The sequence below is a fragment of the Heterodontus francisci genome, chromosome 12 (genome assembly GCF_036365525.1).
Source record: "Heterodontus francisci isolate sHetFra1 chromosome 12, sHetFra1.hap1, whole genome shotgun sequence".
NCBI lineage: Eukaryota > Metazoa > Chordata > Chondrichthyes > Heterodontiformes > Heterodontidae > Heterodontus > Heterodontus francisci.
This window is the reverse complement of record NC_090382.1, coordinates 111,465,670-111,754,027: the sequence shown is the minus strand read 5'-3', so window position 1 is coordinate 111,754,027 and position 288,358 is coordinate 111,465,670. Positions and strand designations below refer to the sequence as shown.

The 288,358-nt window shown below is 43.3% G+C and overlaps 3 protein-coding genes, 1 long non-coding RNA gene and 1 pseudogene across 8 annotated transcripts; 2 read left to right on the top strand and 3 right to left on the bottom strand.

Moving 5' to 3' along the window:
• Positions 1-17,903: 17,903 nt before the first annotated feature.
• LOC137375744 (protocadherin-10-like) lies at positions 17,904-62,839 on the bottom strand. The gene is made up of 6 exons (XM_068043132.1): positions 62,601-62,839; positions 44,454-44,479; positions 40,362-42,835; positions 40,126-40,295; positions 34,335-34,491; positions 17,904-18,146 (listed from the first exon to the last, which is right to left on the bottom strand). Exons 1-6 carry the CDS (start codon positions 62,837-62,839, stop codon positions 17,904-17,906), a joined length of 3,309 nt encoding a protein of 1,102 aa, XP_067899233.1.
• Positions 62,840-64,441: 1,602 nt separating this feature from the next.
• Positions 64,442-251,799, bottom strand: LOC137376076 (protocadherin gamma-C5-like). 5 transcript variants are annotated; one of them, XR_010976129.1, is made up of 5 exons: positions 249,120-251,799; positions 241,982-242,040; positions 231,794-231,870; positions 221,491-221,632; positions 164,959-165,230 (listed from the first exon to the last, which is right to left on the bottom strand). XR_010976129.1 is itself a non-coding variant. In XM_068044088.1 (4 exons), exons 1-4 carry the CDS (start codon positions 251,562-251,564, stop codon positions 65,594-65,596), a joined length of 2,856 nt encoding a protein of 951 aa, XP_067900189.1. In that variant the 5' UTR covers positions 251,565-251,798; the 3' UTR covers positions 64,442-65,593. The 5 variants fall into 5 exon arrangements, 4 of the variants coding, with proteins under 4 accessions (XP_067900189.1, XP_067900190.1, XP_067900192.1 ...); XM_068044088.1 differs by lacking the exons at positions 164,959-165,230; positions 221,491-221,632 and adding an exon at positions 64,442-65,868 and having other exon boundaries at positions 249,120-251,798; XM_068044089.1 differs by lacking the exons at positions 164,959-165,230; positions 221,491-221,632 and adding an exon at positions 158,870-158,957.
• LOC137376105 (U2 spliceosomal RNA) lies at positions 83,888-83,998 on the top strand (annotated as a pseudogene).
• Positions 251,800-251,884: 85 nt separating the features above from the next.
• Positions 251,885-264,569, top strand: LOC137376075 (uncharacterized). Its single transcript, XR_010976128.1, has 3 exons — positions 251,885-252,102; positions 256,586-256,797; positions 264,486-264,569. It is a non-coding gene; the product is annotated as an uncharacterized lncRNA (long non-coding RNA).
• A 1,705-nt stretch (positions 264,570-266,274) lies between these two features.
• LOC137375743 (protocadherin-10-like) lies at positions 266,275-268,921 on the bottom strand. The gene has a single exon (XM_068043131.1). The coding sequence runs from the start codon at positions 268,864-268,866 to the stop codon at positions 266,275-266,277; it is 2,592 nt and encodes an 863-aa protein (XP_067899232.1). The 5' UTR covers positions 268,867-268,921.
• Between the last annotated feature and the right edge of the window lie 19,437 nt (positions 268,922-288,358).

Sequence of the window (288,358 nt, the reverse complement as noted above, 5' to 3'; positions counted from 1 at the left end):
ACAGTTCAAACGTATGTTATTGGCTGCAAAGTACTTTGGGATATCTAAGGCACAAAGAATACAAAGTAGGCAAGTGTGACGAGCTAGACAGCTTGTTGGTTGCATGTACAAGTAAGATAGCCTGCCATTCCCAAATGCGAATCCCAAAGCATAAATCTGAATAATTAAAGCATTACCAGGAAGGTACGAACAGCAAAGTTATGAACACTGCTGGAGCACCATCCTGAATATTGTGTACAGCTTTTTTCACTGTACTACTCTGAAAATATTCGGCGTTTCTATAGGATGAAGTAAAGGGAAAATAAACGGATAAGCTTGTTAGACAACTGAGCTGGAAGAACAGGCTGCAAATAGAATGTTCATTCTGAGAATACACTGTTTGGGTGATATATTTTTGACGGAAGCAGTTAGCTGGGGACACCCATTCACGCATAAAATGGGGAATAATAACAATTTAGATTTTCCTATCACACAGATAACCTGCTGAAAGTGGGGAGGCCCTGGAAAGCAAAAAGCTGCTCACACGGAAACACAAAAATGTTCAGACAGGAAAAAACGATAATAGTCTATCTGGTCAATTTCAATGGTTAGAACGTATCACATCGCTGAATGGCAAAAGGAAAACTTTTTTTACTCAGCGAGATCTAGAATGCACTGCCTGAGAAAGTGGTGCAGGCAGTTTGAATCGTGGCTTTCAACAGGTAATTGGATAATTATCGAAGAGAAAAAATTTGCAGTAGTACGGGGAAGAGGCAGGGGAATGGGACCAGCTGAGTTGCTGTTGCAGAGAGCAGGCGCAGACAGTTTTCATATTTGGGTGACCAGAATTATATATGAAGCTGCACCTGAGGCGGGACCAGTACGCTGCGTAAATCGAGAATCACTGCCCGAGGTGTGTGATGCAGTTCTGTCCTTTCACTCTTCTGCTGTTTTGCTGTTGCACTCAGTTGTAAAGGCTTCCACAATCTATTCAAAAGTATCTTCACGTTCATCTCATGTTACATAGTCAGGATAATGATATTTGTCATATATTATCACAGGCTAATCTCCTTTCTCCACGTCATTACTTCACATCTGTCTATATAGATCTACTTTTGCCGCTCATCATTTCAACCCACACCATCCCGATCTGGCCAATGGACACAGGCCATTCTATAATGTGTACCCTGTTGTTTGTAATCTTTCCCAGTTTGATATCATCCACAGACTTGGAAATTTTCTTTTTTCAATTTCAACGTAATTTAAGTGCATTGTAAACAGCAATAGTGCGCTGCTCGAACTCTGTGCAATTCACCAACTCCGTCCATGTAGCTGCAGCTGCATGGATAGTGTTATGACCTCAGTGTGACCGTTAACGTTAAAACACGAGATATGAACTCTCCAGACCGATTTAAAGAATTACACGACGAGATTTCACATTTGAAGACTTTTGTTATAACAACTAAACTAAAGAAAATCCCCATTAACTAAATAGTACTTTTTAAGTTGTTGATACCCCAATTGTGGAGAAAGGCCGTTTCTTCACTTACTAAAATATTTGAAAACAAACCTCACACCAGGGTTATACATTATACAGTCCTCTTTAATAGTGAAATCTCTGCGGCTGAAACTACCAAACTCCTCCCAGTTTCCATGGGTTGCATCTCTCAGACATTTTTCAAAGTCAATGTCATCTTTGTCTTCTTCCGAGCACTTTCGACCTGGTCTTCCATAATAACGATCCCTAGTGATCCTGTTGTTCTTTTCCTTCTCTGCCAACCTCAACTTTCAAAACAGGTGGAGTGATGGTATGTCACTGGACTAGTGATCTAGAGACCCCGGTTAATAATATGGGGACACGCGCTGGAATTGAAAGCTAGTCAGTAATGGTGACCATGAAACTACCATTGATTCACATAAAAACCTTACCTGGTCCGACCTACACGTAATTCCAGGCCCACAGCAATGTGGTTGACGCTTAACTGTCTTCTGAAATGGCCGAGCTAGCCATTCCGTTGTACAAAACTGCTACACCAAATTTAGAAATGAACAAAACTGGACAGATCACCTAGCATCGATCTAGGCATTGGAAACAACAATGGCAAACCCTGTCCATCGACCGTGCAAAGTCCTCCTTACTAACATCTGGGTCTTGTGTCAAAATTGGGAGAGCTGTCCCACAGATTAGTCAAGCAACAGCCTGACATAGTCATATTCATGGAAACATACCTTACATCCAATTTTCCGGATGCCAACATCACCATTATATATGTCTTCTCAAGGCCAATTAGGGATGGGCAATAAATGCTGACCTTACCAGCGACGCCCACATCCCATGAAAATAAAATAAAAACTTCAGTACTGTATAGCGTTGGATGATTTTCCATCAGAGCTTGACATCAACGCGCGGGATGTCAATTACCCTGATATTAGCGGTAAAATACAGGTGGGAAAAGGGGATAATGGAATAGAGTTACTAAAATCTGTACAGGACTTATTTCTAAAACAATATGTAAAAAGCCCAAGAAGGGAGGATTCGCTATTGGATCTAGTAATAGTAAATGAAGCAAGCAGATAACGTAAGTAAAAATGGGGAAATATGTGACCATAATGATGCACAATTGACGATGATAATAGAGAAGGACATAGGTATGACAAAAACAGGTTAATAGATTGGAGAAAAGCTGATTTTTGGGGGCTGAGAATAGAACTTGGGAAAATAAAATGGGCAACAATATTGGCAAACAATGATGTCGAACAACAATGGGAATCATTTAAAGCGGTATTCAACAGAGTGCAGGAAACGTACATTCTGCTGAAAGGAAAGAACAAGCTAAATACTAGTGAGACTCCATGCATGGATAAAGACATACATAAACAATTGAGGGTAAAGAAAGAAGCATACATTCAGTATTTCGACAGCAGAGGAGTGCATGATAAGAAAAAAAATGAAGAGATTAGGAGACAAGTAAAAACATTAGGAAGGCAAAGAGGAACTATGAATGTAAATTATGAAGGAAGGCAAAAAAGTAAAATATTTTACAGGCACATCAAAAAAAAAAAGGAAGGCTGTGATAGGAATAAGACCATTAAGTGATAGGCACAACAATGCCACAGGTAACGATAGAGGAAATGACAGCAGTATTAATTAATTATTTCGTTTTGGTATTTACCAGGGAGATAGAACAGGTAGACTTGGCATTGAATGATGAGATGAGTAATGAGATAAGTGCATTTAAAATAAAAACATAATGCATTGACTGAACTAGTCAAACCCCAAAAGTGTTAAATCTCCTGGGCCAGATGAATTTCATCCACACATTTTATAAAAATCTAGGGAAGAGATAGCAGAGATATTATTACACATATTTAATAATTCATTAGAAGAAGGTGTAGTGCCAGTGGACTGGTAGATAGTGAACATAATTCCTATATTTAAGAACATACCTAGAGAATTATAGACGAGTCAGCTTAAAATCGGTGACTGGAAAAATAAGGGAATCTCTACGAAAGGAGAGAACAGAAGAACTTATAGAAAAGAAACAAAAAAAATGAATAGTCAGCATGGATTTCAAAAAGGTAAATCTTGTTAGGGCAACGTTATTGAATTTTTTTGAGGAGGTCACAGAGAGTAGACAATGATAATGGAATAGATGTAACTTACCTGGATTTTCAAAAGGCCTTCGATAAGGAGCCTCATAATATACTAATGAATAAAGTATGAGAATGTGGAGTCAGGGGACAAGTGGCAGATTGGATTGCTAGCTGGCTTCAAGACAGAAATCAGAGAATGGAAGTTAAAGGTAGTTATTCTAAGTGATAGAAGATGGGAAGTGGTGATCTCCAAGGGATAAGTACTGGGACCACTGCTGTTCACAATTTACATGAACGATTTGGACTTCAGAATCAAAAACATAATTTGTAAACTAATGGATGACACCACATTCGGTGTCGGGGGGCGGGGGGGAGAGGGGGGTAGTCAATAGTGAAAAGAACTGCAACAATTTACAGGAGAACATTAATAAGTGTGCAGAATGGGCAAATAATTGGAAAATGAAGTTCAATGAATGCGAGATAGTACACTTTAGTAGGAAGAATAGGAGGGTCACTTATTATTTGGAAGGTGGAAGTTGAGGTTGAGTAGAGGAACAAAGGGTTCTCGGAGTTCAGATAGAAAAATCATTAAAAGTTGTGCCACAGGTTAGCAAGGCCATATAAAACAATCAGTAGGCTTTATTTCTAGAGGGATAGAATTGAAAAGCAGGGAGGCTATGCTAAACCTGCATCGAACCTTGTTTAGACCACACTTAGAATACTACATGCAGTTCTGGTCGCCATCTTATAAAAGCATTATAGCAGAACTGGAGAGGCTACAGAGAAGACTTACAAGGATGATACCAGAAATGTGTGGGCATGCATATCAGGAAAGGATGGACAGACTGAGTTTCTTTTCTCTTGCAAAAAGAAGGCTGAGAGATGACCTAATAGAGGTCTTTAAAATTATGAAAGATTTTGATAGAGTGGATACAGAGAGAATGTTTCAACTTGTGGGGAAGAATATAACTAGAGTACATCAGTATGAGATAATCACCAAGATATCCAATAGGGATTTCAGAAGAAACTTCTATACTCGAAGCGTAGTGAGAATGTGGAACTTGCTACCACAGCAAATGGTTGAAGCAAATAATATAAATGCATTTAAGGGGAAGCTAGACAAGCATAGGAGGGAGAAGGGAATAGATGGTTATGATGACATAATTAGATGAAGAAAGATGGAAGGAGGCACGTCTGGAGCATAAACACTGTAGTGCCAGAGGACTGAAGGACTGCTAACGTTGGTACCTTTGTTGAAAACCGAGCGAGGGATAGACTGAATAATTACAGGCCAGACAGTCTAACCTCAGTAGTGGGAAAATTAATGGAATCAATTCTGAGAGACAGGATAAACTGTCACTTCGAAGGGCATAGATTAATCAAGGAGAGTCAGCATGAAGTTTTTTAAGGGAAGACCGTGTCTGACAAACTTGATTGAATTTTTTTGAAGAAGTAACAAGGAGAATTGATGAAGGTTGTGCAATGTATGTTGTCTACGTGGATTTTAGCAAGGCTTTTGAAAAGGTCCCACGTGGAAGACTGGTTAAAAAAAAAACATGGGATTCTAGCAAATGTAGCAAATTGGACACAAAATTGGCTCGGTGGCAGGAAACAGAGGGTAATTGTTGATGGGTGTTTCTGCAACTGGGAGGATGTTTCCACTGACGTTCCACAGGGCTCAGTACTAGGTTCCCTTCTTTTTGTGGCATATATTAACGATTTGGATGTAAATTGTGGGGGAATCATAAAGAAGTTTTCAGATGACACAAAAATTTGCATTGTGGTTGATAGCAAGGAGGATAGCTGTAGACTGCAGGAAGATATCGATGGATTGGTTGAGTGGGCAGAAAAGTGGCAAATGGGATTCATCCTGGAGAAGTGTGAGGTAATGCCTTTGGAGATGTCAAACAAGGTAAAGGTATGCACAATTAATGGGAGAATAATGAGAGATGTAAGCTAAGTGAGGAACCTCAAAATGAATGTCCACAGATCCATGAAGGTAGCAGGACAGGTCGATAAGGTAGTTAAGAAGGCATATGGAATCCTTTCCTTTATTAGCTGAGGCACAGAATGTAAGAGTAGGGAGGTTATTCTGCAAGAAAAACAGAAAATGCTTGAACTACTCAGCAGGTCTGGCAGCATCTGTGGAGAGAGGAGCAGAGTTAACGTTTCAGGTCAGTGACCCTTCATCAGAACTGTTTTTATTGCTTTTTATGGTTGGATACAGTCAGAAACCTCTGAGTAAACAGCTGATGTACATCTAACCCCAGATCATTAGCAATATTTCCAGGAAAGGCACCGAGCTCAAACTCCCATAAAATGAATTTGAAACGTATATGAGTATTAATTATAAACGTTGCCTTTGAGATGCCATTATTGAAAGTAGACATTTTTATACCAACAGGACGCTTGTTGTGCCCTGGTCACCTACATGCTATCAGCTGGAGCAGCTCAAACAATAGGTTTTGGAGCTTGAGCAGCAGTTGGCGTCCCTGTGGTGCATCTGTGAGGTTGAGGTTTTCATAGCTAGCATGTTTATGGAAGTGGTCACCTCACAGCATAAGAGCTTGCAGGAAGAGAGAGAATGGGTGACCATCATGCAATCAAGGACGACCAGGCACCTAGTGCAGAAATCCTCTGAGTGCATGTCATTCTCCAACCAGCATTCAGTTATGAATATTGATGAGAGTGATGTTTCATCTGGGAAATGCAGCCAGAGCCAAGTCCATGGCACCATAGATGGCATCAGCTGTAGATGGAGGCAGGAGGAAAATGGAAAAGCATCCATACTGATAGGAATTTATATAGGTGGGGGAGCAGGCGGGCGTTTCTGTGGCCACAGATGTGAATCCGGAATGGAATATTGTCTCCCTGATGCCGGAATCAAGATTGGCACTGAGCAACTGCAAAGCACTCCCAGGAGGGAGGGTGCACAGCCAGTGGTTGTGGTCCATATCGATTCTAACAGCATAGGTGGAAAGAAGAAAAATGTCCAGTCGGCAGATTTTAGGGAGCCAGGAAGGAGACTAGCAAGCAGGACCTCAAAGGTATTAATCCCTCAAATTACTCACAGTACTACTTCCTGGTGATTATAGAAATAGAGGTTATAGAAATAGATGAATGTGTGGCTAAACAGATGGTGCAGGAGGGAGGGGAATAGATTCATACTTGTTCTGGGGGAGGTGGGTCCTATATAGGACAGAAGGGTTGCACCTCAATAGGATCTGGCAGAAATTCTCGTGGATGGTTTTCCAATGCGATTGGGGAGGGTTTAAACTAACTTGGCAGGGGGATTGGAACAAAGATGTAACGTTGGAAAGGAGAAACAAGGTGCACAAAGTATTTAGAGGGACCGATAGGTCTATGGTAAGAAATAATAAGGCATTAGGTAGCGTCAGAGTAAGAGGGAATGTAATGATGTCCAAATTATGTTTAAAATGTATGTATGTGAGATCAAGGAGCATGGCAATGTGCGTTGTAGGTACAGATAGAATAGGATGTTCTGGCGAGATCCTGGCTTAGGAAAGAGTCGGATTGAGTACTATTTTATTGATTTCATGGGGTGTGGGCATCACGAACAAGGCCAGCACTTTTTGCCCATCCTAATTGCCCTTGAAGAAGGTGGTTCTGTGCTGCCTTCTTGAAACACTGCAGTCCATCAACTTTTTGTGTAGCAGTTGTGTACAACTGAATCATTTCCTAGGCCATTTCAGAGGTCAGTTGAGAGCCAACCACATTGCTGTGGATCTGGAATCAAATATAAGCTAGACCAGGACAGCAGATTTCCTTGCATAAATGATATTAGGGAACCAGATGGATTTTACAACAATCAATGGTAGTATTGCTGAAAATAGAGACACGTTGTCGAAGCTTTTTGTCTTGCACTCATCAGGACAGTCTGAAATAATACCAATGTAAGGGGAAGAACAACTTTATACTGTATGAGAAGAGACTGCTGATTGGTTGGCTAGTAAACTCTGATTGGTAGAGTGTTGGCACGGAGAATGCACCTATGGCAAGGGCCTCAGTTGGTCTCTGTGTGGAAAGGCCGACGTCAGCCTATCATGCTCCCAGGAAGATCGTGTCTGGCAATCCCATCACCGGGTTCCATGGCAGACTGCTGCCACTGCAATCTTCTGTGCACCACCCCACCGCCCCCCCCCCACCCCCGCCCACCGCCATGGAGCCGGACGTCCGGAATGCAACAAAATTCAGCCCGTTAACTCTGTTTCCCCCTATACAAATACTCAGATATTGCCAGACCTGCTGAGTATTTCCGGCACTTTCTGTTCTCATCTTTAGAGGTGTAATACTGAGCATGCAAGATAAATATTTGATGAAAATCAACAAGTTCAGTCTAAACAAACATGATAAAACGAGAAAACCAAACAAATTAGAAGTGTTTTGAAGGGGGGAAGTGATTACTACACGTGGTGCGAAAAAAAAAACATAGAAGGGGAGTAAGATTATTAAACATTTAAACCTGCTAAAACTTTTTTTGTAGTATAGTTTAGTAGGAAAGAGGCAGAATGTAAAAAAAAACAGCCAAGGTAGAGGGATTGTGGGAAGTCGTGTCAAGGTGTAACAAGCTCATTGCAGCTGAAGCTAAATTCCTTGAATAATGTCTGTGTAAGATAAAAAGCAGGAATGCAGGGACCTCTCAATGAGGGAAGAGACCACGGGATGTAAAAGCCTTGAGATAAGAGGAAATAGGGCAATGGTGAACTAAAAGGGCATGATGTAACTATGCCAGATTAACATGATTGGTCAAGAAAAGCATTCTCAGAGCATGACCACTTCGAGGATGAATATGATTGGGGGCAGGGATGGATTAATTAGATAAAAACCAGGATAAAAGATGCCCTCCCGTTCAGATTTGCACAATGGAGAGAACCAGAAACAAGAAGACAAAGAAAAAAGCAGTTTGAAGACCAAAAGCTTCAAGACAAGGGATTGAGTTTTATTGGGAGACGGCGACGCCGTTTGAACTCAGCAGCGCGCCCGCATTGGCCGGCCGCCGCCGAGCCCACCGTAGAATCACGGCGCCGAGCCGCCATCTTCATATTTTGTGGGGAGAGGCGGGACATTTGGCGCAGCGAGAGTTTTTGACAGTTGTGCAGCAGGTGCTGGGGCCCTATTTTAAGTGCTCCAGCCCATGCTTCCTGACAGCTGTCAAAGAATACTTACGTGACTGCTGAAGAGTGGGGCTGCTGTCAATCTGACAGCAAAGCAGAAAGTCTGCAGAAATCTAGCAGGTCAGGCAGCATCTGTGGACAGAGAAGCAGACCTGAAAGTTAACTCTGCTTCTCCCTCCACAAATGTTGCCTGACCTGCTGAGTGACCCCAGCACTTTCCGCTTTGCTGCCACATACTTACCCTGCTGTGTCCCAGTGTCCTGTGAAGTTGTGATCCCCTTCTCCCACTCAAGTGTAACATTCTTTCTTGTAGGTGTGCCGCACCTGGGTGAATAATCTTAATTTTGCACATTCCAGGACGTGAGACTTAAATAGACCATAAAAGGTATTACAGAGGTTTACAGAGAACACACTGACACAAATAGTGATGCACGGGTGTCACAGCACGTAAATACATCTTTCACTAAATGTTCCTCACCAACATGTGTGTCCTTTTCTCTGTGTGAATGATGTGTGCCAGCATGTAGTGCCAATGTCACATCTCTTTGCACCATTGGCCTTTCAGGAGAGTGAACGTATGCAATAACATCATTGCCATGCCACCATTACTCATGAGCGTCTCCACAGACTCAGTGACATGGACATTGGCTCAGTCAGCTAATGTCTCTGATGGTTTACACATGAATGCTGCAGATGTGGACTGGTGCACAGCAGGTGAGCGAGGGTGATGTGTGGCTTGCAGAGCTCATGTCAGTTCCTATGGAGCAGACAGCCTTTGTCTGATAAACCACTGCCGTACATCCCTAGCTCACTGCTAGCCCTGCGTGCATAGCCTGGGTGCCATCTGCCCTCCTATGCATCTTTCATGTTATAGGTGCTCAGCGTCCTCATAGTCCGAGGAGGAATTCTATTGATGTCTCTCCTCATCATGCTAGGGCTAGCCCCTAATGGGTGCGTAGTTGTGCAGAGCAGCAAAGTAAGGAGTTGGCCTTTTCGGCCTGTAGTACAGGGCATCACCCTATCCATACAGGCACTGGAGGCGCTGTTTCAGCATGCCAATCTCCGGCTCAATGGTGGCACATGTAGCTCAGTGGCTGGCATTGTATCGCTCCTCTGCAGCAGTGGTGGAGTCTCTCACTGGTGTCGGGAGCCATGTCTGGAAAGGATAGCCCTTATCTCCAAGAACCCCTCCATCTGAGCCAGTTCAGTGAATAGTGGTGGCAGCTGGGACTGGCGCAAGAGCCAGGTGTCATGGCCATTGCCTGAGATGCGGTCACACATTCACTGCAAGCATATGCGATGTTCGCATACCAAATTCATGTAGGTCGAGGGTTGAGAGGGCTCCTTTAATGATGACGTCTGCAGGTGGTAGCCGAGCAGTAGGCCTGGTGGCCACATGAGTACAATCTAGGAATATTACAACCTATGGTTCTCCGGCATGGTGCCAGAACCAATGGCCCTCTGGGCCTGGCTGTGAGAGTTCATCCTGAAGCGAACATCCTCACTGGCCCTCCGGAGCGGGGCATTGGTGACCTCCCTGATGCAGCGGTGCACTGCTGACTGTGTGACCCAACAAAGGTCTCTGGTGGGCCCCTAAACGGCTGCAGAGGCGTCAGGCTTGAGAATCGCTACTACTTTGAGGACCAAAGGCATGGCATGTCCACTGGAGCCCATGGGCTGCAGGTCATCTTTGTGCAGGGCACAGTGATGTGTCACCACCCTCTCTATATGCACAATCCCCTCTGACACTGGTGCTCTGACATCTGATGGCATATCATGTAGAGCCTGTAGATGCACAGCAAACGCAATGGCGGGCTCCCCTTGGGGCTGCTGCTCACGACCACGGGCTTCTACATGGGTCGCACCTGCCTGTTGGTATTGCTTCTGGCACATACGGATCCTCACGTGCAGAGGATCACACAATGTAAGATGAACCATGCCTATTTCCATGTGATCAATAAAGTTGAACCTTGCATGTATTCGAAGATTCCTAACAGGGTATGGATTGGTGTTGACGGGTACATCAACTGCTTTCTTGGATCAACTATGTGGCATGCCATGGCATTGCCCATCTTGGCCAACACTCAGAGTGGCACAGCATGACCACATCAAGATCCTACCAGCTAAATCGATTGCCCCACCATCCATAAAATCATAATAGTCCTGCCCTTTCTGGCACCCTCCCCACACACAGGGTGCCCAGTGTGCCATTACCCCCTCACAAACACAGAGCGTAAACTGTTAACTGACGGATGGGACATGGTACCTCCCCTCATTCCAGCACAGCTTTCCCTCTAGTAATCGCAGACCCCCTCCCTTTCTGAATGCAGAGTGCGACCCCTGTGTATCCCCCGTCCTCCCTTTAAGAATGCAGAATTAGACCCCTGCATACACCCCTCCCTCCTCCCTTCCAGAATGCAGAGTTAGACCCCTGTAGTGTTCAAGTTAGATCACACCTTGAGTGCTGTGTCCAATTCTGGTAGGATACAAACACTGGAAGAACTACCAAGAAGATTCAGTTGGCTGAATCCTAATTGTCGAGTTTTGAGTCATGAGAGAACACTAAAGGAATTAAGGTTTTACAGTCTTAAAATGAGGTTTCCGAGTTTTAAAAAAAAAAATTTCATGCGCTGTGGGCATCGCTGGCAAGGCTAGCATTTGTTTCCCATCACTAAATGCCCTTGTGAAGGTAGAGGTGAGCTGTCTTCTTGAACCACTGCAGTCCTAGTTGTGTAGGTATACCAACAGTGCTGTCAGAAAGGGAGTTCCAGGGTTTTAATCCTGTGACAGTGAAAGAATGGCGATATAGTTTCAAGTGAGACTGGTATGTGGCTTGGAGAGGAACTTGCAGGTGGTGGTGTTCCCATGTGTCTGCTGCCCTGTCCTTCTTGTTAGTAGAGGTCGTGGGTTTGGAAGGTGCTGTCAAAGGAGCCTTGGCGAGTTGCTGCAGTGCATTCTGTACATTAGTACACATTAGTGTCACTGTGCATTGGTGGTGGAAGGACTGAATGTTTAAGTTGGTGGATGGGGTGCCGATCAAGCGGGCTGTTTGTCCTGGATGGTGTTGAGCTTCTTGAGTGTTGTTGGAGCCGCTCTCATCCAGCCAAGTGGAGAGCATTCCATCACACTCCTGACTTGTGCCTTGTAGATGATGGTCAGGCTTTCGGGAGACAAGAGGTGAGTTACACGCCGCAGAATTCCCAGTCTCTGATCTGCTTTTGTAGCCACAGTATTTATAAGGCTGGTCCTGTTCAGTTTCTGGTAAATGCCAACCCCCAGGATCTTGATATGGGGGACTCAGCGATGGTAATGTCATTGAATGTCAAAGGGAGATGATTAAAATCTCTCTTATTGGAACTGATCATTGTCTGGCACGTGTGTTGCACAAATGCACTTGTCACTATCAGCCTAAGTTTGAATGTTGTCCAGGTCTTGATGCATATTGGCACAGACTGCTTCAGTATCTGAGGAGCTGCGAATGGTACTGAACATTGTGCAATCATCAGAGCAAACATCCCCACTTCTGACGTTATGCTGGAAATCAGGTCATTGATGAAACAGCTGAAGATGTTTGGGCCTAGGACACTACCCTGAGGAACTCCTGCAGCAATGTCCTGTGGCTGAGATGATTGGCCTCCAACAACCACAACCATCTTCCTTTGTGCTAGATATGACTCCAACCACTGGAGAGTCTTCCCTTTATTCCCATTTCCTTCAATTTTGCGAGGACTCCTTGATGCCACTCTTGGTCAACTGCTGCCTTGATGTCAAGGGCAGTCACTCTCACCTCTCCTCTTGAGTTCAGCTCTTTTGTCCATGCTTGGGACCAAGGGTATAATGAGGCCAGGAGCCACGTGGCCCTCGTGGGACGTAAACTGAGTGTCAGTGAGAAGGTTATTGCTGTATCGTTGTTGTTTGACAGCACTATCACTTTGCTGATGATCAAGAAGATGCGAATGGGTCGGTAATTGGCTGGACTGGATTTGTCCTGCTTTTTGTGGGCAGGGCACACCTGGGCAAGTTTTCAAATTGCCAGGTAGATGCCTCTGTTGTAGCTGTAGTGGAACAGCTTGGCTAGGAACATGGCTCGTTATGGAGCACAAGTCTGTAGTACTATTGCTGGAATAGTATCAGGGCCCATAGCCTCTGCAGTATCCAGTGCCTTCAGCCGTTTCTTGATATCAACTGGAGTGAATCGTAATGACTGAAGATTGACATCTGTGGTGCTGCAGACCTCAGGAGGAGGCTGAGATGGATCATCCAATTGGAACTTCTGGCTGAAGATGGTTAGAAATGTATCAGGCTTGTCTTTTGCACTAATGTGCAGGGCTCCCCCATCATTGAGGATGGGAATATTTGTGCAACCTCCTCCTGATAGTTGAATAATTGTCCACCATCCATAACTGGATGTGGCAGGCCTACAGAACTTTGATCTTATCCGTTGCTTGTGGGTTGACTTGGCTCTGCCTATCACATGCCACTTTTGCTGCTTGGCGTGCAAGTAGTCCTGTGTTGCAGCTTCACAAGGCTGACACCTCATGTTTAGGTATTCCGGGTGCTGCTCCTGGCATGCCCTCCAGAACTCTTCATTGAGCCAGGGTTGATCCCTTGGCTTGATGGTAATAGCAGATTGAGGGATATGCCAGGCTATGAGATTACAGATTGTGGTTGAATACAATTCTGCTGCTGGTGATAACTCATGGTGCACCATTTATGACTGGTTTTGAACTGCTAGATCTGTTCTGAATCTATCCCATTTAGCATGGTGGTAGTGCCACACAACTCAGTGTGAAGACAGGACTTCGTCTCCACAAGGACTGTGCCATGATCACTTCTACCTATGCTGTCATGGACAGATGCCTCTGTGCCAGGTATATTGGTCAGGACAAGGTCCAGTAGGGTGTTCCCTCTTTGTTCCCTCACCACCTGCCGCAAACTGAGTCCAGCAAATATGTCCTTTAGGACTCAGCCAGATTGATCAGTAGTGGTACTATGGAGCCACTCTTGGTGATGGACATTGAAGTCCACCACCCAGAGTATATTCCGTGACCTTATCACCTTCAGTGCTTCTCCAAATTATGCTCAACATGGAGGAATACTGATTCGGTAGCTGACGGAGGGTGGTAGGTGGGAAACAGAAGGAGGTATCCCTGCCCATGTTTGCCCTAATGCCATGAGACTTCATGGGATCCGGAGTCAATGTTGAGGACTCCCAGGGGCAACTCTGTTCGGTCTGTATACCACTGTGCCGCCACCTCTGGTGGGGATGTCCTACCGTTGGGACAGGACATACCCAGGGCTGGTGATGATGCTGTCTGGCATATTGGCTGTAAGGTATGATTCTGTGAGTATGACAAGGTCAGGCTGTTGATGATCACTGGAACACTGCAGCAATCCCAGGACAGAGATGTGAGCATGAGAGCAGGGGGGAGTGTTGAAATGGCAAGCAACCGTTAGCTCGGGTCATGCCTGCAGACTGAGCGGAGGTGTTCCGCAAAGTGGTCACCCAGTCTGTGTTTTGTCTCCCCAATGTAGAGGAGGCCACATTGTAAGCAGCGAATACAGTATACTACATTGAAAGAAGTACAAGTAAATCGCTGCTTCGCCTGAAAGAAGTGTTTGGGACCTGGGATAGTGAGGAGAGAGGAGGTAAATGAGCAGGTATTACACATCCTGCAATTGCAGGGGAAGGTGCCATGGGAAGGGGACGAGGTGGTGGGTGTAATACAGGAGTGGACCAGGGTGTCGCGGAGGGAATGATCCATTCGGAATGCTGACAGGGGAAGATGCATTTGGTAGTGGCATCACGCTGGAGGTGGTGGAAATGTCGGAGGATGATCCTTTGGATATGGAGGCTAATGGCGTGGAAAGTGAGGACAAGGGGAACCCTGTCGCGGTTCTGGGAGGGAGAGGAATGGGTGAGGGTAGAGGTGCTAGAAATGGGCCGGACACGGTTGAGGGCCCTGTCAATCACAGTGGGGGCGGGGCGGAATCCTCGGTTGAGGAAAAATGGTCACAGCATGGTAGAAGCCGTTTCCAAGCAATAAAATACAATTTTGAAATAATACCAGGACTTTTCTTCTCACACAAAGAGTGATCGTCGCATGAAATGGCCTCTCGAATACAATATTGGAAGCACAAGCTCTCGAATCATTAAAGAATCAGTTAGAAACGGCAACAGACTGCAGGGTACTTCTGGGAAAAATGTATGGTTATCCTCTTCTGCAATTATTGCGTGATCTTGTGAATGTAACTGGTATAAATGTTATGAAGATTATTCTTTCAGTAATATATTTCGCTAATGACAATAGCATCTTTATCACTGGCAGAGAATAATATTTTACTGTGGTACATCTGCATGTCATGACAGATTCTCTAAGCGAACTACTAAAGGAGAGAGTGACTTTCAAATATTATAAAGGAAGAGCTAATTCTATTGTTATGTGACCAATGTATTGAACTTTGTTTCAGATGAAAGGGATTCTATAGTAATTGAAAAAGTAGTCCTTTTTTAACCAAAGAATTTTGATAGATTTAAAGTTCTTGCAGTCTTCCATTGTACAGGGAGGACTGATGCCCACCGCAGTGGCTCGCACAATAAGGCAGACAACGTACACAGTTGAAAAAATAGCTCTAATGAATGTTCACAATGGTGCTCTGGAAGCCGTGGAGTAAAATTTTCAATAAGCAGTCAAGATTCGTTACAAATAATTTGGAAAACGTAGACAATCAGTAAAGTTTAATGCAACGTCCCGATGCTAAAATTGTTCAATAGATCTCATTACGTGATGCCATCCAGTGGTAGAAAGCATGAAAAAGCAAGTCGATAACTTACTGAAAGTAATGTCAGTGGCTTTCCTGTGTCATCACGTACCCATCCATACGCGGCTGCAGCTTATCTCTCTGGAAGTAGAGAGAGCATAGGAAGGAAAATAAAGAATATACCTTGCATTGATAAAGATACCATTTGGATTAACTGTACTTATCAATGCTTATGCATAATTTTGTAAATGTCATCGTCTGAATGTAGCAAAACATAAATTCATAAATTAAATCATATGCGGTTACACACCAAAAGCCTAAACAGATGCACCCACTAATATTCAAATTTATTTTAAAAGCATTTTTCGTTTTTTGTTCTTTTATTAATTTACAGAACAGGAAGTGCTAACTTGTCAAAAATGGAAGTAAAGTGATAGCATATGGTTAGTACCATAATAAACATTTAAAGCAGGTTGCACTTTATGGCAGCACATACGTGAAAAGCACTGCATTTTGACCAATTGAAGTCCTCAATAAAAAAGATGTTAACATGCTGTAGCACCACTCTCCCCTGCTGCAGTGTTTGATCTGCTGCTGTTGGTTGTTATGCACCATCTTCCGTCTAGCCTTACTTAGTTTGCCATGATGAAACGTTAGTCCATAGCAATGTTCTCCAAACAAAGTCAAAAGAACCAAGATGCGCTGATCTTTAATATAAAATTGATGCTTGAAACAGAGTCGCTGCCTTTTTGTGCAGTCAAATACTGCCAGAGAGCCCCTTTATATCTTACCTCAATTTCGCCAGCCATATATATAAAACATTTAAATGTTTAAAGATTTATTGGAAGAAGAAACATTAAGAATCATATCGCTCACAGCATTAGGAGGTCAACCAATTACGTCTCATCAATTACATGGGATACATGCCTACAAAAGAGCATTAATCACTTATAGTAAAATCAAAATATTTCTCTCAGTTTTTCTGTATCCTAACAAAGTGCCAAATTAACCAAAATTAAATTCAAGGGCATCTAGTCGGAAAGATGTAAAGAAATACTTCTTGGAAAAAGGGAACGTTACTTGATCCATTAGTATTCGGGAGAATACTGTCTGAAAAATCAGCAAACAGCGATTACTTTTAACCCAATCTGTGCGACAGTCAGTAGGAAAAAAATGCAACAAATAATACAATGGGACAAAATGCTTTGTCACCTCAATCCCTATTTTTAAAATGCCATTCCACCTCATATGCGAGTCCATAACCTTGTTTTTGAGAATCATATGCACTGCGTGAAGTAACTCTCCATGGACTGTCAGGTATCTTGAGTTTCAGAACTCTATGGAATACGTGGAAATGTCCAACAAACATATAACGCCTGTACCTAACATTACTGTTACCTTGCTGCTCGTTATGGACAGAAAACCTGCACGATTATGATCTTGGTTGTGGCATGAGTGGTACAAACCTAGCTCAAAATCGATGCTCTACCTGACGATATCAGCGAGGAACTGCTTTGACATCAACTGACTTTATCTGTTGGTTTGTTCACTGGCCTAACTGACATATGCATCATGTAATCACGAACTTCTCTTGATCGGGCAAGAAACTTAAGGGTCTCATTATGTATAAAATGTTGTGTAGACTTGTTTGAGGAACACATTGGGGATCTTTTACTGGACAGGAAGCTGTTTCCTGAATAAAGTGCCTGTTGAACTTGGACAATGTGCCAAATTGGAACTCTATATGTGTCCGATACAAATTCCTCAAATGGCATCCACTAGGCATACCAGGTTCAGTCTGACTCGTTTCACACTACCCAGACTTCTCTGGTAAGTTTGATCACAAACGACATGAGTACATTGGGTATGGTGCTATAGTATTTATCTTACTCAACAGGTAATCTAGAGACCTAGGCTAATAATCTGGAGCCATGAGTTGAAATCCCACCATGACAGCTTGTGAATTTGAGTTAGTTTGAAAAATACAAATCAAGATCAAAAATTTATATTCATAATTGTGATCTTGGAGTCATCAGGATTTCCTTAAAAATCAATGGGTCCACTAGGGCTCTTTAGGAAAGTAAACTGACCGTGCTTAATTGTTCTGGCTAATATTTGACTCCATACCCATCACAATACAATGGAATCCTAACTGCCCTCTGAAATGGTCGAGTAAGTTGCTCAGTTACATAAAACTGCTACAAAGAGGTATATTAAGAACTAAACCAGGTAAACCACTTGGTTTTTACATAGGTATTGAATACTACCAGTCCAATCACCCCGGAAAGCCCTCCTACAAACATCAAGGGACTTGTCAAGCAACAAACAGCCTGGCTTCGTCACATTCACAGAATCATGCCTGTCAGACATTATCCCGGACTCTTCCATCACTATTCTTGTGTATGTCCTTTACCACCATCATGTTGTGTGCCACTACCACCGTGCTAAATGGGATAGACTCAGAACAAGCAAAGCAGCGCAAAACTGGGAATCCACGAGGTCCTGCTGGCTATCAGCAGCAGCAGAATTGTATTTAACCACAATCTGTAACCTCATGGCCAGCATGTCTCTCACTCTACCAATACCATCAAGCCAGGGGACCAACCCTGTTTCAATGAGCAGTGTAGTAGAACATGCCAGCAGCAGCACCAGGCATACGTAAAATGAGGTGCCAACCTAGTAAAGCGACAATACAGAACTACAAGCATACTAAACAGCAGAGGAAGCATGCCATGGACAGAGCTAAGCGATCCCACAACTAATGGATCTGATCAAAGTTCTGCAGTCCTGCCTTAACCAGTCGTGAATGGTACTGGAATTAAACAACGAACCAGATGAGGGGGCTCCAAAAACATCCCACATCCTCAATGATGGGGTCGCCCAGCACATCAGTGCAAATAAAAACAAGAAACGCAGGAAATACTCAGCACTACCCATTGTTTTTTTTTCATGTTTGTGCTTGTGGCTCTTCAGTTTTCAGTCCATTAACACCCTATCTGCACTAATGCTTTGTCTTTCAGCACACCACTAACATATTGTTTGCCTTTGCTCCATGACCTTCTGGACAACTATTCTGTGACCTTGTCCAATCAACATCTTCTCTTTTGTTATCTCTTGCCCCACCCCCGCTTTACTCGTGTAAAATATTTTACTTCTCTTATATCTGCCAGTTCTGAAGAAGGATCACTGACCTGAAACGTTAACTCTGCTTCTCTCTCCACAGATGCTGCCGGGCCTGTTGAACATTTCCAGCGTTTCTTTTTTTTTTAATTTCAGATTTCCAGCATCCACAGTATTTTGTTTTTACATCAGTGAAAAAACAAAGCTAAAGCATTTGCAATGATCTTCAACCAGAAGCGGCGAGCAGATGATCCATTTCAACCTCCTGCTGAGGTCCCCCACCATCATAGATGCAAGTCATCATCCAATTCAATTCACTACGTGATATCAAGACATAGCTGAAGCCACTGGATAGTGTAAAAGCTATGGACCCTGCCAACATCCTGACTGAAGTACAGAAGACTTAGCCAAGCTGTTCCAGTACAGCTACAACACAGGCATCAACCTGACAATGTGGTAAATTGTCCAGGTATGTCCTGGCCACAAAAAGTAGGACAAATTCAATCTGGCAACTACAGTCCCATATGTCTACGCTCAATCATCAGCCAAATGATGGAAGGTGTCATCGATAGTACTATCAAGTGCCACCTAAACAGCAACAACCTGCTCACTGATGCTCAGTTTGGGTTCTGCCAGTGCCACTCGGCATCAGACCTCATTACAGCGTTGGTCTAAACATGAACAAAAACGTTGAATTCAAGAGGACATCTATCCAGCATTTGACCAGGTTTGGCATCAAGGAGCCCTAGCAAAATGGAAGTCAATGGGAATGAAGGGAAAAATCTCCACTGTTTGCTGTCCTATCTAGTACAAAGGAAGATTGTTGTGGTTGTTGGAGGCCAATCATCTCATCCTGAGGACATCAGTGCAGGCGTTTCTCAGTGTAGAGCTCTAGGCCCAACCATCTTCAGCTTCTTCATCAATGAACTGCCCTCTAACATAAGGTCAGAAATGGGGATGTTTGCTGATGATTCACAGTGTTCAGTATCATTCATAGTTCCTCAGATGCTGAAGTAGTCCGTGTCCACATGCAGCGAGACATGGACAACATTCAGGCTTGGGCTAAGTGGCAAGTAACATTTGATCTATATATGTGGCAGACAATGACCATCTTCAACAATAGGTAATCTAAGCATCTTCCCTTGACATTCAATGATATTACCATAGCTGCATCCCCCATCATTAACATCCTGGGGTTACCAGAAACTTAACTGGACTAGTCATATACATGCTGTTCTCTCTTCGTCAGATACAGGAGAAATGCCATGAACAACAGATGCCCCTCTACATTGCTTTCATTGATCTCACCAAAGCCTTTGACCCCGTCAGCAGACATGGTCTCTTCAGAATACTAGAACAGATTGGATGCCCATCAAAGCTATTAAGTATCATCACCTCATTCCATGACAATATGAAAGGCACAATTCAACATGGTGGCTCCTCATCAGAGCCCTTTCCTATCCTGAGTAGCATGAAACAGGGCTGTGTTCTCGCACCCACACTTTTTGGGATTTTCTTCTCCCTGCTGCTTTCACATGCGTTCAAGTCCTCTGAAGAAGGAATTTTCCTCCACACAAGATCAGGGGGCAGGTTGTTCAATCTTGCCCCTCTTAGAGCGAAGTCCAAAGTACGGAAAGTCCTCATCAGGGAACTCCTCTTTGCTGACGATGCTGCTTTAACATCTCACACTGAAGAGTGCCTGCAGAGCCTCATCGACAGGTTTGTGGCTGCCTGCAACGAATTTGGCCTAACCATCAGCCTCAAGAAAGGGAACATCATGGGACAGGACGTCAGAAATGCTCCATCCATCAATATTGGCGACCACGTTCTGGAAGTGGTTCAAGAGTTTACCTACCTAGGCTCAACTATCACCAGTAACCTGACTCTAGATGCAGAAATCAACAAGCGCATGGGAAAGGCTTCCACTGCTATGTCCAGACTGGCCAAGAGAGTGTGGGAAAATGGCGCACTGACACGGAACACAAAAGTCCGAGCGTATCAGGCCTGTATCCTCAGTACCTTGCTCTATGGTAGCGAGGCCTGGACAACGTATGCCAGCCAAGAGCGATGTCTCAATTCATTCCATCTTCGCTGCCTCCGGAGAATACTTGGCATCAGGTGGCAGGACCGTATCTCCAACACAGAAGTCCTCGAAGCGGCCAACATCCCCAGCTTGTACACACTACTGAGTCAATGGCGCTTGAGATGGCTTGGCCATGTGAGCCGCATGGAAGATGGCAGGATCCCCAAAGACACATTGTACAGCGAGCTCACCACTGGTATCAGACCCACCGGCCGTCCACATCTCCGCTTTAAAGACGTCTGCAAACGCGACATGAAATCCTGTGACATTGATCACAAGTCGTGGGAGTCAGTTGCCAGCATTCGCCAGAGCTGGCGGGCAGCCATAAAGACAGGGCTAAAATGTGGCGAGTCGAAGAGACTTAGTAGTTGGCAGGAAAAAAGACAGAGGCGCAAGGGGAGAGCCAACTGTGCAACAGCCCCGACAAACATATTTCTCTGCAGCACCTGTGGAAGAGCCTGTCACTCTAGAATTGGCCTTTATATCCACTCCAGGCGCTGCTTCACAAACCACTGATCACCTCCAGGCGCGTATCCATTGTCTCTCGAGTTAAGAATGCCCAAAAGAAAGACTGTGGCTACAAAAGCAGGTCAGAGGCTGGGACTTCTTCAGTGAGTAACTCGCCTTCTGACTCCTCAAAGCCTGTCCACCATCCACAGGGCACAAGTCAGGAGATGATGGAATACTCTCCACTTGCCTGGGGGAGTGCAGCTCTAACAACACCAAGAAGATCGACACCATTCAGGGTAAAGCAGCCCCCTTTATTGGCACCCCATCCACCACCTGAAACAGTCATTCCCTTCATCACCAGTGGACCATGGCAGAACTGTGTGTCATCTACAAGTTGCACTGTAGCAAGTCGCCAAGCTCCTTTGACATCACCTTCCAAACCCGTGACCTCGACCACCGAGAAGAACAAGGGCAGCAGATGTGTGGGAATACCACCACCTGTAAGTTTTCCTCCAGGTTCCACGTCATCCTGACTTGGAACTATATCGCACTTCCTTTACTGTCACTGGATCAAAATTATGGAACTCCCTCGCTAACAGTACATTGAGTTTCACTACACAATTTGGACTGCTGAGATTGAAGAAGGTTGCTCATCACCACCTTCTCAAGTGTAGTTAGGGATGGGCAATAAATACTGGCCTTGCCAGGAAGGCTCACATCCCTAACTCTACCATTATCATTAAGCGAGGCAACCAACCCTGCTGGAGGGGGGATCTTTCTTTCTTTCTTTTGGGCCTCGTTATCTCGAGAGACAATGGATACGCGCCTGGAGGTGGTCAGTGGTGTTTTAGTCGCTGTGAGGCAACTATGGAGTGACCTCTCCATGGCGCATGCCTGGGCAAATTTATGGAGGTTGAGAGTTGCCCAGTCGTCAAAACCCCCCTCTCGGCCTTTCTGGTGGGGTCCAAAGGAGTGCAGGACACGACGTTTGGCACCAGTATGGCTGCAGGAACTGCCGGAAACATGCCAAAGGTGACACATGACCGCCTACGGGGTTCCGCTCCGGATTTTCTGTTAGGGTTTACTCCCTTAGCCTTGGTCTCTCCCGAGACGCCCACAAGGCAGTGGGGTTGTTGGGGCCCCTACACAGGTGTAGGATGGTGCCGGTGGGAGGAGGGGATGCAAGGGGGAGGGGTAGAGGGAGGGGGTGGGGGGGGTGCAGGGGAAGGGGGTGCGGGGTGAAGATGGTGCGAGGGGGGGCGGGCTGGGACGGGGTTGTGAGGGGGTGAGCTGAGAGGGTGGAGCAGGGAAGGGGACGGGGGTGGGGGGGGGGGGGGGGTGGGAGGGGGGGGTGGGGAGGGGGGATTATAGAAGAGTATATTAGGAGCAGCAGCAGGCATATCTTCAAATGAGGTGTCACACTGGTGAAGCTACAACACAAGAGTGCATACATACTAAACAATGGAAGCAGCATGCTGTAGCCAGAGTTTAGCAATCCATTAAGTCCGTGCCGGCTCTCTGCAGAGTAATCCAGTCAATCCAGTCAATAGTAGACTAGAAAACAACTACTGGGTGGAACAGGCTCCATGAATCTCCACAACTCGACAATGACATAGCCCAGGATTTGCGTAGAAAAGACAGCCACAAGTACCGAGTTGAAGATCTATCTCAGGCTCTGCTGAGTTTTCACCATTACAGATACTGGTACTCGTCCAATTTGACTGACTCCAAGGGCTATCAAGAAATGGATGCATTGGATGCACCAAAGGCTTTTGTACTGAAGACCTGTTCTCTAGAAATAGCCGTGCCTCCATTTCCAGTACAGCTATGACTGGAATTTACCCAACAATATGGAAATTGTCCAAGTATGTGCTATCCACAAAAGGCAGGCTAAATACATTCCAGAAAATAACCGCCCCCCCCCCACCTCCCACCCCCCAATCAGCCTACCATTAATCATCTGCAATGTGATAGAATGTGATATCGACAGTGTTATCAAACAGCACTTACTCACCAATAATCTGCATACTGATGCTTAGTTTGGTTTTCACAAGGGGACACTCAGCTTCAGACTTCAATCAAGCCTCGGTCCAAACATGGACAAAAGAGTGGAATTCCAGAGAATGGGTGAGTGTGACTGCCTTGATATCAAGGCATCATTTTACTGGGTATCCATCGAGGAGCTCCAGTAAAACTGAAGCCAATGGGGATCAGTGCGAAGAAGGTTGTCGTTGTTGGAAGCCAATCATCTCGGTCCTATGATGCCACTTCTGGAGCTCCTCAGGTAGTGTCTTAGGCCCAATGATCTTCATCTGTTTCAAAAGTTATTTATTTAAATACATATAAAGTGGGCCTGGTGAATGACGGCCCCCCTCAACAAAAATGAAAGGGGCCTGGGGTATAAAGTCAACTTTCAAAAAAACGGGTAAGAAAAATGGTTAGATACAAAACAATGGGTTAGATAGAGAGTAAAGCTCCCAAAGGGAAAAAAAATGACCACCTCTCCATCATAATGACAGACCTGGGCATGTTTGATGATGAATGTAGTGTTCACTTACATTTGCAATTCCTCAAATAATGAAACGGTTCATGCCCAAGACGTGGACAACATCCATCCTTTGGCTGATAAATGGAAAATAACATTCGCAGCATACAATTCAACTAAGGGAAGCTCCATCAGCAGGGATGTAAAGCTAGAACCAGTATCAACTCCAAAGCTGTGGAAGATCATAAAACCCTGGAGAGCTATGCAATTGTTAGCCAGTTAATGGGTTCGATCTAGAACCAGGTCACTGGTCTCCTTGCTAATTGTGTAAACAGCTTGAGCCTAGTTATTGCCTGCATCTTTCATCCCAGTGATGAGTTGCTCACTGCCAGACATAACCATCTCCGGGAAGACAGAGTTTAACCATGTCCAATTGACATTCATTAGCATTATCATCGTTGAATCTAGCCCCACACATCCACTGCATTAGAATCATGGGGTTGCAATTGACCTGAAAACTAACTAGACCAGCCAATGGATACCATCTCCTGTGGCTACAAGAGCAGTTTAGATGCTAAGTATTCTGCGGCTAGTGACTGCCCTCCTCACACTGCATACCCAACAACACACAAATCAGGTGTGTGATGGAATACTCTTCACTTCAGATAAAAGATATAAACAGTAATAATAGCTCACTTTGCGATATCAAGTTCTAAACCAGGGCTCCAGACTATTTACTTATGGTGGACCTGATCTGTTACTTTGGCATTTGCTTGGAACATGTTCAGAAAATATTATTCAAATAAAAGGAGATGAATATGAACTATATTACTACTTAGTTAGATTCAGATTTCGTTCACTGCTAATGCTCGTCTCGACTCCTGGTCCCTTTTAGTTTGAAGCATTGCATCAACATTTGGAGCAAATGCCTGAGCTGAATCCTACCTTGGACAAAAACGAGAACCACTTGTCAAAACCACTTGTTTTGTGCTTCGACCACTAATGCTGGAAGTGACTTCCACAGTTAGAGACGAGGAAGAGGATGCCCCTATTGAACAGCATGTGGTGGTGGCTGAGGGACGGTCACAAACTCAGTGCTCAAATGCCAACAATGAAAGCTCAAATGACCACATAGGGTAGATAAAGTGATTGGAGAACTAATATGCACAAGCTGGGCAAAGCTATTTAATGAACTCAACAGCGCATGACATGAAATGGGATGGGGGGCGGGGTACTTGTTGGTGGATGGCAAGGAGCCTCGAAAACGTGCCAGAGCCCCAGTAAAGACCAGCTTAGGAAGTTAGAGTCATCCAAATTCATCTGCCATGGTTCTGAGGTGCACTTGGAAAAACTCCCAATAGCCATTTGCTTCCAAGGGCACTCTGCATGGCGGATGATATTTGGTCATCCTTCTGCCATTCAAACCTCCTCGAGACCATCTTTTGTTTCCTTCCTTGTTCCATTACTATTCATTTTGCTTTTGTATTATTAATTCTGGCAAGGTTCGCCTAACCGGTCCAACGCATCAAATCAGAACTGTTCTGACCACAAAGGTACGTCGTCCACATATTTCAGTCGTACCACAGCATTATCTCAGTCGATCACAAGGTGATAAAGACCAAGCCAATCTCCTAGGCTGAAATTTATGATGGAGTGTGCTGCTTGACACGGAAGGAAACCCGCTCTCAAGTAAATGCATTTGTGTGGAGTTCGGTTGAAGACAGGATTGGACTTCTCTGTGATGCACCTCACAGCAAAATGGCCGGCGACCAACCATCCTCGGGACGCTCACGATCTTAGCTATAATAAAAGCAAAATACTGCGGATGCTGGAATTCTGAAATAAAAACAAGAAATGCTGGAACCACTCAGCAGGTCTGGCAGCATCTGTGGAAAGAGAAGCAGAGTTAACGTTTCGGGTCAGTGACCCTTCTTCGGAACAGAACGATCTTAGCTACTTGGGCATAGTCAGCGCCCCTGGAAATATACTAAATGTACTAAAGGAACTGGTTTCAGGGGAGAAGGGAGAAAGTTGAAAGAGGGAAAAAATCATTGAAAAAATATTCAAAAGTTGTTGAGTACTGTTAGTTTTTTTTCTGATCACAGAGAGATGTGAGAGCTAAATTGTTACCGAGAATAGAGATATGGAATCAAGATGCAAGCCAAAACTGCGATGAGGGTCAATGATTCTCATTGCTGATGGACAGCCTTTGACTGCAATTGAGGAAATACCAACAGCATGACCTCCAGTCAGGAGACGACTCGCAATGCTCCAGTGCTTTCCTAAAAGGTGGATGAAACAACAAAATTGCAGACAAGAGTGTCATATCATCTTTGGAAGACAGAGCTTGAATTTATATAATATATTTTCACAACCCGAGGACTTCTCAAAGCCTTCACAGGCAATTAAGGACTTTTGAAATTTTAGTCGCTGTGGCAGTACAGGGAAACTCGGAAGCCAGTTTCCACACAAGATTCTACAAACAGAAATGCGATAAATGATCTAGTAATGGATGGAACTTTCAGTTTTGGCAGGAGTGCAAAAAGGAGAGCAGGGAATCGACTTCCCGTTACGCACGCTATCAAATGTTATTTTCTATTGATATGAAGAACAATCGGGCGAGCATTGCAACTGGCAACCCAACCGCCGCAACAGTTGAATGTTTCGGCTAACGGGGTAGAAGTTACTGTGTTTAAGTGCCCAAATTATGGGTGCAAAATTAGAGCTGGGGTACCAATTTTGGGCAGTGGTATTCTGTGTACGACCCCTTCCATCCCCCATCCCAGAAGTACACCAGCTGCTAGCTATATTGGTAGCCTGCAATTTCGAAGGGATGGACGGACGTGAGCGGCGTTAGCCTACTTGATCACGCAAGTGAGAGGCCTAACGTATGTTTCAGTACCAGTTTTTCTGAATCTACGCGTATTTAACCAATAATTGGTGCAAAGACTGCTGGAGCCCGTTGAAGATGAGGCATATTTTACTTTTTTTTCACTTCCTTCAATGTGGAGCCAGGAGGTACTCCTGAGGACCGTTGTCGGCGTACATAAACATTCACTGTTGCTAGTGCCCGACATTTGGCTGTCAATACAGGTGATTAATATACCTAGTGAATGAGGAAAGATAATCAATATAAAAGCAAAATATGAACAGTTGGAAGTGTAAGTGAAATCACTTTTCCTCTGGATAAAATGAGCAACAGCAAAATTCCAATGACAATAAAAAGTGGATGGGGAGTAATAAAGACTAAAGAGTTGACAATTAATGGTGGAAGATCTATATCTCCAGAAGAATGTAAGGAATAATGATATAAGCATTTGTAAAGTCTAGATTATGGAGGAAACGCAGATCTAGTGGAGATAAAATGCATTATTGGGCGTAATAGTAATAATAATTGTAATGGCATAATAGAGTCCTCCTCACTAACATATGGGGACTTGTGTTAAAGTTTGGACAGTTGTTCCGCAGACTAGTCAAGCAACAATCTGACATGGTTATACTCAGAATCAAACCTTTCATCAACAATCCCGAACTCCTCCAGGACCATCACTGCCTATGTCCTGTTTCACTGGCACGTCAACACCGCAGGGGTGGCAGGACAGTGGCATACAATTGGCAGGGAGTGGCGCTGAAATTCCTCAGCTTTGGGTCTGAATCCCACGATTTATCCTAGTATTAGGTCAAACATCGGCAAGGAAACCACCTGCTGATTACCTCCATCAGCTGATGAGCTCGTACTCATCTATGTCGAACACCACATGGAACATAGGAACATGGGGGCTGGAGTAGGCCATTGAGCCATCGACCCTGCTCCATTATTCAATATGATCATGACTGATCATCCACTTCAATGCCCTTTTCCCCACACTATCCCCATATCCCTTTATGACATTGGTGTTTAGAAATCTGTCAATCCTTGCTTTAAACAAACTCAATGACTGAGCTTCCACAGCCCTCTGGGGTAGAGAATTCCAAAGATTCACAACCCTCTGAGTAAAGAAATTTCTCCTCATCTTGGTCCTAAGTGACTTCCCCTTTAGTTTGAAATTGTGTCCACTGGGTCCAGACTCCCCAACCAGGATCAACATATCACGTGCTTCGACCCTGTCTATTCCTTTAATTATTTTGTAGTTTTCAATGAGATCACCTTTCATTCTTCGAAACGCTTGAGAATACAGGCCCAGTTTCCCCAATCCCTCTTCATAGCACAGTCCCGCCATCCCAGGAATGAGACTGGTGAACCTTCGTTGCACTTCCTCTATGGCAATAACATCCTTCCTAAGGTAAAGGGACCAAAACTGCACACCAAGGTTCTATACAATTGAAGCAAGACTTTGCTATTCCAGTACTCAAATCTCTTTCAATAAAGGCTAACATACCAATAGCCTTCCAAATTGCTTACTGCATCTGCATATTAGCTTTCTGTGACTTATTGACGATGACACCCAGGTCTCTTTGGACATCTACACTTTCTAATCTCTTACCATTTAAGAAATACTCTGCACATCTGTTCCTCTTACCAAAGTGGATAACCTCACATTTTTCCACATTATATTCCATCTGCCATGTTCTTGCCCAGTCACTACGTTTTTCCAAATCCCCTTGAAGCCGCTTTGCATCTTCCTCACAACACACAATCCAAGTAACTTTGTGTCATATGTGAACTTGGAAATATTACATTTGGTCCTCACATCCAAATCGTTGATAAATATTGTGAACAGCTGGGCCCAAGCACTGATCCTTGCAATACCCCACTCGTCACAGCCTGCCAATATGGGAACGACCCGTTTATTCCTACTCTCTATTTTCTGTCTGTTAACCAATCCTTAATCCATGCCAGTATATTACCTCCTATCCTATGTGCTTTAATTTTGCTAACTAACCTCCTGTGGGGGACTTTATCAGAAGTCTTCTGAATATCCAAGTATACCACGTCCACTAACTCCCCTTTACCAATTCTGTTAGTAACATCCTCAAAAAAAAACACTCCAACAGCTTCGTCAAACATGATTCCCTATTCATAAATCCATGTTGAATATGCCCAATCAGATCATTATTATCGAAGTGTCCATTTATCACATCATTTAGAATAGATTCTAGCATTTTCTCTACTACTGATGTAAGGCTAACAGATCTGTAGCTCTCTGTTTTCCTTCTCTCTCCCTTCTTAAATAGTGGGGTGACATTTGCTACCTTCCAATCAGCAGGAACCGCTCCAGAATCTCTAGAATTTTGGAAGATGAACACCAATGCATCCATTATTTCCATAGCTACCTCTTTCTACACCCTAGGATGTAGAATATCAGTTGCTGGGGACTTATCAAACTTCAACCCCATTAACTTCTCCAATTCTTCTTACTAACAGGGCGGCACAGTGGCGCAGTGGTTAGCACCGCAGCCTCACAGCTCCAGCGATCCAGGTTCAATTCTGGATACTGCCTGTGTGGAGTTTGCAAGTTCTCCTTGTGTCTGCGTGGGTTTTCGCCAGGTACTCCGGTTTCCTCCCACCACCAAAAGGCTTGCAGGTTGATAGGTAAATTGGCCGTTGTAAATTGCTGCTCGTATAGGTAGGTGGTAGGGGAATATAGGGACAGGTGGGGATGTGGTAGGAATATGGGATTACTGTAGGATTAGTATAAATGGGTAGTTGATAGTCGGCACAGACTCGGTGGGCCGAAGGGCCTGTTTCAGTGCTGTATCTCTAAATAAAAATAAATAAATAATACTAATTTCCTTCTATTAATCATTCTGTCTCGTCCCTTCTATCTCTAATTCTGGGAGATTTCTTGTATATTCCTCAGTGAAGACTGGCACAAAGTAATCATTTAGCTTCTCTGCCATTTTTCTGCTCCCATTATAAATTCTCCTGACTCTGCCTATAATGAACCCACAATTGTCTCAGCCAAACGTTTCCTTTTTATATACCTATAGAAGCTTTTCTAGTCCATTGTTATTTTTTTGCTAGTTTACATTCATATTTTATGCTTCCTTTCTTTACCCTTTCTTATTGGGAAAAAAACAATGAGGGTCGCAAGAGCACAGAATATATGTTGGGCAGGGAGCATCAATATCGATCACCAAGTGTGGCTTAGCAGCACCATTGCTGACCGAGCTGGCTGAGTCCAGAAGAACATGGACCCTAGACTGGGTATGCAGCAGCTGGTGAGGAAACATATACGAGGCAAGAACCTACTTCACCTTGCCCTCACCAATCTACCTGTCATATTTGCATTTGTCCATGACAGAATTGGTAGGAGTGACCACCACACAGTACTTCTAGAGACAAAGTCCAGTCTTCACCCTGTGGACACTTTCCATTGTGTTGTGTGACATTACCACTGTGTCCAATGGTACAGTTTCAGAACAGATCTAACCACACAAAACTGAGCATCCAGGAGGTGCTGTGCATCATCAATAGCAGCAGAGTTGTATTTCACCACTATCTGTAACCTCATAGCAAAGGTATATCCATCACTCGAACATTGGTATCAAGCCAGCGACCATGCCTCGTTCAATGAGGAGTATGGGAGAGCATGCAGCAGCAGCACCAGATGTAACTAAATAAGTGTGTAAATGGGAGAGAGGGGCATGAGCATCTACAGTGTTTTCAGGGGAATTTTCGACATCAATATGCTTCAGTCCAATGAGAAAACAACCATTGTTGTATCTGGTTCTTGGGAATGATATGGGTGAAGTGGATCAAGTGTCAGCAGGGGAACATTAAGCAGACAGCGATGATTGATCACAAGCTTCATGCTGGCTATGAAAAAGGACAAGCAGCAATAGGGAGTAAAAAATATAATTGGGGAAGGGCCAACTTCAATGGGCTGTGAATAGATCTGTCTCAGTTAAATTGGAATCAACGATTGGCAGGAAAAAGTGTAATGGAACGATGGCTGTCTTTAAAGAGGAGATAGTTTGGGTACAGTCACGATACATTGCAATGAAGGGGAAAGGAACAACAAACAAATCCAGAACTCCCTGATTGACCAAGGAGATCGAGAGTAATGTAAAGCTGAAAAAGTGTGCATATGATAGATGTCAGGTGGATAATACAATTGAGAAACTTGATAACTATAGAAGGTTCAGAAGGGAAGTGTAAAATCAAATAAGAGAAGCAAAGAGCGAGGATAAGAGATGGGCAGCTAACATAAACGAGAATCCAAAGTCTTCCATAATCATATAAAGGGTGGTAAAAGGGGGAGTGAGGCCGATTAAGGACCAAGAAGGGGATTTACACCTAGAAGCAAGAGGCATGGCTGAGGTACTAAATGAATATTCTGCATGTGTCTTCGCCAAGAAAGAAGATACTGCCCAAGTCATCTTGAAAGAGGAGGTAGTTCAGACACTGGTTGGACGAAAAGTGATAAAAGAAGAGGTATTAGATAGGCTGATTATACTTAAGGTTGACATATCACCAGGACCGAATGAGATGCATCCAAAGATACTGAGGGAATTCGGGGTGGAAATTGCAGAGGCACTGACCATAGTCTTGCAAGCATCCTTAGATAACAGGGTAGTGTCAGAAGACTGGAGAAATGTAAACGTTCACCATTGTTTTTTTTTAAAAGGCATAAGGATAAATGCAGCAACTATAGCCAGTCAGTTTAACCTTGGTGGTGGGAAAGTTTTTAGAAATGATAATTCGAAACAAAATAAACAGTCATTTGGACAATGTTGATTAATTAAGGAAAGACAGCACGGGTTGTTTAAGGGGCAACTCGTGCTTGACCAACTTGTTTGAGTATTTGATGAGATAACAGAGAGTGTTGATGATGGAAATGCAGTTAATGTGGTGTACTTGGACTTCCAAATGGCACTTGATAAAATGCCAGATAACAGGCTTGTCAGCAAAATTAGAGCCCATGGAATAAAACGAACTGTGGCAGTATGAGTAAGAAATTGATTCAGTGACAGGTGAATGTTTTTTTCAGACTGGAGGAAGGTATGGTGGGATTACCCAGGGGTCGTGTTTGGATCCCTGGTTTTCCTAGTATATTAATGACCTAGACTTGGCTGTACAAGGCACAATTTCAAAACTTGTGGATAACACAAAAATTGGAAGTATTGTAAACACTGAGTAGGATAGCAATAAAATTCTAGAGGACATAGACAGGCTGGTGGAATGGGCAGACAAGTGGCAGATGAAATTTAATGCAGAGAAGTGTGAAGTAATTTAATTTGGTTGTAAGGATGACGAGAGGCAACATGAAACAATTCTAAAGAGGGTGCAGGAGCAGAGGACGTGGGTGTATCTGTGCACCAATCATTGAAGTTGGCAGGGCAGTTTGAGAAAGCAATTCATAAAGCATATGGGATCCCGGGCTTTAAAAATATGGGAATATAGTATAAAAGCAAAGAAGCTATATGCAACTGTATAAAATACTGGTTCAGCCTCAACTGGAGTAGTTTATCCAGTTCTAAGCAACACCGTTGAATATGGATGTGAAGGCATTAGACAGGGCACAGAACAGATTCATGAGAATGGTTCCAGGGTTCAGGAAATACAGTTACATGGATGGATTGGAGAAGTTGGAGCTATTTTTTCTTGGATAAGGGAAGATTAAGAGGAGATTTGAGACAGGTGTTCAAAATCATGAGGGGTCTGGACAGAGAAGGTAGGGAGAAAGTGTTCCCATCGGTAAAAGGATCGAGAACTAAAGGACATGGATTTCAGGTGATTGGCAAAAGAAGCATTGGCAAGAGGAGGAAAAACTTTATAAAGCAAGTGATTAGGATCTGGAATGCACTGCCTGAAAGTGTGATGGAGGCAGATTCAGTACTATCTGAAAATAAAACTTTTCAGTCTGCGAAGAAAAGGTGGGGGCATGGGACGAGGTGAGTTGCTCTTACAGTGAACCAGCATGGGCACGACAAGCCAAGTGGCCTTCTTCTGTGCTGTAACCATTTTATGATTCTATGAGCCAACCTGGTAACGCTACAACACAGGACTACATGCACGTTAAACAGTGGAAATGGGATACTATAGAAATATTGTGGCAAAGGTTACGTGACCAGAAAGCATCCCAGCCGTAGTGCTGAAGATTTGTGCTCTAGAAGTAGCCGCACCTCTTGGCAAGCTCTTCCTGTCCAGCTACAAAACCGACATCTACCCATCACCATGGAAAATTGCCCTGGTGTGACCTGTGCACAAAAAGCATGACAAATCTAAACCAGCCAATTGCCACCCCATCAAACTACTCTCAATCATCAGCAACATGGTAGTGACTCATCAATATTCTCCTCACCAATGCTTAGTTGGATTCCTCCAGGATGACGTCACAGAATCACAGAATTGTTACAGTGCAGAAGGAGGCCATTCGGCCCATCGTGTCCACACCGGCTTTCTGAGAGAGCAATTCATTCAGTTCCATTCTCCCACATTCTCCCTGTAACCCTGCACATTCTTCCTTTTCATATAACAGTCTAATTCCCTTTTGTATGCTTCAATTGAACCTGCCTCCACCATACTCTCAGGCAATGCATTCCAGAATATAACCACTCACTGCATGAAAAGTTTTTCCTCATGTCACTTTTGCTTCTCTCACCAAATGCTTTAAGTGCGTGCCCTCTCATCTCGATCCTTCACAAGTAGAAACAGTTTCTCTCTATCTACTCTGTCCAGACTCTTCATGATTTTGAATACCTATATCAATTCTCCTCCCAGCCTTCTCTTCTCCAAGGAAAACAGTACTAACTTCTCCAATATATCTTCATAACTGAAGTTCCTCATCCCTGGAACTATTTTTGTGAATCTTTTTTTGTACTCTCTCCAATGCCTTCACATGTTTCCTCAAGTACGGCGCCCACAACTGAATGCATTACTCCAGCTGAGGCTGAACTGGTGTCTTATACAAGTTCAACATAACTTATTTGCTCTTGTATTCTATACCCCTATTAACAAAGCCCAGGATACTGTATGCTTTATTAACCGCTCTCTCAACCTGTTCAATGGGGGTCACCTTCAATGACATATGCACATATACACCCAGGTTGCTCTGCTCGTGCACCCCCTTTAGAATTGTCCCCTTTATGTTATATTGTTTCTCCATGTTCTTCATACCAAAATGAATCTCTTCACATTAATCTGCATTGACCTTCATCAGCCACCTGTCTGCCCATTCCACCAACTTGTCCTTTTGGAGTTCTAAATTCTCCTCCCCACAGTTCACAATGCTTCCAAGTTTCGTTTCATCTGCAAACTTTGAAATTATGCCCTGTACACCACTACAAACCTTCCTCTAGCCCGAAAAACATCCATTAACTACTACTCTTTGTTTTCTGTCACTCAGTTAATTCCATATTCTTGTTGTGACCGTCGCTATTATTCCATGAGTTCTTGCTCACAAGTCTGTTGTGTGACCTTGTATCAAACACCTTTTGAAAGTCCATGTACACCACATCAACCGCATTGTCCTCATCAACCCTTGCTGTTACCTCCTCAAAAAGCTCCAGCGCGTTAATTAAACATGATTTTGCCTTAAGAAATCCATGCTGGCTTTCCTTAATTAACCCACATTTTTCCATGTGACTATTAATTTTGCCCCAAATTATTTTTTCGATAAGTTTCCCCACCACCGAATTTCAACTGTAGTTACTGGGCTTACCTTTACACTTTTTTGAACAAGGGTGTAACATTTGCAATGCTCCAGTCCTCTGGCACTAACCCTGAGTCTAAGGAAGACTGAAAAATTATGGTCAGTGCCTCCATGATTTCCACCCTCACTTCCCTCAGAGTCCTTGGATGCATCTCATCTGGTCCTGGTGCTTTATCCATTTTTAAGTACAGACAGCCTATGTAATACGTCCTCTTAATCAATGTGAACCTTTCTAGTGTCTGAATTACCTCTTTTTTCACCATTGCCTGGCCTACATCTTCTTCCCTGGTAAAGACAGATACAAAGTAGTCATTTAATACCTCAGCTATGCCCCCTGTTTCCATGTGTAAATTCCCTTTATGGTCCCTAATCGGCCCATTCCTCCTTTTACCACCCTTTTCCTATTTATATGTCGATAGAAAAGCTCGGGATTTCAATTAATGTCAGCTGCCAGTGTCCTTTCATGCTCTCTTTTTGCTTCTCTTATTTGCTTGTTCACTTCCCCTCTGGAATTTCTATATTCAGCATGATTCTCAGAAGTATTTTCTACCTGGCATCTGCCATATGCACACTTTTTCTTATTTATCTTAATTTCTACCTCTTTTGTCATCCAGGGAGCTCTGGGTTTGTTTACCCTACCTTTCCCCTTTAAGGGGACATACCTTGACTGTGCCTGAACTATCTCTACTTTGAAAATAGTCCATTGTTCAGCTACTGTTTTTCCTGCCAAATTTGACTCCAATTTATTCGTCCCAGCTCCATTCTTACCCCATTGAAGTTGGCTTACCCCCAGTTAATTATTCCTATTCTGGATTGTTCATTATCCTTTCCCATAGTTAGCCTAAACCTTATGATACAATGATCACTGTCTCCTAAATACTCCCTTACTGATTCTTGATCCACTTGGCCCACCTCATTCCCATGAACTAGGTCTAGCATTGCCTCCTTCCTCGTTGGTCTAGCAACATACTGCTGTAGAAAACGTCCCTGAGCACACTCTAGGAACTCTTGCCCTCGATACCCTTTATTATTATCCCAGCCTATGTTTGGACTTATCTCCAGACCTTTTACAACATTGGTCTGAATATGGATCAAAGAGCTGAATTCCAGAATTGAGGTGAATTGACATCAAGGCAGCATTTGGATGGTTGCGACATAAAGAAATCCCTGTAAAATGGATGTCAATCAAAATCAGGAGAATACTCAGCACTGGCTGAGTCACACCTAGGACGAAAGAAGAGGGTTGTGTTTGTTGAAGGCCAACCATCTCAGCCCCAGAACATAGCTGCAAGAGTTCCTGAGGCCTAACCATTTCAGCTGCTTATTCAATGACCTTTCCTCTATCAGGCATGGAAGTGTCGGCCACTGGCACCAATAACACTCCAGGATGGACGGCGGGAGCGCGTCATTAACTAATTTATTTATTTAAATTAATGTACATATATAAATTGGTCTCCCTTTGCCGAGCGGCGAGGGAGCTGCCACAAGGCCTCGCCGCCGCAGGCAAAGTGGGGCCGATCTGGTGTCGAGGACCATGGTGGGCCTCCAACGTCGGGGGCTTTGGGGTGTGGGGGTGTGGGGTCCATAAAATTCAGCTCACTGTATTCAAAACAGCCACTCTTTGTGATTTCCCCAGAGCAGCCAATTAACGCCCAGAAGGCAGGCTTGCTGTCCTATTAAGGATAGTGGGTGGTCTTCCAAAGCTGGAGGGCATGAAATAAAAAAAAAATGGCTTTTGGAGCCAGGACACCACAGGTCCCTCTACAGGGTGGCATTTGGCTGCTGCAGCACCCAGGCAGGCAGGGAGGGCCTCCAGGCCTGCCTGGAGCTTCTGCGCCCCCCTTCCCCCACATCCCCCCGCCCTCCCAGCCAATCAGTCTGCTGCTGGGAGGACACCTCCAGGCATCTGAATTGGAATTGACCCCCACGACCTGCGGGGACTCGGACGGCAACTGGAATTTGTCTTAAGCTGCCCTTTATGAGACATGTTTGCTACGTGCTGCATGCGGGTAAGTAGTCCGGCTGCACCCCCACCGCACCACCCCCCCCCCCCCCCCCCCACCATCCGCCCGTCCCCCACCGATCCTTCCTCCGCAAAAATGGTCCAGAGATGGGATGAAGCCTAGGAATTGGCAAGCAGGCAAGCAGGGCTACTTTTAGCTCCCGTCTGCCTCCATTCATGTCCCCAATGGGGACTCAAAGACCTGCCCTTGGACTGGGGGGCATCGTCAAGCAATTAGAGCCAGGCCTTTCAGGAACGAAATTAGGAAACACTTCATACAGAATGGGTAATAGAAATTTGTAACTCGTCTGCAAATGGCATTTGATGCTATATCGATTATTAATCTAAATCTGAGATTGTTAGATTTTTGTTAGCTAAAGGTGTCAAGGAACATGGGGCAAAGATGGTGTAGGGTATATGAAGCTAGGTCGCAGATCAGCAATGATATCATTAAATAGCAGAAGAGGCACGAGGGGCTAAATGCCCTACTCCTGTTTCTATGTTCTTATGTTCCGATGATGCTGTTCTGACGCATCTGCTGTCCTTGTACTTCTAAGTGGTAGCGCTCAGAAGCTTGGGAAGTGCTATTGAAGAAGCCTTTGGTGAGTTGCTGTGTGCATCTTCTAAATCCTATACACAGCAACCAACGTGCACTGGTGATAGTGGCAGTGAATATTTAAGAGGGTGGATAGCGTGCTGCTTTATCCTGAATGGTGTAGAGCTGCTTGAGAGAATTGTTAAGAACAAAGAACAAAGAACAATACAGCACAGGAACAGGCCATTCGGCCCTCCAAGCTTGCGCCGATCTTGATGCCTGCCTAAACTAAAACCTTCTGCACTTCCGGGGTCCGTATCCCTCTATTCCCATCCTATTCATTTATTTGTCAAGCTGCCTCTTAAACATCTCTATGGTACCTGCTTCCACCACCTCCCCCAGCAACAAGTTCCAGGCACTCACCACCCTCTGTGTAAAGAACTTGCCTCGCACATCCCATCTAAACTTTGCCCCTCTCAACTGAAACCGATGTCCCCTAGTAATTGACTCTTCCACCCTGGGAAAAAACTTCTGACTATCCATTCTGTCCATGCCGCTTATAACTTTGTAAACCTCTATCATGTCGCCCCTCCACCTCCGTCGTTCCAGTGAAGACAATCCGAGTTTATCCAACCTCTCCTCATAGCTAATGCCCTCCAGACCAGACAACATCCTGGTAAACCTCTTCTGTACCCTCTCCAAAGCCTCCACGTCCTTCTGGTAGTGTGGTGACCAGAATTGCACGCAATATTCTAAGTGTGGCCTAACTAAAGTTCTGTGCAGCTGCAGCATGACTTGCCTATTTTTATACTCTATGCCACGACCGATGAAGGCAAGCATGCCGTATGCCTTCTTGACTACCTTATCCACCTGCGTTGCCACTTTCAGTGACCTGTGGACCTGTATGCCCAGATCTCTCTGCCTGTCAATACTCCTAAGGGTTCTGCCATTTATTGTATACTTCCAAAATGCATCACCTCACATTTGTCCGAATTAAACTCCATCTGCCATTTCTCCGCCCAAGTCTCCAACCGATCTATATCCTACTGTATCCTCTGACAATCCTCATCACTATCCGCAACTCCACCAACCTTTGTGTCGTCCGCAAACTTACCAATCAGACCAGCTACATTTTCCTCCAAATCATTTATATATACTACAAACAGCAAAGGTCCCAGCACTGATCTCTGCGGAACACCACTAGTCACATCCCTCCATTCAGAAAATCACCCTTCCACTGCTACCCTCTGTCTTCTATGACCGAGCCAGTTCTGTATCCATCTATCCATCTGGACTCATCCAGGCAACTTGAAAGTATTCCATCATAGTGCTGACTAGTTCCTTGTAGATGGTGGACTGTCTTTGGAGGGTCAGGAAGTGAGTTAATCGCCTCAGAATTCTCAGCTTCTGACCTGCTCTTGTAGCCACAGTAGTTATATAGCTGATCCAGTTAAGTTTCCGATCAATGGTAACCCCCAGGATGTTGATATGGGGCATTTGTCAATGGTAATGCCGTTCAGTATCAAGGGAAGGCGGTTAGACCCTCTCTTGTTGGAGATAGTCATTGCCTGGCACTTGTGTGGCACAAAATTTAATAACCACTTAACAAGCCAAGCCTGAGTGTTGTCCAGGTATTGCTGCATGCAGACACGGGTCACTCCATTATCCGAGGAGCTCCACATGGAACTAGCCCCTGTGTAATCAACAGCGAACATCCCCACTTCATAAATAGAGGTATTGAATACAAAAGCAGGGAAGTTATGCTGAATCTTTGTAAAGCTCTGTTTGGGCCCCAACTGGAGTATTGCATGAAATTCTGGTCACCACAATTCAGGAAGGATATGAGGGTTCTTGAGAGGATGCAGAGGAGATTTCCAGAATGAATCCACGGATTGGGGATTTTAGTTACAAGGTTAGGTTGGAAAAGCTGGGGTTGTTCTCCTTGAATCAAAGGAGACTGAGGGGAGATTTGAAAGAGGTGTACAAGATTATGACAGGCTTAGATAAGCTAGATGATGAAAAAGTGTTTCTATTAACTGATGGCACAAGGACTCGGATTGAAAGTTTTGGGGAAGAGATGCAGGGAGAATGTGAAAAGGAACTTTTTATGCAGTGGTTGGTATTGACCTGCCCACGAGAGTGATGGGGGTGGAGACAATCCGTGATTTCGAAAGGTAATTGGATGGCCACTTGAAGGAAATATACTTACAGGGCTATGGGGATCGAGCAGGGGTGTGGGACTGACTGGATTGCTCTGCGGAGAGCCTGCATGGACCCTAAGGGCTGAATGGCCTCCTTCTATACCGTAAATGATTCTATGACTCTGACTCAATGATAAAAATGGTTGGACCTTTCAAAACTTGTCTTCTCTTTGCCCTACATTTGGAAGACCAAACTTTATGGCAATACACTGTAACTAATTTCACAACTCTTCCATAAGTGCGTGTGAGTAGACATCCAAATTATACTGTTCAGGTTGCTTCATGACAAGCATAAACCAACTGGCATCCACATGGAGGTTTTTCATATAACTGTTTTATAATACAGATTGCATTTAACCTTCAGCAACTGACTTGGTACTTGTGGGAAGATTCTCTAAGCTAATTCAACATGACAGGGAATCATTATTAGAGATTCAAAAAACAAATTCACTCAAGTCGTATTCTAGGTCTAACTATGTTGGTTAACTTACAGTTGATTCCAGCTCCTAATCTCATTATTATATTAATGGAAAGTTGCGAATGAATCAAAAATCGTCTGCTGTTCTGCAAATAATGTCAAACAGATCTATTTGATCCACAAGATTGATACATACAACACAAATGGTACTCAATTCACTGAAGGTTTGTGTCTTTGCCACCAACAAATGTGCTGCAGTGTATCCCTTTCTAAAGTTTAATAGAACAAATAATATGTTCTATGATCAATTTTTTACTAAATTGAACAACATGCATTAAAAAGTATGTTTAGATGCATCGTGGTAGCTTAGACGGCAGAAGTAGTTCATTTCATTCTTTGCTAATATATCAGATTGTAACGCAGCAAATTAATTGACATAAATATAAAGTGGCTATCAAAAATAACTCACCATCATTAATACCACCTAATGAAAACAATGTTGTTATTTATAAACCCCAAATAAGCCAAATGTGGCAGTTACTCAAAAGACTGTAATTTACATTCGCATAGTGAATAGCATATGGCAGGATTTCTATACCATGAAATATTTTCAATAAATGTTTTACGTACAGCTGTCTTACATTTGATTGCTTTCCCACTACGCATAGTTTTATGATGCTCAGTTGTATTATTTTGCAACAAGTTAATAAATTACGAAATAGGAACAATATAAACATATAGAATTGTCGGACTAAGTTAGTACCATAAGTAATACTTCGTTAGGTTTTCCATTAACTGTGCAAAAGGCCGAATAACAACCAGGAAGTCAAAAAACTTGTTCTTAAATGAGGGGTAGTTGACGCATTGGACGGCATGTATATTTAAAGAAACTAATAAGGGGGCTCGATCTTGGCTTAAAGCACAAATGAAAACCTAAAAATAGAAAAAGTAAACAAGACTATGACTGATGACTGATTATTGAAGAAACAAGTGTCTCACCTGACCAAGCCTATTTCCATTCGACTCACGAAACTTAATGGCTTTGGCATTGAAGTTGGACGTTGACAGATTGCTGTTTGAAGTTTTTGGTGCATGCGCATTCCATTCGACCCCACTTGGCTCAGTATTGCTGCTCCCAACTTTCGGTTTTGCTGGACAGTACGGTTTGAGGAAAGTAAAATCACTCTTGGCAGATTCAGGAGTCAAACACACCTTATAATAATAGGTGTGTGAGACCGGCCCGCTTCCACCTACCTCTAAAAAGTCAGGTGGCACTTTCGAACTGGTCGTTACTTGGAGGTTTGTTTTAGATGTTTTCAAAATATCTGCCGAATTCATATGCTGAAGACAACAACAATTCCTGACGGTAGTGCTGCAAACGTGGATATTATTTCTGTATTGGTGGCATTTGATGGTAGCGACAATAATTATGGCCACAATGAATACAAATGAAATGGACCCTAATGCGATAATTACGTAGAATGTTAAGGCAGAATTTTGCTCTGTGTTTTCAGAAAAGTCGCGGATTTTAGGCAGAATTTCTGTAATGTTGTCCATTATTAAAAATATGATGGTGGCTGTGGCTGAAAGTGGGGTTTGCCCGTTATCTTTCACAAGGATGAACAGCGTTTGCTTAGGGTTATCTCTGTCCCCGAAACGCCGGGTTGTCCTTACTTCTCCGGTGAGGAGCGCTACGTTGAACAGAGTAGGATCTGTTGCCTGCAGTAGTCGATAGGAGAGCTTTGCATTCTGCCCAGAGTCCGCATCTGTAGCAATGACTTTGATCACTAATTGGCCCGGATCCATATATTGAGGTACCTTCTGTAGTGCAGCGGAACCGTTATTTGGCCGTGGGGACACAATGACGGGACCGTTATCATTCTGATCCAAGATAATAACATTTACTTTCGCAGTGCCAGTGAGTGGTGGAAATCCAGCATCCTGAGCTTGGATCTGGATTTGAAAATGTTTAAGTTGTTCGTAGTCAAAGGAGCGCAATGCGTAAACTTTGCCGTTATCCGAATTCATAGAAACGTAGGTTCTCGCAGGTAATCCTTGGATCATGCTGTCTAGGATAGAATAAGATAGATAGGCATTTTGATTCGAATCAGGGTCCAATGCTGTCACAGAGCAAACGGCAGCGCCCGGTGCATTGTTTTCTGTGACATATACTGTATAGGAAGGTTTCGAAAATCTTGGAGCGTTGTCATTCACATCTGAAACCTTTAGCAAGACAGACTTGTTGGTAGAAAGCGAAGGATAACCCGAGTCAATAGCCATAATTGTGATATTGTACTCGGATACTCTTTCACGGTCTAGCAGGTCGGTGGTCACTAATGTGTAATAGTTCTCAAAGGACGATTGTAATCTAAATGGGACGTCCTGAGAGATCACGCAGTTGATCTGTCCATTCTTTCCAGAATCTTGGTCGGTAACACTGATAAGAGCAATTACTGTCCCTGTCATGGCGTCTTCCATAACTGGACTCGATAATGAAGTCACGATCACTTCAGGCGCATTATCGTTCACATCAAGTATATTTACTAGAACTTTGCAATGCACAGGTATTGCATATGGGCCGCCCTTATCCTTGGCTTGAATATAGATTTCATAAATATTCAATTCTTCGTGATCTATAACACTTTTAACTCTAATCTCACCTGTATGGGAATCCACATTAAACAGTTCGTGCACTCGAGGCGGTGTATGACTACTGAAAGAATATACTATCTCACTATTGGAGCCTTCATCTAAATCGCTGGCGTTCAATTTTAATACCAATGTTCCCTTGGGTGCATTTTCTTCCAAGGAAATTTTGTAAATGGTCTGTTCGAAGACAGGTTGGTTGTCATTGGCATCTAAGACAATGACAGAGATCAGGGCAGTGCCAGACCGCTCTGGGATTCCACCGTCAACGGCCGTCAGAACCAGTTGATGGATCTGTTGTTGCTCTCGGTCGAGTGTTTTCTCCAACACTAGCTCTGCAAATTTGCTACGATCGCTGCGCGTCCTCACATCTAAGATAAAATAGTTATTTGGACTTAGCTTGTAGGTGTGAATAGAGTTAGTACCCACATCTGGGTCTTGAGCACTCTCAAGAGGGAAACGCGTGCCAGGGAAAGCCGATTCTATAATGTCCAAAGAGAGATCCTTCCTCAAGAAAGTTGGGGAGTTATCATTTACGTCCAGAATCTCCACTTCAATACGGTACAGTTCGAGAGGATTTTCGATAACAACTTCCAGATGCAGAAAGCAAATGAAGATCAGACCACAAAGCTGCTCTCTATCTATTTTTTCATTCACAAACAAAATGCCATTGCCCAAATTTACCTCCAAATACTGTTTCGAAGCACCAGAAACAATGCGCAGTCTTCTGGCGGACAGCTTACTAACATCTAAACCCAAATCATCAGCAACATTCCCAACAAAAGCGCCGTGCTTTAATTCTTCGGGAATTGTATAGCGAATCTGTCCTGAAATCAAATCAGTCAAACAGGACACCGCGATAAAGCATAGTACTTGCCTTGTGAGTGTGCACGATCTCTTTTCAGTCATCATTTCCACCGACAGCCTTCTGATTACTATTGGCAGAATTTGCGGGGAAAAAAATTACCGCTCGAACTTATTGGTTGGTAACTTATTCCAGTGGCGGACACATTAATGCATGCAATCTTCAGATTTCTTGCATAGTTTCAAAAAATATTTCTTCTAAGAGAAATGTTCCCTTTTAATTGGAGCGTTGTTCCCATCTGCTCTCAACGTGGACAGCAGAACTGAAATGATATCTGTAATTCCGATGTTGTACTTCAGAAAGCACAGCGCGCTGTGAGTGTGTGTGTAGAGGTGGCTTCTTTGTGTAGAGGGTGTGAAGGCTCTCCGCTCATATTTCAGTTCTCGGTGGAGGACAGCAACAGCGAGAGTTCCAGTGCGTAACGTTTGGGATGTCTTAAAGATACAGTACCTGTAAAATGCTATTATAAAAATATATCGAGATTCTGTCTTCGATTTCTAGTTTTTTGTTAAAAAAACAACAAATTATGTGATGTTTCGAGATGCTTAACGTTCAAATCCGCAGAAATATTGTGAAATATTACAGAACGTCTTCCTCTCTCTTCTGTCCGTGTTTTTTAAATGCAAAATATTAGAATTCTTGTTTTCCATATACAATGCCCGCTGAGGATAGTATATTGGCACAGAAAAACTGATAGACTATTGCTAATGACCTATTTTTTCTACAGAAATAAACGCATTTCACATGAATGTAAATCGAGCTTTTCGAGGTAGACAACAAGATTATTGCGTACGACATGGGGAGAAAAATCGCTACTATTACATGCACAAATATTCTGCATATTCGACACTACGCGCACGTGTTTTTTTTACATTTGGAGTTAACTTATTAAAGTCATTATTGTGCATTATTGTGAAAACTGGCTCCCGGAGTTCTCTGTGAATGTCCAAACCTAATGAGCCTCGAAATATTCTTCAATAGTCCTTTGGCAGAAATCCCGAAGGGACCTGAATTAATTGTGCACTGAACCCTAGATAATCAGCAATGTAATTATTTTAGCATGTCTTGGTTGCATTATATATACGCGCAGATTATAGTGAAAGTTACTGAAATGTACATACAAATCCGTTGTACTTTCTGATAGAGTATGTACTGATAGAGTGATAGACAGCATGAGAGAGTGCTGCATTGTTAGATAGAGAAGCAGATTACGCTAACATGTAGGACAAGTATTGAGGAACTAGGCTGTGACAAGGGAACGTAAATTCAAAGTCAACTTCTTGCGTAATGACAGTCACTCAAAGCTGTAAATATCAGGAAAACGTCACAGAGAGAACGATACTATATGCATGACATAGATATGCAAAACATTTAAAGCGACCACTTTCCTCCACGTTATTATATAATTACATAGTAACATAATTACATAAAGCACATAATTATAAACGAAACGATGTGCTCGAACCCAAGACTTGCCAGGCCTGCATGCCAAGCGAGGTCCAGCCTCAACTGCAACCAAAACAGTCAGACAAGATTTAGGCAAAAGTGAATCGCGGGTAATTATTTAGGAGTGTAGAAACCTTTGAGATTCTTCCAAACACATATACTGTGCCAATTAATTGTTTTTTTTTAGAGACCAACATAAGGTAACTTGTGTCCTCCTGTAACAAAGCCTCGCAAAATGTTCCAAAACTTGCCTAAAATTAGTACATTTTTCTCCAAGCAGATGCCTGCTTCTTCCCTGTTGGTTGCTGCTGCACTAGGCGTACGAGAGCCCTTTTGTTCATTTCATATATTGGAATGGATTTTTAATATTGCACATTGAATCAACATTTTAAAATTGCATTGAATAATTTTATCATCATCTCAGTTCTCTGTTAACCAAGGTATGTCTAGACAATAAGAAGTTGAACACGTGTAAGTCTGCCAAACAAAATAGAATATATATATTTTACCTAAGCGTTCTTCCTTTGAAACTCCTTGGCAGTAAGCTAATATGTAGAAATTAACACTGAGCAAAATTTGCAACACGGGTTCCCATGGAAACAAAACCATCCGGCCTCATCTTTTGTGTCCTAAGGTTGTGTATAAGGAATGTAAGTGCTGGCAGGGAAATTAATTCGAGTTGTGTGTGGGGGGGGGGGGGGGGGGGGGCGGCTGTGGGGATGAATATCAAGAGTCAAGAAGCAAGACGTGGGGTTGTAAAGAAAGTCTGCAGGCTTAGCACAGAGCCATCCAGGCAGAGGCTTTCTCCACTAATTGAACGGCACAAGCAGCTGAAGCTATGTCTCTTGTTGCTGCAATTGATCCAGAATGCCACTGGCAAGAACACTAATTCCCCGTGACACGAAGGGATTGGACACAATAGTTATAGAAAATACAAACGGTTGCTCTGAATGTAATATATTGAGATGCAGGCTTGAATAAAAAAAGCCTCAAATCTTTTTGAACTTGAACCTGAGCTGGTTTAAAGATGAGAACTTAGCCCTAAAGGTAAGAATCTGAAATGTGCTTGGCTGAGCCAGGGGATTAGAGAGGAGCGAGGAGTTTTCCTCTAGAGCTTGTAAAATATAGCTTTCTGAAAATGCCTGACAGGGATCTTGAATTATATGCGCAAAAGCTAGATACATTTTATTTTACTGCATGCTCTTGAAATGCATATAATCAATACAGTGTTTTGCTATACTGGATATGTCTGCTATTTTTTTTCTCTGCAGTGAGCAGTGGACGCGTATAGGTCAGCAAAGGTCCTGTTCTGCGAAAAGTTAGCTGAGCCCAGCCATACCAAAGTAAAAGCGTGAGAATTGATCTCAATACTCCGGAGTAAGACGGGAAAACTGCTAATTAGTAAACGTGTAGTCCTTTGGTGATTGGCTTGGGAATGTTGCCCGTTACCTTCCCCCCAATCCCCACCCCCGGCCTCCCCACAACTCCATCACTGCCACAATCGAGTAACCTCAAACGCTCAATGTCAAGACTTACAAGTTGAATCTTGGGTGAAGAAATGGCGACGAGGACAGTTGGTGCCCACGGTGAGATGTCAAAATCTTCAGAAATCAATGACGGACAATATTGTTAATTCTGCATTAAAGCTCACTCACCCGACACTTCACACAGACAAGACAGGCCGCTTTAAAATTCCTGGCATTGTAGTGCTCATTGGCTGTAAGTTATGCAGTTTAACACGATTTTTCATTCAGTAAACAAGATTTTAAAATCTAATGATCTCTCCTATATTTAAACAGTTTAGCCTAAAGGTATAACAGACAAGAAATGAAAACACATTGCTGTTGAAACTTAAACGCGCGATTGAATGCGGCTCGTCAACGTGATAGGAGATTGTTTTACTCATGACAACGGAAAACAAATTGGAAAGAGGGATTGGCATTGGGCCCATGAATCTAGTTCTTGCACAGACCGTGTGAGGGTGTAATCTGCCATATTCTGGACTCATCTTAACTTGATTAGTGTTATGCAGTTAAGTGTCAGTCCGGCTTTGTTGCTGTACTGCATATATAAGCATCTGAATTTTTTCCTTTTCATATCTAGGTCCATTGGACAGAATTTGGAGTCTCCACTCACTGAACCCTGCTATTCCTAATTAATTTTTGAGTGGGCACTTCATGTGCCAGTCTGCAATTAGGTCATGAAAGGTCATCGACGTTAAGTTAATTCCTCTCTCCACAGATGCTGTCAGAACTGTTGAGTATTTCCAGCATTTTTTCTTTTATTACAAATAGTTGGGCATATTTAAACGCCCATTCAAACGAGAAATGCTCGTACAACATATTTCTTTCTTGATGGCTCGAGCAATGAATTGTGTATCCAGTGTCACCAATTGCCCATTAAAGTGAATTTCAAATGAACAGTTTTCGCACTACAATTAATCACACAACAATAAAATGGAATAAGAAAACCAAAAAGGGGTACTTTTAAAGCTGTTACATATTCAAAATATTGTATCTGATGGTACTTGCCAACAGATCATTATTGTTTTCACATTTTTGTCACCTGAGTTAACCTTTTCTCGGTGTAAATTTCACATTTATAATAGAAAAAGTCTATGTAAATGTATTACACTTTAATTACCCCCTCCTACCAGTGGCACCACTGTAGTATGTCAGTTTTACATCTGTCAGCTGCATAGCCTGTACAGACATATATACTTCATTATAAACTTTCAAGTGGGTTCTCCCGATCATCCACCATAACTTAAGATTTGCAGAAAACTCATTTATACCATTTATCTGGTGTGTCTGTCAAAGTTATCAGGCCCAAAAAAGGTTGTGATATTACCTGACAGTGATATTTATGTTGATATTCAATTAACTCAGTCTGCATATGACACAAAACTTGGAAGCACGATGAACCGTGAGGAGGATAGAAATAGACCTCAAGAGGATGCAGACAGGTTGATGGAATAGACGGACACTGGCAGATGAAATTTAATGCAAAGAAGCATGAAGTGATACATATTAGGAGGAAGATCGAGGAGAGGCAATATAGGATAAAAGATGCAATTCTAAAAAGGGTGCAGGAGCGGAGGGACCTGGGAGGTATATGTGCATAAATCACTGAAGGTGGCAGGGCAGGTTGAGAAAACTGTTATACATGATTCATACATGATTCTGAGCTTTATAAATACAGGCGTAGAGTACAAAAGCAAGAAGTTCAGGGTAAACATGTATAAAACTGGTTCGGCCTCAACTGGAGTACTGTGTCCAATTCTAGGTACCGCATTTTAGGAAGGATGTGAAGCCATTCGAGAAGGTGCACAAACGATTCACGGGGATAAGGGACTTAAGTTACGAGGATAGATTGGAGAAACTGGGGCTGTTCTCCTTAGAGAAGAGAAGATTGAGAGAAGATTTGATAGTGGTGTTCAAAATCATGAGGGGTCTAGACAGGGTAGATGAAAAGAAACTTCACACTGGTGGAAGGGTTGAGAAACATAGGACATCAATTTCAGGAGATTGGCAAAAGAAACAATGGTGACATGATTTTGTTTTGCACAGTGGCTACAATCTGGAAGGCACTGCCTGAAAGAGGGTGGAAGCAGATTCAATTATGGCTTTCGAAAAGGAATTGGATTGGCACCTGAAGGAAGAAAAAGATGCACGGCTCTAGGGAAAGGGCAGTGAGTGGTATTAGCTGAGTTGCCCTTGCAGAGAGGCAACATTAACACGATAGGCCAAATGGATGGTGGTGTAACCATTCTATGATTCAATTCAATGTTTCCTGCTTTGCTTTAGCTAAAGATTATATTTGCTCTTGATTTCTCATTTACAATATTGTAGAAGATTAAGCAATACATAATTATATGGATCTCCTATTTACACCTCCGTAACATTTTTTATTCATTCATGGGATGTGGGTGGCGCTGGCTAGGCCAGCATTTATTTCCAATCCCTAATTGCCCTTGAGAAGGCGGTGGGGAGCTGAATTACCCATCTTCACCTCTGCCTCAGCTCAACTGCTACTGAAACCCTTATTCATGCCTTTGTTACATCTAGATTTAACTATTCCAACACATTCCTGGTTGGTCCACATTCGACCACCTGTAAACTTGAAGTGATCCAAATCTCTGCTGCCTGCGTCTTAACTCACACAAAGTCCTGTTCACCTATCACCCCTTTGGTCACTGACATATTAATTCTGGTCAAGCAACGTCTTAATTTTAAAATTCTCATCCTTGTTTTCAAATCCCTCCAAGGCCTTGCCCCTCACTATCTCTGTAATTTCCTCCAGCCTCACAACCCTCCAAGTTATCTGCATTCGTCTAATTCCGGTCTCCTGAACATCTCCAATTTTAATTACTCAACCATTTGTGACCGTGCCTTCAGCTGCCTAGGCCCTAAGATCTGGAATTCCCTCCCTACACCTCTCCACCTCTCTACCTTGCTTTCCTTCTTTACGACACTCCTTAAAACCTACCTCTTTGACCACGCTTTTGGTCGTCTGACCTAATATCTCCTTTTGAGTCTCAGTGTCATGTTTGGTCGTATAATGCTCCTGTGAAGCGCATTAAGCCAATTTATTACGTTAACGGCACCACATAAATCGAAGTTGTGGATGTTGGACAGAATATAGGAGCTTAAAATTGGTTCTAAATTAAGTCTGCATCTAATTGTCATCCACATTCTAACCTTATTTCACCTGAAAACTATACTTGGCCCTTATCTTCCCTTGAGCAACTTGGGGGGAATCGACTAGCCTTATTTTTTCATAAATCTCTGACAAACATAGCAGGCCTACTTACAATGTGGCGCAATCTTGCATTAAAATTCTTTCATCCACTCTGGTCTGCACCCAATTTCACCACTGACCCCAGAATTTGGGTGATCGTGAGAGGGCAAAAGATGGCAGCCATAAATTCTGCCCTGGTCCAGATCCACCGGGAGTCTTTTTGAACGATTTCAAGCCTCAGGTTTTCTTCTGCAACATTTCCCACTTTCTTCCAAAGGCAGTTTAGCAAGGCGCCATTTTATGATGACAATAATTTTGGTTACATTTCAACGTTATTTTTCAAAGATGGAGTTTTTGTGGTCCCAGCAACACAATAGTCGTCATGCTGCATGGTATATTTGACCATCACGATGTGTTCGTTTCTTCTAAACTCCAATACCCATTATAAATGGTGGAAACATACTAAGCAAAAATTTTACTGGAGGTTCTCTTGTATACTCACTACTCCCCTACAACCTGCATAGGTTTCAGTGTTTTCACACATAGTGTTCTGATGTACAACAGATTTAGATTGTTTCACTAAAGACCTCTGATTATTACTACATAATATGATGTAATCAGTTTTGCCAAGAGGATGCAACGCAAACAGTAGTGAGGATTTTAAAATAATTTTTGTTATAGATATTATTGAATGTTGCAAGTGTGCAATGAATTATTCCAGAAAAGGGGCAATTGAAACATTCGTATACAACCGTTTATTAAAAAATATGGTCACATGCAAAATAAGCTCCTGGCATAATTATCCTCAAGAGGTTAGAACTTTTTTTTAAATTTCAACCTCTTTCAGTGTGTTATGATTCTGTTGTAATTGCATCATGTATTCTTATTTTATTATACAGTTTAAGATTGTAATTCAAGCTGGCCTGAAGTAACAAGGACATACTATTCTTATTGTAAACACATATAACTTAATCTTGCTTTTATCAGAACAATAAATCTAAGTAGATATGTGTAAGGGTAATGCATACACACGAAATGCTAACATTTTAAAGAGATGTTCACTAGCCTGATGTGTATTTCCAGTATGCATTTATTTCAGATTTCCATCAATTGCGCTTGTACTTTCAGTTCCAATATGTAATTACTTTATTCTTAAACATACAAAATTCATCTATGTACATAGACAATTTTGTTAAAATTAAAATTTTCCAAGATTGAAAGATACAAAGTTTAATGAAAGACTACTAGCCTTCAGCTAATAAAATTCTTACAGTGAACAAATGTTAACAGAAACACTACGTACTGATGAGAGGCCAATCTGATGAAAGGTCACAGGCGTGAAACGTTATTGTTTCGCTCTCGACAGATGCTGTGTATTTCCAGCACTTTCTGAGTTTTTTTTTATTTATTACGTATCATCTGTTTCATTGCGTGCATAGGTTAACTTAAATAACATTTGCATCAGTTTCACAAAGGAATATTTTTTATGTATATTCCTTGAAGAATTCACTTATTTGACTGTAGAAGTTTTATTTCAGTAAAATATGGATACTTTTGTACATACGTTTTGCCGTTGCACTTTATGCATTATACTAACGAGATACATCTGAGATATCCTTCAGCATGGAAAAAATAAAGATTCCACAGTCTTGTTTTTCAGGTTATTTACAAAACATTTGGTTGTATCCATAGTCCACCTTTAGGAGAAGTTTGCTCAGCAATCTGCCGGTTCTGATTATTTTGTCACGGCAAGCACCTTTTGGCTGTTCAGCTTAGTAGGCAGTCTTCTGTACTTCTTGGCTATTAGATGCAACAAGAAACGATGACTATCATCACTTCTAAGATAGTGTGACAAATATTTATCGATATGCTGCAATTATAAGCGTCAAATTTCCTGCTGCTATTATTCACCATTTGTATATATGTCAATGGATTATGCTTCTCTTAAGTATATTTTCAACTTTTTTTTTTAATTGGGTATGTTTTACTTTTTAGCTCGATAGATACCTTGAACCCATTGTGGCTAAGGCCACGAAACGACAGTGCTACTGTCACCCCAAAAACTTTCTGCATCCGTGTAAGTCTAACAATAGAATTCCAAAGTGAATGCATTCCATGTCACTTCAGTCCAGACGTGTTCATTCTGCAGATAATATCCCAGGCACCGCCATCACCATCCCCGGGTATATCCTGTCCCACTAGCAGGACAGACCCAGCAGAGGTGGCAGCACAGTGGTATACAGTCAGGAGGAAGTTGCTCAACATCAACTACAGAACCCATGAAGTCTCATGGCATCAGGTCAAACATGGGCAATAAGCCTCCCGCTGATTACCACCTACCACCAACGCCCCCCCCCCCCCACCTCAGCTAATGAGTCAGTACTCCTCCTTGTTGAACACCACTTGGAGGAAGCACTGAGGGTGGCAAGGGTGCAGAACGTACTCTGGGTGGGGGACTTCAATGTCCATCACCAAGAGTGGCTCGGTAGCTCCACTACTGACTGAGCTGGTTGAGTCCTAAAGGACATAGCTGCTAGACTGGGTCTGCGGCAGGTGGTGAGGGAACCAAAAAGAGGAAAAAACATACTTGACCTCGTCTTCACCAATCTGCCTGCCACAGATGCATCTGTCCATGACAGTATTGATAGGAGTGACCACCACAGTCCTTGTGGAGACAAAGTCCCGTCTTCACATTGAGGATACCCTTCATCATGTTGTGTGACACTACCACCGTGCTAAATGGGATAGATTTTGAACAGATCTTACAATGCAAAACTGGGCATCCATGAGGCACTACGGGCCATCAGCAGCAGCAGAATTGTACTCAACCACAATCTGTAACCTGATGGCCCGGCACATCCATCACTCTACCATCATCATCAAGCCGGGGGACCAGCCTGGTTCAACGAAGAGTGCAGGAGGGCATGCCAGGTGCAGTGCCAGGCATACCTCAAAATGAGATGTCAACCTGGTGAAGCTACAGCCCAGGACTACTATTATGCCAAACAGCATAAGCAGCATGCGATAGGCAGAGCTAAGTGATCCCATAACCAATGGATCAGATCTAAGCTCTGCAGTCCTGCCACATCCAATCATGAATGGTGGTGGACAATTAAACAACTAACTGGAGGAGGTGGCTCAACAAATATCCCCATCCTCAATGATGGGGGAGCCCAGCACATTAGTGCAAAAGATAAGGCTGAAGCATTTACAACAATCTTCAGCCAGAAGTGCGGAGTTGATGATCAATCTCGGCTTCCTCTTGTAGTCTCGAGCATCACAGATGCCAGTCTTCAGCCAATTCGATTCACTCTGCATGATATCAAGAAATGACTGAAGGCACTGGATACTGAAAAGGCTATGGCTCTGACAAGATTCTGGCAATAGTACTGAAGGCCTGTGCTCCAGAACTTGCCATGCCCCTAGCCATGCTGTTCCAGAACGGCTACAGCACTGGCATCTACCTGGCGATGTGGAAACTTGCCCAAATATTTCCTGTACACAAAAAACAGGAGAAGTCGAACCTGGCCAATTACTGCCCCATCAGTATGCTCTCAATCAGCAGTAAACTGATGGAATGTGTTGTCGACAGTGCCATCAAGAGGTACTTGCTTAGCAATAACCTGATCACTGACACTCAGTTTGGGTTCCGTCAGGGCCATTCAGTTCCTGACCTCATTACAGCCTTGGTTCAAACATGGACAAAAGAGCTGAACTCAAAAGGTGAGGTGAGAGTGACTGCCCTTGACATCAAGGCAGCATTTGACCAAGAATGGCATCAAGGAGCCCGAGCAAAACTGAAGAAGTCCATGGGAATCAGGGGGGAAACTCCCCGCTGGTTGGTGTCATACATAGTGCAAGGGAAGATGGTTGTGGTTGTTGGAGGTCAATCATCTGAGTTCCAGAACATCACTGCAGGACTTCCTCAAGGTAGTGTCCTAGGCCCGACCATCTTCAGCTGCTTCATCAATGACCTCACTTCAATCATAAGGTCAGAAGTGAGGATGTTCGCTGATGATTGCACAATGTTCAGCACCATTCGTGACTCCTCAGATACTGAAGCAGTCCATGTAGAAATGCACAATATCCAGGCTTGGGCTGATAAGTGGCAAGTAACATTCGTGCCACGCAAGTGTCAGGTAATGGCTATCTCCAACAAGAGAGAATCTAACCATCTCTCCTTGACATTCAATGGTTTTACAATTGCTGAACCCCCCACTATCAACATCCTGGGGGTTAGCATTGACAGTGGCGCAGTGGTTAGCACCGCAGCCTCACAGCTCCAGCGACCTGGGTTCAATTCTGGGTACTGCCTGTGTGGAGTTTGAAAGTTCTCCCTGTGGCTGCGTGGGTTTCCTCCGGGTGCTCCGGTTTCCTCCCACAGCCAAAAGACTTGCAGGTTGATAGGTAAATTGGCCATTATAAATTGCCCCTAGTATAGGTAGGTGGTAGGGGAATATAGGGACAGGTGAAGATGTGGTAGGAATATGGGATTAGTGTAGGATTAGTATAAATGGGTGGTTAATGGTCGGCACAGACTCAGTGGGCCGAAGGGCCTGTTTTAGTGCTGTATCTCTAAATCATAAATCATATAAATACTGTGATTACAAGAGCAGGTCAGAGGTTACGAATCCTGTGGCGAGTAAGTCACCTTCTGACTCGCCAAAGCCTGTGCACCATCTACAAGACACAAGTCAGAGGTTCCAACACTGGACACAGTGTTGGAATACTCTCCACTTGCCTGGATGGGTGCAGCTCCAACAACACTCAAGAAGCACGACACCATCCAGGACAAAGCAGCCCACTTGATTGGCACCCCATTTACAAACATTCATTCCCTCCACCACCAATGCACAGTTTCAACAGTGTGTACCATCTACAAGAAGCACTGCAGCAATGCAGCATGGCTCCTGAGACAGCACCTTCCAAACCCGCAACCTCTACCACCTGGAAGGACAAAAGCAGCAGATGCACAAGAGCACCACTACCTACAAGTTCCCCTCCAAGCCGCACACCATCCTGACTAGAACTATATCGCCATTCCTTCACTGTCACTGGGTCAAAATCCTGGAACTCCCTTCCTAACAGCACTGTAGGTGTACCTACTCCATATGGACTGTAGTGGTTCAAGAAGGCAGCTCACCACCACCTTCTCAAGTGCAATTAGGGATGGGGGCAATAAATGCTGTCCGAGCCAGCAATGCCCATATCCCAGGAACGAATTAAAAAATATATAAATGTTTAACTGAAAAATTATTTTAAAAATATGTACCTGTTCTGCTTTGGTCACCTTGCGTTTTGTAGATTATAATACAGTATTTATCATTGTAACAAATTTTCACAATGTTGTGCAAATATTGTATCGCATATCATTTTACATAAAGAAGCTTCTCGTGAAAATTGGTTAGATTGTTCAGATCAAGTTTTGGAGTTGAAAAACAATTCAATTTTTATTGTTTTAACACAAAGCAAAAAGTAGAGAACCTTGTTAGATTGAAACATATGTAAATATTTATGCTAATTCATTTAACATAATACTTCGCATGCCCAATGATAAGTAGAAGCTAAGAGCAAAATACTGCTGATGCTGGAAGTCTGAAATGAGAACAGAAAGTGCCTGAAATACTCAGCAGGTCTGGCAGCATCTGTGTAGAGAGGAACAGAGTTAACGTTTCAGGTTTGCAACCCTTCATCAGAACTGGCAAAAGTTAGAAATGTAACAATCTTTGAGTAAGTGATCCAGGGGAGAGGGAAGTAGAATAATAAGGAAGGACTGTGATAGGACTGAGGGGGGAGAGGTTAAATGACAGATGTCATGGAACAGAATGCAAATGGAGTGCTAAAAAGCATGAGTCCAGAGAGAGTGCTGATGGCAGAATAATGAACAAGACTGTACGAAAGCAAAAACATGAAAAATAAGTTTAAGACTAGCACATGGTTAAAAATAAATAAAGTTTAAAAATAATATATATAAAAATAAAAATATAAAAATATAATAAATACACAAAAAATAAATAATAAGGCTCATAGTCTTAAATTGTTGAACACAATATTGAGTCCAGAAGGATGTAGAGTGCCGAATCATAAAATGAGGTGCTGTTCCTCAAACTTGCATTGATGTTCACTGGAACACTGCAGCAGGCCGAGGACAGAAATGTGGACATGGGAACAAGGTGGAGAATTAAAATGGCAAGCAACTGGAAGCTTAGGATCATGCTTGCAGACTGAGCGGGGGTGTTCTACAAAGCAGTCAGCCAATTTGCGTTTGGTCGCCACAATATAGAGGAAACTGCACTGTGAGCAGCGAATACAGTATACTAAATTGAAAGAGGTACAAGTAAATCATTGCTTTACCTGGAAGGAGTATTTGGGGCATTGGATGGTGAGGAGAGGAGGTAAAAGTGCAGGTATTACACCTCCTGCGATTGCATGGGAAGGTGCCATGGGAAAGGGAAGAGGTGTCGGGGTGATGGAGGAGTGGACTAGGGTGTTAACGCAGGGAACGATCTTTTTAGAATGCTGAGAGGGGAGGGTAGGGGAAGATGTGTTTGGTGGTGGCATCACGCTGGAAGTGGTGCAAATGGTGGAGGATGATCCTTGAATATGGAGGCTGGTGGGGTGGAAAGTGAGGACAAGGGGAACACAGTTGCAGTTCTGGGAGGGAGGGGAATGGGTGAGGGCCGAAGTGCAGGAAATGGGTCAGATGCTGTCGAGGGCCCTGTCAATCATACTGCAGGGAGATCCTCGGTTGAGGAAAAAGGAAGACATATCAGAGGTGCTGTAGTGGAAGGTTGCATCATCAGACCAGATGCGTTGGAGATGGAGAAATTGGGAGAATGGAATGGAATCCTTACAGGTGTTCGGGTATGAGGAAGTATAGTCAAGGTAGCCATGGAAGTCGATAGGCTTATAATAAATACTAGTGGGCAGCCTATCCCTAGAGATGGAGACAAAGAAGTCGAAGAAGGGAAGGGAAGGGAAGTATCAGAGATGTCCCTTGTGAAGGTGAGAGAAGGTTGGAAATGGAAAGTAAAGTTCGTGAAGTTTTCCAGTTTGGGGCGAGAGCAAATTCTGGCACCAATACAATCATAAATGTACCAGAAAAAAGAGTTGGAGAAGGGGGCCTGAGTAGAACTGGAACCAGGAATGTTTGACATATGCCACAAAAAGACAGGCATAGCTAGGACCCATGCAGGTACCCATGGCAACACCTTTTATTTGGAGGAAGTGAGTGAAGTTGAAGGAAAAGTTGTTCAATGAGAGAACAAGTTAAGCCAGGTGAAGGAGGCTGGTGGTGGATGGGGATTGGTTGGGCCTCTATTCAAAGAAGAAGCGGAGACCCCTCAGACCATCTTGGTGGGGGATGGAGGTGTAGAGATGTTGGTTGTCCATAGTGAAGAGGAGATTGTTAGGGCCAAGAAACTGGAAACTGTCGAAATGACGTCGAGCATCAGGAGATGTAGATGGGAAGAAACTGGACAAGGGGAGAAAAAACAGAATCAAGATCGGAAGAAATGTTAAGTGGGGCTGGAACAGGCCAAAACGGTGGATCTACAGGCACAGTCCTGTTTGTGGATTTTAGGAAGGAGATAGATAGAAGCAGGCTTGTGCGGGGTTGCAGGACTATGAGGTTGGAAGCTGTAGAGGGAAGATCTCCAGAGGAGATGAGGTCAATGACAGTAGATAAGTAGAAACAATCGTCCGGTAATAAAAGGGTTAATATTACTAATATGGTGAGCAAGTGTATTCATTATTCCGCATCAAAATGGGACATATAAATGCTATGACATTCCCGTGTATGCTTTTATTCTGAGTGGAATCTAAAGACATAGCACTGCATATCTTGTGCACAGAGCAAACGTGTTTACGCATAATCCATGTGCAAACATAAGCTTTTGAAACCCAAGTCCTGCGCTAAAGCAATTAACTGTGGAAAATATGTGATATAAATCTCAGTAGTTGCTCCCTCATCCTCTCGTTATAATATTTAAAGGAATGAAAAGCTTAGGGGGAGGGTCAAGGGATACTTGAAATAGCTGGAAATTAGTTGAAGGATCAATGCATAATTACTGTATTCCGCGTGATTGAACATGTTGCTTGGTTCGTTGGAGAAGAATCCATCCTTATTAGCATACTTAAAAGCATAAATTGTAGCTAAGTATCACCCACGCAAGTGAAATCAGTCTTAGTCACAGCTTATTTTGCTCTTCATTTCTTGAGGAACTATTAACTGTTAATTGCACAAGCAAACTTTCCAATCAGGTAGAGAATCACTTTCCAAATAAACTCAGACGGGATGGTAAGATTAATGCGGAATCTAGTTAGCCTGATCTAATTGATCTACATATTTTCAGTGTTGTGTTATTCGTGCGAGGATATATAGTAACCTTATTTTTCAGTGTAATTGGGCTGTTGGATTTGGGAAACCTGGACTGCCTCTAGAATTGAATATTGAAGCGGCTGAATTGACTTCTACATAGCTGAAAATTACTTTGGAATTTGACGACAATTATCATCAAATACTGATCGCACCATTCAACAAATCTCTTCAGGATTTCCCCTCGCCTTACATAATGGAGAAACTCATCAAGCGGATTCGGAATGGTTTAATTCAAATACCTCCTATTAAATATGTTAGGTGCTTGATGTTGGGTATTGGGTCTAGATTCAGAAAGGATTCTTAGAAAGTTCTCTGTACAAATAAGTTAATAGGGACCAAAATTTGTATATGCAGAATTTACATGAACCTCACCAAACCAAATGTATGTCTGGTGGCGTCAGTGCTTTCAGAACTGGACTCCTTTGAAACGCCTTGCTCCATCCTCACATCGCCTCTAACGTAAGAGCACAAACTGTCACTTTGAAAAGGTGTGAGACAGTCTACTGCGGAAGTTAGAAAGGACCCCGAAAACATGTAGCCTGGGCAACAATGACAATCAGTACAATGACATTTTCCTTCGTAATCACCTACAGTTGTTGGGTGCAACTAACTGATTATAATAAATTACAGGCAGAGTATTTTGACCCCCAAATTACGATCCAGAACACTAGCCTACCAACGTCCTTTAAAATACTATCCGATGGTGTTGTTCATCGTGAGTGAGAAAGGATAAATATATGTTTCCTAACAAGAGGCCATTGTGTCACGAAAACACAAACCATTATCAGTGCCATTGATTTAGGGCAACTGATTAAGTTAAATGTATTAGCATTACGGAACATTCTGGAATTTTTATCAATACATACCAACATAAATGGCGATCAACGACAATCTTTCCAGTGGCTGGAGTCAAAACTGGGATAAAGGAACATGGTTGTGATCATTTGATATAATCATTTCAGCACCAGTACATTGCTGCAGTTGTTGTTCAGGGCAGCATCCGCTGACTAATTATCAGCAATTACTTCAACAGTGACCTTACCTCCATCATAAAGTGGAGATAATCGTGGATCATTTGACAGCGTACTATTCGCAGTTCATCAGGTAACAAAGCTGTCCATGACTGCATGCAAAATCCAGACTTGTGTTGATAGGTGCCAAATAGCATGCATGCCACAAAGTTGCCAGACAATGACCATCTCCAAGAGAGAGCTGAACCCCTTACCTTTGACATTCAATGTCATTACCATGACCGAATCCCCAATTCGTAATATTCTGAAGTTCACTTTTGACCAGAAACTCAGCTGGATCAGCCACATAAAGTGGCTACTAACCAATGTAAAAGGCCAGGCAGGGTGTTCTATGGTGAGCGGCTTACAGCTTCAGTCACTCAGAAAAAGTAATGTGGTCCCAATTATTTTCAAAACGTGTTTCTGGTGATTTCCTTGGCTCACCTCTTTTTTTTGCTTGTTTCTCCTGATTGGGCATTTTAAGTTGATTGTATTATACTTGCTGCTACTCAATTACCCCAGTTTGACATTTCTGAGAATCTTATCTGGTTTATAAACAGCAAGGTCACATGCACTTTCAATTTAAGGAAAGGTAAATAATCCAAACCACTTCTCAGCAACCACAAATGACTGCCAGTCAAGGTAACAACCATGGTTAAAGACCTTACTTCTACAGTATTATCTATCAATTGCACAACACTGAAAAATATAAGTTCACAGTGACCGTTATTTGATGACACTGAAAACCACTAGATGTTACAGTTGATTGGACATCGTCTTTTTCTCAAGTATTTTGTTATTGGCCACCACTTGTTCCTGTATTTTAATTCTTTTATTATTGCTTTTCTCTAAGTTGATAAAAAAAAAGGTTGCCAATGTATATGCATTTGTATAAAGAACCCCTTTACTCTTCAGTTTTCCAGGATATGTTACCTTGGCTGCATTTAATACTGTGCCTTTCAGTTACATTAGTTTCTCATTACTAATTCTTAAAGTGTAAAACCAGTGGCACTGCTTATCAAACATCTGCCTCCGACTTCTGCTTCCGAACTGAGGTGAAGGCAAAAAAAGGTAACAACAGCAAATTAGTATACCTTGCAACAATGAAAGAGTATAGAATAATGAACATAGTGCATCATTATACCTACAAGAGACACGTATGCTATTAGGAAAATAATTGATAGCATCTGAAATACCATTAATGTAGTTAAGAAATAGAATGACAATTAAGGCTATTTCATGAGATGATGATATATTTCATCAATAATGGATGGCAAGTAGTTAGTCCCAACTTCTTGATTGGTAAGCCTTTCTTTCTTCTTTCTCCCCAACCCATCCCCCATTGTACTCGATTTGGGTGGGGGATCCCGGAAAAAAGCAATAATTTATTGAGGCATTCCTATTCCATTAATTTCAGCATCATAGTTAAATTAGATTACCTTAGAACTGAAATAAAATGGTGGGATAATAATACATTTGGCCAAACTTATTTTTAAAAAAGAGGTGCTCACCCAAATTTAAGAAAGGTCTGACAGATACATGCACTTCTCATAACTATCACACTTACTGTCACATCATATTTCTGTATCACACTTCACCTGTTACAATTTATTGACCAACTCAAAGATATATAAATCAAAAGTGAGAAAAATGGTTAGGGCATTACCAAAACAAAAATTCTAAACATTGGGCTTTTATGTACATCAGCAATTGGAGACAAAAGAAATAGCCGTGATGGGCAAAATTTTCAGTTCACGAGTACATAGAACTGTGGAAAATATTGTAACTGAGTAATTTAACTTACAATCAACTTGAGATGGTTGTAAATATATTATGTAAGATTGTACTTATTAGTATACCAGTATTAATAAAGATTTCAATGTTGCAGTATTTATGATGAGTTACAAATTTTTGCTATCCTTAAGTACACTTGAGTGAAGGAACGCCTCAACAAATTATTGCTTTTTTTCCGGGATTTACAGATGTTATACTGATGTTCTGGTAGATGAGTGGGATAAATCCGGAGAAATTCAACCTCCCCCCTCCTCACCCAGATCCAGTACAATGGGCGATGGGTTGGGGAAAAAGAAGAAAGAAAGGCTCCCCAATCAAGAAGTTGGTACTAATTACTTGCCATCCATTTTTGATGAAATATTGCCTCAATTGTCATTCTATTTCTTAACTACATTAATGGTATTTCAGATGCTATCAATTATTTTCCTAATAGCATACTTGTCTCTTGTAGATATAATGATGCACTATGTTCATTATTCTATACTGTTTCATTGTTGCAAGGTGTACTAATTTGCTGTTGTTACCTTTTATTTGCCTTCACCTCAGTTCGGAAGCAGAAGTCGGAGGCAGATGTTTGATAAGCAGTGCCACTGGTTTTACACTTTAAGAACTAGTAATGAGAAACTAATGTAACTGAAAGGCACAGTATTAAATGCAGCCAAGGTAACATATCCTGGAAAACTGAAGAGTGAAGGGGTTCTTTATACAAATGCATATACATTGGCAACCTTTTTCTCAACTTAGAGAAAAGCAATAATAAAAGAATTAAAATACAGGAACAAGTGGTGGCCAATAACAAAATACTTGAGAAAAAGACGATGTCCAATCAACTGTAACATCTAGTGGTTTTCAGTGTCATCAAATAACAGTCACTGTGAACTTATATTTTTCAGTGTTGTGCAATTGATAGATAATACTGTAGAAGTATGACAATGGTTGTTATCTTGACTGGCAATCATTTGTGGTTGCTGAGAAGTAGATTGTATTATTTATCTTTCCCTAAATTGAAAGTGCATGTGAACTTGCTATTTATAAACCAGATAAAATTCTCAGAAATGTCAAACTGGGGTAATTGAGTTGTAGCATTTTTTTTTTTTCAAAATTCATCTTTCTACTATTTTAGAGGTGACTATAAAAGAATGTATTTTCAGCCTTCCCTAAAATACCTGAGAAAGGAATTTGAGATGATCTTATTATCACACCATATAATTTCAGGGATTTAGTATTTGGAAATTGTTTCACAGAATCACAATCTAAGATCGTTGTTCTCGTCATTGTGTAAAATTAGCTTTGGACTGTTTGAATTTAATGTAGGTCCAAATGCAAAATAACCATTCTTACATGATATAACTATCTCCAAACCAACCAGTTTTTTTCCCTCTTTTTTTCTGAAGGCACAGACCTATGCTGGGTATTGTTGCAAAAGCACCAGCTGCCATCAGTACCATTCCTGAGTGTGTATCCTTCACATGTGAGCGGAAGAAACGTATAATCCTGATCCTGTCGTTACTGAATATTTACATAAACTCAGAAGTCACTGAATAGTATTTAGCAATGAAAACATTGACTGATTTTCCCCTTCTCTAAGAATGGAACATTGAGGCCATTATATTGTCCACACTACTGCTTGAAATACAATCAATTACTTGAACACAAATGAGGAATGGCACCTGGAATCATACTGGTCAATATAGATTAGTAGTACATCACATAATACCACATAAAGTGCAGTACTATCATTTACTTAATGAATTGTGGAAGGAGGGTTGCTTAATCTTTTTAAGGACAGATGTGTCATGCTTCTATATTCCAAAGGTACTAAGCATAACTGACATTTAGTTCCTTAATACGAAGTTGCTTTGATTATGTTGTTTCCTATTGCAAGGGCATCATCACCTAAAGGTCTTTGGATGTCGACAAGGTCAGAAGGCACATAACAGCTATTCTCTAAGGAATTGTCGAAAATGATTTATTCCAACCAAAATGCTTAGCATTTCTTAAATGACCACCAACATTTGGTTTTTGAGACTGATAAAGTAAAACTTCTTTTGCCTTTGTTACAACTTGAATGCTGTAACAAGTGATAGACATCAAACAATGCCACCTGGATTAAAATATTGAAAGGCAGTAAAGTCCACTGAAACTCTCATTCATGCCTTTGCTTCCTATTGACTATTACAAAATTCTTTTGGCTGGCCTCCCATCCTCCACCCTCCATAAGCTTGAACTCATGCAAAACTCTATTGCCCATCCTAACTCATAGCACGTCCCATTAACCTATCACCCCGTGCTCACTTGGCTCCCGGTCCAGCAATGTCATGATTTTAAAATTGTTTTGAAATTGCTCTGTAGCCTACCCCCCTCCTTTCCTTGTAACCTTCTTCAGCTTTACAGCCCTCTTATTTCTCTGAGCTTCTCCAATTCTGGCCTCTTGCACATTTTCAATTTCAATTGCTCCATCATTGATGGCCATGCCTTCAGCTGCATGAGCCCTGGGCTCTGGAATTTCATCCTCAAGCCTCTCCACTTCTCTACCTCTCCCTCCTCCTTTAAGGTGCTTCTTAAAACCTATCCCTTTGACCAAGCATTTGGTCATCTACCCTAATTTTTCCATATGTCAAGTTTTGTTTGGTAGCAATCTTGTGAAGTGCCTTGGGGCATTTTACTATGTTAAAGGTGTCATATAAATGCAAGTTATTCTTATAGTTTCCTCCAATACTAACAGAAAAACTGAAAATGTATGAGAATACATTTATTGTCTCATTTATTACATGCTTGAATGTGCAATATCACTCTTAGTTTGAGATAAAACATTAGTAGTCACTATATTTCGTCCTTTTCATCTCGATACTCGCAGTTGATTCAGTTACCAGCAGAATTCTTCAAAGTCAAAAGATATTGTTCTTGTACTATGAATTAGACAGCACCATGGCCAATTTCACATTATGTTTAACCTTTTTTGTTGGTGAAGCGTTTGGGAGAAATGAGCAGGATCTCTAAGGGAATCAAGGGAAACAGGCATCAGGCAGGAAAGTGGAGTTGAAGTTGCAGATCATCCATGATCTTATTGAATAGTGGGGCAGGCTTGAGGGGCTCTATGGGTTATTCCTGCTCCTATTTCTTAAGATCTTATGAAAGGGCGTGGGATGGTTAAAAAAGGCAACTTCGATAAAACTGTGCTCTTGACTCATTCATCGCGCCACTTGGGAAATTTCACGATTTCCCATACAGCCAGCCTGTCCAATTTAACAAGAAGAGAATGTGAGATAGTACCAGGTCTACAAAGTGTGTAACATCTCCAGGTGCACTTGCATTTTCATGCATTTTGACTTGACTGTGTCAGTATGAAAGCTTTGGTATGTGTCTTGTTTTGTGGATGATGCTTGTAGTAGTAAATATTTCTGCTATTCTTGGAAAAAGGTTCAAATTTTTACATACAAACACTAACTGAAGCCTAATCTGAACCATTCACACTCATCAAAAATTCTGATGCCTATATCCCAACCTACACCAAGTCCTGCTCACCCATCTTTCCTGCGAATACTGATCTACATTAGGTACTAATCCAACAATGCCTCAAATTTCAAATTCTCTACTTTGCAACTCAAATTCCTCCATGCTCCCATGCCTCCTTATTTCTGTGACATCTTTCAGCCTTACAATATTCTGAACACTCTGTGTTCCTACAACTCAGGCCTTTTTATGTATCCCTCACTCTTGTGCCTACCTTTGGCAGCCACACCTTTAGCTGTCTCTCCCCTAAGCTGTGCAATTTCCTCTCTGAACATCTCCACATCTCAATACCTCTTACTTTTCAGATCTTCCTTGAAACTTGCCTTTTTAACTAAGCTTTAGGCTGCGCCTCCTAATATCTCCTTCCTTGGTTTGGAGTCAAACTCTGCAAAGTGCCTGCAAAGTGCTTGTAAAGTGCCCTGACATGTTTACCTACATTAAATGTGGTATATCAGCACAGGTTTTTGCTGTTGAAAAGAAGAACAGCTAGAACTTTGCAGGTCAGCCATAAAAGGCTATTTTTTTCCTCACATACCTACTAACAGTATGACACAAGTATAGATGTACAGATAGTAAAGAATGAATAAAGAGCTGCTTTAGTTAGAAAGAGTACTTATTTGTGTGCAGAAAGCTAAATGATAAGTCGTGAAATATTTTGTCATTAATACACACATACATGGTAAAGATTGTCCTGATCACATTTACTTACACATGCAAAAACAGAATACATCTGAAAATAGACTAAGCATAAAAGATTACATTAGATGTTATTGAGAAAGAAAGCCACCTTTGGTACAAATGTAACAAAAATGCATAGTTTGCCGCAGGTGATTGAAAAAAAATGACGTAATTTTGTGATTACTGATGTCAAAAATGTACAATATGCTTCAGATGAATATTAAGCAGTAACAGACTGACCTAACTAAGGTAAGTAGCTGAAGCCAGTTTACTGTTTCATCCACTTTATGTTAGATATAGAAGAGTGTATTTTGCTCTGCTTGTAAAGTTGAAGAACATTTGTTCGCTCAGCTTTCAATGCTTTATAATAGCAGTTTCGTAAGATTATTTTCTTCAACTTTACATATAGAGGAAAATTATATCTAACTGTCAGATGTTTGAACACCAAAAAAGAAATGGCAAATACATGCTGTTCTTCAATCCCAGTCACAGTTTGTTGAGACATGGAGAAACTGCAGCCGTTAGTTTGGCATGACATGCATTGATTCAATAATTGTTTAATTCAGACTCCTGTGGAATAAAGCTGCTTATGCATTGGCACTGGAAATAATCACTGCTTAATACAGGTTTCAGATTTTGTGTACAGTTGTTTTTCACTCATCTCAGGTGAATTCTGATTGTTTCTTCAGCTGGTTATTTCAAAATTTAATCAATATTCACTAACGTCATATATAATTTTTTTACTTTAAACATATATAGTACAGTGTTAATCTGTTCTGTAGCCAGGCCTTGGGATAAGACACCAAGGGTGTATAAATTGATAATACATATCTCACAAAAGGGGCATTTTCTTAGATGGCATGTTAGCAAAAAGCTATTTTTATAGTTTGTTTTTAATTTGTTTTTACCACTGACTTTCATATGGTTACAGCTGAACGTATAAGAAATGAAAGTTTGTTGATGCAAGAAGTAGAGCCAAGCTAAATAAAACCTTTGAATTAGAATTATAAAACATCCAACACAAACAAATTAGCATTTAAGTGTACACAACAATACCTCTTCCGAATGTGACTTTAAATTAAATTTATAGAACCCTTGTGTCTACCCTGATGATCTGACCTGGATACTGAGAGTTCTCAGATTGCTGGGACAAGTGGTGTTACTCATTTTGTGGCTCCTCCTTGGTAGCTTTGCTCTCGCGCTTTTCTGATCGTTTTGTGCGCTTCTTTTTTTTAGTGGAAGAGGCAGAATGTTGCCTGTCCTGCTTGGAAACTTGGTCCTGTTGGCTGGAGAGCATGACTGGAGTGCCTCCAATGTAGATGTTAGACTGATACTCATCAGGTTCCATGTTTTCAAGATGTTGAGATCCAAACCTGGGAGCCCAGGTGGGTATGCCATCTTCCAGATCTGGAGATGCTTTAATGTAGTCCACCTCTGTAAAACAAATTACACATGAGTACAATTACATTTGCTGATGAGACTGGATTACTATTACTAGTAGGAGTATGAACATAGACATACTTTCCAGCATTTTCAAGTACTTCCAGAAGGTCAGCATATCTGGTTAGCAATTTTCAGACGTTATTAAATTGCCTTTGGTATCATCAATGGCTAGTTGATTAATATATTCTTACTATTTACAAATTGGTGCTATAATTGAGAGCTAGAAACTTGAAAAAAATCAATGCAAGATTTTAAATAGTAAAATACAGACATGCAACAACTTTTTATGTGTCATCAATCTGTTGACATAATTTTTCTGTGAGTATAATAGCTGAATCACAACTTCTTAATCTTCTTCATGCATTTCAATTGGGACAACAACAATCTTTTTTTTCAGCTCAAAGAAAAATCCTGGAAATTATGATTAGTTTACAAATAACAAGAACAACTGTATTTATATAAAAACATAAGACATTAAAAATAGGAGCAGGAATAGACCATATGGCCCCTCAAGCCTGCTCTGCCATTCAGTATGATCATGGCTGATCTTCTGCCTCAATTCCACTTTCCCACCTGCTCCCCATATCCCTTGATACCTCAGAGACCAAAAATCTGTCTATCTCAGCCTTAAATATACTCAGGGATAGAGCATCCACAACCCTCTGTGGTTGACAGTTCCAAAGATTCACAATCCTTTGAATGAAGAAATATTAGTTCTAAATGGTCAACCTCTTATCCTGAGACTGTGCCCCCACGTTCTAGATGCCCCAGCCAAGGGAAACAACCTCTCAGTGTCTATCCTGTCAGTTCTCTTCAGAATCTTATGTGTTTCAATGAGATCACAACTCATTCTTTGAAGCACAAGAGAATATTGGCCCAATTTACTCAGCATCTCATCCCAGGAACCAATCTAGTGAACCTTCACTGTACTGCTTCTAATGTAACTATATCCTCCCTTAAATATGGAGACCAAAAATATGGATACTTTTCCAGGTATGGTGTCACCAAAGCAATGTACAATTGTATCAAGACTTCCTTATTCTTGTATTCCAATCCCCTAGCAACAAAGGCTAACATGCCATTTGCCTTACTAATTGCTTGCTGTACCGACATGCAAACTTTCTGTTTTCCTTGTACGAGTACACCCAAGTCCCTCTGAACATCAACATTTCGAAGTTTCACGCCTTTTAAAAAACATTCCGCTTTTCTTTTCTTACAACCAAAGTGAATAACCTCACACTTCCCCACATGAAACGCCATCTGCCACCTTGTTGTCCACTCATGTAACCTGTCCATATTTCTTTGCAGTCACTTTGCGTCCTCCTCACAGCTTGCATTTCCACCTAGCTTTGCATCATCAGCAAACTTGGATACATTACTCTCAGTATCTACACCTAAATCATTCATGTAGATTGTAAATGGCTGAGGCCCCAGCACTGATCTTTGCGGCACTCTACTAGTTGCAGCCTTCATCTTGAAAATGCCCTCTTTATTCCTTCTCTCTTCTTCCTGTCCGTTAACCAATCTCTATGCATGCTACTATATTACCCCAACTCCATTACCCTTATCTTGCATATTAACATTAAATGCCTTTTGGAAATCCTGCATCGACTGACTCCTCTTTATCTACACTGTTTATCTACATTATTTACATCTTCAAAAAACTCAAAAGAATTGTCAAACATCATTTTCCTTTTGTAAAAACATGTTGACTTTGCTCATACTATGATTTTCTAAGTTAAGACTTCCTTGATAATAGATTCCAGCATTTTCTCGATGACTGATATCAGGCTAACTGGCCTGTAATTCCTTGTCTTCTATCGTCCTCCTATCCTGAATAGTGGTGTTACATTTGCTAACTTCCAATCTGCTGGGATCATTTTAGAATCTAGATAATTTTGGAAAATCATAACCAGTGCATCCACTATCTCTATAGCTACCTCTTTTAGAACCCTAGGATGTAGGCCATCAGGTCCTGGGGCTTTGTTGGATTTTAGTCCCCTAACTTTCCCCAATACTTTTTCTCTGCTGATATTAATTACCTTAAGTTACTCACTCTTATTAGCCCCTTGGTTACCCTCTATTTCTGCTATGTAATTTGTGTCTTCTACTATGAAGGCAGACATAAAATATTTGCTCAATGTCTCTGCCATTTCTTCATTTCCCATGATAGATTCTCCTGTCTCTACCTCTAAGGAACCAGCATTTACTTCAGCTACTCTCCTTTTTATATACCTGTAAAAGCTCTTACAATCTGTTTTTATATTTATATTTATTCTCATTCTATTTTTTGCCTTCTTATCAACTATTTGATTGTCCTTTGCTGGTTTCTGAAACATCCCATCCTCAGGCTTACTTCTATTCTTTGCAACATCATAAGCCTCTTCTTCTAATTTAATTCTACCCTTAACTTCCCCAGTAAGCCATGGATGGATCTTTCTTGCTGAGTTTTTGCTTTTAAATGGAATGTATTTTTGTTGAACATTTTGAATTATTTCTTTAAATGTTTTACACTGTTTATTTACTGTCATACCTTTTAGTCTATTTACCCAATCAACCTTAGCCAGCTCCCCCCTCATGTCTATGTTTTGTTTAAGCTTAAGATTCTTGTTTGGGACTGGAGTATGGCACTTTCAAACCTAATATGAAATTCAGTGTATTATGATCACCTATTCTAAGATGATCTTTTACTGTGAGATTACTAATAAAAACTACCTCATTGCACAATACTAGAATCAGAATAGCTTTAACCCTAAAATAAAAACAGAAAGTGATGGAAATGCTCAGCAGGTCTGGCAGCATCTGTGGAGAGAGAAACAGACTTAACATTTCAAGTCTATGACAATTCATAAGTTCTGCTGCTAGTGATAAAAGGTCATGGACCTGAAACGTTGGGCTGAATCTTCTGGTCCCAATGCCAGGAGCGGCGGTGGCGTAAAAAATGGCGGCAGGCATGCAGCGCCATGCGCCGCCACACCACTGCAATTTTGAGCCCAGCAGCTCATTATCATATGCATGGCAGCCATCCGCTCCCCCCCCCCCTCCAATCACCTGGCAGGGGTGCACTCGGCAATGCTGTAAATGGCGTCAAATGTTTCTGTGCAGGCGCTAGTACCATTTTTAAACGTCTGCCAGCCCTGTGGAAGAAACTGCAGAGTTGCCCCCATCTGCCTGCCCTCAATTATAGCAAAAATACATATTTGCCCCATTCCCCCCCCCAACAAATACACTACAAATGCAGAGTTGACCCCTTCCTCCCTCCCCCGCACCCCCCCCCCCACCCTACCACCCACCAATACACTACAAATGCAAAGATCCCCCTTCCCCATCTCGGTGGCACCATCTTTCCCTGGATGGGAAAGTGAAGGTGCTTGAGTGCCATCGTCACACTGGAGATCTGGATCAGCAGGTAAAATTGCTGCAGATTAGATTTTAATGAATGCAAACAGGTAATTTAAATATATCAAGTTGGGTCCCAACACAGAGCAGCAGAAGGCATGGCCCAGAGCTTCCTCAGCACTAGGAAGATCGGGCCCAGCAATCCTGGTGTCGGGTTCCATGGCGAGCCCCTGCTGCTCCAATCTTCCAATCACTCCCACCATGGAGCTCAACATTGGGAGGAGAACAAAATATAGCTTGTTAACACTTTTTCTCTCTCCACAGATGCTGCCAAACCTGCTGAGTATTTCCAGCACTAGCTGCGTTTTTTTCAGATTCCCAGCATCTGCAGTATTTTAATTTTATTTTAGCTTTAGGAAGGGAATAGAGGGATATGGGCCCCGGAAGTGCAGAAGGTGTTAGTTTAGGCAGGCATCAAGATCGGCGCAGGCATGGAGGGCCAAATGGCCTGTTCCTGTGCTGTACTGTTCTTTGTTCTTTAATTCTAGTTCCAGGAAACTGTCACAAAATTATTCCACTATCTCATCGTCCAGGCTACCTTTTTCAATTTGATTTGTCTGGACTATATGAAGATTAAAGTCCCCCACAATTATTCCATTGCCTTTGTTACAACTCCAATCATTCTTGCTTAATGCTCTGTCTAACGGCATAACTACTATTGGGGGTGGAGTGGGGTGGGGTGGGGTGGGATGGGATGGGGGTTGCCTATAAACTACTCCCACCAATGTTTTCTGACTCTTGCTATTCCTAATCTTTCCCATACTGAATCTACTTCCTGATCTCCTGAGCCAAGATCCTTTCTCACTACTGACCTTACGTCATCCTTTACTATCAGGGCTACTTTTCATCCTTTTTCATTCTGTCTGCCTTTCGAAATATTGTGTACCCTGGCATATTTATTGCCCAACCATGGTCACCTTGAAACTATGTCTCTGTAATGGCGATTAGATCTAAACCATTTATCTACATTTCTTCCGCTAGTTCATCTATCTTACTGTGAATGTTTCACACATTCAGATAAATAGTCTTTAGTTTTATTTCTTTACAGCTATATTTTGCATGGACCTTATTCACTGATGCACTATTATTGTTATAGTCTCTGGCCCTTCTTAATCTACTCTGCTTGCGGCTACCCAATTTCTGCACTGCTCTATTGCCTCAAACTCTTTCTTTAGATTTCTAGATTTCCCTTAACTTGACCTCTCACCCCTCTCTTTTAGTTTAAAGCCCTATCCACAGCCCAAGTAATACCATTCACCAGAACATTGATCCCAGCAAGTTTATATGGAGCCCATCCCAACGGAACAGTTCTTTCTTTAATAAAATCAAAATACTGCAGATGCTGGAAATCTTAAATAAAAACAGAAAATGCTGGAAAAACTCAGCAGGTCTGGCAGCATCTGTGGAGAGAGAAGCAGAGTTAATGTTTCAGGTCAGTGACCCTTCTTCAGAACTGGGTTCAGAACAGTTCTTTCTTTCTCCAGTATTGGTGTCAGTGTCCCACAAGTCAAAACCCCTTTTTTCCCACAACACTCTTTGAGCCACGCATTTAATTCTCGAATCTACTTGACCCTTTGCAAATGATATGTAACACAGGTACTCTGTACATATATAGAGCCCTTAACATTGTAAAATGTCCCAAGGTGCTTCACAGGACCATTATCAAACAAAAATTGCCATCCAAATGAGAAATTAGGGGAGATGACCAAAAGCTTGGCCAAAGACGATAGTTTTAAAGAGGATTTTAAAGAAGGTAAGACAGGAAAAGAGGTTTCAGGATACAATTCCAAAGGTTAGGATCTTGGCAACGGAAGGCATGGCCACCAATGGTGCAGTGATTTAAATTGGGGTTGTTCAAGATGCCAGAATTACAGGAGCACAAATATCTCAGAGAATTATAGGGCTGGAGGATGTTACAGAGTTAGGGTGAAGTGGGGCAATGGAGGGTTTGCAAACAAGGATGAGCATTTTAAAATCGAGATGTTGCTTAACTAGGATACAATGTAGGTCAGCGAGCGTAGAGGTGATGGGCGAATGGGACTTGGTGTGAGTTAGGACATGGATAGCAGAGTTTTAGATGACCTCACATTTACACAGGATAGAACATGGGAGCCTGATCGGGAGTGCTTTGGAATAGTCAGGTCTTGAAGTAACAAATGCATGGATGAGCATTTGAACAGCAGAGCAGATGAGCTGATGCAAGGGTGGAGTCGGACGATGTTACAGAGGTGGAAATAGGCAGTTTTAGGTGATGGCATGGATATGTGGTCAGCAACTCATATCAAGGTCAATGGTGGCACCAAGATTGTTAGCAATTTGGTTTGGCCTCAGACAGTTGCCAAAGAGAGGAATGAAGACAGTAGTTAATGAATGGAGTTTGTGCCAGGGATAGAAGACAATGGCTTTGGTCTTCCCATTATGTAGCTGCAGGAAATTATTGCACATCCAGTACTGGAGGTTAGTCAAGCAGTCTGACAATGTAGAGCCAGTAAAGGGGCCGAGAGAGTTGATTGTGAGGCAGAACTGGGTGACATCAGCAGACATATTGTTACAAATTGCTTCTGTTTCTTTTGTAAAATATGTTTTAAATAACCTATAGTTGAATTGTGGACATTGAATCATCTGGAGATTGCTGAACTTTGTGTTTAAAAAACAAAAAGGGAAGGTCATCAGAAGGTTGGCTAGTAAGCAAGTCTTACTGGAAAGCATATGTTTGCAAATAACCCAGCAGGGGTTGTGCCTGTGACTCTGAAAGGATGTTTGCAAAGGAATGACAAGCCAAGATTTATATTTGCTGCAGGACTGGTTTCTGGAAAAAGTTAGTTTCGATTTGAACTGTTAAAAAAGCCAGTTGGTGTTTGGCCTGAGAACATAAAAAAGAAGTTGCTGTGTACCTGCCAGGAAAAGACAGCTGATATATTTCTCTCTTTGAAGAATTCCTGCATCAAGTTTTACTATTTCCTCCTGCATTTGAAGAAACCTTTACTGCTATATTACTGCTACAGATTTAAGAAGATGTTTGTTGCTACTTCCTGCTGTAAAGCCTGACTGGAGCTTTCTGTGCTGCATCTTTTGGAAACCTACCTAGACTGAATATCAACATCGTCTAGAAAGGACCATTCGAGGGAGATTCTATTGACAGCTGCCGATTCGCCTTTGGGGAACCTTGCCAAAACAAAGGACTTCCTTCCATACCTTTGTTTAAGCCTAAGTGTTTTTTTTTCAATTCCTTCTGTTTCTTTGTAACAGCTGTAAATAAAAATCCCTTTTATTTTTCCCCAGTTAACCGCCTGTGTATGTTGTGTGTGTGTGTGTGTGAGGGCTAGGATAAATAAGGGGCTTTAATATTTCAATACACACATATGTTTACTTTATTATTGGTTAAGATTTGGTTTATAATAAATGGATAATTTTGATGTTTATTAAAGAAACCTGGTAGGTGTGCTTTGTTCTGGGGGAGAAAAATAGAGTATCTGATTAATGGTTTCAGTAAGTGGGAAAATTTAAATATATGTTGTGACCTGTGGAGAAGTGGGACTGAATTAACAGTGCACTCCTCCTACCTCAGTTGTAACAATATGGAAACTGATGCCCCCACATTTTCAGATAATATCAATGTGGGGCAGCATGTAGATGAAAATTGTGGGTGGGGTGGTTGGGGGGCAAAGATAGATCCTTGCGGGACATCAGAGGTAAAAGTGCAGGAGTGGGGATGAAAAGTCATTGCAGGTGATTCCCTGGTTACGGCTCAATAGATAAGAATTGAAAAAGGCGAGTGCAGACCCACTCAGCTGGATGATGGTGGAGGGGTGTTGGAGCAGGATGGGGTAGTCAACCATATTAAAAGTGGCTGACAGGTCAAGAAGGACAAGGAGGGTTAGCTTACCACTGTCACAGTCACATTGGATACAATTTGTGACTTTGATAAGAACTGTTTCAGTACTGTGGCAGGGCAGTAACCGGATTGAAGGGACGGAAACACGGAGTTATGGGAAGAGTGGTATGGATTTGACAGATGACAGTGCATTCAAGGACTTAGGAAAGAAAAGGAGGTTGGAAATGAGTGGTAGTTTGCAAAGATGGAGGAGTCAACAACTCTCTGATATAATTGTTTTTTTCTAGACAAAATTCTTTCCTTTTTGTTCAATCAAATAAACACACCAGAACTCATAATTCAACTTTTTATGTCAATAAAGAGCAAATGCTCACTGTAGCTACTATTATCTATGACTCATAATTTAATATCCATTAATACAAATAAATTAGCCACATAAAACAGTAAAACACCCAAGGAAGTATACTGCATTTCTGATATCCTGTATTATCAATTCTAAAGATACAAATCATCTTAGCAATATTTTTGACACCATGATTATTAATTATACAAGAAAAGATGGGAAAAAGGTTGGGAAGAAGAAAATGCAACTCAGTTCATGCTATTATAATCTCATTTATCTGAACCAGTCATTCAGTACCATTTTATATTTTCCATTTTTGCTTCTTCATGCCTTAACTTAAATGATCGTGACATAATCAAGGCCTTGACCTAAGGCAACATTCACTACTTCTTTTCCTGATTTAAAAATGTGCCATCTATAGAAAATTTACTTCAGGCAATCCTACTGCACAATTTCATCAGTTGCACAAAATTAATATTTTTATTAAGAAATAAAAAAATTGCATTTATATAGCACTTTTCATGTCTTAAGGATGCCTTACAGAATCTTCATAGTCAATCAATTATTTTTGAAAGAAAGTTATCATTGTTTCATAGGCAAATCAAGCAGTTAATTTGTGCACAGTATGGTACCACAAACAGCAATGGGATAAATGACCAGGTAGATTGCTTTGTTTGGTTGAGGACTACATTGTAGCAACAATTCTGGGAAACTCCTCTTCAAATAGAGTCGGGTTCTTTTCCATCAATCGGCAGAGGCAGATCGGGCCTGAATTTAATATAGATGGGCGGGAGAGAGAGAAGAGTAGGGAAAGAGTGGAGACAATGGAGAGGAAGGGAGGGGAAGGTAAAAAGGGGAGCTACAGAGACAGGAGAGTGGGAAGAAGGAGGAGGGGATTAAAGAAATAGGGGCAGGGTCAGAGGAGGTTTCTGGCAAACACAATGGAAGCTCAAAAGCTTCAACAGCTCCATAGTGACACTCACATTGGTTTCTCAAGGGTCCCTGATCATTTGGTAAAGCTTCGGCAGAAAATCCATGAAAAGCACCAAGAGATAGTGCAAACTACATGACAGCAAATTCATAATGGACCATTGGTAGGCCCCTTGCAGAAATTCAATCCCTCAATGTCAATTTCATGTTGACACATTGATAAAGGATTTTCCGTTGATAATGCTGGACTTAAGAGTTTTCAATGCATTTAGAAATAAAATATTGTGAACCACTCAGGAGTTTTTTGTTCTATAACAGATGTTTACAGTGAATCTTTTCAACCTTTGATTCAACAAACTGCATGAGAACGATAGAGTGCAACTGCTACGGCTGATCATTGATGTTCCATAATTACACAAAATTTCTGCTACATTATCACTATAGTAGCTGAACATGACAAACCTGGATCAATGTCGCTCTAATTTTCCCTCCTCCTTAATCATAATCCAAGCCAGGTGAACAGCATCTAGCTGGGCAGCATAGTAGAGACTCACCAGGTGGACAATCATGAGTTGAAACACACTTCATGCCCAAGTTTAGTGCAGGGCGTTTCTGCTCCAACTTGCCTCATGTTGTCAAGTATATTAAAACATTATTGATACATTCTAGTACCTTTTTCCCCAATTTCATCTTCCCTGATTCATTTTGGACTGGAGTCTGTATGAACTAATAATTTCTGGTACCTCACTGAATGGCTAGTCCTCATATTTGAGCTTCCACTATGAAAGTCATCCAGCTGTTCAAAGACCCTTTGTTGGGGTATGTTTGGGGGTGTAGAATCACAGTTGAGCCCCTGTCTGTTCTCACCTGACAGCAACTCACTCACACTTAGTCATCACTTCAGATAACTCAAGAACAACCCTCAAACCTTTGTGGTCTACTTACCTTAACAATGCATCATTTGGCATACTTGCCCATGAACATCCATAATGTTTAATCAGGATGCCACTAGCAAAATTAGTAGCAAGTGAAAAAGACAAGCCAATGTAATCAAAACGCCACAATTGTCTAAAACACGTCCCATAACATTTTCTTAAAACTTAATCTGGGGTTTTTGTGTCAACAAAAGATGTGATTTTCATTTTTTTCTAATTTGAGGTAGATTTTAAGCCAAATCAATTGAAACATCAGTCATGGAATGGGGGGGTGCAGGGGATGGAACTCTTACCCTTTCTTGCCAGTGAATGCCCGGTGTATTTTGAGGGCTGGACCTCATTACCATAGAATCAATGATCTGCATGCCTCAAATGGGAATCCAGTTGCTGCAAGTCACTTGCACCAGGCCGGTGCAATATCAGGTGGTGTGAAGGCTGACGTGGCCATTTAGGCAGCTAAGTTCCGAGTGAACAGAAAAGGTCTGGGGTAATGATTTTCACCAAATTTGTTCCTTCTTCTGAATTCATTCATTCCTGATAGGCTGCACATCTACAGGTAGCTATGATCCTTCAGCACCTTGCCCATATGGTTGTACATTGAGCCCCAACATGGGGAATGACAGTCAGTATGTTATTTGATTATGGAGTACAGCCAGTTGGAGCTGGAAGCTGATTCCATCCTCATCCTATATATATATATCGATATACACGTTACTTTTCAGCAGATCACTGTACAGAATTAGGAGCATATATCACTTAGACCTTCCTTCCTAAAGGAAAGCAGGGTGAAATTGGTCATTGGCAGTAGTGCAAAACAGGTGATAGTGAATCAACAGTTTTACATCCCAACTGATTCTCTTTCACATTAAAATTGGGCGAGCTGCAGAGCAAGCTGCTGGTTCTCTCATCCATTTTGCACCACCCCTGAAGATGAATTTCAGTTCCACTGAAACTATTTTCATTGCCCATACTAACATCTCAGCTCACTCCACACAGACGGAGAATAAGACCAGAAACTACTGAACTGCATGGCTAGGCTTTGTGCACTTATTATACTGCTTTTACGAACTGTGCCTTTGGGAGAGTTTCCTAATTTCCATTTTAGCAATTGCTACTAACTAGAGGAGCAATGGCTGCCAAATTATATACTTTTTAATTCTTAAGTTTTCCCTGTAGCTTTGAAAAAATATACACAGTTATGCTTATATATTCATGAAGTTTTTAATTTTATGCACCCTGATTCTTCAGTGAACGAAGGGATAATTATATTGATGCTGTTTTATTTGACAAATGGAAAAGAAAAGAAATTAATTCCATTAGATGGAAAAGTGTTGGCAGTAACCTCAAGATGTTAAAGATTGGCTGCAGGCACAACGTGTTCATGAATTTGAAATTGGTCAGTCGAGAAATATATTAATTAGCTTCAGAACTAATTGTAGTGATGGAACAATGAGCTCTGAATGCTTTACATAAATTGTACAGGATTAAATTGGATGTTAGAATGGATTTGCATCTGCACTCTTTTGCTGTTTGTTCAGTTCCAACAAATGCAACACTGCTGCCAGTCTAATAACTGCATGGGCTAAAGATTGGTCACTTGGTACCAGTTTTTGCGGTGCTAAATGCCCATCCAATATAGCAGGCAGGAAACACACGCTCATTAAGAGGAAGAAATGTACTGACTGCCATATTGACAATGGCCAAAATATTAGTATGCAGTACCCAAACCTGAAATAGGCATGGGATGCTTTGCAAATGCAAATGGGCCTAATACCTGTTTGAGGACTCCACTGCAAGCTTAGTTTTCCCTTCTTCTGGCAGCCAGGCATACACTTGGTCTACCTGGACACCGATCACTGCACCAGCCACCAATCACCAACACTACACCTCCTTGGCCACTGCTACCTCCCCACAGATATTTTTCAGGCAGCCAATGGAATTTTCAAAAATATTGAAAACTTTAATTCGTTATGTTTTTATGCTAACTTTTCCTGACATTGCATTCTTAATTGGTTGTTTCCATATGTTCTCAGTAATGTTTCATTGACAGTTCATATAACTGTTTTTATTTATGTACCCATTTTGAATGTTACTTTCCTTCTTTTTCAATTGTTATTTATTACTGTCTTGTGTATGTGATATTCTCTGGTGCAAATATGACAGAGGCATTAGCAAGTGTGGCAAACCATAAGAATTTTCTGAATAGATATGTGAATATTTAGAAGTAATAGAACTAAACAATTAATTTATTGATATTTGGCAATTCTAGCAGGGTGCATCTTGCTTGTGTCACAGTCTGCTCAGAAGCTCCCTGTTGGTAGAAGTGCATATGTGACTAGCATACCAGCCTTATATTGTTGCAGCCTTCACAAGGAGAGGTTTCACATTTAATTAGACCTGTTGTGACTGTTCCTTCGTAGAATTAATAGTTGGTTTCTGAATACATTACTTTCCAATTTTCTCCTCTCTCCACCAATCCTTCCCCAAAACGATTATTTTCGTGTCAGTCTGAATGGTGAGTATCATCATGCTATTTAGCTCTCTGATGGACCATCAAATGGGACAGATTTTGTTTTTACTTAGCCCCAACAGCAGAGGAGATTGGATAGTGATCAGAAGTGGAAACACTGCCTGATATCCCTTTCTTACTTACCTGGGGACATGCAAACCATTTTATGTACTCCATCCGCTAAGTTAGCTCATCTCAGCTAACACCACTGAATGTAGGTCAAAGTTGGGGTTGTTTAATCTTGGCGCTTACTGCACCATTTGATGCATGGACTTACTGAGCTATTGAGGCTGCTGCAATTCTAAATTCTTGTGTTTTTTTCTAGTAATCATAATCACTTCAATCAAACTACATAGCATTTATAATACAGAAACAGTTTAGTTGGTTCAACGGGTCTATGCCAGTGTTTATACTCCACATGAACCTCCTCTCTCCCTGCTTTGTCTAACCTGATCAGCATAACCTTCTATTTCTTTCTCCCTTAAGTACTTATCCAGCTTTGCTTTACATATGTATGCTATTTGCCTCAACTACTCATTGTGGTAGTGAGTTCCTCATTCTAATTTCTTTTTGCAAAAGATAATGGCCAGAATTTTATACCAGCCACGGGTTCCTGGTGGTGGGCCGGAAGGAGGGGGGGGGGGGGTGGAGCAAATGCACCTTCGCCTTCTGTTGGAACATTGGTGTAATTTTAAGGCAGGCAACAATTAACTGTCTGCATCGGGGACACCGTCCCTTTAAAGGACAAACACCCGCCTCCTGAGCTGACAGCCAATCAGAGGGGTGGCAGCTCAGCAGTACCAGCAGCACCACCAGGAGCAGTGGTCACTGCCAGTACTGTAGGAGGCCTGCAGTGGCAAAGATGGAGGAGATTCTGGGATGCTGTTAAGTGAGTTCGGGGTCGCTGGGGCCAGTCAGACAGGCCCCAGCGAGGGGTAGGGAGGGAGGTTGCTGAGGCCAGGGAGGCATTCGTGCCACAGAGTGGCCATTGGTGCTGGGGGTCACTCCATGGGGCATGGATTGCCCCCAGAGGAGGGAGCAACCCCCCCCCCCCCCCAGCCCAAGCCCACTAGGAGGCCTCCTGCTTTCACTGTAGCCCCTAATTGGCCACTTAAGGGGCTCAATTGGCCTTGGGCATGAGGGTTGTCCTCCAAATTCATAGCCATGGACAAAAGAGCATGGGGGAAGGACAATGTTGGCCACACCAACTGGCATCACCCCCTGTTATTTTGTGTGCCTCTGCCTCCATTCCTACTTTCAAGCACAGGACAAAATGCAGCCCATTGTGTTGTTCATAGACTTACCTAGGAAGAAGTGTACTCAACCTGGTCACTAGAACAATCAGATAACTATGGTGATGATGCTCCCAATTGGAGTATTGTGGCTTTCAATGGCTGAACTGCATGACTTGGAAGACAGAGTGACCATGAGCTAGTTGCTTGTTCATATTGGTATGATATCACCTTTACTGTGTACTTTGGGACCACAATGAGAAAGAGCAAAGGTGTTAGAGATGTGAAGCCCTAGTTTAGCAATGGAAGGACATCTTTTGGTCCATGTAGGAGATCGATGACCAAGCTGTGACATAGCAAAGAGGGGGATAGTTTCAGGAAGAGAAAGCCTGAACTGACCTGTCATGGGGCACCCTACATGAAGACTCAGCACCAAGATGGAAATGTCTCCTGTGCCAAAGCCCCTCACACAATGACTTGGATTAAGCAGTTGACGATGAGTCACCTTGATACATGGCATCGAGAACATAAGTTGATGAATTGGTTTTGGCACTACTATGAATGGGTTACAAGAGATGCAATCAGCTAAATTGAAGCTCTGCATCTCCAACGGATGCAACCATTGTTCATACTATTGTCATAAAGATACCGGCATGCACTCTTACTTTTTATAGTGAACTATGTTGCTCATCATACCACATATGAAGAGAGTTCCTGTTGCCCGCTATCTGCCAAACAGGGATATAAGCCCACGCTTTTCAGGTGCTTCATGACTTTTGGAGATAGGTAAGTGAGATGGCTGCATGATTAAGCCTGGCAAAGGAGGTTCAAACTGTGTCAATCCTCCACAGCAGACTCAATATTGCACTATCTAACTCAGCAGGTCTTTTGGACTCCAAGGCACTGTTGATGATTGACTAACCAGTCTTCCGGCACTTTTAGGGATAAACCTGTCACTGGGACCTGAATTTCTCTCACTGAGCTCCAGTGGACAAGACAAGTGACAACTTACTAGTGGCATGTACAACACATTTTTAGCTGACTAAATTCAAGCAGCCCCCTTGTGCACATTTGGGAATTCCAGAAGCTTTGGCTCTTGGCAACCTCCAAAATTGCTCCCTTAACCTAGGTAAGTAGGGTGTGGCCCCATGGGAGGAGAATGTGCACTCCGTATGGGGCAAATAAAAATTCAATCTGAGTAAATTTTGCAGTAGCTTAGTGTTTGGAAATCTTTAAGCATGATAATGAGTTGTCACCCATGTCATAGATCCACTGATTTAAAAAAAAGAAAACCAATTCTGTCCATTTTATAAAGTACAATAAAATGAACTCTCTGTATTGTTATAAACTCAAACAGAGCCAAATGAGGCAGCCTGATATGAAATCTTCATGGATTTAATGAAAGAAAAAAATCATATAAATGTTATTTAATCAGGTGACAGAAAATTCTCGGGTTGATAGATGACCAACAGTGGTAATTTTCTGAAATGTTAAACCGGACATAATTTTCCTCATCACCTACAGAAGAATTGTCACAATAAAACATTTAAAAATAACCATGTAGATCTGCTCAACCAGAAACAAGTGAAAATATACAGGTTTTGTGTTTTAGCTCTAGAAATTTGGGGGCCACAGGTTACATCCTCTGTGCCTGAGAAGTGATGTCTGAGGCATCCCCCGATATTGGGTCTCAAACCTGAGTTCCTTAAAGCTGGTGAGCTGTGCAGAGTTATTGGAAACGTGTAATTACAAATCAGGCTGCTGCGGCACTAGTAACAGTCCTCAGAAAAATGAAGATGGGTTGGTGATGGGGTCAGGAAGGGTGAGGGAGAGATGGCTGTGGTTGGGCGAGATAGCAGTGCTTGAGAGGACTAGTGGTGGCCGGTAGTGCCAATTGGGGGGTCATTGGGGACCGTAGCTGGTCAGGGGGTGGAGCAGTCAATGTTTACTCCATGTTCCACCTGGCTCCACATTCAGTTAATTATATTTTAAAAACTTACCTTGATGGTTGTGACCTAAAATGCCACGTTTAAATACCTGATTTCCAAAAAGCAAACTAATCTTGCAGTGGGGACCTCTACCAGGTGTTAGGCCACTTTTATTTGAATATGCACAGAGCCTAATACCTGCTTCAGGCATAGGCTCTGCTCATCAATTTCTTGGTCTTTACAATATGGCAGGCAACACACTTGTGGCTCACAATTAGCCAGCAACATCCTGCCACCATATTGGAGGCTTACAAAGGACATTTAAAATCATAGACACAAAATCATAGAATAGTACAGCACAGAAACAGGCCATTCTGTCCATCGAGACACTATGGGCTGAATTTTACCAGGCCTCCAAGGTCAGGGGTTGTGGTGGGGGGGCCCATAAAATTCTTCCAGGAGAGGCCCACCACGACCCCCATTGCTGGGAAGGCCCCACCGCATTTTACCGGTGGCGGCGAGGCCTTGGTGCAGGGTCACCCTCCCCCACTCTGCCCCCGCCGCTTGACGGTGGGGCCTCCATTTTAATATTAAAATCAAATTAAATGAATGCAAATTACCTTACCTTAAACCGACAGCCATCCCATGCCGATATTCCGGCAGGTGGCTGGAACTCCCATGCCTTCGGATCTCCGTATGGAGGTCCGAGCCATGACACTGGGTGGGAAGGTGGGAGGACTGAAATGTTCAGGCTGTGGGGGGAGGGGGGAGCACTGAAAATCCTTCTGATTGGTCGTGGGGATGGTGGGAAGGGGTTGAGTGTCAAAGGTAATGAAGTTGGGGGTTGAAAGTTTGGCATAGCAAAAGGTGGTTTTTTGGGGGATTTAGGTCATTTTATTTATTGTTTACTCAGTAGGGGGGTGTAGAGAGGGGTTTCAAAATTACATTTAAATTTCATTTCCACTTTTAATTGCAGCAGCACCTTTAAATATTACAATTACCGATAAGGGCTTGAAGACCTTTAAAAATGCAGCCGGCACCTGCACGGTGGCGCAGGATGCCTTGGCCGGGCCAGAGCGGCTGCTCCATCTACGCCATTGGGGCAGCTGTTTCGCCCCCTCCATTAACATGAACCTCGCGCAAAATATTGCGGGGCTCAGCGGCAGACATGTCATGCTTGGGTTGTGCCTTCTTTCAAGCTTGCCACTGTTCTCGGTGGTGAGCTTCTAAAATTCAGGCCAATTAGTCCCATTCCCTTGCTTTTTCTCCATGCCCCTGCAATTTTTTCTCATTTAAGTATTTATCCAATTCCATTTTGAAGGCTACTATTGAATCTGTTTCCAGCACACTACCAGGCAGTGCATTTGAAATCCTAAAACGTATTGTGTAGAAAAGGTTTTCGTCATGCTGCCTCTGGTCCTTTTGCCAACCAGATTAAAGCTATGCCCTCTCATATCAACCTTTTATCCATGATAAACAGTTTCTCTTTATTTACTCTATATTCTCCTGAATGGCAAATAATTCTGCACTTTGGAGTGATGGAGTGGACATCGACACCTGTCATTCCCCATGTAATAAGCACCTGGGGATAGAGTTTCCACTTTGGGCATAATTGGCAGTCAATGCACAAATTGAGACCAGAATTTACAGGTTTTGACAATGTTTTTTCCTTCAAATTTCCGCTCAAATTCATTTGAATGTCACAGAATGCAAAATTTACCATGAAGCAGCACAATCAGGCAACATTTTAAAACTTCTAAAAATAATTTTGCTTTGAAATTATTTCTTGATATTGTTATGGCCGAGGCGGGAGGAGTGCACTGTTCATTCAGTCCCACTTCTCCACAGGTCACAACATGTTCTTTAAAGTTTTCCCACTTGTTGAAACAGTCAATCAGATACACCATTTTCCCCAGAATGGAAAACACTAACCAGATTTCTTTACTGAATAATAAAATTAACAGTTTATTATAAAACAAGTCTTAACTAGTAATGAAATAAAACAATATCACGTCGATCACATTTTTAAAAATCCAACATTAAATTTAAAAAAGTCCCCTTTTCCTTAGTCCCTTCACACTCACACACACATATACATTGGTTAACCGAAAGAATTTTTAAAAAAGGATTTTTTAGATCAGAACTCTATTACAGACAAAAAAACACACCCGGGCAGATCACTTGCCCACCCCTGGAAAAACAGCTGATGAGACACGCTGCACCAAACTGGCACACAGTCCAACCTTTGAGCACAAGCAGGCAGGTTCTTTAGAATCTTCTAGAATTAGTTCTCTTCAGGCAGCGTTGAAAAGTAATTTAGCAGACCTTCTTGAAATACAGGAAACAAGACAAATTGACACACTGAACTTTACAGAGCCTTTTAGGGAATTGCGAGAAAGTGAGCTGGGTTGTAGTCTTCTGGTCTTTCTTGAAATTCTCCGCTTCTGCCTTTTTTTGACACTTCAACAGCACATGTTTTTAAAAAGATTCAGCAAGAATCTGGTTTCTTCCTCCAGGAGGTAAAACACATGCTGACTCACAACCAGAAAACTTATCAGTTTTTCTGCCCATCCCAGGTGTTCTGTTGCTACTGGGCTTGTCCAATCAAAGGAGTGCTTGTCACCTTTCTGCCCCTGTTGCCAGGGTTTCTGCTCGAAGCCTAGCCTGAGCCATGTGACAAACAGCAACATGTTGCCAATCTGGCTCCCTCGCTGTCCTCTTGATTTAAAAAAACTGATCCAACATTTATTCAGCTTAACTATAAATTCCTTTTTTAAAAAAAATATTTTTAACAAAGCAGAATCACTTTCATAATAATGGTAACTGGTGTAGTTTAATTACTGAAGCTGAAAATAGGATTATCACAAAAATTAATTGTAATCAGAGAAAAGTTTAGTCCATCACTTGTCTCGGCCTTTTGGCTAAGATCAAGTGTAGTATCTGTTCTTATCAGTGCTTATTTGATTGAGAAGAGACCATGATCATTGCCTTTTGATCCTGGGGAAGCTTTGAGTAAAATGGCTATAACCAATTTTCGAGCTTCGGGCCAGGGAGTGCGCAACACCGTTCGGGTGGTCGTGAAAGACAAGGAAGGAGATGCACCGGTCGATCGCACCTTCTTCATCAAGAAAATTCTCTTCGATTGCTGCGGATTTCAAGCGACGGACATCTTCTGCCTGCAGGATTTCCCCAGCAGTGGATACTTCGACGTGACGTTCCGGAACGTGGCGGGATGCATCAAGTTCTTGAAGGCGTTCAAGGAGAAAGGGGACCGGGCGCCACTGTCGATCCTCACAGCGGAGCCGCTCTTCACGCTTCCGTCACAACGGGACCGGGTGGTGACGATTCACCTCTACAACCCCCATGTTCCGGTGGTGGATGTACTCACCTTTCTCGCCAGGTACGTCGAGGTGGCCGGCAGCAGAACTGATGTCAAGGACCCCTTTGGGATCTGGACCAGCAAGCGGCAGGTCAAGGTGACCTTGAAGGTAGATCCCAGTGGAGCCATCATCCACCCTCCCTCCAGCTTTGCTATCGGGGGAAGTCGAGGCTTCTTGGTCTACGCTGGGCAGCCCAGAGTTTGCCGCACCTGTGGTAAATCTGGTCACATGGCAGCCAACTGCAGCACGGTTGTTTGCAAGAACTGCAAGGAGGAAGGCCATCAGACCAAGGACTGTAAGCAGGCTAAGTGTTGCAACTTGTGCGGTGCGGCAGGCCATCTCTACAAGACCTGCCCCAAACGTTGTCTCAGCTATGCTCAGGCGGCAAGGTCCAAGGAATGGCCGGGCGAAGGTTCGACGAAGGCGTCCGCTGTTCGAAAGGAGACCAGCAACCTTCTCCGCAGTGAGGAACTTCAACCTAAGAAGGAAGGGGAGGCGGCTGAAACCAACGACCCAGCACCTACCCAGCGCCCGGAAACCCCTCCTCCACAGACAGAATCAATGGAGGAGGAGGCAGCAGATGGACAAACAGGTCAGTGGCAAGTGGTCCAGAGGAAAACCACAAAGAAAAAACATCCCAAAGCCACCACCCAAACCAGTGGCAAGAGGAGGCTCTCTTCTGAATCAGACTGCAATCAGATGGATGATAAAGCATCCCAGCCCCCGGGCACTGGAAGCTGTGATGGGCCCGGCGTGCCCCAACCCCAATTCCCCACACGTAACGACGTGGCCAACGCTTCTCAGCTCCGGGACACCGGGAGCAAAGACACATCTGGCGCACCTGAGCTCCGGGAGACCGGGAGCTGTGATGTTTTCGAGGAGGAACAGATGGAAGCAGCGGAGGACAACCCAATGCTCTCTGCCTACAAGACCCCCCTGATGTCACCCGAGCGGCACAAACCCTGCATGAAAAATCAGGAGGGGTTTCTGAGCCCAACCAACGTGAAACTGCTTGCGCATACGATGGGTATGCAGGAACATCCCGAAGGGGAAGGACTGGGACTAGCGAGGACAAATGGCATGGGAAGCAACAACTAATTTTTAGTAAAAAATGGGTATAAGAATTGCTTCCATTAATGTGCGTAGCATTAAATCGACTACGCGATGTGTTTCAACCTTGGATTACCTTGCCAAGGTCAAAGCTGACCTACTGTTTCTGCAGGAGTGTGGAATACCACACCTCAGCACCTACAGGCAGTGGTCGCGATGGTGGTCCCACGGGCCATCGATCTGGTCGGGGGGTAATGACTGCCGTTCCTCCGGCCTGGGTATTCTGCTGCGGGGAGGTAACTTCACCATCTCCGAAGTTAAGGAGGTGGTGGGCAGCCGCCTCCTCATAGCAGACGTGATGTACAACAACGCTCCGCTCCGGTTGATCAACGTGTACGCCCCGGTACAACGCAGCGAGCGGCTGACCGTCTTCCAGCAGCTCCCACTGCTGCTGGCGACATCCAGGCCGGTCATCCTAGGCGGTGACTTCAACTGCATCATCGATGCGGCTGGACGATCCGGCAGTGACGACAGCAAACTGGACGCTACGTCCAGATTCCTAATAGAAACAGTTAAGGATGCCAAACTGCACGACGTCTTCAGCAAACCTGCAGACGGAGCGCAGCGCAGATACACATGGTCAAGATCGGACGGGTCTGCCCGTTCCAGGATTGACTTCCTGTTTGTGTCCCGTGCGGTCACGGTCGGATCCACCGACGTCAAGCCGGTGTTCTTCTCCGACCACTGCCTCTTACTGGCCGACTGTCACTTACAGGACGACCAGCGGGTTGGCAGAGGGACGTGGAAGCTCAATGCGACACTGCTGACCCCAGAGAACGTTGAGGAACTCAAAAGGGATTACAATGGTTGGAGGACCGTGAAACCCCTCTTTGAGTCTCCAGTTCACTGGTGGGAAGCGATTAAGGAGAACATCAAGAGGTTCTTCATCCACAAAGGTGTTCAGAAGGCGAGAGAGAGACAGAGGGAACTGTCCCGACTCCAGAAAATTATGCAAAATCTACTCCGGTTGCAGTCAATGGGGGTCGAGGTCAAGGAGGACCTCCAAGAGGTGAAGAGCCAGCAGGCCTCGCTCTTTGCCAAGGAGGCCTCCAAGATCATCTTCCGGTCCAGAGTCCGCTCCATCGAGCAGGATGAGACGTGCTCGCGTTACTTCTTCCAAAAGGTACACAGAGAGAGCTCTGTTATCAGCAGCCTGAAGGAAGAAGATGGCTCGGTAACGTCTTCGCAATCCGACATACTAAGGATCAGCAAATCCTTTTATGCTGGGCTGTATGACGCGAAGCCCACAGACAGCAGAGCCTCCCAGTCCTTCCTGTCATCTATCACAGAGGTCCTAGATGACAGCAGGAGGGAGAGACTGGACAAGCCGCTAACTCTGGACGAGCTGACAAAGGCCGTCGAGTCTTTCGAGACGAGTAAAACCCCCGGGAGCGACGGCTTACCGGTCGAGTTGTACTCGGCCCTGTGGGACTGGGTCGGCCCGGACCTGCTGGAAGTATACGAGAGTATGCTCCTGGCCGGCAGCATGTCAGAATCCATGAGAAAAGGCATCATCACCCTCATTTACAAGCAGAAGGGGGAGAGGGCAGAAATCAGAAATTGGCGGCCCATCTCACTGCTTAATGTTGATTACAAGATTCTGTCCAAAGTCATAGCCAGTCGAGTCAAGTCTGCTCTGGAGTTGGTGATTCACCCCGATCAGACCTGTACTGTACCCGGCAGGAAGATCTCTGATAGTCTCGCGCTACTCAGGGATACGATCGCCTAAGTACGGGACAGGAGGGTGGACACCTGCCTCATCAGCCTGGACCAGGAGAAGGCTTTTGACAGGATATCGCACACCTACATGATGGACGTGCTTTCCAAAATGGGGTTTGGGGAGGGAATCTGCAATTGGATCCAACTGCTCTGCACAAACATCAGTAGCGCAGTGTCAATCAACGGGTGGGAATCTGAAAGTTTCCCGATCAAATCTGGAGTCAGACAGGGCTGTCCTCTGTCCCCGGTCTTGTTTGTTTGCTGTATTGAACCCTTTGCTGAGTCTATTAGGAAGGATGCGAGCATAAGAGGGGTGACAATCCCAGGCAGCGGAGGCACTCAGGTCAAAACCTCCCTGTACATGGATGACGTCGCCGTCTTCTGCTCGGATCCGCTGTCCGTGCGCAGACTGATGAGCATCTGCGACCAGTTCGAACTGGCCTCGGGAGCCAAAGTTAACCACGGCAAGAGCGAGGCCATGTTCTTTGGGAACTGGGCTGACCGATCCTTTGTCCCCTTCACCGTCAGGTCAGATTACCTGAAGGTGCTGGGGATATGGTTCGGAAGGGCCGGGGCGTGCACCAAAACATGGGAGGAGCGAGTAGCCAAGGTACGACAAAAGTTGGGCATGTGGGGGCAGCGATCTCTCTCCATTGTGGGTAAGAACCTGGTCATCAGGTGCGAGGCGCTCACGTTGTTGCTCTACGTGGCGCAGGTCTGGCCCATACCCCACTCCTGCGCCGTGGCAGTTACCCGAGCCATTTTCCGCTTCGTCTGGGGATCTAAAATGGACCGGGTCCGGAGGGACACGATGTTCAAATCTCTGGACATGGGCGGGAAAAATGTACCCAACGTGGCCCTCATCCTGATGACCACCTTTGTGTGCGGCTGCATCAAGCTATGTGTAGATCCCCAGTACGCAAACTCCAAGTGTCACTACGTGCTGAGGTTCTATCTGTCCCCGGTGTTGCGAAGGATGGGCCTGGTCACATTGCCGCGGAACGCACCATGCAGTTGGGCGGCGCCGTACCACCTATCCTTCGTGGAGCAGTTTCTGCGGAAAAACACCTTTGACCACCGGTCCATCAGGCAGTGGTCTGCACGGAATGTCCTCAAGGCCCTACGGGAAAAGGAAACGGTGGATCCTGTCGGATGGTTCCCCGAGCAGACCGTCAAAGTCATTTGGCGGAATGCCTCATCACCAGAACTTTCAAACAAGCACCGAGACGTAGCTTGGCTGGTGGTGAGAAGGGCCCTCCCCATCAGATCCTTCATGCACACCCGAAGTCTCGCCCCCTCCGCACAGTGCCCCCGCGTTGGCTGTGGTGGGGAAGAGACGGTCGCCCACCTCCTCCTGGAATGTGCCTTTGCAAAGCAGGTGTGGAAAGAGATGCAGTGGTTTTTGTCAAGGTTCATCCCAAGCAGCTCTGTAACACAGGAGTCTGTGCTCTACGGGCTGTTCCCAGGGACGCACACCGAGACAAACATCAACTGCTGCTGGAGGACTATCAATTCGGTGAAAGACGCCCTTTGGTCTGCCCGAAACTTGCTGGTCTTCCAGCGCAAAGAGTTGTCCACCACCGAATGTTGCAGACTGGCACATTCCAAGGTCCAGGACTACGTGCTGAGGGACGCACTAAAGCTTGGGGCAGCCGCAGCAAAGGTTCAATGGGGAAGGACCACAGTGTAAGGTTCCCCCACCAAGCTGGACTGAGGGGCTGGATCAATGGGAAACCCCTCGAACTGTATCGTTAATATTCTCAATTGCTGTAAATGTAAAACTGTAACTGACATGACAATTGTGTAACGGAAGGGTTGGGAAGAAACTCATGACAGTATTGAAGGAAACTGATCTCCCTTGCAATGTTTGTATTTTTTGGTGCTGTTTGGAAACTGTTTGGCAATGTAATTTTTACAGATTTTTATGAATAAAGTATATTTTGGAAATTTAAAAAAAATCACTTGTGGGTAATCCAATTTTAAATAACTGAAAATTACTTTAAAAAAATATACAGAATCATTTATGATGATAGGTCACAGACCTGAAATGTTAACTTTGCTTCTCTCTCCACCAATGCTGACAGACCTGCTGAATATTTCCAGCACTTTCTGTTTTTATTACAGAATCATTTGCTCATTGCAGTGGATTATAATAGTCAGCTTCTTAGTAAACAAAAAAAAATCAAAAGCATTTAAAACATTTTTAGTGTCCTTGCGGCCAAAATACCAGCTTAATTTTTAGAGCTTTCTCGAAGGCCTGTAAAGGAACACATTTAGTGGAAACTCTCAAAGGTGATTAACTTGATCTTGAGGCGTGGCCAATTTTGTGGGTAGGGCAAACTCCTAGCCCAATGTTTCATACTGGATCAAAAGGTAATAGAAACTTGATTTGGGCAGAAAGTAATTTGCACTGAGAACTCCGTGACCTTTTGATCTGGTTTTGCAAATTCAGGGAGAATTGATCAACTAAACAGAAACTCCAGGCTCTGATTCCCCAATGTTATGCTTGCTCCTAATTTTAATCACGCCACTGCGGGTATTTACATTATAAAGGCTAGACAGACCAAGATGAGCTGCAGGCTGAATAGCTCTGTTGAATAATTCTATTTGTAATGTAGTTCTCTGATATACAGAGCTGTAGCAAACTTGCTTCCCCATAGCATTCCCCATGCCTTATTTTGCTGGACAGCAAGAAAAGGAAACAGCACATTCATAAGTTATGCAGCAAAATGACTTCGATATTTTATATTCAGTCAACTTGCCTTTGTGTACAACTCATTCATCCAACAAATCAGTCCTTCAAAATAAATCATCAAACCTATTCCCTCTCTCTGTGTATCTAAATATTATTGTCCCTGTATCTATAGAGAGTAGATATCCGTGGGATACGCTCACCTTTCTGCCATAACTTCAGCGGAAGAGCCATGCATACCATGTCAAAAAAGCATAAATCAAGTTCTTTAGTTGAAGTGGCAGTGGACAGGCAGGCGAATCCCCATGGAAACTCATCCCATGGTCCTTCTTGCTCCCTGTCACACTCTGGTTTTCTTCATTTATGGCTTTGTCTTACTCTCTGTGGAGTTAAACTCTGATGGAAGTATAGCTAATCATCTGTTCTAACTGTGGTGGAACATTCGAGGCAATAACAACAAAAGCTTATATTTATATAACACATTTAGTGTAATAAAACCTGATAATTTAGCAACAGTGGAGGAGACAAGGTGAGGTAGAGCTGGGTGCTGTCAGTGCACATGTGAAAAATAATGCTGTGCTTTCAGTGATGTCACTGAGAGGCAGCACGTGGATGAGAAATAGGAGTGGGCCAAAGATAGATCCTTTGGGGACACCAGAAGTAGTGATGCGGTACTGACTCCTCCACTGTTGCTAAGTTATCAGACTGCTTATCTGACATCCAGTATTGGATGGATAAAAATGTTCTCCAATTAAATATGGGGAAAAGAAGCCATTGCAAGTGATTCTCTGGCTTTGACTGGATAGATCAGAATGAAAGCAGGCATTACGGATTTTCCAATTATATTACTATATGATTGGGAGAATTCCTGCAGAAATTCAATGCCCATATTCCAATGTGTGCCTGTGGTTCTCTATCATTGTCTTTGGTTCTTTCTTTGTCTGTTATCATGTTTCTGTCTCTCTCAGTCCCTCTGTATGCCAGTGGCTCTCTTCATTACCTTCATGTGTAAATGTGGTTCTTTCTGTTCCCATGTGTCTGGTTCTTTCTTTCTCTTTCAATATCAATATATGTAGCCCACTCTCCACCCATGCTGTTCTCTCTTGTCCTGGAGTGTATCTGTGAATTTGAGACTGGGACTTGGCACGTATGTACGAATATGTCTTGGATAATCAAATGTAAATAATGCAGAAACACCAAGAGCCCATTGTCAATAATCCCTGCATCTTTAAGGCATTCCCAACATAAGCTATTTGCTGATCTATGTTTGCTTTTGCCCTTCACTTCCTGCATTTTGATAATGGCGCTGGGACACATTCACACCTGTGAGATTCTTGTCCCTCCCAAGAGTATCTTCAAACACTTGGAACTGGCTAGTTGAAATGCAACAATCAGATTTTAAAGTGTTGATAATTCACATGCATAAATTTGCAAGAAAATGGTAATTTGCAGTACTCCTCCATGTTGAACACCACATGGAGGAAGGACTGAGGGTGGCAAGGGCACAGAATGTACTCTGGGTGGGGGACATCTATGTCCACCACCAAGAGTGACTAGGTAGCACCACTACTGACTGAGCTGGCCGAGTCCTAAAGGACATAGTTGCTAGACTGGGTCTGCGGCAGGTGGTCAGGGAACCTTGTCCTCACCAATCTGCCTGTTGCAGATGCATCTGTCCATGATAGTATTGGTAGGAGTGACCACTGCATGGTGCTTGTGGAGATGAAGTCCCGCCTTCACAACTCCATCGTGTTGTGTGGCACTACCATCGTGTTAAATTGGATAGACTTTGAACAGATCTAGCAATTCAAAACTGAGCATCCCTGAGGTGCTGTGGGCCATCAGCAGCAGCAGAAATGTACTCAACCACAATCTGTAACCTTATGGCCCGGCACTTCCCCAAGTCCCCTGTTTCCATCAAGCTGGGGGAATCAACCCTGGCTCAATGAAGAGTGCAGGAGGGCATGCCAGGAGCAGCACCAGACATACCTCAAAATGAGGTGTCAACCTGGTGAAGTTACAACCCAGGACTACTTGCATGCCTAACAGCGTAAGCAGCATGTGATAGACAGAGCTAAGCAATCCTAAAACCAACGGATCAGATCTAAACTCTGCAGTCCTGCCACATCCAGTCACGAATAGTGGTGGACAATTAAACAACTAACAGGAGGAGGTGACTCCTCAAATATCCCCATCCTCAATGATGGGGGATCCCAGCATATTAGTGCAAAAGATAAGGCTCGTACAGTATTTATTGCCCATCCCGAATTGCCCTTGAGAAGTTGGTGGTGTGCTACCTGTTTGAACTGCTGCTGTTCATGTGGGGTAGTTACACCCACTGTGCTGTTAGGAAGGGAGTTACAGGATTTTGACCCAATGACAGTAAAGGAACGGTTATATGGTTCCAAGCCAGGATGGTGTGTGGCTTGGACAGGAACTTGCAGGTGGTGGTTTTCCCATGCATCTGCTGCCCTTGTCCTTCTAGGTGGTAGAGTTTGCGGGTTTGGAAGGTGCTGTCTCAGGAGCCTTGATGCATTGCTGCAGTGCATCTTGTAGATGGTACACACTGCTGCCACTGTGCATCAGTGGTGGAGGGAATGAATGTTTGTGGATGGGGTGCCAATCAAGCAGGCTGCTTTGTCTTGGATGGTGTCGAGCTTCTTGAGTGTTGTTGGAGCTGCACCCATCCAGGCAAGTGGAGAGTATTCCATCACACTCCTGACTTGTGCCTTGTGGACAGGCTTTGGGAAGTCAGGAGGTGAGATACTCACCACAGGATTCCTGGCCTTTGACCTGCTCTTGTAGCCTCGGTATTGATATGGCTACTCCAGTTCAGTTTCTGTTCAATGGTAACCCCCAGGATGTTGCTAGTGGGGAATTCTGCGATCGTCATGCCATTGAATGTCAAGGGGAGATGGTTAAATTCTCTCTTGTTTGAGATGGTCATTGTCTGCCACTTGTGTGGTGCAAATGTTACTTGCCACTTATCAGCCCAAGCCTGGATATTGTCCAGGTCTTGCTGCATTTCTACACAGACTGCTTCAATATCTGAGGAGTCGTGAATGGTGCTGAACATTGTGCAAGCATCAGCGAACATCCCCACTTCTGACCTAATGACTGAAGGAAGATCATTGATGAAACAGCTGAAGATGGTTGGGCCTGGGACACTACCCTGAGGAACTCCTACAGTGATGTCCTGGAGCTGAGATGTTTGACCTCCAACAACCACAACCATCTTCTTTTGCGCTAGGTATGACTCCAGCCAGTGGAAAGTTTTCCCCCTGATTCCCATTGACTCCAGTTTTGCCAGGTAAGACCTGGTGGCCTCCTAGTGAGCTCGGGGATTGGGTTCCCTCCTCTGGGGGCAATCCATGGCCCACAGAAAGCCCCCCCGGCAGCGTTGGCTGCTCTCATGGCAAGACCCCCTCTGCCCTCACCAACCACTCCCCTACTCCCTCACCGGGCCTGCCTGACTGGCCCCAGTGACGCTGACCCCATTTACCTTTGTCGTAGGGTTTCCTCCGTCTTTGCTGCTCTGGGACTCCTGCAATACGGGCAGTGACCACTGTTCCTGGTGGCGCTGCCGGTACTGCTGTCTAGCCAGCTGCTCTGGAGGTGGGATTTTGTCCATTAAAGGTGCGGTGTTCCTAATAACGGGCAGTTAATTGCCTGCCCGCTGTTTAATTGAGCCGGGGGTTCAATGGAGGGCAGGGATGGTGGACCCCCCACCCCCCGGCACTGAAACCCCTGTCACCGATATAAAATTCAGCACTTAGAGTGCGACAGATTGTGACTGATTCCTGGAAAACACATCTATCAATAAAACTACTGTCGGCCACAGGGCCACAGTGGGCATCAACTACTTGTGTAGGACATAAAATCGTAGAATGGTTACAGCACAGAAGGAGGCCTTTCGGCCCGTTGTGTTTGCACCAGCAATATACAGTAGTGGATAAATGACAGTGGGTGAGTTCAGTAGAATAGTAGAAGTTACCAGCTCGTGAGGCATTAAATTTAGATTTTCACACTCCTCAAATCTTGATCCCTCACTACTGGTCATGCCTCCGCATCCAGCTATTATAGATAGCCATGTGGCACACTATGAAGATCACATCTAGTTTTATAGACCCCAATGACCCAGGTCAGTTCAATGCTTGCAGGGTCTATCCACTAAAGAATGAGGGTTTCCCCAAATTAAGCATGTTAGTACCAGTCACATTAATAGCTGAAAGAAGTTGCATCCATTTCCTGTGATGAAGTGTAGTCCCACAGCAAAAAAAAACAGGTCATGCATGCATATATGGGATATGTCCCAGATCACAGTGAGGGCTGTTCAGACTCCACGTGCAACTTCAGAAATGCCAAGCGATCTGGATTCTGTTCTTGTAGGATCTCTCAGCAAACACTGTACTTTAAACACGGTAACTCACCACTGACCACTCCTCCTGACTTGACAACTAACAAGAACAGTCTTCATTCATTTTAAGACCTAACTATTGTCGAGAACCCAAGAACAAGCACATTGATGGTTGATGCATATTGCTACTAGCAGAAATATAGTTGTGACAAAACCTATATTGATATCAATGTACTCTTTTTGCAATCACAATGGAATCAAAATGTAGAACCACTTCATAAAATATATATATGTAAATATATTTTTGAATATGAAAAAATGGAATATTAGACAAAAAAAGAGTGGTGAGTAGATAAGTGAATCAACCAGGTTGTCAAAATTTCTCACCTTCCCCTTATGTCTATTCGCAGTTAATTTGCACCATTTCGCAACAAGATAACAGCCAAAGCTGCTCTTTAATTGTCTTGTAAGAAAGTGCACAAGAACCAGGGCTGACACTCAAGGTATAATTTTCCAATGAGCTCTTTGAGCGATTTTCTGGTATACTTTGTCAGAGGGTGAAGCTCCCTGCTGTTACTGTACGCTCATCAAATTTACCCTGCCGACGCTTTTTTGTTTAACCTTCTTGGTAAACATGAGGATTGCATTCACCCTACAAGTGCTGTGTCAAATTGAAGTTTGTTTTTTGCTCCACAGTGACATTAAAATTTTGCACTGTAAATGTGGAATCAAACTCTGATGGCTCGAAAGAATATTGCAGTGTCGCGGTAATGGTTTTGGACTAGCAACCCAAAGATGGCACATTCACATGTCACCATGTGAAATTGAGTTCAACTAATCAAGTAATACATGGGCCTGGGGAAATGAGTATCCAAACTGACCCAACAGGTTCACCAAAGTTCTTCAGCAACTTGCTATTCATAACTGGTCCAGCCTCCATGTGACTCCAGCCCCACTCTTAAGGTCTTTTGAAGTGGCCTATCAAACAACAGAGTTGTGAAACAATTGCAACAAAATACTGAACCACTGGAATTCACTGCCTACAAGGGTGGTGGAAGCAGAGGCGATCAATGATTTCAGAAAGAAATTGGATGGGCTCTTGAGAGAAATAAACTTGCAGGGCTATGTGGATAGATCAGGGGACTGACTGGAGGATTGTGCTACAGAGAGCTGGCATGGACTCAATGGGCCAAATGGCCTCCTTCTATGCTGTAATGACTCTATGACAATGAAAAGGTAAAATTTGAAGATGGTACCAAACTAGGAGGAACATCAAATTCAAAGGAGGCTGCTCCAAAAGTACAGAATTACATGAATGAAAATGTTTGTAGGCAGAAAATGATCGGTGGAGTTAATACAAATGCTAAGGGTCACATATACATAAGTGATGTCAGTGCTTTATGCTAAGGATAAAGCTGAAAGAGACTTTGGAGTCTTAGTAAATGCGACACTCACAACATCCAACTATTAAAGACCAGTGATCAACAATGACAATAGAATGTTAAACTACATAGCCAAAATAAGACAGAGGAGGTTGTGGCCAAACTGCACCTTTAAATACTATGTGCAGTTCTGGTTGCCAAGACACAAGGAAGACATTGGAGAACTGGAAGCAGTGCGGAGAAAAGAGTCTCAGAGGTCTAAATTTTGAGGAAATAAGTGGAGAAACTTGGAGAAACTTAAAGTTGTACAGTTTTAAAAGCATCTACAAGAAAACAATAAAGAGAAATAGAAATGTATACCCGGAATATAATAAGTTTAATAGTGATAGTACAGCAAGTTTAGCACAGGATAATGGGACATGGATTTAAGCTCGTTAAAGAGAAATTTAAGACAGTGGGCCAAAACATCTTCTTTACAAAAAGAGTGATCAGCATATGGAACAGACTTCCAGGAAGAGTAGTGGAGGCAAAAGCTCAGAATCTCTAAAGAAACAATGAACTGCTAGAATGGGGAGACTTTAAGATCTTATTGGGTGGACAAAGTAAGAAGGACCAATGATTTTCCTCATCCATGAATTATGTGATTCAAAAAGAAGACCTACCAACGTCATCTACATCCTGAGATCTCAATATAAAAAAGTCAACTTTGGTTCAATCCAGAGTCAGGTAGGGTTCTGCTAACTTCTTAGCAGCCATGCGAAGCAAAACCACTTTGCATTGACCCTATAATTACAGCATAAATTCAGTTGAAGAATTCTCTTATAGCTAGACAAGATAAAATGTAGCTTGCCAAGGCAAGAAGCCTACAGTCATCCAACATTTGGTTTTGTTTTATCGTTGCATTATTTCAAATAAGGCAGCATGGCACTTAATAATTCCCGACCTCTCCTTGGCTTGGCTGTATTGCTCTGTGTAAGTTCAGTGCACAAGGTTTTGGTGGGTTAGGTTATTAGTATATGTCCTAATAGAATCTTGCACTGGGAATCGGGCAGGTCTCGCTGGTGGCCTTGAGTTCCTCTGGTTGCTGTAGGGCAACAGCAGACATAATTTCCCGGCGGAGAAGCAGGAGAAGGTAGCGACTCTTCGGTGGGTAAGTGAAGGCAACAGGAGCTGTGTTTTAAAAGTTGTACTTACTGTTTTCCTTGTGTTCAAGTTACTTTTGGCGCGGGAGGAACCGGAAGCTGGACGGCAGCAAGGACTCCTGGGTAGGTATTTTCTTTAAAGGTGCGGAGCAGAGTTAACCCGAGACCCTTTTTACCCTCCTCCTCTAGCCAAAAAGGACTGAACAGGTAAGCTATTTCACTGTTTTTGTTAATATCTATATTTGTACTTAATTAAGGGGTAATTGAGTAAAAGAAATGGCAGCCAGGGGAGTGCAGTGCTCCTCCTGCAGTATGTTCGAGGTGAGGGGAACCTCCGGTGACCCTGCCGACTTCACCTGCTGGAAGTGCATCCGTCTCCAGCTCCTATCAGACCGTGTTAGGGAACTGGAGCTGGAGCTGGATGAACTGAGGATCATTCGGGAAGCTGAGGGGGTGATAGATAGAAGCTACAGGGATGTCGTTACTCCACAAAACAAAGGCAGCTGGGTAACAGTTAGAGGTGGGAAGAGGTCAGTGCAGGGATCTCCTGTGGTCGTTCCCCTCAGCAACAAGTATACAGTTTTAGATACTGTTGGGGGGGACGGCCTATCGGGGGCAGGCTGCAGTGAACGGGCCTCTGGCACGGGTTCCTGCACTGTGGCTCAGAAGGGAAGGAGGGAGAAAGGGAGAGCACTAGTCATCGGGGACTCGATGGTGAGGAGTACCGACAGGCGGTTCTGTGGGCGCAAGCGAGACGCACGGATGGTTTGTTGCCTACCTGGTGCCAGGGTCCGTGATGTTTGTGATCGCGTCTTCAGGATCCTTAAAGGGGAGGGGGAGCAGCCAGAGGTCGTGGTGCACATTGGCACCAACGACGTAGGAAGGAAGGGTGGCACAGATGTTAGAAGTGAGTTTAGGGAGTTAGGCTGGAAGCTGAAAGCTCGGACGGACAGAGTTGTTATCTCTGGTTTGTTGCCGGCGCCACGTGATAGTGAGGCTAGGAATAGGGAGAGAGCACAGCTGAACACGTGGCTGCAGGAATGGTGTAGAAGAGAGGGCTTCCAGTTCTTGGATAATTGGAATGCATTCTGGGGAAGATGGGACCTGTTCAAACAGGACGGGCTGCATCTGAACCAGAGGGGCACCAATATCCTGGGAGGGAGGTTTGCTAGTACTGTTCGGGAGGGTTTAAACTAGTTTGGGAGGGGGATGGGAACCGGACTTGTAGTCCAGGGACCAGTGGGTCCACTCAGAAAGACAAAGAGTGTAGTGAGGTATTGGGGAAGGTAGCACTGTCGCAGAGGACAGATGGGCACGGAGAAGGGTTAAAGTGCGTATACTTCAACGCAAGAAGCATCAGGAATAAGGTGAGTGAATTGAAGGCGTGGATGGGCACTTGGGACTACGATGTTGTGGCCATCACTGAAACGTGGATAGGTGAGGGGGAGGAATGGTTCTTGGAGGTACCTGGTTATAGATGTTTTCATAAGATTAGGAATGGTGGTAAAAGAGGTGGGGGGGTGGCATTGTTAGTTAGAAATAGTGTAACAACTGCTGAAAGAATTTTCGAGGAGGATCTGCCGACTGAGGCACTGTGGGTTGAGGTCAGGAACAGGAAAGGAGCAGTCACCTTGATGGGAGTTTTCTATCGGCCCCCCAATAGCAGCAGGGAGGTGGAAGAGCAGATTGGGAAACAGATTTTGGAAAGGAGCAGAAGTCACAGGGTAGTAATTATGGGGGATTTCAACTTCCCAAATATTGATTGGCAACTCTTTAGATCGAATAGTTTGGATGGGGTAGTGTTTGTGCAGTATGTCCAGGAAGCTTTTCTGACTCAGTATGTAGACTGCCCGACCAGAGGGGAGGCAATATTGGATTTGGTACTAGGTAATGAACCAGGGCAAGTGATAGAGCTGTTGGTGGGCGAGCACTTTGGAGATAGTGATCACAATTCTGTAGCATTCACTGTGGTAATGGAGAGGGATAGGTATGTGCAACAGGGCAAGGTTTACAATTGGGGGAAGGGTAGATATGATGCTGTCAGGCAGGAACTGAGGAGCATAAGTTGGGAGCATATGCTGGCAGGGAAGGGCACGGTCGAAATGTGGAACTTTTTCAAGGAGCAGATAGTAGGGGCCATTGATAAGCATGTCCCTGTCAGACAGGGAAGGGATGGTCATGTGAGGGAACCGTGGTTGACAAGAGAGGTTGAGAGTCTTGTTAGGAAGAAGAAGGATGCGTATATAAGGTTGAGGAAAAAGGGCACAGGCATAGCTCTGGAGGGATACAAGATGGCCAGGAAGGATCTGAAGAAAGGGATTAGGAGAGCTAAGAGAGGGCATGAAAAATGCTTGGCGGGTAGGATAAAAGAAAACCCCAAGGCCTTTTACGCGTATGTCAGAAATATGAAGATGACTAGGGGGACCGTAGGTCCGGTCAAGGACAATAGCGGGAGACTGTGTGTTGAGCCGGAAGAGATAAGTGAGGTTTTGAATGAGTACTTCTCTTCGGTATTTACGAATGAGAAGGGGTGTATTACTGAAGAGGACGGTGTGAAACAGACTGGTAAGCTCGAGGAAGTGCTCGTTAGGAGGGAAGATGTGTTGGGGTTTTTGAATAACTTGAAGATAGACAAGTCTCCCGGGCCTGACGGGGTATATCCAAGGATGTTATGGGAAGCAAGGGATGAAATTGCAGAGCCGCTGGCAATGATCTTTTCATCTTCTCTGTTGACGGGGGTGGTACCAGGTGATTGGAGGGTGGCAAATGTTGTGCCCCTGTTCAAGAAAGGGAATAGGAACAACCCTGGGAATTACAGGCCAGTTAGTCTTACTTCGGTGGTAGGCAAGTTGATGGAAAAGGTGCTGAGGGATAGGATTTCTGAGCATCTGGAAAGACACTGCTTGATTCGGGACAGTCAGCACGGTTTTGTGAGGGGTAGGTCTTGCCTCACAAGCCTGATTGAATTCTTTGAGCAGGTGACCAAGCAAGTGGATGAGGGTAAACCAGTGGATGTGGTGTACATGGATTTTAGTAAGGCATTTGATAAGGTCCCCCATGGTAGACTTATGGAGAAAGTCAGGAGGCATGGGATAGTGGGGAATGTGGCCATTTGGATTAAGAATTGGCTAACTGATAGAAGGCAGAGAGTGGTCTTAGATGGTAAATACTCAGCCTGGAGCCCAGTTACCAGTGGCGTGCCACAGGGATCAGTTCTGGGTCCTCTCCTGTTTGTGATTTTTATTAACGACTTGGATGAGGAAGTCGAAGGGTGGGTCAGTAAATTTGCAGATGATACAAAGGTTGGTGGAGTTGTGGATACCGAGGAGGGCTATTGTCGTCTGCAAAGGGACTTGGATAGGTTGCAGTGCTGGGCTGAAAAGTGGCAGATGGAGTTTAACCCTGAAAAGTGTGAGGTCGTCCATTTTGGAAGGACAAACACGAATGCAAAATACTGGGTTAACGGTAGGGTTCTTGGGCATGTGGAGGAGCAGAGAGACCTTGGGGTCTATGTGCATAGATCGTTGAAAGTTGCAACTCAGGTGGATAGGGCTGTGAAGAAGGCATATGGGGTGTTAGCGTTCATTAGCAGAGGAATTGAATTTAAGAGCCGTGAGGTGATGATGCAGCTGTACAGGACCTTGGTAAGGCCTCATTTGGAGTACTGTGTGCAGTTCTGGTCGCCTCATTTTAGGAAGGATGTGGAAGCCTTGGAGAGGGTGCAGAGGAGATTTACCAGGATGTTGCCTGGAATGGAGAATAAGTCTTACGAGGAAAGGCTGAACATTCTAGGCCTCTTCTCATTAGAACGGAGAAGGATGAGGGGTGACATGATAGAGGTTTATAAGATGATCAGGGGAATAGATAGGGTAGACAGTCAGAAACTTTTTCCCCGGGTGGAGCAAAGCGTTACAAGGGGTCATAAATTTAAGGTGAAGGGTGGGAGATATAAGGGGGATGTCAGGGGAAGGTTCTTTACCCAGAGAGTGGTCGGGGCATGGAATGCCTTGCCTGGGGAAGTTGTTGAGTCAGAAACTTTAGGGACTTTCAAACGGCTTTTAGATAGGTATATGGATAAAGGAGAATGATGGGGTATAGATTAAATTGTCCTTGGCAGAGGACAAAGGATCGGCACAACATCGTGGGCCGAAGGGCCTGTTCTGTGCTGTATTTTTCTATGTTCTATGTTCTATGTTCTATAAGGCCGCCCGGCCTGAAAATCCGCAGTAGAACTTACCTCTTCAGCTTACTTTTCCTTTCCACCTTCTCTCCTCTGAATCATCAGAATTGGCCCCATCCCACTGCCAGTTTCATCAGATGCCCCTGACCACAGACACCCCTCCATAGTAAGGAAAAAGGAGCACAAACAAAAATTTGAATTAGGAGCAGGAGTAGGCCACTCGGCCCCTCGAGCATGCTCCACCATTCAATTAGATCATGGCTAATCTGATTGTAACCTCGACTCCACATTCCCACCTACCCCCAATAACCTTTCACCCCTTTGCTTATCAAGAATCTATCTACCACTCCCTTAAAAATATTTCAAGACTTTGCTTCCACTGCAATTGGAAGAGAATTTCAAAGACTTATGATCCTCTGAGAAATAAAATTTCTCCTCATCTCTGTCTTAAATGGTCAACCCCTTATTTTTAAATAGTGACTCCTAGTTTTAGATTCTCCCACAAGGAGAGACATCCTATTCACATCCATTCTCTCAAGATTGGGCGGCACAGTGGCACAGTGGTTAGCACCGCAGCCGCACAGCTCCAGCGACCCGGGTTCAATTCTGGGTACTGCCTGTGTGGAGTTTGCAAGTTCTCCCTGTGTCTGTGTGGGTTTTCTCCGGGTGCTCCGGTTTCCTCCCACAAGCCAAAAAGACTTGCAGGTTGGTAGGTAAATTGGCCCTTATAAATTGCCCCTAGTATAGGTAGGTGGTAGGGAAATATAGGGACAGGTGGGGATGTGGTAGGAATATGGGATTAGTGTAGGATTAGTATAAATGGGCGGTTGATGGTCGGCACAGACTCGGTGGGCCAAGGGGCCTGTATCTCTAAACTAAACTAAACCCCTCAGAATCTTATATGTTTCACATAAGTTGCCTCTTACTCTCCTAAACTTCAGCGGGTACAAGACTAGCCCGTCCAACCTTTCCTCATAAGACAACCCGCCCATTCCAGGTATTAGTCCAATAAACCTCCTCTGAGCTGCTTCCAATGCATTTACATCCTTCCTTTATTAAGGAGACCAGTACTGTACACAGTACTCCAGTTGTGGTGTCACCAATGCACTGTAACACTGAAGCATAACCTCCCTACTTTTGTATTCAATTCCCCTCACAATAAACAATAACATTCTATTAGCTTTCCTAATTACTTGCTGAATCTGCGTACTAATCTTTTGTGATTCATGCACTTGGACACCCAAAAGACTCTGCATCTCAGAGCTCTACAATCTCTCACTATTTAGATAATATGCTTCTTTTTTATTCTTCCCGCCAAAATGGACAATTTCACATTTTCCCACATTATACTCCACTTACCAGATCTTTACCCACTCACTTAATCTATCTATATCCCTTTGCAGCCTCCTTATGTTCTGTTCACAACTTACCTTTTTTACATATCTTTGTGTCATCAGCAAATTTAGTCGTAGGATGTAGAGGGCTAGGAACTGCACATCTCACCTCATTTCCATGGGGTAAATTTCATATGCACTAATTGCAGATGCAGACAATTTGCAGCCCTCAGGAGAAGATTTGAAAATCCGGAGCAACGTAAAGGGGCCGAAAATTGTCTAGTTACTACCACAGCAAATATCAGCGAGCCCAGGCCAAATGCTAGCTGTAGCTCAGTATGGCACTTTGCTTCTGAGTCAGAAGATTGTAGGTTCAAACCCCATTCCAAGGACTTGAGCATTGTTGACAATCTAATGCAGTACTGATGGATTGCTGTGCTGTTTGAAGTGCTACCTTTTTGGATGAAACTTCAAACCAAGGTACTGTGAGCTCTCTCAGATGGATGTAAGAGCTCACTGGTCACAATTTCAAAAGGTGTTTATCTCTGAAACAACATCGCTCAACAAAATAAGCATATTATTTATTCATTATTACTGCTGTTTTTGGAATCCTGCTACGCATAAATTGGCTGCCACAAATCCTACGTTACAACATGTACTACCCTCATAAAGTTGTAAAGTGTTTTGGGATATCCTATGGTCATGAAATGTGCTTTATAAATGCAAGATTCATATTAGTAATTTTACCCACCATGTCTAGGGTAGTGGCTGTATGCAGTTCTTTTATTACCTGCAGATTGAAGAGGTGCACTGTTCTCAAATTAGCAGCTGAATCATGATTTTAAATAGTGATCATTGTGAATGGGATGGATTCCAGAACACCTAAAGGTAAAATATCTTGCAGAACCATATCAAACCGAAGCCATTCTGCAATCTAAATGGAACATTAGTCTGATGCAGTGTACTGGTAAATTAAATACAGGGCAAATGCAACTTTATGCAGTCTTGGCATATTTTTGAAAAGTCACTATCCTAATCAAAAGTGACAGTTTATGAAAGAAAAAATATGGAAATACAAAGGATCACTGAACAGGAGCAATGGTGAGATTAAAATGCCTCAGACAATTAAGTATACAATATATTGCTATGTGAAATTTATCACTCCCAAGAAATAGAAAGAGGATGATCATCCGTGATATGAGATATATGAGAATTTCGGACAATGCAATATATCATATAATCATTGCATTAAAGCAAAATAAAACCAATGACTTTGAAATCATGTTGTGGGATACTTGCATGGAAGCTTAACATATTCCTTCAAAATTCCTTTCAGTTCCATCTTAGAAGAGATATTTCCCTAGATATTTTAGAAGTGACACATTAAGCAGCCATATTCTAATCTCCAAGGCCTATGTGTTCTTGCTTCTTTTTACAATCTTTATCACATCTATTTGACAATTACTTTACTTGTAGTTCCATTTACACATTCCTGACTTAATTTAACTACTCATTCAATTCCTGGGAACCTGCTGTGCTGTTCCTTGGTCATGAGAGGTCATTGGTAACCTAGATTTACAGATAGGGATTAATTTGTGCTTTTGCATTTCGAGCATCTTTGTTTATTGTTTAGATGGCAGTTTTATAACATTACTTACTACCTGTTAACTGCTGATTTCATGCCAGCAATTTTGACACAGTCAAACAGAAGTTTGTGAAAAGGCAGTGTCAGGCAAGCCCCCACCTGCCAAGAATAAGGAAAATTAATTTTGCCACAGGACCATTGATTTTAAACTGCTGATGGTGAAGAAAGAACTTGGTTTAAAAAGCAATTGGAGACTTTGGCTGGAGAGAAACATTAGCATATCAACAGACAGGTATTTCAAAGGACAAAGGAGTTATTCCCTGCTCCAATTTAATCCACAATGGACTTTTCATTACCAGACGTTGAAGCATTCCAGGTTAACTACTTAGATGGCTGAATACACAAACAGACCGTGGTCAGTCCAGTTTGGTCAGATGACTGACTGACTGTTGGAGGTTTTAGAATTTGAATTTCTAGCAAGGAATTTGGAATCAGAAGGCTGTTAGCTCCTGGACTGACAACACTTCTCTCCTGTCTGCTCTCATCTCACTCTCACCAGCTTCGGAAACCATTGAAGACATATGAACCCCAAGAGAGAAACGTCTCCTACAGTGAACAAGGCTTAAGAAGAATACTGGACCCCAACAAAAAGCAAGACTACTTACAATCAAGGACCCTACAGCGACCTTGAAGCAGAGTAAAAACCCCTCTTCAGAAATTGCCTCAAACCTCTCCATTTTCTTTTTTCTTTTGCTCTTTTCTGTCCTATTTGCATGTCTGTATCGTGTGTACATGCTAGCATGGGCGCATCGTGTATCTGTAGGCCTTAACCGTATTACAGTTTAAGTTTAAGGTTAACTAAATTTCACTTTTCTTCTTTAAACCTAAGAAAAACCTGGTGTGCTCATTTCTTTGCCTTATAAATGGAAAGCTGTGAACAAGAATTCACAAAGAGGGAGCTCAAAACACAGTGTGTTTAAAAATAAAACCCTGTTACAATAAGACAAGGTGAAGACAATAAAAGACCCCTAGACACCTTTCTCACCTGGTCATAACAGAAATTTGGGTGCTAGCATTCAGAACGTTACCCACAGACAAACGAGTGAAATTGGAAATGGGAAGCCAAATTGTTCCCAATCAAAAAGATCAAATTTCAATACAGGTTTTCTTGTGGTGGTGTGTGATTGAAAAATAACATGTCTGCAACTGAAGCTAGTAGTTCTCCAAGCCAGAGAGAAGTAACTTGGGAAAAGGTAAAAGCACTGTCTATGGAGGAGCTGAGAAAAATGACTGAGCAGTGTGGGATCACTGTATGTGGCAAGGTTAGGAAGTCTGAACTCATAAGGCTAGTGGCCAACCATTTTTCCCTTGAATCTGAAGAAGTAGAAACAGGTTTAGAAGCAGAATCTGACAGGGTATTGTAAGCAAAGATACAGTTGGAACAAAGGAAACTTGAATTAGAAGAAAGAGAAAAAGAGAGGCAGGAGAGGGAGAAAGAGAGAGCCTTCCAAAAGGAATGTGAAGAAAATGAAAGGCAGGAGAGAAAGAATATTCTGGAAAGAATGCGAAGAACAAGAGTTGAAGCGGCTTGAGTTAACTAGGGGGCGGCAGAGTAACCCCAGTGAAAGCATGGTCAATATGGAGGAGCAAAATTCAGTGCTGGGTACCAAATTGCTAAAACTCGCTCAATTAATTCCAAAATTCAATGGGGAAGATGTGGAAGTGTTTTTCATGTCCTTTGAGAGATTGGCATGGCAGCTAAAATGGTCAACTGAGACTTGGTCTCTTTTAATGCAAAGCAAACTAACCGGAAAAGCCCATGAGGTTTATTCCTTGTCACCAGATGAGAGTTCATCAAATTATGAACTGACCAAAAATGCTATCCTTGGGGCATATGAATTAGTACCCGAAGCCTATCGCCAGAAGTTTAGAACTTTCAAAAAGCAAGCCAATCAAACTTATCTGGAGTTTGAAAGAAGTAAGCAGCTGGCTTTTGACCACTGGCTGAGGGCTTTAAAAATACCGCTCAGCTATGAGACTCTCAAATAAGTAATCCTGTTAGAGGAATTTAAAACCTCTCTCCCAATCTCAATAAAGATGCATGCAGAGGAGCAGCGGGTTCAGGGAGCCAAACAAACAGCCATTCTGGCCGATGAGTTTGCTTTAATTTATAAGTCAGTTTCCCAGGGGAGAACCTTTCCTAATCACCCCCACAAATCCGAGAAGGACAAAGGGTGGGAAGGTGGTATCCACCCAGGCAGTTCTGAAAGAAAAAGGAAAGCAGGAGACACCAGGGGCCCTCCTCCAGAACAAGCTGTGGCTTTAACTGCAGTAAGAGTGCAACCCAGGAAGCTTACTACAGCCAGTGCAGGAAAAGTTAATAGGATTCCTGAAGGTTATCAGGGTTTTGTGAATGAAGGGAAAGTAACCCCATACCCCTCGAGTGGGACCAGCAAGCCCATAGTGATTCTCAGGGACACAGGGGCCACCAGGGAAAAGGCCTGACCTTTCCCGCAGAGAGTGCAGTGAACACCAGAATGGTGGTGAATGGTATTGGATGGCAATGTATGCCTGTACCTTTACACAGGGTGCACCTGGACTGCAACCTAGTTTCGGGACCGGTGACAATAGGGATTGTCTGTGAATGGGATTGACCTGCTCCTAGGTAATGATCTGGCAGGGGTGAAGGTGGTGGCCCCCAGTAGTGAAAGAAAGACTGCAGGAGGTCAGAGAGACAGGGCGGAGGCAGGAGATTGTCCCCTGCAGAATCCCTGAATGTGTAGTGGATCAGGCTATGATCAAACCAGCTCTCCCAGAGGAGTCTGCATTGGCACTACAGGCAGATGACCATGAGGTCTGCCTGTCCGAGACTTTCTTTGGAAAGTTAGGAGACCCAGGGAATGAATTTTCCCTAGCTGAGGCTCAGCGAGCTGATCCAGTATTGCGAGAGTTAGCACAGGCTGCCCACTCTGAAAGTGAAGCAGAGGGAGTCCCTGATTGCTATTATTTAAAGAATGAGGTACTGATGAGGAAATGGAGTTTTCCTCACAGACCTGAGGGCCAAGGAGTGGACAGTAGTTCACTAGTTAGTGGTGCCACAGAGATACCGGGGAGAAATATTAAGAACGGCCCACGAGACTACAATGGCTATACATGTATATGAAAGACCAAAGCCCGCATAAGACAGCAGTTTGACTGGCCAGAACTCTACAAAGATGTAGGGGAGAACTGCAGGAGTTGCCACAGGTGTCACGTTGAGGGGAAACCCAAACTTGCTGTGAAACCTGCACCCCTAAGTCCTGTACCAGTATTAGGAGGACCCTCCAGCCGAACGCTGATGAACTGTAAGGGACCCCCGACGAGAACAAAAGGGGACAGGCAAGCACACGGCTAGCAAATGCTTAGAAAGAGAAGGGGAGCAAGTGACCAAGAGGGCAGGTTAAAGGAAGCCCCGGATGAATCCCAGATGAAAACCCCTACTGTCCAGTCAACCAACCCCGAAAAATGTTAAAAGTTAGACCCCACATCCTCCTTTGTAAATGCAGACTCTAGAAGCATTCCACCAGAGTTGCTAAGAGCTTTTACAGGAACCTGCAGAGACAAAGAGAGACGTCTGGAGGGGGAAAAAACTGTGAGGGTGATGCCTCACCTAGTCGAAGTGCCACAGGAGAGTGCAGTCAAGTCTGCACACATACCTGCAGGTAGGGGTGCCCCAGAGAACAAAGGGGAGAGTGACAAAGAATCCTCCCCCACTGTCAGAGGAAAAGGGAATCACCCATCCCCTGAAGTCAAAAGCCTTTGCATGACTCCAAGAGTTCAGGATAGACCCGCCCTCTACTACCTCTCCTAATAAAGAGAAAATTAAGGCAGCCCTGGCACCCAGAAAAGACCATTTTTAATAAACTTTAAGATTGGTGAATGAATGGAAATGAATGAGAGAAATGCATGTTTTTTCTTTCTGTATCTTATATTTCTGTCAAACCCTGTCATGAAATGTGCCTTTTTTTTCAAATCGCTTTTCATTCCCCTGGATGTTGAGGTGTCAGGCAAACCTGCCAAGAATGAGGAAAATTAATTTCGCCACTGGAACATTGATTTTAAACTGCTGATGGTGAAGAAAGAGCTTGCTTTAAAAAATAATTGGAGACTTTGGCTGGAGAGATACATTACCATATCAACAGACAAGCACTTCAAAGGACAAAGGAGCTTTTCCCTGATCCAATTTAATCCACAATGGACTTTTGATTACCAGATGTTGAAAAGCTACTAAAATGGCTGAATACACAAACAGTTGTAGTCAGGCCAGTTTGGTCACATGACTGATGGAGTTTTTTTGAATTTGATCTTCCAGCAAGGAATTTATAGAACATTACAGCGCAGTACAGGCCCTTCGGCCCTCGATGTTGCGTCGACCTGATCGGTGTGTTTTTGTATATGGAACATTATAGAATTTGGAATCAGAAGGCTGTTAGCTCCTGGACTGAGAACATCGCTCTCCTGTCTGCTTTCATCTCGCTTTCACCAGCTTTGGAAATCACTGAAGACATATGAACCCCAAGAGAGAAAAGTCTCCGACAGTGAACAAGGCTTAAGAAGAATATTGGGCTCCAGAGAAAAGCAAGATGACCTACAATCAAGGACCCTACAGTGAGCTCAAAGCACAGTAAAAAACCCTCTACAGAGATTGCCTCAAACCTCTCCATTTTATTTTTTCTTCTGCTCTTTTCTGTCCCTATTTGCATGTGTGCATCACATGTGCATGCTAGCGTGGGTGCGTCGTGTATCCGTAGGTGTTAACCGTATTACAGTTTATGTTTAAGGTTTAATAAACTTCACTTTTCTTCTTTAAACCTAAGAAAAACCTGATGTGCTTATTTCTTTGCCTTATAATTGGAAGGCTGTGAACAAGAATTCATAAAGGGGGAACTCAAAACAGTGTGTTTAAAAATAAAACCCTGTTACAGTAAAACCAGGTGAAGACAGTAAAAGACCCCTGGACACCTTTCTCACCTGGTTGTAACAGCAGTGAAACTGGTCTGTTTTTCACAAACTCATCCACCTTTGGTAGTGGCACAGGGCTAAAGGCAGCATTTTATACTGCAGTGGAAATTTGCTTTTTCACACTGGTCCAAAAATTCCTGGCAATATAATGGCAGTAATAGCCCTCACCATTACTTATCTGCAACTACCATAAAAAATTCAGGTGAGGACGGATGTGTGATTAAATACACAAGCTGTTGCAGGAGCACTATTCTGCCCTTAACTTCATGAAAATGGCATCTCACTGTTTTGTAATTGCATTGAGTGGTGTGAAGTTCCAGAACCTGAATGGTTGATGTTCCTTTTTGGTAGATATGAAATAAGCTTGCCACAAAAAGCCAAATCAAGATACTTCTAGCCTAAGTACACTTTTAACAACATGATAAGTTTTAATTACTGCCAATCACCCTCTCTTGCACTGAAAATTAACGATTATAAGTCTAGAGTCTCATTCCTTCAGGTTTTAATTGCTACAGGGATTTACTTACTTTTATTTTCTCTTTTCTTTCTAGGTGTCATAATCCAATCTTTTTTTCCCTCTCTTTATTTATCTCTGTACTTAATCAGAATTCATCATTTTAATTCACTTTCTTTCTCAAACCTTACATTGATCATTTCACAATTGTTGGCTGGAATTTTATGTTCGGGTGGAGGCCCCACCCACCAGCCAAAAAATCAGGGGCGAGTCTGCCTCTGCCTAGCCTGGAAGCCATGCCGTGATTTTACATGGTCCAGGCCTTTAATTGGCCTCGGTGGGACTTCCGCACCTCTGAGGCGGAAGTCCTGTCTCCAAGAGCTGCCGGCCAATCAGAGGGCTAGCAGCTTGGGTCCCAGCAGCACCACAGGGAGTGTTGGCCACTGCTGGGGCTGCATCCTGCGAGAAGATGATGATGGGTGTCACCCTTCAGGAAGGTAAGTGAGTTTGGGGCCTAGCTGGGAACAATCGGCAGGAACCCAGCAAGTCGGCGGGGGGAGGGTTGATCGAAGGGAAGGGGAGGTAGTCCGGGGGGCAGCTTGTGCTTTGGGCTGCCTCGGTGGGCACAGGGTGCCTGATCAGGAAGTTTAAATGGGTGCCCGTCCACCACTGGTAATATATCAGCAGTGGCGGGAGGAGGCTCTTAAGTGGCAATTAATTGGCCACTTAAGGGCTTTAATTGGCCTGGGGTGGGCGGGCAATTTGTCACTCCCCCGCCGCTCGTCAAATTGCAGTGGGGGTCAGAAGGTGATGGGAATGGCACACCCTGCCTCCCATTCAATTTTATGCCCCTCCCCCCTACCTCCAGGCCACTCGTGGAGTGGGGGGGTGCAGTTGTATAATTTCAGCCCTTCAGTCTGATTGGTTAAGAACATACACAGTTGCTTACCCTGTTCTCTCAGATCCCAAACACCCTGTAGAGGGCAGCACACCATCTCCTTCTTGCTCTTCCAGCAACTTGCAGTACAAAATATTATAGAGATTAAAAGAGCAAGGGCAAGTCTGACTACTGGTGGTCGTCGTTCGTTGGCCAGTTGCAGTAATTTTTTAGAAAATATGTTGTACCTTCATTAACAAGCAACATAATTTCACTTTTCAAGTTAGCAGATATTACAGTTTCTGTTACAACTATTCATATTAAAAGGAGAATTGTCACCAAAAATGTCGCCAGATACGACTAAGCACTGCACCTTTGTAGAGCTACAATCCCTATTATTGCTTTTCCATTTAAAAATGATTCGTGTTTCTTGTTTTGAAAATCTGTATTGCCCAATTTTCTCCCCCTCTATTCCTGAAATTGGGATAGGCACCTATGGGCACCAAAGACTCAACAGTACTTGGCACTTGCATCCTCTCTTGTCTTTGCTCCTCGCTACAAACTCTGTTCCCCAGTCACCAACTCCGAACTCTGCCGTAGGCAACAGTCTGGTTTGAACCAGACCATTCACAACCTTGATATTATATTTGACCCTGAGATGAACTTGTGATCATATATCTGTGCAATCAGCAATACTGCCTATATCCACCTCCATAACATTGCTCATCATTGCCCATCTCCCCTTTGCCTCAGCTCATCTGAAACCCTCATCCATGCCTTTGTTATCTCTGGACTTCACTATTCCAATACTCTCCTGGCTGGCCTCCAATCTTTCACCCTTCATAAACTGGAGCTCGTCCAAATCTCCACTTCTATATTCTCGTGTTCAACAAATCCTGTTCAACTACCACTCCATGCTCGTTGACCTACATATGCACCAGGTCTGGCAATGCCTTAGTTTTAAAATTATCATCCTTGTTTTCATGGCCTCACTTCTCCCCATCTCTGTAACCTCCTCGATCCCTACAACTCTCTGAGATCTCTGTACTCCTGCAGTTCCAGTCTCTTGCAAATCCTTATTCTAATTGCTCCATCATTGGCAGCTGCGCCTTCAGCTTTCTGAGCCCTCGGCTCTGGGATTTCCTCTCCAAGCCTTTCTGCCTCTCTACTTCTCTCTCGCTTCCTTTGGAATGCTCCTTTAAAATCTACCTATTTGCCCAAGTTTTTGGTCCCTTGTCCTAATATGTCCTTATGTGGTTCATTGTCAAATCTGGTTTGATAATGCTCCTGTGAAATGTTTTGGGATATTTTACTACATTGAAGGCACTATATAGATGCAAGTTGTTGTTGTTGTATGGGTCAAGGCAGATTTTTCTCTGTGGCCTGCTCATTACTGGAAATATGGCAGGATCAGTTTTACATTCATCCGACTGAGCTAGTCTAGCAAAGTTTCTGAGCTTAGCGATATTGGGATATTCCAGGGAAGCTCCAGGTATTATCTGCCTCTGATTATTACCTTGTCCAATCTGTCACAGGATTTAAGGCCAGATGTCATCAAATAATATTTTGGTTCACAGCAGGACCTAAATTAGTTGAACAATGTTGCAATGGTTCTGCTGTAGAGCACAGAATCCCTAATCATCAGAGAACCAAAAGCCATTGACATTTGCAGCACAGAAGAAGGCCTTTCTATCATGGATGTCTTTGCCAGTGTTTTGCTACGCCAATTCAAAACTATTCCTATTGCCTTGCTGTCTCCCGTAGTCATGTATTTTACTCCGGGCTGGATTTTATTCCAGCAACGCAGATCCCAGCGGCGAGCTGGAATGTAGGGGCACAAGCCACTTCGGCCCTCCGTTGGATCCCTGTTGCAATTTAGTGGCAGGAAACCAATTAACTGTCTGCTGTCTCTTTAAGGGATGAGCTCCCGCCTCCAGAGCTCCCAGTGCATTGGACGGCCGGCAACTTTGCAGAACTAGCAGCACAACTGGGAGCGGTGCCCACTGCCGGTACTGCAGGAAGTCTGCAGAGGAGAAGATGTTGGAGACCCCGGGACAGGTGAGTGGGGTCAATGTAGCTGGGGCCAGTCAGACAGGCCCTGGCAATGGGTTGGGAAAGGGCGGTTGGTGAAGGTGGGGGGCATCTTGCCAAGCTGGGGGCAACCATCATGGCCGGGGGTGGGGGGTGCGGTAGCCCTTCAGGGACATTGGATTGCCTCCAAAGGAAGGACCACCCCCTAACCCTGCTAGAAGGCAGCTAGGTCTGACCTGGTGGTGTCTCCATGCAGCGGCAGGCTCCTCCATCTTCCACAAAATTGGAGTGCAAGCAGGAAGAGGCCCTTAGGTGGCAATTAATTGGCCATCCTCAGCCTTCCCCGCCCCAGACAAAATGACAGGAAGCCAGAACTACGTCATGAATGGCATCCCTTGCCATTTTGTTGGTCCCCCCCACCTCTGTCCCTGTTACCAATGTCAGGATAAAATCCTGCTCTCTGTTTCTAATTTCCATCACATTTCCCCTTAAAAGATTCAGTAGTCTCTGCTTCAACCATTCCCTGTAGCAAAACATCAAACAATCCTCTGTGTCATGAAATTTGTCCTAACTTCCCTCTCCTCACTCTCTTCATGACAACTTCAAATTGATAACTCCTCGCCATTCCCTTCCCAAACACAGGATATAATGTTGCTGTATTCATTCTGTCAAAAGCTTTTTATTTCCCAAAATATACTTTATTCATAAAAATCTGTAAAAAAAATATTTTACAAAACTGTTCAAAACAGCACCAAGTTGACAATACAAAGAGTGCAAAGGAGATCAGTTTCCTTCAATACAGGAGTGAGTCGCCTCACAACCCTTCCATTTCATTTTACATGCCATGTACATTGTCAAAAGCATCATAATTTTAAAAACCTCCATTAAATCTCCTTTTAACTTTCTTTGCTCCAGTAGGAAAAGTGCAGTATCTCAAGGTCTCTCTTCACAATGTTAGTGCCCATCACTGGCAACATCCCTGTGAATTCATGTTGTCTTATCTCTGTGACATTAATGATCCAGCAGCATCCAAAACTGCACACAGTACTCTAGCTGTGACCTAAGCAATGTTTCACACGAAATAATTATTTTTGCTTTATTCTTTCTTTCTGAAGGCATAAAATCAGACGGGATGTAAAACAATCTTTCAATTTGCTATCATCCATTTGGACCCCCATGTATAAAAGACAAAATTTTAAATTTGTTTCGATACCTGCACAATTTTAGCTCTGTGCTGTATGATGAGTCAGGTAGAAGAATGGACGTCAATAGAGCAATGCACAGTAATGTTCTGGGAAAGATACGGCTGTATAAGTAGTCTCCCTCCCAAAAGGTTCCCTTTCTGTGTTCAGAATTGCAGACATGCGTTGGAATATCAGACTGAAACAACTGGAGTGCTACATGTAAAAGACATGCTGGAAGTAAAATTGAATTTCAACAGGTACAGGAGTGGATTTGGCTGCCATTGTGGAAAGAAAAAATGGGTGGCTTAGTATAATGGGCGGTGGATCTACTGCTGCCTGTCTTCTGACCCCTGCTGAAATTAAATTTTATCCCCATGATATGCAGTTCAGGTCACAAGGCTGGGTCATTTTATTGCACCCTTATGCCCGCCTTTGGTTACACAGTTGAGTAATTAGATATTATACTGCATGAACCAGGACCTGCAGATAACTTACTGATACAGCTTGCAAGAGTGGCCAACACTGCTTTATCTGAGACAATACCTAAGTCAGGCTTAAAACTTTTAACAGTGTGTGTACCCGGACAATTGCTGGGAACAAGATGTAACATAACTGTTATGCATAGAGTTAAATAAGACAACACTCATTGTCTAAAGTCACACATGAAGAATGGCGATTTGAAAAATTAAAAAAGGCAACAAAAATTTAAATAATTCACAAAGCTACATCCCTGAAAATGTTAACATGCGTTTCCTTTAAGTAGGCATGAGCATGGTCTCTGAACAACGCAACACAGAAAAAGACCTGCTTTGTAAGCCACTGAATATTGTGTGTAATTTACAACAAATGAACATCTTTTTTGAGAATATTACAGCGCAGTACAGGCCCTTCGGCCCTCGATGTTGCGCCAACCTGTGAAACCATCTGACCTACACTATTCCATTTTCCTCCATATGTCTATCCAATGACCACTTAAATGCCCTTAAAGTTGGCGAGTCTACTACTGTTGCAGGCAGGGCGTTCCACGCCCCTACTACTCTCTGAGTAAAGAAACTACCTCTAACATCTGTCCTATATCTATCACCCCTCAACTTAAAGCTATGTCCCCTCGTGTTTGCCATCACCATCCGAGGAAAAAGACTCTCACTATCCACCCTATCTAACCCTCTGATTATCTTATATGTCTCTATTAAGTCACCTCTCCTCCTCCTTCTCTCCAACGAAAACAACCTCAAGTCCCTCAGCCTTTCCTCGTAAGACCTTCCCTCCATACCAGGCAACATCCTAGTAAATCTCCTCTGCACCCTTTCCAAAGCTTCCACATCCTTCCTATAATGCGGTGACCAGAACTGCACGCAATACTCCAGGTGCGGTCTCACCAGAGTTTTGTACAGCTGCAGCATGACCTCGTGGCTCCGAAACTCGATCCCCCTACTAATAAAAGCTAACACACCATACGCCTTCTTAACAGCCCTATTAACCTGGGTAGCAACTTTCAGGGATTTATGTACCTGGACACCAAGATCTCTCTGCTCATCTACACTACCAAGAATCTTCTCATTAGCCCAGTACTCTGCATTCCTGTTACTCCTTCCAAAGTGAATCACCTCACACTTTTCCGCATTAAACTCCATTTGCCATCTCTCAGCCCAGCTCTGCAGCCTATCTATGTCCCTCTGTACCCTACAACATCCTTCGGCACTATCCACAACTCCACCGACCTTCATGTCATCCGCAAATTTACTAACCCACCCTTCTACACCCTCATCCATGTCATTTATAAAAATGACAAACAGCAGTGGCCCCAAAACAGATCCTTGCGGTACACCACTAGTAACTAAACTCCAGGATGAACATTTGCCATCAACCACTACCCTCTGTCTTCTTTCAGCTAGCCAATTTCTGATCCAAAGCTCTAAATCACCTTCAACCCCATACTTCCGTATTTTCTGCAATAGCCTACCGTGGGGAACCTTATCAAACGCCTTACTGAAATCCATATACACCACATCCACGGCTTTACCCTCATCCACCTGTTGGTCACCTTCTCAAAAAACTCAATAAGGTTTGTGAGGCACGACCTACCCTTCACAAAACCGTGCTGACTATCGCTAATGAACTTATTCTTTTCAAGGTGATTATAAATCCTATCTCTTATAACCTTTTCCAACATTTTACCCACAATCGAAGTAAGGCTCACAGGTCTATAATTACCAGGGTTGTCTCTACTCCCCTTCTTGAACAAGAGGACAACATTTGCTATCCTCCAGTCTTCCGGCACTATTCCTATTGACATAAAGATCAAGGACAAAGGCTCTGCAATCTCCTCCCTAGCTTCCCAGAGAATCCTAGGATAAATCCCATCTGGCCCAGGGGACTTATCTATTTTCACACTTTCCAAAATTGCTAACACCTCCTCCTTGTGAACCTCAATCCCATCTAGCCTAGTAGTCTGAATCGCAGTATTCTCCTCGACAACATTTTCTTTCTCTACTGTAAATACTGACGAAAAATATTCACTTAACGCTTCCCCTATCTCTTCTGATTCCACACACAACTTCCCACTACTATCCTTGATTGGCCCTAATCTAACTCTAGTCATTCTTTTATTCCTGATATACCTATAGAAAGCCTTAGGGTTTTCCTTGATCCGATCCGCCAATGACTTCTCGTGTCCTCTCCTTGCTCTTCTTAGCTCTCCCTTTAGATCCTTCCTGGCTAGCTTGTAACTCTCAAGCGCCCTAACTGAGCCTTCACGTCTCATCCTAACATAAGCCTTCTTCTTCCTCTTGACAAGCGCTTCAACTTCTTTAGTAAACCACGGCTCCCTCGCTCGACAACTTCCTCCCTGCCTCACAGGTACATACTTATCAAGGACACGCAGTAGCTGCTCCTTGAATAAGCTCCACATTTCGATTGTGCCCATCCCCTGCAGTTTCCTTCCCCATCCTACGCATCCTAAATCTTGCCTAATCGCATCATAATTTCCTTTCCCCCAGCTATAATTCTTGCCCTGCGGTATATACCTGTCCCTGCCCATCGCTAAGGTAAACCTAACCGAATTGTGATCACTATCACCAAAGTGCTCACCTACATCTAAATCTAACACCTGGCCGGTTTCATTACCCAGTACCAAATCCAATGTGGCATCGCCCCTGGTTGGCCTGTCTACATACTGTGTCAGAAAACCCTCCTGCACACACTGGACAAAAACTGACCCATCTAAAGTACTCGAACTATAGTATTTCCAGTCAATATTTGGAAAGTTAAAGTCCCCCATAACAACTACCCTGTTACTCTCGCTCCTGTCGAGAATCATCTTCGCTATCCTTTCCTCTACATCTCTGGAACTATTCGGAGGTCTATAGAAAACTCCCAACAGGGTGACCTCTCCTCTCCTGTTTCTAACCTCGGCCCATACTACCTCAGTAGACGAGTCCTCAAACGTCCTTTCTGCCGCTGTAATACTCTCCTTGATTAACATGTGGAACAGGGACAATTCTGTCAATCTGCAACAGCTTTGTGATCTTTGAGACAAATGATCGCTCCAAATTCCAGCAGGAATAGAAAGCTGAAGACTGAGCGACAAATCATTGTGAAAGAACACAGAACCTTACAGCACAGAAGGAAGCCATTTACCCCAACGTGCCTGTGCCAGCTCTTTGAAAGAGCTATCTAATTAATCCCAATCTTCTGTCTTTTCCCTGTAGCCCTACAAATGTTACCTTTCAAGTATATATTGAATTCTCTTTAGAAAGATTCTGTTGAAACTGCTTCCAACACCCTTTCAGGCTCTGCATTTCAAATCATAACAGCTTGCTGTGTAAATAAAATTTCTCAATAGCCCTCTCTGTTTTTTTGCCAATTATCTTAAATCTGCGTCCTCCAGTTACTTACCCTCCTGTCGTGGAAACAGTTGCCCGTTATTTACTGTATCAAAGCTCTTCATAATTTTGAATGCCATTATAAATTCTCTCCTTAATTTTCTCTGCTTTCAGAAGAACAATCCCAGAATTTCTAGTCTCTCTACATAGCTGATGTCCCTAAACCCTGGGACTTGTGTATACTCTGTACAAATGTTGTAGAGTATGATGTAGTTACATAACTACTGTTGCTTTCAGTGCAGTACTGATGAAATTTGTCAGAAGTCCTATTTTTCAGATCAACATTCAACTTGAGGCCTCATCTGTCATCTCAGATGGATATAAAAGATCGTATGGCAACATTTGAAGAAGAGCACAGGTATCTCACAATGTCCTGGCAAATACTTCTCTCTCAATAAACATTGCCAAAAACAAATAATCTAGTCATTTATTCATTTGCTAGGCATGCAAATTAGACATCCTAAGCATGTGATAAGGTACTGCATAAATGCTAGTGTTGGCTTTACAGTTCGACATTTACCTGATGCTTGTGGCTAATGCTGGGCTAAATATTTTTTCCTTTTTTTTGTTTGTGTTAACAAGTCACAGAAATGTAAATTAAAAATGCATAGATAAAATTATCAAATTGTCTCTCAATTTTATATTTTTAAAATAGAAGGAATGTAAATTGGTTGCATTACTTATCTATTGCTAGATATTTTTAAATGATTCTTTCTCTTGTTCTCAAGATGCTGGCAAGTCTGCACTTATTGTTCAAAAAATGTTTCGCTGGTTGACCTTCTTCTTGAGTAATTATTGGTATACCTCTTCAGAGGGCATTAAGAGTCAATCACTTGTTTCAACAAGAGACATGTATCGTCCAACTGGGTAGGGGTGGCAACTTCCCTTCCCTGAAGAGATCTCAGTTAGGAGAAGAATTGGACATTGATTAGGACAGGAACTTTACCATGCACTTATTTACCAGATATCATGGACTTTTATTCCTGTTGCTGTGGCTGCAAAAAAAAAGCCACATGAATGCTAGTCATCTCCAGCAGAGGAAAATATATGTAACATACTTCTCTTTTTAATCAATCTTTATTTTAGCTGCTAAACATTGGGATTAAGCATTGTTTGATTAACAGGAGTAGCGAGTCAGTCCGATATCTGTGCATATTCATATATTTCACCCAGCACAGTATGTGTGGAAATAGACACTGACTAATTTGAAGTAGGAAAATATGGGAAATATGTTGGGTGAGGTCAGCCTTGGCTGCTGTGCAACTCTGTATGTAACTCATATTCTCTCTGTGGGAAATGAAATTAGTTTTTGCCAAATTGCAAATTGGGCAATAACGAATCATTAGCCTATTTTGCATTGTGCCTGTTTTTTATTAATTTAATGGAGTATTTGGTAGAAGGATTAGAGGAGACATGAGGAAAGACTTTTTCACCCAGAGGCTGGTGGATGTCTGGAAAACTTTATCAACTTTACTTCTAATTTCCATCCTTCTCTCACCTTCACGTGGTGCATCTCTGACACTTCCCTTCCCTTCCTCGACTTCTCTGTCTCCACCTCTGGGGATAGGCTGTCTACTAATATCCATTATATGCCCACCGACTCCCACAGCTACCTCGACTACACTTCTTCACACCCTGCCTCCTGTAAAGACTCCATTTTATTCTCCCAGTTTCTCTGTCTCCGATGCATCTGCTCTGATGATGCTACCTTCCACGACAGTGCTTCTGACATGTCTTCCTTTTCTCTCAACCGAGGATTGCCCCACACTGTGGTTGACAGGGTCCTTGACCGTGTCCATTTCCCGCACCTCTACCCTCACCCCTTCCCCTCCCTCCCAGAACTGCGACAGGGTTTCCCTTGTCCTCGCTTTCCACCCCATCAGCTTCCACATCCAAAGGATCATCCTCCACCATTTCCGCCACCTCCAGCGTGATGCCACTACCAAACGCATCTTCCCCTCCCTTCCCCTGTCAGCATTCCGAAGGGATCGTTCTCTCCGCGACACCCTGGACCACTCCTCCATTACCCCCACCCCTCGTCCCCTTCCCATGGCACCTTCACCTGCAATCATAGGAGGTGTAATACCTGCCCATTTACTTCCTCTCTCCTCACTATCCAAGGCTCCAAACTTTCAGGTGAAGCAGCAATTTACTTGTACTCCTTTCAATGTGGTATACTGTATTCGCTGCTCACAATGTGGTCTCCTCTACACTGGGGAGACCAAACGCAGATTGGGTGACCACTTTGCGGAATACCTCTGCTCAGTCCGAAAGCATGCCCCCGAGTTTCCGGTTGCTTGCCATTTCAACACTCCCCCCCACTCTCATGCTCACATCTCTGTCCTGGGCTTGCTGCAGTGTTCCAGTGAACATCAACGCAAGCTCGAGGAACAGCACCTCATTTACCGATTAGGCACACTACAGCCTGCCGGACTGAACATTGAGTTCAATAATTTCAGAGCATGACAGGCCCCACTTTTTATTTTTAATTAATTTAGGTAGGTAGGATTAGTATAAATGGGTTGGCACAGACTCGGTGGGCCGAAGGGCCTGTTTCAGCGCTGTATTACTCTATGAACTCTTTTTTCTTTATGTGTTTATTTTACTTTAGTTTGTTTCTATTGTGCCTACCCACTGTTTTTTTCATGTTTGTGCTTGGGGCCAGGCTGTTCAGTTTTCTGTCCATTAACACTGTCTCTGTACGAATGCTTTGTCAGCACACCATTAACATACCGTTTGCCTTTGCTCCATGACCTTCTTGTCAGTTATTCTCTGTGACCTTGTCCTATGAACAACTCTTTTGTTATCTCTTGCCCCACCCCCACTTTACTTGCTTAAAACCTTTTACATTTTTAATATCTGCCAGTTCTGATGAAGGGTCATTGACCTGAAACGTTAACTCTGCTTCTCTCTCCACAGATGCTGCCAGACCTGCTGAGTATTTCCAGCATTTCTTGTTTGTGTTTCAGATTTCCAGCATCCACAGTATTTTGCTTTTATTATAGTCTGGAATTCACTGCCTGGATTGTTGGTGGAGGCAGAAACACTCAACTCATTTAAAAGGTACCTGGACCTGCACTTGAAGTGCTGTAACCTGCAAGGGTACAGACCAGGTGCTGGAAAGTGGAATTAGATTGGGCAACTAGTTTTTTCAGCCGGCGCAGACATGATGGGCTGAATGGCCTTTCTTTGCCATAACTTATCTATGGTTCTATTATTCTGTGGAGTATAAAATTGGGCTGAGTGTAAAACAGGCTTCCAAACGGAACCCATGTTATGTTAAATGGATCCAAACCAAATGGTGAAAATTAAACCTAGACACAGGTCTTTTTCTTGATAGTTGGTTTATTCACAGAATGCAGCATTACATATCTCTGCCTCCTGCACACCGACACCTTAGGCGGGATTTTATGGGTCTTCCTGAGGTGAGGTGGGAGGTGGGGGGCCCAAAGAATCGCAACAGGAAGTGGACAGCTGAGGGCTCATCACTGCCCCATCACCAAGCGATTTTGCCAGGGGCAGGATAGGCTGACAACAGCCTTTCCACACAGAAGCCAATTGAGGACCATAGCTGGCTTATTAATAGCTACTTAAGGGCCTTTTCCCCCCCACTTCTGGGATTTAACTAGCGGTGGTGGGGTGGGGGGCTGCCTCTGCCATGTGGGGAGGGCACCTTGTAACACGAGGCACCCTTCCTGCGGGCTTGGAGGGGTGTTCCCTCCTCCATGGGCAATCTGTGGCTCACGGAGGACCCCTGCTGGCAAAACCTCCACCTGCCTGGACCTCTCCTCCCCCTACACTTCATGCCCACCCTTCCACACACCACTTCACTTACCTGAGGCCCAGGGTTCCAGCGCTGGGCCTTGGTCCAAGGCTTCTGCAGTACCAGCTGTGGCCACCATCTTGGTGGCACTGCCAATATTCCTGAGCTGCCGGACTTTGTGTTGGCAGCTCGCCGAGGCAGGGCTCTCCCCTCATTTACAGCCCGGTGCCAAGAGCCCCGCCGGCTCCATTAAATCCAGACCCTTGTGTCCTAGCAGACTCTCTTTCTACCCCTCTAAGTCCTTAATTAAACAATGCCCTTCACCTGTTTATTTTAACAATATAATTAACTTACCATTAACACTTTATTCCCGCCTGACATTTTAGATTCAAATTTGGGATTTTATCTCAGTTTCTATTTTCCTTTCTTTATTTCTCAATTACACTTGCACTCATATTTATTACTACTACAACTTGCACTTAAAAAACACGTTTAACATAGCAAAATGTCCCAAGGTGGTTACCAAGACTGTTCTGAATAGAAATTTAACACTGAGCCACAAAAGGAGATATCAGGGCAGATGACCAAAAGCTTGGTCCAAGAGGTAGATTTTTAAGCATCATCTTAAAGGAGACAGGTAGAGAGGCGGAGAGCTTCAGGGAGAAAATTCCAGAGTTGAGGGTCAAGGCAGCTGAAAGCCAAAGGTTTTTTTAAATTTATTTCATGGGATGTGGATGTTGCTGGCAAGGCCAGCATTTGTTGCTCATCCCTAATAGCCCTTGAGAAGGTAGTGGTGAGTTGCCTTCTTGAAGCGCTGCTGTCCAAGGTGGAGTGATTAAAAGGGGGGATGTGCAAGATGCCAGAGCTAGTGCAGTGTAGAAATCTCAAAGTCTTGTAGGGCTGGAGCAGGTTACAGAGATAGGGAGAGATGAGGTGATGGAGGGATTTGAAACGCAGGATGAGTATTTTAAAACTGAGGTGTTGTTGGGCCAGCAGCCAATGTAGATCAGCAAGCAGAGATGATAGGTGAACAGGGCTTGCTGTTAGTTAAAAGATGGGCATCAGAGTTTTGGATGAAGATAAGTTTATGTAGGGGTGGAAGATGGCAGGCTCCAAGTGGATCATTTGAGTAATCAAATCTAAAGGTAACCAAGGCATAAATGAAAGTTTCAACAGCAGATGAGCTAAGGCAGAAAAATAATGACAACCAGGCACAAGTTTTATTTTATGAAATACATTATTCAGTGGTAGCTCTACCCTAGTTAGAGATTAAAAGAATATCTCCTGCTGCCAAACTTTCACTAAAATAACTTGCCAGCAGCCAAATTCACATCAAACAAATTCTACTACCAGACACACATTAAAAAGCAATGCTTGTGCTTAGATTCAAGTAGCAAAACATTACCAAGCATCCAAATTCAACTTGGTTCATTCTGGTACTATATGCAAGCTGGGATAAAAAAAAAGCTGTTGCTCTGATTTTACCTTCCACCAAAATCAAGGCTGGGAAAATGTAGCTGCCGATGGAAACCTAGCCAAAAGTGCACTAAGGTAACAGCCTGCATCTCAATTGAATAATTAGCATAAGCTCTCAACACAGCTTTGACTATATGTCAATAGCTTGTTTAATGAGACAGCATAGAAGCATAGAATAATATGACATGGAAGGCAGCCATTTGGCCCATCATATGGAGTATAATGTGGGGAAGTGAGAGGTTATTCACTTTGGTCGTAAGAATAGAAAAGCAGAATATTTTTTAAAAGGCGTGAAACTGGTAAATGTTGATATTCAGAGGGACTGGGGTGTACTCGTACCAGGAACACAAAAAGTTAGCATGCAGGGACAGCAAGCAATAAAGAAGGCGAATGGCATGTTAGCCTCTATTGCAAGGCGATTGGAGTACAGGAATGAAGAGGTCTTGCTATAATTGTACAGGGCTTTGATGAGACCTCACCTGCAATACTGTGTGCAATTTTGGTCTCCATATTTAAAGAAGGATATACTTGCATTGGAGGCAGTACAGCAAAGGTTCACTAGATTGGTCCTGGGATGAGAGGGTTGTCCTATGATGAGAGACTGAGTAAATTGGGTCTATATTCTCTGGCGTTTAGAAGAATGAGAGTTGATTTCATTGAAACATTCAAGATTATGAAGGGGCTTGACAGGGTAGATACTGCCACATTGTTTCCCCTGGCTAGGGAATCTAGAACAAGGGAGCACAGTTTCAGGATAAGGGGACAATCATTTAGGACTGAGATGAGGAGAAATTTCTTCTTTCAAAGGCTTGTGAAACTTTGGAATTCTCTACCCCAGAAGGTTGTGGGTGCTCCATTGTTGAATATATCTAAGGTTGAGATAGACAGATTTTTGGTCTGTCAGGGAATCAAGGGATATGGGGAGTGGCAGGGAAAGTGGAGTTGAAGCCCAAGATCAGCCATGATCGTATTGAATGGTGGAGCAGGCTCAATGGGCCATGTGGTCTACTCCTGCTCCTATTTCTTATTTTCTTATGTTCCTATGCGGCTCTTTGAAAGAGCTATCCAATTAGTTCCATTCACTACCCTGTCCCCACAGCTGTGCAAATTTACACCTGTAAGTATTTCTGCACTTCCCTTTCGAATATTTCCACCACCCTTTCAGACAGTACATTCCAGATCATAACGAAACACTGCATTTAAAAAAAGGAACATGAAAGATACTGTCATGCAGATCCCCACCTGCCAGGAATAAGGCGTATTAATTTTGTCATATGAACACTGATTTCAAACTGTTGCTGGAGCGAGGAAATGACTTGTTAAACAGATCAGCCATGGCTGGAAAAAACATTTACATACTAAGAGACAGTGCTTGTGGAAACAAAGGACCATTCCCTGATACATTCAACCCACAATGGACTTTGATCATCAGACATTGAAGGTGAGGATACTCACATTCCAGGATGACTGCTAAGATGGCCAAATCCACAAACAGACATGGTCAAACCAGCTAGTCATATGAATAACCTGCTGGGCAACCTGAGTTTTTCTTTAATTGTACAGACAGTTTGAGAGAGAGACCGTTTGCTCCTGGACTGTAAAGACCTCTCCTGGCTGGCTCGCCACAGCCTCTCCTGTCTGCTCCCATCTCTTTCTCACAGAATTCCAAACCCACTGAAGACATGTGAACCTCAAGAGATAGAAGTCTCCTCTATTGAACAAGGTTTAAGAAGAATACTGGGCCCCAACAAAAAGCAAGACCTACCTTCAATCAAGGTTTCTACAGTGAGTTCGAAGAACAGTAACCAAAACGATCTTCAGATATTGCCTCAAACTTTTCCACTTTATTTCTTCTGCTCTTTTCTATCTGCATGTGTGTATCGCATATGCATGCAAGCATGGGCACATTGCGTATCCATAGGCGTTAACCGAATTAGCGTTTAGGTTTAATAAAGTTCAACCTTTCTTCTTTAAACCTAAGAAAACTTGTTTGGTTGGTTTCTTTGCCTTACAATTGGAAAGCAGTGAACAAGGATTCACCAAGTGGGTGCTAAAAAAACACGGTGCGTTTAAATTAAACCATGTTACGTTAAGAGCAGGTGAAGGCTGACAGGGAACCCCGAGACCCCTTTCTCACCTGATCGTAACAATACTGAATATCCACCTGCAGATCAAGTATAAAGGGATGTGTCACTTAAAAATTAGTGGTTGCAAATTTGGTCAACAAAAGACACAAATACATTTTAAGCTTTTATCAGTGGTTGTAAGACTTTGGAAAGATGGTAAGAAAAATCTCCAATGTGAAGGCACAAAACAGAATCTGTTGGCAAATCAGGACTTAATGGTTAGTGATGTGGCTGTGCTGCTGTATGAGATAAGACTAAGGGTTCCTTTGTTTCACACTGTATATACAAGATGCACTGCAGCAACTTACCAAGCCTCCTTTGACAGCACCTTCTAAACCCTACCTCTACTACCTAGAAGGACAAGGGCAGCAGACGCATGGTAACACCAAAACCTGCAAATCCCTCTCCAAGCCATACACCAACCTGACTGAGCTATATCACTGTTCTTTCACTGTCACTGGGTCAAAAACCTGGAACATCCTCCCAAACAGCACTGTGGGTGTACCTATACTGTAGCGGTTCAAGAAGGAAGCTAACCATGACCTTCTAAAGGGCAATTAGGGATGGGCAACAAATAATGGCCTTGCCAATGGTGCTCACATCCCATGAAAGAATAAAAAAAACTACAGGACATCCTCATTGCGGGCCAGGATTAATGGTGTACAGAGTTCTTGGGTGCCATCTTTAGCAGTCTGCACCCTTGATAACCCTGTCACCGATAGATGATAATCATTTTTCACAGCAAAGATGATGTATGTGACATATCTCACATTTTCTTCATGCAGCTGTGGATTACTGATTAATTTAGCACGTCATTGATGGTCAAACTGTCAAATGCTTCATTCGCTTCAATTTGTAAACGCCTACCCTTGGCTGAGCTTTACTTTCAAAGGCTGCACCAAATGCCACCAATGGTGACAGCACCAACAGCAACAACTCACATTTATGTACTGCCTATCATGTAGAAAAAATCCTCAAGCCACTTCAAAGAGAAAACAGACAGAATTGAACCAGAACCAAGGAAGAAGTTATTAGGAGAGGTTGGTCAAAGAGTTGGGTTTGTAGGAGCACCTTAAAGGAGGAGAGGGAAGTAGAGATGTGCAGAGTATTAGGGACAAAACTCCAGAGCATAGACCTAGAAGGTTGAAGATACAGCTGGCAATAAGTGTGCAAAGAGAAGACCTTTAAATAGCTGGAGTAAACTTCCCAAATCCGCTGTGGTGTATGCGAGCTCCCAGGTCTAGCTCATCATTAATATCAGGGTCGTGTGAATAATAAGGCAAAACTCACGCCATACTCTGATTCAGTCCCTACAATACGATATTAAGTGTCTTCATCCTGTAAAGTTTATAAAATGTTCCATGTGTACAAGCACAACACTATCATTATGATAAAAAGCAAAATACTGCTGATGCTGGAAATCAGAAACAAAAACAAAAAGTGCTGGAAGTACTCAGCAGGTCTGTCAGCATCTGTGGAGAGAGAAGCAAAGTTAACGTTTCAGGTCTGTGACCTTCCGTCAGAACAGGCAAAAGTTAGAAAAGAATTAGGTTTTCTTGCTTCACTTGCTTACAACCTCATTCTTTTCTAACCTTTGCCAGTTCTGATGAAAAGTCACAGACCTGAAACGTTAACTTTGCTTCTCTCTCTACAGATGCTGCCAGACCTGCTGACTGTCATTATGATGTTAATATTGTTGATAGTACATTTTTACTTCGTCAGCAATACTCATGTTTTGTTTTCCAGTTTACTTCCCTTCTCTCCTTAAAATGTCATTTCAGGGTGCAATAGCCACCTGCTACTTTTTCCAGCTAACAGTTTCCTGCGTTAGCCTGGAAAGTGAGCAGTGACAGTAAGCAATCTATTTGATTGATGTGCAAGGAGGGGAAGAATTACATCAGATCCTAATCCTGTTGTCACCCAGTGGGGCACATGTGCAATTTCCTGCAAGGATCATTGGGTAGCAAACAACAGCAGAAACCTTGACTGATCATCAGTATTCCCTCATCTCCGTATTTGATGCCTTTGTCCCCATCTTTGTCCCTCATGCCAAAGAGGCACAGATCTGTGTGTATTTGATGCACATCTGGTTCAATTATTCATCACCAAATCTGATCGGACCAAACACTATCAGCCGTCAGTCTCTTTTGCCAAACGACAGTCACTACACTAAGATCATCCTGATTGAGCAAAGATAACCTTAACCTTTTTTTCTTTACTGCCAACTGTCATCTTAAACCCTTTTCCAGTGCCCCTCCACCCTCACCAACAAAATATTTAAGTTCATGGACTTCACTGAGATTAACACCATTTGTTCAGCTGCTTCTCCATTCTCCTTTTACATGAAGCCAAACATCTTTCCAACCTGTCACCCCAGACCTGAACCCGCATCTCCCCTCAACCTGTCTACAAGTTCAACTTGTTCAAAAGTCTCTGCCATTCTGCCCTTGTAAATTGCCATGTCATTTCTAAATTCTCTTGCCTCTCCAAAGTTCTTGAGCATGTAGTTACCTCCTAAATCTTTGCTCATATTTCCTGCAACTCCGTGTCTGAATATCTCCTGATGGGTTTCCATCCCTGCCAATAGCAGGGACACAGCCATAAGCAACATGCCAAATAACATTCGCTATGGCTGTGAACTTGGTTTATTATTACTCATGATCTTCTTCAACCAGTCTGCAGCATGCTAACCATGCTATCCTCCTCCAATACCTCTCAACCTTTTCTAAAGAATAAAAGACTTACATTTATATCCCGCCTTTCATGACCACTGTGCTTTATAGCTAATGAAGTACTTTTTGAAGTGTAGTTACCAGTGTAATGTAAGAAGTGTGACAGCCAGTATGTGCACAGCAAACTCCCACAAACAGCAATGTAATAATGACCAGATGTTTTTTGTAATGTCGATTGATGGATAAATATTGGCTAGGACACTGGGGTAACTCTCCTACTTTTCTTCGAAGTAGTGTCATAGGATTCCTCACACCCACCCAAGCAAGCAGATGGGGCCTGCTTTAACGTCTCATCCAAAAGACAGCAACTCTGACAGTGCAGCACTCCCTCAGTCCTGCATTGGAGTGTCAGCCTTGATTTTCGTGCTCAAGCCCGAGAATGGAACTCGAGTACAGAACTTTATGATTTAGAGGAAAGAGTGCTACCAACTCAGCCGCAGCTGACACTAAGTCTGTAACCTCCTGCAGTGCTGCAACTACTATAGAACTTGGTGTTCCTCTGACTTTGGTCTCTTGTGCCAATCTGTCCTTTCCTCCACTCTTGGTAGCCATGCCTTCAACTGCATAGGTCCTTGCTCTGGAAATCTCTCCCAAAACAGTCTACTCCTTTACGATACTTCTTAAAATCCACCTCTTTGACCATGCTTTTGGCCACCTTCTCTATTCTCTCCATTTTTTTGGCTTGACCTACAATTTCTTTTGACCTCATCTCTCTGATGCATATTAGGGTATTTTTCTATATTAAAGAGACTATATGAATGGAAGTAGTTGAGATTTTTGTTGTCATCTTGACCAGGCATACTAACTCCAATTGCAGTGATCCCTGCTGCAGTATTGCTTGAGTTGTGATTTGTGTACCACAACAGTAGAATCTATTATAACAAAGCGTGGGTATTTGTCAACTTTTTATAATGTAGAACAGAGGATTGTTTCTTGTTTGTTTTCCTCCTTTTAAGGCATTGATTCATGCTAGAAAGGGTTGAGAGATGTCAGCTATCTTACAGTACTTCTTCCAAGTGGCAATGCTTCATGTTGTAAAACTTGTCAGTGAATGTCTCCAGACCATTTGGCCACAGAATCATCATAGTCATGCACACATTTTAAGGAAGGTCAGAAAGGCAATTGGAGGCTGGGAGAGAGGGTAGTGGTGATTGGGATGGGTGGGCAGTGGTTTATGTTGATCAGATGGGGCAAAGGCTGTGATCAAGAAGGGCAGAGGCTAGGATGGGGAAGGCTAGCAGTGGTGATCGGGGTGAGCGAGAGCCGCGGTTGTGTCGGGGTTGAGATTGAGATGGATGGGTGGAAGCAGTGGCTAGTAGCTAGCTCCACTTTCAAGTAAGTGAATTTTAAACACTTACCTTGCTGGTTATGACCTGCAGCTGTCCTTTTAAGGACCGCCAGTTAGGTTGCATTTAGACTTGATTTTCCTGAATGTAGCCAGCCCAGGCCACCCAATATTGCAGAGGGCACTTCGAATAGACATTAGGCTCCTTATTGGGTATATCCGAGGGTGCTAATGCCAGTTTCAGGCATGGGCCCTGGATTCTGAATTTTGGTCAACACTAATAAGGCAATGCATTTTTAGCTCATAATGAATGTGTACTTTCTGAATGCCATATTGGAGGTATAGGGGGCCATTTAACCCCTAAGAAACAGGAGCAGTGTAGAATAATTTCTCGGCCACATTATGTCATAAATATATCAAAGGGATATTTATTCTCAGTTAGGAACATGGGGTTCTTTTTGCTTACATAATACCAGAGACACCTATTCCTGGTGATTGTTATACCCATGCATTGGAAGTTTTTTTCCACTCTTGAACATACCAAGCCATAGGCACCATTGCCAATCCTACAAGTTTCTCTCCAAAATAGAAGATATATCTTCAGGGCACTACTGCTAGCTACCGGGACAAGAGTGCAGTTCACACCTTTCATTTGCAGTTTGTGCCCCTGTACATTCTGCGGCTGCTCACAAGTGGCCTCCTCGCTCTTAGAACATTTTGTGCAACAGCAGCAAGTACAAAAATGCGAGCAAAGATGATCAATTAGAGGAGACACCACCTCTATAAAGCAAATGCAACAACATCTGTAAACTGCTCACACGCATCATGTAATCAGATCTCACATGATCAGATGCTGTATGATCACATAACATGTTATAAAATCTTCAGGAATATGTCCAACCAGAGTTCTGAACCCTGGTAGAGAAAGGGAAAACATTCAGTCTGAGTTCTAGCCCTAACTGCCAGTGATGCCTGCTAGAAGGTATGCTTGTGTGGCTGTCGGGTGAGGGTGGAATTGTGTTGCATCAGTTGCTACGAGAGACTTGAGCACATAATCTTGACTGACATTTTAGTACAATATTGAGAGAGTGCTGCACTGATCTTTCAGATGAGTTGTTAAACTGAGATCCAGCATGCTCTCTCAGGTGGACATAAAAGATCCTATATCATAATTTGAAGAGGAGCAGGGGAGTTTTTAATTTTTTTAGAGATACAGCACTGAAACAGGCCCTTCAGCCCACTGAGTCTGTGCCGACCATTAACCACCCATTTATACTAATCCTACATTCCTACCACATCCCCACCTGTCCCTATGTTCCCCTACCTTTACTAGGGGCAATTTATAATGGCCAATTTACCTATCAACCTGCAAGTCTTCTGGCTGTGGGAGGAAACCGGAGCACCCAGAGGAAACCCACGCAGACACAGGGAGAACTTGCAAACTCCACACAGGCAGTACCCAGAATTGAACCTGGGTCACTGGAGCTGTGAGGCTGTGGTGCTAACCACTGCGCCACTGTGCCGCCCTAAACTTGATGTTATGACTGATATTTATCCAACATCACTGAAACAGATTATTTGGCCATTAATTCATTGCTGTTTGTGGGAGCTTGCTGTGTGCAAACTGGTTGCTTTGTGTCCTACATTATAAGAGTGATAACACATCAAAAGTACTTCATTGGCTATAAAACCCTGTGGGTCATCCTATTGTTGTGAAAAGTGCTATATCAAAACAAGTTCCTTTCTTCTTTCCCATTACTTTTACACATTTGGTGAGCTATTCATTTATGTTACTCTGAGACTTGACAAAATATAAAATCTAATGTGCTTAATGGTGCTAAAAATTGATTTTATTTTTTGATTATGGAGTGCAGTAGAGCAAAAAGAAACATTTGTATTGTGCTTTTACTACTTTTTTTTATTAGAACACTGGCAAGGAATTGGCACAAATACTGCAGAATAATTACAAGACCATTCATGGCTACGGCCAAAAGGAACAATATGTATGTATCTTATTTTTGGAGTGTGACTTAAAGAAAGGAACAAAACAAGTTTCAAAAACAGGATGAAGCTTCCTCAATGGCTGACAGAGGGCTCTGTAAGAACATAAAAACATAAGAAATAGGAGCAGGAGTAGGCCATTCAGCCTCTTGAGCCCACTCCACCATTCAATGAGATCATGGCTGATCTTCTACTTTAACACTATTTTCCTGCGCTATCCCTTGATGTTTTTAATGTGAAAAAATCTATCGATCTCAGTCTTGAACATATTGAATGACTGAGCCTACACAGCCCTCTAGGGGAGAGAATCCCAAAGATTCACCACCCTCTGAATGAAGAAATTCCTCCTCATCTCAGTCCTAATTGGCCTTCCCCTTATTCTGAGACTGTGTCCCCTGGTTCTAGACTCCCCAGCCAGGGGAAACAATCTCCCTGCATCTACCCCATTGAGCCCTGTAAGAATTTTGTATGTTTGAATGAAATCACCACTCATTCTTCTAAACTATGCAGAACAAAGGCCCAGTCTATTTAATCTTTGCTCATAGGACAATCTCTCCATCCCAGGAATTAATTTGGTGACCCTTCATTGCACTCCCTCTATGGCAAGTATATCTTTCCTGAGGTAAGGAGACCAAAACTGCACTTAATACTCCAGGTGTGGTCTCACCAAGGCTCTATATAATTGCAGTAAGATATCTTTACTCCTATGCTCAAATCCTATTGTAATAAAGGCCAACATACCATTTGCCTTCTTAATTGCTTGCTGTACCTGCATGTTAGCTTTCAGTGACTCATGAACAAGGACACCCAAGTCCCTTTGAATTTCAACACTTCCCAGCTTCTCACCATTTAAGAAACACTCTGCATTTCTGTTTTTCCTACCAAAGTGGATAACCTCACATGTCTGCACATTGTATTCCATCTGCCACATTTTTGCCCACTCACTTAGCCTCTCCAAATCCCTTCAAGTATATTTGCTTCCTCCTCACAATTCAAATTTTCACTTAGTTTTGTGTCATCTGCAAACTTGGAAATATTACATTTAATCCCCACATCCAAATCATTGACATATATTGTGAATCGCAGGGGCCCAAGCACTTGATCCTTGTGGTACTCCACTAGTCACAGCCTGCCAATCCGAAAATGATGGCTCAATGTGTGAACGTACCCCAGAGTCGGAGTCTGAACTGTATAGACCTGGAATCTCCTCTGTTTAGTCCATGGGGGGTAATTTTCAATTTTGGTCGGGGTAGAAAACTGGTACAGGAATCGGCTGCCCATTTTGTACATCACCCGATTTTCCTTTGGTGTGGAATGGGTTGCAGATCCTCTACTGCCAGTTTAATACTCCCAGCCAAGAGAGAAAATTACCCCATAGTCTGCAGTGAGTGATCTGATTTTGGTTAGGGTGGCAGTGGGGTGTATTGCAACTGGCTTTCTGCACCCCACCTTCCCTGGGCAACCGAGGGGAAAATCAGCCAGGATTGCTGCTCCAGTGATCAATACTGGGGGAAAAAAATGCATATTCAAAGACTCTTGAGATTCCACACATGCAGAAAAACCATTTGCACATGGTGCCTGTGGAACTGTACCCCAATATAGTGAACCACCAGTGCCAAAAATGGAAGGGAGGAAAGCCACATGCAATGGAGAAAAAAAAATAATGAAAATGAAATAAAAGCAAAATACTGCAGATTCTAGAAATTTATAATAACATTTATAATAAAAATGAAATGCTGATTCTTTTATAAAATTTAAATCTGGTATTCCAATTTCTGATGTCATCAATAATCTCTCAATTAAAAAGGAAATCAGTCTTTGTAGAGATTGCATATCAGCCCTTTTCTCGAGGACTGATGAACCTGCATCTTAAGCAAAGGCTTGTTATAGAGCTTAAATATTAATCCTATCCAGCATGGGCTGTGCTCATCCTGTTTTACATGTACGCAGATTGACAGAGTCTCACTTCCTTTCTTCTGCAAGTTAAAAACAGCATCCAGATTGTTAAAGTTATCAGTGAGAATTTGGAAACAGTGTTACACACCAATGATCGTACCCCTGGTGATCATTTAGAGTTCTTTGTTTCACTAATTGCCCTGGTGACACTCTCTTGTCAGTGGATTAAGGGTTAAATTGTACTAATCATCTGCTAACCTTATAGTGTTTAGATGATGTAATATGAAGACAGTCTGCTCTGGGAACAGTTGTCATGACAGTGACATGAGTCTTCCAGGAAGGCAGAGTTACCGGGAAGCAGTTTCTCAGGTTTTCAGGAAAGCTCTGGCTTTGTACAATGTTTTCAACCTCCAGACCCATTGCTTTTCATACAGGAGATTTCTATCAAGATCTATATCAAGAAAGTAATGCCTTTTGAATTCATAAAGTAGAATCATTGGACCATTAAACAAATTTAAAAACATCCATGCCATAATGTATTTCATGATTCATAAATAGCTACATAATATTTACTTCTAACTTAACTATACAAATATAATTAACCTATTAACTGCTAGCAAATCCAAGGAAATTCCAAACTCCTTAGCCAACAACTTTTCTAAATTAACATTTGTTGGAATCTCCCTATCAGTAGCCCAACAAACTCAGATGGATAATAGCCACATCACACTAAGAATGAATCCGCACCCCCCCCCAACCCCCACCCCCACCCCATGCTGCCTTTTTCTCCTTCATTCTGTCCTGGAGGTGTTAAGCCCCAATAAGCAGGGGTTGCTGGATAGTAAAGAAGTGTAGAAAACTTACCTACCTTTCCTCTGAATAGCACAGGGGTATTAAAATCAATTGCAATGCACTATATGTCACCTTGGCTGAGATCAGCTAACTTAGTGGAGGCTGGGAATCCATCCAGCAACCTTCTGAGCTGTATGCCACAGTTGCAAACCAGCTTTATTAACTGTTAGCCTCCCTGGCATACATGTGTCACAGACCCTGGACTTCCATTTGGTTCAGGACTGCTTCAATCCCTGTCCTCCACCCAAGAAATTTATATAGTCATCCTCAAGGCATCAGTAAACAGTTAAGGACACAGTGGAAAGAGCGAAGTAGGTGACAATTCGCAGGTGCAGCAGAAGGAGATAAGATTCACAGGGAACTCCTGAATTACTGGAACTGTCCAATAATGGGTTCTGATAGAGTAAATAGGGAGAAATTATTTCCACTGGCAGGAGTGTCATCAACTAGAGGAAACAAATGTGAGGTATTGGAAAAGGAACCAGAGCGGAGATGAGGGGAATTTTATGTTCTCACCTGCTGTGGGTTTGGAGGCAGGGAGAGCATAAAATTGGGTGGGAGGGTTCCACCTCCGCCAAAATTTAGTCCGGGACGGGAAGGCCGCTCTCGAGCCAATTGAGGTGCTTAACTGGGAAATTAATTCCCATATTAAGGGGCTCATCCCACCGCAGCCGCAATTTGCCGCGCAGCGGGCGGCCCTGTCGCGCACAGGAAGCATGGCACAAAAAATGTGTGGGCTGCTTCCCAGCTCCAGAATGCCTGAATGAGGGACCCACCATTGGAAAGGGGATGGCCCACTGAGAGTCACCACCCCCCCCCCACCCTTGCTAGTGACCCCCTCCCCTGCGACCCCTACCCCGGAGGACCATTCCTGCCCTGACCTAACTGTGGCCTGGGTCCAGCGCCGCTCCTGGGCCTCCTGTAGGTGCTCATCTGGCAGCAGCCACTGCCTCTGCGGTGGCGCTGCTCAGTGGAAGAGTTGCCAGCCTTTGGTTGGCTGGCAGCTCTCCAAAGGTGGAACTCCGGAGATGGGGGTCCTTGATCCTGTGGAAGGCCTGCCACTGTCCACTTGAGTGCCTGACTGGCTGCAGATTTGGCTGCCCTTCCAGAGAAGAGGTAACGTGAGGTTTTCAGCGTCGCTTTTTCCTGACGTCGAGACCTCCGTCGCAAGCATAAAATCTTGGCTGAGGAGTTTTTTTTAACACAGGGAATTGCTATGAGATGAAATGCATTGCCTGAAAGGGAGATGGAAGCAAATTCAATAGTAACTTTCAAAATGGAATTGAATATATACTTGAAGGGGAAACAATTGCAGGACTATGGGCAAACAGAAGGGGTGTAGGACTAATTGTATTGCTCAGACACGAAGGACCAAATGGCCTCCAGCTGTGGTGAATGATTCTATGCAATACTTAAGCCCTGGTTTTGATCTATCCTGTTCAGAGGAATGCACTTTGCCTATAACATTTGGAGCAAGGTAAAGAGGCAGTGGCAGCAATGATGAATAAAAAGATATGAAAAGGTTTCAAATTGATTTCAGTTGAAAGGGAGAAGATCACAGTAGAGGAGAAGTGTAGGACAGCAAGATGCTTTAAGGCAGGAGATTTGAAGCTGACATCAGGCAATGCATGATGATAAAAACTGTCAACTATTCCAAAGAAAGATTTTGAAGCATGCCTGAAACAATAAGTAAAGATTTCAACTTCACAAAAGTATATCTGAGTTCAAATATCATTGCTATTTTATTTTGAGAAAATGGGGGTGAAATGAAATTTGGGAAGTCACACTAAATGAACATTGGAAAAGAAAATCCAGCAAAGTATAAAACAGGTGCAACTGCCCCTTTTGCAGCACTGCCCAAGACCAATATTTTAGAGATAATATAATCGGAAAACATGCAGATCGGAACAAAGGAACAGGAATAGGTATTCAGCCCCTTGAGCCTGCTCCATGATTAAATGAGATCTTGGCTGCTCTGTATCTAAAACCTGCTGTGGCTGCATATTGCTTATACTTTTGGCTAGCAAAAATCTATTGTTCTCAGATTTGAAAATTACTAAATTGAGCTGTCATCTGCTGCTTATTGGGCAACAGTGCTTCATACCTATACCACTCTTTCCATGAAGAAGTGTTTTCTAACTTCTTTCCTGAATGGCCTGTCTCAGATTGTAAAGGGCCCTTTGTCCCAGACTCCCCCATTATCTCTATCTTATCCTTATTAGTTCCTTTCAAAATCCTGAAAATCTCAATCAAACCTTCTATATTTCAGGGAATACAAGCCTATAATCTCTCCTCATAATCTAACCCTTAGAGAACGGGAGATGAGTGCACTATCATATCTAATTTAATCCATTAATAATGAACAGCCTGGCATGCAACTGATGAGGAAAGTTCCAACTTTGAAGCCCAATCTGTCTATAAAAGTGTACCCTCATATAAAAGAAAACACCTTTTACAGAGAAGGGGAGAAAATTCAAGGTGGAAAAAGAAAAAAAGATATGAAAAACAAATTCCTTTCATATCCCTCCCTTCATCTCCTCCTTTAAGATGATTCTTAAATTTTACTTCTTTGACCAAGTTTTTGGCCACTTGGTCCTAACGTCTCCTTATGTGGCTCAGTGTTCAATATTGTGTGATAATGCCCCAATGAAGCATCCCGGGATGCTTTATGGTGTTAAGGGCACTAACTAAATGCATACTGTTGTATTAGTGAAAATTATAGGATTAAAAACTGTTTGATTAATTTACAAACTATTGTTCTAAGCAGAATATTTAATCTTCTCAATTTGTTTTTTTTTCTATTCACTATTGTGATTTGAATTCCTTTATAGGGCTATTCTCTGCTTTACATTTTTCCAGCTCTACTCATGTAAAGAAACTCAATAGTTCAATTCGTACCACTTATCACACTTTAATGAACCTAAATCTTTATAACAAAAGCTTAGCAAATATTAAGTTACACCTTTTCACAGAATGTGAGAATAATGTGGTGTAATATTTTATTTTAATCTAATAGATTGCTTTCCTAATGAGGTAGGAAAAGTTCTTTCTCAACTCATCTACAATGACACTTTCAAAATCCCAACTGTCTGGCCTTTGGTTTACCGTAACATTTCTGAAGCTTCTTATCTACTAAACCATACTGTTACAACCAGGTGAGAAATGTGCCTCGGGGTCTTTTGGTGTCTTTACCTGGTCTTATTGTAACAGGTTTTAATTTTAGATGCACTTTTTTTTTTGAGCTCCCCCTTTGTCAATTCTTGTTCACAGCTTTCCAATTATAAATCAAAGAAATGAGCACAAACAGGCTTTCTTTGGTTTGAAGAAGAAAAGTGAAATTTACTAAACTTACTTAAACTTGAATATGTTTCACACCTTCGGATATATGACGCACCCGCACTAGCATGCACATGTGATATACACATGCAGATAGGGATAGAAAAGATAAAGTGGAACAGTTTGAGGCAATATCTTGTTACCATGCTTTGCTCACGGTATAGTCCTTTTGTAGGTAATTTTTGAATTTCGTTGGGGCCCAGTAATCTGCTTAAACTTGTTCACGCAGGAAACTTTTCTCTCTTTGGGGTTCACGTGTCTTCACAAGATTCAGTTCCCTGAGAGATGAGCAGGCAGACAGGAGAGGAGGTAATCCTTGCTTCAGTTCCAGGAGCACACGGTGTTCTGAGTTCAAATTCTGCTTTTCCAGTTTAAAACTCCCCTAGTTGGCCAGCAAGTGGTCACCTGACTGGTTTGACCAGGTCTCATCTGTGTATTGGGATGGGGACTGGTTTCTTTGTTTCAACACCATCTGGTACTATGCAAATGTCCTTCCAGCCAGGGGCTTGCAATTTTAAGTTTTAATGTTCATGTGGTGAAATCATGCATGCCTCAATCTTGGGAGGTGGGGGAGTTGCCTAACAATACCTTCTCCTTGGATGCCCTGGTCCCCATTAAAGCCATTGCTCTCGCTTCGTCGCTCCTCCTGATACTGTACTCATCTCCCCTCCCTTAAGTCCAAGGGCTGGAGACTTGAATGGATATGGAGGTCAACTGGTTTGGCCATTTACTACCAGATCTGACTGGATCATACAAAGCAAAATCGGCTCCTGATCTTGTCTGCCAAAATGGCACACTATTTCAGGATCATCCTGGAATATAAAGATAAACCATGACTTCTTTCATCTACTGCAAACCATCTTCTTAAACCACTCTTCCAGTCTCCTCCACCCTCAGCCTCAACAACAAATGTGAGTAGCTCACAAACTCCTTTGTCACTAAGACTGAGTCCATCTGATCAGCTGTCTCTGCCACTTCCCTCCCTCCCCTAGCTCACCGAGCCAAATGTCCTTTAAGGTTCTCCCCTGCCCTAACCCTGAAGCTGCATCTTTCTCTAGTTTCTCTTCGATCTCCCCTTATGTCCACTCAAGCTCATTTTGTCCATGAAACCCACCTCCTGCTCCCTCGACTCTATTCCCACTAAGCTGTTGACCACCCAACTTTCCATGCAATGTTCTGATGAGAGCTCACGAATCTGAAAAATTAACTCTGTTTCTCTCTCCATGGATTTTGCCAGACCTGCTGAGCATTTCCAGCATTTTCTGTTTTTATTTGCTTCCTGGTTCCCATGTTAGCCGCTATTGTTTACGGTTCTCTCTCCTCGGGTACCGTTCCCTTCTCCTTCAAATCTCCTGTCATCACATCTCCTCAGAAAAAGTTCCTTGACTTCTCTGTCCTTGAAAGCTACTGCCCCATCTCCAAACTCCCTTTCCTCTCCAAAGTCCTTGAATGTACTGTCACCTCCCAAATCCATGCCCATCTTTCCCACAGTCACCCAGCTGGGCAAGACTGCACTTCTGTGGTTCCATTCTGATCTATCCAGTTGTAGCCAGAGAATTACCGACAATGTGTCTTTTCCTGCTCCCCCATTACTACCTCTGGTGTCCCCCAAGGATTTATCTTGCGTTCCCCCCTCATTTCTCATCTACATACTGCCACTTGGCAACATCATCTGAAAATACAGTGTCAGTTTCCACATATACGTTGATGACACCAGCTCTACCTCACCACCACCTCTCTTGACTCCTCCACTCTCTCTATATTGTCACACTGCTGTCAGACATTGAGTAATAGATGTGCAAAAGTTTCCTCCAACTAAATGCCAAAGACTTGCAGGTTGATAGGTTAATTGGCCATTATAAATTGCCCCTAGTATAGGTAGGTGGTAGGGAAATATATAGGGACAGGTGGGGATGTGGTAGGAATATGGGATTAGTGTAGGATTAGTATAAATGGGTGGTTGATGGTCGGCACAGACTCGGTGGGCCGAAGGGCCTGTTTCAGTGCTGTATCTCTAAACTAAACTAAACTAAACTAAATACTGGGAAGACCAAATTCATTATCTGCTGTGCCTGCCACAAACCCATAGTCGGCAACTCCATCCCTCTCCCTGGCAACAGCCTGAAGATGAACCACACGGTTCACAACCTTGGTTCCAACCACATATCTGTGCCACCACTAATATTGCATATTTCCACCACAGTAACATCCCCTGACTTCACCTTGCCTCAGCTCATCTGCTGCAAAGACCCTCATCCATATCTTTATTATCTCTAGCTTTGACTATTTCAAATCTGGCCAGCATTCCACTTTCTACCCTCTGTAAACTTGAGGAAAACTAGAACTCTGCTGCCTGTGTCCTAACTTGCACCAACTCCCCTTCACCCATCACCCCGTGACTACTGACCTAAATTGTCTCCAGGTTAAGCAACACCTTGTTTTTAAAATTTGCATCCCTGTTTTCAAATCTCTCCAAGGATTCAGCCCTCCAAGATATCTGCTCTCCTCCAATTCTGGCTTCTGGAACATGCCCAATTTTAATAGCTCCACAATTGGCAGCCGTGCCTTCAGCTTCCAAGGTCCCAGGCTCTAAAATTCCCTCCTTAAAATCTCCACCTCTTTATCCCTCTTCCATATTCAGCTGGCCTCCGACACCGGAAACATCATGGCATTAAGAGGGCTTTTGGGCCAACCATCAAGAAGATCACCCCCCCTCAAGTCTAAACCAGGGGACACGATCACTGACCAATGCATGCAAATGGACTGCTGGGTGGAGCACTAACTAGAACTGTACTCCAGGGAAAATTTTGTCACGCATACCGTCCTCAATGCAGCCCAGTCTCTGCCAGTCGTGGATGAGCTGGACAAACAGCCAACAAAATTGGAACTCAGTGATGCCATTGATTCTCTAGCCAGTGGAAAATCCCCTGAAATAATCAAGACTGCAAAGCCTGCTACACTCTCAGCACTCCATAAACTGCTTTGCCTGTGCTGGGATGAGGGAGCAGTACCACAGGACATGCGCGATGCCAATATCACCACCCTCTAGAAGAGCAAGGGTGCCCGCAGTGACTGCAACAACTACCATGGAATCTCCCTGCTCAGCATAGTGGTGAAAGTCTTCGCTCGAGTCGTTTTAAAAAGACTCCAGAAGCTGCGGGAGCGTGTCTACCCTGAGGCACGGTGCAGCTTTCAAACAGAGAGATACACCATTGACATGCTGTTCACTCTCCGCCAGATACAGGAGAAGTGCCGCAAACAACAGATGCCCCTCTACATTGCTTTCATAGATCCCACCAAAGCCTTTGACCTCGTCAGCAGACATGGTCTCTTCAGACGACTAGCCAAGATCAGATGTCCACCAAAGCTACTAAGTATCATCACCTCATTCCATGACAATATGAAAGGCACAATTCAGCATAGCGGTGCCTCATCAGACCCCTTTCCTATCCTGAGTGACATGAAACAGGGCTGTGTTCTCGCATCTACACTGTTTGGAGTCTTCTTCTCACTGCTGCTGTCACATGCGTTCAAGTCTTCAGAAGGAGGAATTTTCCTCCACACAAGATCAGATGGCAGGTTGTTCAACCTTGCCCGTCTTAGAGTGAAGACCAAAGTACGGAAGGTCCTCATCAGGGAACTCATCTTTGCTGACGATGCTGCATTAACATCCCACACAGAAGAATGTCTGCAGAGACTCATCAACAGGATTGCAGCTGCCTGCAATGAATTTGGTTGAACCATCAGCCTCAAGAAAACTAACATCATGGGACAGGACGTCAGAAATGCTCCATCCATCAATATCGGCGACCACGCTCTGGAAGTGGTTCAAGAGTTCACCTGCCTAGGCAGGTTCACCAGTAACCTGTCTCTCGATGCAGAAATCAACAAGGGCATGGGACAGGCGTCCGCTGCTATGTCCAGACTGGCCAAGACAGTGTGGGAAAATGGAGCGCTGACAAGGAACACAAAAGTCCGAGTGTTCCAAGCCTCAGTATCTTTCCCTACGGCAGTGAGGCCTGGACAATGTAGGTCAGCCAAGAGCGACGTCTCAACTCATTCCATCTTCGCTGCCTCTGGAGAATCCTTTGCATCAGGTGGCAGGGCTGTATCTCCAACGCAGAAGTCCTCGAGGCAGCCAACATCCCCAGCGTATACACCCTACTGAGCTAGTGGCGCTTGAGATTGCTTGGCCATGTGAGCCGCATGGAAGATGGCAGGATCCCCAAGGACACATTGTACAGCGAGCTCGTCACTGGTATCAGACCCACCGGCCGTCCATGTCTTTGCTTTAAAGACGTCTACAAACGCGACATGAAGTCCTGTGACACTGACCACAAGTCGTGGGAGTCAGCTGCCAGTGATCGCCAGAGCTGGCGGACAGCCATAAAGGCGGGGCTAAAGAGTGACGAGTCGAAGAGACTTAGCAGTTGGCAGGAAAAAAGACAGAAGTGCAAGGAGAGAGCCAACTGTTTAACAGCCCCGACAACCAATTTTATCTGCAGCGCCTGTGGAAGAGTCTGTCACTCTAGCATTGGCCTTTATAGCCACTCCAGGCACTGCTCCACAAACCACTGACCACCTCTAGGTGCTTACCCATTGTCTCCCGAGACAAGGAGGCCAAAGAAGATCCTGTAATATGCTCTTTGGAACAAAAATTATTGTTCAAGCTTTTCATCATCTGCCCTAATATCTCTTTATTGGCTCGCTGCCAAATTTAGTTTGATAATTCTCCTGGGAAGAGCCTGGGGATGTTTTACTACATGAAAGGTGCTATCAAAATGCAAGTTGTTGATGTAGTTAATTCTATATCATTAAGTAAAGCTTTCTCAAATCTTTTCTAAGCATATTGGTCTTTGGAATTAAAGTCAAGTACTTCATAATAGTCTATCATCAGTTCCAAATATTAGAAATGGTAGACCATGATATTAACTACACATGGCAGAAATTGGGCAGGAGCAGTTAATATCAGGGCATCCACTTACCCACTAACCTACTATATTCCCACCATGTCTTAATGGTAACCTTTCCTTTGAAGAAGCGAGCAGAACACTCTCATGAAGGTAGTATGTTCCCTTTTTAAATCTGCAGATTGACTCTCGATGATATTACAGAGACCCGACTGCAAATTTAGTCAGAGGCCTGAGCAGGGGAGCAGTGACGGTATCCCAGTCAGCCCAAAGCTACCAGGTGATGAGATGTAAGCCAGAAGAGACCCAGGCAGGTAAGTTTGTTTCAAGTTTCCTTGTGGCCCGAAAGAGCAGCAGTGCTCCTCAGGGTCTTACAAGAAAAGCATGAACTTCCCTTGCCCTTGCGTGGATAGAGGATTGGTAAGACAGAGGCAGAAAGCAGAGAGTGGGCATAAATGGGGCATTTTCATGTTGGCAGGCAGTGAATAGTGGGGTTACGCAAGGATCAGTGCTGGGGCCTCAGGTATTTACACTCTATATTAATGACTTTGATGATGACACAGAGAGTAATGTATCTAAGTTTGCTCATGATACAAAACTCGGTGGTAAGGTAAGCTGTGGGGAAGATTATAGAGAGGCTGCAAAGAGATATAGACAGGTTAAGTGAATGGGCAACAAGATGGCAAGTGGAGTATAATGTAGGGAAGTGTGAAGTTGTTCACTTTGGTTATTATAAATAGAAAAGCAGAATATTTTTTAAAAGGTGATAAACTGGTAAGTGCTGATGTTCAGAGAGACTTGGGGGTATTCGTACAAGGAACACACAAAGTTAACATGCAGGTGCAGCTATTAGGAAGGCAAATGGCATGTTGGTCTTTATTGCAAGGGGATTGGAGTACAGGAATAAAGAAGTCTTGCTAAAATTGTATTGGGCTTTGGTGACACTGCACCTGGAATACTGTGTGAAGTTTGATCTCCACATTTAAGAAAGGATATACTTGCACTGGAGATGGTGCAGCGAAGATTTACTAAATTGGTCCCTGGGATGCGGGGTTGTCCTATGATGAGAGGCTGAGTAAATTGGCCTATATTCTCTGAAGTTTGGAAAGATGAGAGGCTATTTAGTGGAGACCTACAAGATTCTGAAAGGGCTTGATATGACAGAAGCTGAGAGATTGTTTCTGAGGGTCAGGGAATCTAGAAGACAGAGGTCTTATCTCAGGATAAGGGGTCAATCATTCAGGACTGAGATGAAGAGAAATTACTACACTCAAAGGGTTGTGAATCTTTGGAATTCTCTACCCCAGAGGGTTGTGGATGCTCGATCATTGAATACATTTAAGGCTGGGATAGATAGATTTTTGGTCTCACAGGGAATCAAGGGATATGAGGAGTGTGCAGGAAAGTGGAATTGAAGCCCAAGATCAGTCATGATAGTACTGAACGGTGGAGCAGGCTTGATGGGCCATCTGGTCCATTTATGCTCCTATTCCTTGTGTTCTTGTATTGCCCAGGGTTTTCTCCCCAGGCCCTCATTCACCATCCCCATCACCCCACCTCCTCGCTTTAACCCTTATCTGACTATAGGGGACTGTTCCCTGTGATCCTCGACTGTGGTTGCTTGCTACCCCAATTCCCACTCCAACCAGCTGCTCAGGAAGGGTAGTCCGTGTAGAAATGCAGCAAAACCTGGACAATATCCAGGCTTGGGCTGATAAGTGGCAAGTAACATTCGCGCCACACAAGTGCCAGGCAATGACCATCTCCAACAAGAGAGAATCTAACCATCTCCCCTTGACATTCAACAGCATTACCATCGCTGAATCGCCCACTATCAACATCCTAGGGGCTACCATTGACCAGAAACTGAATAAATACCGTGGCTACAAGAGCAGGTCAGAGGCTAGGAATCCTGAGGTGAGTAACTCACCTCTTGACTCCCCAAAGCCTGTCCACCATCTACAAGGCACAAGTCAGGAGTGTGATGGAATACTCTCTACTTGCCTGGATGGGTGCAGCTCCAACAACACTCAAGAAGCTCGACACCATCCAGGACAAAGTTGCCCACTCGATTGGCACCCCATATACAAATATTCACTCCCTCCACCACCGACGCACAGTGGCAGCAGTGTGTACCATCTACAAGATGCACTGCAGCAATGCATCAAGGCTCCTCAGACAGCACCTTCCAAACCCGCGACCTCTACCAACTAGAAGGACAAGGGCAGCAAATACATGGGAACACCACCACCTGCAAGTTCCCCTCCAAGTCACACACCATCCTGACTTGGAACTATATCGCCGTTCCTTCACTGTCGCTGGGTCAAAATCCTGGAACTCCCTTCCTAACAGCACTGTGGGTATACCTACCCCAAATGGACTGCAGTGGTTCAAGAAGGCAGCTCACCACCACCTTCTCAAGGGCAATTAGGGATGGGCAATAAATGCTGGCCTGGCCAGTGTCGCTCACATCCCATGAATGAATTAAAAAAAAAACGGATCTGGCTGAGTTTGGACATCATTTCCTGGACAAGGCTTATTCCTTAAAATCAAATGTCTCTGATGTTTGTGGTGCATAACCCACTTTGGGGCTTGTGTGCACTATTCCCGCCCCCTCCCAATAGAATCAAGGCCATTAGCCTTGAATTTGCTCAATGTCAGTTACACAGCAGGCAAGCCTCCAATTATCACCTTTTGCAATTCCTGATTTTCATTGTTCCACCATTGGTGGTCATACCTTCAGCTGCCTCGGCCTTAACTCTGGAATTCACTTCTTAACCCACTCTGCCTCTCTACCACTCTCTCCTTCTTTAAGGCACTCACTTCTTTAACCAAAATTTTGTAATCTATCTTTCATACTTTATGTAGCTCAGTATCAATTTTGTTTGAATACGTGCAACTTTTGTTGCAGTTGCATTCATAAGCTATTGCTTTCATCAGCAGGTGGGTTGTACTCAAGTTTCCTCATGTAAATCAGTTTAAATATTCTCGGTGTAACTCTGCTGTAACTTGAGTGTAGAAACTGTGTAACTTGCTGACCCCACAGAAAACTTGAAAGCTGCAGCTGTGCAAAGCAGCCCTTAGGGATTTTGACAGGCATAGATTTGAAGAAACTTGCAAAAAGCAAAATTACTGCAGTTGTGAGAAATCTGAAAATTAAAAGAGAAAATGCCATAAATAAACAATAGGTTCGACAGTGCCTGTGGCGCATGTTAACATTTAAGGTCAATAACCTTTCATCAGAACTGGGCATGTTAGATATGGCGAAAGAGCGAGGGTGAAGGAGGCAGAAAGAAAAAGAGAGAGGTCTGTGATTAAGTTGAGATAAAAGATGATTAAATGGCAGAAGTGATGATGGTGCAAGACAAAAGATGGTAATAATGAGAGAAAAGAAAGAAACATGAAATTTATCTGAGATTCAGAAAAGTGTGAATTGTTATCATTGAATCGCAGAGGGGAGGGGAAGCATGGAAAATCTGTCAAAGTGGGAAGGCTCCAATATCCCAGGAGTAATATACAAGAAAAGGGCAGATCGATACCAGGGGTACAGATCACCCCTTCAGCAGCGCCCATTGAGCCTGCTCCGCCATTCAATATGATCATGCCTGATCTTGGGCTCCAACTCCACTTTCCCATCCGCTCTCCATATCCCTTGATTCTCTGAGAGACCAAAAATCTGTCTATCTCAGCCTTAAAAAGGAAATCCCCAACTCATGCACTAACCCATATCTTCCCCCATTCCCTGAGGCGTTAGTGTTTCCATCCTATAGAACCAGCACTCATCGATTCTCATTACCTTTCTGAGTTTCAATCTCATGACATTATCAGCAATACATAGGGATTTTTCAGTATGAAAATATTGGGAGCACAATGTCATTATGGGATTAAAAAGCAAGGAGTGTTAAAGCCTATTTTTGTTGTATGTCCAAGCTAGCTGGGAATGCAAGTTGTGAGGCAGACACAAAGAGGTTGCAAAGAAATATAGACAGGTTAAGTGAGTGGGCAACAAGGTGGCAGATGGAATACAATGTGGAGAAGTGTGAGGTTATTCACTTTGGTCGTAGGAATAGAGAAGCAGATTACTTTTTAAAGGCATGAAACTAGTAAATGTTGATGTTCAGAGAGACTTGGGTGTACTCGCACAAGGAAAACAAAAGGTTAGCACGCAGGTACAGCAAGCAATTAGAAAAGCATTTGGCATGTTGGCCTCTATTGCAAGGGGATTGAAGTACAAGAAAGAAGAAGCCTTGCTACAATTGTATGGGGCTTTGGCGAGACCACACCTGGAATACAGTGTGTAATTTTGATCTTATGATCTTATTTTGTCTTATGAGGAAAGGTTGGATCGACTGGGCTTGTTTTCATTGGAGTTTAGAAGAGACTTGATTGAAGTATATAAGATCCTGAATGGTCTTGATAGGGTGAATGTGGAGGGGATGTTTCCTTTTGTGGGTGAGTCTAGAACTAGGGGGCACTGTTTGAAAATTTGGGGTCGCCCTTTAAGGACAGAGACGAGGAAAAAGTTTTCTCTCGGGGGGTTGTACGACTTTGGAATTCTCTGCCTCGGAAGGTGGTGGAAGCGCGGTCATTGAATATTTTTAAGGTGGAGGTAGATAAATTCTTGGTAGGCAAGGGAATCAAAGGTTATCGGGGGTAGATGGGAGTGTGGAATTCGAGACAGAAACAGATCAGCCATAACCTTATTAAATGGCGGAGTAGGTGCGTTGGACTGAATGGCCTACTCTGCTCCTAATTCAAATGGTCATATCATTCATATGGTCCATATTTAAGGAAGGATATACTTGCATTGGAGGCAGTACAGTGAAGGTTCACTAGATTGGTCCTTGGGATGACAGGGTTGTCCTATGATGCGAGGCTGAGTAAATTGGGTCTATATTCTCCTGGAGTTTAGAAGAATGAGAGGTGGAACAGTCAAGATTATGAATGGGCATGGCAGGTTAGATACTGAGAGGTTATTTCCCCTGGCTGGGGAATGTAGAAGAAGGGGGCACAGTTTCAGGATAAGGGACTGATCATTTAGGACTGAGATGAGGAGAAATTTCTTCACTCAAAGGATTGTGAATCTTTTCAATTCTCTACCCCAGAGTGTTGTGGATGCTCCATCATTGAATGTACTTAAGGCTGAGATAGACAGATTGTTGGTCTCTCAGGGAATCACGGGATATGGGAAGTAAGTGGGAAAGTGGAGTTGGAGCCCAAAATCAGCCATGATCATACTGAATGTCAAAGCAGGCTCGATGGGCCATATGGTCTACTCCTTCTCCTATTTCTTATGGAACAGCAGTATAGTCCTGATTACTTTATTCATTTTGTTTCCCATGTTACACTCATATTTGTAATATTGTGCTGAGCTGCTATAATGATTATAATGATATTAAAAATGTTCAATAAATGGACCTGTCTAATGCTACCATACAAAGACAGAACATGGCTCTCAAAGTATGGAGAAATCGGAATATACACGGCCCACTCGGAGTGCGTGCTGTTGCTTTAGATTCCACAATACAAGAAATCACACATGCATATTTTAAAAGCTGCAAAATACAATCAACGTTGAAATAGGGAATCTTGTCAAATGAAATAAACTAATGTTTCTGTTATATTGTATACACTGGACAATAGAAAGCACACTGAAGGAAAGGAGAAATGAAGAGGAGAATTTATGAAGTCAGTATATAGTTGACACGACTGTATATTACTTCGAACAGAATCTTGGAAAATGCAGAGAAATTATGGTTCAACTTTTTGGAAGATACCACCCAAGGGAAATTTTGGATGTCATCTGGAAGAAACATGTAAGCAATATTTAGAAACAAGAGATCAGCATGGCCAAAGATCACTGTCCTCAAAAGATGAAGCAATGAATTGAGCTGGGAAACGACCACATGGACACTAAAGTTCCCAGGGCGGAAATATGTCAGAAAAGACGAAAACAAAACAAAAGCTGCAGAGTTGAGGCATGTGGTAAGGAAAGAACACAAAAGTTAGGTTTTGTGTTGTCTCTAGCTAGCCTGATTATGAAAACACACTGCATGTTACAAAGACACTGGGCTGAATTTTAGCAGTGTATATCTAGCGTATGGCGGCTCATCTACATATTCAGGGCGGTCCACACACCACCACCTCCCCCCCCAGTCACGTGATGGGGCAGGCACTGGAACTCTGGCAATGGTGTCAGCTGCCTCTGCGCAGGCAGGCGCTCGCACCATTTTTAAAGGACTGTCAGACTTGCAGAGTTGAAGCCCGTACCCCACCCCCCAATACACTGTAAATTGATTTCTGGCTCGTACCCCCTCCCCAATACAAAGAACATAAATGGTGGCCCAGTGACCCCCCACCACCAAAACACTTACATTTAATATCTGACCTTTCTCCCCACCAACTGCATAAAGTGCAGAATTCACCCCTTCCCCCCACCCCAGACTAGAAATGCAGAGTTGACCCCATTCCCCCGTCACCCCCATCACTTCACAAAAAATCCTAAGTTCCCCACTTCCCCACCTCGGTGGCACCAGCTTTCTCTGGATGGGAAAGTGAAGGTTTGTAAGTGTCAGTGGCCGGGCAGAAGATCGCAGACAGCCAGCAAGATCACTGGGAAAGGTGTGTAAATGTATACCTATCCTTTATTTAAAAATTTAAAGTTGGGTCCTGTTGCCGAGCAGTGGGGGTGCTGCCATGGAGCCTCACCACTGCTGGGAAGATCGGGCCCAGCAATCTTGGTGTCGGGCTCCATGGCAGGCCACTGCCGGAGTGATCTTTCCCCACCCCCAGCACAGAGCCCGACGTTGGGAGCTCAACAAGCTCACTGTGTTTAACTTTGGGGCTTTTGTCGATATTGATAATTGGGCGATATTAGATCAGCTGCCCATTATACATCTCTTCTGATTTTCATTTTTGCTGAAGTCGAATGAAGCAGTGGTGGGGGCGGTGGTGGGGGGTAATGCATTTTTAGGGAGGATGAACTGAAGAGCTGCAGAGAGAGGTACAGAGCTGACAACAAAAGACCTGGAATTTCCTCTGCTATCCTGCCAGATTGAACAAGGGAATTTGAGTGGAAAAACCTACCACTGCAATGACGATCGTGATGGATACACCAACCACCAAGAGCAATGGAGTGGCAATTCCCAATAAAGGGAGGTGGTGGTGTAGTGGTATTGTCACTGGGCTAGTAACCCGGATATCCAGGGTATTGCTCTGGGGATATGGGTTTGAATCCCTGCACAGCAGAAGGTGGAATTTGAATTCAATTAATAAGTCTGGAATTAAAAGCTAGTCTAATGATGGCCATGAAGCCATTATCGATTGTTGTTAAAAACCCATCTGGTTCACTAATGTCCTCTATGGAAGGAAATCTGCTGTCCTTACTTGGTCTGACCTACATGTAACTCCAGACCCATAGCAATCTAGTTGACTCTGAAATGGCAGAACAAGCCACTTAGCTGTATCAAACTACTAAAAAATCAATAAGGAATGAAACCGAATGGACCAACTGGCATTGACCTAGGCACAGGAAACAACAACGGCAGACCCAACCATGTCAACCCTGCAAAGTCCTCCTTCCTAACATCTGGGGGCTGGTGCCAAAGTTGGGAGAGCTGTCCCACAGACTAGTCAAGCAACAGCCTGACATAGTCATACTCACGGAATCATACCTTACAGTGTCCCAGACACCACCATCACCATCCTGTCCCACCGGCAGGACAGACCCAGCCGAGGTGGCAGCACAGTGGTATACAATCGGGAAGGAGTTGCCCTGGGAGTCCTCAACATTGACTCTCGACCTCATGGAGTCTCATGGCATCAGGTCAAACATGGGCAAGGAAAGCACCTGCTGATTACTACCTACCACCACAGCCACCCACTCCGACTCAGCTGATGAATAAGTACTCCTCCATGTTGAAAACCACATGGAGGAAGCACTGAGGGTGGCAAGAGGGCAGAATGTACACTGGGTGGGGGACTTCAATGTCCATCATCAAGAGGGGCTCGGTAGCATCATTACTGACAGGGCTGGCCCAGTCCTAAAGGTCATAGCTGCTAGACTGGGTCTGTGGCAGGTGGACCCATCTGGTTCACTAATGTCACAGAGGGAACCAACAAGAGGGAAAAACATACTTGACCTCAACCTCACCAATCTACCAGTCTTAGATGCATCTGTCCATGCCAGTACTGGAAGGAGTGACCAGTGCACAGTCCTTGTTGAGACAAAGTCACGTCTTCAAATTGAGGATACCCTCCATTGTATTGTGTGACAGTACCACTAAATGGGATAGATTTCGAACAGATCTCGCAACGCAAAACTGGGCATCCATGAGGCGCTGTGGCCAGCAGCAGCAGCAGAATTGTACTCAACCACAATCTGTAACCTCATGGCCCGGCATATCCACCATACTACCATAACCAGCAAGCTGGGGGATCAACCCTGGTTTAATGAAGACAATGAAGAGTGCAAGAGGGCATGCCAGATGCAGCACTAAGCATACCTCAAAATGAGGTGTCAACCTGGTGAAGGTACAACACAGGACTACTTGCGCTCCAAACAGCATAAACAGCATGCGATATACCAGAGCTAAGCAATCCCATAACCAATGGATCAGATCTAAGCTCTGCAGTCCTGCCACATCCAGTCGTGAATGGTGGTGGACCATTAAACAACTAACTGGAGGAGGTGGCTCCTCAAATATCCCCATCCTCAATGATGGGGGAGCCCAGCACATCAGTGCAAAAGATAAGGCTGAAGCATTTGCAACAATCTTTAGCCAGAAGTGCCAAGTGGATGATCCATCTTGGCCTCCTCCTGAAGTCCCCAGCATCACAGATGCCATCCTTCAGCCAATTCGATTCATTCTGTGTGATATCAAGAAACGACTGAAGGGACTGGATACTGCAAAGGCTATGGGCCGTGACAACATTCCGGCAATAGTACTGAAGACCTGCGCTCCAGAACTTGCCACACCCCTAGCCAAGCTGTTCCAGTACAGCTACAACACTGCTATCTACCCGGCAACATGGAAAATTGCCCAGGTATGTCCTGTACACAAAAAAAAAGCAGGACAAATCCAACCCGGCCAATTACCGCCCCATCTGTCTACTCTCAATCATCAGTAAAGTGTTGGAAAGTGTTGTCGACAGTGCTATCAAGCGGCACTTGCTTAGCAATAACCTGCTCACTGATGCTCAGTTTGGGTTCTGCCAGGGCCACTCAGCTCCTGACCTCACTACAGCCTTGGTTCAAACATGGACAAAAGAGCTGAACTCAAGAGGTGAGGTGAAAGTGACTGCTCTTAACATCAAGGCAGCGTTTGACCAAGTATGGAATCAAGGAACCCGAGCAAAACTGGAGTCAATGGGAATGAGGGGGAAAATCCTCAACTGGTTGGAGTCATGCCTAGCGCAAGGGAAGATGGTTCCAGCTGTTGGAGGTCAATCATCTCATCTCCAGGACATCACTGCAGGAGTTCCCAGGGTAGTGTCCCAGGGCCAACCATCTACAGCTGCTTCATCAATGATTTTCCTTCAATCATAAGGTCAGAAGTGGGGACGTTCACTGATAATTGCACAATGTTCAGGACCATTCATGAATCCTCAGATACTGAAGCAGTCCTTGTAGACAATATTCAGGCTTGGGCTGATAAGTGGCAAGTAACATTTGTGCCACACAAGTGCCAGGCAATGACTATCTCCAACAAGAGCGAATCTAACCATCTCCCCTTGACATTCAATGGCATTACCATCACTGAATCCCCCACTATCAACATCCTGGGGGGTTACCATTGACCAGAAATGGAACTAGAATAGCCATATAAATATCATGGCTACAAGAGCAGATCAGAGGCTAGGAATTGTGGTGGCAAGTAACTCACCTCCTGACTCCCCAAAGCCTGTCCACCATCGACAAGGCACAAGGCAGGAGAGTGATGGAATACTTTCCACTTGACTGGATGGTTGTAGCTCTAACTCACGAAGCTCGACACCATCCAGGACAAAGCAGCCCGCTTGATTGGCACACCATTCCACATTAAACATTCACTCCCTCCACCTCCAATGCACAGTGCCAGCAGTGTGTACCATCTACAAGATCCACTGCTGCAATGCAACAAGGATCCTTAGACAGCACCTTCCAAACCTGTGACCTCTACCACCGAGAAGAACAAGGGCAGCAGATGCATGGTAACACCACCACCCGCAAGTTCCCCTCCAAGCCTCACACCATCCTGACTTGGAACTGTATCGCCGTTCCTTCACTGTCGCTGGGTCAAAATCATGGAACTCCCTTCCAACAGCACTGTGGCTATACCTACTCGACACGAACTGCAGCAGTTCAAGGCGGCAGCTCACCAACACCTTCTCAAGGGCAATTTGGATGGGCAATAAATGCTGGCCTAGCCAGTGACGGCCACATCCCGTGAATGAATAAAAAAAAAAGATGAAGTAGCATCTGCAAGCTCCTTACTTCGTTGGTTGGAGTGGGAGGGCTGAGCTGCAGCCTCATTTCCCTTCATTGTGGTCGCAAGCACCTATTGATGTCCTTACTCCAATACTATGCCTTCAGTGAGAAATCTGTTAAAGTTGTGAGTGTAAGTCCTGTCCCAACCCTCCTCCATGGAAGGAGGAAATCTTGAGCACTTTGTTAAAGCGATGCAGCTGGAACACGACAAATAGAAATAATGAGAAAGAAGGATCTGCTGAAAGATTGGGAGAAATAAATGAAGAGAGAATGGCAGAAAATCAGGGCAAATTATAAGAGAGAAACTTTCTTTGTCCATGAGAAATACAACAGGAGCTAACAAGATCCATTTAATTTCGTGATGGAATGTCACAGACCTGATAGTCAACATCCCAGAGGCTTGAAAGAGATAGCTATGGAGATAGTAGGCTGAATTTTATGCTGCCCCAGCGGGTTGGATAGGGGGCAGTGTAAAATTGAGCAGGAGGCCTGCTCCCACCTCCAGTCAACTTTACGGCGGTCGGGCAGGGTGGTGGGGGGGGGGGGGGGAAATCGGCCCGCCCGCCCGAGGCCAATCAAGGCCCTTAAGTGGCCACTGAACGGCCACTTAAAGGCCCTCGCCCACCTCCACGGGTATTTTACCCGTGGCAAACGGGCGCTCTGGGGATGTGAAAGGCTGCCCAGCGATAACCTCCATCCTTTCCAAGCGCCGGGGTGGTGCAATGGCAGTTGGGCACAGGGTGCCAAATTGAGGGCTACCCCCACCTCCCAACCCATCACTGGGACACAAGTCACCACCCCCCCACCCACCAAACGACCACCCTAGCCTCACCAGGGCATGATCGATCCCCCTGGTGAGGCATGCCCAACTTACCTTTCCTCCTGGTTCCATGTCATCGGCTGGGCTGCATTCCCAGCAGTGACCATCGTTCCCGGTGGTGCTGCTGGGACTAAAAGCTACCTGCCCGCTGATTGGCCGGCAGCTCACTGAGGTGGGACAATTAAAGCCCAGGGACTCGTAAAATGTGGGACGGATCCCTGGGCTAGGTGGAAGCAGGTTCCACCTAAGGTAAAATTCAGCCCAGTGGATCCTTTGGTGATTATCGTCCAAAATTCTATACTTTCTGGAGTGGTTCCTGCAGATTGGAAGATCACAAATGTCACCCCGGTATTTACGAAGGCAGGGAGAAAGAAAACAAGGAATTACAGACCTGTTAGCTTTATATCAGTCATTGGCAAAATGCAAGAATCTATTCTAAAGGATGTGATAAATGGACACTTGGATAATAATGATCTGATTGGGCATAGTCAACATGGATTTATGAATGGGAAATCATGTTTGATGACCCTGTTGGAGCTTTTTGAGGATGTTACTTACAGAATTGATAAAGGGAAGCTAGTGGACGTGGTATATTTGGATTTACAGAAGGTTTTTGATAAAGTTCCCCATGGAAGGTTGGTTAGCAAAATTAAAGCGCATGGGACAGGAGGTAATATACTGGCATAGATTAAGGATTGGTTAACTGGCAGAAAGCAGAGAGTATAAATAAACGGGTCATTCTCACATTAGCAGGCTGTGATTAGTAGGGTACCACAGGGATCAGTGCTTGGGCCCCAGCTGTTCACAATATATATAAATGATTTGGATGTGGGGGCCAAAGGTAGTATTTCCAAGTTCACGGATTACACAAAACTAGGTGTGAATGTATGTTGTGAGGAAGATGCCAAAGCGGCTTCAAGGGGATTTGGACAAACTTAGTGAGTGGGCAAGAATGTGGCAGATGGAATATAATGTGGAAAAATGTGAGGTTATCCACATTGGTAGGAGAAACAGATGTGCAGAGTATTTCTTAAATGGTAAGAGATTAGAAAGTGGAAATGTACAAAGGAACCTGGGTGTCCTTGTCAATAAGTCACTGAAAGTGAACATGCAAGTGCAGCAAGCAATTAAGAAGGCTAATGATATGTTAGCCTTTATCGCAAGAGGATTTGAGTACAGGAGGAGTGAAGTCTTGCTTCAATTGTATAGAACCTTGGTTAGACTGCACCTAAAGTACTGTGTGCAGTTTTGGTCCCCTTACCTTAGGAAGGATATTATTGCCATACAGGAAGTGCAACAAAGGTTCACCAGACTTGTTGCTGGGATGACAGTTCTGTCGTATGAAGAGAGATTGGGGAAACTGGGCCTGTATTCTCTACAGTTTCGAAGAATGAAAGGTGATCTCATTGAAACCTACAAAATACTTAAAGGGATAGAGAGGGTAGATGCAGCTAAGATGGTTCCCCTAGTTGGGGAGTCTAGAACCAGGGTACACAATTGCAAAATAAAAAGGAAGCCACTTCAGACGGAGATAAGGAGAAATTTCTTTACTCCGAGGGTTGTGAATCTTTAGAATTCTCTACCCCAGAGGGCTGTGGAAGCTCAGTCATTGAATATGTTTAATGCAGAGATTGACAGACTTCTAAATACAAATGACATAAGGGGATATGAGGATAGTGTGGGAAACAGGCAGTGAAGTGGATGATCAGCCATGATCATATTGAATGGCTCGATGGGCTGAATGGCCTACTCCTGCTCCTATGTTCCTTTGTTAACTCTGCTTCTCTCTCCATATATGCTGCCTGACCTGTTGAGTATTTCCAGCACTTACTGTTTTTACTTCATTTAGTTTCCATTAATTTCATGGTTACCTTAACCAAACTTGGCCTATAAATTTGCCCTTTGAGAATACAAATTGCTTATATGCGGTACTTTCTTTAATTATTGCTTTTTAAGGGCTGCATTTTATGAGCCCCTCGATGCGGGGGTCGTGGCGGGGGGCCCCGTAAAATACTTGCGGGAGCAGCCCGCCTTGACTCTTGACACCGGTGTGTCCCCCTGCCGCTCAGCAGCATGGCCTTCATTTAGATATTGAAATGAATGGAAATAAATTTTAAATCAGCTCACCTTGTACCGGCGGCTGTCCCACACCGATATTATGGCCACCAAACGGAAGTCCTGCGCCTTCGGATCGCCAGTCAGAGTTCCGAGGCATGACACTGGTGGGGAGGGGGGTAGCAGTGAAATCTTCAGGTCAGGAGGGGTGTAGAAGTAGGATAAACCACTCCGATTGGTTGTGGGGATGGTCAAATGTTCTGAAGGTGGGTGGGTTAAAGTTCACAATTTTACATATTGTTTTTTCGGGGGGATGAAATTATTTTATTAATTGAGAACTCAGTGGAGGGGAGGGGGGATGGTGGTTGGAAAGGGGATTGAAAGTGTTTCTGACATTTTGTTTGTTATTTCTCGGCGCCGGCACCTTAAAAGATTACGTTGAACCTGAACGGCTTGATGTCCTTTAAAAATGGCACCGTGCCTGCGCGGTTGCGCCAGATGCCATTGCTGTGTCCGGAGGGGCTGCCCCCTCTTCGTCATCGTAGGCGGCCACTCTGTCCCCTCCATTTAAATCAGCTCCCGCTCAAAATATCATGGGGGCTCAGTGGCGGCACGCCAATAAAATTCAGCCCTAAATTTTTTTGGAAGGAATATTACCTCAGAAATAATATTTCTTGCCAAATGGTAAAAACATATCCACTATTTCATACTTTGTACTTTAACAAAATGTAATCGGGCTACAATTATATGGCTGATGCCCATTCGTGTGTGGGGAGGAAGTGGGTATCTTGGTCTCTTAATGTGACTAATAGAAGACTTACTGCTTTGTCTACGTAAATAAAATTTGATGTAATGCTCACTCACATAATAAACTCTAGTCATATGAAATTTCGAACTGCTTCAAAGCTGATGAAACATGAAAGAGCTCTGGTTTCCTTCAAAGGCTCCAATGCAGTTATTAAAAACTGGTGTTGCCTTAAGGGGGAGGAACTTGTCTACAGTGGCTGTGCTTTGCTCTACGGGAGCGAACCACTTCAACACATCTCATGAATCTCCCAGCACATAACCAGCCGAGCAGTAATTGTTCTCCTCAAGGATTATTTTCCACACACAAAAAAATCACAAAGCAGTTCTTAACTAATTTTCCAATGACAACAATTGTTGCAAGTTACTTCTGATTCCCTATAATTCAGTTTGTAGCAGTCAGTTTCAGAAAGGCATGCAAATTTTAACCATTAAGATTCTACTAATACCTCTAAGTTTGACATCTTTAACGTTGTTTATTGTTGCAAATACATCAAAATCTATGTAATAGGTCTTGCTTCTTAAATTTGTAAACTATAATTATTTTTGTATAATAAATGTTTTCATTGCATGACACTGGGACAGAATATCCTGTTCTCGCTCCTGAGGTGCTTAGATTGCTTTTGTGCAGTGCGTACAGGAAAGTCGGGTGAGGGCATATGAATGCCCATAATGGAGCATGCCTGATTCTCTGTCTATTTAAATTGTTTGGGAGATACTCAGGTGGGTGCCTTAAGGAGGTGCACTCTTGCACGCCCAACTTTCCTGTTTGTGCTGCATCCAAGAATCTAATAGCCCACGTGCAGGAACACGAAAATTTGCCCCGTACATTTTTCTAGGAAATACCATTTGAAAGCCCTTGATTTGTGATACAAAAGTGCCACCACAGGAAATTGAATTTATTTCGAATGCTCATACGGAGTTTTTTGGTCTTAAACACTAACAACTTTTTGTTCTCTTTAAGATTCTGATGGACCCATTGTGCATTAATTAGAGTAGGTTTTCTTTGATGGCCGCAGAACAACAGAAAAGGAGCAGAAAGGAGTGGAATTTATTTCAACAGATATGAGAATGCCAAACTCTGTTGAATTTTCTGGCCTATTTAATTATTTGAATTTTCTGCATATTTTGGGCATAATACTAGGTGAAGGGAGGGTAGAGATTTGGATATTGCATGCCAGGAAACTTTTGCAGGCACAAATGATCTTGCATGCCACCTGTTAGAAGTTGGCAACAGGTATTCCTTCAAATCATTGACTAAGTTGGTGCTGATCTGGAGCCCATCTAATCAATTCTCATAGGGGTGCTGGAGGCTGGACATATGGTAAGTGGAAAAATGGCAGTGCAAGCAGTCTCGTTCTGGTGCCTGTTGGTTTCCTTGACATACCTTCCTTCCTCTTTCTCAATTCAAAAGACAATTTTGCCACTTTCAAAGCATTCCCATTATTAATTTTAAGTTGTTCTGCCAACTTATATCAGACTCTGTAAAGTGCCTGAGGTGGCTTGTTGTTCTCTGAGATGGAGGGAATGTTCGAATTGTAATTGCTTCTCTCATGTCTACTATTCTACCACTTTCCTGTTGTTGAAATCTCGTAATCTCTTCAATTACAGTTGAGTTCCTGGGGAACGGTAAAAAATAATCCATTGTTATTGTTTCCACTGAAACATTCTGACCAAATTCTTGACACCACACTTTAGAAAGAATGTCCAGGCCTTGGCGAAGGTGCAAAAGAGATTTACAAGAATGATACTACGAATGAAGGACTTTATTTATGTGGAGAGACTAGAGAAGCTGGGATTGTTCTCTTTCGAGCAGAGGAGTTTAAGGGGAGATTTCATAGATGTGTTAAAATTATAATAGGTTTTGATACAGTAAATATGGAGAAATGCACACCATCATGACTTGCAACTATATCGCCATTCCTTCACTGTCGCTGGGTTAAAATCCTTGAACTCTCTTCCTAACAGCACTGTTGGTCTACCTACACCCCAAAGATCACAGCAGTTTAAGAAGGCAGCTCACCACCAACTTATCAAGGGCAATTAGGGATGGGCTTTAATGCTGGCCTAGCCAGCGATGCCCACATCCCACAAACAAATAAAAAAAGAATGGCAGACGGATTGAAAACGAGAGGACACGATTTAAGGTAATTGGCAAAAATACCAAATGGAAATGAGAAAAAATTTTACATCGCAGGTTTTCATGAATCAGTAATGCATTGCCTGAAAGGATAGTGGGAGCAGATTCAATAGTAAATTTCAAAAGAGAATTGTAAACTTGAAAGGGAAAAAATTGCAGGGCAATGCGAAAGAACAGGAAGTGAGACTAATTACTAGCAGTTTCAAAGAGCCAGCAAAGGCATGATGGGCTGAATGTCATCCTTTTGTGCTGTAAGATCCTTTGATTTTGGAAAAAAAAGACTGAACCAAAAAAAAGCCAAAAAAGAGAAAAATAGAAAAAAAGGCCAAAAAATAGCTAAATAAAATGCGTTTTAAAAAGAAGAAAAAATCATGAAAATGCCTCTATCTCAGCACATGATGCTTTTCTTTACAGCCACTGCAGATGTCTGGCCGAGCACACAGTGGGATCCCTTCATAAGTGATGGGAAATTGCATGTGCACCAATGTATAAATAACAAGAGTCAATTCATATATTAAAATAAAAGTCTCACATAAAGTCTTGGTTCCCACCTGCACAACCTACACTGCCAGCTGGAAAATATACCTCACCATATTCACTCTGTGCAAATATGAAAATGCATTTAAAATGAAATTTGAATTTTTGCTAATGTGAATGCAAAGAACTTGGTAGTTATTTTCTGAGTTCAAGGGAAATCATAGGCTGTCTGAAAGCAGTGAGAATGATCACTTTGTTCAATTTTCCCTCCATGAAAGGGCAAAGGCAACTACAAGCAGAGAGGAAGTAGTAATTATCTTGCACAAAGAAAGAATCACAGTATTTCTGAAAGTGGAGAGTCATTTAAGTTTAATGAGGTTATCCCTTTTTCAAAGAGATAAAAATGAATACAATATTTTTTCATGGGCCAACTGCATGTGTTCATTGCTCTCATTCACAACTTCAAAATTGTTTGCTAAAGGTTCTTGACCATTTTCTGGGTTTCCTGGAAAATGCCTATGTGCATAAAGAGAGAACAATGGGACATTTATATTTCCAATAGTCTGATTCAATCTAGAATCTGTACATAGAGACAAAATTTTCTTAACAGGAAATTCCTCTTCCTGCTGGAGGTCTTAGTGTCATCCTACCAGATGTTTATGGAATGGCATAGGACAATCTCAGTCAACAATGTGGAGGATTTAGCTGTACTTTTGCTTGCAAGTAAGAAATGATGAACAATCTTTAGCATTGTACTTTGCATTAAGGTATATTTTAACACTTTGATTCATTAAACCCTAATGCTTTGGCTAATGCTTTCAGCTGCTAAATTCATGTAATTTTTAAAATCTTTTAGAAGTTGATAGAAATTTACAAAAATATTGGTGATTATGCGATATGGACGAACGTTCTTGTACAAGGCCTTTCAAATTATGTTCTGTGATATTACCATGTGAACAAATAGCACATTCATATTAAATTTCTTTGTCAGCTATTTAAAATAGCACTTGCTGCTGTTCAATATTCAGTCCGTTAACACCTATTCTGTACTAATGCTTTGTCTTTCAACACACCATTAACATATTGTTTGCCTTTGCTCCATGACCTTTTGGTCAGCTATGTGGCCTTGTCCAATCTGCACCTTCTCCTTTGTTATCTCTTGCCTCACCCCCACCTCACTTGCTTATAACCTGTGACATTTTTAATATTTGTCAGTTCCGAAGAAGGGTCACTGACCCAAAACGTTAACTCTGCTTATCTTTCCACAGATGCTGCCAGACCTGCTGAGTGGTTCCAGCATTTCTTGTTTTTATTTAAAATAGCTTTCCTGGCCAGCCTTCCATCTTTCATTCTCCATAAACGCGAGTTCATCTAAACCTCTGATGCACATAATCTAACTCACAGCAAATTCTATTTACCAATCACCTCGGTGCTCACTGACCTACATTGGTTCCCGATCCACCAACGTCTCATTTTCAAAAGTCTTACCCTTGTGTTTACATTTCTCCTTAGCCTCGTCTTCCCTATCTCTGCAAACTCCTCCAGTCCTACAGTCCCATAACTATCGAGATCTCTGTGTTCCTCCAATTCTGGCCCATTGTGTATCCCCAAGATCCGTCACCCCACTATTGAAAGAAGTCCCTTCAGTTTTCTAAGTCTTAAACTGTGGAATTTCCTCCCTTAAACCTCTATGACACTCCACCTGTCTTTCCTCCTTTAAGATGCTCCTTAAAGCCTACCTCTTCAGCCAAGCTTTTTGTCACCTGTCCTACTGCCTTCTTCTTTGGCTCAGTGTGATTTCTTTGTCTGATTACATTCCTATGAAGTGCCTTGGAACATTTTACTGTGTTAAAAGCACTATATAAATGCAACTTGTTCTTGTTGCTGGAGAAAGGAATTTCACATGAATGTATTAACTGTTAATATATTAATATTGCACAGCATAGGCTTAAGATATATATTTGCAAATACAGAAAAGTATAAATGTAATCATAGTTTTAAAGAGGAAGTCTCAATACTTACACTGGTTTTAGAAAATCAAACCTGTGCCAAAAACGTTGGTGACCTTTAATATCCTTATTTCACTGTGCCTGTGTTTTTGAAATATATCTTTCACAATTTTCTTTAATGTGGAAAAATGATCATTGGAGCACTGGCTCTGAGGAATTATTGAGTCTGCCAGTGTCAGGGAGCTTAATAAGCATGCACATATTTTAAATGATATGATTTGTGAAGAACCCCAGATTACTGCTAGCTGACAAATCTGCTGATGTTTAATCATGGAAAAAGGAAAGTACTACTCTGGTTGGTATGTTTCGGATCTTCATAATTACACTCATGAAGATTTCCTCTGGTAAATATTTCTGGTAATATCATAAGCACAGTCAAGTAAACCCTGCTTATGATCCTGCTAAATGTAATGACTAATTTAAAGACAAAGTTTCAACTATGTATTCATGTTATTTAAAGTGAAAAGTTTCATTCTTCCAAACAAATACTTTGCATTTGCGGATCCCTAAATTCCTCCATTGCAGTCTTACTACATAATATCCATGGTACACATGAACTCGGTAAATTTGAGCTCCTCCAAAACTCAACTATCCATATCCTAATTCACAAAAATATTGCTCGTCCATCACTCCTCTGCTCACCGACTTACCCAGTTCAACAACATGATTTTAAAATGCTCATTTATGTTTTCAAATCCTTCCATTACCTCACCACTCCATATCTCTGTAATCTCCTCCAGCACTGCAATCCTCTACGCTCCTCCAATTCTGGTCTCTTGCGCATTCCTAATTTACATTCACAATTGGCGGGCATGCCTTCAGCTGCTGAGGCTCTATGCCCTTGAATTCCCTCCCTAAATCTCTCCCTGGGCTGGATTTTACGGTGGGTAGGCAGGGTGGAGCCATCCACTAGCCGAAAAGTCAGTGGTGATCCCGCCTCCGCCAGGCCTGGGGATCAGACCGGATTTTACGGTTTGCAGGCCCTTAATTGGTCTTGGGTGTGACTTCAACCTCATTGAGGCAGGAAGTCCTGCCTAATGAAGCTGCCGGCCAATCAGCGGGCTGGCAGCTCTTAGTCCCAGCAGCGCCACCGGGGGTGGCATCCAGTGCTGGAGCTGCAATCCAGCTCAAGATGGAGATGACGGAGAGCACTGGAAAAGTGGTAGGTTTTTGGGGCCTCACCGGGGGCAATTGCTCGGGCCCCGGTGAGGCAAGGGAGGGGGTCGGTTAGGAGGGTGGGGGGGCATGTTGGGCATTGGGGGCGGTCGGGGCTCCAGTGACGACCCTCCGTGGGGCACAGAGTGCCAGATCAGGAGGACCCCTCTCCAGGCCGCCAGAAGGCTGCTTAGTTTTATCAGGCAGCTTTTCTGAGCAGTGGGCAGAGATCCTTAAGTGGCCGTTAATTGGTCACTTAAGGCCCTTAATTGGCTGGGGGTGGGTGGGTCGTTTTTCGCCACCGCCGTCCCGCGTAAATTGGCAGTGGAGGCGGGAGCAGGAGTGGGTCAGGAACGGCCCCCCAGCCTCCCACTCCATTTTACGCCTCCGCCCTCACCACTACCCATCACGACCAGCCTGTTCTTTTGGGGGGCGTAAAATTCTGGCCCATGTCTCTGCAGCTTTCTCCTCTTTTAAGCCACTCCTTAAATCGTACCTCTTTGACTCAGCTTTTGGTCACCTGTCCTATTATCTCCTTATTTGGCTTGTGTCAAATTTTGTTTGGTAATGCTCCTGTGAAGTACCTTGAGACATTTTACAGTATAAAGGCAAGTTTTTGTTGTTGTATAGTATTTGCCATTTAAGCAGAATTATTCAAAATCAGGAGGACAAAAGATGTTAAAAGTCAATCATACTTCTCAGTAAGGATTTGATTTTTATACCCTTCTGTGTCATGGACAAGATATTGGAGGGATATGCTGCCATTGCTATATTGTGTGTTCTGCAAATATTAAACACGGCCAACACAGGAATGCTCAGATTTCTCTGGGGTTACAGTTTAAGGGATCAATAGCAATAATTACATTTAACAACAGGGTCAAGTTTGTGACTCTTAGAGTTTCCTCCAGCTGAATCCACTTCATATACATAAAATAAAATAAAAACATAATCCTATTGGTAGGTTAGGCCCTTGATATGTACTTATCTATTACATCTGGAGTACTGTCTACAGTATTGGTCTCCTTATTTAAGAAAGGACGTAACTGCATTGGAAGCAGTTCAGACAAGGTTTACTAGACTAATACCTGGAATGGGCGGGTTGTCTTATAAGGAAAGGTTGGACAGGCTCGGCTTGTATCTGCTAGAGTTTAGAAGAGTAAGAGGTGACTTGAATGAAACATATAAGATCCTGAGGGTCTTGACAGGGTGAATATGTAAAGGATGTTTCCCCTTTTGGGAGAATCAAGAACTTGGGGTCACTGTTTAAAAATAAGGGGTTTCCCATTTAAGACAGAGATGAGGAGAATTATTTCTCTCAGAGGTTGTGAGTCTTTGGAATGCTCTTCGTCAAAAGGCAGAGAAAGCAGAGTCTTTAAACATTTTTAAGGCAGAGGTAGATAGATTCTTGATAAGCAAGGGGGTAGAAGATTATTGGGGGGAGGTAGGAATGTGGAGTTGAGGTTACAATCAGATTTGCCATGATCTTATTGAATGGCAGAGCAGGCCCGAGGGGCCGAGTGGCCTACTCCTGCTCCTAATTCGTATGTTCGTATTACATACTTACCTAGTACTTGTGTACTGCAAAATGTTTTCAATAACAGTTCTGCAGTTTATAGTGCCAACATACTGCCTATTTAGGCTGTCAGATTCCACTAATCTGGTGATTAGTACAAGTTCAGTACAATTGGATTAAAGTTACTTTGCATTAGTGTGTTTTTGATGCTATGAAAGTCCCAACAAGAAGTGATCTTACACTACTTCAGCAGCACCCAGTGTGAGGCCTTAGTTGAATGTTTTACAAGTCGAATAGCCTGTGAGATTGGGACTGGAAGTCAATGTTCCCTGTAAGCTGCGTGCCCGCATGCAGCCTCATAGCATCCAGGAAGGTATTGTGCATGCCGCTCACAAGGTGCCCTTTTAAGGTATCTTATTTGTGTGGCCATGCAAAAAGGTTTAAAGGTATCATGCATTCAAATGAACAGGGAACAGGCCATGCACACAAAAAAAATTAGATTGGAAATTGGAACCCTGAAATTGGAATTTCTGCAAAGGCTGTGGAATTTTAACTCCACAGTGTGCTTGTGACTCCACCAATTGATCCCCTGCCTGGACACCAGCCTGAGGGACAAGCTTTGCAACCTTGTGAAGGCCGCAGGATCAATTCAGTATTTCAGTATGTGCTGGGGTGGGGATTTATTTTGAAGGTGGGGGAGGGAGGTCGATTGGGTGGGAGGGGGGGTTTCTTTGGAGGGGTTTCCTTGGGGGACAGAGTTTGGAGGTCTTGGTGGAGAATGGGGGGAGTGAAAATCGGGGTTCTTGGGGGGAAATACCTGGGGGCGGGGGAAGATGTTTATGGTGCGGCTGGGGAAGAAGTTCATGGGGGCGGGGGAAGATATTCATGGGGGGAGGAGTTCATATGGGGGAGAGTTCATATGGGGGGGAAGAGTTCATGGGAGGAGAGAAGTTCAAGGGCAGAGTTCATGGGGGCGGAGTTCGGGGGGGAAAATTCATGGGGGCGGGAATTCATTGGTGGTGGGCGGGGGTGGAGTTCATGGCAGGGGGTGCCCAATTGTGGAGGCTCCTGAGGAAAGCACCTGGTTCCAGAGGGTAGGCGTAAAGACCTTACCTGAATCTGCCAAGTCCTCACCTCGAGGAAGTTGACAGATTGCCAAATGACATTGAGCTTCACAGCCTAATTATTATATTTAAAGTTCCAACCCCCGGCTCCTTGGAGGGGGATTGGCGCCCATCCACCTTTCAGCCTCAGTTAAAGGCATAAATGGATCGGTTGGAGGCAGGACTGGGTCCGAAAATACATTTCTCAAAATTTAAGTCCCCCCCACCTGACCCAACCCCACTGGATTTATGAGGTTAAAATTCCCCCCACCCGACCACACTTTTATGTAACTGTCAAGTAAAGTAATGACAGAAAAGAGACAGTCTTGACTGAAGAAAGATGTATTTTCACTGGTCCTGTACAGCATTTATTTAAAAACCAACATATCTGAGCCAAGAAGAATGAATGACATCAATTCAATGTGCAGTAGTTTAGGAGAGGATCATCATCTAACGCACATGGTAACATTCTCTGAATAATACCTCTTTGTGATGCAAACTTTTAAAAATGTAAACTGTTTATGAATGGATTTCAGTTCCACACAATGGCTCTTTGAGCTATTTTAATTAGCTATTGACTATAATTAGCATATGGTAAACTAAAGGAGGTCCAATTTTATTATCAACCTAGAGTGTTGAAATCATTTTGGGAAACAACTTTCATCAAATGGATTTTATTAGATTCTGTTTCATTTAATTTCAAAATTGATTCTTATCCACAAATAGATGACAACTCCACGTTAAAGCAACAAGCAGACACATATCCAGCTAATGGTGCAACAATCAACAAGATGTGCTTCATCCTAGGATCCGAAAAGAGGTGGCTAATGAGGTCGTAGATCGTCGAGTCCTTTGAGATGAGTAAAACTCCCGGAAGCAATGGCTCACCAGTTGAGTTGTATTTGGCCCTGTGGGACTGGGTCGGCCCGGACCTGGTGGAAGTATATGAGAATATGCTCCTGGCCGGAAGCATGTCAGAATCCATGAGGAAAGGCACCATCACCGTCATCTATAAGCGGAAGGGGGAGAGGGCAGAAATCAGAAATTGGCGGCCCATCTCAGTGCTTAATATTGACTACAAGATTCTGTCCAAAGTCATAGCCAGTCGAGTCAAGTCTGCTCTGGAGTTGGTGATTCAGACCTGCACTGTACCCGGCAGGAAGATCTCCGATAGCCTCGCGCCAGTCAGGAATACGATCACCTATGTATGGGACAGGAGGGTGGACACCTGCCTCATCAGCCTGGACCAGGAGAAGGCTTTTGACAGGATATCGCACCCCTACATGATGGACATGCTTTCCAAAATGGGGTTTGGGGAGGGAATGTGCAATTGGATCAAACTGCTCTACACAAACATCAGTAGCGCAGTCTCAATCAATGGGTGGGAATTGGAACGTTTCCCGATCCAATCTGGAGTCAGACAGGGCTGTCCTCTCTCCCCGGTCTTGTTTGTTTGCCATATTGAACCCTTTGCTGAGTCTATTAGGAAGGATGCGAGCATAAGAGGGGTGACAATCCCAGGCAGTGGAGGCACTCAGGTTAAAACCTCCCTGTACATGGATGACTTCGCCGTCTTCTGCTCGGATCCACTGTCTGTGCGCAGATTGATTAGCACCTGCGACCAGTCCGAACTGGCCTCGGGAGCCAAAGTTAACCACGGCAAGAGCGAGGCCATGTTCTTTGGGAACTGGGCTGACCAATCCTTTGTCCCCTTCACCGTCAGGTCAGACTACCTGAAGGTGCTGGGGATATGGTTCGGAAGGGCCGGGGCGTGCACCAAAACCTGGGAGGAGCGAGTAGCCAAGGTACAACACAAGCTGAGCATGTGGGGGCAGCGATCTCTCCCCATTGTGGGTAAGAACCTGGTCATCAGGTTCGAGGTGCTCACATTGTTGCTGTACGTGGTGCAGGTCTGGCCCATACCCCACTCCTGTGCTGTGGCGGTCACCCGAGCCATTTTCCGCTTCATCTGGGGATCTAAAATGGACCGGGTCCGGGGGGACACGATGTTCAAACCTCTGGATAAGGGCAGGAAAAATGTACCCAACGTCGCCCTCATCCTGATGACCACCTTCGTGTGCGGCTGCATCAAGCTGTGTGTGTAGACCTCCAGTACGCAAACTCCAAGTGTCACTACGTGCTGAGGTTCTATCTGTCCCCAGTGTTGCGAAGGATGGGCCTGGTCACATTGCTGCAGAACGCTCCATGCAGTTGGACCGTGCCGTACCACCTATCCTTCGTGGAGCAGTTTCTGCGGAAAAACACCTTTGACCACCGATCCATCAGGCAGTGGTCTGCACGGAATGTCCTCAAGGCCCTACGGGAAAAGGAGAGGGTGGATCCTGTCGGATGGTTCCCCGAGCAGACCGCTAAAGTCATTTGGCGGAATGCCTCATCACCAGAACTTTCAAACAAGCACCAAGATGTAGCTTGGCTGGTGGTGAGAAGAGCCCTCCCCGTCAGATCCTTCATGCACACCCGAAGTCTCGCCCCCTCCGCACAATGCCCCCGTGGTGGCTGTGGTGGGGAAGAGACGGTCGCCCACCTCCTCCTGGAATGTGTCTTTGCAAAGCAGGTGTGGAAAGAGATGCAGTGGTTTTTGTCGAGGTTCATCCCAAGCAGCTCTGTAACACAGGAGTCTGTGCTCTACGGGCTGTTCCCAGGGACGCACACCGAGACAAACATCAACTGCTGCTGGAGGACTATCAACTCGGTGAAAGACGCCCTTTGGTCTGCCCGAAACCTGCTGGTCTTCCAGCGCAAAGAGTTGTCCACGACCGAATGTTGCAGACTGGCACATTCCAAGATCCAGGACTACGTGCTGAGGAACGCACTAAAGCTTGGGGCAGCCATAGCAAAGGCTCAATGGGCAAAGACCACTTTGTAAGGTCCCCCCACCAAGCTGAACGAAGGGGCTGGATCCATGGGAAACCCCTCGAACTGTATCGGGAAAATTTTCATTTGCTGTAAAATGTAAAAATGTAAATGGCATGACAAATGAAATGGAAGGGTTGTGAGGCAACTCATGATTGTATTGAAGGAAACTGATCTCCTTTGCACTGTTTGTATTTTTTGACTTGGTGCTGTTTGAAGCTTTGGTAATGTATTTTTACAGATTTTCATGCATAAAGTATATTTTGGAAAAAAATAATGAGGTTGTAGATGTTTTTCAAAATTCGCTGGATTCTGGAAAGGTTCCATCAGACTGGAAAGTAGCAAATATAACCCCTCTATTCAAGAAGTGGGGCGGGGGAGTGCGTGGTGCGGGGGGGGGGTGGGGGGGGAGACAGAAAGCAGGTAATTGTAGCATGACGTCTGCCATGGGGAAGGTGTTAGAGTCGATCATTAAGGAGGCTGTAGACGGGCACGTTGAAAAACTCAAAGCAATCAAGAATAGTCAGCATGGTATTGTGAAAGGGAAATCATGTTTAACCTATTTATTGGAGTTCTTTGAAAAGTAACATGCACTGTGGATAAAGGGGAGCCTGTTGATGTACTGTACTTGGATTTCCAGAAGGCATTTGACAAGGTGCCACATAAAAGGTTATTGCACAAAGTAGGAGCTCATGGTGTCGGGGATAGCATAGTAGCATGGATAGAAGATTGGCTGGCTGGCAGAAAACAGAGAGTATGCATAAATGGGTCCTTTTTTGATGGGCAGGATGCGACGAGTGGAGTCCTGCAGGGGTCTGTGCTGGGGGCCTCAACTTTTTACAATTTATATTAATGACTTAGATGAGGGGAGCGATAGCTGGTAGCCAAATTGAAAATATCACAAAGATAGGTAGGAAAGTATGTTATAAAGAGAACATAAGGACACCTTATATAGATAGGTTGAGTGAGCGGGCAAAAATATGGCAGATGGAGTATAATGTGGGAAAATGTGAAGTTGTTCACTTTGGCAGGAAGAATAAAAATGCACAGTATTGGCTAAATGGAGAACGACAGCACAATTCCGAGGTGCAGAGAGATCCAGGTGTTCTAGTAGATGAGTCACAAAAAGTTGTATGCAGTTACAGCAAGTCATAAAAAAAGGCTAATGGAACGCTATCCTTTATTACGAGAGGAACTGAAAATAAAAGTCAGGATGTTATGCTTCAGTTATACAGGGCATTGGTGAGACCACATCTTGAATACTGTGTGCAATTTTGGTCTCCTTATTTAAGGAAGGATGTAAATGTATTGGAGGCAGTTCAGAGGAGGTTTACTAGATTGATACCTGGAATGAGTGGATTGTCTTATGAGGAAAGGTTGGACAAACTGGGCTTATTTTCACTGCAGTTTAGAAGAGTGAGGGAAGACTTGATTGAAGTATATAAGATCCTGAACGGTCTTGACAAAGTGGATGTGGAAAGGATGTTTCCTCTTGTGGGTGAGTCCAGAACTACGGGGCACTGTTTTAAAATTAGGGGTCGTCCTTTGACTTTGGAACCCTCTGCCTCAGAGGGTGGTGGAGGTGGGGTCATTGATTATTTTTAAGGCGGAGGTAGATAGATTCTTGGTAGGCAAAGAAATCAAAGGTTATTGGGGGTAGATGGGAGTGTGGAATTCGAGACACAAACAGATCAGCCATGATCTTATTGAATGGCGGAGCAGGCTTGAGGGGCCGAATGGCCTACTTATGCTCCTAATTCGTGTGTTCATATGATGCAGAGGACTAGAGCCAACCACAGCTAATGAATCCCAGCACAAGCTGTGAACAACATCAATCATGTGATTTTAACCAATCAGAATTTAGCATGCAAACAAACTGTTTTCACAACTAAGAGTGATAGATGGGTCAGGTAATGCACTGTGCAATCTCATCAGATTCAAGCACACACCACATGAACACTTGATACATATAGACAGCTCAGTGCTGCAAAAGATCTTCACCCAACTTTCCAGCTCCTCTCCTTACGGCATTGGGAGCAAAATTTGACTTCAGTGGGAGTGCTAAATCGATGTTGTTCATAAATTCATGGAAAGAAAATGTAGGCAGCATATAACAGGCAGGGTGTACACCAGGCAGGGTGTATAACACTACTGCCTACTTTATTCACCAGCTGAAGTTCAACTTTTACCCCCATTTTCTCATGAAGAGGTGCCAAATTGCAATTGCCAACAGCCCGCTGATGTATCACCCAACTGGTTCTGTATTAAGGGTGAGCCTGGACAGTGAGTCAGAAGGCTATTTGACTGTGGATGGCAATCTTAGCCTCTCAGTACATACAGACACAGGCCTGTTCCAGCAAATGTTATTGGATAACAGCCAAGAGTGATCTCACTCAACTCAACTCAACAGACTTGAAACCGAAGTGGGGATTTTCTTGGCCTGCATTGCACAGTGCAGCATTTATGGTGCCTTTCCTCATTGAACCATTCAGGGAGAAAGCAGCTTTTATTTTTGCCAGCTCTATACGAAGTTGTAACACAAGAAGACAAATTATCTGACAGGAAAAGAAATCATTTATATGACCTTAAAATGTTTCCCACTGCAACAGCTAACAGCACCAAAGGGAAATACTTCCATCAAAAAATATAATTTGATAGATTTCAAAACCAAAAGTTTCATGTAAAAACATCATGTTCTGTTTACATCTGTTACTAATACTACAATTTTCCAGGATAAAACTGTGAATCATTCCTGCAACTCATTCTCAGCTACATTACTCATGAGCTTTTGGCTTCTTGTCACTCTGTACTTTATTCACTAATAAAATGGCAGTTTTTCTTCCTCTCCTATATGTAATAACAGGAGCCACTTGAACAATAATTCTGCTCCTGATGAACACATACTAAAGTCATTCATTCCCAGAAGGCTCAAGAGGCATTTGGAGTGATTCTTGAGTTATATTTCGCTTGTATGTAATTGGAGCCTAATCCAACTTTCTTCAAAAAATAATTCATGTCTGTATAGAATACAAGTTGTGCTCAAGTGGAAAATTGCATTGATTTGAACAATGAATAATAGCCACCTTCTCAAAATAAAATAATTTGTGTGGACATAGTTCCTGCAGTAACTCACAAACCAGTATTTGTACTGTTGATTCTAATTGTGTTCGCAGATATATTTCACACTCAATGACCTAGTTTGCATGAAAGATGATGATTATTAGCTTATTAGTCTTAAGGTCACAGACTGCTTTTTCTCCATCTTATGCCTGCCGGAAATTCTCAATAGTTTACACAAATCTTCCTTGAGCTCGGAGGCGAAAGGGTGATGGGGATGTACAATTCTCTGTGACCACAGTCTCCACAGATGTTTTGTGTTCATCTGTTTTACAGTCTGATGAGACTGACAGTATTACACCCTGTTTTCGTGACTTCTGCTAATTAAAATTTGTTCCAAATTTGCATCTGGTCCAAATTAGGTAGGATTTAGGCAAAAAAAAAACATCACATGCTGTTTACAGTACCTCCAAAGCAAATTGATTCATACTAGGTTTGTTGATACAGCCTACTTTGAATCTATCCTAGACTTCTGTACCATTGACTGGTGCAGCATATTCATTAGGTGGTAATCTGATATTGTCTGCCATATGTGCCAACTGTTGAGAAAATAAGCTATTTAAGTGCAACAGAGATTAAGTTCAGCGTGGTGCTATTTAAGAAGAACCAAATTGACTCTTTATGAAAATGGTTAAAGCTTGTTTTCTGCTGCAAAGCTGATTTGTTCCTTACTTTAACAGGGGTCTTCGCACAACTGGTTTGGCCAAGAGCTAATAAAAAAACACCATATGGGTGAAGAGTGGATGTGGGCATTAAAGAATTTTTATGAATAAAGTATATTTTTGGAAAAAAAATCATGGCACTAAAACAACAAAGATGTGAAGGAGTGGCTTAACTGATATAGTATCACAATATATGATGCAGTTCTTTCAAACAGCTTTATTTAAATGAATTTAAACACACAATAGATACTGAGGTTGAATTAGTGCCTGAAGTGACTCAGCACCAGCTCGACAGCACTCTTCAGCCAGGAAAAATGAGATTCTGTGCAGAAGTACAAGTATACACAGAGAAATCCCTGTTGAATTTTAATGTTAACAGAAAGCAATTAGGGCAGTCAGTTCTTTGTTGACATTAACTAGGTTAATGTCGTAAACGTTTCCTCTACCTGAGAACCTTATTGAATTTTGTGTTGCACTGTTTAGAGTCATACTGCAAAGAGGGTGAAGCAGAAGCTGAAGTTTGGACAATCTTTCACATGAACTACAAAATGCATTGAGTTGAAGCTAAATTCACTCTACTTTTAGTCATTGTATTATCTGCGATTTTAAAAAATTGTTGCATCTTAAAAGTTTACCCTGCCCATAGACCAGAACTAAACAAAATGTTGCCAAATCAAGACACTCAACCAGCTCAGATTCTCCAACAAGATTCTTCTTTTTATTCATTCCTGGGATGTGGGCGCCGCTGACTAGGACAACATTTATTGCCCATCCCTAGTTGCTGCCTTCTTGAACAGCTGCAGCCCATGTGGGGTAGGTGCACCCACAGTGCTGTTAGGAAGGGAGTTCCAGGATTTTGATCCAGCAACAGTGAAGGAACAGTGATATAATTCCAAGTCAGGATGGTGTGTGGCTTGGAGGGGAACTTGCAGGTGGTGGTGTTCCCATACATCTGCTGCTCTTGTCCTTCCAGGTGGTAGGGGTCGCAGATAAGGAAGGTGCTCTCTAAGGAGCCTTGGTGCGTTGCTGCAGTGCATCTTGTAGATGGTACACAATGCAGCTACTGTGTGTCGGTGGTAGAGGGAGTGAATGTTTGTGGATGGGGTGCCAATCAAGCGGGTTGCTGTGTCCTGGATGGTGTCGAGCTTCTTGAGTGTTGGAGCTGCACCCATCCAGGCGAGTGGAGTGTGTTCCATCACACTTCTGACTTGTGCCTTGTAGATGGTGGACAGGCTTTGGGGAGTCAGGAGGTGAGTTACTCGCCACAGGATTCCTAGCCTCTGACCTGCTTTTGTAGCCACGGTATTTATATGGCTACTCCAGTTCAGTTTGTGTGTGGAGAATTGAACTGCAATAGAATTTGCACGTTTGACTTGTGGTTGAAGCAAGTAATAAAGGCTCGCATGAGGACTCCTCTATCCTGGAACAAACAGATCTAATTGACACTGAAAAATATTAATTTTGTAGACAGAAGGAATAAGATTTATTGCTGGTAAAATTTGTTTTAGGCTAGAGTACAAAATGGACAACTTCAAATCATCAGCCTGTTTTACTTTCAGTTGAAAACAAGTTGCCAATTCGCTATTGCCCGTTTTGTGCAATCACCAAGACTTATATCAATGACCATCTGAAGACTTGTTGCAGTACCATTACAGACTTTTACACAGGAATACGAATGTGGCTATATACGTGTCTTGTTTGGAATCATTGTCCGGAATTTTTATCCCGGCAACAGGCGCCTTGACATCCGGAAGAAGTGACGACGAGAACCCTTCGTCGCCTCTTCTGTGGGAGGCCCGCCGAAACAAGTGCCAATTAGGTGCTTAACTGAACAGTGGTAGGCCTTCCACAGGCTCAATGACTCCAGTGATGGAAGTCCTGCCCTCTGAGAGCTGCTGGCCAATTAGAGGCCAGCAGCTCTTAAACTGAGCAGCACCACTGCAGAGGCAGTGGCTGCTGTGAGTGGAGCACCCACCTAAGGCCCAGGAGTCATGCAGAACCCAGACCACAGGTAGGTAAGAGCGGAAGCGGTCCTGCAGGGTGGGGAGTCATGGGGGAGAGGGATGTAGGTGGTTGGGTAGCATGGGCAGATGGATGGCTCTCAGCAGGCAACCCCCTCCACCCCGTTCAAGCCACGTGCCTTTTAACGAGGGACCTCCCCCCAGCTGCCGTCCCCCACCCCCCCCCCCCCGCGCCTTGCCCCCTCGGAGTCGGCAAGCAGCCCACATGGCCTTTCCTGCTGTACTTCCTGTGCAGCGACAGGGCCGCCTGCCACACGGCTAATTGTGGTGGCGATGGGATGAAGCCCTTTAATTGGGCATTAATTGCCCAGTTAAGGAGCTCAATCGGCAGCGGGGCAGGAAAGCCAATCACAGGCCTTCCCGCCCCGGACTTAGTTTTGACGGAGGCGGGGATGCCCCCACCACCATTCCCCCCCCCCCCCCCCCCCCCCGATTATATGCTCACCCTGTCTCCAAGCCCGCCGCGGGAGCGAGCATAAAACTACCCCCATAGATGCATTCTGGGATTGTGCTCTAACCCTATAGCTATATTTCCCAAGATTCACTTGGTCTTTCTTACTGCTGCTCCACACTGCACTGTTAAGTGCACTGTCCATCAATATTCTCAAATCCCTCTCCTTTAACTTAGTTCCATTTAGTTTATAATCCCATGATTTATTTCCTTTCCTTATTTGAATTACCTTCTGTTTGTCCACCAGAAGCTGCATGACTATTCACTAGCTCACTTTCCTGCCCTGATCAGGCCCCAGTATATATGATTTGCCTTTAGCTGTTTTTTTTCAGTTCATTCTATAACAGTGGCAAGGAATTGCAGGATACAGCAGGATAATTACCAGTCTGTTCATGGCTCCTGCCAAAAGGAGCAGAATGCATGTAATTCATTTTTGGAGTGCAACTTCAAGAAAGGAACAAAACAATTTTTATAAACAAGTCAAAACTTCTTCAATGGCTGATAGGAGACTTTCTGATGGCTCGATGGGTGTCTGAATTGTATAGATCAGGAATCTCCACGGTTTATTTATTCTTTCATGGGATATGAGCATTGCTGACAAGGCCAGTATTTGTTGCCCATCTCTAATTGTCCTTGAGAAGGTGGTGGTGAGCTGCATTCTTGAACCAATGCAGTCCATGTGGTGTGGGCCCACTGTTCTGTCCGTAAGGGAGTTGCAGGTTTTTGACCCAGTGACAGTGAAGGAACGGCGTTATAGTTTCAAGTCAGGATGGTGTGTGGCTTGGAGGGGAACTTGCAGGTGGTGGAGATCCCATGCATCTGCTGCCTCTATCCTTCTAAGTAATAGAAGTCATGGGTTTGGAAGGTGCTGTTGAAGGAGGCTTGGTGAGTTTCTACGGTTTATCTTGTAGATAGTACATACCACTGCCACTGTGCAGTGGTGGAGGATGGAGTGAGTGTTTAAGGTGGTAGATGGGGTGCCGATCAAGTGCGCTGCTTTGTCCTGGATGGTGTTGAGCTTCTTGAATGTTGTTGGAACTGCACTAATCCAGGCATGTGGACAGTATTCCATCACACTCCTGACTTGTGCCTTGTAGATGGCGGACAGGCTTTGGGGAATCAAGGGGTGAGTTACTCACCACAGACTTCCCAGCCTTTGACCTGCTCTTGTAAACACAGTATTTATATGCTGGTCAGTCAAGTTTCTGGTCAATGGTGACCCCCATGATGTTGATAGTGGGGGATTCAGTGATGATAGTGCTATTGAATGACAAGTGGAGCTGGTTAGATTCCCTCTTGTTGGAGATGGTCATTTCCTGGCACTTCTGTGGCACAAATGTTATTTGCCACTTATCAGCCCAAGCCTGCATGTTGTGCAGGTCTTGCTGCATTTGGGCACAGACTGCTTCAGTATCTGAGGAGTTGTGAATGGTGCTGAGCACTGCAATCATCAGCAAACATCCCCACTTCTGACCTTATGTTTGTGATTTGGCCATTGATGAAGGTGCTGAGGATGTTTGGGCCTAGGACACTGAAAAACTCCATCATTGATATCCTCTGGCTGAGATGATTGGCCTCCAACAACCACAACCATCTTCCATGTGCTAAGTACGACTTCAACCAGTAGAGAGTTTTCCGCCTGATTCCCAATGACTTCAATTTTACTTGGGCTCCTTGATGCCATACTCGGTCAAAAGCTGCCTTGGTGTCAAGCACCATCACTTTCACCTTGCCTCTGGAATTCATTGCTTTTGTCTATGTTTGGATCAAGGCTGTAGTGAGATCTGGAGCCACGTGCCCCTGGCGAAATCCAAACTGAGAAGATTATTGCTGAGAAAGTACCGCTTGATAGCATTATTGTTGACACCTTTCATCACTTTGACGATGATTGAGTGTAGATTGATGGGCGGTAATTGGCTGGATTGGATTTGTTTTGCTTTTTGTGAACAGGACATACTTGAGTAATTTTCCACATTGCCAGATAGATGCCAATGTACTGTACTGACTATATTGGAACAGACTGGCTACAAGTGTGACTAGTTCTGGAGCACAATTCTTCAGTACTCCAAATAGGATGTCATCATGGTCCATAGCCTTTGATGTATCCAGTGCCTTCAGCCATTGCCAGATATCACATGGAGTGAATCGAATTGTCTGAAAACTGGCATCTATGATGCTGGACATCAGCTGGTGTCCCAGATGGATTATCAACTTCTGGCTGAAGATTGTTGCATCTGCTTTTATTATTTGAAAACGTACTTCTTTTGGTGTTATCTGCTTTGCCTCTGTCGCCACTTCAAAACCATTGAAAGACACTGTAACAACAAAGTCCCAGTCCTGACCTCGTTACTGAGTCTTTTACATGTAAATAGGTAGGAGTGGTAGCTCAGTGAAGCACTCTTACCTCTAAATCAGAAGGTTGTGGGTTTAAATCTCCACCCCACAGCCTCTAGGCTAACACTTCAGTGCAGTATCTGACAGAGTACCAGACTAACAGTAGGTGCCATCTTTCAGTTGGTGTATTAAATCAAGGTTCTGTCTGCCTTCTCAGGTGGCCCAAAAAGGTTCCATGACACTGCTTCCAAAAAAAAAAGCAAAGGAGTTCTCCCTGATGTCCTAGCCAATATCATTAAAATAGATTGTCTGGTCACGATCACATTGGGACCTTGAAGTGTGCAAATTTCCTTCCATGTTTCCCACATTAAAATACCATACTTCAAAAGTACTTTGAGACATCCTGATGTTGTGAAAGGCACTATATATATGCAAGTCTTTTAAAAAATATTTTCACCCCTCCATTCACACTATATTTTCTCTTGTTCATCTAATACTCAAACCATCTCAACAGCTTTGTTCCTAGTCCATGCTTCCCTACCTTTTGAACTGATTACTACTGTTGCATGATATCATGGAGTAGTGAAACTAGAGAAAGACAGTGTATTCCTCCAACCTTGGTCATAACAGATGGAAAGGATGCAAATCAGGTATATTCCAATCATGGAAAAATCAGCACAGCAAAGGCAGGGTTTCAAAAAGACTTTAAATCAGATCTGAAAATAAGAATAGCATTTTGGACTTATAAGAAAGCTAGGGCATGCATGAGGAATATAGAAAAGCAAAGGAGAAAGGAAGATCAGCATGGCTAAGAAGGAGTACAAGAGGAATTAAGGGGAATGTAAAGTGAAATAAAAAGGTCTTTCACAGACATTAGTAATAAGAGGCACACCTGGTATGGAATATATGGGTGTGGCTGCTAAGAGATGGAGAATGCCAAATGGTAGTGGAGAATGAGAAAAAGGCAGAGATATTGGGCTGGATATTGCAATCTACTGAGAGTAATAGTATCAGAATCAGAGCAATCCTTCAACTTGTCCAGCCCAGTGACTACTGACCATGGTATATCTTCTAAAATCAGGCTCAATTGCTTGTTGGTAGAGTTTGAGTGTGGCTTGCACCGTCACTGAGTCAACTGCCATAGGTGATAGGAACAATGGTCGGCCATTCAGCGCCTTAAGCCTGTTCTGCCATTTAATTAATTATCTCATGGCTCATCTGCACTTCAGCTTCAATAATCCACCTTGGCTCCATATCCCTTCACACCTTTAAATAATAAAGATCTATCGATCACATTTTTAAAAGTTCCAGTTGAATTAGCCTCAACAGCTTTCTAAGGGAGCGTTCCAGAATTCCACTACCCTTTGAGTGAAGATTTGCTTTCTGACAATACCCCCGAAATGCCTATCTCTAATGTTAAGGCTATGCTCCCTTGTTCTGGACGCCCCCACTAGAGGAAATACTTCCTCTTTATCTACCCTATCAAATCCTTTAATCATTTGAAACATCTCAATCAGTTTCACGTCTAAATCTTTTATATACAAGGAAACACAAAATTAGTCTATGCAATCTGTCATCATAATTTAACAGTTTTAGCCCCTGTGTCAGTCTCGTGAGTCAGCACTGCAACCCTTCCAGGCCAATATATTCTTCCAGAGGTCCACTGACCAGGCCTGAATGTAGTCCTCTAAATGCTTTCTAACCAGAGATTTATACAACTGTAGCATAACTATCACCCCTTTGTGTTACCCTTTGAGCTAAAGGGGGGGGCATGATGGCATGGAGGAGGGGAATGCGGATGTGGCTTCATTCAAAGCATGAAGATTTAAATTTGTTTCATTTTTCCATCTTGCATAGGTGTTAGCCCTTAAAATTTTGCTGCTTACCTCCACTGCATGAACAATGCCAGTTGTTAGGAACACAAGTCAATCCCAATGGGTTGCAATACTAAGGCAATACTTATGGGAAATCTATTTGCTGAATCTATATTAATGTCTAGGTTGAATTACCTGCCTAAGTTTGGGTGAAAAAGACATGTTTTGAACCCATACTGCTACTTCTGGCAGGAAATTCTCGAACAAAATAATAGATACTCGGGAACAAGCAGGACAGCTCCCTGCCATCTGTCCTGTATACATATAATTATTTAATTTACTTTCATTAAGAACGTGCTCATAAAAATTAAGTCACTTCCTGCCCTCTGGTTTCCCAATAATTTTTAAAATAAGGTGTTCTTTCTCATTACTTTCCATGACTAAAATCTTCCATCTGTTAAATAACTAATTGAATTTACCCCTTGAATTTCTCACTAATATGTTACAGGCTTTATACTGTGGTGAAATCTGAGGTGTTTCATTCAAAAATGACAGGTCCATTAAACAGCCACCTGCTGCTGCAGCTTCATTCAATTTACTTTTGGAGACCAGATTAATCCTTTCATCTCACTAGCATGTTCATTGCCACTGGAAGTGTTCAGTATGATACAAAAACAACAACAACTTATGTTTATATAGCACCTTTAAAGTAATAAAACATCCCAAGGCACTTCACAGGAGCATTATAAAACAAAACATGACACTGAGCCACATAAGGAGATATTAAGTCAGATGACCAAAAACTTGGTCAAAAAGGTAGGTTTTAAGGAGTGTCTTAATGGAGGAAAGTGCGGCAGAGAGGCAGAGAGGTAGGGAGGGAATTCTAGAGCTTAGGGTCCAGCCAACTGAAGGCATGGACACCAATGGTGGAGATTAAAATCGGGGATGCTCAAGAGACCACAATTAGATAATTGCAGATAACTCAGGATTGTGGGGCTGGAGGAGATTACAGAGATAGGGAGCGGCAAGGCCATGGAGGGACTCGAAAACAAGGATGAAAATTTTAAAATCAAGACGTTGCCTGACCAGGTGACTGGGAGCCAATATAGGCCAGTAAGCACAGGGGTGACATGTGAATGGGACATGGTGAGAGTTTGGACATGGGGAGCAGAGTTTTGGATGACCTGAAGTCCATGTAGGGTAGAATGTGGGACACCTGCTAGGTATACGTTGGAATAGTCAACTCTAGAGGGGTAACAAAAGCACAAATGAGGGTTTCAGCAGCAGATGAGCTGAGGCAGTGACAGGGTCAGGCAATGTTATGGAGGAGGAAATTGGCAGTCTTATTGATGGCAGAAATATGTGGTCGTAAGCTCATCTTGGGGTCAAATATTACACTAAGATTGCAAACAGCCCGTTCTTTTCTCAGGCAGGGAGAGGGATGGAGTCAGTAGCTAGTGAATGCAGTTTGAAGCAGGGACTGAAAACAATGGCTTTGGTCTTCCCAATGTTTAATTGAAGAAAATTTCTGTTTATCCAGTATTGGGTGTCAGATCAGCAGTCTGATAATTTAGTACCGGTGGAGCAGTTGAGAGAGCTGGTGGTGAGGTAGAGCTGGGTGTTATCAGGAGGTGAGTCACTTGCTACAGAATTCCTAGCCTTTGACCTGCTCTTGTAGACACAGTATTTATATGGCTGATCCAGTTAGGTTTTTGGTCAATGGTGATCCCCAGGATGTTGATGACAGTAATGCCATTGAATGTTAAGGGGAAATGTTTAGATTCTCTCTTGTTGGCTATGGACATTGCCTGGCACTTGTGGCATGAATGCTACTTACCACTTATCAACTCAAGCCTGAATGTTGTCCAGGTCTTGCTGAGTGCAGGCATGTAGTGCTTCAGTATCTGAGGAGACCAGAATGGTAGTGAACATTGTGTAATTTTCTGTAAACATATCCCCTGCTGACCTTATAATGGAGGGAGGTTAATTGATGAAGCAGCTGAAGATGGTTGGACTGAGAACACTACCCTGAGGAAATCCTGCAGCAATGCGCATGGGATAAGATGATTGGCTTCCAACAACCACAACCATCTTCCTTTGTGCTAGGTATGACTCCAACCAGTGGAGAGTTTTCCTCTGATTCCCATTGACTTCAATTTTGCTAGGGCTCCTTGATGCCACAGTCTGTCAAATGATGCCTTGATGTCAAGGGCATTCACTCTCACCTCACCTATGGATGTCAGCTGTTTGTCCATGTTTCAACCAAGGCTGTAATGTGAAAATTAACACTTTGCTTTTGGATGATGTTGCCAAGGGACAGCATGTAAATGAGAAATAGGAAGGGGCCAAGGATAGATCTTTGGGGGACACCATAGGTAACGGTGCAAGATCAGAAAGAGAAACAATTGCAAATGATACTCTGGATATGATTAGATGGATATGAATGGAACCAGGTGAGAGTAATCCCACCCAGCTGGATGACAGTAGAAAGGTGTTGGATGAGGACAGTGTGGTCAACCATGTCAAAGGTTGCAGACAGGTTGAGAAGGACGAGGAGGGATAGCTTACCTTTGTCACAGTCACATAGGATATAATTTGTGACTTTGATAAGAGCCACTTTGGTCCTGAGTCAGGGTTGAAAAACTAATTGGAGGGATTCAAACATGGAGTTCTGGGAAAGATCGACACAGATTTGGGAAGCGACAACATGGTCAAGGACTTAGGAGAAGAAAGGGAGTTTTGAGATGGGGTGATCGTTTTCAAGGAATTGTTTTTTTGAGGAATGGGTGATGACAACAGATTTATAGGAGAGATGGACAACACCCGAAGAGGGAGAACCATTAAAAATATTGGCTAACATGGGGATCAGGAGGGGTCATCAAGAGTTTAGTGGGAACGGGGTCAAGGGTGTAGGAGGTGGGTCTCATGAACAAGATGAACTTTGAGTGGGCATGAGAGGAGATATGAATGAAACTAGAGAAAGGTATGATGCGTTAGATTCGGGGAAGGTTCTGTTAAGATTGGAAAATAGCGAATGTAACTCCTTTATTCAAAAAGGAGGGAGACAGAAAGCAGGAAACTACAGGCCAGTTAGCTTAACATCTGTCTTAGGGAAAATGTTAGAAGCTATTACTAAAAGCTTTTTTTTTGAAGAAGTAACAAGGAAGATTGATGAGGGTAGTGCAGTTGATGTGGTCAACATGGATTTAGCAAGGCTCTTGACAAGATCCCACATGGCAGACTGGTTAAAAAAATAAAATCCCATGGGATCCAGGGAAATGTAGCAAGGCGGATACAAAATTGGCTCAGTGGCAAGAAACAAAGGGTAATTGTTGACGGCTGTTTTAGCGACTGGAGGGCTGTTTCCAGTAGCGTTCCGCAGGGCTCAGTACTGGGTCCCCTGCTTTTTGTGGTGCATATTAAAGATTGGATGTAAATGTAGGGGGCATGACCAAGAAGTTTGCAAACGACACAAAGAATGGCCATGAGGTAGATAGCGAGGAGGATAGCTGGAGACTGCAGGAAGATATTGTTGGTCTGATCAGATGGGCAGAAAAGTGGCAAATGGAATTCAACTTGGAGAAGTGTGAGGTGATGCATTTGGGGAGGTCAAACAAGGCAAAGGAATACACTATTAATGGGAAAATACTGAGAGGTTTAAAGGAAGTGAGGGACCTTGGAGTGAATGTCCACAGATCCCTGAAGGTAGCTGGACAGGTTGATAAGGTGGTTAAGAAAGCATATGGAATTCTTTCCTTTATTAGCTGAGGTATAGAATACAAGAGCAGGTAGGTTATGCTGGAACTGTATAACTCATTGGTTAGGCCACAACTTGAGTACTGTGTGCAGTTCTGGTCACCTCATTACAGAAAGGATGTAATTGCATGAGAGAGGGTACAGAGAAGATTTACAAGGATGTTGCAAGGACTGGAAAAATGAACCTATGAGGAAAGATTGGCTAGGCTGGGGTTGTTCTCCTTGGAACAGAGAAGGCTGAGGGGAGATCTGATTGAAATGTACAAAATTTTGAGGGGCCTGGATAGAGTGGAGGTGAAGGGTCTATCCACTTTAGCAGAGAGGTCAGTGACAAGGGGCATAGATTTAAAGTGATTGGTAAAAAAATTAGAGGAGAGATGATGAAAATGTTATTCACCCAGAGGGTGGTGGTGATCTGGAACTCACTGCCTGAAAGGGTAGTTGAGGCAGAGACCCTCAACTCATTCAAAAGGAGTCTGGATGTGCATCTCAAGTGCCGTAAGCTGCAGGACTATGGACCAAATCCTAGAAGGTGGGCTTAGAATAGGGGAATTGTTTTTTGGCTGGCACAGACACGATGGGCCAAGTGGCCTTTTTCTGTGCCTTAAACTTACTGTGATTTCTATGTTATAGCAGGGCATTTAGAAAAATTCAAGGTACTCAGGCAGAGTCAGCATGGTTTTGTTAAAGGGAAATCATGTTTCATCAATTTATTGGAGTTCTTTGAGGGAGTTACATGTGCTCCGGGTAAAGGGGAACTGGTGGATGGATTGTACTTCCCAGATTGTAGATTTCCAGAAAGCATTTGATAAGGTGCCACCACATCAAAGGTTATTGCAGAAAATAAAAGAGGGTAACGTATTGGCATGGATAGAAGATTGGCTAGCTAACAGGAAACAGTGAGTAGGCATAAATGGGTCATTTTCTGGTTGGCAAGATGTAATGAGTGGTGTGCCACAGGGATCTGTGCTTGGGCCTCAACTTTTTACAATTTATATAAATGACTTAGATGAAGGGACCGAAGGTATGGGAAAGTAACTTGTGAAGAGGACATAAGGAGGCTACAAAGGGACATAGGTTAATTGAGTGGGCAAAGACGTGGCAAATGTGGGAAAGTGGGAAATTGTCCACTTTGGCAGGAAGAATAAAAAAGAAGCATATTATCTAACTGGTGGGAGATTGCAAAGCTCTGAGATACAGAGGGATCTGGGTGTCCTAGTGCATGAATTGGAAAAGGTTAGTATGCAGGTACAGCATGTAATTAGGGAAGCTAATAGAATGTTATTGTTTATCATGAGGGGAATTGAATACAAAAGTAGGGAGGTTATGCTTCAGCTATACAGGGCATTAGTGAGACCACATCTGTACTGGTCTCCTTATTTAAGGAAGGATGTAAATGTGTTGGAGGCAGTACAGAGAAGGTTTACTGGACTAATACCGGGAATGGACGGGCTGTCTTATGAGGAAAGGTTGGACAGGCTAGGCTTGTATCCGCTGGAATTTATAACATTAAGGGCTGACGTGATTGAAACACATAAGATCCTGAGGGGTCTTGACAGGGTGGATGTGGAAAGGATGTTTCCCCTTGTGGAAGAATCTAGAGCTAGGGTTCTCTGTTTAAAAATAAGGAGTCGCACATTTAAGACAGAGATGAGGAGAATTTTTTTCTCTTAGAGGGTTGTAAGTCTTTGGAATTCTCTTCCTCAAAAGGTGGTGGAAGCGGAGTCTTTGAATATATTTAAGGCAGAGGTAGATAGATCCTTGATAAGCAAGAGGGTGGAAGGTTATCGGGGGTAGGTGGAAATGTGGAGTAATCAGTTCAGCCATGAACTTATTGAATGGTGGAGCGGGCTCGAAGGGCCGAGTGGCCTACTCCTGCTCCGAATTTGTATGTTCGTATGTTAGATTAGATTAGAGATACAGCACTGAAACAGGCCCTTCGGCCCACCGAGTCTGTGCCGAACATCAACCACCCATTTTATACTAATCCTACACTAATCCCATATTCCCAACAAACATCCCCACCTATCCCTATATTTCCCTACCACCTACCTATACTAGTGACAATTTATAATGGCCAATTTACCTATCAACCTGCAAGTCTTTTGGCTTGTGGGAGGAAACCGGAGCACCTGGAGAAAACCCACGCAGACACAGGGAGAACTTGCAAACTCCACACAGGCAGTACCCGGAATCGAACCCGGGTCCCTGGAGCTGTGAGGCTAACCACTGCGCCACTGTGCCGCCCTGTTGATATGTTCAGGGTTCGTGTAAGGGGGAATCTTTAGCGTAAGTTTGTCCCGGTGGGCTAGTGGAAGGCAGGGACATAGCAGAGACAGCTGATCTGATAATCACGATCTTAGTGACAAAGAAGTCCATGAGCTCATCGCACATAGATTTGGAGGTGAGTATGGACGAGACAGGGGAGAGGGGTTTAAAAAGATGGTCTGCAGTAGAGAAAAGAAGCCAGGGGTTATCTTTGCATTTCACAATAATCCTGGAACAGTAGCAGTCTTAGCAGACAAGAGCAGGACCCAATAGTGATTTGGTGCTCCAGGCAGATCCAGGTGGATGGCTAAACCAGTTGTACTCCATATTCTTTCAAGTTTGCATCCTTTGGACTTAAGGGGGCACGGATGGGGACCATACTGGGGGAATGGCTAAGGTGAGAGACACTAATGGTTTTATTGGGCAGTAGAACATTGGGATGAATTTTGTTGAGCTCCCAATGTCAGGCTCCATGGCGGTGGGGGTGAAGCTGCTGGAAGATCGCATGGCAGCAGCCTGCCACAGAGCTCGTGCTGGGATTGCCACGCCTGATCTTCCCAGCGGTGGCGAAGCTCCATGACGGCCCCCCCCCCCCACTACCGCTCGGCGACAGGAGCTGGCTTTAAATATTTAAATAAAGGAAATGAATACATTTAAATACCATTCACCACGATCTTACTGACTGTCTGGGATCTTTCGTGTGACGGCCGGCACTCATGTGCCTTCACCTTCCTGTCTTGGGAAAGGTGGCGCCACCGAGGTGGGGAAGGGGGAGCTTAGTATTTTTAGTGTAGTTGGGGTGGGGAGACAGGGTTAACCCTGCATTTCTACTGTGGGGGTTGGTGAGGGGGAAGGGGTGATCTCTGCACTTTCTGCAGGTTGGGGGGAGCGATCAAATCTTCCATGTAAGTCTTTTGGTGGTGGGGGGAAATGGGGCAGCCATTTACTTTCATTGCATTGAGGGGAGGGGATGGGTCAGAAATTTATTTACAGTGTAGTGGAGGGAAGGGGGCTACTGGGTTCAACTCTGTAGTTTCTGTGCAGGTATGGCAGTCAGTTAAAAATTGTGCCAGCGCCTGCGCAGAGGCAGCTGATACCGTTAACTGTGTCGATGAGGCCACCCCCTCGCACGTGATTGGGGGCAACCCACCCTATGTATTTAAATGAGCTACTGCACACTAGATTGCAGCGGCGTAGCAGCGCGTGGCCCATGCGTGCAGGCCGCCATTTTTTTGCCTGTCGCAAATTCAGCCCATTGAAAGTAGAGGAGAGAGTGTGATCGAGCAAATCGAGAGCAGAAATGTTGTCGCGAGTGGAGGGTCAAAGGCTAGACAACTGGGATTTTGACAAGCAGTTGTAAGTGATTGGGGGATAGTTTTTTTTCCCAGTACGGATACAGAAGGAAGTCGGGTTGGGGCGTGGACAGGGGATGTGAGTGAAGACTGATACAAAGAAGTGATCAGAGATGGCCTTATCTGAGATTGATATGATAGGACTAGCAAGACCACGTGAGATGACAAGGTCAAAAGGTTGGCCATGAATATAGTTTGGGGAGTTAACATGGGGGGAGAGATTTAGGAAGGATAAGAGAGCAGTGAACTCAGAGGAGAGAGAGCATGAAGAGCTGAGATATAGGCTGAAATTGCCAAGGATGAGAAGTCGTTCGGTGCACAGGTTGAAGGAGGAAAGCAGTGAAGATACCTCATTGCCTGATGATATGTTACATTTCCTTTGTCTTTTTATTTGTCTAAATAATAAACACAAACTCCAGTCCCCAGCCATTGAATCCATCCCTCTCCCTGGCAACTCTTCGAGCCTGAACGAGACTCTTTGCAACCTGCACATCATATTTGACCCCGAGATCAGCTTCTGACTACCTATCTGCTCCATCACTAAGATTGCCTATCTCGAATTCTAACATCGCCTGACTCCACCCCTGCCTCAGTTCATCTGCTGCTGAAACTCTCATCCATGCCTTTATTGCCTCTACACCTGCCCATTCCAGAGCATTCCTGGCCGATCTCCCACATTCCGCCCTCCATAAACCTGACATTATCCAGAACTCCATTGCCCATATCTTCACTCGCACCAAGTCCCATTCACCCATAACCCCTGTGCTTGCTGACCTACATTGGCTCCTGATTAAGCAATACCTCAATTTTAAACTTCTCATCCTTGTTTACAAATCCCTCCATGGCCTCACCCCTCCCTATATCTGTAATCTCCTCCAGCCACAAAACCCTCCGAGATATCTGTGTTCATCTAATTCTGGCTTCTGGAGCATCCACAATTTTAAGCATCCCACCATTGGTGACTGTGTCTTCAGCTGCCTGGGCTCGAAGCTCTGGAATTCCCTCCTGAACCACTCGACCTCTCTACTCGCTTTCCTCCTTTAGGACATTCCTTAAAATCTACCTTGTTAACTTAGTTTTTGACCATGTGCCCTAACATCGCCTGGTCATATTTGGTTTTACAAGTGCTTTGTGAAGTGCTTTGGGGTGTTGTTGTTTTTAAATACTAAAGTGGGATATTGCTACCCAGTAAATTATTTTACACACGGAAAATGCAGCACGGAAAGAGGCTATTTGGCCCAACAGAGCTATGCCGAGGTTTGTGGTCCACATGAGCCTCCTTTCACCCTGCTTTATTCAACCTGAACAGCATAACCTTCTATTCCTTTCACCCTCATGTGTTTACAGAGCTTCCACGTAACTGCAGTAATGGTATTGACCTCAACTAGTCCTTTTGTTGCAAGTTCCATATTCTAATCACTCCCTGGTTAATGAAGTTTTCCTTAATTCCCTGTTGGATTTGGTAGTGACTATTACATTTGTGGCTGATAGTTTTGGTCTCTCCCACACGTGGAACATCTTGTCTACATCCATGCTATCAAACATGTTCAGAATTTTAAAGACCTCTATCAGGTCAGTCCTCAGCTCTGCAGGACACTCTTCAGTGTCTTTGTAAGCAGATGGATACAGTGAAGTGATTGATTAAGTGACCATTATCAACATTGTGAAAAGAGTAGCCCAAGAATTCAGTAAATTCAAGTTAATTAATAGAAATATTCTACATTTGGGATGAAAATTTTCCTTTGATTGTCATCTGTTGGCAGCATCGTAAAAATAACATGAAGATTTAATTTACATAAATGCATTCCAAAAGGACCATTTAAGATTTAGCTAAAAATAATGAGGAGAGGAGCTTCCCACTTTGCTCACAATAGCTGGAATCTTCCAAACTTATAAAACTCTCAGGCATTGGGACCATTTCTGGTTCCTGACGCAGTTGGTGTCGAAGGTTTGCCTCCATTGCAATCTTACAGGAGGGGGACAATTAACAGGTCATGTCTGGGAGCCCCATCCAATTAGCGACAGTGGCCGGGTTCCAGAATCAGGAAGAGCATTCAGCGTAGCTTGTGCATATGGCCGCCGACCATCATCGCAGTGTGATGAGGGGCCAGCAGCGGGAATGACAATGGCACAATGGAGACACCTTCTGTAGATAGGAGCAGCTAACATTGCATCATGTGTAGCAAGTATTAGAGACATCAGTCTTTAATTGGCTGCAATGGCATGCCTTCTGCTTGAGGATACATGAGCATTGAGAATTGCTGCTGGCAAGTGATTAAAAGGCCTCAATCCTTAATCAGCTTGGACCTCCTGCTATGAAGCCACCTCTGATGCATTGCCGGTCTCCTGACACAGCGGGTGGCCTGTGTGACGCTGGGAAACTTGCCTCCCTCTATCAAAACAGCTGCTAATTGAAGCTTTAACTGTCTTAATTGCCTGTTTGCCTCCTGCAGGAGGGTGGCCAAATCCACTCACAGCCCGCACTTGGGAAATTCGCCTGGAGGCAGGAACACGTCACGAAGCCGACGCAATACGCTGTGTTCTAAATTTCCATGTCCGCTGGCCACCAAACTTACTTTCACAGGGCTGGGAAAATTCTGGCCAATTTTCTGATCTTAGGCAACCAGGGGCGATTCTTCCATCACCGTCAGCTGTAGAATCACACGGCACAGAAGGAGGTCATTTAGTCCACTGTGTCTGTGCCGGGTCTTTGAAAGAGCTGATTAGTGCCACTCCCCTGTTTTTCCCCCATAGCTCTGCAAATATTTCCTTTTGAAGTATTTATCCAATTCCCTTTTGAAAGTTACAATTGAAACTGCCACCGCCATCCTTTCAGGAATTACATTCCAGATAACAATAGCTTGCTGCATGGGAGATCCACTTCCCTTGACTTGCAGATAAGATAGTCGGTAGTATATATTGTTTTGAAAACCCTTCAAGGCTTCGCCCCTCCCTATCTCTGTAATCTTTTCCAGCTCTACAGCCCTCTGAGATCTCTGTGCTCCTCCAATTCTGGTTTCTTAAGCATCCTCAATTTTAATCATTCTACCATTGTTGGCTGAGTCTTCAGCAGCCAAACTCTAAGCTCTGGAATTTCGTCTCGAAACCTCTCTGCCACTCTACCTCTCTTTCCTCCTTTAAGTCGTTGAAAACTCACCTCTTTGACCAAGCTTCGGGGCATCTACTCTAATATCTCCTTCAGTGACATGGTGTCAAATTTTGTCTGGGTGGCACGGTGGCGCAGTGGTTAGCACCGCAGCCTCACAGCTCCAGCGACCCGGGTTCAATTCTGGGTACTGCCTGTGTGGAGTTTGCAAGTTCTCCCTGTGTCTGCGTGGGTTTCCTCCGGGTGCTCCGGTTTCCTCCCACATGCCAAAGACTTGCAGGTTGATAGGTTAATTGGCCATTATAAAAATTGCCCCTAGTATAGGTAGGTGGTAGGGAAATATAGGGACAGGTGGGGATGTGGTAGGAATATGGAATTAGTGTAGGATTAGTATAAATGGGTGGTTGATGGTCAGCACAGACTTGGTGGGCCGAAGGGCCTGTTTCAGTGCTGTATCTCTAAACTAAACAAGCACTTTTCTGAAGTACCTTGGGACATTTTACTATGATAATGGTGTTATATAAATTCAAGTTGTTGTTGTTGAATAACCTGCTGTCTTTTTAATCACTATAGACAGGTACCAGTTTCAATCTATGAATTATATTGATAGAACAGCATCTTTAGCCATACCGAATTAAAAGTAATAAACATTGCTTGAAAGTATTACCTACTAAGTCATTGTAACCTTGCAACAGAAGCAAGGAAGGATAGCATTTACACAGTTGAAGACATTTTCCACAATGCATTATTTGAGTTTAAAATGCTCATGCAGGGACAGAATCTGTGACATATTCTTGTTGCACTTGTGCATACTGCAAAACTTCACTGTTCATTTTAATTCCTTCCATTCCTGCAGGAGTTGAAAGGTAATTGGAGACTAGTAGCTATCCACCATATGGAAGAAGGCAAAACACCATGAAACCTTTTGTCATTTAATTTCTCCTGCTCTCCACCCTATCACAGAACTTCCCTTTTATTCTTCTTCCCACCCTCCCCCTCTTTCAATTGCTCAAAACCTGTTCCATTTCCAACTTTTCTCAGTTCTGATGAAAGTTTGCAGACCTGAAATGTTGGACTGAATTTTATAAGCCCCCTGATGTAGGGGGTCGTGGTAGGACGGCCTGGAAAATACTTCCAGGAGAGGCCCGCAACGGGTCTTGATGCTGGGAAGACCCCACAGCATTTTACTGGCTGCGGTGAGGCCTCTGGCAGCTCCCCCACCGCTCAGTGGCGGAGCCCTTATTTAAATATTTAAATACATTTAAATTTATGTAAAAGCACTTACCTTGTCCCCACTGCTGTCCCACGCCAATTTTCCAGCTGGTGGCCAGAACTCCCACGGAAATCCTAGGCGTGACGCTGGTGGGGAGGGGGGAGAAGTGAATTTTTCAGAGTGGGGGGTGGGGAGTGGCAAAAACGAACGCGATTGGTTGTGAGGATGGTGGGAAGGGGTTGAGGGTCAAACAGAATAAAGTTTGGGGGGGAAATTTCTGGATATGAATAAAAGTTTTTCTGGGCGAAAGGGCAATTTATATATAGATCACTCATTGATCGGCAGGGTGGTGGGGGTGCGGTTGGTGGCAGACGGGTTTCGAAGATTGATTGAAATTTTATTTTTATTTCCCGGAGACTGGGACCTTTAAACATTTAAATGTCAATGAAAGGCTTGAAGCCCTTTAAAACTGATGCCCGCACCTGTGCAGTGGCGCCAGACGCCGTTGCTGGGGCGGAGCAGCCAACCCCGCTACGTCATCGGGGGCAGTTGTTCTGCCCCCTCCATTTAAATGAGCCATCGCGTGAAATATCGTGGCGGCTCTGCAGCGCACAAGTTGTGCGTGCGCCATGCTCTTTTTGATACTCGCCGCCGAGATCGACAGTGAACTTTAAAAATTCAGTCTGTTAACGCTGTTTCTCTCTTCACAGATGCTGCTTGACCTGCTGAGTATTTCCAGCCCTTTCTGTTTTTATATGGAAGGAGGTAAAGACTGGAAAGGATCAAAAGGTACTAATGTTTGGGTTAAAATTTGATTGATTGTTAAAAAAATCTTTTTTTGGTGAATTTTGTGTTCATCGGAATGAGGGTTTCAGGCACAGGGAACTGGAACTCGTTGAATTTCAGGCACCATTATTAACATTCAGGCAAACATGGTTAGATGTAAAGTCCCCAAGACTGTGCTATAACAATACACTTAAACATCATTTTCAGACAAGAATTCTCTGTTGCATCTGTATGACATTTTTTCCATTTCCCCAGTCAACCACCCTTTTGGCCTTTCTGAATGAGATTGAACTTTTATGTAAAACTAAGGGCATTTTAATGCTTATAGGTCCAGAAACTGGAATGAGACTGCCCAAATTTATTTAATGTAGGACTCTCACAGCTGCCAAACAAAGGAGATGGTTATCTCATTAATCTGGGCTGCATTTGAACCTAGCTCCCAGGGGTGAAAGGCTAGTTTCTAACCCATTGCAAGCTCAACCCATTGTAATTCAAAATCACTGTAAATATGAACTTGACTGGTGTTTAAAGAAAAATCTGAGCACACAGCTTTGTAAAATTATGTATAAATCTAGACTAAAGTATTGCTTCTCTCCTGCTAATGAATATTTATTTGATTCTTCCTGATTAATATTTAACTTAGTTTTGTCTGGCACTGATCTCTTGCTGAGATCGCATTTACCTGTTAGAGGTATTTAATCATTTAATCTATTGCAACATATTTGACAACATATATCTGGCAAGACTAATATCAGAAAAAAATCAATAAACGGGGGTTTAAAATAGTATGTACTAAATAATCTAATAAATGTTTCTAAATCTATTTTCAATCTAAAAATTGGAACATCACTGAGAATGGGCAGACTTTTATACAATGAATGAGATCAGTGCATAAAATGTACTCCTGTTTGTTCATTCATTATTTGCTTCAAAAAAGTTCAATTAGTTCAGTAATATGAATTAACTCCCCACTCCTCGCAGAAACCTGGTGGGTGGGGGCACTGGGGAAGGGGGCATTTAAAATGGAGTGGTGAACTTACCCACTCCTTTTCCACCCCGATCTGACTGACTGTAATTGTAAATTGAGCCAGAGTCACTGCCTTGATGAAGAATCAGAGCTCTAGATGATTCAATTTTGTTCCCTCTCCTGGAACAGGGGTATCGGGGAACTCTCTTGACTGCATGACTTAGTTGAAAACTGGATAGTGCAGAGGTTCCCGAACTATGGTATGTGCAGTCCTGGGGGAATGGGAGACATCTCGAGGGGTATGTTGGAAAAATTGCCTAATGGGGGATTTCACATTGCGTGTAAATAATGAACCATTCCCCTCCCCCCCCCACCACCCCCCCCCCGCCTTATTCTTTGAATTCATTAGTTTTTAATTGTGTGTGTGCAAAGAAATAAAAAGTTCAGATGCTTCATGATGGATGTTTGCTCTGCCAGCTGTATTTTTTCCCAAATGCAAGGGGATGCGGCGTAGCCCAGGAGCAGGCTGATGAGTTTGTCCCAGGGGTATATTTCTCTGTGCCTTTGGTCATGAGTGACCCCACAACACTCTCTTTGAGCTTCCTAGCGTGGGTGGGGGGTCTCCACAGAGGACTCACCCTCTTCCAAGCTACTTGGAGCTGGCAGGCTCATCGGGAGAAATGCACCACCTGAGAGGAGGAGACCATCACCCACAGTTACTTGGCCTTTTGCCTGGAGAAGCGAGCCACCCCTCTGACCACTGGTGATTTCCTGACAGCACAAGACTCCTGGCTGGAGAGGGATTTATGGCCTCTAAGGAAGCTGGAGGGGAGGGGGACCAACTGCTTCAGACTGCTGACCTCAGTCGACGACCATGGGCACTGGGAGACCCCTGTGTTTCCCACCTGACTCTTCCAGGGAAGGAGGAGCACATTGCCCACCTCTGTGGGGAGTCTCTACACCCCAAGATGAGCCTGGTTCCTCTGGGATCCTGCCGCTGATCGTTACAAAGGAGCCAGGAGGAGCTGGAAGGCTCCCAATGCCATATGATACGAGGCAGGAGACTCTGCTGCAAGTGTAACAGATTTAGGTTAGAAATTCAGAGATCCCATATCTTTTTCAAAAAAAATCTAATTCTTGATGTCACAGAATCAGAAAGTCTACACATCATTTAACACTCCATTAACAAAATATATCATTTACATTTTATACAAATGTATGCATGATGGTTCCAATATTTAAATGAGTATTATCTTGATGAAAACGTTTCAATTTATTTGTACGCAGATAGAACACAATAACTTGAACACTAAATTTGAACAAAAGCTTGCATTCATATAGCACCTTTAATGTAAAGAAAAATGTTCCAAGGGACTTCACAAATGGAAGTTGGTAGAAAAAAGGATTGCAAGCCATGAGCGAGAGATTAGCAGGAAATAGACAAAACCGAGACCAAAAGATGGGTTTTGAGAATACATCTAAAGGAGCAGAGACTGGTGGATTTCAGGGGAGTTTAGGGGGAGAGTGGGGCTAATGTGTAGAAAACAACTTGTGTCGCAATCGTTATGCACCATCCTTGAACAAACGACCACATTTGTCAATTAATGGTGAGTAGTACTATTAAGTCATTGGTTAAGTTGTATATGTGCATTTTGTAAGATGTTTGGGCATTAAAGGGATTAAAATATTAAACCATTATGCTGGTAGCTGTACGTAGGCAGCTGGTAGATCTGGCAGTAGATACACAATAGTAAAGTTTTGGGAACCTCTAGGATAGTGTATTCACGTAATGAGCCTGCAGAAACTCTTTTGTTTTCCCGTAACAAATAATTCTAACACTGGTAACATTTTCAATTACTGTTACTAAAGTGTCAATTTGGGGCTCTCACATCAAGGCCTACTGGTTGTCAGTACAAGCCCACTATTGACTTGAGCACATAATCTAGGTGGACACTTCATTGCAATTGCAATTGCAATGCCGAGGGAATATTGCATGAGATGCTAAACCATCTGCCTGCTCTGACATAAAAGATCCCATAACTTTATTCAAACAGCAGGGAGCTCTCTTTATCCTGACCAACATGCTTCCCTCAATCAATAAGGCTGAAAATAGATCAGCCGAGACATTTGATGGTGACACACCTGTTTCTCAGGCACAGAACAGACACCAAAGCTTAGGGGCTGAAGACAATTACTGAGATCGGGAGGGGTGAAGCCATGGAGAGACTTGAAAACAAGGATAAGAATTATAAAATCGAGGTGTTGTTTGATCGGGAGCCAGTGTAGGTCTGTGAGCAGATGGCTGATGAGTGAACGGGACTTCAGTGAGTAAGGACACAGACAGCAGAATTTTGTATGACCTCAAGATTACGGAGGGTAATTATGGGAGGCTGGCCAGGAGTGTGTTGGAAGAGTCAAGTCTAGAGGAATCAAATGCATGGATGAGGGTTTCGGCAGCAGATGAACTGAGGCAGGGGTGGATTTGGGCGATGTTAAGGAGGTGAAAATAGGCAGTCTTGGTGATGGTGTTAATATGTGTTCGGAAGCTCATCTCAAGGTCAAATATGACACCAAGATTGTTAGCAATCTGCTTCAGCCTCAGACAGTTGCCAGGGAGAGGGATGGAGTTGGTAGCTCAAGAATGGAGTTTGTAGCAGGGACTGAAGACAATGGCTGTGGTCTTTCCAATATTTAATTGTAGGAATTTTTTTCTCATCTAGAATTGGATGACAAGCAGTCTGAGAATTTAGCAACAGTGGAGGAGTCAAGGGAGATGGTGGTGAGGTAGAGCTGGGTGTCAGTGTACATGTGAAAACTAACACTGTGCTTTCAGATGATGTCGCCAAGGAGTAGCATGTACATGAGAAATAGGAGGTGGTCAAGGATAGATCCTGGGAGGGCAACAGAGGAAACAGTGCAGAGCAGGAAGAGAGGCCATTGCAAATAATACTCTGGCTATGATTAGATAACTAAGAACAGAACCACATTAAAATCTACGTTAAAAGCACGAGCAGCAACCGCTTGTCCCTCTTCTGATTGAACCCCCACATCCGGAGTGGTACCAGCCCAATTGCCACTAATCCCAAACAAACGCAACTCCCAATCGACCCTGCCCTGATCACATCCCATCCTGACTGCCCTTGCCTGGATCAAAGTTCCCACTCCAATAGCAACCCTATCCTGATTAACCCTCATCAGATTGTGACCAGTAGCAATCAATGCCCTCTCGGTTTTCCCCCTCAGCATGTAGCTACCCCCTTTGCTCCCAATTGCATCACCCCTCCTTTAAGATCTACCTATGGCTGCTTCCATGTTGTGAAATTCCACAATTCTTCACTTGCAAACTGCCTGGGGATGCCCAGCCAGTATCTGCATCTCATTGGTTTGAGGTTAATTAGACTCAAAGCCCAATATCGGGTGGTCACCCAATTCTGCTGCATAGATCGGTCACTGCACTGAGCTCGCACGGGCAGGCAGGAACAAATTTCTAGGCCTCATCAGTTTCTGGCTTGTGCGATATTGCACTACAAAATCAGCTGCCACGTCTCCCTACATTACAGTGGTGGCTGCTATTCAAAAGTCATCCGTGCTTTGGATGTCCTGAGTATCTGATAAGATACTATATAAATGCTCATCATTACTTGATAAAACATAAATCGACAAACGTTCAATATAAAATAAAATTAGAAGCCATCAATATAACATATTAACTAAAAAATTAAATAGGGAATTCGCAATAAAGGTCTTTATCCGAGGAAAGATTAGAATGTGCATCTTGCTACCACAAAGAGCAGCTGAGGCAAATATTATAATTGCATTTAAGGGTAGCCTAGATAAGCATATGAGGGAGTAGGGAATAGAGGGTTATACTAATAGAGCTAAATAACTAAGGATGAGAGGAGGCTCGAGTGCAGTATAAATGCTGGCATGGACTGATTGGGCCGAATGGCCAGGTTCTGTGCTTTATATTCTATGTAATTCTATGTAAATATATTAAAATAGTTGCCAAATTACAAAAAATTGTCCAAAAAAAAACTTTTGAAGGTACATATAAAAAAGGCAGGATATTACTACTACTACTTGTGAAGTATTTGTTATTATATACTTGATATTAAAGTAAAATGCATGCTTCAGTGATGGTGCTGGCATAAATAATTGCTTTTAGATTAGTGCATACAGACTGTATCAAGGTCTTAAGCCCCACTTCATGTGTAGAACTGTGCTCACTGGATGATGAATTTACAGAAGAGATTAGCTTTTGGCAAACATAAGGAACTTAAAGAAAGCCTAATGGTGAAACGAGGCACTTTCTGAGCTTGAGTTTGAAAGTTCAACAAAAGTGTAACTGCAGCTGTTTCAAAGCTGAAGGATTGTACAGTTACATCTTGAATGTGATCAAATAGCCCATACAAAATGTCAACCGGAATTTTACACCCCCCCCCGCCCCCACCCAAAGAACAGGAAGGTGCCGGGGGAGGGGGGGTGTAAAATGGAGCGGGAGGCTTGGGGGCCCTTCCTGACCCACTCCTGCCTCCACCGCCACTTTACGCAGGACGGCGGCGGTGAAAAAAGGCCTGCCTGTCCCAGGCCAATCAAGGCCCTTAAGTGGCCACTAAACAGCAACTTAAGGGCCTCTGCCCGCCGCCACGGGGATTTTACCGGTGGCTGGTCTTGCGGCCCATGCCTGAGAGAAGCCACCTGACAAAAGCAGGCGGCTTTCTGATAGCTGGGCTGGGGTGCCCTCATGATCCGGCATCCTGTGCCCAACGGAGGGCCGACCCCGCTGTCCCAGCCACCCCCAAAATCCAACATGCCCCCCCGTCCCTGCAATTAACCACCCTTGCCTCACCAGGACCTGACAGATCACCCCAGTCGAGGCAGCTAAAACTTACCTTCGTTCCGGGGCTTCCTGACATCTTCTTTCTGATTGCTGGATTGCAGTCCCAGCAGCGGCCACAGTGGTGACGTTGCTGGGACTAAGAGCTGCTGGCACGCTGATTGGCCGCAGCTCCTTTAGACAGCACTTCCTGCCTCAATGAGGTGGAAGTCCCACCTCAGATCAATTAAAGGCATGTGGACTGCAAAATACGGTCCGGATCCCCAGCCAAGGCGGAGGCGGGCTTGCCACCGACTTTTCAGTCAGTGGATGGCTCCTGTCCGCCGAGGGAAAAATTCCGGCTGTGATGTCAGTTCAGTGATACCACACATTTCTTACGTATAGATTATAGTGTTGCAAAGTTTGTACTGGAAGTGTCCTATTAATTTGTGTTCCATTCATTAATGGTATTTATTGTCAATTTTTTGAACTAATCTCTGTCTCCTTTTATTGACATAATAAAAAGTACAGTGTACATTCAGCACATGCACTGCATGTTATGCCTGAGACAAATATACTTTTATAATCAAAAAAATAGCCAAAATTTTCAATACTTGCCTACAAGAAGATATTTTATTGCCAATAACACACACACCACATTAATCCTTTTGGGAAATTAATTTAAGTGCAATAACGTTTCTTTTTTTTTTATGACTTGCTATTGCAAAAGGATTGTGAAACAAATCCATTTTCCCTGAACAATTTACTCCAACTACTCTCCTGTCCTGAAGATATGGGTGAGAAATTGAGGAAAGCAACTAAGTGCCCTATTCTTTCTTTTCTTTCATTCATGGGATGTGGCCAGCATCTATTGCCCATCCCTAATTGCCCTTGAGAAGGTGGTGGTGAGCTGTCTTCTTGAACTGCTGTAGTCCATGTGGTGTAAGTACACTAACAGTGCTGTTAGGGAGGGAGTTCCAGGATTTTGACCAAGTGGTGATGAAGGAACGGCAATATATTTCCAAGTCAAGGTGGCATGTGACTTGGAAAGGAACCTGCAAATGGTGGTCTTTCCTTGCACCTGTTGCCCTTGCCATTCCAGGAGGTAGTTGCTGTATAAGGATGCATAGGGTCAATACCGAAGACAGTGAGAGAGACCCCTCCCACTGTACAAGCGATGATGCAATGGTCATATGGGATTGGCTTGGGAAGCAGAAGGTGTAGCAGCAGTCGGATGCTAGCTAGGTAGCTGGAGGAGTGTATATATAAAGTAACTGTAAATAATAAAAAATTATTAGTTAACTGTTACCGGAGACTATGACTTGTACCTGTTGGAGTTACAGGCTGACAAGTCCAGAGTCCTGATGGACTTCATCCTAGGGTCTTAAAAGAAGTGGCTAGTGAGATAGTTAATGCATTGGTTTTAATTTTCCAAAATTCCCGATATTCGGGAAAGGTTCCATTAGATTGGAAAATAGCGAATATAACTTGTTTATTCAAAAAGGGAGGGAGACAGAAAGCAGGAAACTACAGGCTAGTTAACTTAATATCTGTCATAAGGAAAATGTTAGAAGCTATTATTAAAGACGTTATAGCAGAGCACTTGGAAAAATTCAAGGTAATCCGGCAGTGTCAACATGGCTTTGTGAAAGAAAAATCATGTCTAACCAATTTATTTGAGTTCTTTGAAGAAGTAGCATGTGCTGTGGATACAGGCAAACTAATGGATGTGCTGTACATAGACTTCCAGAACGCATTTGATAAGGTTCCACATTAAAGGTTATTGTGGAAAATAAAAGGTCATGGTGCAGGCAGTAACATATTGGCACAGATAGAAAATTGGCTAGTTATCAGGAAACAGAGAATAGACATAAATGGGTCATTTTCTACTTGGCAAGATGTAACGAGTGGTGTGCCACCATGATCAGTGCTGCGGCCTCATCTTTTTACAATTTATCTAAATGACTTGGATGAAAGGACCGAAGATATGGTTGCTAAATTTGCTGATGACACAAAGATAGGTAGAAAAAAAAAGTTGTGAAGAGGACATAGGGAGGCTACAAAGGGATACAGATAGATTAAGTGCGCGGGCAGAGATCTGGCTAATAGAGATCTTTGGAAAATCTGAAATTGTCCATTTTTTTTAGTTTTAGTTTTAGAGATACAGCACTGAAACAGGCCCTTCGGCCCACCGAGTCTGTGCCGACCATCAACCACCCATTTATACTAATCCTACACTAATCCCATATTCCTACCACATCCCCACCTGTCCCTATATTTCCCTACCACCTACCTATACTAGGGGCAATTTAGCAGGAAGAATAAAAAAGAAGCATTTAATCTAAATGGTGGGAGATTGCAGAGCTTGGAGATGCAGAGGGATCTGGGTGCCCTAGTGCATGAATTGCGGAAGGTTAGTATGCAGGTACGGCAAGTAATTAGGAAAGCTAATAGAATGTCATTGTTTATTGCAATGGGAATTGAATACAAAAGTATGGAGGTTATGCTTCAGTTATACAGGACATTGGTGAGACTACATCTGGAGTATTGAGCTCCTTATTTAAGGAAGTATGTAAATGCATTGGAGGCAGTACAGAGAAGGTTTACTAGACTAGTACTTGGAATGGACAGGTTGACTTATGTGGATAGGTTGGACAGGCTAGGTTTGTATCTGCTGGAGTTAAGAAGAGTAAGCGGCAACTTGATTGAAACATGCAAGATCCTGACAGGTCTTGACAGGGTGGATCTGAAAAGGATGTTTCCTCTTATGGGAGAATGTAGAACTAGGGGCCACTGTTTTAAAAATAAGGGGTTGTCCATTTAAGACAGAGATGAGGAGAAATTTTTCTCTCAAAGGGTCGTGAGCTTTTGGAACTCTCACTCTCTTCCTCACAAGATGGTGGAAGCAGAGTCTTTGATTATTTTTAAGACAGAGGTAGATAGAGTCTTGATACGCAAGGGGGTGAAAGGTTATTGGGGGTAGGCAGGAATGTGGAATTAAGGTTACAATCAGAGCAGCCATGATCTTGTTGAATGGCAGAGCAGGCTTGAGGGGCCGAGTGGCCTATCCCTGCTCCTAATTCAGATGTTCGTATGTTTGTTTCGCTACAACGCCCTGTCATGCTACTGAAACATCTAATCCAACAGTAGTGGTCCTGGGTTTGGAAGCTGCTGTCAAGGAAGTCTTGGTGATTTGCTGGAGGTCATCTTGCAGATAGTACACACTGCTGCTATGGAACACCAGTGGTGGGAGTGAATGCTTAGGGTGGTGGAATGGGGTTCCAATCAAGCAAGCTGCTTTGTCATCGATGGACAAGCTGCTTGAGTGTTGTTGGAGCTGCACTCATCCAGTTCAGTGCAGAGTATTCCATCATACTCCTGGCTTGTGCCTTGTAAATTATGGAAAGACTGTGGAGAGTTAGGAGGTGAGTGACTTGTCACAGAATACTCAAGACTCTGACCTGCTCTAGAAGCCAAAATATTTATGTGGATGGTCTAGTTAAGTTTCAGGTCAATGGTGACCCCAGTATATTGATGGTTGGGGATTCAGTGATGGTAATGCCATTAAACATCTACGGCAGATGTTTAGATTTTCTCTTGGAGATGGTCATTGCCTGGCATTGTGTGGCACAATTGTTAATTGCCACTTTTCAGTCCAATCTGAATGTTGTCCAGGTCTTGCTGTATGCTGGCCCAGACTGCTTCATTATCTGAGGAGTCTCAAATGGATTTGAACACTGTGCAATCATCAGCAAACATCCCACTTCTGAAGTTATGATGGAGGGAAGTCATTGATGAAGTAGCTGAAGAACCCCTGCTGTGATGTACTGGAGCTGAGATGATTGGTCTTCAACAACCACAACCATCTTCCATTGTGCTACATATCGCTCCAGCCATGGGACCGTTTTCCTCCTGATTCCCACTTACTTCAAATTTAGTTGGACTCCTTGATGCCATATTCAATCAAATACTGCCTCGATGTCAAGAGCAGTTATTCTCAACTCTCCTCTGGAATTTAGCTCTTTTGTCCATATTTGGACCAAGGCTGTAATGTGGTCTGGAGCCAGTGGTCTTGATGGAACTCCATCCGATCATCGATGAGCAGGTTATTGCTGAGTAAGTAGTGCTTGACAGTAGTGATGATGACACCTTCCATCACTTTGCTGATAATTGAGAATAGACTGATGAGGTGTTAATTGGCCAGTTTATATTTGTCCTGCTTCTTGTGGACAGGATATATCTGGGCAATCGAGTAGATGCCAGTGTTGCAGCTGTACTGGAACAGCTTGGCTAGAAGTGCGGCCAGTTCTGGAGAACAAGCTTTCAGCTCTACAAATGGGATGCTGTCAGGGCCCAAAGCCTTTGCAGTATCCGATAAGTTCAGCCTTTCATGATATTGTTACGACTGACCACTCCAGTCAAGCCCCCAATCAAAGCATACGATTCTGATTGTGATGGGAGAAATGCACTGTTAATTCAATCCCGTCCCTCCATCTAACATAGCATTTTAAACTTTCCAAATTGTACTGTCTATTAACCCCCAAATGAGGCTAACCAAACCAGGTGTCTTTAAATCAACAAATTAAATGTTTAATTGAAAAACTAAATTCTTAAACACCACGAAGATATAAACAACATTTAAAATAGAAAAATTTAGAGTCCTTGCAAATTTACACTCCTGCCGGATGTGGAGCAGTCCAAGGTTGCTTGATGTCCTCACAGCTGTGCAATGAAGAAAAAAGGTTCTTCAACACTAGAACAGTCCGTAGTCTAATCCAAAAGTTGAAATTGTTGCTTTCCTTCTCCAGCAATGAATTTCTACAATTAAGAACTTGCAAAAACTTTTTAATAAATCAGTTTGGCTTTAGAATTTTTGGGGGATAAAAGATTGTCACAGTCTAATTTCCTTTCTTTCCATTTAAATTTTCAGAGATCTCTGTTTTGCCTTGACTTTTTAGAATTTTGAGAGAGAATAATAAATAAACAGACTAAATTCTCTTCCTTCAGTTTTAAATGGTCTGTTTCTCCTTTCGGGTGCTAACACTCAGCTGTCTGTCTGTTTCCTCTGTTAGAAGAGACTGCTTTTTCACTATAAGCCAGTTCAAAATTAAATTGTAACAAATATATATCGCGATGCTCAGTCCGAGTGGCTGTATCCAAGGCAATGAGAATGCGCCCTTTGTATCGCAGACTCCAAATGGCTGTAACCCGGGGCAATGAAAATGCATCTTTTGACTTCTGGAGCCTGCTGCCTTAAAGCAGTATGTCTCCTTTTTCCAGCCTTAAATTCGTCCCCCCAAAAAACTACAGGATCATAAAAATACACGTGGAGTGAATTGATTTGGCTGATTACTGGCTTCTGTGATTCTGGCGTCTTCAGGAGAAGACAAAGACGCATCATCGACTTGGCACTTCAGGCTGAAGATGACTGCAAATGTTTCAGCCTTGTCTTTTGCACTCACGTGCTGGACTCCCCAATCATTGAGAATGGGGAGGTTCATGGAGCCTCCTCCTCCCATTAGTTGTTTAATTGTCCACCACCATTTATGACTTGATGTAGCAGGACTGCAGAAGTTTAATCTGATCCATAAATTGTGGGATTGCTTAGCTCTGTCTATGGCATGCTGCCTTCTCTGTATTGTGTGCGTGAGGTCCTCTGTTGTAGCTTCACCAGGTTGGCACCACATTTTTATGTACATCTGGTGCTGATCCCGGGTTGCTCTTCTGCACTCCTCATTGAGCCAGGGCCCTGGCTTAGTGGCAGTGGTACAGTGAGGGATATGACAGGCAATGAGCTTATAGAGGTTACAGGTTACATGAGGTTACAGATTGTGGTAGAATATAATTTTGCTGCTGCTGATGGCCCACAGAGCCTTATGGATGCCCAATTTTGAGCTCCTAGATGTGTTTGGAATCTATCCCATTTATATGGTGCCATACCACATGATGTACAGTGTCCTCCATGTGAAGATGGGCCTTCATCTCCACAAGAACTGTGTGATGGTCACTCCTATCCTTCTCTGTGGCCATTTTGCCAGGGTCCTCAAAATAGGCAGCCCAGGAGGCTGCCTGAAGCAAATGTGCACCTAATTTAAGTATCTAATTTGAAGTCCTCTGTTGCTTGTAAATCAAATTAAGGGAAAATCTTCCCCATGACTTATTTATGGGGCATTGTTCTGTAGATACCAGTGATCTTCTGGTATCTTCCCAAAGTAGCTATTGTTCATGTGTGAGGTTTGTCTACAAATGTCAGTAAGCTATTGATAATGAGCTTAATCTTGTTCTCACCCAAGCATATACACACCTAGTAGATGTCATTGGATGTTGATTAGGGATTTAAACTGGAGCCAATTTTCTACTAAGGCTTATTGTTTGCATTTCCCACCATCAACTTGGCCGAGTTCAGTTAGCTCAGATTAGTGTAATACCTATAGGACCTTCCTGCTGCATTGCTCAGTGGAGTAGTTTCGGAAACCAATGACAGCACTTCAAAAACTTGTAGTTCTCTGTATCTTGATACATTTTTGTGCTGAAAGGTTCTGCAGCACAAAATATCAAAATAAATAATATTTTCAAAGCCTAATAATACAGTTTATGTGTTCATCTGCAGTCTGATATTATCATGCATTATTTAATCCCATCTGTTGTGATTCCTGGTTTTTTTTCTCTTCTGTATTGTGAAAGCATTTTTTATGAGAAGCAAATATTCTTGATATTCACTGATAACACTGGGTAGTTCAGCATTTCCCCTTTTCACCCTTAACACATGCTACATTCTGCTACCATTATAAATTCAGTTGCATTCATTTCTCATTTACAATTATAGCTGTGCAGAGTTCTAAGTGTTGAGTGAAACTATTTATCATTTTAATTTTCATTTTATATATTTTAATTTTTTTGAATGTTTCATTGGATGCAGATTCAGTTAGATTGTGACAAGGAGTAATTGTACCATTTTTTTTTCAACTGTTGCATGATCCCCACATTTTCACACTTTAAGCTATGTTTGAGTTGAATATTATCCCAATATCTTTTCCATTGTTTTTCCAAAAAAAAGATAGGATTTATGAAAAATTCGCTGTCTCAATGTAGGTCTTACTCTCCATTCTTGTTTGATGTATCGCTTTCAGCCCTTAACTCAATGACAACTGCTTTTCATAGAAACATAGGCAATGGCAGTCGGCCATTCAGCCTTTCGAGCCTGTTCTGCCATTCATAGGTCTGGCTGATCTGTACCTCAACTCTATTTACCCTCTTTGCTCCATCTCCCTTGATAACCTTACCCAACAAAAATCTATTGATTGTCTGCAACATATTAAATAAAATCTCACTATTCCAGCAACAAATTGCACTATCCACAGCATCTGGAGAAACTCTCAGAGGGAGGTCACTTCCAAAAAAAAATTCAAACCAATAAGTTTTTCCATGATTATTGATGTCTTGCTTATGAGAGGTATTATTGGAAATCTCAAAACAACATGCTTCCATGCATATCAAATATCAATAACATTTATTTGCGACTCAACTTTGTTACTAAAAATTTCATGAATAAAATATGCATTAAGTACATATGAGGAAAGAAATATTTATGCCAGGAATCACTGTTATTAGAGGACAAATGCTCAACTCTTGGTGTGTGATTCCTTACTCCACTATTTCAAAGGAATTAACATATTTAAAATCAACACGTTAATATCGATGTTAAACAACATAGGGCTGAATTTTATTAGTGCGCCGCAAATCGCGGTGGCACACTCAGATATCAGCGATGTGCCCGCGCACATTGGTTGCCGCTGAGCCCCCACAATATTATTAACAATATAATAATATTATATTATTGAAAGGAGCCGGCACCATTTTTAAAGGGCTTTAAGCCCTTAGAAGACATTTGAATTTTTAAGACAATTTTTACATTGGCTTTAAAAAAATTAAATAAAAGCTGCAGGCCCTTTCCCATACCACCTCCCCCAATGTTTTTTTAATGGGCCCATATGCTGAACGTCAACTTTATTCCCACCCTGATCTTTCCCCCTAACCTCGTCTCATTTGCCCTTCAACCCCTTCCCACCATCCCCACAGCTAATAAAAAATGTTTTCTCCGCTTCCCCAATATCCCCCCCCATCCTGATAATTTCACTCCTCCCCCTCCCCACCAGTGTCTTGCTTCTGAACTCCATTCAGAGTTCCGAAGGCGTACGAGTTGCGGCCGGCGCCCATAATATCGGCTTGGGACAGCTGCCGGGACAAGGTAGGTTTATTTGCATCTGCTTTTAATTAATTTCAATATTTAAATGAAGGCGGCGGGGGTGGGGGTTCACACCGAGGTCGCGCCGCCGGCGGTAAAGTGCGGTGGGGCCTTCTCGGCCTCATGGGTCATGGTGGGTCTCTCCCACAAGTATTTTATGGTACCCCCCCACCATGAACCATGACGTTGAAGAGCTGGTAAAATCCAGCCCATAATGTCATACAAAAGGGTGATGCATTTAGGACCATAGAAAAATTACAGCACAGAAGGAGGCCATTCAGCCCATCATTTCCATGCCAGCTGAAAAAAACTAGCTGTCTAATCTAATCCCACCTTCCAGCACCTGGTCCATAGCTTTGCAGGTTGTAACACTTCAGGTGCATGTCCATGTACCTTTTAAAAGAATTGAGGGTTTCTGCCTCCACCACCGTACCTGGCAGTTTTGTTCCTTAATATTTGTTCCTTCATATCATCAACAATAATTACTAGGCTAGAGTGACAATTTGTAAAATGTGTTTCGTTATAGCAAAGTTCAAGGTAATTCAATATGACTTTTCTATACATATACGTTTCTTCAGTAGTAGAGGAGTTCAGGTACTATATCATTCCATTCCCTTCATCATTATAATTAGCCTGGATTGCAGAACAGATGGGTGCCCCTCAATGATTACCTTCATCAATGCAATTTTATGGTAAGCTGATGGAATCGTTTTGCATTTACAATCTTGTGATTTGGATAATGTTTTCCTCTCCATCCACCTTATTGCTGAATTGACCAGATTATCTTCCACAGTTCATTCTAACTAACATGAAGAATTCTCTCTCATAATTTCCCTGCCACTCACCGGCCTATAATTTCCTGGATTATCCTTGCTACCCTTCTTAAACAAAAGAACAACATTGGCTATTCTCCAGTCCTCTGGGACCTCACCTGTAGCCAATGAGGATGCAAAGATTTCTGTCAAGGCCCCAGCAATTTCTTCCCTTGCCTCCCTCAGTATTCTGGGGTAGATCCCATCAGGCCCAGAGGACTTATCTACCTTAATGCTTTGCAAGACACCCAACACCTCCTCCTTTTTGATAATTTTTGTTGACCTGCAGCAACAATCTTATAGGGGGAGCAGTTTATAGTTGCAAGGAAAATATTAGTAGCACCTGAAGTAGCAAGCAGATTGAATGTTGGAATCCTTACAGGCTCAAAATAAGTACCTCCATTAAAAAATAGGAATGCCAAACGTCACAGCAGTCAAAGATGCCTTTAATGTAGACTCAAAATGGCTACCTTCCAACTTCTACTGCCTATAGTTGGTGGAAGGGAGTTGGAACTGGTGGTATTAATGCAGACACATATAAAAATAGTGTCAGAGGTCATAACTACATCATCAGCCCTCAACATTCATTTATTCATTCGGCCCCTTCCTGTTCTTCATGGCAGTTCTAGCTACATAAATTAAGAGCGGCCTGAAAATTAGAAAGGGTGGATAATGAGAGATAAGTTAGTGCTTCAGTTTTCTATGAAATTTTTGTCCAGCTGCTGCTCCTTTTTTGTAGATATAAATGGGGTAGTAGGGACTTTTCTTTCCTCTATTTTTTCCTGTGATGTTTTTCCTTATTTCATTTCTCTGAATTGATAAATGATAGTTAATGGGTATCTGTATCTCACCTTCATGCTGTATATATTTGGACAAACAGGGGTTGAATAGTGGGTGTTCTCATGGTCGCCTGCTGCAAATTTGGTGGAAGATCTTCAGAAATGCCTGACAAACCAAGTAAATGCTGATAATGCTGTCTCTCGAGGATTACTGTGATGTTTCACTGATGTTATGGTGCATGATCAGGTGACTCCTTTCGTGTCAACCATTGTTCAGTGGGTGGCACTCTCATCTCTGACTCAGAAGATTATGGGTTCTCGTCTCACCCCAGAGACTTGAGCCCAAAATCTAGGCTGACACTGCAGTGCAATACTGAGAGAGTGCTGAACTGTCAGAGGTGCCGTCTTTCACCCATTGAAGTGAATATAAAAGATTCCACTATTTTAAAAAAGAGCAGGGGCATTCTCTCCAGTTCTCTTCATTCATGGGATGTGGGCAACGCTGGCCAGGCCAGCATTTATTGCCCATCCCTAATTGCCCTTGAGAAGGTGGTGGTGAGCTGCCTTCTTGAACCGCCGCAGTCCATTTGGGGTTGGTATACCCACAGTGCTGTTAGGAAGGGAGTTCCAGGATTTTGACCCAGCGACAGTGAAGGAACGGTGATATAGTTCCAAGTGAGGATGGTGTGTGACTTGGAGGGGAACTTGCAGGTGGTGGTGTTCCCATGTATTTGCTGCCCTTGTCCTTCTAGTTGGTAGAGGTCGCGGGTTTGGAAGGTGCTGTCTAAGGAGCCTTGGTGCATTGGTGCATGTACTCCTCAGCCAATACCAATAAACCAGATTATCTGGTCTCAAATCTGAGATGCAAGGTTCTGAGTTCAAGTCTCATGCCAGGGCTTGAGCACAAAAATCAAGGTTGACACTCCAGTGCAGTACTGAGTAAATGCTGTCCTGTCAAAGGTGTCGTCTTTCAGACGAGACGTTAAACTGAGGCCCCATCTGCCTGTTCGGGTGGATGTCAAAGATCCCACAGCACTGTTTTGAAGAACAGGGGACTTATCCCCTGTGTCCTGGCTAATATTTGTCCCTCAATCAACATCACAAAAACGGATTATCTCGTCATTATCTCATTGATGTTTGTGGGAGTTTACTGTGCATAAATTGGCTGCTGCATTTCCTTCATTACAACAGCGACTGCACTTCAAAAAGTACTTCATTGGCTGTAAAGTGCTTTGAGATGTCCAGTGGTCATGACAAGTGGCGGGGTGGCACAGTGGTGCAGTGGTTAGCACCGCAGCCTCACAGCTCCAGCGACCCGGGTTCAATTCTGGGTACTGCCTGTGTGGAGTTTGCAAGTTCTCCCTGTGTCTGCGTGGGTTTTCTCTGGGTGCTCCGGTTTCCTCCCACAGCCAAAAAGACTTGCAGGTTGGTAGGTAAATTGGCCATTATAAATTGCCCCTAGTATAGGTAGGTGGTAGGGAAATATATAGGGACAGGTGGGGATGTGGTAGGAATATGGAATTAGTGTAGGATTAGTATGAATGGGTGATGGTTGACACAGACTCGGTGGGCTGAAGGGCCTGTTTCAGTGCTGTATCTCTAAACATAACTGCAAGTCTTTCTTCTTTTTATTATCTCATTGCTGTCTGTGGGACCTTGCTATGTGCAAATTGGTTGCTGTGTTTCCTACATTACAACACATCAGAAAGTACTTAATTAGCTATAAAGTGATTTGGGATGCGCCGTAGACATGAAAGGTGCTAGATAAGTGCAAGTTCTTTCTTTTCTAAGGGGCTTTACCTCATGAGGTCTCCAACACTGGACATTTCCATTCAGCCCTGTTTCTGCTTTGACATCTGCATCTGTGCATCAAATATTGATCGTGGAATATGATCAGGAATGAGCACCTTGTCCAATTTTTCTCTTCTTAACACAGAGGCCAACTGTAATGCTGCATTGGCTGAGATGGACTATGCAGCACAGAGCACAAATCAAACCTGCGAACTTTGTGGTCTGTATGGTTGAGTGTACATTTATTTACAGAGCCACGAAAATCCTTGGTAATAAATTATAACAATTATGATCAATTTGATGAAATAGTAAAGAATTTCTTCTAAATATATTTTTAAAAAAAGATAGTTGGGGCATATATTCTAAACAGAAAGTTCTTCAGAGCTTTCAGTGAACATCAACGCAAGCTTGAGGAACAGGAGCTCATTTACTGATTAGCCACACTACAGCCTGCCAGACTGAACATTGAGTTCAATAATTTCAGAGCATTATGGGCCCCCTTTTAATTTGTAGTTATTTTTCTTTTTTCTTTTTATTTTATTTTAGTTTGTTTCATCATTTTGTTTTACCATGTGCCTGCCCAGTTTTTTTTATTTATGTGCTTTGGGCCAGGGCTGTTCAGTTTTCAATCCATTAACACCTGCTCTGTGCTAACCTTTGTCTTTCAGCACACTATTAACATACCATTTGCCTTTGCTCCATGTCCTTCTTGTCAGTTATTCTCTGTGACCCCGTCCCTATCAAAACTTCTGTTTTGTTATCTCTCCCCCAATGGGGAGGTGGTGGCACAGTGGTATTGTCACTGGACTAATAACCCAGAATACAGCTCTGGGGACATGGGTTCGAAACCCACCACAGCAGAAGGTGCAATTTGAGTTCAATTAACAAATCAGAAATTTATGGCCATGAAACAATTGTTGTTAAAAACCCATCTGGTTCACTAATGCCCTTTAGGGAAAGAAATCTGCTGTCCTTACCTGGTCTGGACTTCAGGCCCACAGCAATCATGGTTGACTCTTATCTGCCTTCTGAAATGGCCTAGCAAGCCATTCAGTTGTATCTAACTGTTATGAATCCAATAAAAAGGAATGAAACCAGACGGACCACCTGGCATCGACCTAGGCACTGGAAATGACAATGGGAAACCCTGCAAAGTCCTCTTTACTAACATCTGGGGGCTTGTGCCAAAGTTGGGAGAGCTGTCCCTGTCCCACAGATGAGTCAAGCAACAGCCTGGCATAGTCATACTCATGGAATCATACCTGACAGACAATGTCCCCGATACACCAGCAGAGGTGGTGGCACAGTGATATACAGTAGGGAGGAGGGAGTTACCCTGGGAGTCCTCAACATTGACTCCGGACCCTATGAAGTTTCAAGACATCAGGTCAAACATGGGCAAGGAAACCTCCTGCTGATTACCACCAACTGCCCTCCCTCCGTTGATGAGTCAGTTCTCCTCCACATTGAACACCACATGGAGGAAGCACTGAGGGTGGCAAGGGCACAGAATGTACTCTGGGTGGGGGACTTCAATGTCCATTATCTAGGTTGGCTCACTAGCACCACTACTGGGCGGGTCCAAAAGGACATAGCTGCTAGACTGGGTCTGCGGCAGGTGGTGAGGGAAAAACATACTTGACCTTGGCCTCACCAATCTGCCTGCCAGAGATGCATCTGTCCGTGACAGTATTGGTGACCACCGCACAGTCCTTGTGGAGAAGAAGTCCCGCCTTCACATTGAGGATACCGTCCATCATGTTGTGTGGCACTATGGCCATGCTAAATGGGATAGATTTCGAACAGATCTAGCAATGCAAAACTGGGCATCCATGAAGCGCTGTGGGCCATCAGCAGCAGCAGAATTGTACTCAGCCACAATCTATAACATCATGGCCCAGCATTTCCCCTACTCTACCATTACCATCAAGCCAGGAAACCAACCCTGGTTCAATGAAGAGTGCAAGAGGGCATGCCAGGAGCAGTACCAGGCATACCTCAAAATGAGGTGCCAACCTGGTGAAGCTACAACAGAGGACTACTTGCATGCCAAACTGCATAAGCAGCATGCAATAGACAGAGCTAAGCGATCCCATAACCAACGGATCAGATCTAAGCTCTGCAGTCCTGCCACTTCCAGCCGTGAATGGTGGTGGACAATTAAACAACTAACTGGAGGAGGTGGCTCCACAAAGGTCACCATCCTGTATGATGGGGGAGCCCAGCACATCAGTGCGGAAGATAAGGCAGAAGCATTTGCAACAATCTTCAGCCAGTAGTGCCGAGTTAATAATCCATCTTGGCCTTCTCCTGAAGTTTCCAGCATCACAGATGCCAGACTTCAGCCAATTTGATTCACTCCGCATGATATCAAGAAACGACTGAAGGCACTGGATACTGAAAAGGTTATGGGCCCTGACAATATTCCGGCAATAGTACTGAAAACCTGTGCTCCAGAACTTGCCACGCCACTAGCCAAGCTGTTCCAATACAGCTACAACACTGGCATCCACCTGGCAATGTGGAAAATTGCCCAGGTATGCCCTATACACAAAAAGCAGGACAAGTCCAACCCGGCCAATTACTGCCCCATCAGTCTACACTCGATCATTAGTAAAGTGATGGAAGGTATCATCAACAGTGCCTCAGCAGCACTTGCTTAGCAATAACCTGCTCAGTGATGCTCAGTTTGGGCTCCGCCAGGGCCACTCAGCTCCTGACCTTATTACAGCCTTGGTTCAAACATGGACAAAAGAGCTGAACATAAGAGGTGAGGTGAAATTGACTGCCCTTGACATCAAGGCAGCATTTGACCAAGTATGGCATCAAGGAGCCCTAGCAAAACTGAAGTCAATGGGAATCAGGGGGAAAACTCTCCGCTGGTTGGAGTCATACCCAACGTAAAGGAAGATGGTTGTGGTTGTTGGAGGTCAATCATCTGAGCTCCAGGACATTACTCCAGGAGTTCCTCAGGGCAGTGTCCTCGGCCCAACCATCTTCAGTTGCTTTATTAATTCAATTCAATATTATCCTTCAATCATAAGGTCAGAAGTAGGGATGTTCACTGATGATTGCACAATGTTCAGCACCTGTGTCTGCGTGGGTTTTCTCCGGGTGCTCCGGTTTCCTCCCACAAGCCAAAAGACTTGCAGGTTGGCAGGTAAATTGGCCATTATAAATTGTCACTAGTATAGGTAGGTGGTAGGGAAATATAGGGACAGGTGGGGATGTTTGGTAGGAATATGGGATTAGTGTAGGATTAGTATAAATGGGTGGTTGATGGTCGGCACAGACTCGGTGGGCCGAAGGTCCTGTTTCAGTGCTGTATCTCTAATCATAATCATCATTCACGACTCCTCAGATACTGAAGCAGTCCATGTAGAAATGCAGCAAGACCTGGACAATATCCAGGCTTGCGCTGATAAGTGGCAAGTAACATTCGCACCACACAAGTGCCATGCAATGAATATGTCCAACAAGAGTTGGCAGACAGGAAACAAAGAGTAGGAATAAACAGGTCTTTTTCTGAAGGGCAGACAGTGGGATATTGCAGGGATCGGTGCTAGGACCCCAGATATTCACAATATATATTAATGATTTAGATGAGGGAACTAAATGTAATATCTCCAAATTTGCAGATGACACAAAACTGGGTGGGACGGTGAGTTGTGAGGAGGATGCAGAGAGGGTTCAGGATGATTTGGACAAGTTGAGTGAGTGGGCAAATGCATAGCAGATGCAGTATAATGTGGATAAATGTGATTCGAGTACAGGAGCAAGGATGTCTTGCTGCAATTATAGACGGCCTTGATGAGGCCACACCTGGAATATTGGGTGCAGTTTTGGTCTCCTTATCTGAGGAAGGATGTTCTTGCTATAGAGGGAGTGCAGCAAAGGTTTTCCAGACTGATTCCTGGGATGGCGGGACTGACATATGAAGAGAGATTGCGTTGGTTAGGATTCTATTCACTGGAGTTCAGAAAAATGTGGGGGGATCTCATAGAAACCTATAAAATTCTAACAGGGCTTGAAAGGGTAGATGCAGGAAGGATGTTCCCGATGGTGGGGGAGTCCAGAATCAGGGGTCATAGTCTCAGGATACGGGGGAAACCTTTCAGGACTGAGATGAGAAGAAATTTCTTCACCCAGAGAGTGGTGAGCCTGTGTAATTCACTACCACAGAAAGCAGTTGAGACAAAAACATTGTATATTTTCAAGAAGGAGCTAGATGTAGCTCTTGGGGCGAAAGGGGTCAAAAGATATGGGGGGAAAGCGGGAAAAGGTTACTGAGTTCGATGATCAGCCATGATCATAATGAATGGCGGAGGGCCGAATTGCCTACTCCTTCTCCTGTTTTCTATGTTTCTATGTAAGAGAGAAGCTAACCCCTTTGACATTCAATGGTATTACCATCACAGAATCCCCCACTATCAACATCCTTGGGGCTACCATTGACCAGAAACTAAACTGGGAGTAGCCATATAAATACTATGGCTACAAGAGCAGGTCAGAGGCTAGGAATCCTGTGGTGAGTAACTCATCTCCTGACTCACCAAAGCCTGTCCACCACCTACATGGCACAAGTCAGGAGTGTGATGGAATACTTTCCACTTGCCTGGATGGGTGTAGCTCCAACAACACTCAAGAAGCTCGACACATCCAGGACAAAGCAGCCCACTTGATTGGCACACCATCCACAAACATTCACTCCCTCCATCACCGACGCACAGTGCAGCAGTGTGTACCATCTACAAGATGCACTGCAGCAATGCACCAAGGCCCCTTAGACAGCACCTTCCAAACCAGTGACCTCTACCAACTAGAAGGACAAGGGAAGCAAATGCATTGGAGCACCACCACCTGTAAGTTCCCCTCCAAGTCACACACCATCCTGACTTGGAACTATATCGCCATTCCTTCACTGTCGCTGGGTCAAAGTCCTGGAACTTCCTTCCTAACTGCACCGTTGGTGTACCTACACCACATGGACTGCAGCGGTTCAAGAAGGCAGCTTCCCAGCACCTTCTCAAGGGCAATTAGGGATGGGCAATAAATGCTGGACTAGCCAGTGACGCCCACATCCCATGATTGAAATAAAAAAAAACCTGCTTAAAACCTATTACATTTCTAACCTTTGCCAGTTCTGATGAAAGGTCACTGACCTGAAACGTTAACTCTGCTTCTCTCTCCACAGATGCTGCCAGACCTGCTGAGTATTGCCAGCATTTCTTGTTTTTATTTCAGATTTTCAGCATCTGCAGTATTTTGCTCTTTGTTTTTCTTTTATTGTTGCAAGTTCTTCTCCTAGTTTTGTCATCACATATAAAATCTCATTTGTGCAAGTATTTACCTGCAGTGGAGCAAGAAGTTGCAGAATTTTTGTCAAAGGAACCTGCATCAAATTTCTCCTTATTGCTAAGTGCTTTTGTCTTTTACAGCCATCTTGTTGCAATTATATTCAACTTTACTGGGAGCTAATTCATTCTTTTAATCCATCACTGTGGCCATCTGGCAGTAATTTGTGGCATACAGAAATTAGCCTTTATCAATGACAAGGCTTCTGAACTGAACAGAAAAATCATTAAATCTCATTATCTGAGTGTGCACATTTATATTGTAAGATTTGTTTCAATACTTGATTATTTAGATTGTCCACGAACACATTAAATTAACTAATCCCTTGTGACAAAAATAGTTAAATTGAAATTTAGCTAGAGGATGTTAATGTTGAAGTTTATGTGCAGTAAGGTGCTCCATATGTGGGATTGGGAAGAGCTGAAAAAATACAAATGAGATATTACATGTGATGGTAAAACTAGGAGAAGAAATTTGTGTTTAGAATATACACCCAACTATCTTTTTAAAAGATATATTTAGAAGAAATTCCTTACTATTTTATCAAATTTCCTCTCTCTCAACAGGGATTGACTATTTCTTACATGGATAAGGCTATCAAATTGGATAAAGGCAGATAATTTGGCCATACAGAGTTGTTTTTTGGGCTTGAACAGACCTACACAGCCCCCATATGGTGGGTGGGAAATGTGCACACATTTCTGGCTGGAAGGAAGTCGCCTGGCATATTGGTGAAGGAAAAATAGGCCTCCAGGGCCCACGCCTGAAACAGGCGTTAGGCTCTTTGCATATGCAAACTGATTTTGCTTGCAATCAGTAAAACCAGACATTATGACGGCCTGCAACCCTCAAGTTAAGATTTTCAAATTTACTTACCTGAACGTGAAGCCCAGAGGAGCACGAATGCTTCCCACAACTCCTCATTTAAAGAAAGTTACTTGCAACTGTGGCTCTCCCACCCTGATCTCCACTGCTTCTGACTCCTCTTCCTTAATCACAGCAGCTCTGGACTTTTGGCCTCCTATCCTCCACCTCCTCGGCCTCCGTACCTGACATGAAATCTCCGATCTTCACCCACCCAACTCCCTCATACCAGCTTGACTTCCCTGAGAGCCACTGTACAGTTAACAATTGCCCAGCCTTGGTCTCATTCACTCCGGCTTACTATTCATGCCATGACCACTATAATTTAATGAGACACCTCAGGCCTCACCAGTTGCAGGGCATGTACACTGTGTACCCCAATCTTGTCTGTCCCATGCATTCAAAAATGGGCAGAATTTCCAGGCCAGGGAGTTAAGGTACAGAATCACCATGATCGAATAGAATGGGAGAACAGGCTCGAGGAGCTGAATAACATTCTCCTTTGCCTATGTAAGAAAGTTGTCATTTAAAAAAAGTCAGAAATCACATTTTATAAGAAATGCAAATAAATTCATTTTAAGTATTTGTGTTTTTAATAGACATTGCGAGATTAATTGAGAGAGAGAAAAAAACTTTTTCCCTTTAGACCCATTCGATACAAGAAAATTACATGGTGAAGGATTAGAGATGGAGAAATAAAAAAAATGTTCAGGAATTATAAGGTGGTGAGTTACTTATATTCTTCATCTTTTTAAAGCAAAACAAAATAACTTCTTACTGTCCAGTTGGTAAAACTAAACTTTGCAGTTGCTGTGCATTTACTAAAATGTTGAAAGAAAGAAAAAACTTGCATTTGTCTAGCATCTTTTACAACCTCAGAACATCCCAAACTGTTTTACAACCAATGAAGTACATTTAAAGTGTAGTCTCTGTTGTAATCAAGGAAACATAGCAACAAATTTATGCACAGCAAGCTCCCACTAACAGCAAAGTGATAATGAGCAGATAATCTGTTCCTGTGACATTGATTAAAGGATAAACATCAGCCAGGGCACCATGGATAACTCCATTGCTCTTTTTCAGAATAGTGCCATGGTATCTTTCACATTCATCTGAGAGGGCAGAAAGAGTCATTGCACCTCTGATGGTGTAGTACGCCCTCAGTTTTGCACCTAAGCATATCAGCACAGATTTTTCTGCTCAAGTCCTGCAGTGGATTTGAACCCTCAACCTTCGGGACTTGTGGACGAAAGTCGACAACTGTGCCATGGCTGACACTCAGAGATGGATTTTTAACCCCAATGGAGCTGAGCATAGAGGTGGACGGTATGAAAATTCGTGGCGCCAGCCGGTGAGCCGGTTTGCCAGCACCATCCCACCCCTGGGCCATTTTCCCAGAGGTGAGATGGGGGTGGGGGAGGTGGCAACTGGGAGCAGGTAGCCGATTGACAGGAATTAAAGATTAATTAAGGCCTATTGTCAGAGGCTATCTGGAATTTTCCAGACGGCATCTGGGCCCCCGAGGTATCAGGGACTAGGCCAGTTGCCAGGACTGCCTCCAAGTGGCAGGCCAGGGGCAGGGCTCCAAGCAAGCTTTGAGGCCCTCCCCACTTGCCTGGCCACAGCTGCAGCCACAATTCGCCCTGTGGAGGGGCTTTCCCTCCAAAATAGTGGCCCAGCTCCTTAGCCTTTTCCTTATTTCAAAGTTTAAAAAGTTGGAGAGAGGGCACCTCCATCTTGAAGAGCCCTCCCTCTCTCTTACCTGAAAAGGCAGGCTGCTACTTCTTCTGAGCTGGAGGACTCCCATTGGCTTTCCAGCTTCAAGAGCCCACCCACCCTCCTTAATTGGGTGTCCAGCTCACCCTTTGGGTACTAATTGACCAATTCAGGGAAACTCACAGCTGGTTGACTGTTGCCCAAAGAGTGACCACCTTTTGACCCTGGCATCAGGGCCCCTACCCAAAACTCAAAATCCTGCCCTTAGCTGCTAACAGTTAGTTGCTAACTAGCCTGATATTAAATTGCTGCTTCTATTATCAATCTTGAAATTATTAGTTTTAAGTTACTGATCATTCAAAGTGGCAATTCTATTTAGGTTTTACTGTCAAGAATTTCTTTTCACACAAAGAAGGAATAAAATTAGCAAAAGAAGTCTTGAATTTATACAGCCTCTTTCTTCTCCAGAAGTCCCAAAGTGCTTCACAGCCAATTAATTATTTTCAAGTGCAGTTCCCTGTTGTTAAGTAGGTAAATGGGGCAGCCAATCTACACACAGCTAGGTCCTTCAAACAGCAATAAGGTGAATGACTAGTTACAAGTTCTTGTTGGAGTTGGTTGAAGAATCAATATTGGCCAGGACACTGGGAGATCTCCTTACTGTTCTTTGGAGAAACGCCACAGGATCTTTTACCACCACTGGAATGGGCAGGCATGACCCCAGTTTGAAATCTCAACCAAATGATGGCATCTCTGACAATGCAGCAGAGTCACCGTGCTGTAGTGAAGTGTCAGTATATATTATATGGCGATATGGCTTGGACCCATAACTTATCATCAAGGAACCATCATGTTGTCAGGGAGTTTTGTCATTGTATTATCATTCATACCCATGCTCATAACACAAGAACACAAGAAATAGGAGCAGAAGTAGACCATATGGCCCATCGAGCCTGCTCCGCCATTCAAAACGATCATGGCTGATCTTGGGCTTCAATTCCACTTTCCTGTCTGCTCCCCATATCCCTTGATTCCCCGTGAGACCAAAATCCATCTATCCCAGCCTTTAATGTATTCAATGATGGAGCATCCATAACCCTCTGGGGTAGAGAATTCCAAAGATTCATAACCCCTTGAGTACAGTAATTTCTCCTCATCTCAGTAAACTTCAGACCATTCATAATTTAATATATCTTGCAGTACTGGTAGTACAATGAGATATTAATTACAAATATATCAACATATTTATGTGAAATTCCTTTTCCACTAACTTAATAAAAGATATTGAGCCATCAATTTAAATGGGATTAACAGCCGATTAAAATGTGCAATTTCAAAGGAACACATAAAAGCTTGCTCAGTACAGTTTCAACCCACTGGATTTATAAAGTTTATACATGCTAAAACTTATTCATAATTGTGAACAAATATTCAGAGTCCTTTTTCCCACCTAGAATTATTAATTGGACAGCAATACTGACAGGATAATACAAGTTCCATGAAGCAAAAAGTCTTTTTATAACACTTGATGTCTAAGTTTATGTAAGCTGACAAAGTAAAATTGTGTTATTTGCATCAGAACATTTCTTGCAGCGCTTACATTAATATAGTCGACAGAGATGATAAAATCTAGGTCTCCATGCTGTACTTCTTGAAACCTTCCAAGAAAATCTGAGTGTGCAGTTGCTATGGTAACTGCCAAGGTTGTCTGAACTATTACCTAAAGGATATAAATCCCCAAAGTACATGACTAGACAATACACCCCTTCTCAATAACACTGTGTCAACAGAGGCATGATTTATTTCCTGCAGTGTTTTCTGCAGCTTTAACGAAATCAAGAACATTCTAACCCTTCTCCTCTGCTTTATTATGTCTGAAATCTAACAGTTAAATAGGGATTAACATTTTTTCTACATTGCATTAAAGGCAGATATTTTTCTTTATTCTTTGAGAATTTGCACTGCCCTCTCCTTTTCTAAAAGCTGTGACTCATTTTTGGCAGAGTTCCCCAGGCACTGATAGTCACTCATGTACTTTACCCAATTTTACATTACAAAACAACAATGAATTTGGACACATTAGAAAAGCTTCTGCATGGAGTAAACAACAGTAGATAATCTACAATATAAGGGTGATTTCATGGACTGGAAAAATGTTTTACAATTTTTGTTACTTTCGATCAAAAAAACTATATCAACTAGTGAAGATGTACAAGAATTTTATTAATCCTTTGAGTTTATTTGATTCTCATTTAATTATGTTTTAACATAACATACTTTGTTTAGTTTGACATTCATAAAATGTTATTGATTAAACAAGTTTAAATGACCGCATATTGATTATTGGGCAAATCTTTTAAGTGTCTTAGAAATATAAAAATAAAGATTAATATTCAAACTACAAAAACAGCAATGCAAAAAGCATATTCTGTTCCAAGCAGGGTAAGTAAAACAAATCAGAATTTCATGACAAAACTTAACTTTGTAATAATCTTCTGAGTAATTGATACCATGGAGGTGATACAGACCTGTTTTTTATCTGAAAAATGGGCAGCTGGCAGTGCACAATTGTTGGGGTGGGGTGGGGGAGTGGGTTGGAGTGGGGTACCTAGCCTGCCCATTAGATGCCAAGGCCCAACTGATGCAATTTTCAGCTGTGCTTGCAAATGGGCACATAACATGCCTGCTTGAAACAGGAGGGAACCTGCTTAACATATGCCAATTGGGTCCTACACAAGCTACAAATAGTTAGAACTTGTACTGTGCATCCTCTGGCCATTGGTATGGTGAGCCATTTCACCTGCCCTCCTTAAAGGGACCGCTGGAGCTCACTCAAAGTATGGCCAGGATATTTTGGGGGAATTTTTGGGTGGCCGAGAGCAGCAAAAATGATTGTCATCACCCGATTAAAATAATGCAAGCTGTATTTGGCTGCTGAACGAATCTCCCTCTGATGCTCCTCCTGCCTCCATTTACCACTGATTGTTGGCTTGCCTAGCTCAGGAGACTCCGGTCTTTTTGTCCGCCCACCCATTTTCACCCTCTCCACCATGTGAAAAGCTGCCCACAACTGCTGATCAAGGGTTATTTTAACTGTGAGCGACAGATGATAGCATATGGGCCGTGCATGGTAGAGAGCGAGGCGGATCGCTGTAGGCTCCAGGAAGATATTGATGGTCTGGTCAGATGGGCAGAAACATGGCAAATGGAATTCAACTTGGAGAAGTGTGAGATGATGCATTTGGGAAGGTCAAACAAGGCAAAGGAATACATGACTAATGGGAAAATACTGAGAAGTGTCGAGGGAGTGAGGGACCTTGGAGTGAATGTCCACAGATCCCTGAAGGTAGCAGGACAGGTCGATGAGGTGGTTCAAAAGGCATATGGAATACTTTCCTTTATTAGCTGAGGTATAGAATACAAGAGCAGGGAGGTTATGCTGGAACTGCATAACTCATTGGTTAGGCCACAACTTGAGTACTGTGTGCAGTTCTGGTCACCTCATTACAGAAAGGATGTAATTGCACTAGAGAGGGTACAGAGGAAATTTACGAGGATGTTGTCAGGACTGGAAGAATGCACCTATGAGGAAAGATTGGCTCGGCTGGGGTTGTTCTCCTTGGAACAGAGAAGGCTGAGGGGAGATCTGATTGAAATGTACAAAATTTTGAGGGGCCTGGATAGAGTGGAGGTGAAGGGTCTATTCACCTTAGCAGAGAGGTCAGTGTCGAGGGGGCATAGATTTAAAAGTGATTGGTAAAAAAATTAGAGGGAAAATGAGGAAAAACATTTCACCCAGAGGGTGGTGATGGTCTGGAACTCACTACCTGAAAGGGTAGTTGAGGCAGAAATCCTCAACTTATTCAAAAGGAGTCTGGATATGTACCTCAAGTGCCATAAGCTGCAGGACTATGGATCAAATGCTGGAAGATGTAATTTGAATAAGTGAATCGTTTTTCGGCTGGCACAGACACAATGGGCCAAGTGGCCTCTTTCTGTGCCTTAAACTTTGTATGATTCTATGATTATATACCTCAACTCGTTTTCCTTTCTGACAAATTCAGAGGAGAGAAAGATCAACAGGATATGTTGGATATGAAAAGGAACAGATTCAGCAAATGATGCCTTCACCGTCCATCGTCCTCCTAGTTGAATCGGCAGAATAGCAGCCACCCAGCCCCACCCCCACTCCGTACAGATAGGGAGGAAAACTGAATAAATAGGTAAGAAAGTTGTTCATGTTATAAAAAGAAAGCTAAGCAAGGAACTAAGTGCAACAACCTTGATTCATTGGTTATACTATGTGTATCCACGGCTTAGCTTTTACTCCTGTGGTCGACAATTTTTCCTATTTACCTTGTTCTTCAAAGCTTATGGCTATCTCACCTCAGGGTGCTGATTTGTGAAGTTGGGGGGGTGCGGGGTCCCAAAAATCTTCTAGATATCTCATCAGTCATTCTCCATACCTGAATCCTCATATTGCACTATGACCTGGAGAGGCATTACAAGGGTTTTACCCAGTCCCTTACCCAAGCATTCAGATAGGCATTGCTTCAGTTGGAGTCAACGGATAGTGTTTAGCCACCAAACTAACCCAGATTCGCTGGGTAATGATCGGGAGTAGGAACTTGGGCTGTTTCCCACTAATTTAACCCTGGTTCACTGCTTAATGGTCAGGAGCAAGAAACTGATCCCCGCACTCTAATCCAGAGACACTGTGTAATTATAAGGAGTGGGAGCCTGGACTGAATGCAGTTAGAAGCCTGGCTACTATTTCCCCCTCCCTAGCCTTATGGCTATTGGGCTAACTGTAGCACACCTTCTGTTCCTCATGCAGAGATCAGCATGTGGAATTATTTCTCACCTTTATGTCACTTCCTCCTACGCTAAAGATCCCCTTTGGCCATTTTAGGCCATTCTAATGCAAATGAGGTACTGACAGTATGATGCAGTATGTATTCCTTATTTTTACATGGCAGGACTTTATAAATTTGTTTGTAGTAGAAAACCAAAATGCTGGCCAAAATAAAGCACCCTTTCCAGACTGTGGCAGAGATTTTAAAATTATAGCTGTTCTGGCAGACATCGCACTATAGTCTATAGTCATATAGTCTATAGTCATGCTGATTGACTGCTCCTAGCATGTGCTCAGTTTTCTACAGCACCTCTGTTTCTTTATTTCGGCAGTGCCCTGGCAACACTGGCAGACCAGCTGAGTCTCCTAGTCATGTCCACTGTTATATGAAGTAGCAAATTCACAAAAATCAAAAGAATAAATCATCCCTCCCCTTTTCTTTCTGCATTTGATACTTCAGTCTAGCCTTTTTCACTTTATCTGCAAAATGTACCAACAGCCCGAGAAAAATAAATCAAAATGGAATTCTCCCTGATTGCTTCACTTTTAAATGAATCATAATTGTACTAATTCAATTCTGATTGCAAGGAAACATGTCCCTGGTTTCCTGAATTCTTTATGTTATGGTAAGAGTTTACATCACAGACAAATGATTAATACTAGTGAAATTTAGCCACAGAAACAATATTTAACTTTTTTATTTTGGCTTGAAACTACCTTATTGTTATCATTAGTAGGGCCACAGTGGAAAAGAATAAGCAGATGGCATCTTGATGTAATAAAAACTTGCTACATGAGCGAATGCTTTCTTGAGCCCTGCTGGCAGTTTCCTATGCCTGCTTGTAAGGTAGTTTTACTGTCAACAGCAGGAGAAATTTCATGTTACTGTTATTGGTAAACAAAAAAGCAACATTTAGTCACCATTGATGGGAACATTGAACCCATACAGTTCTACAACTTTTTCAATATTCAGTTCATCATGGAAGTATTATCACACTTCATTACAGAGTACAGCCTGCTTCAGTACAATGGCTTGTAAAGACAGGACAAACAAAGCGATGCCTTTGTCATACCCTATTAATACTGAAGTTCATGTTGCTAACTTAGTTGGCTTTCTCCACTCCAGAAGCTGTTCACTAAATTCACAGACCTAGGGCGTTGGGAATGTTGGTGGGGGGCAATGAAGATTGGTGCGGCTGAAGCCCGCCTTCGACCCCAACAGGCCCCATGCCGATCTCGACGGCGGCAGTGAGGCCATCCGCCCTGCCACTTTGCGACGGGACCCCCATTTAAATATGTAATCTAATTTACATACCTGATTTAATGAAGGTCCTGTTGCCCCCTAAACCGCTGCACCGATCATCATTCGGGCAGCCAACAATGCCCCACCTTCGAATCTATGTTCGGGGAAACGTGGTGTGACATCTATGGGGAGGGGGGAGGAGGATTCTTTCTCTCTGCGGGAGGGGGGAAGCGAGATTAAAACAATGCAGATTGATGGTGAGGGTAGGGGGCGTGATGGAAAGGGGTAAAGGGCAAAGTTGCCAAACTTTGAAGGGAAGAAAGGGCAAATTCTCAGTATTCGCATGCTTGGGGGGGAAAAGGGCACGCATGGCCGGAAATGCCCTTGTGGAGTGGGTGTGGGACAATGCATTCAAAGATCATGTAATTCTGTTTTGTTGCAGTGTAACTTACCTGGCCCTTTAATTTTTAAATGTCCATTAAGGACTGTAAGACTTTAAAAGTGCCTGCCATTGATTGTGATGGCTTGCCCACCCCCGCCACATCATCGTGAGGGGTGGGCACTGTGGCCTTGCAAATAAGACGCCATGTTTGAAATCGTGGTGGCTCCGTGACGCAGTGCCCATGCGGGCTGGGCGCATTTCTTTACATCCTAAAAAAAGTTTTACATACTAATCATAATTCGTGTTGGTCTTGGCTCAGTGGTGGCACTCTCACCTCTGAATCAGGAAGTAATCAGTTCAAACCCATTCCACAGACTTGCTGACATAAACTAGACTGACACATCAGCGTAGCACTGAAGAAGTGCTGCACTGTTACAGGTTTTCAACTTTTTGTTTCAACTTTAAACCGAGGCCCTCTCAGATGGACAGGAAAGATCCCAAGGCACTATTCAGGTAACAGCGAGGCAGTTCTCCCAGTGTCCTGGCCAACATCTGTCCCTCACCCAACACCACCAGAAACAAATGATCTGGTTATTTACCTCATTGTTCTTTTTGTTAAATTGCAGCCTACAAATTGACTGCTTCATTTCCCCTGTTGCAACAGTAACTATGGGGGGAATTTTGATGCCCAAAAATGGGTGGGTTTGGGTTCGGGTGGGATGTTAAATCGTTAAAAAACTGAATCTCGACCCCAAGCTTCTCACTTCTGGTTTTAATGGGGTGGGGGCATGGCGGACAACCAACCAACTTTCAGGAGGTCAGCTTGCAATTTAAGTATGATAATGAGGCTGTGTGCCTCATATTTATCCACCATTTTAAATTTTACCCTGGACGGCTGAGTTTCCCGGGCCTTGGGAAACTTGGCGGATAAAGGGAGGTGTGGACTGCTGAATCTGGGAGGTAAGTGCCTTTCCACATATCGGCTGCAGCCAGCTTACCTGCTTGAGCAACACCCTGCAATTGGACACCCCCTCTTTGACCCATCTCATTTACCCCCTAACCCACCTGATTTTCCCCCCAAACCTTCCGATATCCTCCATGAGGCCTCCGATCTCAACCCCACCCAATCCTTCTGATCTTCTCCCCACTCTGGCCTCTGACCTTCCTGGAGGCCTGTGGAATCTGTTCACTCCCTGCTCTGGCCTCCCTGATGTTGTCTGCGGGTTCCAATCTTCCTTCCCCTCCTCCACCCCGCATCAGATTCCCTCATGTTGTCTTCGGACTCTGATTACCTGCACCCAGCCTCCCCGATGTTGCCTGGGGGCTCTGATCACCTTCTACCTTCCCGATGTCCCTCGGCTCAGGACTTTGATCTTCCTCCCCAATTCCTCTCTCCCTCCCGAGTCTTTGCTCCCTGGCTAAGACCTGCTGCCAAAAGCTTACCCGCACATCAGCCAGACAGCCTCTCAATCTGGCTGGCTGCACCTGGAAAATTGAGACAAAAAATGGTAATCAGGTGCTGCCATTAAAATCAGCAGGTCCTGAGGGGGACTCATTCTTCCGGATTTCCCAACCTCAATCCAGACCCAACCCCACCCCCACCCATTGACCCTCTCCACCTCCAAGTTAATACCCAGCCCTATATTTCAAAATACTGTGTCGGCTGTGAAGCACTTTGGAAAATCTTAAGCTTGTGAAATACACTAAGTAAATGCAACTTCTTTTCTTTCTGCAAAATGTACTAATAATCACTTTTTTTAATAGCTATAACACGGACCATTGTTGTTTAATATTGACTTGGTTGAAGAGCGCATGCTCAATAGTGAAAATTGCAAAAATTAACAGCCAGGTTTTTGTGGATGTATGACAATTTGTATTTTAAATAATGTGATGGACATCAGTGTTGTAGAATGGGAGATTATTTTCCATTTTCAGTGTCAAAATTAAACACTCCAACATCAGCTGTACTATTGGCTGGTAGCAGGATGAGGCTTCAGCTACACAATCTCATGCTAATCCCGGAGCCACTGCCCCCACCCTCCAATTCACAAAATAGCACAAGAGGGCCCCTTATTGCATGAGGGTGACTTTCAATTTCCCCCAACGCTAATCATTGAACCATCTCCCAGTGAGAATACTAATTTAATGTCCATTAGTATTGGACTGTGGACATTCTGTGTGATATATTCACTTACTCACAGGAGCTAATTAATGCTGGCCAAATCAATAATGCATCATGCAGCCAAAAAGCAAAGATGAGCTTTCATTTCATGGCATAAGTTTGAAACTGTTCTCTATGTAAATATTGCTGTGTATAAAATTAGTCTCTCACAGTGTTACTAAACTAAATAATTAAATAATTCATTTCTACTCTAATACAAGCTTGTAATATGATATCACCTGCACACTTTAGATTTTTCTATAACAATTGAAATATTATTTAACAGGATTGGTATTTAGATATGTGTCCTGAAACTCAGATGGATTGGTGTCTTCAACATTTAGCTCTTACCTCATTTTCTTTGCTTTTTAAAATGGCATAATCTTTTAGTATATTGTTGCTGTTGTCTGGTCAGTTTGCATTTTAGTTCTACGTATGCATTTTTTTGTAAATGTAAAGCCTTTCCATCTCACACTACAAGAATTTGTTCAGAATCAGAGCATGTTCATGCCCATTGTATCTCAGTTGAAATTGGCCAAAGCAATTTTACTTAGGGCTAAAATTTCAGGCCCCACCAAGGGCGGGACCAGAGGCAGACAGGGTGCATAATATTGGCGTCAGGCTGCATGCTGGTTTCCCGACCCCTTTCCCGGCGTAGCTGTTGTTGCCGAGATGGGTTGGGGCCGGCAGGGCTACCCACCCCGACAAAGCAGTTTGCCAATTAGGCTCATTAAGAGCCTTATTAACCACAATTCCATCCTCACTGCTGTGCAGAAGTAAAATTCACACTTATTCACACAATTTGACCCAGTAACCAAAACCGTTGTACTATTATAAATCATTGTGTTTATCATTTTCTTACAGTAGCAAGCAATTTAATGCTTGTTTTGTTAGAATTTAAGTGTGCAGACTTTATTGTTCTACCATGGCCAATGTTGTACTTGAAAAAGAATGTAATTTCAAGCTATAGAGTGAAGTAAAAATCAACTGATTCTGCAATAACCTGGAAAATTCATTTGGTATGATTGGAATGTCTTTGTACTCTCGAGGGAATTAAAAAATTGTTGTCATTGACTTTGGACAGAGTAACAAGGAACTCAGATTAAGTAATGGAGGGTATTAGTGTGCCCTAGTGCTCATGGTAATCATATTTATACCATATCCAGCTGAGGGATTAGGCTGTGTCGTGCCTGTTTTCCAGGAGTATAACAGATGCCTAAGTGTTCAATATGGGGAAAACATTCATATGCACATTCCTCGCCAGAATTACCCACCATATTGTTATTCGGGGCCTGCAGTTGAAACAGGCCTTCGGTCCCTTGTATATGCAAATAGGGACACTAACATCTTTAATGCCCCTTTACAGAATTCATTTTGACTGACTGCAGCATGTGCCATGTTGCTTAATCGGTGTTCTCATGTGCTTGGCACCCAAATCAAGCAGGTTACCTTTCAGGCTGCCTCCTAAAAGGTAAATTTTAAAATTTTACTTGCGTTATTGTGGAGATGGATCACTACATTTGCGGTCCATTGATGGCCGCCACTCCCCGTCCTCCCAATTGCCTCGCCCACACTCCTAGACTATGCTTAGCACCTCAGTCAGTGTCAGAGCCAGCCAATCTTCAGTCTTGCCAGGACTGGCACCCACAAAATGTTAGGCCAGCGGACCAATTTCACATGGTCCTTTCACTGGTTTCATTAGGGTCTGCAATGCCAATTTGGACGTGAATCAATTTCTCGTTCCCCTTGTTCTGAATTAACCATTTAGCTTTATTGACCCATGTTATATAAAGTATAATTTAAAATTGTGTAAAATCTCATGAAATGCACATATATAGTTTAAGAAAACATTATGTTTTGATCCTTTCTGTTCTTTGGGAACATATTCAAATGTTTTCATGAATTTGCACAGTGTATTAAAGGAAAGAAACCATCATCAGCAACAGTGAGAATAAATATAGGAAGGTACAGGGCAAAGAGATTGTCTTCTAATGCAATGGTTTCTCATTTATGATGGATATCTCCTAATAATACAACATATAGTTGATTAGAAACTTGGTAATGGCCCTGGCCCAGCTGAGGATAATGCTCTCCATAACAGAAAGTGAAGGCTGTGATGAGAGTATTCTGTGAGTGTGACCTGGTTCCCAGTCTACACAAAGGACAAGATTGTGACTCACGCAAAACCCATCCACTTGCACAGAGTTAAAATCAGGCCTTGGTGAAATGAAATTGCTCTCAGCAGTATTTGTAACAAATGAATTAGTACATTCAAATGAGATTCCTTTGTGCCTTCTAGAAAAGTATTTACTTACTTATTTATAGGGTGTCCATAGCCCTTCAAAGTCAATAGATTAATTGTGAAATTTTGTCACTGTTGTTATACAGACAGTTGTAGCAGTTAATTTGTATAGAGCAAAGGTCCACAAGCAGAAATTAAGATAACACCAAGAGAATTCCTGTCAGCTTTCGAGCATTTTCATGGCTTACTTTTACAAATAATGTTATCATTTTTTTTTTCTGTAAGGCTAAATGCAATGTCAAGACTGGATTGCAAAGCATGATGGTCATCCTTACTGAAAATATGCCAAAATGTCAGGATGAGATATATGTGTGTGTGGAAGCTGCGTGTGGCCACAATAAGTCGTGCAGCTGGAGAGTGGCCCACATTGCGGGGGCTATGGACCTTTGTGAAAAATAGGACAGCTAAACTAATATGACTAATTATATGCTATGTACATTAATATATTGAAGTCTGTTTGAGCTAATGCGCTTTATTATGAAATGGCTTTTCAAGGCTATACTCTGTTTAAAACTTTGTGTAAGAACAATGGGAGAGCACTCCTTGCGGGGGGGGGGGGGGGGGGGAGGGGGGGGAGGGGGGTGAGATGAGATAAATGAGAAACTGCAGAATTGCAAAATGGTTGGTATCAGCAGGAATGTGACCCTGAGGATCCTTGCTAAAATAAGAAGGAACAGGAATCATCTGTAAACTGTATGGATTGAACCATTGACTAACTAGTGTCCAACAATGATATCAACCTGAACCAATTCAGATACTTAGAACAATTCATAACCTAATATGGTGTGATCCCCGTACCCCAAGAAGGATAAAAGAAAGGGGGATACGGGACATCATCGCTACACTTGGAGCGGGGTCAACAGAACATCGTTGGCACACTTAGAAGGAAAAGATAGGCTACAGTCAACAGAACACTGCAAGAGAAGAAGGAGGGATCTGTACCGCAGCGAGCTCAGAAACAAGAACTGGTGCGAAGTGTTGCAGTATACCTATTGCCGTTAACTATTAGAGTCATAGAGTCATAGAGTTATACAGCACAGAAACAGCCCCTTCGGCCCATCGTGTCTGTGCTGGCCATCAAGCAGCTAACTATTTTAGTCTCATTTTCCAACACTTGGCCCATAGCCTTGTATGCTATGGTGTTTCAAGTGCTCATCTAAATATTTCTTAAATGTCATGAGGATTCCTGCCTCTACCACCCGTTCAGGCAGTGTATTCCAGATTCCAACCACCCTCCGGGAGAAAATTATTTTCCTCAAATTCCCTCTCAACCTCCTGCCCCTTACCTTAAATCTATGCACCCAGGTTATTGGCCCTCCGCTAAGGGAAAAAGTCTCTTCCTATCTAACCTATCAATGCCCCTCATAATTTTGTATACCTCAATCAAGTCCCCCCTCATCCTTCTCTGTTCTAAGGAAACCAACCCTAGTCTTTTCAGTCTCTCTTCATAGCTGAAATGCTCCAGCCCAGACAACATTCCTGGTGAATCTCCTCTGCACCCTCTCCAGTGCAATCACATCCTTTCCTATAGTGTGGTACCCAGAACTGTACACAGTACTCCAGCTGTGGCCTAACTAGTAGTTTATACAGCTCCATCATAATCTCCCTGCTCTTATATTCTATGCCTCGGCTAATAAAGGCAAGTACCTATATGCCTTCCTAACCACTTTATTTACCTGTGCTGCTGCCTTCAGCGATCTATGGACAAGTACACCAAGGTCCCTCTGACCCGCTGTACTTCCCTTGCCTTGTTATCCTCCCAAAATGCATCACCTCACACTTCACAGGATTACTTCCATTTGCCACAGCTCTGCCCATCATACCAACCCATCTATATCGTCCTGTAATCTAAGGCTTTCCTCCTCGCTATTTACGACACCACCAATTTTCATGTCATCTGCAAACTTACTTATCATACCTCCTATATTCACATATAAATCATTAATGTACACTACAAACAGCAAGTGTCCCAGCACCGATCCCTGTGGTACACCACTGGTCACAGGCTTCCACTCGCAAAAACAACCCTCAACCATTACCCTCTGTTTCCTGCCACTAAACCAATTTTGGATCCAATTTGACAAATTGCCCTGGGTTCCATGGCTTTTACCTTCTTAACCAATCTCCCATGTGGGACCTTATCAAAAGCCTTACTGAAGTCCATGTAGACTACATCAACTGCTTTACCCTCATCTACACACCTAGTCACCTCCTCAAAAAGTTCAATCAAGTTAGTTAGACACGATCTCCCCCTGACAAAGCCATGCTGACTATCCCTGATTATTCCCTACCTCTCCAAGTGGAGATTAATCCTGTCCCTCAGAATTTTTTCCAATAGTTTCCCAACCACTGATGATAGACTCACCGGCCTGTAATTACCTGGTCAATTCCTGCTAACCTTCTTGAATAATGGTACCACATTCGCTGTCCTTCAGTCCTCTGGCACCTCTCCCGTGGCCAGAGACGATCTGAAAATCTGTGTTAGAGCCCCTGCTATCACCTCCCTTGCCTCACATAACAGCCTGGGATACATCTCATCTGGGCCTGGGGATTTATCCACTTTTAAGCCCGCTAAAACGTCTAATACTTCCTCCCTTTCAATGTTAATATGTTCAAGTATATCGCAATCCCCCTCCCTGATCTCTACACCTACATCGTTGTACTCCACAGTGAAAACAGATGAAAAGTAATCATTTAAAACCTCACCTATGTCCTCCGGCTCCACACACAGATTGCCACTTTGGTCCCTAATGGGCCCTACTCTTTCCCTGGTTATCCTCTTGCCCTTAATATACTTATAAAATGCCTTAAGATTTTCCTTTATCTTGCTCACCAATGTTTTTTCATGTTCCCTCTTCACTCTCCTAATTACTTTTTTAAATACCCCCCTATACTTTCTATACTCCCCTAATACCTGCGCAGTTTTCAGCACTCCGAATCTGCCATAAGCCTCCTTTTTTTTCCTTATCCTATACTCTATATTCTTGACATCCAGGGTTCCCTGGACTTGATGGTCCTACCCTTCACCTTAACGGGTACATGTTAGCTCTGCACCCTCACTATTTCCTCTTTGAATGACTCCCACTGGCCTGATATAGACTTTCCTACAAGTAGCTGCTCCCAGTCCACTTTGGCCAGATCCTGTTTTATCAAATTGAAATCGGCCTCCCCCCAATTCAGTACCTTTATTTCTGGCCCGTCTTTCACCTTTTCCATAACTACCTTAAATCTTACAGAGTTATGGTCACTATCCCCAAAATGCTCCCCCACTGATACTTCTACCACTTGTCCAGCTTGATTCCCTAGGATCAGGTCCAGTACTGCCCCTTCTCTTGTAGGACTTTCTACGTACTGGCTCAAAAAGCTCTCCTGTATGCATTTTAGGAATTCCTCCCCCTTTAAGCCTTTTGCACTAAGACTATCCCAGTTGATATGAGGTATTAACTTTGATATTAACTTTGTATATCTTGGTTAAGCCTAACAAACTATCTGACTTGATCACAGAACTTGAGTCTGTACCTTGTAGGTCTATCTTGGTCAAGAATCCTAAGGTGAGATGGGTTGGGTGTCCTTTGTCTCACCTCTATTCAGGTAGCATCTACCTGAAACTTATATCCCCTGCCCTTTTTCAAACAGTGCCATGAGACCTTTTACCTGAGCAGGCAGACAGGGCCTTGGTTTAACATTTCATCTGAAAGCTCTAAATTGGGTCACTTTAAATAGATTAATAAATTCTCCAAAATAATGCACAAAAGAATTTCATACAAACAAAATACACCATGAGCAATTTCCGTCCTTAGTAAATTTACTGGATCAAAGTGAGTTGAGCCTATTACTGATGAATAGATTGACAAGAGAACATTCTTGCAGGGTCAACTGTAGTTATTATGTTAATACATAGTCAAACCTATACTTTTTGGCAATGTGATAGGTGGTGAAACAGAGTTATAGGTTCCCACGCTATAGATCTTTTGTGCTACAGGTGCAAAATTGGCAGTTGGAAAACAGCAGGCAGGATTCTATCCTGCCATTGGAGATGGGAATGGAGGTGGGGGAGGTGGGGTGGGGGGGACAAACCTCGAATAAAAGCAGAGCAATTGCCCTTTTCCATTCAGAGCTGTACTTAGTGCTGTATAGCTAAAGGGCATTTATTAGATGCTCATATCAATTATTTCATATCCTAACTGACCTTTTCCCTTTGCAAAAATACTGCTGATGCTAAAACTTCCATTATATGTTTTAGAAGAGATGAACCAGCATTGCAATTAGATTCTTGGTTTTGTATATTTATCTTGGGATTTCACTATCGGTTAGCATTTACTTTTAAATGCCTCCATCCATCCATCCATCTGTGCGGTTTGACAGTATGACTGATAATGCTCATAAAGGAAAATGATGCAGCATTAAGAAGAATAAAATGTTGAGTTCCTGTTACAGGAAATAATTACTTTGGAAATGTTCTAAATTTGAACTTGAAGTTTTGTCAAGTGCTTACTATGTGTTTTTATTAAGTCAGTGCAACAATAAAATTCAGATCGAGATATAATGACATGATTACACCTCATAACAGTTTAACTGGGAGTTATGCCAAAAGCTTAACAGCTTAATTTGAGTTTTGAATACTTGCAAACAAATACAAATAGCACATAAACTCTTTTGATGATAGCAGTCCACACACAAACTACTGATGGCTGCAGGCAAAATCTGCCCATACAGAATGGCTTTTGGAAAAGGAAAGAGGTGAACCTATTACAAAATTAACGTGGTTAGAGAAAAGCATTACAATATGAAAAGGATTACTGCTACATCATCAGAGTAGCAACATTTAATTGCATTCTTATTAAAACTTTTTTTATATACTTGTACTATGTAACTTTTCAAATATATAATTTATTTTGGTGTCATATTCTAATTCCTACAGGTTTTTAATTTTACGTGTCTTAGAAAAATAAACACAATCGCAAACAGTGAGATCCATTTTAAAAGTCATTAAATAAATCATATATTTGCTTGCATCATAAAAGGTATCATGTTATCATAATGCTAATTTTATGGTCAACCATTGTCATAACCAATAACTCCAGGATAATCAATATGCAGGTAATTTTTTATTTTAAATCTTATTTGTGCTACAACTTTTGTAAGACTGATTTTAAATATTTCTCCACAATGAATTGTTATTTGCTCCAATATAAAACTTGTATTTCTTTTTCAATTTTGAGTTTTTCTCTGATCTATCTGCATTCTTTAGTTTACTGATATGGAAATAGACAAGCATTATGTTATGAACAGCCATGGTGACAATGCTACAACACAGCTCAACTTAAGGTTGTTTGAGCACTGCAGTTTGAATGAGGACATAAGTACATATAAAAATGTCAAATGTTGCTTGATTTGAATAGCCATGAATGAAGTATATTTCCCCTCCTTCATGCAAGTAAATAATTGTTACCCACTTCTCCACACCATCCCTGCACCATCCAGCACCGCCAACCCCCTCCACACCACTCTCTGTAACATTAACACTGACCTGCTGCTGCTGTGTGTCGTCTGTTGAATTCTCGTTTAACTTCACCCTGGGATAGATTTTCTTCCAAACACTGCGAACTAAAAAAAAAGTATGAAATATTGCAATTTTGAAATAGCTTCCTGAATAAGAACATAAAAAGACATAAGAAATAGGAGCAGAAGAAGGCCATTCGGCCCTTCAAGCCTGCTTCATCATTCATTTCGATCATGGCTAACCTTCTGCCTCAATGCCACCTTCTTGTACTAACACCATAATCCCTTAATTTCCTTAGTATCCAAAAATCTATTGATCTATGTCTTAAATATATTCAAACACTAAGCATGCACAGCAATCTGGGGTAGAAAGTTCCAAAGGTCCCCCCCTCCCCCCCCCCCCCCACTTTTTGAGCAACAAAGTTTCTCCTCATCTCAGTCCAAAATTACTAGCCCCTTATTCTGAAACTGTGGCGCTTAGTTCTGGACACCCCAGCCATGGGAAACCTTCTCGCAACATTTACCCGATCAAGCCCCTTCAGAATTTTTAAAAAATCATTTATGAATATAAAGCAAATAAAGTGATTTTTTGGGTTATTAATAAAACCTTCTTGCTAACTTATTTAAATTATTATATCCCATGCAATTTTGTCAGACTTCTTATTTATTTATTTAGAGATACAGCACTGAAACAGGCCCTTTGGCCCACCGAGTCTGTGCCGACCAACCACCACCCATTTATACTAACCCTACAGTAATCCCATATTCCCTATCACCTACCTACAATAGGGGCAATTTACAACGGCCAATTTACCTATCACCTGCAAGTCTTTGGCTGTGGGAGGAAACCGGAGCACCCGGCAAAAACCCACGCAGACACAGGTAGAACTTGCAAACTCTGCACAGGCAGTACCCAGAATCGAACCCGGGTCACTGGAGCTGTGAGGGTGCGGTGCTAACCATTGCGCCACTGTGCCGCCCATACTTCAAATTATAATATTGTCAGGCAAGCTCCCCACCTGCCAAGAATGAGGAAAATTAATTAAGCCACATGAACATTGATTTTGGACTGTTGTTGGTGAATGAAGAACTTGATTTGAAAAAACAATTGGAGTCCTTGGCTGGAGAGAGACATTAGCATATCAACAGAAAGTAAGTTGAAGGACAAAGGGGCTATTCCCTGCTCCAATTTAATCCACAATGGACTTTTGATCACCAGACATTGAAGCTTTCCAGATTAATTACTAAAATGGCTGAATACACAAACAGATGTGACCAGGCCAGTTTAGTCACATGACTAGTTTTTTTGGAATTTGAACAGCCAACAGGGAATTGAAACTGAGAAAACTGCTAGCTCCTGGACTGGAAAAGACCTCTCTCCTGTCTGCTCTCATCTCACTCTCACCAGTGTCGGAAACCATTGAAGACATATGAACCCCAAGAGAGAAAAGTCTCCGACAGTGAACAAGGTTTAAGAAGAATACTAGGCCCCAGTGAAAAGCAACACTACCTACAATCAAGGACCCTAGAGTGAGCTCGAAGCACAGTAAAAACCTTTTTTCAGAGATTGCTTCAAACCTCTCCATTTTATTTTTCTTCTGCTCTTTTCTCTCCCTATTTGCATGTGTGTATCACATGTGCATGCTAGCGTGGGCATGTCATATATCTGTAGGTGTTAACCGTATTAGAGTTTAAGTTTAAGGTTTAATAAATTTCACTTTTCTTCTGTAAACCTAAGAAAATCTGGTGTGCTCATTTCTTTGCCTTACAATTGGAAAACTGTGAACAAGGATTCACCAAAGGGAGAGCTCAGAACACAGTGGGCTGAATTTTATTGGGGCGCCGCACTCTGTGGCGGCGCCCTTGAACTCGGCGGCATGCCCGCATTCGCCGGCTGCCCCCAACCCCCGCGATATTAATCACCGGGGCTCATTTCCACAGAGGCCACGCGTCACCCTCCCCATATTATGTGGGGAGAGGTGGGACATTCAGCGCAGCAAGAGTTTTGACAGTTGTGCAGCAGGTGCTGAGGCATTATTTAAAGAGCCCCAGCACCTGCTTCCTGACAGCTGTCGAAGAATACTTACCTGACTGCTGAAGAGTGGGGCTGCTGTCAATCTGGCAGCAAAGCAGAAAGTGCTGCAGAACTCCAGCAGGTCAGGCAGCACCTGTGGAGAGAGAAGCAGAGTTAACTTGTCCAAGTTCACAGATCTGAAAGATAACTCTGCTTCTCTCTCCACAGATGCTGCCTGACCTGCTGAGTGACCCCAGCACTTTCCGCTTTTCCGCCACATACTTACCCTGCTGTGTCCTAGTGTCCTGTGAAGTTATGATCCTCTTCTTCCACTCAAGTGTAACATTCCTTCTTGTAGGCGTGCTGCACCTGGGTGAATAATTATATATTTGCACATTCCAGGATTGAGACTTAAATAGACCATAAGAGGTTTACAGAGAACACACTGAAACAAATGGGAATGCGCGGGTGTCACAGCAATGTAAATACGTCTTTCACTAAATGTTTCTCACCAACATGTGTGCCCTTTTTCTCTGTGCGAATGATGTGTTCCAGCATGTAGCGTCAATGTCACATCCCTTTGCAGTGTTGGACCTTCAGGAGAGTCAATGTATTGAATATCATCATTGTCAAGCCACCATTACTCATGAGTGTCTCCATGGATGCAGTGACATGGGCATTGGCTCAGTCAGCTGCTGCCTCTAATGGCTTACACAGGAATGCTGCAGATGTGGACTGGTTCACAGCAGATGAGCGAGGGTGATGTGTGGCTTGCAGAGCTCATGTCAGTTCCTATGGTGCAGACAGCCTTTGTCTGATAAGCCACTTCCGTACATCCCTACCTCACTGCTAGCCCTGCTTGCAGAGCCTGGGTGCCATCTGCCGTCCCATGCGTCTTTCATGTTGTGGGTCCTCAGCGTCCTCATACTCCGAGGTGGAATCCTGTTGACATCTCTCCTCATCATGCCAGAGCTGGCCCCTAATGGGTGTGTAGTTGTGCAGAACAGCAAAGAAAGGAGCTTGCCTTTTCGGCTGTAGTACAGGGCATCACCCTATTCCATACAGGACATTGGAGGCACTCTTTCAGCATGCTCAATGGTGGCTCATGTAGCTCTGTGGCTGGCGTTGTATCTCTCCTCTGCAGCAGTGGTGGGGTCTCTCACTGGTATCGGGAGCCATGTCTGCAAAGGATAGCCCTTATCTCCAAGAAGTCACCCCTCCATCTGAGCTAGTTCAGTGAACAGCGGTGGCAGCAGGGACTGGCAGCTGCCTGAGAAGCCGTCACACATTTGCCGCAAGCATCTGTGGTGATCACATACCAGCTTCACCTGGATTGCGAGGGCTCCTTTAATGTGATGTCTGCAGGTGGTAGCCTGGTGGGAGGCCCGCTGTCCACATGAGTGCAGTCTATGAACATTACAACCTATGGTTTTATGGCAATGGTGCCAGAACCAATGGCCCTCTGGGTCTGGCTGTGAGAGTCCGTCCTGAAGCAGGCATACTCACTGGCCCTCCGGTGCAGGGCATTGGTGACCTCCCTGATGCAGTAGTGCACTGCTGACTGTGTGACCCCACAAAGGTCTCTGGCGGACCCCTAAAAAGGTGTAGAGGTGTCAGGCTTGAGAACTGCTGCCGCTGTGAGAAACAAAGGCATGGGATGTCCACCGAAGCCCATGGATTTCAGGTCATCCTTGAGCAGAGCACAGAGATGTGTCACCACCCTCTCTAAATGTGCAATCGCCTCTGACACTGGTGCTCTGACATATGGTCGCATGTCATGTGGGGCCTGTAGATGCATGGCAAACATAATGGCGAGCTCCCCTTGGGGGCTGCTGCTCATGACCTGGGAGCCTCTATGTGGATCGCACCTGCCTGTTGGTATTGCCTCTGGTGCATACGAATCCTCACGTGCAGAGGATCACACAATGTAGGGTGAGTCATACCTATTTCCATGTGATCAATAAAGTTGAACCCTTCACGTATTCGAAGGTTCCTAACAGGGCGTGGATTGGTGTTGACGGGTACATTAGCTGTTTTCCTGGATCAACTATGTGGCATGCCATGGCATTGCACATCTTGGCCAACACTCAGAGTGGCACAGCATGACCATATCAAGATCCTACCAGCTGAATCAATTGCCCCCACCATCCTGCCCTTTCTGGCACCCTCCCCACACATAGGGTGCCTAGTGTGCCATTGGTCCCTCACAAACATGAACAAACACAGAGCATACACTGTTATCGGTGGCACAGTACACAGTACCTCCCTTCATGCCAGCACAGCTTTCCCACCAGTAATCCCAGACCCCTTCCCTTTAAGAATGCAGAGTGAGACGCCTGAAAAGAAACTTTCCTTCTGCCGCGAAACCTTCTGCCTCTGTGGGCCCGCCACTTTTCCAAGCATCAATCGGACGGCACGTGACGGCCGCCGTTCATTGAAAAATTCAGAAGTGTCAGTGGAGAGACGGCAGCTGCATAATCAGCAAAGGTAAGTACGCTTTACCATATGCTACTTGTGCTGCCGCAGCCATGTGACGGAGGGGGGTGGCTGCACCGAGGTCCCACTGCCGCCGGTAATATGCGACGGTCCCTTCTCGACATCGCGGGTCAAGGCGGGCCTCTTCCCACAGCATTTTACCGGCGCACGTGTTTAAAATTAAACCCTGTTACAATAAGACCAGCTGAAGACAGTAAAAGACCCCTAGACACCTTTCTCACCTGGTCGTAACAATATCTATTTGTTGAATGAATTTTAAGCACATCGTAAGCTAAATTTCATCACTACTTTTCAAGGTGTCTAATTTTATCATATATTCCCTTCAGTCATTTCATTTATGTAAAATCAGTTTCATATACAGTAGATCAAATGTTGAATACTCGGGATTATAATTGCTAAAATGTAATGTAACTTGAAATATTTTATTGAGTATAATATATAAATTGTCATTGAAAAATTAACTCACAAGAGTTCTGTGTTTCATTTTTAGTTCACCAGTTTTTTTAAATTTCTTCATGGGATGTGTGCATCATTGGTAAGGCCAGCATTTATTGTCCATCCCTAATTGCTCTTAATAAGGTGATGGTGAGCTGCCTTCTTGAACTGCTGTAGTTCATGTCATGTAGGTACACCCACAGTGCTGTTAGGGAAGGAGTTCCATGATTTTGACCCAGTGACAGTTACTGAACAATGAAATATTTCTGAGTCAGGATGGTTTGTGACTTGGAGGGGAACTTGTGGTGGTGTTCCCATGTGCCTGCTGCCCTTGGTCTTCTGGGTGGTAGAGTTCACGGGTTTTGAAGGTGCTGTCAAAGGAGCCTTGGCGAGTTGCTACAGTGCATCCTGTAGTTGGTGCACATTGCAGCCATGGTTGCCGTGGTTGAGGGAGTGAATGTTTAAGGTGGTTGATGGGGTACCAGTCAAGCGGGCTGCTTTATCGTGGATGGTGTTGAGTTTCTTGAGTGTTGTTGGAGTTGCACTCATCCAGGCAAGTGAGGAATATTCCATCACACGCCTGACTTGTCGCTTGTAGTCAGGAGGTGAGATATTCACTGCAGAATTTCCAACCTCTGACCTGCTCTTGTCGTCATTGTATTGATATGGCTGGTCCAGTTCAGTTCCTGGTCAATGGTAACCCCAAGGATGTTGATGGTGGGGGTTGCAGCAATGCTAATGCTTCTTAAAAATGCAAGAAATTATCGAACAAAAGAAAGTATTTTATACATAAAGTCCATTTTCTTTAAGGGCCGTGAACAATCTGCCATATCATCTTCTCAGGTTACTTAATCTCACAAAGACAACAAGCAAGTGCAGGTAAACTATCAGACAAACTGCCAAGAAGACAAGACTTTAAAGTCTTGCTATTATGCTGCAGGATAATAGGGAAAAATTCTTAATATATTCCTCTGAAATCCTCTCTCCATTTCTTTACTAGAGGCATTAACTCTTCTAAAATAAAGGGATTAATGCATTCATTAAAATAGTATAGAGAGATTTCAAACACATTAAGCAGTCATACCTATTATTTCATAATTCATTTTCAAGATGTATATGATTGACAAACCCACTAAGATCATTCGAGTAAAACTGGAGAATATTAATTGAACACTACAATCCATGCTCATAACTCTGTTTATTTTACATTCCAAGTGTCTCCTTCAGGCTTTTTCATTCAGCATTTGCTAATTCTTATCCTACACCCTTCAATTCCCCCTTTTAAAATAATATTTGTCTTAATTAACAACATTAACTACTTTCTCAGATGCCATTGTAGTACAGATACTGCCCTTACTGGTATGCGTAACAAGTAAAGCCCAACCAACAGACCCAAGTTAGGTTGCTGACAAGTAAGGAATGGACTATGCTTTATTTTTAGATTAGATTAGATTAGAGATACAGCACTGAAACAGGCCCTTCGGCCCACCGAGTCCGTGCCGAACATCAACCACCCATTTATACTAATCCTACACTAATTCCATACTCCTACCACATCCCCACCAGTCTATATTTCCCTACCACCTACCTATACTAGGGGCAATTGCTAATGGCCAATTTACCTAGCAACCTGCAAGTCTTTGGCTTGTGGGAGGAAACTGGAGCACCCGGAGGAAACCCACGCAGACACAGGGAGAAGCAGTCCCTTCTTTATCAACAAGAACATGATTTAGAAGTCTTAAACTTTCTGAGATGGTCTAATTTGTAAATTTATATCAATAAAGTTAGCTTCATCCTGGGCTGAAGTTATACTATCTCCCTCACCCATGCAAACCCCAAACAGTGCTAGATGAGCTACCAAAGATGGGTCCTCAGCTTCAATGCACTTGGAACTCACATTTTCACAGATCTCTTCACTATAGTGCAACTCTTGTGCTTCTCCCAGCTCCACAAAATACTGCAGAGCAATGCCAACTTAAGCTCATATCCTATCAGGTACACCTCCCTCTACCAAAACATACTTGCAGACTGGCTCGACATCAGAGCCAACGAACGTCCTCAGGCCCAGACTGCTGAGTTGCATTGGGACACCCGATTGACATCTACAACTCACTGGTTTTATGCAGATGAGGCTTGAGGTGCAATTTCAACCTGACTGTGGACCAACATCTTAGAGCATTGTGACCCAATTTCATGTTATTTGTGTTTACAATGCTACTTAAATTGCCAACAAATTAGTCGATTAGACTGAGTTGACTGAGATGAGGAGAGATTTCTTCACCCAGAGAGTGGTGAACCTGTGGAATTCTCTCACCAGAAAGCAGTTAAGGCCAAATCATTAAATATATTCAAGAAAGAGTTAGATATAGTTCTTAGGGCTAATGGGATCAAGGGATATGGGAAGAAAGCAGGAACAGGTTACTGAGTTTGGATGATCAGCCATGATCATATTGAGTGGTGGTGCAGGCTCGAAGGGCCGAATGGCCTACTCCTGCTCCTATTTTTCTATGTTTCTATGATTCTAATACTGGCAGCTATGCACTGTTCTTAAATTAGTGAAAAGTAGTGAATTACCAGTGATTTTTTTTTTCTGTTCGTGAGAAGCCAATAAATAGTTGCCACTTTACTAAGTATCATCACCTCATTCCATGACAATATGAAAGGCACAATTCAGCAGAGCGGTGCTTCATTAGACCCCTTTCCTATCCTGAGTGGCGTGAAACAGGGCTGTGTTCTCGCACCTACACTGTTTGGGATTTTCTTCTCCCTGCTGCTCTCACATGGTTTCAAGTCTTCAGAAGAAGGAACTTTCCTCCACACAAGATCAGATGGCAGGTTGTTCAACCTTGTCCGTCTTAGAGCAAAGACCAAAGTATGGAAAGTCCTCATAAGGGAACTCCTCTTTGCTGATGATGTTGCATTAACATCCCACACTGAAGAGTGTCTGCAGAGACTCATTGACAGGATTGCGGCTGCCTGCAACGAATTTGGCTTAACCATCAGCCTCAAGAAAACGAACATCATGGGCCAGGATGTCAGAAATGCTCCATCCATCAATATCGGCGACCACGCTCTGGAAGTGGTTCAAGAGTTCACCTAACCAGGCTCAACTATCACCAGTAACCTGTCTCTCGATGCAGTGGCTTCCACTGCTATGTCCAGACTGGCCAAGAGAGTGTGGGAAAATGGCGCACTGACACGGAACACAAAAGTCCGAGTGTATCAAGCCTGTGTCCTCATTACCTTGCTCTATGGCAGCGAGGCCTGGACACCATACGTCAGCCAAGAGCAACATCTCAATTCATTCCATCTTCGCTGCCTCCGGAGAATCCTTTGCAACAGGTGGCAGGACCGTATCTTCAACACAGAAGTCCTCGAGGCGGCCAACATACCCAGAATATACACACGACTGAGCCAGCGGCGCTTGAGATGGCTTGGCCATGTGAGCCGCATGGAAGATGGCAGGATCCCCAAGGACACATTGTACAGCGAGCCCGTCACTGGTATCAGACCCACCGGCCGTCCATGTCTCCACTTTAAAGACATCTGCAAACGCGACATGAAGTCCTGTGACATTGATCACAAGTTGTGGGAGTCAGTTGCCAGTGATCGCCAGAGCTGGTGGACAGCCATAAATGCGGGGCTAAAGTGTGGTGAGTCGAAGAGACTTAGCAGTTGGCAGGAAAAAAGACAGAAGTGCAAGGAGAGAGCCAACTGTGCAACAGCCCCGACAACCAATTGTATCTGCAGCGCCTGTGGAATAGTCTGTCACTCTAGAATTGGACTTTATAGCCACTCCAGGCGCTGCTTCACAAACTACTGACCACCTGCAGGCGCTTACCAATTGTCTCTCGAGACAAGGAAGCCAAAGAAGAAGAAGAAGAAGACTAATATTAAAAGGTAAATGCAGTTGATTTTAAATTTCAGATAATAACCCATGTTTGTTGTAATGGGGCATCCAATAGGATTGGTTGTTAGACTTGCCATTGCACGTTTAGACTTTTAAATTTTTTTTGCAAAACAAGTTGCTGAAAATATGAGCTGATAACGGGTGTCTGGGACCTGAGTGAACAGGGCATCTGTGTATCTCCTTAACCAATCAGATTGAAGGATTGTGAAATAAACAACACAAAGACCTATAAGGAAGTGTAAATTAGAGTTGGTGAATTCATTATTAAATGAAGTACAGAAAGAGACATAAAAGAGGGAAAAATAGATTGGATTAAGAGACAGAGAAAAAGAAACAAAAGAAAAATTAAATATTCTTTTTCATTTTACTTTTTTTAGATCTCCAACAAAAATTAATATGTGAAGGAATGAGACTTCATAATTGCAATAAAAACAAGAAATGCTGGAAATACTCAGCAGAATTAACGGAGTTCTGATGAAGGGCCACTGACCTGAAATGTTAACTCTGCTTCTCTCTCCACAGATGCTGCAAGACCTGCTGAGTATTTCCAGCATTTCTTGTTTTTATTCCAGATTTCCAGCATCTGCAGTATTTTGCTTTTATTCATAATTGCAATAGTTAATTTTAAGTCCCAGAGAAGTTGACTGGCAGTAATTAAAAATTATCATGTTGTTGAAAGGCTATTTAGACATGAAACAAGAAGAAGTAACTTTCTGTGGTGCGTTTAGTCTGTATCTCCCCAACAAATACTGCAGCTTCCTGCCATTCAGTGCATTTCAATGGCAGTCAGTGAGATATTGTTTCCAAGAAGCTAACAGTGAAGTGGAGCAACTCGGACAGCAACTTTTGACTATTTGCATTTAACCTTGCATCTGCCTACTGCCTAAAGTTGCTGCACCATTTGTGTACATAATAACAATAAGCACTATTAGCTTCACCATTATTTTTACAGCAAATTCTGGCCCAATGTGTCTTGAATCAGCTGCAATTATGCTGCAACCAAATATGAAACTGAAGCATTGTGAGACATAATCCTGCACATGTCTCACATCTAAAGTTAAAGCCATATACGTAGCACAAATGTACCATGAACATAGTTGCTTAAAATTTTCATGGAATTCCCATATTTTTATACCACAATTTGCTTATTCATATGTGCAGCAGTGCTAAAAAGTAGGCTGTCAGTTTTATAGGATTACAAAGCAAAAGTAAAAACACCAATTCACACGTGAACAAAATAAGCTAATCAGCTTTGAACATGCATAAATAATGAAATAAATTTAAAAATCGTGACTTACGTCAGTATGTAAATAGTCTAAGGGCTAAATTTAAAATGATTAAATAAAAATAAAATGCAATACCTGATCTTTCCGACGATATGTGGCTCTGAAGAACGCCAGTCTGTATTCAATTGTCCCACCTGTAAATTATATATGGACATATATGGACAATTAATAATCTGCTCAAGGAAGTTTGGTCAAAGAAAATAAATTGCCAGAATAAAGAACACAAAAGTAACAACTTTAGCTTTACCTGTGCACATTCATATGAATCCGACTGTATATTTGTTCGAACAGGATATGTGAGCTGGACTATTGAACCTTCAATGAGAGATTTCTAGGTTCAGAATTCTAACTTTGAATTATAAACCCCACTTACTGAGCAAGTTTAGTAGTTACTTGTAGACAACTACACAAAGACCACAGAACATATAGTATACTGCAGGTACCATCTAAGAAAAGTAGCTGCTTTGAGTATTACATATGCCTGTAATCTGCTTTCCAAACAGACAAAGCACAGTGCTGTGCATGCAAGAATGGGCTAAATTTTGTTCAGCACCCGACATTCATCTCCGTGGCTGGTGGGGGCTGGAAGATCGCACCGGCAACAACCTGCCACAGAGCCCGACACTGGGATTGCTGGGCCTGATCTTCCTGGTGGTGGCGAAGTTCCAAGGTGGCCTTGCCACCCCTCGGCAACAGGACCCAACGTTAAGTATTTCAATAAACTCCATGCATACACTTAAACCAAATTCCCGGCATTCTTGCCTTCGGTTCTAGATCTTCAGTGTGATGGGTGGCACTCACATGCCTTCACTTTCCCATCCAGGGAAAGCTGGTGCCACTGAGGTGGGGAACGGGGGAATCAGGGCATTTTTAGTGTAGTGGGGGTGCAGGGGAGATGGGGTTAAAGATGCATTTTTAGTGTAGGTGGGGGGAAGGGGTGACCTATGCACTTTGTGCAGGTGGAGGGAGAAGGGATCAACTCTGCAATTTCAGTGTATTTGGGCTGGGGGACAGGCCAAACATTTATTTTTAGTGTAGTTGATGGAGAGAGGAAGAGAGTCAACTGTCATCTGTCAACATAGACCTGGCAGCCCTTTAGAAATGGTGCCAGCGCCTGTGCAGAAACAGGTGCACCATTGATGGCGTCACCAAGTCCGCCCCCGCCATGAGATTGGAGGGCTGGGCGCCGCCCTGCATATTATAATGAGCTGCCGCATGCTAGATAGCAGCGGCATGGTGGTATGTAGCCCACACGTGTAGGCCACCATTTTTTTCGCCGTCACTGAAAATAAAATCCAGCTGAGCGTGTGTGTCAGCTGTGGCTCAGTGGTACAATGCTAATCTCTGAATTGCAAATTTGTGGGTTCAAGTCCTACTCCAGAAACCTGACTTCACTAACTAGACTGATACTCCGGTGCTGTACTGAGGGAGTGATCATCTGTTGGCTGTGCTGCCTTTCAGATGAGCTGTTAAACCAAGGCCTTATCTGCTCTTAGAGTTGCATGTAAAAGATCCCATGGCAGTTTTTCAAAGAAGAGCACAGGATTTCTCCTTGATCTCTTGGCCAATAATTATCCCTCAACATCACTGAAGCAGATTATCTGATCATTATCACATTGCTGTTTGTGGGAGCTTGTTGTATGCAAATTGGCTGCCCTGCTTCCTACATGAAAACATGAGAGGAGGATTTCAAAAGTATTTCACTGGCTGTAAAGCACTTTGGGATGTTGTGAGGTTGTGAAAGGTGCAAACTAAATTCAAGTTTTTTCTTTATCTTTCATGTATGTAAATCAACTTGCAAGCACCTGAATGCAGGTGAAATTTTTAACACTACTGTTGTCTCCAACAACACTCAAGAAGCTTAACACCATCCAGAACAAAGCAGCTCACTTGATTGGCACCCCTGCACATACATTCATGCTCTCCACCACTGACGCACTGTGGCAGCAGTGTGTACCATCTGCCAAGATGCACTGCGGCAAAGTACCAAAGCTCCTTAGACAGCACCTTCCAAACCCACGACCTCTACCACTTAGAAGGATAAGAGCAGCAGTTGCATGGGAACACCACCAGCTGCAAGTTTCCCTCCAAACCGCACACCATCCTGACTTGGAACTATATCGTCATTCCTTCACTGTTACTGGGGCAAAGTCCTGGAACTCCCTTACTAACAGCACTGTGGATGCACCTACCCCACATGGGCTGCAATGGTTCAAGAGGCGGCTCACCACCACCTTCTCAAGGGCAATTAGTGATGACCAATAAAGGCTGCCCTAGCCAGTGATGCCCACATCCCATGAATGAATAAAAAATGATTGTCCTTTCAGCCAATTAATAACATTAAAATGTTAAGGGCACTTCACAAGACTGTCTGGGAAACTTTCAAGCTTCAATTTTAAAGTTTAGTTCGCTTTCCAACAGTTTTCATTATACTGTAGACAGCATCAAGCTGTGACAGTATGAGACTATTTGCTTGAGGCAGTCTCACATCAGAAGCCAAAACTTCCATTCAGCCTGGTTTGACTGCAGTTATGCTGCATGTTTTTTATTACTATGAAACTGAAACTGTTTTTCAGCAATACAGAGTGTAATTGCTATTTTTACACAATTCATAGAGCTGATGGTCAGAGTACTTGAAACCTTGATATATACAATAATAGAAACACTCAAAGAGAAAACAACAATAGCCTTTTTTTTAAAAGTATATTTAAAGTTCATGATTCCAACCGAGGTGACAAATTTGAATACATACATGTGTTTTAAATATGAAATAGGACTCATAAACAATATGAAAAGGTGTAAACAGTGTTGTGAGACTAGTGAATTTTAGCATAGTGCAAATGCTGAGCTTACAATGTAAATCTAGGTTCAGGGTCTGACCTGACTTTGGAGCAGAATAGGAATCCCCGGAGGAGGTTTCTTATGCCACTTTGATTGGCCACTGCATGGGGGGCAAATCCAGTATGATGCAAAGCCTGTTTTAAAGGAGCTCAGGAGGTTTGTTGGATCTACTGACCATTTAAAAAACCTATCTTACTTCCCTTTTAAGCTTCAGAGAGCAGGGATTTTCCTATGCTTATTCTCTAAGCATTTAAGTTTTCAACTGTTGGGAGAAAACCTGTGTACATGTGTGTATCCAGCCAATTTCCTGGGAAGGACAGTTATATTTCAGCCCTCAAGGAGCCAAGAAATGTAAAAAGGGCTCTGTCTGGCCTGGAACCCAAATTATAGTTGCCTGTCTCAAACTGCAGTGTAGGTCTGCCCATAGAACTGAGTTTGCACAGGCTTAATTGCTATGATGCAAATCTCTGAGTGCCAGTTTGGCCCAGTTGGTAGCATTCTTGCCTTAGGTTAGAGGTTGTGGGTTTAAGCTCTACTTGACCACACAATCGAGACTGACACTTCAGTGTAGAACTGATGGGATGCTGCATTTTGGGAGCTGCTGTCTTCTCATTTGGTGGGCACAAAAGATTCCTTTGTGCTATTTGAAGAGGAGTAGGGCATTCTCATGCTGTACTGGTTAAATTTGTTTCATTAACCAATAACTGAGTAACTGGTTGTTGAAATCATTTGCTATTTGTGGGACTATACATGTGTGCAATGTGGCTACTACATTTGCCTACATAACAACAGCGACAGCACTTCCAAAATAATTCATTAGTTATATCGAGTTTTGGGAGATTCTGAGGGTGTCCTAATGTGCTATTTTAATGCAAGTTCTTTCCTCTTTCTTTCGATCACTGTTGGTTTCAATAGTCTCTGAAACAAATAGGTTTTGAATGACACAACCTACTTCATGGTGGGTGTAAATTTAGAGCAGAAAACAATCTATAATTCAACAGTAATGAAATTGGAGCAAAGTCACAGTGATGGCTGGTGCAAAGGAAATTGGAAAATGTCACATTGCTTCAGTCTGAGGGTTTCATCTGTGACCAAGATTAAACAATATTGTTTCAGCAGTTAAAGGAGCTTTATTCTACAACCAGCCCTCTGCTGCAGGTAACCTATCAGAATTTGCTCATGATACTCATTGGAAGAACTGGAAAGCTACTCCATTCCCTATCACTAACTTTCTTTACCTCAGCTGTAACATACACAGTTTTTAAGGAAAGAAAATTCATTATCTCAGTATAGAACAGTATGACCACATCTGCCACAATTTTCACTCGTCTTAACTAGAGTTTTAGATCACTTAAACACTTAAACAAAACTAATCAAAAGCTTTTTATTCATGGTAAAATGATACTGAAAGTTTACATTGCTGTATTAGTACTGGTTGTATGAACCCATGCAAAGAACTGAGAAATATAATCATAGAATGTTAAAAAACATACAGCACAGGAAGAAGCCATTCAGTCTATTGTTTGACAGATCTGGTTGTTTGACAGAACATTCATGCTTTTCCCACATCCTCACTTCTTATTTGTAGCTCTGTAAGTACTTCATCCTCAAGTACCTGTCCAACTCACTTTTAAAATTATTACTGGAATCAGCTTCTACCAACTTTTCAGGTACAGTGTTCCAGATCTCACTCAGATCTCTCTGAGTGAAAACACTTCCCCTCTTCTCCCCTCTCACCAACGATTTTAAATCTATTGATCATTGGTTATTGACCCACTCACAAGAGGCATTGTTTTTTCTCTATCTAATCTATCAAAACCTCTCATAATCTTGAAAACCTCTATTTAGTCACCTCTTAACCTTCTCTGTTCCAAGGAAAACAGTCCAACTTTTTCAACTTCTCATAACTGAAGTCCTTCATTCCTGGTAACACCTTCTCTGTACCCTTTCTAAGGCCTTTACATCTTTCCTGAAGTGTGGTACCTAGAATTGTCCACAATGTTCTAGCTGAGGCATAACCAGTGATTCACAAAGTTCTAACATAATCTCTGTTTTTATACACTATGCCTCTATTTATAAACCCAAGCTATCCATATGGTTTTTTCACTACCTTATCAATTTGCCCTGCCACTGTTAAGCTTTGTGTATATGGACACTAAGGTATCTCTCTGCTTATCCACACTTATCAAAATCGTACAATTTATAGTATACTATCTTTCCATATTAGTCCTCCCAAAATGCAGCACTTCACACTTCTCTGCATTGATCTCCATCTACAATGCTTCTTCCCATTTAACCATTCAGTCTACATCATCTGAAGTCTACAACTATCCTCATCACCACCTATTACATTGTCAAGTTTTGCATCATTTGCATTTAAAACATGTAATAGATCCAAAGCTGACCTTTGGAGAACACCACTGCAATCCATCTTCCAGCCTGAAAAATGTCCATCTACCACCACTCTATGCTTCCTGTCTCTATGCTCAGTATCCATGCTGTCAGGTTCCCCTTAATTCCATGCTCTTCCATCTTTTTAACAAGCTTTCTGATAAGGGGTAGGAGTTTGTCTAACTGCATCCAAACCAAGTCTGACATCTGTGAAGCAGGTGTGTCACCTGTCTGAAGCTGATGTTGTAAAGCCTGAACATTTTCTAGTTTCAGGTTACTTTTGAATGCAGCCTGTGAGCTGTGGCCACAAAATGGGCACTCCACTACAGCTTCCTGGTTGTCAGAGCTGAGATATCAGCTGGCTGCTATGCTGAGCCAGCCACTAGGACAGGACGGGTTTTCGGAGAGTGCATGAGGTGGGAGGGAGTTAGCATAGGCCAGACATGAGCCATTTTCTTTATCTGAAGCTAGAAGGAGCACCCTTGTTCCTTATTTGCCCAGAAAAAAAAAAGAGGCTACCAGTGGCCACTTTGAGGGCCATTGCTGAGGCCAGTCACTGTCTGGTACAAATGGACGGAGCATTCCTATTGACGTGTACATTAATGTGGCAATCTGGGTCCCACAATGGCATAGAACCTTAATTTTCATATTTAAATAGCTTCCTGCCTGAAACAGATGAGAATGCTCTTCAACCATTTATAAGCCCACTTGAAAATTGTATCAGGCAGGCCTTGAGCATAGAAGGGATAACAGAACCCTTTGCTTTTCCTCTGCCGGCTATCCATTTATCAGGTGATGAATAAGCAGGCAGGAGTTGAAAATCACCCTATGATTTCATAACCACAGGGAGTGAAAAGACGGATCTATAAGACTGCATTTATGTTAGTTCCAAAGTTAAAACAGATTCTGAGACCTGAAGCTATGATATTGATTGTAGCACTGCAGTAACTCATTTTTACTGCCTAGCTCCAAATTGAATTTTCAAGACTAGAAGAGAAATCTCTGCACAGATGGTAATAAGATGAACAAGATGTGGTTTGACAGTGTGAGTGTAATGTCTGCATGCAGAATAAATTTAAAGCTCTGTGTAGTTTTGTGAAGCACCCAGGAGCTCAAGAGATTTAAAAAAAAAACTAGATTTGGCACTGCACTGGAGTTTTATTCAACGCAATGTCAAAGCGAAGTGCTAAAGCATAATTTTCTTCAGGGGGTCTCATACCTCTCAACTCGATGTTGGATCAAGATCCCATTTAGAGTCATTGAGTCATTTATAGCACAGAAAGTGGCCATTCAGCCCATTGAGTCCATGCCAGCTCTCCATGTAGGAATCATAAAAATTACAGCAAAGAAGAGGCCATTGGGTCCATCACACCTAACCTTTCAACTGCAACTATCTATGAGACCCATATTTCCTTGCTTTTTCTCTGTACCCATTTATACTGTTCTTCAAATACACATGAAATTCACTAATTAGATGGTGTGGTCTTCATCTCAGTAGCCACATCTAGTAAAGTTTTATGTTTTCTAATCACTCCATTGACAGATAGTCACTTTTTCACTTTATACATTGTAGCTACATAAAAGTAGCAATATAATTGAAATGTTGGTCAGCTGGGCCTAAGCAGGTTCCACGGTGCATTCAAACTCCAAAACATAGTTTTGTTGCAAAGTAGCTTGTCTTGACACCAATGCTGCAGTTACCTTTTAATGCATTCTGAACGTGGCATCAAGTATCAACCTGGGACTAGAAGGAAGCTGCATGAAAGACACTCTTTCATTTGGAAATAAGAAGGACATTGGTATTCAATTTACACTCCAAGATCAGCATTGGTACATACTTGTTTCTGCTTATCATAGTGTGAATATACCTCAGGTGATCTTATGAAATCAAATAGTACAGGAAACTAGAAATATATAAAGCGGTCAAGTGCTCATTGCTTCCCCAACATTAGTTAGAACAATTATCGTCGGTGCAACTCACCTCAGAATGTGGATTTTTCCAATTATTTGTTAACTCCCCTCTCCATTCTGCCAGAAGTGTGTCAGTATTTGCCGCGTCATTTTGCAATGTTGCTGTATTGTATGGCGTTAAAAAGACGAAATCCCCCTTACTTGATAATTGATTTGGACGAACTTTATACGAGTATGTTCGAGAGAGCGACCCATTCCCAACTAACTCAACGAAGTGGGGGCTTCCTTTATAATCGGGTACAGTTTGAAGATATAGATGGGAACTTGGAAAAGTGTCGTTCGTATCCCACGGTTTTAAATTGCAGCATGAGGGGGAAGATTCGCAACAACGAGATCTACTTCTATCAGAATGACACATGGTCACAATGAGGACGATTAGAACCACAAGAAGAATAGAGGAGGTTGAAGCCAAAGTGATTATTAAATAGAAAGCTAAATTAGAAGTAGGGCGAATGTCCGGGGGTTGCGGAATTTGGTCTGACAGAGTTTCTGAGCCACTGTCTGTTATTAATAAGCTGATGGTAACCGTGGAGGAAAGGGATGGGTGGCCATTGTCTTTCACCAGAACAACGAGTTTCTGAATGGGGTCGTCCTTTTCCACGAAACGACGAATGGTCCTGATTTCTCCGGAACTGTGTGCTACGGTGAACAGGCCAGAATCAGTGGCTTGGAGCAACTGGTAAGACAAACGAGAATTCTGGCCGGAATCTGCATCCACAGCCATCACTTTGGTCACGAGGGAGCCCGGGTCCGCAGAACGAGGCAAATTTATTCCAGAATTGTTCTTGGTCAATGGCGAAATGATTTGAGGGGTGTTATCGTTCTGATCTAAAACAATGACGTTCACAGTCACGTTGCTGTCAAGCGTAGGGAATCCAGCATCCCGCGCTTGAACATGGACCTTAAAGTTTTTGAGTTGCTCGTAGTCAAACGATCGTTGGGAATAGATGACCCCGGTGCCTGAGTTAATTGAAACGTAGGCTGATGCAGGCATGTTATGAATTGGGCTGTTCAGAATTGAATAAACGACATGTGAATTCAGGTTCTGATCCGGGTCCAAAGCGGAGACAGAACCTATAGAAGAACCAGCAGGGTTGTTCTCGGGGACATAAACTGTATAGGAAAGCTGTGAAAAACGTGGTGCATTGTCATTAATATCTGAAATCTGAACCACAATGGTTTTGTTGGTGGGGAGAGGAGGAGATCCTGTATCAGTGCAGACTATGTTAACCGTATATTGAGAAGCCATCTCTCGGTCCAGAGTATGACTGGTGGTCAGTGTATATGTGTTCTTTAAAGATGTTTTGAGATTAAATGGTAGGTCACGTGGAATCTGACACTGAGACTGTCCGTTTACTCCGGAGTCTCGATCCGTTACACGCATCAAAGCGACTACAGTCCCAGGCTGGGCATCCTCTCGGACCGGGGTAGATACTGACATTAATGTTACCTCGGGTGCATTATCATTCACGTCAATTATCTCCACTATAACTTTGCAAACTGCAAAGTGAATACTGTCCTTTGCTTCAATGTTAATCTCATAAAGATTGTTCTCCTCAAAGTCGAGTACCCCTTTGACTCTCATTTCTCCCACTTTGGACCCGAGGCTGAAGAGGTCACGTACTCTAGCCGGGGTACTGCTGCTGAAGGAATAGCTTATGTCCCCATTTGAACCTTCGTCCAAATCAGTGGCGTTGAGTTTGATAACCAAAGTACCTATTGGCACGTTTTCCGGTAGCTTCACCTTGTACACTGCCTGGTCGAATACCGGCCAGTTGTCGTCGACATCGAGAACAGTAATGATGATCTGGGAAGTGCCAGATCTCACCGGGATTCCGCCGTCAATAGCTGTCAGAAGTAATCGATGAGTCGCCAGCGCTTCCCTGTCCAAAGCCTTCGTCAGCACTAAGACAGCAGTTATACTGCCGTCGCTGCTGTTCTTCACTTCTAAAGCGAAGAGTTGATTTGCGTTCAAATGGTAAGTGCTGATGGAATTGGTGCCCACGTCCGGATCGTGCGCGCTAGGGAGCAGGAAGCGTGTTCCCAGCGGAACTGATTCCACGATCTCCAAACGGAGCTCATCATTCGAAAAACTGGGTGAATTATCATTTATATCCAATATCTCGACTTCAGCGCTGTAGAGTTCCACAGGAGTTTCTATTATAATGTCATTAGTAAGAACACATTTAGCGTTTTGTCCACAGAGTTTCTCTCTGTCTATCTTAACATTCACACGCAACTCTCCGTTATCTAAGTTTACCTTAAAATACCGCTCATTGGTCTCAGACATTAACCGAAGCTTGCGATTAGCTAACTCGTTCACGTCTAAGCCTAAATCCCTGGCGACATTCCCAACAAAGGCTCCGTGCTCCAGCTCTTCAGGAATTGAATAGCGGATCTGTCCAGAGACATTTTTCCAGATACAAAGCAGTAAAATAAAAGACCACGCTAGCATTCTCTGACTGAATTAGTCCTCGCATTCGGAGTGCTGTAGGAATCCAAACCAAGAAATTGCGGCAACCACCTGTATGCAGTGTAAGATCCAAAATATCGCGATGAATACTCGGTATCCGTTCCTAACAGTTGAGAAAGATTGTATGGGAAAGATGGCTGTTGGATGTGAATGTAAACACTGTTTCTTCGTTGTACGTGGTGTAAGGGGGAGGAGTGATGGATCTCTGGCAGTATTTTGAGTACCTCATTGGTACACAGCGACACAAAGAGTCTCCACCAATAATTGCACGGCACAGTCGTCTACTGCGTCAACAGTGCAGAAGGAAGTTGTCATTTGGCATGCAGTTTCGGTAAAAGTAAAAGGTTTATATATGCCTACGTTACACGGAATCTGCACAGCGTTTCTACTGTATTTCTATTTCTTTTAAAATTTTAACAGTCAGATTTAATTTCGTCTGTGCAGTGGAAATCATTCCCGCTACTGTGTTCGTCAGTTCCTGAAAAGCAATGGCGAAGATAAAACTCCCAGAAACGTTATTGTGAGTCCAGAACTCTTACTGCCAGTTTCCTTTTCATTAATTAGTTAAGCTAACTGAACTTGAAGTTTAACTATTTACAGTATCTTGCTGACTTCTCGGCTTTTAAAATGTAATTGAAAGCACCCATTTTGTCCAGCAGAAATCATAATCGCCTAGCATTTTGCGGTATTAGATATCCTTACTTTGTTCACGAACATTGTATATGTTTAAAGCCAGTACTTTAAAGTATAGTCAATTGCTCCTAGCCCGGACAACAGTTTGTCTACAACAGTTCAGGAATATCAAAATATTACTGGGAAACCACTTCGCTGCTGCGTTGACACCGTTGTCGAAAATCTCTGGCAAATAAAAGCAAAGCGGAATGTGCAGTTAGCCTACACTGTTTAATATTCCAGATACAGTCAAAAACAAGGACAAGAAGTTAAAGACAATATTTACTGGAAAGTTAATTTCGTTCTCCAGAGCAAGGACCACAGTTTTAATTTTATTTCCGCTGTATTCAAGATGGTGCTACTTTATTTAATCAAAATAAATGTTTCCCAACGTACAGGTCTAGGATTTTTCTATCAGTACATTTATCAAACAATGCACTGCTAAAGTTGATGTTGACTGCAGCTACGTAAAAGAAAACTTGTCAGGCAGAATGCATCAACAGGGCAGCCAAGCTTTTAAAATGCTGGCAGAGAAGAAAAGTTGTCAGGTTGAGCACAATAACCCAAACCAAGTGTCATTTTAAGACGATCCTTATCTGACTGTAAGGTCACAACAAAAAAGGGACAGATACGGACAAACGAACATTCAAAACTGATACAATTGCTTGAGTTTGCATCAGTTAAAAAACACACAATATGTTGATAATATAACACCTATCAGTTGCTTAACGTTTTCTTATGTTACAGAACTACAGAACTATTGATAGTGATACTTAATCCTATTTGGCCATTTAGAAAGCATTATCATAAAATCATAGAAATGTAAGGCACAGAAGGAGGCCATTTGGTCCATCGAGTCAGTGTTGGCTGAAAAAGAGCTATCCAGCCTAATTTCACTTTCTAACTCTTTGTCCATAGCCTCGTAGGTTACAAAACTTCGAGTGCATATCAAGTACTTTTTAAAATGTGACGAGGTTTTCTGCCTCTACCACCCTTTCAGGCAGTGAGTTCCAATACCCCACCAAAACTGTTTCTCTCAACTCCCCTCTAATGCTTCTATCAATTGCTGTAAATATATGCCCCCTGTTATTGCCCTCTCAAACATGGACCATTTTCCATATCTCGGGAGTCTCCTCTCAGTGAAGGCAGACATAGATGATCAAATTCACCACTGGCTTTGCCTGAATGAGGAAGAGAATACTCAAGGATCAACACCTCAAACTCAGGACGAAGGTCATGGTATACCATGGTAGTTGTGATGCCTGCGCTCCTACATGCTTTGGTGACTTGGACAATCTATAGCAGGCACCTCAAGGCACTGAAGAAATACCACCAACATTGTCTCCACAAAATCCTTCTCATTCTTTGGCAGGATAGGCAATCTAATGTCACCATCCTCTCCTAAGCCAACATTCCCAGCACGGAGATGCTGATCACCCAAAACCAGCTTTGCTGGGTGGGCCACATCACTTGCATGTCTGACATCAGGTTCCCGAAGCAACTGCTCTATCCCGAGCTTCACCATGGCGAATGACTCCCAGGAGGACAGTGGAGATGCACTAGGATATTCTCAAGGTATCCCTGAAGAAATCCAACAAACCCACTGACTCATGGGAGTCCCTGAACCTTGCCCACTCAAAGTGGAGAAGATGCATTTGGGAAGGTAATGAACACCACATGAAATTTCGACAGGAATGTGTGGAAGCCAAGTCCAGGCAGTGGAAGGAGTGCACAGCAACCCCCCCTCCCCCCCACCAAGTAACTTGTCTATCCAACTCTTCAAATACCATCTGCCCCACATGTGTTAGAATCTGCTGATCATGCATCAGACTTGTTAGCCATGTTAAAAGTCACTGAACTGGAGTGGAAACAAGTCATCCTCAGTCCCGAGGGACTGCCTACGAAGAAGGGAAATAGGTCCTTCTATTCACGCTGTCTAGGACACACAATTTTATACACCTCAATTAAATCTGCCTTCAGTCTCCTTTGTTCTAAAGAAAACAACACCAGCCTATCCAACCACACTGCATAGCTAAAATTTTCCATTCCTATCAACATCCTCATAAATCTACATTCACATTCACATCTTTCCTGTCATGTGGTGACCAGAATTTGATGCAGTACTCTAGCTGTGACCTAACGAGTATTTTATACAGTTCTAGCATAACCTCCCTGCTCTTACATTTTATGCTTCAGCCAATGATGGAAAGTATCTGGCATGCCTTTTTAACCACATTATCCATCTGTACTGCTACCTTCAGGGATCAGTGGGCATACACTTCAACCAACATGCCACTTTCCCTTGGGTCTTTCTGGCTAATCTGCTGTGTGGGACCTTGTCAAAAGCCTTGCTAAAATCCATGTAAATTACATCTAACATCCTATCCCTATCGACCCTCCTTGTTACCTCCTCAAAAAAGTCAATTAAGTTAGACACAACCTTCCCTGAACAAATCCATGCTGATTGTCCTTGATTAATCAGGGCCTTTCCAAACGAAGATTAATAATGCATCTCAAAACTTTTTCCAATAATTTGCCCATGACAAATATTAGGCTGACTGGTCTGTAATTACTCAATCTATCTCTTTCTCCTTTTTAAACAATGGTACCATGTTAGCAGTCCTCCAGTTCTCTGGCACTATGCCTGCAGTCAGAGATGATTGGAAAATGATGATGGAGTCTCCACTATTTCCTCCATTGCTTCTTTTAGCAGCCTGGGATGCAGTTCATCCAGGCCCGCCAATTTATCCACTTTCAAAGATGCTAAACCCCTTAATCTTTCCCCTCTCCCTCTGTTTAATCCATCCAATATTTCATACTTTTCCTCCTTAACTACAATATTTGCATTGTCCCTCATTTTGTGAAGACAGATGCAAAGTATCATTATGAACCATGGTCACATCTTCTGCCTCCACACATAAGTTACCCTTTTGGTCTTTTATAGGCCCAATTCTTTCCTTAGTTGTCCTCTTGATCTTTATTTTTGTAAAACATCTTTGGGTTTTTCTTGATTTTACTTGTTAATATTTTCATACCCTTTTTTCACTTTCCGAATTTCCTTTTTAATTTCATGCCTCGGATGAATAGGGGAATGGGACTAATTTGTATATCTTTAAGAACTGATAGGTCTGTTTCTGTACTGTAGTTGCAAATAGAGTTTAAAAAAAAAACAAGTCTTCAAATTCATCCATATAAAGATTGGTAGCAGTTCATGTGTATAAAAACCATAAACCCAAATGCCCAATTCCAGCATCCGCAGTATTTTGCTTTTATTTTACTGCTTTTAAGTTAATCGATTGTATTCATTTTTTCTGTAACATTACAAACATTAACTTTAAACCTCTGTCAACAGTTAGACAACTAGATCTGGGGGTCCTGATAGACAATAAATTGAAGCTATTACGGCAAAGCACAGCTTGGCAGCATTATGTAAAGCAAGTCAGATGTTGGGATGTATTAAAAGAACAATACTGAACAGAAATGATGATACAATCCTGCCACTTTATAAATAATTGGTGCAACATCACATAGAATACTATGTACAGATTTGGTTGTCACAGTAAAAAAGGATTTTTCAGCTATTGAAAGTGCCCAGAAGACAGCAGCTATAATGAGTGAACTGGAAAAGAGAGGGAAAAAATATGGTTGCTGTTCTAAGAATTCTATCCAAGCTCATTTAACTTTGTTATCTAATGTCTTTTGATGCGACTAAATTTCCTCATCCCTGGTACCATGCACATATATCTCCCATGCATCCTCTTCAATGTTTTGATATACTTTCTAAAGTGTGATGCCCAGGCTGCTGAGCTGCTGGTCCTCAGATTGGGCAGGCAGATTTTGGAGGCAGGCCATCATCCTAAATGGGACAGCAGACCTAGAGACAGCCAATGAAGTGGTTGCGACCATAAAATGCGGACCCAGGTCCCACTGTCCTTTGAAGCTGGGCAACCTCCTGGCAATGGGATCTCTGCTGTCCGAGTAAAATTCAGCACATTTATCTGTGCCGATGTAGCCATATTTGAAGTAGTATAGTAAGAATTACTATGGTCATCATGTGTAGTTCTTAAATTCTTTCTTTCAATGTGAGCATCACTGGCAAGACCAGCATTTTTTTGCCCACCTCTGATTGGCCTTGAGAAGATGGTGGTGAGCCGCCTTCTTGAACTGCTCCAGTAGGTACACCCAAAGTGCTGTTAGGGAGGGAGTTCCTGGTTTTTGACCCAGCAACAGTGAAGGAATGGCAATGTATTTCCACATCAGGATGTGGGTGACTTGGAGGGGAACTTGCAGGTGGTGATGTTCCCATACACCTTCTTCCTTTGTCCTTCTAGATGATGGAGCTCATGGGATTGGAAAGTGCTGTTGAAGAAGCCCGGGTGAGTTGATGCAGTGCGTCTTGCAGATGGTATACACCACTGTCGCTGTGCACCAGTGGTGGAGGCAGTGAATGTTTAAGGTGGTGGATGGGGTGCCGATCAAGCAGTCTGCTTCGTCCTGGATAGTGTCGAGATTCTTGAGTGTTGCTAGAGCTGCACTCATGCAGGTAAATAGAGAATATTCGAACACACTCCTGACTTGTGCTTTGTAGATTGTGGGAAGGCTTTGGAGAGTCAGGAGGTGAGTCCCCCAATGCAGAACACCCAGATTCTCACCTGCTCTTGTAGCCACAGTACTTATGTGACTGGTCCAATTCAGTTTCTGATGACCCCAGGATGTTGATGGTGGGGCATCTGGCGATGGTAATGCCATTGACTGTCAAGTGGAGGTGGTTAGAATCTATCTTGCTGGTGTTGGTCATTTCCTGGCACTTGTCTAGTGTAAAGAAAACATGCAGGTGCAGGAATTAGGAAGGCTAATGGTATGTGAGCCTTTATCACAATAAGATTTGAGTGCAGGAGTAGCGAAGTCTTGCTTCAATTGTATAGAACCTTGGTTAGATAGAATACTGTGTGCAGTTTTGGTCCCCTTATCTTCGGAAGGATATTATTGCCATTGAGGGAGTGCAACAAAGATTCACCAGACTTGTTCCCAGGATGGCAGGACTGTCCTATGAAGAGAGATTAGGGAAACTGGGCCTGTATTCTCTAGAGTTTCAAAGAATGTGAGATGATCTCATTGAAACCTACAAAATACTTTAAGGGATCGACAGGGTAGATGCAGGGAAGACGATTCCCCTGGTTAAGGAGTCTAGAACCAAGGGACACAATTTCAAAATAAGAGCAAAGCCACTTAGGACCAAAATGAGGAGAAATGTCTTTACTCAAAAGGTTGTGATCTTTGGAATTCTCTACCTCAGAAGGCTGTGGAAGCCCAGTCAATGAGTATGTTTAAAGCAGAGATTGACAGATTTCTAAATACCAATGACATAAAGGGATATGCAGTTTGTGTGGGAAAAAGGCATTGAAGTGGATGATCTGCTATGATCATATTGAATGGTGGAACAGTCTCCATGGGCTGAAGGCCTACTCCTGCTTTTATGTTCCTATGAATGTTACTTGCCACGTACCAGCCCAAGCCTGAAAGTTGTCTATGTCTTGCTGTATGAGGGCACAAACTATTTCATTATCTGAAACTCTGTGCAATCATCAATGAACATTCTCACTTATGACCTTATGATGCATGGAAGATCATTGATGAAGCAGCTGAAGATGGTTGGACCTAGTACACTGCCCTGAGGAACTCCAGCAGGAATGTCGTGGGACTGAGATGATTGGCCTCCAATGATCACAACCATCTTCCTTTCTGCTAGATATGACTCCAGCCAGGTTATTCCCCTGATTCACATTGATATCAATTTTGTAAGGGCTCCTTGATGCCACATCTTGCCTTGATGTCAGGGGCAGTCAATCTAACCTCATCTACGGAAATCAGGTCTTTGCCCTTGGGAAGGTAGAGGTGAGCCACCTTCTTGAACTGATGAAGTCCATGTAGTGTAAGCACACCCACAGCACCTGCTACCCTTGTTCTTCTAGGTGGTACAGGACACAGGTTTGGAATTTGTTTTCTTGTTTCCTGAGGATCATTAGTAGATTTGGCCTATTGACTTCTACCTATTGTTCTCCCATCTTTGTGTCTTATGGCATGTCCTTTCTTGTCATTTTCAGGCCGACAATATGTTAAGTTTTGATGAAGACTTTTTAAAAATAGTTAAATTGTTGGAAACACCAAACAGGATTTCAAAATGCAGACAAAATACAGACTTTATGAATGTTATTGATATAGCCAGGGATGAATCTGAAAGAGTCCTACCAGTAGTCTTAGTAGACTCAATGCAGATAAACAAATCAACAAAGCCAATTATGTAGCCAAAAGAATAGAATATAAATCAGAGGAGGCAGTGCTGTGGTTCCTTGAAGCTCCAATCAGTTCTGAAACTTTCAAGCACTGGAGGCATGAAAAGAGCTGTGAGTCTAATCCCAATGTGAGAGGTCTGATTTATGAGGAAAGACTGGAGAAACATGGGCTTTTCAGCTCAGAAAGATGTCTAAGAGCTGTTCCTGTGGGGCTATGTAAGATAGTTATGCATAGAGAGGCAGAGGGCGCAGGTTTAAGCTAGTAAAAGATAACTTAAGATTCATATCAGGAAACTCTACACACCAAGAGTGGAATACTGGAAACAAAAATCCTGAAATCATTTATAAAGTAACTGCCAACTACAATGAGGGGATGTTATGTTTTCTATAGATGGATCAATTCTTTGGCCTCCTTGTCTCGAGAGACAATGGGTAAGCGCCTGGAGGTGGTCAGTGGTTTGTGCAGCAGCGCCTGGAGTGGCTCTAAAGGCCAATTCTAGAGTGACAGATTCTTCCACAGGTGCTGCAGACAAAATTGGCTCTCGGGGCTGTTACACAGTTGGCTCTCTCCTTGCACTTCTGTCCTTTTTCCTGCCAACTGCTAAGTCTCTTCGACACACCATGCTTTTGCCCCGCCTTTATGGTTGCCCGCCAGCTCTGGCGATCGCTGGCAACTGACTCCCACAACTTGTGATCAGTGTCACAGGACTTCATGTCGCATTTGCAGACGTCCTTAAAGTGGAGCCGTGGACGGCCGGTGGGTCTGGTACCAGTGGCGAGCTCGCTGTACAATGTGTCCTTGGGGATTCTGCCATCTTCCATACGGCTCACATGGCCAAGCCATCTCAGGCGCTGCTGGCTTAGTAAGGTGTATATGCTGGGGATGTTGGCCGCCTCGAGGACTTCTGTGTTGGAGATACAGTCCTGCCACCTGATGCCAAGGATTTTCCAGAGGCAGCGAAGATGGAATGAATTGAAACGTTGCTCATGGCTGACATACGTTGTCCAGGCCTCACTGCCGTAGAGCAAGGAACTGAGGACACAGGCTTGATACACTTGGACTTTTGTGTTCTGTGTCAGTGCACCATTTTCCCACACTGTCTTGGCCAGTCTGGACATAGCAGTGGAAGCCTTTCCCATACGCTTGTTGATTTCTGCATCGAGAGACAGGTTACTGGTGATAGTTGAGCCTGGTTAGGTGAACTCTTGAACCACTTCCAGAGCATGCACGCCGATATTGATAAATGGGGCATTTCTGACGTCCTGTCCCATGATGTTCACGTTCTTGAGGCTGATGGTTAGGCCAAATTCATTGCAGGCAGCCGCAAACCTGTCGATGAGGCTCTGCAGGCACTCTTCATGAGTGAGATGTTAAAGCAGCATCATCAGCAAAGAGGAGTTCCCTGATGAGGACTTTCCGTACTCTGGTCTTCGCTTTTAGATGGGCAAGCTTGAACAACCTGCCACCTGATCTTGTGTGGAGGAAAATTCCTTCTTCTGAGAACTTGAATGCATGTGAGAGCAGCAGGGAGAGAAGATCCCAAACAGTGTAGGTGCGAGAACACAGCCCTGTTTCACGCCACTCAGGATTGGAAAGGGGTCTGATGAGGTGCCGCTATGCTGAATTGTGCCTTTCATATTGTCATGAAATGAGGTGATGATACTTAGTAGCTTTGGTGGGCATCCAATCTTTTCTAGTAGTCTGAAGAGACCAATTCTGCTGACGAGGTCAAAGTCTTTGGTGAGATCAATGAAAGCAACATAGAGGGTCAAAGACCCTTCTTCATCCTTAGTTCACCTGCATGGGTATGGTAGTCTAATGGTTATGTTACCAGCCTAGAAATCCAGAGCAATGAACAAATAATCCAGTACATTATTAGTTCAAATCTCATCATGCTGATTTTAGAATTTGAATTTAATTAAAAACAAAATTTGGGAATGTGATGGAGTGGCAATAACAGAAATGTGGCTTAAAAATGGTAAGGACTGGACATTTACTATACATAGATATAAAGCGTTCGGAAAACATAGAGAAAGAAAAATGGGGGATGGGGTGGCAGTGCTGATGAGGGAAGACATTGTAGTGTTGGAAAGAGGGGATGTCATTGATGGTAAAGGACAAAATCCATTTGGTTAGAGGTGAGAAGCAAAATCACGCTACTAGGGGTATGCTGTAGGCCTCCAAATAGTGAGAGATAGAGGAGCAAATCTGCAGGGAAATCACAGAGATGTGCAAGAAGTATAGAGTGGTGATATTGGGGAACGTTGATTACCCAAATATCAATTGGGATAATTTAGACAAAGTAAAAGGAGGGGGAGGAATTTCTGGTTTGTGTTCAGGAGAACTTCCTTGACCAGTATATTCTCAGCCCAACTAGAAAGGAGGCACTTCTGGATCTGGTTCTGAGAAATAAGGTGGAACAAGTGTCTGTGTGGGAACACTTAGATAAGAGTGATCATCCTATCATAAGGTTTAGACTCAAAATGCAGAAAAGCAAGGAACAATGTAAGGTGGAACAACTCCCAAAAAGATTGGAAGAGGGCGAATTTCAATGGGATGAGAAGGGATCTAGCCAGGATAAATTGCAATCAAAGATTGAAAGGAAAAACTGCAATGGAACAATGGGTTATCTTTAAGGAAACTATGTTTCAGGTACAGGAAAGGTACATTCCAACAAGGGTGAAAGGTAGGGGAACCAAGAATAGGGCTCCTTGGCTGATGAGAGAGATACAGATTATGATGACATATAAGAGGATCCATGTCAAGTGAATTATTCAAGTGAGAACCGGGCCAAACACAACAAGTTGAGAGGGGAGATGAAGAAGGAAATAAGACTGGGAAAGAGAATATGAGAATGGCAGTCAACATAAAAGAGAACCCAAAAATCTTTGACAGGCATGTAAGCAGTAAGCGGGTAGTAAGAGGTGGAGTGGGGCCTATTAGGGACAATGAGGATGATATATGCTTACAGGGACAGAGCAAGGTTGTAATACTTAATAAGTACTTTGTATTGGTGTTTACTAAAGAAGAGGAATCTGACAAAATATCGGTTGAAGCGGAGAGAGTACAGGGAATGGATAGGGTTAAAGTTGAGAGGGAGGAGGTACTGGAAAGGTTGGCTATGCTTAGAGTAGATAAGCCACCTGATGTGGATGTCTTGCATCCTAGGTTGCTAAAGGAAGTGAGGGTGGAGATAGTGCAAGGGCTTGCCATAATCTCTCAATCTTCCCTAGATGTGGGGGAGGTCCCAGAGGATTGGAGAGTGGTAAATGTGACACCCTTGTTCAAGAAAGTGTGTAACGACAGTCCTAGCAACTACAGGCTAGTTAATTCAACATCTGTGGTGGGTAAGGATTTATAAACAATAGTTAAGGAAAAAAAATCAACAGGCACTTGGAGAGTTTTGTGTTAATTAAGGATAGCCAGCACAGATTAGTAAAATGGAGTAAAAACAAGAAATGTTGGAACCACTCAGCAGGTCTGGCAGCATCTGTGAAAAGAGAAGCAGAGTTAACGTTTCGGGTCAGTGACCCTTCTTCAGAACTCGAACATGCTTGACTAATGTAATTAATTTTTTGATGAAGTAACAGAGAAGGTTGATGAAGGGAATGTAGTGGATGTTGTCTCTATGGATTTTAAGAAAGGGTTTCATAAATTACCACATAAAAGGCTGATTAACAAAATTGAGGCTCGGAATAGGAGGGTCAGTGTCCAATTGGATAAAAAAAATGGCTTAAGGACAGAAAACAGCAAGTCATGGTAAATGGTTGTTTTTCAGTCTGAAGTATGAAGTATGAAGTGTTCTCCAAGGGTCAGTGCTAGGTCCACTGTTTTTTTTTCTACATATAGAACATAGAACAGTACAGCACAGTACAGGCCCTTCAGCCCACGATGTTGTGCCGACCTTTGAACCTACTCTAAGATCAAACTACCTACATACCCTTCATTCCACTATCATCCATGGACATATCCAAGAGTCGCTTAAATGTCCCAAATGTATCTGCTTCTACTACCACCGCTGGCAGTGCATTCTATGTAAAGAACCTACCTCTGACATCTCCCCGAAACCTTCCTCCAATCACCTTAAAATTATGCCCCCTGATGATAGCCCTTTCCACCCTGGGAAAAGGTCTCTGGCTATCCACTCTATCTATGCCTCTCATCATCTTGTACCACTCTATCAAGTCACCTCTTATCCTTCTTCGCTCCAATGAGGAAAGCCCTAGCTCCCTCAACCTTTCTTCTTAAGACATGCCCTCCAGTCCAGGCATGGATGACTTGAATCATGGAATACACAATAGAACTTCAAAATTAACCAATGATACCTAACTTGGAGGAGTGGCAAACAGTGAGGATGAACCACCTGCAGCAGAACATAGATAGGCTAGCAGACTGGGCAGACAAGAGGCAGATGGAATTTAAAACAGACAAGTGATGCATTTTGACAGAAGGGATAGGTTGACTTAATACCACAGGTCTAAAGAGTGTGCAGGAGCAGGGGATCCTGTGGTGCAGGTGCATCAATGTTTGAAGGTGGCAGGACATATTGAGAGAGTAGTTAGCAATGTATATGGGATCTTGGGCTTCATAAAAAGAGGCATTGGGTACACAAGCAGGGAAGTAATGCTGAACCTTTATAAAGCTCTGGTTAGGCCCCAATTAGAGTATTATGTCCAGTTCTGGTCACCACACTTTAGGAAGGATGTGAGGGTCCTTGAGACGACGCAAAGGGAATTTACCAGAATGGTTCCAGGGATGGGGAATTTTAGTTACAAGATTAGGTTGGAAAAGTTGGGATTGTTCTCCTTGGAGCATGAGAGATCGAGGGGAGATTTGATAGAGGTGTACATGATTACGACAGACTTGGATAAGTTGGATAAGGAAAAACTGTTCCTGTTAAATGATGGTACAAGGACGCAGGGGGAATATGAGGAAAAACTTTTTTTATGCTACGAGTGATAATGACCTGGAACTCGCTGCCCACAAGTGTGGTGGATGCAGAGGCAACAATGATTTCAAAATAAATTGGATGGACAATTGAAGGAAATAAACTTGCAGGGCCACATTTTCTGTGGACAGCTAGCATAGACTCGATGCGTCAAATGACCTCCTTCTCTGCCAGAAATGACTATGACTGTAAATAATTGCTGTCGGTAAAAGTGACCAAGGATGTAATCTTCAGGACTTTTATAATTCATGGGCGGCAGGGCCAGTTCCAGGTCCTAACCCAGCTTATGTCAATGGTCTGCCTGCCTGCACAATATTACGGGAGACAGCCAATTAACAAAGAACAAAGAACAGTACAGCACAGGAACAGGCCATTCGGCCCTCCGAGCCTGCGCCGATCACGATGCCTGTCTAAACTAAAACCTTCTGCACTTCCGGGGTCCATATCCCTCTATTCCCTTCCTATTCATGTATTTGTCAAGATGCCTCTTAAATGTCGCTATCATACCTGCTTCCACCACCTCCCCCGGCTGCAAGTTCCAGGCACTCACCACCCTCTGTGTAAAAAACTTGCCTCGTACATCCCCTCTAAACTTTGCCCCTTGCACCTTAAACCTATGTCCCCTAGTAACTGACTCTTCCACCCTGGGAAAAAGCTTCTGACTATCCACTCTGTCCATGCCACTCACAACTTTGTAAACCTCTATCAGGTCACCCCTCCACCTCCGTCGTTCCAGTGAAAACAATCCGAGTTTATCCAACCTCTCTTCATAGCTAATACCCTCCAGACCAGGAAACATCCTGGTAAACCTCTTCTGTACCCTCTCCAAAGCCTCCACATCTTTCTGGTAGTGTGGCGACCAGAATTATACGCAATATTCCAAGTGTGGCCTAACTAAGGTTCTGTACAGCTGCAGCATGACTTGCGAATTTTTATACTCAATGCCCCGACCGATGAAAAGGCCGCCTCCTCATTTGTCATCCATTTAGGAACAGCGTGTGGCACATGAACGCAAGAGGAGCAATTGGAGGGTTCGACAAGAGGGTCGGCTAGTAGCGCCATTGGAAGAGGTGAGAGCTTTTCAGGCAGAGGGTGTTCTCGGTGGCACCTCAAAATGGAGGCACTTATGAAAGCGTGCAGACAGCATATTTTAAAAGGTCCAGAACTGTCAGGGGAAACAACTCCATATGAATGTGTTTGGACGCAGATGTACAGCCTTCAGTCTTTGGGAATATTGATACAGGCATTTGCAGCAGTCTATGATTTCCTTCTGACGTCCCACTGTGAAATCACCTCTGAAGCGTTGCCGGGCTCTAGAGACAGCTGGGGTCCATGCGCCATCGGTAAAATTTCAGTGATTTGCCAGAACATTGGATCATTGCCATATTAAACACTTTAATTGGCTATCCACCACTGCCAGGTAGCAATTGCCACTGGGCGCCTCCCCTCTGGGAGAAGCCCCTGGAGGTGTGAGCATTTCGGGAGCTGGCACGATGGGCTACATTCCAAATTCCTACGCTACCCCCGCCTCTAAAGCCACCTCCATGTGGCTGGAAGCATTCTTGCCAATGTATCTGTTGGACTGTCGTTAAAACCTGACTGGTCATTTTACGGAAGAAAATTGCTGTCCTTATCTGGTCTGGCCTATATATGACTCTGGAATATACCAATGTGTCTAAGTGTTAACTGCCTTCTGAAGTGGCTTAGCAAGTCATTCAGTTGTATCACCACCTGTTAGCAAAAGTGACCACAAATTGTCGTAAAAACTGGTTCTTTTAGTGAAGGAAAACTGCTGTCCTTACCTACTGCCCTCTGAACTGCCTGACAGGGCAATCCGTTGTATCATCAACTTCTCATAACAGTCACGGATGAACAATAAATGTTGGTCTTGCCAGCGACGCCTACATCCATGGAATTAAAACTTTTCAAAAAATGATCGTGTGTACTTATGAGGAACATAATACCAAGTCTTGGCAAATCCCACAATTGCGTGCAATACGAATGGCCCCAAAAAGGAACTGCACAAGTTCCTCACTGTGGCTAATATCAATGGATAAATAAACTAGGCGGGACTTCGGTTTGTACTACATGGTCACTGTGATACCTTAGTGTTTTTGGTTATTTTAGAGGACCACAGCGGAAATACTCTGTTTTCTTGTTCTTGATTGGTCTAGAATTTTTTAAAAATCTAATTGTTGCCTTTCTCGGCGGACTAGATGCCTAATAGTTGCAAGAAAGACTGCGAGTCACGATGCTTTGTTACGACATGACTGGACTGGCTCGATGGATGAGGTGGTCTCTTTCCTTCGTTCGTCTGACCCTGTGTTCCGCATGCTAATTCAAGCATGATAAACCCACACTGTAAGCAACTCGAATTGTGGTATTTGATCGCAAAATACATGCAAAATAACACTGAATTCGTGTTAAACATGGAATTTCTCTTAGTCGCCTGTTTACATCGAAAGTATTAACCTAAGTTACCAGTCGAATTTAGGTTTAAAATTCTGGTCTGTATCGAGTTAGTTTTAGGGGCAACAGGAATATTGCAAGCACATTTGGATCGTCAGGGTAGTTGAGAAAATTCTGCCAGGTATCCCAAACCCCGAAGACTATTGTCATAATGGACTTCTTGAAGTGTTTGTGCGCTCGGTAAGAAGGGAGTTACAGTTGAACAGTACGCTGATAGTGTTCCTCCAAGAAGAATTGACAATTGCATGCGTTACCACCGTTCAAACAGAAAGATTAGGAAGGAAAACAATCACTCATTTATTAGCAACATTAATTTTCACTCTTCAGTATTTGGTTGCCATGCTTCAAAGATGAAAATGTATATTTTCCATTACATAAATGAAGGGTTACATTATAACACAGGAGAAACCGCAAAATAATTAAAGAAATATGACGACCTGAGGTCTTAAAGTTCACATCACTTACCACAGTGGCTAAAATTGTCGTGTTGTCCATTTCTTTTACATTGCAGTCTGAATAATATCTGTCAGCAGCATCAGATTGGTATCTGGCGGATGCTGCATTTAACTGTGACAGCAACTTGGAATCGCTTTTAACCGATTCTGGAGCAGACCGAAGAGTATAACAGTACGTTTCAGCAAGAGAACCAGATCCACGCACTTCAATAACATTTTTAATTAGACTGGAGTCTGGCACCGTGTGAAAATTTGGATTGGAATTTTGATATATCGTATCTGAATCGTTATGTTCAAAACACCAACACCAGTCCTCATCATTGCTTGCACTGCGACAAATTGTGATCACGAGCGCAATTAGGGCCAGCATTAGTGTAAGTGTGATTGCCCCTAACGATATAATTATATAAAAGGCTGTACTAGAGGGATCATCAGGGACTCTAGGCATGAATGTAACGGCATGAATGACGTCTTCAAAACTGTCTATTATTGCGAGTGTGATGGTGATAGTGGTAGATAAAGGTGGATGCCCATTGTCTTTTACCAATATGACCATCATCTGTGTTGCGACATCTCTGTCGTTAATTTGACGGGTCGTCCTTACTTCTCCCGAGTTAATCCTCATAGTGAAAAGATTCTGATCGGTAGCTTGGAGAAGCTGATAAAACAATCGTGCGTTCTGCCCAGAATCGGAATCAACAGCAATGACCTTGACCACCAAGTAATCAGGATCTGCTATTCGAGGAATGGTTACTTCGGACCCATTGTTTGTTAGCGGAAATACGATTACAGGTGCATTGTCATTTTGATCCAGGATGACTACGTTCACTGTATGATTAGTGCTGAGTGGAGGCAAGCCAGCATCCTGCACTTGAACGTTAATCTGGAAATTCTTGAGCTGTTCGTAATCAAAGGAGCGCTGCGAATAGATTATCCCGTTCTCTGAATTGATAGAGACGTACGATGAGATGGAGGCACCTTGAACCAGGCTGTCGAGAACGGAATAGGAAAGGTGGGAGTTTGGACCCAAGTCAGGGTCAAAAGCGGACACCGAGCAGATAGAAGCCCCAAAAGCGTTATTCTCCATCACGTATGCAGTATGCAACCTATCTGCAAAGCGCGGTGGGTTGTCGTTTACATCTGATATCTGCACTTGAATAGTTTTATTTGTGGATAGAGGAGGAAATCCGGAGTCATGGCAAGAGATCCCAATTTGGTATTCAGACGTAGTTTCCCTGTCCAGTGCGTGCTTGATAACAACAGTGTACGAATTTTTAAAAGCCGATTTGAGTTCAAACGGTAGGTTGGGCTGAATCAGGCAGGTAGTGAGTCCGTTATCCCCAGAATCTTGGTCGGTGACACTGATTAGCGCGATCACAGTTCCAGAATGTACATCCTCACGAACCGAATTGGATACTGACATCAGAGTCATGTCGGGGGCATTATCATTGGCATCGTTGATGTCTATGAGGACAGTGCAATGCACGGGGAGTGCAAATGGACCTTTGTCTTTGGCTTCTACTATAATTTCATAAGTCTTGGCTTCTTCAAAGTCTACAATCCCCTTTACTATAATTTCACCTGTTTGGGAGTCCATACTGAAAAGTTCGCGGATCGTGCTAGGAGTAAGGTCACTGAGAGAATACACTATCTCTGCATTAGTGCTTTCGTCCAGATCGGTGGCATTTAATTTGATAACTGCAGTACCTATCGGTACATTTTCCATTAAGCTAGTTTTAAAGAACGTCTGGTCAAATGCAGGAGAGTTGTCATTGACATCGAGGACAGTGACGATAACTTGGGCTGTACCAGTTCTCTCTGGGGAACCTCCGTCAACGGCAGTCAGAAGTAAACGATGAATTGCCTGTTGTTCTCTGTCCAGGTATTTCTCCAGCTGTAGGTGGACAAACTTACTATCATCCCCGCTATTCTGTACTTCTAAAGCAAAATGTTCATTTGGACTGAGATAATAAATGCGGACAGAATTGATGCCCAAGTCCGGATCATGGGCACTCTGAAGAAGGAAACGAGTTCTCGGTGGCGCTGATTCTAGGACCTCCAAACGGATCTCAGCATTCGAAAAACTGGGGGAATTGTCATTTATATCTAGTATCTCCACTTCAATACGATAGAGTTCCAATGGATTTTCTACTACAAACTCCAGATTCATAAAACAAGTAGGACTCTGCCTACACACGTACTCCCTGTCTATCACTTCATTCACAAACAAAACGCCATTCTCTAAATTAATCTCGAAATACCGTTTTCTTACTGCAGACATTATGCGGAGCCTGCGACGAGACAGCTGTCTTACATCCAGCCCCAGATCTTGAGCAATGTTCCCAACGAAGGCACCATGCTTCAATTCTTCATGAATAGCATAACGAATCTGAGTATAAACGATATTCCAGACACAAAGCAGGAAAACTGTAAACAAAGCTTGCATTCTCTGTCCGAATTCGCAGTTGCATTCACAGTGATGCAAAAATAATTTACACTCCACCCAAAACAAAAACTGTTACTGATATCCAGTATATACCAACCAAAACGGAATACATAGGAATCAGAGTACCAGAAAAGACGGTTCCGATGTACGATTACAAATAGTGAGAGTCTGTTTTCCTCTCTGTTTCTGCATTATGCGTAGTATTGGGGGAGGGGGGATAGATCGCTTGCAGCATTTTAGCGCCTCATTGGTAGACAGCGACACAGAGAGTCTTTGCCAATAATTACACTGAACGCTTATTAAAGATGGACGTATGCAAAGTGTGAAAGTTACGCTTATTCTTGTGTTTGCACTGAGCAAGGAAAGTAACTGTCTAACTTAACGAATGTTCCATTGCCTCCAACTCAACTCTTAGGGTAGGAATATTGCGTCAAAATTCAAACATTGATCATTAAGTTCTGATTATCTATACTTATCTCTGAAAGGAAAGTTGCGGTTTAAAGAATATTGAAGGTATCCCGTATTTCTTCGCGTATTGACGTTGAATTCCGCACGCGGGCTCATGGCAGGGGTCCGACACGAAAATTAGCTCTTTCTCCCAATCTCAAAATATGCCGGAATTCCCTGCCAATCTAATTATAATATTCCCAACAAACATCTTAGCGTAAATTAGCGCAAACAATCACGGCACACGGGAAGAGCTGAACTCACACTACATATTATTTTTTAAAGTTTTATAAGTTCAGTCATGCAACCATCATGTATGCATGGTACATAAAGTCGATAAGTAACCCAGTCTTGACAGGATGCACCCTAGGTTGCGGAAGAAATAAGAGTAGAAATTGAAAGGTGCTGATCACAATCATCCAATCCTCCTTAAGATGTAGGGTTGCTGCCACAGAACTGGAGGATTTCAGATGTTACATCTTTGTTTAAAAAACGGGGAGAAAGATAAATCTGGCAATTACAGCACAAGACGTTTAACGTAGTTGGTAAAGAAGCTTTTAGAAAGAATAATTTGGGACAAAATTAGCAGCCACTTGCAGAAGCATACACTAATATAGGAGAATTAGTATGGATTGATTAAGGGAAAATCATGCTTAACTAACGCAAATTAGTCTTTTTTGTTGAGGTAGCAGAAAGGATGAATGAGCGTAGTGCAGGGATATGGGAAAAGAGCGGGAAAGTCGGACTAACTGGTTGTTCTCTGAAAGAGCTGGCACAGACTCGATGGGCCCAATTACCTCCTTCTTTGCTGTACCATTCTATAATTTTATGAATAGCACATGCAATAGGGCAAACTTTTCAATTTTTACTGTCCTTATTCAAAAAAACAGAAAATACACCGCAGATAACCATAGGAGGTCCACGTTCCACCCATGTGCTGTCACAAATTTAAGAGTGGGTAATGGACAAAGTGGGCCAGGGGCGAATCAGGAACATGGGACCTGCTGAAGCTGAAGGAGAAGTCCTGCATATTTCAAGCCATCTTTTTTTCCCTTCCCTAGTCACTTACAGTCATTCTTCTAGGTCCAAGTACTGCTTCAGGACATGAGAACTTAAGCTGACACTCTAGTGCAGTACTAAGGAAGTGCTGTCTTTCAGATGAAACATTAAACTGAGGCCCTGCCTGCCCTCTCAGGTGGACGTAAAAATCCCCTGACTGTATTTCAAAGAAGAGCAGGGGAGTTATCCCCAGAATACTGCCATTATTTATCCTTCAATCAATATCACAAGAGCAGATTATCTGGTCATTATCACACTGCTATTTGTGGGAGCTTGATGTGCACAAATCGGCTGGCGCGATTCCTACTCGACAACTTGGACTGCACTTCAAAAAGTACTTAATTTGCTGTGAAGTGCTTTGGGACACTCGGTGGTCACGAAAGTTGCTGTATAAATGGAAGTCTTTCTTTTTTATCCTCACAAATGATAAATGATAAACTACTGCTGCTTTTAGAAATCAGCTTTCCCAGGGCAATTCTTGTCTCCTGTTTACACTTTTGTTCCAGAAACTCCACTTAGCTCCCAGTAATCAGAATAATAAGGCAAATACACAACAGTGTAAACCAGGAGCTATCATTCAACTTACCCTTGCAGATGGAGATGTTCCTGGACATAACTTGTTGCTGGGTAGATTATGTACGTAGACCTTAAGCCGTGCTACTCAGTGTTCAAGTAGATAACTTAGTGAGAAGACCCCTGCAAATAAATTCCTGTTACTTTGACCCAAATTCTACAATCCTCATTTAATACTAATATCACACTGACAATATAATTCATGGTGGCAGCGGCAAAAAAAAAAGACTTTTGCAGCATAAGAAAACAGAAGAGATAACAAATATGTCAAAGTCTCTACCTTTACCAGAGAGCTTTAAGCAAGTGGTGGGGCCCGACCAGGCTGAAGCGCAGTCTAGATGGATTCAAAGATTCGACAGGTACCATTCCCCATCGGGTTTAACAGCACAACCGGACCAAGAACAGGTCAGTGTTTTGCTTTATGACATGGGAGACAGTGCGGATGACATTCTGACTACCCTGGGGATCGACAAAAAAGAAACCCCATATGGCAAAGTGATTTAAACATTGGAGGAATACTTTCAGATGAGGAAGAATATAATCGTGGAAAGGAATAAGTTCAGCAAGTGAACCCAAAAAGCTGGTGCAAGTATCGATTCATTTATTAATGACCTGTAAAAAGTAGCTGAGGACTGCAACTACGGGAGTATGTGAGACAAACTGATTTGGGACAAAATAGTAGTCAGGGTTATAGATGACAGATCAGGTTCAGCCAAAAGAAGATCTGACTTTGAGAAAAGCTATTTTATTGAGCAGGCAGGCAGAGGAATGAAAGTTTCATCAACCACTAGTTTGGGGTGTTCGGGGGCGGTCCAGCCTCAAAAATTCTGGAATCAGTTGAGTCCATTGAGAAGGCAGAGAGTAATGGCACCAGAAAGCCCAAGAGGCAGGGAAGACACCTACAGGCAGCAACACTGAATTGCAGAAGGTGTGAGGTGGGAGGTGAGGGTCACCACTGGTGTCCCTGCTGACTTCACCTGTGAGAAGTGCACCCAACTCCAGCTCCTCGCAGACCGCATTAGGGAACTGGAGCTGGAGCTGGATGAACTTCGGATCATTCAGGATGCTGAGGGGGTGATAGAGAGCAGTTATAGGGAAGTAATGACATCTAAGTTACAGGATAAAGGTAGCTGGGTGACCGTCAGGGGAGGGAAAGGGAATAGACGCACAGTGCAGGGATCCCCTGTGGCCGTCCCCTCAATAATAAAAATACCATTTTGGATACAGTTGAGGGGGACGACCTACCAGGGGAAAGCCACATTGGCCAGGTCTCTGGCACTGAGCCTGGCCCAGTGGCTCAGAAGGGAAGGGGGGAGAATAGGAGAGCGATAGTGATAGGAGATTCAGTGGTTAGAGGAACAGACAGGAGATTCTGTGGTCGCGAACGAGACTCCCGGCTGGTATGTTGCCTCCCGGGTGCCAGGGTCAGGGATGTCTCGGATCGAGTCTACAGGATTCTTAAAGGGGAGGGGGAGCAGCCAGATGTCGTGGTACATATCGGTACCAATGACATAGCCAGAAAAAGGGATGAGGACCTGAAAAGTGAATACAGGGAGTTAGGTTGGAAGCTGAAAGGCAGGACTAGCAGTGTAGTATTCTCAGGATTGTTACTGGTGCCACGTGCTAGTGAGGCTATAAACAGGGAGCGAATGCAGCTGAACACGTGGCTACAGAACTGGTGCAGGAGGGAGGGATTCAGATATGTAGATCATTGCGATACCTTCTGGGGAAGGTGGGACCCGTACAAGAAGGACGGGTTGCATCTGAACTGGGGCGGGGGGGGGGGGGGTGGGGGCACCAATATCCTGGGCGGGAGGTTTTTCTAGAGCTCTTCGGGAGGGTTTAAACTGGTTTGGCAGGGGGATGGGAACCGGAGCTACAGATCAGTGGATGGGGTAGCTGTTGAACAGGCGGATACCGAGTGCAGAGAGTCTGTGAGGAAGGATAGACAGTTGACAGGGCAAAGTTGCAGCCAGTATGATGGATTGAAGTGTGTCTATTTTAACGCAAGAAGTGTCAGGAATAAGGGTGATGAACTTAAAGCATGGATCAGTAATTGGAGCTACGATGTTGTGGCCATTACAGAGTCGTGGATATCACAGGGGCAGGAATGGATGTTGGATGTTCCAGGGTTGAGATGTCTCAAAGGGAATAGGGAGGGAGGTAAAAGAGGTGGGGGAGTGGCATTGCTAATCAGGGATAGTATCACAGCTGCAGAAAGGGAGGTCGTCGAGGAGGGTTTGTCTACTGAGTCATTATGGGTGGAAGTCAGAAACAGGAAAGGAGCAGTCACTTTGTGAGGAGTTTTCTATAGACCCCCCAATAGCAACAGAGACATGGAGGAACAGATTGGGAGGCAGATTTTGGAAAGGTGCAAAAGTAACAGGGTTGTTGTCATGGGTGACTTCAACTTCCCTAATATTGATTGGAACCTCCATAGTGCAAATAGTTTGGATGGAGCAGTTTTTGTCAGGTGTGTCCAGGAAGGTTTCCTGACTCAATATGTAGATAGGCCGACTGGAGGGGAGGCTATGTTGGATTTGGTGCTTGGCAACGAACCAGGCCAGGTGGCAGATCTCTTGGTGGGAGAGCATTTCGGTGATAGTGATCACAACTCCCTGACCTTTACTATAGTCATGGAGAGGGACAACAGCAGACGGGATGGGAAAATATTTAATTGGGGGAGGGGGAATTACAATGCTATTAGGCAGGGACTGGGAAGCATAAATTGGGAACAGATGTTCTCAGGGAAATGCACGACAGAAATGTGGAGGTTGTTTAGGGAGCACTTGCTGCGACTGCTGGATAGGTTTGTCCCGATGAGGCAGGGAAGGGATGGCAGGGTGAAGGAACCTTGGATGACAAGAGGAAGAAGGAAGCTTACTTAAGGTTGAGGAAGCAAGGATCAGACAGGGCTCCAGAGGGTTACAAGGTAGCCAGGAAGGAATTGAAGAATGGACTGAGGAGAGCTAGAAGGGGACATGAATAAGTCTTGGCGGGTAGGATTATGGAAAATCCCAAGGCATTCTACACTTATGTGAGGAACAAGAGGATGGCCAGAGTGAGGGTAGGGCCGATCAGGAATAGTGGAGGGAACTTGTGCCTGGAGTTGGAGGAGGTAGGGGAGGTCCTAAATGAATACTTTGCTTCAGTATTCAGTAGTGAGAGGGACCTGGTCGTTTGTGAGGACAGCGTGGAACAGGCTGATATGCTCGAACAGGTTGAGGTTAAGAGGGAGGATGTGCTGGAAATTTTGAATGATATGAGGACAGATAAGTCCCCGGGGCCAGACAGGATATACCCAAGGATATTACGGGAAGCGAGGGAAGCAATTGCTGCGCTTTTGGCGATGATCTTTGCATCTTCACTGTCCACTGGAGTAGTGCTGGATGATTGGAGGGTGGCAAATGTTGTTCCCTTGTTCAAGAAAGGGAATAGGGATAACCCTGGGAAATATGGACCAGTCAGTCTTATGTCGGTAGTGGGCAAATTATTGGAGAGGATTCTGAGAGACAGGATTTATGATTATTTGGAAAAGCATGGTTTGATAAGAGACAGTCAGCATGGCTTTGTAAGGGGCAGGTCATGCCTCACAAGCCTTATTGAATTCTTTGAAGATGTGACAAAACACATTGATGAAGGAAGAGCAGTGAATGTGGTGTATATGGATTTTAGCAAGGCGTTTGATAAGGTTCCCCATGGTAGGCTCATTCAGAAAGTAAGGAGGCATGGGATTCAGGGAAAGTTGGCTGTCTGGATACAAAATTGGCTCGCCCATAGAAGTCAGAGGTTGGTAGTAGATGGAAAGTATTCAGCATGGAGCTCGGTGACCAGTGGTGTTCCACAAGGATCTGTTCTGGGACCTCTGCTCTTTGTGATTTTTATAAATGACTTGGATGAGGAAGTGGAAGGCTGGGTTAGCAAGTTTGCCGATGACACGAAGGTTGCTGGAGTTGTGGATAGTGTGGAAGGCTGTTGTAGGTTGCAACGGGCCATTGACAGGATGCAGAGCTGGGCTGAGAAGTGGAAGATGAAGTTCAGCCTGGAAAAGTGTGAAGTGATTCATTTTGGAAGGTCGAATTTGAATGCGGAATACAGGCTTAAAGACAGGATTCCTGGTAGTGTGGAGGAACAGAGGGATCTTGGGGTCCATGTCCATAGATCGCTCAAAGTTGCCACCCAAGTTGATAGGGTTGTTAAGAAGGTGTATGGTCTTTTGGCTTTCATTAACAGGGGGATTGAGTTTAAGAGCCGCAAGGTTATGCTGCAGCTCTATAATGCCCTGGTTTGACCACACTTGGAATATTGTGTTCAGTTCTGGTCGCCTCATTATAGGAAGGATGTGGAAGCTTTAGAGAGGGTGCAGAGGAGATTTACCAGGATGCTGCCTGGACTTGAGGGCATGTCCTACAAAGAAAGATTGAGGGAGCTAGGGCTTTTCGCATTGGAGCGAAGAAGGATGAGAGGTGACTTGATAGAGGGGTACAAGATGATGAGAGGCATAGATAGAGTGGATAGCCAGAGATTTTTTTCCCAGGGTGGAAAGGGCTATCACCAGGGGGCATAATTTTAAGGTGATTGGAGGAAGGTTTCGGGGAGATGTCAGAGGTAGGTTCTTTACAAAGAGAGTGGTGGGTGCGTGGAATGCGCTGCCAGCGGTGGTAGTAGAAGCAGATACATTAGGGGCATTTAAGCAACTCTTGGATAGGCACATGGATGATAGTGGAATGAAGCGTAGGTAGTTAGTTTGATCTTAGAGTAGGTTAAATGTTCGGCACAACATCGTGGGCCGAAGGGCCTGTACTGTGCTGTACTGTTCTATGTTCTGTGTTCTATATGTGTTCGGGAATGGCACCAGTGGGAAAATTGCTCAGCCCAGGAAGCTGAATGTTTCTGGTGCAAGAGAAGGGGGCACTTTCAGCAGGACTGTCGCAGCAGAAAACAAATGCTGCAGTGCTGGTAAAAAGATAGAGGAAATAAAGGTGGGACAAGCAATTAATCGTCTCTTCCTAGGAGAAGGGCAAGGACAAAAAAAATAAGATTGCTGGGAAGCAGAAATCTTAGAAAATAAAACAAATTTCAAATTAGATACAGGAGCAGTGCTTTCTAGCCTATCTGACCAAACACCTTGGCAGAGGAAGGAAAGGCATAGGAAAACCAACAAAAAATTATATGGTCCAGGAATGATTCAGTTGAAGGTTGTTGGAGAAATACAGACAACCTTAACAAACAGAAACAGCACCATTCTAGAAACCCTATATGTTATTCAGAACCAAGCCTGTTCAATACTCGGTCAGAAAGCTTACCTAGACTTACAGAAGTTATGCAGGGTGGAAGTAGATCATCCCAGAAAACGTTTCATTGGTGGTCTGAATACTGAAACAAATGAAAAGGCACTTGAAGTGGTGTTTGACATATAGGGAAGAATAGTAGAAGTCCAGCTGATGGAGGATTGCGAAACAAATAAGTCAAGGACTTTTGCTTTTGTTACCAATGAAAGTCAAGGGGATGTGGGAGATGCAGCATGGGTTATGAATGGGAAGCCTTTGGATGGAAAACCCAAGCTACTATACCAGCATTTGAAAATAGTAGGTGACGTAGACTACCTTCACCCCCCCACCCCCCAAGAAGCCACGGTGCGCCTAGGAGGATTTGAGGAGGAATGAGTGGTCCCCTTCAAAAAGGTAGTCTTGGTGAGTGCATTCAGGAGAGAAAAAAAAAGTACTATCTGAAGAGGAATGTACCACCACCTAAAAGGCCCCTTCCTTCGAGGCCAACGTAAAGTGGAGGTATGGTGAAAAAGAAAGTGGCTCAAGAGGACCTCCCTCACGTGAAAGGGACGGTTATGGTACTCCTCCATCTTGCAAAGGGATAATACCGTCCAGAAGAATTAATGAAAGATCGAGAGAATCAGCTACCAGAGAGAATCGATGAATTTGTGATACAACCAACAACAGATCACCCAGATGACAGTGAAAATAGTGAACATTCGTCATCCAATAGTTCCACTCACACACTATGGCAGAGTCGTGAGAACGTTGCAGTATTACAAACCTGATGAATGAAGTCAGAGACTTGGGGGAGATGTAGTATAATGGACATAAGCTGTTGCTGGGTAGATTATGTTTAATGAACATAAGCATCATCAAATGATATGATGCCACGAGTCTGAACCTCGTGCTGCTCAGTGTTCATGTAGATACCCTAGTAAGAAGACCCCTGTAAATAAACTCCTGTTACTTTGACCCAAACTCTACTATCCTCATTTAATGCTAACATCACACTGACCATATAGCATAGGGCGGCACAATGGCGCAGTGGTTAGCACTGCAGCCTCAAAGCTTCAGCGACCTGGGTTTGGATCTGGGTACTGCCTGTGTGGCGTTTGCAAGTTCTCCCTGTGACCACATGGGTTTCCACCAGATGCTCTGGCTTCGTCCCACAGCCAAAGACTTACAAGTTGATAGGTAAATAGGCCATTGTAAATTGCCCCTAGTATAGGTAGGTGGTAGGGAATATGGGATTAATGAGGGATTAGTATAAATGGGTGGTTGTTGGTCGGCACAGACTCAGTGGGCCGAAGGGCCTGTTTCAGTGCTGTATCTCTCTCTCTCTCTCTATAACACGAGTTTGCAGGAGCAAGATGATAGGATGGCCCCGTAAGTGGATCACCAGAAGGACAGCTTGCATTGCAGCCCTGCTGTGCAGGCTACAGATGAGCACATAGAGGGCCTGTTATACATAAAAAGACTGATGGCAATCCATATGGACCTGCTCAGTACACTCGGCTGCCTGCTACTGCACTTGTACATAATATTGGAGAGTATAGGTGAATCTAGCTCCAAGTTGTGAGCGTGGCATTGAGACCATGCAAGTAAATGTTGAGTTTGGAAGGTGCTGTCGAAGGAGGCTTGGGAGATTGCTGCAGTGCACCTTGTAGATGGTACACACAGTGGGTCGATTATGGAAACAGTGAATGTTTAAGATGGTGGATGGGGTGCGGACCAAGCAAGCTTCTTTGTCCTGGATGGTGTTGAGCTTTTTGAATGATGTTGGAGCTGCACTCAAGCAGTCAAGTGAAGTGTATTCCATCATAATCCTGACTTGTGCCTTGTAAATGTTGTACCGGTTTTGGGGTGTCAGGAGGTGAGTTACTCACCAAAAGATGTCCAACCTCTGACCCTGCTCTTGTAGCCACAGCATATGGCCGGGCCAGTTAAGTTTCTGGTCCATGGGTACCACCACCTCCACCCCCCCACCCCCCCCCCCCCCGCAGGATGTTGATGATGGGGGATTCAGCGATTGTAACGCAGCTGAATGTCAAGGGGAGATGGTTAGATTCCCTTTTGTTGGAGATGGTCATTGCCTGGAACTTGTGTGGTGCGAATGTTACTCACTACTTATTAGTCCAAGGCTAAATGCCATGCAAGCCTTGCTGCAAGTTGGCACAGACTGCATCATTGCCTGATGAGTTGTGAATGATACTGAACATTGTGCAATCATCAGTCAACATCCCCATCTCTGACCTTATGATGGAGTGAAGGTCATTGATTAAGCCATTAAGTTGAATTGGCCTAGGACACTATTCTGAGAAACTCCTGCAGGGATGTTTTGGACTTCGATGATTGGCCTCCAACAAGCACTGCCATCTTCCTTTGTGCTTGGTAAGGCTCCAATCAGTAGAGATTTAAACCCAAAATTCCCATTGACTTCAATTTTGCTGGAGCTCCCTTCTTGTCACATGCTGCCATCATGTCAATGCAAATCGCTATCCTCTTGTATTCAGCTCTTTTGTCCCTGTTTGGACCAAGGCTGAAATGAGGTCTTTAAGCTTTGATTCAGTGAATATGACTATGTCAGTTTGTTGCTTGACTAGTCTGTGGGACAACTCTCCCAATTTTGGCACAAGTCCCCAGATATTAGTTAGGAGGACTTTGCAGTGTTGACAGGGCAGGGTGTGCCTTTGGTGTTTCCGGTGCTTAGGTCAATGCGAGATGGTCCATCCAGTTATATTCTTATTTGAATTTTCTGTGCTGGTTTGATGCAACCGAGACACCTGATAGGCCATTTTAGAGGGCAGTTAAGAGTCAACTGCATTGTTATGGGTTTGAAGTCATATGTAGGCCATACTGGGTAAAGACGGTAGGGTTTCTTCTTGAAGGACATGAATGAACCAGATAGTCCTTTTTACAAGAATCCAATAGTTTCATGATCGTCATTCCTGATACTAGCTTTTAGATTTATTTTAATTGAATTCAATTTAAATCCCATCAGCTGCAGTGGACATTAGACCAGACCTTTGGATTACTAGTCCAGTAACATTACTACTATGATACCATTCCCGTTTATATTCACACCAAAGTTAAGCTACAGCAGTTTGTTGCCACTCATCAATGGTGCTGAAATATGCTCTACAAGGATGCTGACCACGCCCAACTAAAATAACATCAGTGAACATTCAAATGCCTTCCATCTCACAATCTCTGAAACACTGAAAAACCATCTCACAGGAGCACCAGACTTGGTAAAAGAGCAGGCAAGACAGCACTAGGGCTTTGTTAAGAGTGATTTGTGGTCACGTACAAGTCATTTAGCCATTAGTGAAATCAAGAGTTGCGGCTGCGAGAAGTAAATGTTGTGATTTGCTCTACTTGTTGGTCTTTATAATTTGAGTGATGTAGTGAACCTTCATTGAACACCCCCCCCCCCCCTTTTAAAGCAAGTACATTCTTCCTTGGATAAGGAAATCAAACTGTACACAGTATTCCTGGTTGTGTCTCACCAAAGCCTTATACAATCGCTGCAAGCTTCCTTACTCTTATACTCAACATGCTTGAATTTGTACTCGTTGATAATATTGCAATGGTATGTGTCAGGACTGACTGAATGGAATGAGGAAATGCTGATGATTTGGGCAGGAATTGGATTGTTCAGAAGAATCCCTGCTCAATAATATGCTGCCTTTTTTGAAAAAAAATAAGGCTGAGTGGTAACCTCATACAGATCTTTAATATTATTCAAGGTTTTGATAGAGTGGATACAGAGAGAATTTTTCTCTTGTGGGGAAGAGCATAACTAGAGGCCATCAATATGAGATAGCCATCATGAAATTCAATAGCAAATTGAGAAGCAACTTCTTTTTCTGAGGAGTGGTGAGAATGTGGAACTTACTACCACAGGGTGTGGTTGAAGTGAATAGTATAGATGCATTTAAGGGGAAGCTAGATAAGCAGATGAGGGAGAAGCAAATAGAGACTTATGATGATAGATTTAGATGAGGAAAGATGTGAAGAGGCTCAAACAGAACATAAATGCTGGCATGGACTAGTTGGGCTGAATGGCTTATTTCTGGATCATATAATCCTATGTAATCCTATAACAGCTCCAGCAGCCTGCTGTAACTCTGTACCAGGCCCTACTTCTGCATTAAAAAGCAAAGTACTGTGGATGCTGGAAATCTGAAATAAAAACAAGAAATGCTGGAAATACTCAGCAGGTCTGGCAGCATCTGTGGAGAGAGAAGCAGAGGTAACGTTTCAGGTCAGTGACCCTTCTTCAGAACTGGCAAATATTAGAAATGTAAAAGGTTATAAGCAAGTAAAGTGGAGGTGGGGCAAGAGATAACAAAGAAGAAGGCGTAGATAGGACAAGGTCACAGAATAGCTGACCAGAAAGGCATGGAGCAAACATAAGTTAATGGTGTGTTGAAAGACAAAGCATTCGTACAGATTCAGTGTTAACGGACTGAAAATTGAACAGCAGCAAGTACAAACATGAAATAAAAACAATGGGTAAGCAAACTGAACAAACTAAGATGAAATACAATAAAATAAACACAAAAGAATATATATATAAAAAAGGAAAAAAAATACTAAAAATGAAAGTAAAATGGGGGGCCCGTCATGCTCTGAAATTATTGAACTCAATGTTCAGTCTGGCAGTCTGTAGTGTGCCTAGTCGATAAATGAGATGCTGTTCCTCGAGCTTGCGTTGATGTTCACTGGAACACTGCAGCAATCCCAGGACAGAGATGTGAGCATGAGAGCAGGGGTGTGTGTTGAGTTGGCAAGCAACCGGAAGCTCGGGGTCCTGCTTGTGGACTGAGCGGAGGTGTTTCACAAAATGATCACCCAGTCTGCGTTTGGTCTCCCCAGTGTAGAGGAGACCACATTGTGAGCCGAGAATACAGTACACTACATTGAAAGAAGTACAAGTAAATCGCTGCTTCACCTGAAAGGAGTGTTTGGAGCCTGGGATAGTGAGGAGAGAGGAGGTAAATGGGCAGGTATTACACCTCCTGCGATTGCAGGGGAAGGTGCCGTGGGAAGGGGATGAGGTGGTGGGGTAATGGAAGAGTAGACCAGGGTCTCACGGAGGGAACGATCCCTTCTGAATGCTGACAGGGGAACGGAGGGGAAGATGCGTTTGGTAGTGGCATCACACTGGAGGTGGCGGAAATGGCAGTGGATGATCCTTTGGATATGGAGACTGATGGGGTGGAAAGTGAGGGTAGAGGTGCGGGAAATGGGCCGAATACGGTAGACGGCCCTGTCAACCACAGTGTGGGGGGGGGGGGGGGGGTGGGGGTAGGCAATCCTCGGTTGAGGAAAAAGGAAGACATATCAGAAGCGCTGTCTTGGAAGGTAGCATCATCAGAGCATATGTGCCGGAGATGGAGAAACTGGGAGATTGGAATGGAGTCCTTACAGGAGGCAGGGTGTGAAGAAGTGTAGTCGAGGTAGCTTTGGGCGTCGGTGGGTTTATAATGGATATTAATAGACAGTCAATCCCAGAGATGGAGACAGAGAAGTCGAGGAAGGGAAGGAGATGAGGTGGTGGGGGTAATGGAGGATTGGACCAGGGTGTCACGGAGGGAACGATCCCTTCGGAATGCTGACAGGGGAATACTTCTGCACTGCTCAGCAGCTCATCATAAGAAGATAAACACATAAGAAATTGGAACAGGAGTGGTCCACGTACTCCATGAAGCCTGCTCCACCATTCAATATGATTGTGTTTGAACTTCTGTATTAACTCCACTTTCCACTCTATTCCCATATTCTTTAATTCTCTTAATACCCCAAAATATACCGATCTCAGTCTTGAATGCACTCATGGATTGAATATCCACAGCTCTCTGAGCCAGAGGATTCCAACAAATCACAACCCTCTGAGTGAAGGAATTTCTCCTCATCTCAGTCCAAAATGGCCAAAACCGTATCCTGAACTTATGATGCCTGGATCTAGATTCTTCTGCCAGGAGAAACTGACTCTCAGCATCTACCCTGTCAAGCCCTCTAATAATTATATATGTTACATGAGATCACCTCTCATTCTTCTAAACTGCAGAGAATATAGTTCCATTCTGCTCAATTTCTCCTCATAGGACAAACCCCTCATCTCAGAAATCAATCTAGTGAATCTTCGTTGCACAGCACCACCCTCTTTTGAAGCAAGTATATTCTTCCGTAGGTAAGGGGGTCAGACTGTACACAGTATTCCTGCACAATGTCCTTATTCTTGTACGCGAATGTCTTGGCAATAAAGGATAAAATAACATTGCCTTCCTAATTGCTTGCATGTTAACTTTCAGTGATTCATGTACAGGGACACCCAAACCCCTCTGAATACCAATATTTACTAGTCTCTTGTCTCGTCTTTAAAAAAAATCTTGCTTTTTCATTCTTCCTACCAAAGGGGATAAATTCATCCTTCCATCTGCTAGCTTCTTGACTAAGTATGCAACCAGCCTATATCACTCAGCAGCCTCTTTGCATGCTCTTCACTGCTTAATTTCCCACCTAGCTGCACATCATCAGCAAACTTGGATACATTACACTCGTTCCCCTCATTTACGTCATACAGATAGATTATAACTAGCTGAGACAACTACTCTTTGTATGTCAAAGTTGTGGAGCATGCAGCATATGGTAATAAATCATGCTACTTGCTTTTACTTTAGCTATACTGAACCCTCCCAACCTGTCCAGATCCTTATGGAATTCCATTCGCTGCAACCTGCTATCTTGAAAAAGATCTATTTATTCTCACCCTGTTTTCTGTACACTAACCAATCCTCGATGCATGGTAATATAATTACCTGTAATCTCATGATTCCTAATCTTGTGTAACAAGCACTTATGTGGCATCTTATCAAGTGTCTCCCGAAAATCAAAATATACTATATGCACTGGTTACCCCTTATAGGACCTGCTAATTACACCCTCAGAAACTCTAATAGATTTGTCAAACACAATTTTTCTTTCATAAAACCGTGTTGGCTTCACCAGATCATACTGTAATTTTCCAAGTTCCCTGTTGGCACGTACTACCAATGTCCATCTTACTGGCCTGCAGTTCTCCATTTTCTGTTTCCCGCCTTTATTGGTTGCCTTTGCAACGTTCCACTGAGACCATTCTGGAATCCATGACATTCTGGAACGTCCGAATTAGAAGCAGGAGTAGGTCAAAACCAATGTGCCTACTATCTGTGTAACCTGATTTTTAAATCCTTAGGGTGACGGCCATCAGATTCAGTGCATTTTTGACAATTAGTCCCATTAATGTTTCAAGTGCTTTACTTTGCTAATATTAATTGCTTTGAGTTTTTCAATTTCATTGTACCATTGGTTCCCCATAAATTTTGGTCTGTTATCTATATCTTCTACTGTGAAAACAGACATAAAACATGTGTTTAATGTCTCTTTCATTTCCTTATTCACTATTTCAGCTAATATTCCAATCTATCTCAGAAAACTCGCCCCTCATACCGCTATAATTGGCTTTGTTTAAATTTAAGACTCTGGTTTCAAATTTAACCATATCACTCTCAAACTTATTATAACATTCTATCACAGTATGATTACGCTTCCCAAGTGATCCTTTACTGTAATATTTCGAATAATTCTTGTCTCATTACACAATGCTAGATCTAAAATAACATGCTCTCTAGATGGTTGCTTGACATATTGTTCTAGAAACCTAATTAATTTTCTTTCTCAACCTCTTAGTTCTGAGGCAACTTCACTTTACCAAGATTGTGGCGTATGCAGCAAATGATAATAAACTGTGGTACTCCTTTTGGTCATACAGAAGATCCTTCCCAAGCTGTCCAGCCAGCAGACCATTATTTCAGTACGCCAATGGTCTGCTTAATCAGACCCTTTATGTTGCATGACTCTCATTATATTTGCACTCCAGATCTGTGCCAGGTTTCCTGCCAGGAATCATTACCGGCTGGTGTACTCCAGTAGCCATCCTACAGCCTGATTTCTCTAGGTGTAGGCTTATTCAGGATTGTCACAATATGAACATGTTAGGAATCCTGTTAGGAAAACGGACTTCGTGACTCGCTGCTTAAGGTCAAAAACAAGCTGAGCATTGAAGGAGTGGAGGACCTTCCTGTTGAGAAATAGACCTGGTTCGTTATGTGGGAGTGCATGCATGCAGTAATGATGCCCTACACCTAGGGGAATCCAGCAATGTGATCAAATACCTGTGCTCTTACTCACTACTTGTCAATCTACATGGAGAACTATTAATGCCTTGCAAACCGTGCTTCAGTGACCTGCTAGATGGCTGTGTGGACAGCAAAATGACTGATGCTGTTGATGACAGTAGAAGTAGTTTGCAAAGAGCCAGAGCATAATTACTTAGAACCACACGACCTTCACTGCTACTGGCAGTGCAGTGCAAGGCCTAGTGCAAATATGGCATAGGCACGTGACTAACTCTTTGTTGAAATAAGCTGCCTGATAGACTGCTCTGTAAGGTTGAGCTTTGATTCCTGTTCCCGAATATCCAAATGCTGTAATAATACCTGCATTCTTGTTTACTTTGACCTCTTGAAAAGTGCTCAGGTCTTTGCTGCCTTCCTTGCTGTTGTTCTGCCTCCGAATTTGGGTAGCTTGGGAATTGTAAGCCTAGCAGTTTGTACACGTTCAATAATTAATTACAGACAAATGTTGTGAAATAGGACCTGCCCTCCATAACTTCTGGAAAAATAGTGATAAAACCGTGATACACTTCCCAAAACAATGATATTATTTGGTCCCAAAGCACCCTTTCTGCCTAAACTACTATCCAGAGACTTGCCATGATGGACAAGAGGATGCCTTTCAAAAATACTTGCGAGAGCAGCTTCCAAATTTTCATAGCTTGATGTTCAGGGGAGTTAGGGAACTGATGTTAATGAAGCACACACAGACACTAATTGAACAACAGAGTTCTGGTAAAAGAAAGAACGAACTAGCATTTATATAGTGCCTGTCACAGGGCATCTCAAAGCACTTTTGAATAAACAAAGAAAACCGTTATTTGTAGTAGAGACCAATGGTGGTTTACAAGAAATAGATGGTTTGATACTAAATGTGATGGAAGCTTTGGCAAAGAAGGCGATAGATTGACGCCATAGTCAGATGCGATACAAGGCAGATGAACACAGTACAGGCTGATAAGGTGCTATCCTTCTCATGACTGCCAGTTGTCTACAATGAAATGCAATTGACACTTGTACAATATCCTCCGTAGTTTTGTATTTGCAGTTTACTTACCTTTATTAAATTCTATTTGCAAACACGAAATATTTAATATGAATCATTATTAGGTTGCTTGCTGTGTCATGCCCAGTAAAGTCATATATTCCTAACTTTTAATATATGAACTTTATTCAATATGGACACGTTGAAATTGACATTTAATTTTAAAAAGTGGACAATGTGCTGCAAAGATGACCGCTGAAAGTCAGATGATCTGGTCTGTGTGAAAACTGCCTCACTGTCTTGAAAGGATAAAACAAGATACATTCCAGACTAAGACGTGTTAACTACACGCATACTGCAGCCATCAAGACACAATCCTGAATTGAATGTGTTCTTCTGAGAGAAAAAAAGGTGTGAAGTAGACACAGTAAAATGAAATTGTACCTATCCAGACATTAATAGATAATCATGGATTCCATATCCTGATCCATTGTGTGGTCACACCAGTGGAAAAGGTCTTGTGTTAAACAACAAAAATGCTAATGTGTTGGATTTTTACCTTAAAAGGTAGCCCTCTGGAGAAAGGGGACAAATCACAACATCATCATAGAAAGCAGTCCAGGGAGATGCTGTGAAAAGAGATCCAACAAAAAAACAAGAAAGATGCCCTGCTGCTAACTCTACACTTTAACTTGCTGCAGCAGAGAACTGAAAGTAACTACCACCTCTGAAGTCTTAGCCACCAGAAATCTGCAACACCTCAACAAGTTCAAGACTACAAACACCCAGGCCTGCACCTTTAACAAAGATCGCCCTCCTGAGTTTCAGCAGATTTACCATAAACCATGACCACTTGTCTCACTTTAATTACAACTTACTCTTTTTTTCTGTATATCTATCTATTCTTGTGTGTGTGTGAGTGCATGCATGCATGGGCGAGGTTGTGATCATTTTGGGAATCGTGCAAAATAGTTATATTTTGTTTAAACTATGAGTAAAACCGTGATTTTCTGTTTATTTGATCCTAAAAAAAATCAGGGGCTAACACCATTTTAAACATAACACTACTTTGGTATGTTGGGAGGTGAACAGTGGGAACCACCCACAACCCTTACCACCTGTACATAACAAATTGGGGGCTCGAAGCTGAGATTTTGAGTAATCAGATTCATTGAGAGATTTGGAAAAGGGAGCAAAATCCACCTCTAAAAATGTGGAAAAAATTGAACAAACATTCTTTCTGATATCATTATTTTCTTCTCTACAGTGCTAGAAACAAAAGATGTGGCCACATTTAATGCTGAAGATATTGTAGTATAGGCAGACATATCCCATGATAAGTTACATAAATTAGGTATTGTATTTGAAAACTTTAGCTGTCCAAGTGGGAGTCACTTTCAACCAAAAAACCCCCAAAGAAACCTGAAATAGTGAAGAATTTGGTGAGCCATTTTAATTTTGTCCCTGAACCAGAAGAAACAGGCATGGAACCTGAAACAGACCAGGCTACATGGGCGAAAATTCACCTGCTAGAGTTAGAATTCCAACACTGGGAATTCCGGGGAGTGGGGGGAGGGGCACGGTGTGGGGGGCAGTGTGGGTGGCGGGAGAGAGAGAGAGAGATCCTTTGAAAGGGCAAACAGGAAAGGGAGTTAAGGCAGCTTGAACTCGGTAGGGAAAGGTCAGCTGTACCCAATGGAAACACCACAAGTAAGGCTAATGACTCTAAATAAGGATGGAGCTTTGAGCTCTTAATTTGCTCACAATTGGTACTAAGGTTTAGTGAGGAGGACGGTGAAGCATTCTTTGTGTCATTTGAGAAGCTTGCAAACAGGTTAAAGTAGTCTGAATAAATTTGGGCCTTCCTGATGCATGGTCAGTTAACAAGAAAAGTCCATAAGGTTTATTCCCTGTTATCAGAAAAAAGCTTCCTCGAATATGAACAGACTAAAATGACAATTCTAAATACTTATGAGTTAGTACCTGAAGCCCATCGACAGAAATTCAGAAACACCAGGAAGAGACCTACCCAAACCTATATTGAATTTTAAAGAATTAAAAACAAGGCTTTCAATCACTGGTTCCCATCTCTCAAGCTAGAACTCTCCTATGAAAATCTGAGAGAGGTGATTCTATTAGAAAAATTTAAAAATAATATCCCAGTTAATATAAGAACCCATCTTGAGGAGCAAAGAATTACAAGTGTGAGAGAAGCTGCAGTGATGGCCAATGACAATGAATTTGTAACTCTTACAGACTAGGGAGAGTTAAGATGCATGTAGATGAAGCAGAAATAGGGTCAAGAAAGAAAGAGTAGGGAAGGAACAACAGATCAATTGCCAACTTTTAAAAGAAGAAACCAAGATGGGAAACTGGTAGGGGTATGCCCTCTGTGTTTTCAGTGTGGAAAACGTGGGCATATCAAGGCAGATTATTGGTATTCTAAAAACTCAACAGGGGGAGATACAGTCAAGACAGTGTCTGTTGCTATGGAGGTGATAAGCATGTGCTCAAATGTAGCAGAAGACCAGAATACCTACAGGAAATTTTTGTAAAAAATGACTCTTTTTGTACCCCAGGGACCAGGCATAATCTGCGTCAGAGAAATCGTTTGTTTTCAAACACTACTTGTAGCAAAGGTTACAGAGATGCCACCCGAAAGCGGAATGAACACCACAGTATTGATATAAAGGCTTACTGACAAATGCTTGAAGATTCCCTCAGTTAAAGAAAGTGCAGAGTAAGTTGGTCACTGGGGTAATGACAGCTAGGTTCATTCTGAGCTTACCAATGCAAGGGTCAACCTATTGCTGGGCAATAACTTAACAGGAAGCGCAGTATTGTTTCCAAAGGTCCCAGAACCGTCCACAGAGACTGGGGAATCTGAGGGGAACAAGGAAAATTCTGTGCAGCTGCTGAGGGTTGAGGAAGTC

Excerpts from the sequence above, each read along its gene's own strand:
- LOC137376076 (XM_068044088.1), bottom strand. The coding sequence starts at position 251,564 with ATGCTAGCGTGGTCTTTTATTTTACTGCTTTGTATCTGGAAAAATGTC. Across the intron at positions 242,041-249,119 it reads GGAAAAATCCACATTCTGAG|GTGGGACAATTGAATACAGA; the intron begins GTGAGTTGCACC and ends TATAATTTACAG. Across the intron at positions 65,869-231,793 it reads ACGACACACAGCAGCAGCAG|AGGTGGACTACATTAAAGCA; the intron begins GTCAGTGTTAAT and ends TTTGTTTTACAG.
- LOC137375744 (XM_068043132.1), bottom strand. The coding sequence starts at position 62,839 with ATGACCAAATGCTTGGTCAAAGGGATAGGTTTTAAGAAGCACCTTAAA. Across the intron at positions 44,480-62,600 it reads GTTACAAGGAAAGGAGGGGG|TATATGTGTTTGGAAGAATC; the intron begins GTAGGCTACAGA and ends TAATTGGCACAG. Across the intron at positions 40,296-40,361 it reads ATGGAAATAGGCTTGGTCAG|GTTTTCATTTGTGCTTTAAG; the intron begins GTGAGACACTTG and ends TTCTATTTTTAG.
- LOC137375743 (XM_068043131.1), bottom strand. The coding sequence starts at position 268,866 with ATGCAAGCTTTGTTTACAGTTTTCCTGCTTTGTGTCTGGAATATCGTT.